General features: G+C 41.0%; 3 protein-coding genes, 1 long non-coding RNA gene and 1 pseudogene across 12 annotated transcripts in view; 2 read left to right on the forward strand and 3 right to left on the reverse strand.

Annotated features, from left to right (window-relative positions):
* Positions 1-5,783: 5,783 nt before the first annotated feature.
* Positions 5,784-73,848, reverse strand: LOC311255283. The gene is made up of 3 exons (XR_014622351.1): positions 73,504-73,848; positions 73,085-73,263; positions 5,784-6,108 (listed from the first exon to the last, which is right to left on the reverse strand). It is a non-coding gene; the product is annotated as an uncharacterized lncRNA (long non-coding RNA).
* On the forward strand, positions 62,188-99,893 carry rspo4 (R-spondin 4). Its single transcript, XM_084349624.1, has 5 exons — positions 62,188-63,930; positions 74,987-75,175; positions 75,479-75,616; positions 79,284-79,490; positions 97,787-99,893. Exons 1-5 carry the CDS (start codon positions 63,846-63,848, stop codon positions 97,918-97,920), a joined length of 753 nt encoding a protein of 250 aa, XP_084205750.1. The 5' UTR covers positions 62,188-63,845; the 3' UTR covers positions 97,921-99,893.
* Positions 99,894-101,706: 1,813 nt separating this feature from the next.
* chd6 (chromodomain helicase DNA binding protein 6) lies at positions 101,707-207,221 on the reverse strand. Of its 8 annotated transcripts, none has more exons than XM_084346069.1 (45): positions 206,803-207,221; positions 186,643-186,692; positions 161,677-162,307; positions 158,889-158,994; positions 153,638-153,791; positions 152,235-152,384; positions 151,484-151,549; positions 151,288-151,349; positions 148,456-148,573; positions 146,364-146,450; positions 146,024-146,161; positions 143,524-143,645; positions 142,206-142,449; positions 138,753-138,929; positions 138,193-138,336; positions 137,782-137,880; positions 137,473-137,629; positions 136,972-137,182; positions 136,638-136,833; positions 135,143-135,307; positions 134,830-135,009; positions 134,132-134,242; positions 133,144-133,346; positions 131,960-132,040; positions 131,639-131,757; positions 130,961-131,120; positions 130,237-130,326; positions 129,898-130,001; positions 129,483-129,612; positions 125,400-125,478; positions 123,325-123,382; positions 121,855-122,227; positions 121,337-121,545; positions 119,813-119,910; positions 117,968-118,807; positions 117,598-117,852; positions 116,575-116,890; positions 114,176-115,630; positions 113,577-113,728; positions 112,974-113,237; positions 111,180-111,812; positions 110,752-110,991; positions 110,439-110,606; positions 110,145-110,249; positions 101,707-109,943 (listed from the first exon to the last, which is right to left on the reverse strand). In XM_084346069.1, the coding sequence occupies exons 2-45, from the start codon at positions 186,670-186,672 to the stop codon at positions 108,711-108,713; spliced, it is 10,713 nt and encodes a 3,570-aa protein (XP_084202195.1). In that variant the 5' UTR covers positions 186,673-186,692; positions 206,803-207,221; the 3' UTR covers positions 101,707-108,710. The 8 variants fall into 8 exon arrangements, with proteins under 8 accessions (XP_084202195.1, XP_084202194.1, XP_084202197.1 ...); XM_084346068.1 differs by lacking the exon at positions 206,803-207,221 and adding an exon at positions 206,301-206,409; XM_084346071.1 differs by lacking the exon at positions 206,803-207,221 and adding an exon at positions 205,857-206,009 and having other exon boundaries at positions 134,830-135,003.
* LOC311254807 (small nuclear ribonucleoprotein Sm D1-like) lies at positions 168,347-168,697 on the reverse strand (annotated as a pseudogene). The gene has a single exon. The product of its transcript is annotated as a small nuclear ribonucleoprotein Sm D1-like (transcript).
* Positions 207,222-225,717: 18,496 nt separating the features above from the next.
* The window catches only part of ripor3 (RIPOR family member 3), a 52,322-nt gene continuing 48,589 nt past the window's right edge, over positions 225,718-229,450 (forward strand). Inside the window, exon 1 of the mRNA XM_084348580.1 lies at positions 225,718-226,043. The gene's annotated coding sequence lies outside the window, so the exon portion shown is untranslated. The remainder of the gene's footprint in view (positions 226,044-229,450) is intronic.

Raw genomic sequence — 229,450 nt, forward strand, 5'->3', positions numbered from 1 at the left:
AATCAACACTGCACTTTGTATAGATCAGGTTACATCAGGTCAATATTAAGAGAGTCTGTTTTCTTCAGAGGTTTTTTTACTCTTACTATGATTCTACCTATGTCTGTGACCTTTAGCAGGCTTACCCAAGTAAGAACTGTAATGACAGGGGAGAAAAATATATAAATAAAATAATGAAAGGGACGTCTTTCCATCCCTGGTACGATCAGCCACAAACTGCTGGGTAGGATGAGCATCCTCTGGATGTCAGCAGCTGTGGCGGACGGCTGGAAAATACGAGTTAAAGCGTAAATTCATGTTTTACATCGAGCCCCATTTCTTACTGATTCCTTTCTTATTCGCTGATTATGTGTTTGATAAGTAGAGTCCTCTCTCAGCTTAGTCATTCATATTCAATCTGTACACTGAAACTTAGCAACAGTTTGAAGTCTCAGTGCCTCAGAAAGACATTTTTTCTTTCGTATTTCCAGCAGATTAGATGCTTTGAAGTACATCGAAGCCGATACATGTTATAAAACTTCAAGGCAATAATCTTGACCTTTCTTTTTTTTTTAAGTCAAACTATTTAATGAACTTAAATAATCGTGACATGCCTGGTGGGGAGCAGAGAAATCAAACTTTGCTTTGAAAATGTATAGAAAGGCTCTACAAAAAAATGGCCTCAGCCTTATTCGAAGCCAGATGCTCTAAAAAAACTATAATACTTCTATAAGGAAGCCACACAGATGTACAATATGTTGTGTGTATGAATCACATTAAACCAAGTGAGCCAAATATTGTTTTCTCAGGGAATTACTCTTTAAATTGAGATTCCATCTGGTGTGATACATTACAAACATTTTCACACTGGAAACAATGGAAAAGCGATATCATGATATCAAGATTTTGTTTCAGGAGGACAGGGACATTTTGGTGAATACTGAAACTACTGAAGAGATGATGCAGTTATGTATCTAGTCATCGAGCAAGGCATGTACTGTACTATCTACTCAATATTTCACAAGTACAACCTAACAAGGAAACTTCTCAAACTTAGCCAGACAGGTACCAAGAACTGTGTTTCTATCTCTGCCCAACTTATTTCAACACACTGGATCACAATGAAACACCGAACAGACGAATGTTCGGAACGCAAAGTAACTCCACACAAAACAATATAAAAACACCAACCACAAATATGCAAAAATGTATTTAGTTAACGAGACAACTTCATTTCTGAAGCCTGACTCCGCTTGCTTTCAGTCAAACTGATGTAGAGATGAAATCTCAGTCCCGAGAATTGCAAATACAAGTTTGCAAACAACCACAGCCAACCAGTGATTTTTGTTTGTTTTTTATCCATCCTTTGCCTCTTATCCTTTCTCTTTCCTTGTCATTCTCTTTTCTCCTAAAACATTTCCTCTTTCCATTTCCATTTTTTTTTTACTTTTAACACATTCCCTTCCCGTCTCCCTTCCTCTGTTCTGTCCTTCCCTTCCCCCTTTCACTAATCTATTCCCCTCCCTCTGCTCCTCTTCTCCTCCTGCCTCTTCCTTTCCTTGACTTATCTCCTGTGTCCTCTAACTGCTTCCTTCACTCTCTCCTCTCCCGTCCTCTTCGTTTCCTCTCATCCCACTCCATCCCTTTTTTCTCCTCAGAGATTTTCTCCCACGGGAGGCGGCAGCAGCTAATCCCAAAAAGCTGTTTTGAAAAGGCGGCAGAGAGGCGGCGGCGGCGGCCCTCCCCTTCAAAACAGACGAACACAAACTGAACACATTTCTTACATTCCTGTTTGATTGCAGACTTTTATCATCTATTTATCATCATCGTCATCCTCACCTCGGGGTCATCGCAGAGCTCTGCATGCGTGTATTGTTTGCTGGGGAGGCACTTCGGGGATCGCCGCTATGAGAAGCTGGACGTATAGCACTGAGTGGGCAGAAGAAGCTCACTCAAGCCTGGAGCTATAATGAGGCCTTGTAATAAACAGATAACACTGCTTGATTCTTCACTGCTCCTCCGTCTCCACCAGTTAATTCTCCCTCTTTTTTTTTTAATTTCTCTCGCACTATCCAACTTGGAAACTGCTCATTTTCTTCTAAAAAAAGAAAAGCAAACGTCTCCCACGGCGGCAGAGAACAAAGCAGAAACAGGCCCCCGGCTTGCCTCGCGTTTCATGTTTTAATAAACTCATAAAAAGAAATATTTTGAATCCAACAACAGGGAGACATATTGCCTAACAGTGTATGAGAATCTGCTCGGCATGAAATTGTTAAATGTGCTCTAAATAAGGCAGCAATGAAACGTAAAAATGACTGGCTGGTATCGGCGGCGATGTGTTGGGAAGACGGAGGGAATGGCTCAGACGGATTCTGGAGGAGATGATAAGGGGAATTGGTTGGGAGACGAAGAGAGGGGGGGACGAGGAAGGAGGCAGAAGGGGGAGAAAGTGTAGAGGGAGAAAGATGGGAAGACAGCAAGGGTTGGAAAAGTGAAGGAGATTGGAGAGTGGAAGATATGGGGAGAGCAAGAGAAGAAAAGGGAGAGCATTAAGGCAGGTGTCGAGGCAAGGATGAGGAAAAACTGAGAGAATAGTGGAGAAAAAAAGTGCTACAGAGAAGAGGAGGGAAAAGGAAATGGCAAAATGACAACAAAAAAAACAGGCGAGGAGAACACAGAAGCTGGGGGAGATGTGATCAGGTAAGAGAGGAACAATGGGGGAGAGTGGGAGAATGGTACAAACAGGATTAGACGGGAGAAAATAAGCAGAGACCAGATCCGGGGAGGAGAGGAGACGAGACGGGAGGAGGGAAAAGTGAGGAGAAGGTGAGGAGGAGAGGAGATATAGGAGGATTGGAGGAGAGTATATAAGCGAACACAATGGATTTGGATGGCAGAGTTAGAGACCTCCAAATCCCCTGAAGAAAACAACACAGTGAGGCAGAGAAAGACAGAGCCCTGCATGAGGGGAGATAGAGGTAAAGCACAGTGGCTTCTCACTCGCAGCCAGAACCAGCCTACATTCTCTGCACTCTCCCTGGCCCCCGAAACCGACAGTGTTACCCGGCGTTGCTTCCAAAAAGCGCACACCATGCAGCCGCTGCGTAATCCAAATTTCAAAGGCATGTAATTAGAGGAGTTAAATTGGGAGCGGGAACCGTTGTGTGACATGCGAGGCGGGCGCTTATTTGGAAAATGCCAAATCGCCTCATGTTGTAAAGTCGCAAAACCAGATTTTGCAGAGCACAACATTTTCTATTACTGCTCTGACTGTGAAATCCAGGAAGACAGACATGTTAACTATATTTCTACATATTATTCGATGTTTTCTATCAGCGTTCGTTTGTAGAATTACGTTATGAAATTAATCTCTGGATTCCAACTGTGTGAACAGCCTCTATGAGGAGAAATTACCACTTAACTCTGCTGGTTTTCTGACTTTAAAGTGTGCCTTTGTGAGGTACCAAACTCATAAGAGAAGGTGGTGGAGTGCACCGCTGACAGATGACGTGCGTCGCAATTGTTATTTTGGGCATTGAGAGTTCCTGAAGTGTACTTCGGGTCCGATTCATTTCATTCGAACTCATTCACCAGAATGAACGTTGGAAATTCATGTTTCTGCAAACCCCAGATAAGTTGAAACTTTACATTTTTTATGCTTCAATTTTATGTTAACCCTGTGCTTATGGTCCAGTTAGGTCTAGGCACAAAAAACACTTGGTTACAGCTAGGGAAAGATCACGTTTTAGTTTTAAACACCTGGTACTTAACTACCTTGGACTTTTCGTCAAAAACATCCAATGGCGACCATTGGTTTGGCGGCCTTCTCACCTCTCTGTACACCATCGTACCCTCCACCTCCTGGTATGAAAGTCAGCACATAAACATGTAATGTGAGTGTGATATGAAACATATTGTAGAAATGGTAACATGGTGGCACAATCTAAGCATCATTTCATAACGTAAACTACTAATAACTTCATCTGCTGATTGTGAAATGTATCAGGAAGCGATCTTATGTATTCATGCATATCATTCGCTCAGCTGTGACAGTCAGAATTTTTCTTAATAGGTCAAAAGCTGTGGAACTTTTAAGTTCACTAATTACTTGTATTACCATAAAAACACCTACTTTTTCATCATGTCTCTACCTATAAGTCCTGAACACAACTAAACACATCAGAGGCATTAAAGTGCTGCACCATGCAGGATGACGATCGCCCAAACTGTCCAGTCAACAAGTTATCAGTCTGAATATCTTTTTTCTCCTTTTGTTCCGTTTGTAAGTCCGCACTGAACTGAACTACAGGTGTTAACACACGCTGAGAATATCCCTAAAAACAAAACTTTGAATAAACCAGTCACACAAAAGTGGCACATTTGATCCTGTGCTTCACTTTAAGTCTTCTTTAGCAGTGGAAACCGAGCTGCTTTCATGTTAAATCTCAAGAAATCCTTTGATTATTTAATGAGAAACCGCAGGGAGAGCCGCTACAACTGAGTTAAGAAGAAATACATATAAAGAGAGAAATTCGGTTTAAAATCTAGACAATAAGATCGGTCACAGGAATAAATTATGCACGAGTGTTCATGAAGGAAGTAATGAACAGATTCGAGTGGAGGTGACGTTATTTTTGCTGTGTGAGAAGCTTACAGTCACAGTGTTCTGGGTCACTTTCACATCACTTTACATTTCCAGTGAATACATAATGCATGAGCGTGTCTTAGCTCGTGGTTGTGGGAGCCATCTCACTGTTTCTCTAACAGTCAGGAATAATCTGTTTATTGATTTACAGTTTAAACACATTTAGAGGCCATCAGGCTGTTAGAGCAACATTCTTCAATGTGCTTTGTAGCGACAGGAGCACAGGGTACTAAAGTGGAGTAAATGCGTATTCTCATGTAGTTAAAGTAGAAGCTGGTACAGAGATTAATACATGTTCATAACTTGGATTCAACCCACAGGTTTCACTCTATTTATACGTGCACCCTCTGATGATGAAATCAATGTCATGCTTTAAAATTCATGAAGAAATATTTAAAGATAAAGTGACCTCCAGCAGGCACTGGGTCGCTTTGCAGCCGAGTGTGAAGAGGCAAGGGTGAGAGTCAGCAGTGAGGCCATGGCTCCCTACTGGAAAACAGTGGACCGCCCCGGCTGTTTGGCGTATGAGCTCCTGCCCCAACCGGAGGAGTTTAAGTATCTCTGGGTCTTGTCCACGAGTGAACAGAAAATGGAGCGTGAGATGGACAGGTGTTTGGTGCCATGTCGGCAGTACTGCAGGTGTTGTGCTGGACTGTCATGGAGCAGAGGGAGCTCAGCCGGAAGGCAGAGCTTTGTCACGTCTCTCAGCTCAGGCCATGTTTTCATTTGTTTCTAGTTGAGTTTTCTGTTTCCTGTTTTATTGTGGTGTCTTACTCTCCTCTCATTTAGATCTCCTTCCTGTCCTTGTGTGTTTCCCGCCGCTGTGATCGTCTGCCCCGCGCTGATGTATTGAGGCACAGGTGCTCGTTATCCTCTCCCTCTTGCGTATATAGTCTGTGTGCTGGACTGTCTCTGTCACTGTCGCCAGTTTGTCTCTCTGTATTATCAGCATGATCCCTCTTGTGGTTTTTGATCTCTTGTGTTTTTGACCCTGTTTTGGACTACTGCCTTTGCCTAGCCCTTGTGAATAGTTAATAGTGAATAGTAGACTTTGACTTTAAGAAAAGCCCTGAACTGTCCTCAGTTGTGCTTTTGGGTTCAAACGTGCGTTCTCAGTTCCTCTCAAGCTTTCGATTTCCTGGTAGCTTATTTCCAAGCAGCTAAAATGAGTTTCATGAGTAGGATGAGACAAGGTGAGGTGCTCGGACATCCGAAGGGAGCTTGGAGAAGAGCCACTGCTCTTTTGTGCTGAAAGGAGCCAACCGAGGTGGTTTGGGCATCTGATTGGTGTCACCGCCTTCCTTTGGAGGTTTTCTGGGCACAACCAACTGGGAGGAGACCTCGGGGGAAGCCCCAGAACTTGCCAGAGGGATTTTTTGTATCACATCTGGCCTGGGAACGCTTTGGGATCGCCCAGTAGGAGCTGGAAAGCATTGCTAGGTAGAGGAGCATCCTGAATACACTGCTACCACCGCCATCCGACCCTGGAAAAGTGCAAGAAAATGGACGGTTAGATGGACAGTCAGCAAACAAACCTGTCAGCATCGGGGGCGTGTCTCTGGTGGGCTGTGTTGAGAAGTTTGAAGCTGCTCAAGCTCGCAGAATTAGCATTTTTAATGTAATATCTCATTTAAGAGATGTGACTGACGAGGAGCTCCAGCACATGTCTGCAACTAACATGACTCCTCCATAACTCTGACATTGTATTTGGAGCACACAGCCTCGGGGCCTGGAACACACAGCTTTCAATCTGGCTCCACGAACACACAACGACACACACACACACACACACACACACACACTTACCTGCTCACACACTGAGACGTATACATACACACAAATGACAAACAAGTGAATAATGCAAGGCACACATACAGTACAAGCGTGTATTTTCTTGACACGCACAAACACACAAAAATTATGTATGCATACTTTTACACATAACCAAGAGACACACACACGCAAACCCTTATATATAAAGACCACATGTTTTTCAAGAGAAATATCTATTCATTCTCAAGGAGTGCACAGATATAGAGGTAGAAACGCGTGACGAAAAACACACATGCGCACACACTCACTAACACACACTTGGCTTACGGCAAATCTCATGCATATGAAGGAGTGTTGGCATGAGCAGCCCTGCGGGGGAATGTTAGCTCCTTATGCCCATGTCTCATTCTGATCCCCCAAGGAGCACAGAGGACTGCCCAACACACACACACACACACACACACACACACACAGTGAGAGAGAGAGACAGAGAGAGAGAGAGGGCAGAGAGGAGAACACACAATCCTCAAGCTGCCCGGATGCCAAATGTGTTGATGGATTTATCTAGGAGTGAGGTACACACACGTTCATGTTTACACACACACACACACAAATACACACACACACACGAGTGAGAGGCCATCGCTGTCGAGTCATGGGACTAAAGCCCTGGCACCATTACCCAGAAGTCTGGGTCTGCCAGTACCCATCATCCCTTGCTTAAATCTTGAGCCCAGAAGGTGGGAAAAAAAGATGGTGGGATGGAGGAGAGAGGAAAACAGAATGATAAAGCTAGAGGTGGACAGAGAGGGAAAAAGTGAGAAGTTGTGCCTGAGGTTTAAAAAAGTAACAGCAAAAGAAAAAGAAGGAAGAAAAGTACAGTGTGGCATGGAGTATTTACATAATTTTAGATTGCACATAAATATTGCTCTTTCTTTGTCGACAGGGAGCACCATGGTATTCTCACTGTGCTGTTGTTTTGCACAGTAACAGAATGTCAATGTCATCTATATGTCCAAATCCATGCTGCAGCTGAAGATGTTAAAGTTTTCTTGCAAGCCAACACAGCAAATTAATCTTTTTTGGCACCTTTCATCAAGGAAGTCATTCAAAGTGCTTCAGATAAGACATAAAAGGAATTAAATTAATTCTACAATTAGTAGAATATGGCCAGAGTTCGAGGGTAGCTCCAAACCATAGCGGCAGCATATCACCAGAGTGACCGATTACCACTGCTGTTTGCTAGCTATTATTGGCTGTAGCTAGCTACTATTAGGTAAATAGCTCATGGCTCATTAAGCCGTGGAGCCAGGGACCCTAGACTTCGCCTCAACTGTGACCTTGGATCCCAGGGGGTGTGACCACGGGCGATGGGGCCCAGCTTAACTGGATTTGGCCGCTTGACGTGAGAGTGAACACAACTGGACAACCAACTGAAGACTGAACAACGCCTTGAAGACCAACAGAGGTCAGTTTGAATACAGGGTGTACAGTACAGAGGCGATTTACAGCAGCTCTGAGCAGGACTATGACTTCTGGAATGACAAGACACAGCAGACGGGGACCAGAAGAAAAACAAAGACTGTTTTGGTGAGTTTATTTAGTTTATGTCGAATCTGAATCAAGTGTGTTTTACGATAGCATGCTAACTTCAGTAGACATCTCCGCAACACAGAAAATAGACGTTGACACATAGACACTGTTGTTTTTTTCACACATTTTTCAATATTTTAAACTAAAATTCTGGCCTTATCTTAAAACTAGCTACTGACTAAACTGCCGTATTCGCCATGTTGGGAATGAGAATGTGTTGGTTTTTGCATTAAATCCTCCTCTTCCATGCTCAACGTGTCAGAGCAACAACATGATTGGCTGATATGCCAGCCAGCACAGCAAACATCCAGTGTTCTCCCAGGTATCATGGTTCTTCTCAAAGTCTGCCCTGTGTTGCTGTGAGAATATCTCAGGCCCTCGCTGCTGCTTGGCACCGTTCTTAATCTCGGTGAGCAGACGTGCCAGCCAGAAGCATCTAATTCAAGGCCATTGCCACTGGTTCATCTGCTGCCTTGCAGCAAAACAGCCTGCTGGTCCGCTCGCTGCCTTTTTTCTGCCTCACCATGAGCGTTTGTTCATGTTTTCATTTACCCGTTTTCTTATAGACTGCAGTTCAGACAATCTAGTGTCCTAGATCTTATCAGAGGTTTTTTTTCATGTTGTTTACCAGCCTGTCACATCAAACTGTCTTGCCTGGCTATAGAAGTTCGCTTTCAGTGTTATGTGTTGAACAGATGTCAGAAAAGACCTCCACAGAAATCTTAAAGTTGATGCTTCATAGATCAGAGCCTAACTTCAAATTGTGACTTTGGTTTCCTCAACTCTGTCCTTGCTGCTTTGGTAAGACGCAGTTTGAGGACCGTTAGTACTGTAGCAGTGTGGCAGTCGTGTGTTTAAGGGGTCAACTAATAGTTCCAGTCAAATTAAACCCTGCAACGTGTGAAATAGGAGACAAAGAGGGCAACTAATGATTGAGCCTGGAGGGGATCATGTGATTGGTCCAACACATCCTCAAACCAGCATTTCCAGCAATTTCCCAGGCTAAAATCAAGCCTTACCTGGTCTGTTGAAGGCCGCATTTTGTCCTATTTAGCCTGTCATTGCTCAAAAACTGACATCCATAGAAAACTTTGGTCTCATCTTGAACCATCTGCAGATTAATTTCGTACCTGATCTGTCATGATCCATTATACTGAGGCACAATAAAAGATGAATAAACCCTTGCTTTTATTATCTTCACTAACATCTACACTGTTAGCCTGGAGGAGATCTGCACTCTTCTATTTAGAAATAAATCAGCAACAAAATCACTGCAGAACGATAAATGGGACAGGGTTTGCCTATATTCATTTATTTGTCAGTCACAATATCAACACAATATCAACGGCTTCCACATATTGATTTAAAATTTTTGCAGCTGCTCCCATTCCCTCTCCCTCACTTAGGTCTGCACATGACAACACATAGACTTCACTCTGGCAGCCGCTGCTGTTTTGTAAAATCTTGTTGAGTGTACCTGGTATGGTATCGAGCTGGTTTGGATCGTATTAACAGGCTGCATCTTTAACAATAAACCGTCTGCACACGCGGCTCGAAAACAGAATCACAGGTGTTTTTTGGCCGATCGTAATGCTGCTGACGAAGAAAGTCCACAGAGCAGATGCATAAAGGGAGGGAGAAGCAGAAAGACAAGGGTTGGTGCAATGCTGATGTGCAATAAAAAGACCAGAAGTGAAAGAGAACTGCAGAGAAGAGCAAGATGAGCAGAGAGTAAACACAAAAATAAGAAAGATTAAGTAGAATTAAAGTAAATTACCCACCAGAGATAAGGTGATGTAGCCCTTTCCTCTAAAGCTTTGAATATCAATGTTAATTATGAACGCAGCCCAAAAAAATAGTATTCGGGACAGCCTTTGAATCTCTATCTTTTGGTTCTGAACAACCCAACATAGCATATAAACACTCAACAGATCTTTGCATGTGTTGAAGATGTGCATCAATATAAAGCAATAAAATAATCATTCCCTCCACACACTCCACAGGGGCTCCATTAACACACACAGGCTAACTTTCCCGACTGTTCCCTGTGATAATACTGCTGCCATCAACTGTTTGCCAAACACCATTTAAATCAACATGTCCAAGGATCACGAGGCAGTTAACTTAATGGTGTTGAGTATACACCTGCAAGCACTAGCAAAAACTGTAGGACGGTGCCGAGTGTGTCTACACAAACACACGCACAAACACGGGCACGCACACACACACACACAGCCTGTGTGCACTGATCCGTGCACAGACTCCGGCAGTTAGCTTTCATTAAAAACAGATTTAATTACTCGGTATCTTAATTGAAATGACACAGAGCGACCCAGAGAAAGAAATACGGGCTGGAGAAGAGGAGCGAGAGTGACAAGACAAAAGCAGCAGAGAGCAACAGGGGAGAGGAGGCAGAGGAAAAGACAGCGACTGTTTTAATTTGAAAGTAATATCTGTCTCATTAAATGCCCTCCTGATATTTCTGCTTGGGTTCGTCTGAAGACTCTCTGAAACCTGACTGGGATCATTACTGTGACAGCAGGCAGACACCGTGCACCGATTATGAGCATGTTATCCCTGAATCATGAGCACTTACAGTTTCTTAGGTCACCGTTTGAAACAGTCTCAGACAGGTGGAGACGCCTGGACAGCCGAGAGAAACTCCACACGTCACTGAAAGTTTCCTCTTTTCATTAATAAAACTCTGATCAGTACTTTGTTATCCTCACAGAAACATGAGCATCATTTTGATGTGAACGTTGCAGCAGTGAGAGAAGTCATTCTCACTCTTCTGCATCAAATAAAACTAGTTTACAACATTTCAACACTTCCTGAACAGTCATGTCTTTGTAGTGTCATCATAGCATAACAGACATGAAATATCTGAAATATCTCCACAACTCCTCAATGGACGAGCCTGTGACTTTTCATCCAGTCCCAACATTCGAAAATACAAATTTCTTTACTTTTGTATCCGACCAAATCATTGCAAAAGTAGGGTTTATCTGATACTGACCTGGTGGTGTAATAACTAATGTTGTTCCAAGAACATCGTTTCAACTCATGATGAGCGTCAAAGTCTGTTTCAGAACAAGCTGATGTGGTAAAATGGGCTACAGGGCTCTCAGATAAGAGACCAGGGTTTGTTTTTTGAACATGTTATCATAATGTTCACTTTTCTCAGTAAATTTCAGAGCCTAACTTACAGTCACTTGAGACAACTGCTCATCTCTTACACATGATTATTTTAGGTTTATCAATTATTCGATTAAAATGTGAAGAGTTCGCACAGGATGGCAGCAGAAAGGACTCCTGGTAAATTTGTGTTGATACAACCACGGGGAATGTGACAGCTGGGGCTCAGTCTGAATAAACCTGAACACAAAGTCAAATATAACACTCATTTCAGCTTTTTTTGTTTTGTTTTTTAGTTTTCTGTCACAATTTATTTAATTATAATATAATTTATTTTATTTGTACTGGGACCATGTACAATACTAAACATAAATGTTGCCATTTGATGCATCGCACCAGCGTTAGCTTAGCGCTCATTTACACCTGTAGTCCCATGGCAGGTCATAATTAAAACTTCACATACAAAAAAAAAAACTATAACAAACATAGCACAGAAACACAGAGCAGTACATCACAAACACAAAAAACACACACATAGAATACATTATTCAAGTTAAACGCAGTGATATAAGATCAGCGGTTTCAAAACTGAGTGTCTTTCACCAGATTTGCTTTTAAAGCTGCTGACAGAATTACAGTTCTTCATGTGGTCCGGCAGAGTGTTCACAGAGAAAGCTGTGCCCGATGGCAGTGCGACGAAAGGGTACAGAACTATCTCTTGTCGAAGATATTTTTGTGGATTTTATGGACCTCTGAGCGAGGGTTAGGTTTAGGCGACAAAAATGCTTGGTAAAATTAAGAAAAACATGGTGTGGGTTAAAACATAACCTTTCACAATGTTAACCAGGTCTGTTTTCCCGAGTTGCAAAGCTTTGACATTACAAAAACGCTCTTGTTCATGATGGTCCTGGAGCAACATTCACTATGATGTCTCAGGACCAGATCGCGGGCAAAACTAGTTACATTCACACCAGGTCCAGCTGCACATTTTGTTTAGTGCTAATTAAAAAATGTTACCACAAAATGTTATGTCAAAAATAAACTTCTGTGAAAAAAACTTGCCTCCTTTTCACTGGCTGACAAACCAATCACTGCACAACTCCGCATGGAAAAATGTTAACATCCCCGTCTGTGTTTCAAAGGGAATCTGACCCAGTGACAGGCATTAAGAATAACTATAAATAAATACCCAGTCTTCTCACCGATGGTCTCGTTTGCTAATATAGGTCATAGAGGAGCCACTGTTTGCAGAAAGGAAGGTTCTGATCATTGAGAATTATTTAAAAATGTAGAAAGTTCATCAACAAGTCACTGAGAAGTTTGACTGACACCCATTCTGCTCTTGGCTGTGATTGTATTTTCAGAAGTCTGTCATTTACAGTTATGTCAACTCTAGAGAACTTTATATTTATGATATTCAGCACCGAGGATTTAGACGCTCTGTCTGACTCTGAAAAGCGAAAATAAAAAAAAAACAAAAAAACAAATGGCCTCCTGGTTAGTGACCCCTACTGTCATCAAGGAAAGAGCAGAGAAATGAAGAGCAGATTAGCATTTAAATGAGCGAGGGTGTCCAATCGCACACTCCTATCTCATTATCTTCTCCAGCAGGTGTGTGGAGCGTTTTCAGAGGGAGCCCGTCTCTTCAAAAAGGAAGCAGAAAGCTGAACAAAACAAGCGCTCCTCTTGCCAAGGAGGGCCACACAGCCAGAGAGAATGCAGCTACCAAGCACCACCTGGCTTCAGCTCAACATTCCTGAAGTGCTTATAGTGGAATTAAAACGACGAACAAAGAGTTGAAATTAACGGCAAACAACCAACTGCACGTGTATATGTTTTCATATGTGGGAGAGTGCACAGCAGATAATGAGATATTTGGTCTTATTCTAGCAAGGTAAACAAAATAATGTAGGAATGTCACAGTAGTGTGTGTATGCGTATTTTTCAAAGTGTTTGTGGCTCTCAGAGGAGAGTTCGGAGCTCTCAGTAACGTGCATTTTTTCGGAGCCAAAATTCTCATCTCAGATCTAAATTGGATGTTTGAAGATGTACTGTTGTGTTGCCATGGGACAGTCAGGATTTGCTTGAAATAGTAAACAGTGCTGGACATTAAAAGTTGTGCTTTTTGTGGCTCAAAACTATCTTTACTGAGACTTTACAGAGTTGCATCACAGTCGTGTGTACGTGATCCGTTTCTGGCCAGAAACTTAAAAAGTTTTTGTTGCGTTTCCCCCAAAAAATATCTTTTTTAGAGTTTTACTCTGTAATGTTGCCAAAAAATGTTTGCGAACTGCAGAGTCTTCTTGTCACAACATCATTCAAGTTATAAGGTGATTTTAGCTCTACTGATTATAACACATGAACACATTCACACCTCCTGGTAAATATGTGATGTTGAAACTAAAAGGAACGTGATGATTGGGCTTCAGTCTGAATGGACTTGAACACACATTTTTTTTTTTTCACTGGGATTCACACATGACTTTTTTTTTCTTCCCCTGAAATGATTTTCTCCCCAAGATGTTTCACACATGAAAAAAATAATAATTAAGAAACCTAAAACATTATCCTGGCAAAACTTCTCCCCCACCAGTTCTCCAGTCACAAACGCAGGAGAGAAAACAATTTAAATCAGACTAAGAAAGTGGATCGCCAGAAAAAAAAAAAACATTTCTTCACTTGCCCCTCAGGGCTTCTGTACGATTGAGAACATAATAATGAATATTATATTCAATTTCTGCTAAAAGACCCCTCTAAACTCTACACACTGCACCTTCAACACATCATTAGTAGATATGTTGACTAAAATAATGTGGCTTGTTTGTAGAAAATTAGTCTTTAACGAAAGAAGGATTCAGTTTTGATCTTGGTCGACATGTGAGCCCTGTGCACTGAGTAAATGTAATTGTCTGATTCCAATAAGGCATGTCATGTGTGTGTGTGAGAGGGAGGACTGAGCTCTTGTAAGGTTTCTTCATTATGTCAGACTTTTGAGAAGGTGAAAAGTCTCGACCTTTGCCCTCTCTTCTGCCTTTCCACCAGACTGAGCGTGAGCACGGAACAAATATCCCTGCACAGAAAACTCTCCGTCTGCCCTGCATCAGTCTCCAGGGTTACAGAAAAAACACTGGTGGAGGAAAAGTTATTCATTATTTATCGGTCTACCGATAATCTGCTGAGCTAGGTCACACACACACACACACACACACACACGCACACACACACACACACACACACACACACACACACACACAATCCATGTCTCTATCTTTACCTCTGAGAGTCTTGGTTACAGTGACCTCTGACCTCTCTGTCTCTGAGAAAGTTATCAGATCTCCCAATCACTACACACACACACACACACACACACACACACACACACACACACACATACACACACACACACACATAAACACACACAGAGGCAGGGACAGTATGACCAAGTGTAGCCTTTGACATCTCCTGTCTCCATCACCAACTCTATCAGCTGACCCCATTCATTATGTAGTGACCCGCACAAATTATACATTTCCACACGGAGACGTGTAATTATACACACATCCTCAGTTCTTCTAAGTTGATCCTCGTCTCTACATTTTAATTCTCTTGTTTTCTCTCTGTTTTCATCTTTACATTCTTAATTACATCAAATTATGACACATTTGTGGTAGATTTGACATTTGTAATTGAGAACATAATTGAAAATATGCTCTACGCAGTGCGATACAGCCTCCACAAAAACTAAACAAGACATCACTTAGATTGATGTTTATCTGATTCCATCTTTGTGTGTGAGGACGCCTCAGGGTCAGGCCTTTGCCATGGTAACAGATCTTTGTCATCCAGCCAACTGCCTGAAGGACCCCTTCATCTGCGCCAGGAACCATCATTCCAGTCAGGCATCCCAACAGGCACCATGGGGGCTCTTCAGTCATGTAGCCTGGAGTAATGGGCCTCCTCCAATGTTGACGCACGCATGCACATACACACACACGCCCACAAACACTAATTTTGCCAAGGGGCTCCTCCGACTTTTCGGTTGTGCAGGAGTGTCCTGATCAGATCCTCAAACTGCTTCAGTTGACTCCCTTTAACTACTCGGATCTCCTTCCACCCATCCCTAAAAAGATGAACCAACTGATCCACAAAGGCTGCCATATCCACTGCCCTTCACACAGCTGGAAAATAAGAACAGCTACACCAGGATGCTGTTTGTTGACTTTAGCTCAACGTTTTACACAATGTCAACCATGAAGCTGATTGAAAAAACTAAACAATCTGGGCTTAAGTACAACGCTCTGCAACTGGAAATCGGACTTCCTCACAAGCAGACCCCAGAGAGTTGGGATTTGAAAGTCACACCTCCTCTAGATCGGAGCCCCCCAGGGCTGTGTGCTCAGCCCCCTCCTAGCACACCCATGACTGCACTCCCAGACATCAGGAGAACTCTATTGTGAAGTATGCGAATGACGCCACATCATCGGCTGTATTATAAATACAGTGAGAGTTCATATGAGGAGGAAATGCTCGACATCAGCAAAACCAAGGAGCTGATTGTTGATTTTTAGTAATAAGGAGGCAAAGACTGCTGCCCTCTGGAAAAAGATACAGAAGCATCAGACTACAGAGCCGTACCACCAGACTACAGAGCAGCTTCATTCCTCAGGCTGTGAGACTCCTGAACTCATCCTCAACACTCCAATGTCTAAAATAGATGTAGCAGGACTCAAAGACTCCATTATTATTTTGTCCTTTAAACCCTTGTTTAATCAATCCACATGTAGCCGTACATTTCCTCAATGAAATCTCTTACTCATCACTCTGTCACACTAAAAATGATCTCTGGCTGCGTTCTCTCCGCATACTTCCCTCTCAGCTGTCCCCTCCTTCTGCCTTCCCTTCCCTTCCCTTCCCTCCCCCATCCGAGTCAGTCACAACTCTCCACTTCCCCTTCATGCCGTTTTTCCTCCGCAGCCAATCTCTCCATTCACTGTTCTAATTAGTGCGTTCAGTCCCAGAGACTCTGCCCCATACCTCCACGCTGCTCGATGGGAGTTCTCCATGTTAAATAATGGATGAGTGCTAGTGAAGGACCTGAATGTGTGCGTGTGTGTGTGTGTGTGTGCGTAAACAAGATCAACACAGAGAGAAAGACTGTGTTTTCTCTCTGTGTGTGTGTGTGTGTGTGTGTGTGTGTGTGTGTGGACCTCAGGGACAGGCCTTTGCCACTGTAATAGATCATTGTCATCGAGCTCACCGCCTGAAGGACCCCTTCATCCGAGCCAGGAACCCATCATTCTAGCCAGGCATCTCAACGGGCACCATGGGGGCCCTTTAGTCATTTAGCCCGGAGTAATGGGCCACACGCATGCACCAAAACACACAAGGGCGTGCAAAAAAAGCACACAAATCCATGAAACACACATCTGTAACGTACTCACACACACATGATACCTGATCATTTTTTCCAGTTTTATATCCCTGCAGTGTTTTGTTTTTTTTTAACCAGAAAGCTGATGTGTTTTTTGTTAGACAAAACGTCTGAGCTCGAGAGGCAGGAGAGGAAAATGGAGCGCAGGCAAACAGGAGGTGAAAGCTTCATTAGGATGATCATTAAATATGGATAAACTCATTCCACAGATCAAAATAGAGACAGAGGAGCTGCGGCCGTAAACTGTGCTGGAGACGGCGGGGGAGAGGAGGAGGAAGAGGAGGGCAGGGGGAGAGTATTTTCACAGCAAATCACTTGAGAACTCACACGGAGGAATTTACGCTCACAGAAAATTCTTCCTGCATCCTGCTCCGTCTACATTTAAAGTCCCAGAAAAGATTTGTGCGAGTCAATATTTGAGGGGATGCTGCAGCAGCTGCAACCTGGTCTATAATGTTTGCTTTCGTTTTCTCTTTTCTTGATGATGTTTTCGAGTTTAACTCTGAATGCAGCTTCTTGCATTTCCTGTCGCAACCCCAGAGATGCTCGTGCGTCATCGTAATGAGACGGTTTAATACACGTGCACTCACAAACACACACAGAGGCTGTCTGAAAGCTGTTTGTCATGAGGAGGTGACTTTGGTCAGACTGTGTCCTGTCTGGATCTGGAAGGACACACTGTTATACCCAATGACACACATGCACACACACACACACACACACACACACACCTCTCTGTCTCTTAGTGTGTCTGGGCCAGCAGGACTGTGTCACCCCTGAATGACAATGACAAAAATGTGTCCTTCTGTCCAGCTCTATGTCTGCTATCCTTTCACTTTCTCACTTTTAAATTTAAAATGCAGGATTTAGTCCTATTATTACATGACCAGAATTATATACGATTATTTGGTATTTTTAAACTTAGTTCAGGCAGGGGCAAGAGTAGACCGATATCTGAAAGAGTCGACCCTTCGCAGCCACTTGAAAAAGGTCACGAACGCTGCTCTCGCTGGCCAGCTGGAAGCCCAAATATTGAAATCGCCATTACTGAGATCTGGCCCACACCAGACACGTTCATCTGGCCCACATACCACTTGTAATGATGGCACTTGGGCGGTCTGCTTCTGTTTGCCAGGTCTGAGCCACAAGCAGGACATGGCAAGGGCAGATGTCAGCCAAGAATTGAGCTAATAAACCAGAACTGGCCCAAATCTTGGCCACATCGACCTCTTCTGGTGGGCTGGATCTGTCTCTGACTCGAACCAGTTGCTTCTTTGCTTTAACTTTGGTGCGTCTTTGCTAACATTAGCTACTGAACGAGGCTGCTGCTGCCACAGTGGCACTGTTTTAGTGCTTTGTGCTACTCAGTGACTGAATGACAGAACAGAACAGGAAAAATCAGAAGTATCAGTGTACAGAATATCTCATACAACACAAGATACTCACAAGAAAACATCTATTTTTTCAGATTATCATAATGAACATAAACAATGAGCATGGACATTGTTAGTACTCGCTGCTGTTAGCAGTGGGACATTTTGATTGTACATCCTGCTCCTCTGTCTCAACAAACATCGGGACACATTTCCTCTGGGCGTGAACTCGTAAAACAGAGGGGTGGGCTAAGTGGTTGGGCCATAATCGCAAAGTTGTGTGACCAAAGACAAACCCAAGGTCGCTTCCTGAATGCAGAGGTGAATTCTGGGATAAATCTGAGAATCAGGGTGAAGGAAAAAAAAGAGTCCTGCCCTGCTCCTTTGGGCTCTGTGATGTAAACAAAGCTGACTTCACCTGCAGCTCTGTGTCCTCTGTCGGTCTCCCTTTAGGTATTCCCTCTCCTCCATCCATCCCTTTATCCCAGAGCGCTTTACAGTTTTCTCCTTCCCTACAACCTCCTTTTCTCCTTTCACCTCTGACTCTCCTACTTTCCTCTTGTACCTTCCTGACTTGATCCCTCCTTCCTCTTCTTCCCCTCTTCCCCATTAATCATCCCTCCTTCCTTTCATGTTTGGCTTCCCTCCCTCCTTTATTTTCATCTTTTTATTACTGTCCTTCACGTTTGCCCCTCCATCCTTTTTCTGAGTGATTCTCCTTCCCTCTCTTTTTTAAGTTTCCCTTTAATTTCTCTCTCCATCCATCCATCCTTTTTTCATCTTCATCATTGTCCTGTCGTGATGCCTGTCAACCACCATGTGTCCTTCTTTAAGTGCTTTATAAATAAACTTGACTCCTCGTGTCTTTCTCCTCTCCTCTTCCCTTCATCCCTCTATCATCCCTCCTCCTCCTCCTCTCTGACCTCTTGTCAGTCAGCTCTGTCCTCAGCCAGCTGGCTCGTCAGCACTAATGAAAATCCTTTACACTTTATTAACCAGGACTAATGAAGCACCCCACCACTCACAGTGTGTGTCTATCTGTGTGTGTGTGTGTGTGTGTGTGTGTGTGTGTGTGTGTGTGTATGTAATAGTGTCTATATCTCAGCTGAATGTGGAATTATTGTATTCTGTGTTGTAATTGTGTGTGTATGTTGAACAATAGTGTTATGTTTGTTTTTCAGAGTGAACGTGTTGTGATGTTTCTGTGTGTTTTTGTGTATTTGTCTATTATTGTCTGACACTGACTGCTCTGTCTGGGTGCCACCCTCTTGGGATCCGACTACATTCATACACACACAGTTATAAAACACAAATACAATTATAAAATAATCACACCTTTCACATCTCAAGGCTTTAATAAGATATATGGTGCTGCAATAAAACTAGAAAACAAATACAAACATTCCATCTGCTTGGGACCTTTTGTACAAGAATATGGTTGAGTTTGTTGGTAACAACTTGAGAAGAATTTTTAATAGAATTTTTGAATTGGATGCGGTTATTGTTTTAACTTCTAATTATTAAAAGTGCTGTAGTGAAAGAACAGGATAGTTATTACAGATGGGAACTATGTATTTCAACTCAAAGGAAAATTCAACTTTCCCATTTTAAACGACCTTCTTGGACTTGTGAGTATAGATTTCTGAGTTTATGAGGTGCACTTTAACGCACCATGACTTCCCCGTTGATGTACCTTTGTCATACAAAACGCAGTAGATTTCAAAGTTTAAGATGAGCATCTAAATGCATCATAAAGTCCCTACGAGTGTGTCAAACTCCAACAGCAAAGGAGAGATGGACTGATACATTTACTGAGATAAATTACACCAAAACGCAACAATTCATAATGCATCACAACCTTCATAACCAGCGGTGTGCAGGTCTGAGACCCATCGTCCTGTGGAAATCAGTAGTTCTTGTTTAATCCTGCTGACAAACCAACAAACAAACGGACACGGGCGAGGATAACGTTATCAGACCTGTTCTCAGTACAGTTCAATAGAAAATGGTGAACCGTCCCATTTGAAAGTCTGTTTTTCTTCTTTTTCAACGAATGGAACAACTGTCTCATACACTGCAAGACTTCATTACCTTATTTTCTACAACATGTGATTAATATGGTAAATTCTCTGTCTCAGTTGTAGTCGGAGGCTCTTCTAACCCACTGCAGCAGCCTGAGGTTGGAGGGGGCCGAGAGATGAGGAGAGCAGGTTACAAAGAATAAAATAATTAGAAGGAGGTCGATTTAGACAAAAAGTGGATGACAAGATCATTAAAGCGAATAGGAGGTGGATTTATTTGCAGGTAGAAAATGAGAAGATATTCTTCGTAATGCTCCGGTAATGGGCTTGTCAAACAAGTTTCCACTGAGCCCTATAGTGTCGAGTGAAGTCTGTGTGTAACTATTCTGTGCCTTGTTTTTGAATTGGCAATTTTCTGAACCCTTCAGACCCGTGCTTCATTCTAAACAACAGCACGGAAAACTCAAACGACAAGCAATTACAGAGAACAAGCAATTACTTGTGCTGAGTTCTCCTGTACACAAACAGCTTTATGAGCTGTACACAGCATCAGTAATGAACACACATGATATTATACATGTACACTGCTGACAGACACACACACACACACACACACACACACACACCGGTTCAGAGGGGGTTTGTAGAACAATGAGGATCTGGCAGCTTCTTAAAGGTTATCAACATGATACCACTGAGGCCGTGTGTGTGTGTGTGTGTGTGTGTGTGTGTGTGTGTGTGTGTGTGTGTGTGTGTGGTTCAGATTGATGAGCAGTGTCAGGTCTCTGTCAGAGGTCTGCCTGTCAGTCTCTCTCTGGCATGTTCATACAAACACACACAAGCACACACTCACGGTCTGACAGAATCTTGGCCGCTATTAAACCGTCACCCGGCGCTGAGCCAGGTGGACGGAAACATGAAAACCTCTCCAGCCACCAGACAAGAGGGTTTGACAAGGACAGGGAGGAGTGGAAGGAAAAGCAGGATGGACAGAATGATTAAGTGTGATTGCACAGTGCCGTTGGTTTTCTTTGGTCCAGAATTGGGATGGAAACGTCTGAGTGTTTTTTGGTTCAAACGACTCAATTGCGAGAATGACTCCAGGTGGTTTTGGTGAAGCAGAGGTCGACAGGATGACCTCTGATTTGGGGCTTGGATCTCCAATCTCTGGTGTGACAAGATGAACAAATGAAGGTAATAAAGCAGGAGAGAGGGCCTCTATCACCGTTTGCAGGGTTTAAAAAGTCTTCACACTTAGCCCTAGGCCTCCACTTTGCGTGTTCACGCTGAGGGGTAAGGTGTCTTAATTCTTGGACAGACTGTGCAGCTACATCATGGCCCTCTAAACAGAGGTTTTTCACATGCACACTTCAAAACCAAATGTAACAGATAATCACTGTTTTACGAGCATGAGCATCATACAAGTAAAATGTGGCAATGTCTGTACACAGTCTCACCGGCATCACAGGCAGCCACTCTATCCGACGGGATTAACAACAGTGTGACGCTCTTCTTCTTCCAGCCTTACTGGGCGCAGTGCAGTGGCGAGTTACAGCTCATGACTCTTTCTACTTCTACTGGTTAGATATCAACTCCGGTTTGTGAAACATCTTCACTCGGCCGGGTGCTTTTCACTAGAATACAGTCACAAGGCTGAATTCACATGAGTCTGTTTGCATAAATCACCAACTTCACACCATCATTTCATTTTCATTACAATGGATAAAACCAGATCAAAGATCTTAAACTCCCCCTCCTCAAACTAGGAGGATGCACACATGCCATGCACAGATACTGTAAGCCAGTTTCTGTAAAAAGTCAATTCTTCTGAACATGATTGAGGTTTCTGGCTCTTCCACTAAGTGACTGCAGGTGGGTGACACGGGGCGCCTCTGTCAGCAGGTGCAAGAAAACTACCATCGAGCTCACAGTCCACGTACATGGTGGCACGGTGGCTGCAGTTACATGGGCGGAGATGGTGCTCATTATAACTCTGTGAAGCCTGTTGACACAGAGGAGGCACACACACACACACACATTTACTTCATGTTGGGCTTTTATCTATGATCAACACACACTCACACTGTCTGTGTCCAGAGATGATGACATAAAGCTCAAATTAGCACAAGACAGTGCGCTGTTGTAGAAATGAGTGCATGTGGTTTTTATGCATGTGTCCCCGCGCACCAATGGAGTTGTGTGTGTGTGTGTGTGTGTGTGTGTGTGTGTGTGTGTGTGTGTGTGTGTGTGTGTGTGTGTGTGTGTGTGTGTGTGTGTGTGTCTGTGTGTGTGCGTGTGTTTGTGAGGACTTCAGACACAAGCAGAGCTCCAAATGGCTGAGCAGACGGGCAACTGAACAAACTGTTCAAGGCCACTCGTGTAGACTGCAGGAGCCATTTTTGACATGAGTGGACAGTGTGAGGCTGTCTGGAATGTGTGTGTGTGTGTGTGTGTGTGTGTGTGTGTGTGTGTGTGTGTGTGGGTGCGTGTGTGTGTGCACGCACGTGTGTGTGTGTTTGTCTGCTTGTACATCATCTGTGCATGTAGGCCTGGAGGGCAGCGGACATTATGGAAGGTTAACAGCGTCCATTACTGCTGCATTATGCCTGTTGTCGCAAGGGAAGGAACACATACTGGTGTTATTGGGCTATTTATTTGATTAAGATGCACAGTCTCCCACACAAACACATCCACACACACATAAAGAGGCATGAAAAACATTATCTCTGATTGTTTTCTGCTGCTCATGAACAGCTTAAGAGAATCTGTAACTTCTGGGTTCTAATCCAGAGGTAAAAATGTTTATAATTTATATTCCTGGATCCACCAAATCGCCAGAATAAATGTTAGCTACGTACTGTATGTTTTTTCAAAACCACAGATAAGTGAAAAAGGAATATTTCTTTAAGTTGCAACTTGTTTAGGTTAAATTTTCTATTTCTCTCTTGTCACAAAACGGTGCTTATGCTCTGGTTAGGTTAAGGAACAAAATTCACTTGGTTAGGGTGAGGAAAACATCATGGTTTGGTTTTAAATACCTGATTTGGATACTACGATCATGGTATTAATGTCAATGTTGGACGTATCTGTGGTTTGCAGAAATGTTCACAGCTAACATGATATCTTGGAGACTGGGCTGCCTGGTTTTAATATGTTTCATACAAGCCCTGGACTGTCACATGTAAAACTCCAACAGCAAGAAAGAAAAGGTCAGTTGGCGAGAAATGAGATTAGACAGAGAGCAAACAGTGTAGATATTCTTCAGACAGCCAGAGATCACAGCTGAAAAATAAATAGACAGATGACTTTAAAGAAGGGCTTTGGTGGATATGATGGATATGATGGGTAAGGGGGGAAAAAAAGTTCCCAGAAGAAGAAGCATGAGAAGAAAGATAAAAAGGAGGAGAAGAAGAAGGAGGAAGAGGAGGAGGAGGAGGAGAAGGAGGAGGAGACGGAAAAGAAGGAGACAGAGGAGAAAAAGGAGGAGAAGGAACAGAAGGAGATGGAGAAGGAGAAGAAGCAGAAGAAGAAGAAGGAGACGGTGAAGGAGAAGGAGGAAAGATAATTTTCATGTCCTATTACTGTTACTGAATAAATCCTTTTTTAACAAGAAACTCGTCTTGTTATAACAACATATAACTTCATCATATTTCATGAAACTTTATGTAATCAGACTAAACCAATACTTGTTAAACCAGGAAAATAAACTTCTTATTCATACAGACTTAGAAAAGTACATACGTTATCATGACTCTTTATAACATGAAAAGGATCTAATAATATGAAAAGATATGAAAAAAGATCTGATAATATGAAAAGATCTCTGACTGAAATGATGTATTTACACCCTCGACTCGAGGGAGCTCATGCACCTCTGAAGTGGGTGCTCATGTACGCTTTTCGCTTAGCAGCTACAGTGAAGACTTCATTTTAGAAAACGCTGTAAATAACATCTTTTCAGATCAATTCTGGATCTCGAGGCTTCCAGAAGTCGCATATAGCACCATTCTATGATTTTTTACATTTTCAAACAAGTCCCCAGCTACTCCAGAAATATTTTGTGGACAATGAAACATCATCTGACTTCTCATTCGCGTGAGAAGGTAATAACTGAATTTTCATTTTGAGGTAACCTATTGCTTTAAATGTGATTCTAGGTTGCATTAAAACAACTTAAATATGAAATGTGGAGATACAATCAGTCTTTTCCTCCCACAGTACCCCAAAAGGCGCACACACACACACACAACACACACACACACACACACACACACACACACACACACACACACACACACACACACACACACACACACACACACAACCTGTTTCTGCGATCTCTCCGGGCCTTATCTCCCTCCCTCTTTCAGCCTTTTATAGGCTGATTTAAATTAACATCTGCTGCTACTCCATAAAAAATGGAGCCTGGAGGATTCATTTCAATTAGAATAGGGGAAAAAAAGGATGGCTTAATTCATTTAGAGGGAGATGAACTCTGAAAAGTAGGTTGCCCTGGCCACCTGTGAGGAAGTGGAGACAGAAAAACAACTCTATTTAATAACACAAGTGATTTGTTCAAGCGCTCAGCCTCAAGTCTTTTTTCTTTTCTTTTTTCAACAATGGCGGGAGATAATTTTACTCATTTCTGGTGCAGTTAAGTTTGGTTATCTTGAGAATTAAACCTCTCAAAAATGATTCAGTACATAAAATACTTAGAAGAATCCAATAAGTAGAACCAATTATAAGACAAAAAAGAAGGGATTTATCAGTCTGCTGGAATACATTTTGTTTCTGATGATAAAACAGATGAAGATTCAGTGCAGACTGACAATGATGTTACTGGTCTCCTGCCGGTCTGGTTACCAAACCTGCACCCTTTTGAACCTGTAGCCTCCATTTTGAGAATCAAAACCTGTTGGTTAAAAGCAGCTACACGGTTCTTTGTTGTACTTTCGATTGCTGCTGTACCAAAGATGTTTCTTTTTGAGACTGTGTGGTCGTTTGTGGGGATTAATAAAACCCCCGGATCCTACATTATATATGAACGCTCGGATGCATTAGAGAGATCGGGGCTATCATGGTCGTATTAACATACTGTACATCCTGTCCTCTAATCTCTACATAGGTGGGCGTCTACAAGCTCCATAAAGCCCTCAGGAAGGGTTCAGCTCATCTTTAAAGACTTGATGTGATATGCGTTGCCTCTTCAATAACTGTACGCACGTCAGCGTAATCTGGACCCCTCGTGCGTTTTTCCTTCTCTGGCTCGGCCATTTCTAAGCCCCGTAAGCCCACATCACACACTCACACAGCATACACACTCGCAATTAGCCACCCACTCCGTGCATTCCTCATTTATGTGGAAGTCATCACAGCTGTGTGTATTTACACATTTGGTGAAACATTAATCCTTTTGGTACTCCTACGCTGCGCTCTTTGGGGCGATTATTAAAGTGTCACATATCATTTGGCTCCAGCGTTCAGGAGTGACGAGGCTTTGAAGGATTACAAACGGGAGCTGAAGTACGACACAAGCAAACAAGACGTCAACGTGGGCACCAGTTCAGATAGATGAATACACACAACAACATGCTGCACATACAAGTTGTATGGAATAAAGAAAGTGACACATTTTTATTGTATAAGTTACGACCTGCTGCACATTGGAAATGTAACTGAAGCAATACAAGTTTAAACTGATGACTTTCAGCTTTTTACTTTATTGTACTTCACAGAAGGTTCTACACTGTAGCTATTCTTCAGGAGAAAATAACTTCCTCATTTTTGCTTCAACTGTAGATCAAGAAACCAGGAGCATTTGATGTTTGACAATAGTTAGCATAACGCTATCTAGCCTGAGTCCTATATTGGAATAAAAAACCTTTGGGGTCAAATGTATTGTATATTTCTTCTTTCTTTACCTTTTGTATATATGGAGCTTTTTGGTATGTTTCTGTCTATTTATCCAGAATCTGTATCCTCAAAAAGATTTGTGTTGATGTAAATATGTAAAATGATAATCGTAACAATTGCTACTCCTTTATTAGCCCTTTTCACACAGAGATTTGCCGCAACGAAGGCTCTCCTCATCACCGACTTTGTTTGTTCTCACCGAACCAAGCGTTGCGGAACCAAAAGAGGTGTGACGTTACACATCATAACGTTGAGATCTGTGGGGGTTTTCGCGCGTTTCCGCCTGTAAATCTAAAGATGTCTCAGCCGACTTTTCCATGTATATATATTTTTTTTTCCTCATATAAGTTGCCAAAGACACTACCTGCTACCTGTGTTCCGCAACAGAGGTGAGACGACCTCTGTGTCTAAGGGTAAGACAGCAGTGCAGGACAGCGGTGTGATGGATCTGATGGCGTTCACAGTCTGACAACTAAACAGATCCTTCACTGGACATCACTCAAAATATAAGATAAATGTCCCACACTTCAACCCAAAAAGCAACTTTACAAGCCCAAACAATAGTCATTTGGTAGCAGGTAGTGTCCTCGGCATCTTGTATGAGCAAAAAAATGTTGAATTTATATGTGGAAAAGTCGGCTGAGACATTTTTAAAATCAAAGGTGGACATGCGCAAAAAAACCCCACAGATCTCCACGAACGAAACTGTACCCCCATTCCACCTCCGTAGCTTTCACACAGACACCTTGAAAAGGCATTGTGAAAGCGGCCATTGACATCCATCTGCACCTGATACACGGTATTGGGAGCTTTAAGATGGCGACACAAGCGGTTTGAGGAAGAGCTTAGGGTTTGAAAAATAGGGAAAAAATAAACGTCCTTCAAACAGGAGCTTTTCTGTGTGTGGATCTTCCTTTTCAACAGTATTCCAGCAAATTGTCCCACTAAGTTTTGGAATGTGTGCTATTTCTGCTACATTCTTCTAAATGTGACGTTACCTTGTATTAAAGGACTACAGGTCCTAACATACCTTTAACCTCAGTGTCATTGTTTAGTTGCAAATCACAAGAAAGGAGGTGGAACATTTCCACATATTTTAAATCATACACATAAAATCGCATAGATACCAAGAGGCAGACCAGCTGCCTGTACGGCCTTGAAGCCTCGCAAAGAAATAAAAGCATTCCTGTGAAGTCTGTCACCTTTTTTTCTCTTTGTCCTTTACACATATACACACAATTAGAGAGTGTATAGGAGTAGACTCTCTGAAATCTGTTTCACACACACACACGTCGTAACACATATGACACACACAAAGACAGCAGCTGCCTGGAATCCTTACATGGCCTTGAATTATCTGAGCAGGTTTCAGGGTGTTTGTGTGAAAGCTGCTACGATCTGTCCTTCTCACCCAATGCCTCTGGCAGGAACACCTGCCGCACTATGTTCAGGTCCATCTGGAGGGCTCACACACACACACACACACAATACTTACAGAGACACACACTTCCCTTCAGACACAGCCACAACAGTGATGTGAGTGTGAGTCACTCCTTTACCTTGAAGATTTTTTTTCTTTTTCTTTTGCTGTTTCAAAGTGTCTGAGCACATAGGAGTTCAAAAATTAGGCTTTAGGATCAAACCGGGCTGAATCATTTATTTTTTAAAGCGATAACAAGGTAACATTTTTTCAAATCGCAACAGCTGTGATTTTGATTACGACTTACATCATCTAGACTGTTTAGCTGTTGGAGGTGAACATGCCAGATTGTGACAAATGTCACTGTTTAGTCTGTCAGTTGGCCAAGCAACAAAAAAAGATCCTCTCAGCTGACCCCAGAGGAACATCGCGCTGGTCACAATTGTCTTATGTCTCATCAGAAATAAATCATCTTCTTATTAGAAGATTATTAAATTCTGACTGATTTCTCCTGACGACCCCCTTCAGAGAATTATGGAGCAAGAGACTGAATTAATCTAAGACAAATGTCCTGTCCAGGTTGAGAGTAACGGTAGGAACACAAGAGAAGCAGGAGTTCTTACGCTGTGCTCATCGGCTTCTCACAGATTTCAAATTCCCTATCTACTTAACGACCTTATGGAGCGATAAATAGACAAATAGGATAATAAGATTTAAGATTTAAGATTTAGTTGCTATGACAACAGCAGTGCACGATCCAGCGGCCAGTAGCTCCTCCAAATTATACTACATTTTTGATTTTTTATCCTTCATTTTTTTTTCAGCTTCATTGCTGAAACATCACTGCTTAAGGCAGAAATACTGTCATCATCATTGGATAAGAAAGCAGGTGTTTTGGATTAAGAGCAGCGGACTACGAGAACATCACGGCCCGCGGCGTCTTTTGACCATCCAACCCCCGACCGGCTGGACCGGCTGGAACGCCCCAGGGAGGAAGAGACCGGGATAAGAGCCATGCTAATCCAGCTGGGTTTAAGGCTGCTCCTGGCTAATGTCTGGTAACAGGAAAAGGAAATGGACAAAATGGGACTCAGGCTGGCAAATTAACGTGAAATCAGAGACCTGTCTCCACCACAACATCTCAGATCAAGCTATTGCACTCGACGGGTGGACCGTGTTCTGAGCCAACAGGGCGCAGGACTACAGCAGGACGAGGAGAGGTGGACTCTGTGTGTATAACATTGATGCTTGGTGCTCACACACAGTCAAAGTTAATGGACAGTGTTTACCAGATGTCAAACTTTTGATATGAAGATGCCGACCACATTATCATCACCGTCATGTTGCTGCTGCTTACATTCACCCTGACATAGAGTCAAAAGATGCACTAGGTGTTTATGTGTATTTGTATATTAATAACTGTATATATGTTCTGTAATTTGTGTAGCATGAAGGAGTTTATGAACTTTCATTTCGTTATGCAATCCTGTGTTGTGTAATGACAAATACATTACTTTGTAAGTTGATTCAAATCTCAATATTGTCTGACTTTGTTATCAAGTTCATCTTATATTTGTCTGATAAAAGACTTGCGGGCAGTAACATACAATAATATACACATGATCAACACATCCTCATACCAGAATGACGCTAAAGACGACAGTGAACAAATGATCACTGTTCCCTAAAGAACTTAACCGTTGCAGCATAACAACAACAAGCGAACTGGACGATTGTTGTACTGTTTTGTAGGTTTAGGTGCCAAAACTACTTGGTTAGGTTCACTAAAAAATTGTAATCTGGCTTCAAATAAGTTATTTACTTATGTAACAGAACCACTTACCCACAGGAGGAGGGCTCAGAGATTACTTTTAACTTTTGTGATTAATTTTGATTCAATTTAAAACATTTTTTTTTTTTTTTAATTTTAGATTATCTTCACTCCTGTTTATCAACCTGACTGCAGCAGAGATTTGTGGAGGTGACCTCCATTGCTGGGCCTTTATGTGAGCTGGAGGGGAAATGTACTTTACCTTCATGAACGTATCGTTACAGAGAGGACAGCGGAAAAACTAAGGGGGAGAACGAGAGTCTTGCCCAAAGTGATAAACCCAGACACAAACACAACTTCTATTATGTCGAAAACATTATTTAACTCAGCTTCTGTGTGGACTAATTGCTCAGACAAATATGAAACAAGTTACCTACTGCTGTGTGCGTCTGCGTTCATTAGATTTTAGACCGGGTGCAGCGGCACTCTGCAGTTCAGAGAGGAAACGTAACAAATACAAGCAACAACAGGAGGCCTGTTGGTAATTGCATGTTTATGTTTTATACAAAAGCACAGCATGATGCAAATGTGTGGGAATGTGTGTGTCTGAGCAAATGGAACCGGCTGTGTTCGAGAGAAAATGACTCTTTTAGTGTGTGTGTGTGTGTGTGTGTGTGTGTGTGTGTGTGTGTGTGTTTGTGTGTATGTGTGTAAAGTCATATAATAGCCCGACATGAAGCCAGCGTGGGTCCCTTCCCATGTGTCAAAAGGTTTCATACAGCAATAATGGACGCTGTTTGCCTTGTATTATCACTGCTACCCTTAAGGCCTGAACAGACAAACACACACACACACACACACACACACACACTGAGACTTGGTGAATATAGTAATATGTTGCCACCCTGCAGGTCGACTGGTTGCCTACATGGTGGTTTCCTCTTAGAACAAAGAGTCACAGAGAGGCCTGTGAGGAGGCCGTTAGGGAGGGGAAGGGATAAGGTGAAGAAACGAGACTGTAGGAGGATTTGAACAAAATGCAATGGAAACAGAGGAACACAAAGAAGGCAGGAAACACCGGTATTCAAAATTATTCAATTAATGGCCAAAAAGATAAAGACCTAATAAAAACTGAGTAAGATCATGTTCTCCTGTCTGATTTCTGTATATTCTGTATATCGAAATACTGTTTCAATTCTCTCATCAATTCCATTGGTGTGTACTTCGCTGTTCATTCAGTGTTAAGATATCGTCAGTTAATCTCAATACTTCCTCCATGTGTTTCACATTAAAAAGCCTTGCGGGAATAGAGTGGCGTAGGGATGACTTATTTTTGTAGGCTGACCCTGAAGGTGGCATCGCCCTGGTTCCCTCGACAAAAAGCCGATGAGATTTTTGAATTGGATTTTGGATAAATAATCTCTGTTGCAAACACAAGCTTATGATAATATTTTGTTCAGCAGTCGTAGAAAAAAAAAACTTGAAAATCTAAGCCTGTGGTAACCACAGATCTTATTTCAGGCAATTATCAAAAAAACCCATCCAAAAATCCTGAAGTGAGAAAATACGGATTTCCGGGTTTTAGGACTCAGTCCTGCAGAACTCTACGGGAAAGGACATGTTCTCTGAGCTGCTGTTGGTTTTTACTTTAAAATATTAGAGTAGGACATTGTTGGTTTCCCTGACAGCAGCTGCATTGAAAAAATGGGAGATTATAACCAGTTGTGAGAAGGACATGACTGCACTGACTTCACTGTAACAACAGGCAGTTGCTGACTGTGCTGACAGCAAAAAGCATCAAGAGCAAATTAAACAACTGTTCATCAGACAACAGGGAGGCTTTTTACTAAAATATGATACACAAGGACAAGGGCCTGACTGATATAAGCCCTTCTCAAATGAAGGCCTGGTTCTCTTTTCAATTGTGGTAAATAAAAGTGACTATATGAGATTTTACAGTTAGAGGAAAGAATAGAAGAAGACAGGAGAGGAATAAGAGATACATTCTTATCTTATTCCACAGACAGACGTTTTAGTCTGTATCAACTCCATCTCATCACTATTCATACAGATATCATTAGAATTAGCATCAAGCAGAGTCTAATATAAGAGTTAAGACAGCTTAACTCATCTCAGCGTGTGATGACACTCAGCTCCTGACAGGATGAGTGTGTGCTGTGGTCAGATTGTCAGATACACACCTGCCAGTCACAGCAGAAACACCTGAATGAGACGGTCGTTATAAATTGAAACCCGCAACACCGATTCGTAGAGATACGTCCTGAAGTAGCATTTTTCTGAATACGGTGCTGGAGCGTTGCTCTTTGGTTATCAGGAAGTGGACTTCAGAAGACTTTGCAGAAAAAGATGCCATTTACTGAGACAGCCTTCGTTTATCAGGAGAGCATTTGGCATGTGTGAGCTGTTATTGAAATAGATATTAAAAGGTTGTTTTTTTCATTATGAGATATAAACAACTGGGGAATAAAATCTCCATTATAATGACTCCTATAATGACAGGACAGGAAATGCACTGCAGTGCTTTGCAAAAGGCCAGCTTTTAATTGACAACAATTTTACTGGTGAGAGGATTCAAATGGAAAATGATGGTCAGAGATTCATATTGGTCCCAGGTCACTGAAAAATCCAGACTTTCAGACTTTTTTCTCAAGTACAATTAGTACGAGTGACTTTCACTTTTAGCAGAGTAATATTATAACACGCCATCTTTATTTTTACTCAAGTATTACTTTGGGGTTTGTAACTACAGGTTCGCCTACAACGCTGCTGCGAAACAACCCTGGAGGAGTATGTTTAAGCAGTAGCTTGAGGTGTGTTGCTGAAGTGGATGGTAGAGCATCAAACATTTGAAAATGAAATGCAAGTAGTCATACAAACTAACTGCATTTAAGAAATAAAGGCATAGTTTGCTTTGCTAGCTAGTTGGCTACTAACAACTAAAGTTTGCAGCAATCCCTCATCTGTTTGTTTAGCCTTCAGGCTCACTGGTCATGTTCGTGATAGCTGGTCACTGCAGTCGGGGCAGAGAGGACGCAGAAGTGAACTTGGATTGAGTTAAGGATTCCTATTGGAGTCTTGCAGACAGATTGCATTCATTATTTATTTTTTCTGACCCTCAAGTGCCCCCCCCAGCTCTAACTGTGCTCTAACTTGGCTTGCGTGACATGTCTGCACAGAAGGTCAGTGCAGAGGCAGAACTGGTTCAAGTTTGTGTTCAGTTTTCTTTATGTTCGGACTTTGGCAGCACTCTGATTCACCTCTCCATACCCGAGAGGTTTTTTATTCTATGAAGAGATCGAGAAGAAACTAATATAATTTGTTGGATAAGGATGGACATGCTTGGACACGAATCATCTGATTATTGATTATGTTTTTAAGATATATAATAAGATATATTTAAGATGCAATACATATATACATATATATAATTTGCAAGATTTCAGTGCTAACCCTGATCCAGGAACACGACCCACTTGGCTAAAGATTCAACCACTTGGTTACATCACAACATGCACTGCAGAATTATGATAGTTTTGTGTTGTTTTTATTAAACGACAATAAATGCACCTTACCAAGGAGAGTGCAAGTCAGGAAACTCTACACTTTAGCAAATGCATGTGCACAGAAAATACACATCCTGATATTGACACACACACACACACACACACACACACACACACACACACACACACACAAAGATAACGGTTCCACCTGCTGTATCGGAGACAAGATACGTTGGAGGAGGAGGCGTGTTCACTGGTGTGTGTTTCTGTTTGTCTTTCCCCAACCCTCCACCTCTACATCCATCCATCTATCCGTGCTTCCATCCATCCCCCTTCCCTTTAATGATCTGTGAAGAAGAGGAGTGTCAGGAGGAGGGGAAGAGGGAGGCGGAAAGAAAGCCCCACAGGACAATAAGGAAGGGATCTGGAGTCTGGGGTTGAATAAAGCAACAGCGTTGTATAAACATATTTAAACTGACTAACATTTTACAAAAAGTTATGAATGTTCATGTCAGGTGATCAGGCAAAAGAGAAAATGGACATTCGTTTGAGAATCCATTATCTTATAATTCTTTTTCATTTATTTATTGATTCTTGTAGTGTAAAAGTTAAATTTTACCATTTCATTTCTTGTGAAATTTGAAAATTGTTTCCTAAATTCTAAGACAATACATACTATGGCAAAAAAACAAAAAACAAAAACAGCATATCAAACTAAAAGCTGGACAGTTCAGGGCCGACAGCCTTTTACCTGTGGTAGTTTGGGCTCAGAAATGATGGTTGAAAATAGAAACAGAAAGAACAATGAGACACAGACTCACACTGGGATCGTTAACAGACAGGCATAGGTCATTACCTGCAGTGCTCGAGAGCGATATGGACAGACAGGCTCAGTGAAAAGGTTGATGGATGACATTAACGCGGCGCCGCTCTCACATCAAGCGTTTGTGAATGCAAATGTTGTGATCTCTGTCCTGGCAATATATCAATAAGATGTCTGCAGCGGGTTTCCACCGGAAACATTTAACACTTCAAAATTTTGTTCAGCCACTCCAGAAAGAAATGAACGCCTCATTTCCACTTCATCATACGGCTCAACTCAAATCACTTTTGGTACCAGGTACTTTTTCCCGATTTCGTTTGACATTGCAGATCGTTCCCCCTCAGCGTAGGCGGGATTCTTCCATGTGACACAGAAATAATTAAAGATATGTCAGTGTGTGGCTGTTTGACACAGCAGGGAGACAAACTTTGTTTCGGAAAAAGCTGAAGGCAGCGAGATAAAGATTGCTGAAAAAACAGGAAAGTGTGGGAAATCCCTGTCTCAAATTGCCAGACCCATCACCACAGGGCTGTGCCAGCGCTGTGGAGGTCTCACTGCACCAATTATCATTCTGCTTTCTGGGAAAATGTTCTGACTTGTGGTCAATGGTGTCATTTGTGCTGCGAACACATGGGGGACAAATAAACAATATCTCACACAAACAAATGCAACCTAACAACTAGGGACACTTTGCCCTCCAGCAGCACCTACAGCTGAAACTGGCTGCTGCCGATTCTGGTGAGAAATTTGACAACAGCACCTACAACATGTCTAGGAAACCCAAATTCATACAAAAGTATCCCTCTCTGTAATGCGACTGTAGTACAGACTTGCAGTCAGAAGTAAAGTATGTTCTCATTTCATGTTGATTCCACATGACTCGTTCATCCCACACAAACCAACTGAAGAACCAGTTTTGTTTCCTGCTTCCTAGGAGGGAAAAAAACACCTTGGGTAACCCAGGATTTCTTTTTGGTTAGCACAAAACATGGAGGTCTATACAAGTCATTAGCCATGCCTCTAACAATCAGACAGCTTGGCAGAGTGTCCCCTGTGTATAATTTGCAGTTCTGTCCGTCTCTATTTCCTGCCAGCGAAGGCCGAGTATCACGGCTATTGCACAGCTGACAAATAACAGGGCAGAGGAGTCAGCTCAGACAGCAGGAACCATGAAGAGCGTCAGTGAAAGTGATCACTGCTGATCAAGAAGGAAGTTATCATGCAATTTTTTACGTGCAAATGTTGTTTGTGTTGTTTGTCCATTTACCTTTTTTTCTGGATACTAGCATGAAACTCGAGGCAGAGAAGAGAGAAGAAAGTTTCTGCATGCTCACTATATCAACTTCATTCAGTGATATATCAGCACTGTGTTTACAACATATTCTGCCGCGCACAAGGCCAAAGAAAATCTATCAATACTGCTTTAACATTTACAGCTTTTATTTTGTGACTGACTTAATCAAAATGCGAGACGTGTAGGCAGTTTGGCACTTGCGTGACGACATGAGTGGCTGAACATTTCTTCTCCGCATACTTTCAAAGAAGTTACCACAAAAACACCTGCGCCGAGCTAACTAAACTTTTTGATACAGTTTGATTACATCATTTAACAAGTTAGGGACACTTTGCTATTCATGAAAACACACATAAATGTCTCTTACAAGCAGACAGAAGACACCTGAATCCTGTGGAAATTGATAATGGGACGAAAAAATGGACAGAACTGAAGGGAAATGTTCTGGATGAATGCTCCGCTGATTCCTTTAGTTTGTCACTTCTCGCTCACTTCTTTTAAAGTCTTTTCTACAACCTCCTTCCTGCGTGTCCTCTATGTTCCCTCCACCTTTCTCCTGCCTTTAGCTTTGATTTCCACTCAATCTCCCCATTTCCATTTCCCTTTCTTCTCTCCGCTCTGCCTTGTTTTTTCCTCCACATCCTGACTTATCCACGCGGTTGGCTCCATTTCCTCTCCTCCATCTTCTTCCTATTTCAGCACCTTCCTCCCTCCTCTCTCTTTCTTCTTAACCACAATCCCAGTCCTCTGAAATGAATGAGTAACCCGGTTCCAATTCTCATCCTCGAGCCTCTCTCTGGGATGTCATTTAACCGGCAGGGGAGGGAGCGCACACACAAACGCTTACACCTGCTGAGTATGCAGACAGCAACTTTTTGATTTTGCACAGTTATTACATAGAATATCACACAGAGAGAGAGCGGTGCCACACATACACAAAACAAAGAAGATTCCTTTAGCACATTTTCTCTGAGCTATCCGACAGTGAAGTAAGAGGGAGAGAGAGAAAGTACTGCAACAGATCATTCTCCCTGCAGAGGAGGGGGATGGAACAAAAGGAAAGGAACTTTTCCATCACATCATTTCATCAAAGGCTTACTAAAATTACATTAAAGATAGATTACACAAAGAGGGACTGCGGCGTTTACGTACAAGCCAGAAAACAAATGGAATCAACTAGAGACTGTCTCGCTCACTCACACCAGCCGTCGACATGTTCATGTTCTGATCCATGACTCCTCAATATATTTCATTGTGAGACCGTGCCCATCTTCAAACTCTGTCTTCATTTCTCAACCAGACACCTGTGAATTTTGTGACTAGATTTTGCACGGTGGTGACGAAATCTGTCCACGGACGGACAGACAGACAAGGTGGAAACAAAACCAGCTGTACAGTATTAAACCCTGTTCACACAGGAAAAGCACAGGTGTGACCAAAAACATTAACGATGGCTCCATTCTATTAGTGTTCTCTAAGTGTCCTAATACGTCAAGTCACTGAGTGAACATGCATATAACCAGCACAACCTGCATTTGGACCAAATGGTTCAAGTGATGCCAGTGAAACGTATCATTTCGCAGGGGTTGTGGCGCTTAAAAAAATGTAACCGCCATCTTACTGAAGCTTCTTCCACAATGTTAGTGTATGGGAAAAAGTGTTTTTTGGCCTCAGTGCATCACGTGACGATGTAATTACACAGTTTGGCCACTACTAAAGTTGGCTTCAAAGCCTGGCACTCTTCCTGGGGGCTTGGACTAATGGCCCCTTTGCTACCTCCTACCTCCAGCACCCTTGCACAGACAACATCCATTTTCACACTCATGCTGATCTTAACTACACACCTGTAAAGTTTTGTGACTGAATCCTGCACAGGTGTGACTGTCTATCGAGCTGACAGAAATCTGTCCACAAACAGACACATAAACATCTGGCAAAACAGTCAAAATCGCCTTGTTTCAGTCCTCTCACTTTCTTTTACATTGTGAGATAGGGTGTTTTTCAAATTTTTTGTTCATTTCTCAGAGAATGAGAATAACGCATGGATCTTGAAGTAAAAACATCAGGCGTACTTGATTGAATTAAAGTGGACTGTCGTACCTTGGCAGAGGTATGCACTCTACTTAGTCTCATTCTAGCTGTTTGATAAAAAAAACACCTGGACCTTACCATCACACTGTATTGGCTTGACCAGTATCTGCCTTTTTTCTCTGTGATTTCTGTTTTTATTTTTGCAAAAGCTTTAGTCACGTAAATTCCTTTCAATTTTCAGTTGTATTTCCACATTTTGAGATTTTTCTTTGAAATTCATCAGCAGCAGCCTGAGACCACTCTCACCAGGACCATGGTTTGCAAAATATATTATTCAGATATAAACTCTGCTGGAAATCCAACAAACACTATTTGTCTTCTGTAGGTTTCTTGAAAAGAGCTACTGTATGAAGAGAATAAAAGAGCTAGAGGACAAGGGGAGCAAGACAAGAGGAGAAAAATTGAGAACAATTCCTTTACGGCATTTTTCTTTTGCCAGCCTACAGTGAAGACAAATGGAGAAGGACAGAGAGACGAATCATTCTCCCAATGTGAACCTGCAGCGAAGCGTATTGGAGAGACCTAGCAGCAGTGAGAGTGACACGATGAGCGAATATTCCTCACAGTGTTTCTGCCGTACGAACCCACAGAGAGAGGAATTGGAAAGCAGGAGGAGGCAGCCGTGGTCGGACAATCTCATTCCTCCTCCTTTCATCAGCTTGGCAGTGCCGTTTTGGCAGTTAGGAAGACTGTCCTGCAGCTGGAAGGTCACAGGTTAAATCCCTTCAAATGGCCAGCGTCTGTGTGGGTGCATTAGTGTGCCAAACACTGACAGACGAGCTTGTTGTTGTATCTGGGTGACAGTAAAAGTGTTATTTTAGGGCAAACTAGAGATAAAAGGCAAAGAGAAATGGTGAAGGCTGTTGCTTGTGGTTCACCTTTGATTTAAGGTGAAATAACGATTACAATCAATGTTAGCAGCTATCGTCGGTATGCTTTCAGGCTGCTGAGCTGAGGCAATCCAAAGTGAAAAGAGATGAAAGCAGGAGGAGGATTTGTGTCTCTGGCTCTATACGTTACCTTATAAAGTTTACCTTAACTGAAATAATGGTAAATAAATGCGACAGCTGACAGAAATGCTGCTCAAGTCGTCCACTGCGGTCTGTGTCACCAGGGGAAAGAGGGGTCAGTAAGTCGACCAGCAAGTCAGTTAGCTGGCCTGCTAGCTATTTACCCTCGCTGGCACTTGTGGAGCAACTCAACTCCAAAAATGTCGGCGCATATATATTTAATACACCATCGAGTTTTGTAAAACTGCCCATATTTAAATTCTATACAGTTGATTTGTTCTCAGAAGTGAAGTTAGATATAAAATAAATATGAAAATTGCAAATAAAACTCTGCTGTGGTGCCTGAACTGTCTGCCATCTGACAGTCTGAAGAGACGCAATGCATTCTGGGGAGCCTGAGAATTTGTCACTTTCTTCTGTAACTAATTGTTTTAAATGGGCATCATGATATCGTCTCATATCAACGCAGACCTCTGAAATAAACTTCACTGAAATTATAGATTTTTTTGTGATATCGGCAAATAAAGTATGTGTGTCCAAAGAAGACAATATATCGTATCATGATGAAACTGGTGATTACACCCCTAATTAGCACTAAACACAACTAGAAAGTAGGCCTACAGTTGGACAAATTAACATCTTTTTTTGATGAAGGCGCTTGATGAACAGTCAGAGGATCACCATACAATTCATCATGAAGAGAAACATGAGTTTATAAACCAAATATCATCACAATCCATCCAGTGGTTCCTTTTTCAGCCTGGACCAAAGGGCTGGACCTGCAGTTGACATTTTGAGGGCTCGAGATGCTCCACCAGTGCTGTTTCTCTATCACATCTGCCGACCCAGCTCTATTTGGTTTGACTCACTGCGACAGGGATTTGCATTTCCACCACAACTGGGCTACCTGCTCAAAGGTGTGTCTTAAACTAATGATGTGCTCTGCTAATTCAGTGGCAAACACATTTTATTTTAAGTCAATTAACCCCTAGTATTTGGTGTTAATTGGCTTGTAGTTTAATTAACTACACTGAAAGTGTTTTCTTGAAATTAGTTTTCTAAGAATTCTTGTAGCTGGTCACCCTGACTTATTCTAAGTCTCAACTCATTTGCAAAATGTTTTGTTTTTAATTGTTTTTTTGGATGACAAGGTCCAGGCATGAACTATTATTGGCTTCCGCTAAGAAAGAAAACTGTAGTCAAAGTAAGTCAGAGAGCAGTGAGTACTACAGGTCAGTGTTAAGCCAATATAGTTAGTGATAATGATCTTTGTACATTTTAAATCAGAAAAAAATAAATGTTAATTTCCACTTCCTCTTGATGCTCGTCTTTTGTGTGTGCTACACTAAACAATGCCACATCGCTGATTGTAGCAAAGAAAGACACTTTCTCCTCAGGATGAAAGTGGGATGTATGCTTTATCAAATATTCAGAACCCAGGCGGCAGTGTTGTTTAAGTGCAGCGCTTTTAGGCAAAATTTACATACAACAAAGAGGGAGAAAATTGAGAGGGATTACAGAGAGAGGGGAAGAAGAAGAAGAGAGAGGAGAGCATGAGTGTAAAATGCATCAGTGGAGAGAAAGAAGAAAGCAATATAAGTAATAAATGGAGGGCAAAAAAAAGAGGAAGTATGCAGGAACAGGCGTGAGGGAGTGAAGTAGAGCAAGAGCAGGGCATGAACTATCAAAATTAAAAGGTGGACACAAAGCAACAATAAGAAACATATAAAGAGAGAGGGGGGAAGTGAGAAAGAAGTGAAAGAGAGGAAAAAGAGGGATGAATAGATGGAGAGTAGAAGAGAGAGCGAGAGGCAGCAGAGCAGCTTGTCGCTGAGCTCCACATTGACTTGACAGTTCTATTATGAAGAAAGATGAGTGGTAGAAAAGTGGAATTTGAGCAGATCACTCTTTTCTCTCCCCCTCCGTCGTTGTCTCTCGCACTTTTCTCCCTTTCCTCCTCGTTCTCTTACTCCATTTCCCTCAGTCCTTCCCTCCACTTAGCTCTCTTTTCCTCTCCGTCTCCATAGCTCCCATGTGCCTGCCCACCTAAATGAAAAAGGAGCGCTCTAATCTTTCGCCCCCTTCTGGATGATTACCATTTTATCTTTCAATTACCAATAATCCCTCTTCTCTCTCTCTGTATCTCACCCTTTAGATTCTCTCTGCGCTTTCCTTACATACTCTCTCCATCTTCATCGCATTCGGCCAGTACAGTTGTGATCCTCGCAATTAAACAATAATATTATTTTGCTATATTTTAATTATCTGATATCCACCTTCCTTTAGAGGGAACAGGGCTGAGGTGACAAATATTTTAAGAGGCTTCAAAACATCTAGTTGGAGCCTAAATTAGATTTTTAACACCTTTATCGAAAGCTCGATTTGAAGTTTAAGATTGGCTTAAGCTTCTTTTACACAGAAATGAAAGATCAGGATACCAGTGGGTGCATTATATCCCGACTGATATGTTTGATGATTGATGGAATATTCTGAGAATTACCTCAAGAACTGAACTCACACAAACCACAAAACCAGACAGTAAGCCAGACACAGTTATTACAGTTATTAGAGTTTGTCCTTTGCTTTAAACTGTGAAAAAGTACTGAATCAGGGCGCAGAGAGAGAGAGCAGGTAAAATGATAGAGTCACAGGGATAATTGCTTGGGACGTATAATATGTATCTATATTAGGACATTCAAATGGTCGGTGACTTAACGGTATCCTGAAATGCTAGCCAGTATAAAGAGCAAGAGAGAAAACTGTATGAAGAGAATAAAAAGAGAAGAATATGACGCTGCATTGCTCTCTTTGACTTAACAAGCACAACATCTACAGACTCCAGTAGGTGCCTGTATGCTCCTTGAAAGTTGGTTTGCAATCCGCCATAGAAACACAGGCAAGAAGAAGAAGTGCAGCCTGTTGTGCTCATGACGTTTTTAACAGTGTCAGAGGAAGACGGCTCAACACACGTTCCACAAGGGATCAGAGTGGAAGGAAAAAGTCTAGGAGAGTTTTTACCCAGCTAGGGTCGGGCCGATGAACGATGCCATCATCCATCGCCGATGGCTAACAGCCATCGACTAGCAATCCCTGACCATCGTAACATCGTGATTCAAAAGGCTTCCCACAAGAGAGCACAATTAAGTTGCGTGTCCCCTCAGAGTGGCCGTAGGACAGAGTTGTTGTTGTCTGTGATATGTGGGGAGAGGAAATGAAAAGAAGCATGTTGCTGCTCAGTGCACTAACATTACGTCTCCATGTCCCGTTGGTGAGCTAATACGTAACTGCTGCCTTTACGACAACACTGTGGGGGGACGCTGCCTCAATTTCATAAACACCGATGTCACCGTCCATCACGATGGCTCACTGTAGACATTGTCATATGCCAATTCGGAAGACATCACCGGACCCTATACCCAGCAAATCTTAGTACAGCTGTGTGTTATTAATCATCCACCTTTCTTACACTCAGGTGGACACAAACTGCAGCAAAGGGACATCTTTTTAAAATACAAAAATCTGAATTTATCGGTTACTTTTTCAGCCATGAGAATAAGGTGATTATTGGTATCGGCTGAGAAAAGTCCTTCAATATCCATATCACGCGTCCTGACATAATTGTAAAAGAAATCTCATTTTAACTCTGTAAATCAACTCAAAGCAACATTGTGTAACTGTTACCTTAAAATGTGTAACTTCTGTGGGAGGGCAGGATCACAGCGTTACATACACGTTTACTTCAACATACCAGTTCTCAACACATGACATTGTTATGACGTTATGAGTTTTGCTTGCATTTAGCATCTAGATTACATCTGACATATTGTTACGGATCTGGGATTTGTATTTACTTATTGCACTCAGAAACTGTGGGGGGCGTCAAATCACACAAATTTCCAAGTACAGGTCTGGTTCTGTTGTTACGTTACCCAAAAATCTGCCTCCTCCTCGATGTGTCTCTACTTCTTGACCGCAAAAACTGTTATTTACATAAACCACTTGCAAACCATCCAGTTTTATAACCTGACTCTTTATTCACAGTGAAAGCACTTTTGGTTTTTGGGGCACCTGTTCTTCCCAGAAGCCCTGATTGCTTAGCAGTCTGCCGTGACAACATTATAAACCTGCAAATTATGTTGGTTTTTTTCACCACTTTGGCAATGCTTTTGAAAATAAAAAACCCAAGAAATATGACTTCAGACAGCAGCATCAACACCAGTGGTGCCTGCAACCATTCTCCGAGCATCATTTTGGGATGTTTATTCCTGCAGCTTTTTAAATTAGACTTCCGATAACTGGGAAGCCTTGAATGGGTGTAATCAAATAAAAGTTGCACAGGTGCGGCACCGCTCACCAAACCAGTGGACAGCGCGCTCATTTTTTCTTTCGACTTCTCCCATCAATTCATGCTGAGCTACTGTATGTGGTCCGCTGCACTTCAGAGTTAGATGAACTGTGACATTTACAGCGTTTGGCAGATGTTCTTATTCAGAGCAACCTGCAATTTCTGCTCAGTGTTTGTGATAAAGACGGATCAAGTGGAAAACAGACATTTCATCAAATCATTGATTTTGCTGGGCACGAGTGAAGAGGAGCAACATGGTTAGGGAACACAATGATAACCTCACTGATAACCTCTTCTTATAAGCTGTACGAGTGAAGATAGCACACCTTGATTTTCCAAGGTTCGCATCAAAAGTCTTACTTACTTAGCTTCAGAGAAGCTCAACAATGATGATGATTGTTTCTATTTCTAGGGCTAGCGGCAGTGTAATAGTAACGTGTTGGTTTGTGAACTACAAGTTTATTGGCTTTTACCCGAAGCACTGGGGGGGGGGGGGGAGATGGAGGACATAATGGAAAGGAAAGGCTGTGGGTGTATTTCAGGCTGTATGCGACGGTCCAACACGGTGCACTGGCAGGAAGACTTCAGCATCTGTTGCTACCGAGCATTACGTAAACGGATTGCATAACTTCTATTAATGATAGAGTCTCATTATCTACTATTAAACTATTCAAACAAATACATGCTATTGTGTTACAGCTCACCCTCCGGTGTTACCTCTTAAACTTGGCTTAAATGAAGGTTGATCGGTCAGCTTCAGTGTTGCAAACTAAAAAGTGACTAGAGTGGTGACCTATTCCTCCCATCAGGGAAAACTCCAGAAATATATTCAAGTAAATAATAAAGCATTCATTCCTATACATGGTGCTCAGAGTAAGCAGAAAGAGAACATGGTCTCTCCTTCTCTGTCTGAGTCAGGAGGACACCCATCGCTTCGAGCTCGAGTCGTCGTGACTTTCTTGCTCTTAAACTTTCTGTGCAGAGGAATATATGTTGTCCCTGTCGTGAGTTTGTGATTATTTGCCTAAAGCTTTCTCTATCTACCCTTTTATATGGCTTAAAGTGATCCCTGCACGATGACGTCATCAACATGTAAATGAGCGTGTCATAAGATATGACGTCATTGATCCCTCACTGGGGAAATTCAGCAGCTACAGCAGCGGTTGAATGATGGATTAAGAAATTAAAACAGGATAAAAACAAGACAAAATAGAGAAATGCACAATACAATTAATAGAAATACAGAATGAGAATAATTTAGCATCTTTTAGAGCTAATGCTAGCTACTTTCATTGGAAAACAGTTGTCAAAACTGTCCCCGAGAAGTAGATGAATGACCCAACACAGTGGGCACACATTGCTTCTCCTGATGAACACATCTGATTGTATCTCCAGGTAGCAGAGCCTTAGGATAACGCTGCACTTCACAGATGGATTCAGGCAAACGGTAGACGACAGATGGACAACACGTTCTGAACACGCAGGAAAATAATTCAGTCCGACAGAGCCATTCGATGGATGTGGAAAAACCCGAGGACTTTCTCTCACTATACATGTGCCACTTAACAATATGCTGGAATTATGACAGATTACTGTATGTGTAGACACATAAATGTATTTATTTATTTATTTTAAGATATGAGTGCTGACTATCCTTTACTGCCTATTTTATTATTGTTATCTAATTTTTACATTTAAAATTTGATTTCTGCTTTTATCTATATTCTGCACTACACAGCGCAGGCTGTAAAGACTTGAATCTTGACAAAGTGACAACAGGGTGGTTTCATGTTTTCAAGGAGCACAAACCTGATGCAAGGAGGGTGTTTCTGACTTGTTCAGGAGCGCGGGAACAAGTCACCTGCTGGTTCTACTTGTTAAAAAGTGCATACTGTTGCAAATATAAAGTAAACTAAACTAAAGACACATGTCAGCAGTGAGCAGCAGCAGCTGAAGACAAACCAAGTTCCTGGAGAAATATGCAGACAACAGTGCCATCTGCTGGACACATTTATCTTCAATAAACTAAATAACCAACAGGATCACAGAACACAACTGGCTCTTTACCCAACACTGGTGCAAACAGTGAGCAAGTTTAACGAACCGCAGATCTTTGAATAATGCAAATAACTTAACAACTTAGTAAAGTTGCATTGTGGGTAATGTAGGCGCCAGGTTTTGAAAAGGAAGAATACTGTGTGGAATAAAAACGGTGATATCTCTGGTTCTGCTGTATCACTTTTGATCATTTGCTTCTGAACTGTCCAAGATGAGTCCAACAGTGTTTAAACAGTGCAAGACTAGACCAGTGGCCTGCTTTTTAAAACCTGGCGCCTACATTACCCACAATGCAACTTAGCAACTGAGTGATATGACTTGAGGAAGTTTATCAGAGTACATGCAGCTTCCTCTTAAGCAACAAATTATTTTACATGTTTTTTTCACATAACCTGTGCAGTAGTACTCTCCAAGACTTACGTATTAGACTACACAGTGAACTAACCGCAAACTCATCCATCAGACTCATCATCATCCATCAGACTATCACCTCTTGAGGTACAAAGTGATGTTCTGAGACAGCACGGGTCAGGGCTAGCTGGTTAGCATGCTAATTTCACTTGACATCTCTGCAACACAGTAAATAGATGTCTTTGAAATAAAGTCAGCACTGTTTCAGTTCATTTTTTTTATGTTTTAAACATACTGACCATTTCTTACAATTTGCCCCTGTGAGCTTAACAATCAGAGCTATGAATGAATTCTCTCAACGCAGGTCTTCACAATTAAAACCAGAAAGTTAAATTTTATGAAAAAAGGAAATGTTTTGACTTATGTCTTATTATGACTTATTGACTTGTGTGAAGAATGAAAAAGCTGGATCTTGGTCCTATGTCTTCATCAGGGCATAATGATGCTAAGCCCATTTATTAAAGGGTTTTGGTAATGACTTATTGCTCACAGGTCTAATTTCGCTGTTTCTTGGTCTTATGAAATGTCCTTTGATCCAGAGAGCACCTGTTTTCATGAAGCAGCTCTCTTGAGCCATCTGGCTTTTACTCTTTTAAAGCTGCACCTCTCGTTAATGAGCAGCAGAGGGCGGCATCCTTCAGTGAATACTTCAGCACTCGCTTGACGTGAGTTTTTCCATCAATTGGAAAAAGTGCACCTGCTTTTGAAGATGACTGTACAATGAATCATAGTACAATCATTATGGGTTGGCATTATCAGTCATATATTAGGACATATGTGTCTGGTTAGAGAACCATCAATATTTGAAGTGGTTGTGAAATCCTGGCAGATTTCAGTTGGCAGCATTTTACCCGAACAGAAGTTTAGCATTTTGGAGCGTGACCCGTTGAATAATCTTGATGAGCAATGTGGTGAATCAACATGGACAAGAGCAAAAACAAATCAATATCACTGTCATTTTATTTAACAGACAGAAGTAACTACTATTAAACACACACTATTAAGTGTGTCATCGTTTGGAAACTTTTTTGTTTCCAAAAGATGACACATTTAATGGATGTGTTTTTGACCCAAAAAATCAATGATTAGTGATTCATTCGAGGCGGCTTCCTGTTATGACATACATGTCATGCCGGCTCTATGGTTCATCTGTGACTCCACCAGTGTCCTCAACTCATCAGAACAACTCAAGGGACCCTACAGACCCTATCCAGCGTTTCATATCCTTTGCTCTGTCTATGGACATAGTGGGTGACGCTACCAGATATACTGTGTACATTTCTTTTTTTGATTTGCATTGCATTCATGTTTGAGTGCAGCTCTAGGGGTCTTTTAGCGACTTGAATATAAATGATATGGCAGAGTTGATAAGACAAAGATGATTAAATTAGTCACTTTGTTTTTACTGGACATAGAAACTAACTCACACACACACAGGTCTTCACTGAAGGCCTCTGACCTGCCCTGACATCTGGATCCTCTTTATACACACACAGTCACTGAGCGTGGGTGGGTTGAATGCATGCCTGCTGCATGTGTGTTATCATGGATATGATGTAAACGTGTGTGTGTGTGTGCGTGTGTGTGTTTGTGTGTGCGTGTGATAACGCCACTTGTTGCCCAGAAGTTGGTTCTACAGCTGTCTCTCTTCTGTTTTTACGTTGATCCTGGTTTTAATCTGCAGTTTTTATGGGAGGCCTTTTAAACCTGCACCATTGCATGTGTGTGTGTGTGTGTGTGTGTGTGTGTGTGTGTGTGTGTGTGTGTGTGTGTGTGTTTTATTATTGAATCTGAATAAAGAATGTGATATCAAAGTCAAACCTGAAAATATTTCATATCAATAAAATCCGTGTTGCTTCTGTCTGTTCTCTCTGATCATTCTGTGTTCTCAGTATTAAAGCTGACATGCGGAAGCATCACTGGTGTTCAGAGGCCGGTTTTAATCACACACTCGTTTAACCCGATAATCTAAACAATTTATCCAGTGACTCATTATTCTCCAAACTGTTTGTTGTAAACATGTTATTTCAGAGCCTCTTGGACAACAACAAACTACTTAATCTGAGCTCGTAACTTCAATAACCTGATTAAAACACATCAGTGAAGTCGGCCAAATGCTTAAGTGATTAGTAAAGTAGATGGGATTTTTGTTTAAAAAGGCTAATTTTTTTTTTCTATTCAGGTTTTGGCACTCTGCTATGATTTGCAGATGTTCTTATGTCTTGTTAGATGGCATAAATTGTCTCTGCCAAATGTTACGTCTCGTATAGAACCATTAATATGTTTGTTTACAATAACTTCTGGGTAGAAAACCCCTTGCATCGTGCACTAGTTTACATACAATTTAATGGTCTTTTCCTCATGGTGTTATCAGAAGTTCCATTCCAGTTTTCTAACCTGAAGTGACTGCTGTTGTTAGTGTGACGTCATGGTCACAAGAACCCAAGCCCAGTCATCCGGACATAATGTTAGCACACAGATACGTCCAAGGTTGACATGTGTACCAAACGTGGCATATTATGTTGACATTGTACGCTTATTAGTCGACTTTCACAACGGGAAATGGAGGGAAGTGGAGGGGATGGTGGTGGCGTTATTACAGGCCACAAGGCCTCCAAACCGCGGACTGCAATTTGGCTCTGTGGGAAGATTTCCAGCAGTTTTTGTGGCAACCAAAGCCGGTTATTTGTTACGGGAAGGCGGACCTTCTCCAGCTGTTTTTGTTGCGACAAAACAGGTATTTTAAGCCAAACCATGATGTTTACCTAACCCTAACCAGAGCATAAGCAAATAGAAAATTCAACCAAAACAAACATAAAGTAGCAAACATAAAGAAACATTTAGTTTTATTTTTTATGTGGTTTTGCAGAAATGTACTTAGCTAACATTTATTCTGGCAATTGGCTTGAGAAAACTTGAATAAATCCCAAACTCAATAAGCTCAAACATTCAGCAAAAACTGGTAGGTCTGTCTTTTGGGGTTTCTGAAAAGAAATCAAATTAATGTGACGGTATCCTTTTATGTTTTACTTGATACAGAGATATAAATATTACTGACTATAAATGTGAAGGGCTCTCTTAAAGTAGAAACCATAAACTTGTTTTCATCATCAGCATCTCTAAAATATGACGTGTCATTTCAACTAACAATTACCACAAGAAAATACAAAATGCAAACCAAGAATGTAAAAACAAATGGTCAGGCGATGTTGATGATGAAGATTCAAGATAAGTTCTTTTGACAAGGCACGTTGTGGGTTGGGAGAGTGCGGGACCAGTAATCGGTTGGCTAATCAGCGGTCATGTTGTAATAAACCACAGATTGTTTTCGTACACAGTGTACCACTTTGTTATTAGAAAAAAAGTCATCAAGATAAGTTTCTGGCTGTACTAGCAGAAAAATCCAGCTCTGACTAAATACAGTAATGCGCCCAATGCAAGATTCACATCATGAGTCCAAAGTGAAAATGACAAGAACGAATACCAGAACATCCAAGAAAAACATCTCAAAATACAGCAATTACCCTTAAACTTAAACTCAGAGCCAATAATGAGAAGGGAGGGAGGAACGTCGTCATTTGGGGAAAATGGCCAAAGTGAAAGACAGAACTGACGGAGGAAAACGGTGAGATGTGCCATAACGCAACAGACATTAATAGAGAAAAGAAGAAAAGAGGCATAAAGAGATAAGACCGCGGCCAGATGGCAGAGAGAGACGGAGAGAAGGCAGTGACCCGTGCTGAAGAATGCCTGGTTCTAATCTGTGTGTAGTTAAGGTAGTTGAGTCAAGTAGATTTACACTGCAACTATTCAAAGCAGCAACATATGGTGCACCTGCGATCATGTGGTGTGTGTGTGTGTGTGTGTGTGTGTGCACGCACTCAACAGGTTTGCAACAGGCCCGGCTCCAGCATTAACATTCAATGATAGAATAAGGAATAAAGCAACTTTTGTGTTCAGACTTTGAGGCGTGCTACATGATGTCTGTAACTCCCAAGAGCTCTTCCTCTGCAGCACCTTAAGTCCAAACACATAACTGCTGTAACTCTTATCTCCCAGCAGGACGTCAAGACCGTTTTTGGGGGTGTTATGGAATTTATACCACACATGGGCACCAGCTGACCAGTTCTCTCTAAAGCAGTACGGGTTTGGAAGTCTTTCACCATAAATGCATCCCAACTTTTTGTACTCTCCGGCATCATGCAACCTAATCTACAGAATAAATGTTGGCATTGTGCGTTTCTGCAAACCAGGTACATGTTGGAACGTTACGTTTCAATTTTTTTATTTCACGCTGTGACTATGCTTACGGTCTGGTCAGGTTTAGGGACTTCTCAGTTAGGGTTAAAAAAAGATCATGTTATGACTTAAAACACCACACAACTACAAAAATATCCCAAAGGTCTCTAAAATGACCTGGTTTTCTTGGTTAAAACAGGAAGCGGACAGTGGTCTTAAACACTGGCAGCCATCTTGCCTCTCTGTCACACCACCACCACCACCACCACCATCCCCTTAGACAGTCTGACTCTAACCCTGAGTGGATAATCCCTAACTCCACTGAGAAAATCAAAGACAGCTATTTATACGTTCAGTTATATACTTAATCACACAAAAAATATTTTAAAATGACTGACAAAAAAACAACCTTCACTGGATCCCAAGTTCATAAAAAAATAACCGATATATTCGATATACATCATTGAGGGTGGCGTCACTTTTGCAGCCAGACACAATAAAAAGCCCCTTCATTTTTATTCTATTATGTGCAACGATGCAAACTAATCAGTCTAATCATTTCACTTTATAAAATCTTATACATTTCATGCTGGGGTGCTTGTTGCTGCATTAATACATGCTGGTTGAATGTCTACAGTGGCTGCGAGTATTGAGTCAGTACCCCCTTAAGCAAAGGAAAAATCTGCACGCAACAGTGCTCCCGCTGCTAAAATGATTACATCAAGCTTGTTTGTTTCTTCCGACCTCAGAGCAGCGTGCAACATGTTCCTCTCTTTGCTCTTGACATGAAACCTGTGTGGAGAATGTTGCGTGATGCCCCTTTATTTCCCACTGAGATGATTGAGTCAAGCTTGTTTTGTCGACACAAGAGGAGTCTGGGCTGGGAGACTCCATGGGAGCTCCGCTTTTCATCCAGCATGAACTGAGTCACCGCACCAAGAGCTGGCTCATCGTCATACATCTTTAACCAGAAAATAACATGGTTTTATTGGTCCATTTGGTTAATGAATAGATGGCTGGTACACTTGTTTGTAGTTTGGCAGGCAGGTACTAAACATGGCCTTTAGTGGATGCTGTTATCCAAAGCACCCTTCAGTGCCGTGACAGCATGACTTTTATAGAAAATTCCATATTTTTACAACTTTGTTTATTTTTGGTCAAGTTTTGGTTACCATTACTGTAATGATGTCCTGTTACTTTTACTGCTTTACCAAGTTAATGACTAAGATCTGGGTATTTGGCAGCATTGTTACAAGACAGCATCCAACAGTGCTCCACAGGAACATAAGCAGTCACACAGTCAAACAGATTTAACAAATAACGGTACTACCACAGTAGGGTTTGACCGATATGGCTTTTCCAGGGCCGATGGCAATTATTAGAAATCAAGGAGACTAAAAATTAATATTTGGGACCGATATTCATTTGCAGTAAAAAGTCAATATTGTGTCAAAATGTAAAAAAAAAACAGTGATAAAATCAACCTAAGTACAATTTCACTGTTCTCAAGTACAATTTTATAGTACTTTACTTGAGTATTTCCTTTTTTCTGTTACTTTACACTTCCTCCCCACTAAATCATTTGATAGTTTTAGTTACTAGTTACTTTGTAGATTAATTTTATTTTATTGTTTATAGGCTAGTTATTGTGATGTGTAACCAATCAGATAGTGATGTGGGTTGGACATTGTGCGAGAGGATGTTGCACAGCCATCTGATTGTTTTTGTACCTGCACTGTTGACCTCTGTGTATGCTAACGTCGCTCACAGATCTCAGCGATGAAGTTTGAGAGTTTAATGTTATCAGAGCTGATAGAACTGATGGCCAGAACAACAGAAAATAAACCTAGGTTTAAATAAAGGTGTACATACATACAACATATTTAAGCCCAGAGATGGGGCTAGTATAAATCTGTGTGCTCTGTGTGTGTGTGTGTGTGCGCCTCTGAGAGTAAGACATAAAAAAGCATACTTTATATCAGCCTATATAATCTGCCTCAGGGGGTCCCCATTCCCTTTCATAGCCTGCCATTACTCTTCAGAGCACATTAGGAAGAATTGAGCACCTGTCAATTTCTGCTCTTTTGCATTCGTCTTTTATCTTCGGACATCAAGGCGGGAAATAAACACAGCCGACGGTTCTCCAGGGTGTATCTGTTTCAAAGGTTCCAGTGATGGATGAGTTTTTCTAGGACGCGGTGTCTCTTTCAGTCCGAGGTGAGAGCGAGTATGAGTGCATATGTGTGTGTCCACGTACTTATATTTGGATCTTGTCTTTATATACCAATTTGGTCTTTCTCTTTTTGTTTCTTTAATCTTTTGAGGTTAGTTTTTGAGCGAACAGATACAATTCAAACAAATCCTGATCGAGCTAACTTTCAGTACTTTTCAAAGCTTGTTGCTACGGTAACGTTTGGGTCAATGGGTTTTATTATGTCTTACATTAAATACCAGTGTATTTGTCTCGTCCTCAGTTGGATTTTGTTTGAGTTTAAAGGTGTAGTTCGTAAGAAAAGGATAGAATTCAACGGTCGCTCCACAAACTGTAGCTGCTGTTAGCAAGTAGCTCAATTACCCATGGAGCCCCGTTAGTTAATATTCCACATCGCAACCTTGATTGACAAGGGAGTCAGTGCAGGGGAGTCGGACTGAACAAAGTCTCAGAGACCAACAGATGCCAGATTAAAGTCAGGGAGCACAGTATGGAGGTGATCTACAGCAGTTCTGACCGGGACTATGACTCCGGGGACCAGAGGACACAGCAGGCGGGGACAGGAGAGGCATAAAGCGTCAGAAAAGAGATGGAGAGTTATCATCTTTACATCTTACTCATTGAATTTAGAATTTATTTCGACTAAACCCGACATGACTGTGCAAAGACAAATTAAGACTGAAACCACGAGGGCCGCCAAGTGGTTTTACAAAACAGCACGGGCCGGGGTTTGCTGGTTAGCATGCTAGCTTCGATAGACAACTCTTCTATGACATAACATCAACACTGTTGTTTCTCTCTCTCTGTGGATAATGTTGGCTCACTTTTTAAATATTCTGAACTAAATTTAAAGCCATATCCTACAAATTTTCCCCTCTGATGATTTAATGCCAGAAAAATCAAAGATTTAAAAATGCTAGATTAGCTACATTAATTTATTAGACATGGACGTAACAATAACATTAGTGCTGCAACATATAACCAAGCTCAACCACCAGCAGATGCCCTGTACTTGTGTATCGCCAGACACTAATTTACAACACCTGTCCACAGGAGGCTTTTTTTAAAGGTTTAGTTAAAAAAAGGAAGAAAACTTTTAAAAGTATTGTTTTGTTCAGAGCAGTTAAAGTGTCCCAGCCTGCGACCGATTGACCTGAGTTTACCTCTTAATGCCCACAGGTAGGAAACAATGCAGAGCAGCGGAGAGATTCTTCCATGTGGAGGCTTTAATCACTGCTGCGTGCCTCTCGTATCTTGACAGAAAATGACCTTCGTGTTTAACATTCTCTTGAAGCTCCTGATAGGAGGAACTGGAGGGGCGGGGCATACTCTGGACCAGATATCACACACTTCCAGGTGCTTATCTGACACAGGAGGTAAAAACTGTTAACTTTAATAATTACAATTTATCCACGCCTCATGATAAGTTCAGCATTTCAAATGTCCAATAAAACAATAAGAATAGTATGGACAGTATGTGTATGTAAAAACACTGTGCATGTGTTATTTGTGCATGTACGCCTCTCTGTGCGGGTTTTTTGTGTTTGAACAGAGATGTTGGGAAAGCAGTCAGGAGTCGAGGTGTCAGAGATACGATGTGCAGATAAACTTTTGTTGCTGTGGGGTGCCGCTAAACAGCCTATAACTCACACACACACACACACACCCTGAGCATCTGTTGCACATTTACCCTGCGGTCATGGCCTTGTGGAGCCCCCTACTTCTCTTCTCTTTCTTTTACAGGATGACTTTTCTGATCACTCTCGACCCCCCCACCCCCGTTTTCCACGGAGCAGCCTTCATCCTCTTCTCATTTTATCTTTCTCTTCATCAGCTGTCATCTGTTTCCTCTCTCTCTATTGTTCCCATGTCTCCTCTCCTTCATGCCTCAAATCATCCTCAGGAAGAGCAGATTAGTGGAGCCTTATTTTCTGTATTTCTAAGCGTCTTTTTACAAATCAATCAGAGTCTGACTCTTTTTCATGGTTTGTGCCGTTAAGGGAAATCTTAATGCTACATATTTTAGACAATAGTGTGCCTTCAACTTTGTGGCCAAGGCCCTTTCCTGTTTCAACACCACAATGTCCCTTTGCACAAAAAATAAACAGATGTTTTGATTGATCCCAGAGAAGTGTTTCGAGTATTTTGTCCACCACATTTATGCCAATAAGGGCGGAGTAAATATTAGAAACACTTCATCAGCGCCACACGTCTCAACATTTCAAAAAGACAAAAAAAGTGTGATCAACACCTCTCTAAAATAGTTTCAACAAAAAAAGAATGCGTACCTAATAAACTGGCAACTGACTAGGCCTACAGGTATGGCTATAAAAAATCCGAAGATGATTGGAAACAGATAAATCTGAACCCACAAAAAGTCCAACACTGCGAGATGAGTCAGTAATGATTATCATGTGTATCTCCGTCTGGTATTTGTGGTATTGGTCCAGAGTCGGCCAAGGCTTATTCAAAATACATTGACTTAAATGAACATCATACAAAACTATTTCATTGCGTACACTACTGAGATTTGTCTATCTCAGCCTGCCAGTGTTGCTAAGCTGCTGTCCTTTACAAAAACATTTTTGCCTGGTGGGCAGTGGGTGCACCAGTGGAGGTGACCCTGAGTTGTGACGCCCGGCAATACATTTGCTAATTCTCTCTTTCTTGGCAAAGAGCAGTTGACAAAACACTCGCAGATGACTGTTGCAGCAGGTCATATCAGCTGGAGTCGATTTCAATTTTAATTTAGTGACTAACTTGATGACAGGCCAACAATTAAATGTGTCTGTTGTCACATGTGTGTGCCCTCTGTGAGCTGGTGTCTGCATTTGGCCACAGATCACTTTCCAATGAGACTGTATATGACTTAACGATATATGAATATATTAAAGCTTATAGCCTCAATTGTTTTGAATCTGGACCTTTAAGTGGGCTCACCTGTGGAACAGACTCAGCAGATACTTAATGTTGAAGGATTTCAATCGAGATCGGGCCATCCCTCATCTGTGGCCAGAATGGGAACCAGAACTGGCAACAGAACTAGGCTAAGCAGCCTCTACAGTTGTTATACCAGAAGTGAAGAGACGGAAGTGGAAGAGGCGAAGGAGAGACAGTGACCCTGCGAGAGGCAAGAGTAAATCTCTGACTCGCTCTCAGTCGCTCGCCACAGCTTCGCTAAATAAAAGACTGCAGACAGATGCCGAGCTCGACTTGTTGCTGTCGAATAGTAAGTAATATTACCTTGCTTGCTAAATCATATGCTTGAGTTGTTGCACTTTTTTGATGTTGCTGTGTTAGCAAAGTTGTTAACCCACTAGCTTCTGATCATAAGTCAAGTCAATCTATTTCGACAGAGATTTAGCCGGTAGCACGTTACAACCAGGTGTCATTATCTCTAATTATGTTAGCTTTAGCCTAACGTTAGCATTTTCCGATAATTGGTATCGCTGATTTTTCTGTCAGATTGCCGATAAAATAAACTAATTTAAAATGTGCTACCTCAACAGCCTTAAGTACCTTAAAATTTTACTTGCAAATGAATATCAGTCAGGGGGGTTGGGGGGTCATGTCGCACAAAATACAAATCTCTACAGAATGTTGGCTTAAAGCGTAAACAAAATTAAGATGGCCATCCTAACAATGCATTGCATTAGAATAGATATATTTACTTTCCACATACTTTCAATAAACAACACAAACTCCATCAAAGAACATCCAAAACATCTCAATGACACATTCCCAACCTCCATAGCAGCTCTTTATCTGATCGAGGATGCCACGAAGCCACAAAAACATGGACTCAATTGACTTCACATATATGCTCACACACACACACACACACACACACACACACACACACACAAACACATGCACGCAAGCAAACTCCACATGACCTTGCCTTTGAATTCTCCTTCCATTGCTGGTTTCATTCATCTACCCACTACAGTCACAGAGAAGGGGTTTGGAGGTTGCTTTTTTCCCCTGACCGTTCATTCACACATAAGAAGCTTTTTTTTTTTTTTTTTTTTTGCTGTAGCGCTGTCAAAGCATGAAGACCCACCAGTGTTTGTGTGAAGGCAAGTTTGTAAGATAAGATAAAGATATGATAAAGATAAGATAAGATAAGACTTTATCGTTCCCTCACTTGGGAAATTCGCTTGTTACAGTAGCTCAAGAGTCAGGAACAGCAGGAAAAAGTGATTGAATGATGATTAAAAAAAAAGAGCACACGAGACAAGACAATAATAAGAAGATAGACCAAAAGAAGATAGTAATAATAAATATTAAAGACTTTTTCCGCTCTTTTCACCTATCACATATAAAGATGATGTGATAATTTTGATATACATATGTTATATACTTCAAAAAAGTATAAATATATATAAATATAAATGCTCGGGGGCTTTGATTGAACAGTCTCCACAGACTGATATATATATAACATGATTGAAGTATAGTGATAAATAAATATATAATAATATGCATGCATGTTGAGTAATTGAAAGTACTGTCAATATTAATGTTTAATGTGTACTTTGGGTTAAAATAAAAACTTTGTTACTCACATCACATAACGTTAGCGGTGTAAGTACGTCACATGATAAAGTTTCAACATTAACTTATTTATTTAACATAACTTTAAATCAGTCTTGGTCACAAACATGACGCAAACTCCAATCTCCACATACTACTGCACAAGAGGGGTGCTTCAAAAAATGACCTTCTTTAAGGGTACCTTTTTCTATTTGACGTATTTGGATTGAAAACAGGCTGGATTTGACTCAGAATCACATAATTTATCATATATTAATGTGCAAATAAATGTGCAAAGGATTAGCTTTGTTCCGTTTTCAAAGTACAACCTGACATGTGGAGCAGGAATGCACATATACAAGCAAAAATGTGATTGTCATTAAATGAAATGATGGAGGAGCTACAGAGCCATGCAGCCAATACTGGTGGTTGACTGCTGGCGAAATACGACCACAGTGAGGGGAAATGCTTCACCCTACAGCCCTCATCACCCAATCAGCCACCAACTGTGTGTATCTGGGAAGTTAAGTGTGTGCTAACAATGTGTTTAGTGGCTGTCTGTCAACAGCTGGCTAAAGTGTGTGTCTGTGGGCTAAATGAAGGTTTGTCAGTCAGCGAAGAAACAGCAGTTTGGCATTTTAATAACCTGCTTCAGTTACAATGAGTGAGGAGTCTGTGCGCTCTGGTGAACCAGCAGTTATCACAGGATGATAAATCCATGTTAGACTAACAAGAGACTGAGTTGTGTGCTCCTGTGAGGAGCTTCAAAGTTTCCACTCTATTTTAGTCGTGATGGCCTTTCTTTTAAAAGGACAGATTTGCAGCATTCTTTAGCTTCGAGATTCAGGAACTGCGTGCAATGAAGCATTACTGTTACTCACATCAAAATAGCATTTTTCTCTTTCTGAGAGCATGCAGACCCTTTTATGGTCGTTCACGTAATTGTTTTTTGGACTATCCCCGAACTCTACATACTTTAGAGAGTTGTTTATACGGTTTTTGAGTTCACTCTTCAATAAAACATATTTTTCCCATTATCAAATGGCATCCCTGTTTTTAAAGATGCTGGTGAGATACACAGCAGTGGCCACTGCTGTAATGTGCAACCTGATAAAATCCAGAGAGCTTGTCTGGCTCTCTAAGCTGGTTTTATCTTTTCAGATTTTATTCACTTCAAGAGAGATCTGCGAACATGGATCTGTCAATATATCCCTCCCTGGTCTTGTGTTGCTGTAACAATTCAATTTAGCCTTGAGGATGAATAAAGTTTTGTTTTATGGTGGGGGGGGGGGGTTTATTAGTGCCTGTCGAATTTAATAACACTCAGTCGTTTCATAACTACGGATCTTAGCATAAAATTGAACTGAACTAAACATGCAATTGGCTACAATATGTAAAACGTGTCAAATTACATTTTAAAACAGAAGGTCTACAACACCAGGTTGACAACCAACTGGTCAGACGACAACTTCTACAACCTAGTCTCATCAATCGCTGTACAAATAAGCACGAGTCCCCTACCATTAACTTCTGTGGAGAGCACAGCCATAATCAGGTGAACTTCGTTGTCATGGTAACAAAAATAAGGACATAAATGTTGCGTGTCCATTTTAACGAATACTGTTATAGAATGTGAACTTGGACCATGCAAGCCTATATGATGTGGACCCATAGTGTTTTCCAGCTAATAGGGGCTGTGACAGCTCATCTGCAGGCTTATTTCACCTGCTATCCTTTTTTGATTTTATTAACTCTTTCTGAGTTTTCTGTAAGTTTGAGGAGGCTGTAAAAACCCAGCAGGTTCCTTTTTGACGGAAAAAGTTGAGTCACTGCTGTTCTGCATCCGAGACACGGTGCAGATCATCTTCAAAGTCACATCATCAGAGCATCATCATGCTCTATGTGCCAGAAGGAAGGTAAGATTTCCCCCCAAACTTGTTGGCAAGATGAAGATGACTTATTTTACTTTCAAGCTCAGAACTGAAAGGAATGAGCTGTCCTTCAACATTCTGCATTACTGAACCACCACCATCTGTTTAAAGCATATGATCACACACTGGGTACATTCCCAGTCGTTTGTGTTCGTACATATAGAAGAACACCCGCTCAATCTTCCTTTCAGCACGTTCAGAACAGCCAAAATCTCAAAGCCGGACTGAGCTTCTCATCAGAAGTGCCAACAGACGGAGGCAGTGTCCTCCAGATGCCATTAAGAGCTCTCCGTCCTTAATGTCTCTCTCCAAATTTCACCACAGGCCACAGTTTACTCTGTCCAACCCTGTAGAAAGGCTCCGGCTGCAAAACATCTAAATAAAAAATACAACCAGGCTCAATGTGGAAGCCTGAGAGTCACTGCAGGGATTCCATTATTGCTAAATATGTGGGGGAGGGAAACTAATTAAAACCTTGTATCTCAGTAGAGTCATTTCTCTTGCTCCTCAAAAAACACAAGAGCTATTTTTTCAAACTGACAACTGGCTTGACATTGAGCGACACAGAGGATAGAAATAGCTGACATGAAAACATACTGTAGAGGTAATCAATATTAAGTTGAAAAGTCTTCACATAAACACCATGCAGAACAATCTCTCCTGTAACTACAGATTTCAATTTGTAAAGCTGAAAAGCATACGTAAGTTAACCAAGGTTATACGTTAAGACAAGACAACTTTTCAACTCCCTATTGCCCTCACTCGCACAGAACGCGTTGGCAACACGGCTATCGCTAGCAGCCTGGCTACTGTCAAATGCAAAAAAACAACTGCAAGAACCTCAATTTGATTTAGAAACCCTGATCTCGGTGCTATGAAAAAAGTAAAGTAATTGAAAATAAGTAAAACAGCTGGTTGTATTAATAAGAAGGCAAGTTTTGTTACTTAGTGATCATATCATAACATATCAACTGGGGAATAGGATCTGACACAACACCAGAGCGCTCTCCATTGATTGAACGCCTCCTGTTCACCCTTGTTTTACCTTGATTTCTATCACTCTTCCTCTTCACATTTTCAGACTTGTGCTTTTCTTTTGCAATGTAGAGTTTCCACAATTATTGTAGTTGTTCCAGCGATATCTGGGGATAGCAGCCGGGGAAAACAACGCCTCTTCCTGTCTTGGTTACACAATGGCAGACATGCTTCCTTTGTGCCATAATTCAACCATTATAATTCCAGGAAAAATCGAGCCGGCTGGCAGACTGAATACTGTAGCGAAAGCGAGGTTTATAGGGAACCAAAATATACGTAGATGGGTTACATAAGTTAACTTATGTTACTCACTTGCTTATTTGAACCCAAACCTTGATCTTTTCCTGAACCAAACGACCATGTTTGTCCTGTACAGTATGTTTGTCCTGTACACAAGCCTAATCAGGTTTTCTCCAACAGTTAAGTATGCTGTCTCTGAGAACGGTCATTGCTGAGGCCACAACAAAAACAAACATTTGGTTCAACTTTCTGACCAGAAGGAAACAAAGAGGAAGGAGGAGGATTAGTGTAAAAGCAAAAGGATTTTATTTACATAAATAAATTGCCATCAGTTAACCAAAACTATGAGAGTCTGGAGGCCTGGATAAACAGAATAAAAAGGACAGGGAACGTCTGGGCCAGCAGCTTAATGGGCCGTTGGATCCAGAACGACCCCCCTAAACTATCAAAACAAGACAGTATATAAACTCAATGAACAAACAAAGCCGCAAAAACACAAAATAAGGAGCAAAACAAACAACACACTAAAATGGCCAGAAGGCTGCCTCGTCTGGGAGAGAGCAAGGAGCAAGGCCACCCTCTACTCACCCATTAATTTTTCCAGTCATAGAATAAAGACGTACAAGACAAATATTAATAAATCTGGATTCTTACATCTAATTTTCTTAGTTTTCTGAAAATAAAAAGGATTTTAAAGTTATTCCTGAATCACTTTTTTATACCATTGATGCACGATTTCCAATGCAGTGGATGTCTACATACCTCCCTTGATATAACTTATGGGAAAAAAAACTTATTTGCACATTTTGTGCTTGTTTTACAGTAAAACCAAATCAAAAATATTACTTTTGTGATTTAATAATTCATGTAAGAAAGGGATATTTTACTCTTCTGGCTGCTGGCTAGCTACTTTACTTTTAGGCTTATAGCTGCTGCTCTTACCCTGATCAACTTACAAAGAGCTGCAGGATTTAGTGTCTTGCTCAAAGGCACTTCAGAGATGGCTCCATTAACGGTTGCATAGATCAAACCTGTGACCTTTCTTTTATGGGTTCTCTCTAGCCGTTAGGCCACCCTGACTGCTGGAAAAAAAAAAACACTCCTGTTTCAGAGACATGAGGTTGTCGTTCAGCAGCAGTGTGCATGTAATACCTTCGGCATGTGGGCATGTCCTAAAGCTTGTAGTTCATCAGCGGATACTCTCAGTTCAATACGGCAACAAATATCCTTAAATGATTTCTTGGAAAATATTAAAAACATCCACTGATTTGTCAAAGTCAAGTGAAGGGTTCTTCGGCTGCTGTCACCCACAAGGTTCCTCAAGAGCTCTTTAACTTTTCAGAGTGTACTGTACAAAAACACATTTTTCTCGTACGCAAAGCTGCATCTTTGATCTGGTAATGAAGGCTCTAGTGAGTCAGTCAGTAAATGAGTTTTAGCTCAGAAGGAAATTAGTCTAAATAGAGACATGACAGCGAACATTAAAGTTGCTATGAATAAAGGGGTTGTAGAAACAGGACAAACACGAGAGGATAACATGCAACAAAAGGTTGTGAGTCAAAGTCAAAGCCACAACACTGCGACCACATGGTGTGCACGTCTGGCCTATGGAGCTAATACACTCAAATATACAGTACATATGTATTTATATAGAAAGCAGCATTTTATTTACGTTTCCTGCAACTTGTCCACATCTGAGGGAAGCAAATGATCCTTTGTCATTGTTTTTACTGTGTTGTTAGTTGAAAGAACAGACTATTAGAAAGCACATGAGGGTATTTATAGATTTCACTGTAGTAGATGTTTCACCCTCGACTTCACGCTCACTCGACTCTCAGGAGAATTTGCTTGTTACAGAAAATAAGCAGTTCATTTTCATAATGAGAATGTTTGCTTTCAAGTGAGATCATTTAACAAACGATTAATCCCAGAAAATTAGGTTCACATACTACTGACTTGCAACAGAACAAATACATTTTGAAAGACAAATAATGCCGGCCAGTTTTAATGAGGAAATGAGGTTCATATTAGCTAAATTTTCTATAACAACTTCATTTCATTTGCAATATCCGCTCTTGGAATACACTCTGCTCGTAACAACTTAATAATGATAAAACCCCTTTTTATGGTCATGTTTAGACACTCCACTCTTTGTTCACGGAAAGTAACTTCAATGACCAAAACAATAATCCTTCCCGGGGTTTAACCTACGTGGTTTTGTTGCCAAAACCTAAGAACATATAAGATTCAAGATGCAAACCCCAGACTCTGGTTTGTTCATCCCCCATCCACCCTGGCTCATGAGCAATACTTCAAACACTAGAAAAAATGTTGCCACTGAACTCAATCCAGGCAGGAATTATGTTTCTTTAAATGTATTTGTAAATAAATTAGTAGTATATAAACATTGGTTGAATTTACCATAGCTTAGTGTATTTTTTATTGGCCACATTAGCATTCCTAAACGTATTTATATAAACTCAATCTCATTAACCCCAACCCCAAAGGGTAGTGGTTGAAATCTCCCCCTACGAAACAGGGCAACCCTTCAAGATTCTCATACGTCATCTGTAGTCATCGACGGTGTTTATGTAAACAGATGTAACTGAACATTTCCAAGATGATATCCTCAGCTGTGGTGATTTTTCCTGCGTTACTGTGCCAATCCTGATATCATCACAATGCCATTTGACATTTAGCTAATGGAGATAGAAAAGCATAGATGCTAGCAATTCGTTCACAACTTCAAGCTATCAATCAAGTCACAAAATAATAAAGTGCTTCATTACCTGGTATTAGCAACCTGTGCTATTACCCTGACAGCATGCACTGATATTAAGAGGAGTGGTAAGTGCAGCAACTTCACTGCTGGACTCAAGTTACATTTTGGGTGTCAAATGCCATCAAAAGGGAGAACGCAACATTACAATACATACAAAATGCAGGACTGTCATGCACAAATCAGCAAAAACAAAGTAATGCTAGCTGGCTTATTCGGTACCAAAATATCAGCAAACTAGAAGCAATTGTTTTATCTATTTATTGCCTTTCATAAAGAGAAGGACCATCGCCATGTATTCCCAACATTTTGCCATACCCCAACAGGTGTGACAGAGGAAGTGTACAATGGGTTTGAAGTATGAATCATATATTTTACAGTATATTGTGACAATATATTTTATAATATTCTAAATGTTCCCAATTTTTTATTTAAGAAATCATTCATGATAGAAATAATTATATATGATAAGTATTATTTAAAAAAACCAAGTGGGAATGAATATCTTTTTTCATTCTGGAGTCCTGCTTATTAATTATTAAATATATTACAATTTTGTATAAGTATCGTAGTATAGTATAGTATAGTATATGATCAAACTCTATCACTTCATGAAATATACTGTACAGCAAGCCTATTCAATTACTTTTTTAGACAGGTCTCACCTGTAAAGCTCGGCATTTAAATGTGTTTAAAGATGCACTTTATATTTTTATTGCCTGCTTTGTTTATTAGTTTTCACACTGAAAAGGAAACCGTGCACCTTTTTAATTGTATTAGTAGGCTGTCAGTAGTTATGTCAGTTCTGATAAAGTCCCTCTGCTTAAACAGCCTGAGTTCAAACTTTCTGATGAAATAAGAATATTTTTGTGCTTAGCAACAAACATAACCAATTAATGGTCCAATTAGCCACCACATCAAAGGGCCGTAATGAGGTTGCTAAAGGGACGTATTCAGCCAACTAGCCGGCAGTTGAATAGCTCTACTGTACAGTATAGTTGTATCCCCCAATGATTGTTATGCAGGATAGGCTCAAAATACGGGCATTAATCCATTTATTCCTTTATGTTCTTGTAGAAATATAAGTTCTACTTTTGCTCTTTTAGATGAACCTTGCAAAATCTTCACAATACCTACGGAGGAGATGAACTATAGATAATGAGAACCACATTTTGGGGGATTATCAGACAGAATTATTTCATATTTAAGCATCCTGTAAATATATTTTGACTGAGTCAATCTGGACAGATTCAGAAAGCTTGAAGAAAAATGTGTGTAAATTCGACAAAAGGTAGAGATGATTAACAGTAATCTGCGGAACAGGATATGATCAACTAAAGAGGTTTTATATTTCTACTGTACTACACAATCCATATCTATAACCACACAATTGAGTCCATCTTTACAAAACTGCTTCATCTCAGACTTGTAAATCGCAGACATCCTGCGTACCTGACTACTTACCTAAGCACAACAAATCAATTACAACAACATGGTACACTGTAATCAGATTTAAAACTCTCAGCTATGCTGTTCTCCAGCTGTTTTTCTTCCTCACAGGGTGGTCAAATTAAGTTTACCGACTGCCCACATTTAATAGGATTGCCACAGAAAACAATGCTGCCCAGTACAAGCAAAATAAATAAATAAATAAAAGACGGATAATAAAAAAAGAAGAGGCTGAACAACAATAGATAGAGCCAGGAGGAGGGGGCTAAAGATCAAGCTGGAAATATGGAACCACTTAGGCCCCGAGAGTGCACCCTATAAAGGGTTAAAGATGGCTACGGGATAAGTGGAGCTCGTTTATCGCAAATTTGACAGTGGTAGTTAAATGGTGAGTTTTCCCTCCAACTGCCAGTCTGAAGAAGCAGGCGAGGCACTCTTCTCTCCTCACATCACGTCTTTCCGGGTCTCCTGTGCTTGCCTTTGGTTGTTTATGGCCGCCTGTCTCCTCATCTTAGCCCTAAATCTTCTGCGTGAAATAGGACAAAGGCAAAGAGGATTTTCTCTTCTGTCTCTCCTCTCTTCTCTCACCTTCACACTCATCGCTTTCATCGCCGCTTTGGGCCTACGAGATTATCCTCTCCACTTCATCTCCATCCATCCCATCATCTTTTAAACCCCCATCATCTTTGTCCCTTTTTCCCTTCCTGCCTCTTTCTGTCCCTCGCTGTGGAACTAAATCTTCAACCTGCCACCCCTGGAGTCCCCGCAGATGACCGCAGCCTGGCGCTGAAGTGGGCGCTTGCCAGCAGCCCAGATGCATTTGCGACTCTTTACCATTGTGATGTCCTTGCTATGTGAGGTGATCAGGATGGGGTCTGGTGTCGTGCAGAAGCAAAACGGTGAGTGCGCCGAGAAAACAACCGAAATGTGGATTTTTGGGGGTCGTACCTTTAAAATGAGACTTTCTACAGCCACTTGCTGTAAAGTCTCTTCAATTTCTCACATGATAAGCAACTGGCTGTATTTTGTACATTATGCTCAAAGTTCCCATGCGGACATTTTCATTTTAAACTGGATATTTTCAAATTACATAGTAAAGTATTTACAAATAACTTCAAATACATCAAATTACACGACAAATACCTAAACTTTTAATATCAAGGAGACGGAACAACAATTTAAAAACGCAGTTTTTATATTTTTTTATCAAATAATACTAATAGAATTGCAAAATGTATAAAATCTATCATTATCATTTACCACATGGTTCCAATAGACAGTGAGATAGCATGGTAAATAGAGCTGAAACTGACGTCGTTGCTATTTTCATCATTCGTCATTTTTGATAATAAAAAAGACAAAAACAGGTTTTTCATTCCGGGATGTCTCTAAGTTATAAACCATTTTGTTAATACATTTCCAATGAAATAAAACAATATAATTCATCCAATCTAATCCACGATCAATGACAGAAAATGAAGAGGAAGAGATTCGGTGCTTTGCTCAATGGCCGTTTAACAAGAAAATCATTTACAGAACAAGTAATATTTGCCAAAGCTTTTCCATCCATTGCTCCAAAAGCAGAAACTGTTTCAAATCACTCTCCAGGATTCGCTGACTCTGGATCACCATTAAAATCTTTTATTTTGTTCTGCATGTCTAAGTGGCTGAATTGTCATGTCGATCCTTGTTAAGATCTGCACCAGCAGACACTCCACAGTGGTCGGAGAGTCTCCTCAAATCCAGATTTGTAGCTAATGAGTCCCAATAAAAACCCCTGAAAACAGTCCTGACCACAGACACGCAGGTATGTGGTGACCCTTGCCAGCGTCTGGCATTTCCTCAGGAATCTGGGACTAATGGAGGCGGATTCGGTCTCAATTACGCCGTCATTTTGGCTTCCGACATTTCCACACAGCCCCCGTCAGCCGACCAGAGGTGAGGCGTTAGATAATGATTAGAGGGGCTGCGTGGAGCCATTAGGTACCGCTGAGTCTCATTCAGGATAACAGCTTGTGACAGCAAGATTATACTGTTTCAAATAGAGCAGCAGGTTTAACAAAGTCAGACTGATTACCAAAGTATATATGTAATACCAATGTGATATTTCTAATCAAATAATGAACAAAAATAGTTATTTAACCCTCAAGACCTGGAACATATTACAGGGCGAATTACTTTTCTGTGTGCTTTATGTCTTTCCTCCCCTGTTCTAGCAGTCAGCATCAAGTGCCATACATCCTTTGACTCAGGGGAACCTTCAGTTTCAGTCTGGCTCATTTATAGCGCCAATTTTACATTTGCTTTGTCTGAGAATGGGTGAATTAACCAGAATCAAAGCCAGTCAAAATTAGGTGTTTCTTTTTCTTTTTCTTTTTTTACTGTGAACTCATACATAGGGAAGCCCTGAACAGTCATGGGAAAATTATATTATTTCCCCCGTTGTCCCGTGATAACAAATACAACTTTGTTTGTGATCTCAAGACCACAAGTTATTTATGTCATTATCACGGAATAACAAATTTCCCGAGATCTTGAGATCATTTTCTCGAGGAACTCAAGAAAATAAACTCTACAAATAACTTGCGATCTTGAGACAACAAATAAAATTTAACTTATTATCACGGGACAACGGACAAATATATGTTTGATTCATGATCGTTTAGGGCTTCCGTACATACAAAACCTCAGGAAGTTTAGTTTGTTTTATTTAAAAAAGATGTACTTGGGTGTTTTAGACTTCTATATACATTTTTTTCTACATCTGACCTTTCCGAAGCAAGTTATAGCCATTTTTAATAATATTATGATGAATGAAACCTATATTTCATGTCTCGGAGGACACTGAAGCAAAAAGCAACTTTTTCCAGAGAAATATATGGGTTTCCTCAATGAATCAATGCTGCAAAACTTGATGGCATAACCACGTATACTACTGAGCCCCTAAATGCCCAAACAGGACTTGTCTGATACCACTGAAAGAAACTTTGCTTTACATGAGTTTTTAAAGAATATGGATAGGATGGGTAGCTCAAACATTTTAGAATAATAGCTGTTTTTATCCACTGTTGTCCTATAAAATGACTGTTGGTTCAAAAGTACATAACTTTATGGAAATCCTAGAATAAAGCCTTCAGTTTGTAAGGTGTGAAAAACAATGTATTGTACAAAATGTTGGCAATGTAGGATGTTAAAATATAAAATAAATATACACCTGTTTATAAAAGCGTGCAAAGCTGGAATTATCATTTTTGCCTAAAATTATGCAAATTTACACATCTTGACTGAAGATATTTGATGCTAATAGATGAGAACAGCTTGAAGTTAGATACCAATTTCAGGTTTAAGGGTCAAACGCTCGTTTTGGGCTCGACAGGTTGACCTGCTGTCAGAATTCATCACGTCACACCACAGAGGTTTTGATGTTGCCCTCCTCCCCTCTTCAACCACCTTTTTTTCCAACACAGAAGGTTTAAAATTTCCTAGCGAGAAAATTGAACTGTAGAAGTCAGGAGGTTGAGACCATTAATACGTCCATCAGTGGTATTTATGTTTCTGTAAGGTTACTGTAGGTGATTGTGAGCACATGTGGCGGTTTTGCAGGAGATTTCAGATGGAGTGAGAAAACAATTATCAAAATTTGGGGTAAAATGCTTCCCTGGTCTGTTGCTTTGCACATATTTCTCTATCGTAGTGGTATAATCCGATTCTGTAAAATAGTTTTAACAAGTTTTAAATCAGCTAACTTCTGCCATCAAGAAAAAACCTCAAAAATGACATTTTTCTGAATGTCATGTTTGAATTCTGAATCTATAACGACACCCTTGGTCAAATCTTTTTCTCGAGGAACGATCCATTTCAGTTTTACAACATTCATAACTCTATGGGATGTGATTGTGAAAAGAGTTTGCTCACCTCATGTACCTCTGAGCACTGGGTTGGGCATTCATTTTGAGTTTAATCAGGCACAGGTGTTGTAGCTGGTGGAAGCAGAGTTTTCTTCTCATGTCTGGGTGTGAAACATTTTAGACAGCAATGTTTGGTGAGCTTAGAAATAATTTAATGTTCTTGTGTAAACACACGTTAAAAGTGAATCACTCTGTGTTCTGCAGTCCAACCGAAGGACATGTTGTCTAACTGGGGAATGTTTGTTGCAGAAATGTTAATATACCATTTACAATGATACAGTTAGTGTCACCTGTGTAAACACTTCAAAAACGCAAATTAATGAAAAAAGGTGCCGTTCAGAGAGATCAAAATAGCTTTAGAGTCATCTCATGTGTTGAGCTTATGGGTGAATTTATTTAAGATCAATAGGCGGATGAATCTGCTAAATTATTTTGGCGTGAAGCCTCCTTCAGAGCATATGTGAGAGCAGCATCATGTCATTAAAAATCAACAAAAAGCAATAGCACCTGCACACCTGTGACAAGATCCAGACTAACTACTGTTGGGGGGATGACATGCAGCAGCTACGTATAAATGTTAAAAAAATATTATCTTTGCTAACATATGTACTGTTTAATAGCAGCCTATTGGAGAAAACCATCAGTTAAAATCTGTTGAGTGAATATAAAAGATGTAGCACGAGCCCCTTTAACTTCACTCGAGACAAACTTCAGAAGTCACGTGGTGAAAAATGTTTTCAGTAACATCTCTAACCCAATCGTCTGGACATCCACACGTGTCATTAGGGACAACACATCTTGTGTTATTTTAACACGTCACCCCACCTGGCACGTTTTTCTTGTTAATGTACACATTATGGTGCATTGTGGGTATTTTGGCTGCATCTACAGAAGCGCCAGCTGCTGTATGTTACAGGGGAAATTGCACCCTAAAACGGAATTCTTGCTATTTCTACCAGTGACGATAATCCTACATGAACTCACTTTTACCTTTGTGATGTATTCATTTGCAACATGGGACCAACTTCACAGGCTGACTATTATAATACATACATAATATAATATTATTCTGACCTACTGCACACAATATGATGATTGAGTATTGTTAGAAAACGCTAATTGCGTTTGGATTTTTGACCTCTTTGTCAAGAAAGTCTTAAATAAGGGGAAATATTCAGAACAAGCAACAAGAAATATTTAGAACAAGCAACATGAGAGTGTGCTTATTCAGAACAAGCACACTCTCACTTACAATTCATATATTTAAATTTTACACAATCATAAAATAAATATTTAAATAAACATCTTCGATCATAGTTAATGACGATTAGATTTGTGACGATTAGCATTTTAAAGGTCCGTACACTACTTTCCTTCAGCTCAAGATATCAAGATGAGCTTTTCTGTCAGTTATTTTGGGGGGAAAAAACTAACCTACATATCATATATTTGTTTCAGTTGTTTTAATGTCACTACTTGTCAGCTTGTCCATCAAACCATTAGAATACATGTTTCATAAGACTTCAATGGCTGCTAAACCATCTTTTTTTAACTTTCTAAAATGTGTCTTTACCACATGATGTAAATTCAGTGTTAGGGTGGAATGCCCCTTTAAACACTAGCATGTTACCCTGGAACCCCAGTGGAGCTTGTTACACCTGGTGCTTGTTAAAAGCCCAGTGCAATCCCATGCAAGGGTCAAAGGTCAGCGTTTTACGCTACCTAAACCTGCCGCGCCTCTAAAAGTCCCTTAAGCCTGCAGATCGATAGCACATGTGTAGAGGACTGTTTTTCAGACAATGGGTCGAGACCTCAGACTGAGGTCCCACCGCTCAGGGAAATGGGTCCCTGGGTTATTCTGAGGAATTCTGCTCTGTTCCTCTCTACACTGGACTCTTCTTTACTTAGTTGTCAACCTCTTATCTCTATTCACCACTATTAATAACTCTGCTGAGGTTACTTAAACATGTTCCCAACATGTGCAAGGTCAGAGGTCACTGTTAAGTGCTACTTGTGTGCTAAACCCACACAAAACAATGACAGACTGACAAGATAATCACTTAACATTTGCACTTGGAGGTCCAGAAAGAGTCTTTAAGTGTGTCAAAACAGGTCACAGAAGTGTAGAACTGCAAAGATGAATCAAGTAATGGATTAGTTGTCAACTATTAATATAATCGCAAACTATTTTGATAATCGATTAATCAGTTTGAGAAATTTCTTTAAGAGATAAAAGGTACAATTCTCTGATTGCAGCTTGTTAAATGTGAATATTTTATTTGTCCTCTTTGACAGTAAACTGAATATGTTTGGGTCGTGGACAGAACAAGATATTTGAGGACGTCATCTTGGGCATTTGAAAACACCTCTCAACATTTTCGCAATTTTCTAACATTTAAAAAGCCAAACAGCAAATTAACTAACTGAGAAAATATTCAACGTATTATTGGACAATGAAAATAATTGTTAGTTGCAGCCCTTAAATTTCCCTGACTTCTTCATACATTGTATGTTTTGTCTCCATCTTTTGTCATTTTGTTTTGCATCATCTATCTCACCTGTCATTCTAATAGTGTAGTTGAATATACAGTGATGACCTTTTCTATGTGTATATGCTGTTGATAACATTTCTGAAGTTTGGTGTGTCTCAAATGCTCATCGACTGCGTCATAGTTCACATTTCTGAACTGAATATATCACAACTGGCCGACAATACCTGTCTAAGTTCAAAGGCTCCTCTGAATGTAGCGAGAGGTGCAGCTGTTGCCTTCAGTTTCCCATAATTCACAGCACACTAGTCAGTGTTTAAGCCGTTTTAAGGTGACTCTCGGTTTAAAACACAGCTGCCTGGTAGCTGAAACAGATTTCTGACAAAAAGCTGAACTGCAGCTAAACTCAGCAGTGACTTGTAAATTACTGGCAAACTGTCACATGTAGCCTACTTATTGCATAACTGGTTGTTTTTGTCAGTCAGTAACCAGTTCTCCCATGATTAAAAACAATTTTGTTATATTGATATGAAATATTTAGTTTGAGTAGGATTTATTATTTCACATCATGAGTAATTCTGAACATTTGCGGTAACATTCTTTGATTGACAGGACGACTTCACAGTACAGTACGAAAATGGTTTTCTTACTGGGTTGGCTGCTGGCACCCTGCAGCTGAGTCAGCTCAAAGGAGTGCAAGGCTAACCGAGCTAACTGGCTATCAGAGGCTAGCAACAGTAGCTACAGTACAGCAGTTAGCGATTAGTTTAATTTACCAAAACTCCCTTAATCACCATGGTACTTATTCCCTGTCGTCAAACTGTCCTGAAAGCATTTAATGACATTTTAACAAGTCCAAATTGCAGCAATTTACCGAAGTTCAAGAACATTTTTCCCGACATTGTTACAAAAGAGTTTGACTGTGTAATAACACTTGATGACATTTAATGACAATTTACATTTTATTGACCAGTCCAAATCATGGCACAATTATATTGGCGAGTCATTTAAAGCCAAGCACACATGACAGTTTAATGTAATGTTAATGCATGAAAGTAATTTGTTTCTTTAAGTTTAATAATTAGGCCTGCTGTGACGTGTTTATGATAGCTTATGTTGTCTTTTTCAATGTTTTCATAGTACATTTTCAATAAGATGTATATAAATACTAATTGCACCCCCATTCATTGTTAATACATATAGGTTATTAAGCTCATGCCAGAGGTACATATATTTGATTTTATACTGTAGTATCATTCAGGGAAAATTCTACAGTATTCAACCCTTGATGGATAAATTGGCTGTGGTAGATTTATATCTTTAGGTCACCTGTTACTGGACAGTCTTTGCAACACCTGACTCATTGACCTTCAGAAGGAAACCCAGTTTTCTTAAATGAAGGAAAATTCCCGCCCTTTGGTCACTTATTGGGCTGTAATATTTATCAAACACAGTTGTGTTGTGTTACTACCGCCCAGCTTGTCTTATGATAACCAAAAAGGCAATCGAAAAGAGCGGCAGTAAAACAATAAATTAATCTATTGAGGCGTCTGTTGAGGGACAAAAAAGTATTTCTGCTTCTTCTGTGATGGATTTCTTTTTGTATGATTGATCGTCTGCAATATGGCAGGTCTAAAAAGAAGCCCTTGCTATTGAAAGTTCATGTCGGTTCTACAGAAGTCACATACAGTTTTCTTTTCATTTGATGAATTACATTCACACCCAGGAGCTGACACAAAAAAACCCTCTCAGCCAAAGAGCTTCTTAACTGAAGTCACTGAGGTTAAGTGTTTGGTTGAAGGGCTCTTCAGCACCTTTTTTCTACATTTTCATTCATATTTACAAACTGTTTGAATTTGTGAGAGGCAAAAGAAAGATTTGTTCTGCTAAGAACATTTTTTGGTTTTGATTGTCGATCAAGTATGCTTTACTTTTCACCATGACTTGCTATCACTTTTTTTAATATGGTAATTTTAGACAGGTAAACGTTACTGTTGCTCATATTCATATTTTTATTCTGAATATTTATCCTTATATGTTCAGTTTTCCTAATTCTCATAAGTCACTTGCAGGCTGCATATCATTTCAATACATGTATTATTTGTTTATGTGACAAATTAAGCTTTAAATCCTTGAATCTTCTTTATTTGTTACTGCAGTCTACAGTACTTAATGAACCAAATAGTTTTCCCTCCTTTTGAATAATTGTCAGCCTCAGTTCCCCTGACTGAGAAGTACCTGGCAGATTATGTCCATCTGTGGATGTTGAGATGGATCATAATGAAAAGGAATCATTGGTCAGTGAGTCTCTAAATAAACAACGCTTTAAAGAGGTGTATAAATATTAAAACTTGACTTCCAAGGTGAAAAAAGGCTCATTTTCTCTTCACATGAGGCTGTGTGGTTATATGAACTGTGATCTTTAATGACCTCTATCAGTCACCTGATTAAACGCATTGCATTTTTTAAGTCTAAACCTTTTTAGTTGCTCATGCACAAAGGCCTACAGACACACTCACTCAGACGGCGGCAGTTGGCCGCAGGTATCTTGTGAGGATCAGACTCTGCGATTGCTCAGACACACGCTCACCGCCTGCCCTTCATCTCATCAGTAGATTCAGTCGATCTTTCCAACCCTCTTTACTTCATTCCAATCCGTCTTTCCATCCCACCTCGCCCATCTTTCCATATCCCTGCTTATCCTCGTCGGATTGGAAGCATTCCTACTTTGTCTGTCGAGTCTTGTGCACATCAGGGAGCAGACATCGCCGCTCGCTGTTATAATATAATAAGACTTAACTTTGGCTTACACTAAGCTGAACTGTCAAGCTACCACGACATGTGAAATCTATCATCAGTGAGCACAAATGTTGTCAGGGCTGAACTCACTTTGTGGGCCAGAGGAAAAATGTGAACATTGTTTTTTTTATTTGCCGTAGCATGTTTCAGGGGTTTATATAACACAAATTCATACTACTCTATATATATACTTTATGCTTTGTATTCTGTTGGCATCTACATTTAATAAGGACACAGTCAATTTAGCAGCATTGTGAGAAAGCCACACTAATAGAAAACACTGGCATTCATGTAATCAGATCCTTAATTTCTCAACAATTTGGAAAACAAAACTGCCAACTAAAATTCATCAGTTTGACATCTAAAAATGTTGTTTATTATGACATTATTATTTTTTTATTTTTTATAATGAGAGACGTTTTATTTTGGCTGACAGTCCACAATTAAATACATGTGCTCAGATACAGAACAGAAGAAGAGTGCTGGAAATGAACAGCAGATTTAACAACAGGAAAGGTGACAATGAAATTAAAATCTGTGTGCACAGCTTTTATTTTGCTTGAATAGAAAATTAACTTTCAAAATGTGAATAATAAATAAATTGATCTTCGTCATTTATGACGAAGTGTAATGTATACAAACTGAGGTTTGCATTTTTGCATTGATATGTCAATAATGGAAATCAACAACTACATTCTCAGAAAGATTGAGATTATCTGACCACTGAAGCGGTCCCTTCTTAGAGATGACAGCAGTGGCACCAAGATAATTTGAGTTTGAGACCCCTGAGCTAAAACAATTTGCCGTTTCACTTGCTACTGCACCTAAAAAAAGCATGTGTACTGGTTAGTTTTTACCCTCCAATCTCTTAGTTTTCAACTGCAACATGGTTGAAGGATGAGGAGCTGGGCGATGGTTGACACAGGGATGGATGAGCGAGGCTACAGGCTGACTGGCGGCAACAGTCCAGTCAAGGTGACGGCTGAGCGGGAGACGTCTACTCTTCCAGCCGGTCCACAGTGTGCTCCGGAGTCCACTGCATACACGACAGTTATCTCAGTGGTTTTACTCCTCTCCCTATAATTTACTTCTCATACAGAGTTCATGTGCGCTTTAAGATAGCTGTTAACATGAGCACACACAGACAGTGACATTAGCTGCGACTACATCGACAGAAGGGCTAATTCTGCTAGCGTGCTAATGCGCTAATCGCTCAGTTTCAACACACTACATCTTGACAGAGCAATATAAAATACACACACATAAAAGTATTTACCTCATGGATGAATCCTTATGTCCGTTACTCGTCGGTAAACTCTGCACCCACTGAAGCATTAGACATAAAAACTCTCCAACAGTTTTACACTTGCTCGGCTGCGTATTGTCCCGTTAGCCCGGCCGCCATTACACCCCGCCCCTCTCCCTTCCGACAGGGCTGACAAGTTGACCAATTAAGTTAACATAATCAAAAGATGGACAACTTAACACCCTCCCGGGCCTAGTCCATACTAACACGGGTATTTCTGTAAACAGCGACTTGAAAAAAACAGTTTCAGAAATCCTCCATGGTCCATACATCACACCTGAATAGGCATATTTCAAGCTTATTTACTACACTGCGCACGCGCCTGCCGTTGTAAACAGGAAGCAGACAGAGAGCCGAAGACACGCCCCTTCCGGTGTCCATCACATGACCTTTTTTCAGAATAACTTTGTATGGTAGTGAATGGAGAAGACAAATCATATTTTGATCCCGTCTGAATTGTGAAAAGAATTAAACATATGATGTTTGTCAATTCAAGAGATATTTGTTCAACTTGAGGAATTCCCAGTTTGTGATAAAACTATCCGGAAACCGGAAGGGGCGTGACTTCGGCGCTTGTTGGTTGCTCAGCAACATTACTTTGAGCAGCCATTTTTTTCTCTCTCTCTTCTCCATCATTGTTTTATGAATGTAAATGTGTGTCTTTATAAACATAACTTTAAACAATATAATATAAACCAAAACACATAGAAATTACTTAGTTTTAGGAAATCTGAGTGTACATGTTGACAAGACCCTGTGACAATGTTGTGAGCTAAGCAAGCTACTCTTCAATGCACAGTAAACCCACAATTTGAATTTCAATCAACTTTATTAACAAAATGACAAAGACCTTTTTTAATACACTTAAAAGGCGATTTTAATGCAATAAGTATTCTCTACTTATGAACACATTTATCTTATTTATTTCTTAACATGTATTTGCCTGTAGGCTACTGATATATTTAAGACTGGGCTATACAAGTTGTTGAATATGTGCATTCAGAATCAGAATCAGAATCCGAAATACTTTATTATCCTTAGGGGAAATTGTTTGTGTTACAGCTGCTCCCATTCAAAGTTCAGAATATGCAATAATAATAATAATAATAATAATAATATCAACAAAAACAAAACAAAAATACAAGAAATGTACATACATACATAGCAATAATTCGATTTGGTTTTACTTTCTTTCATAGCTGCACAGCTTATTAGGGAATGTCTTCCTGCCCGCAGGATCTACAGATCTGTATATCAAGGAGATCAGTGGTGCATTCCAGAAGAGTCCAGAAATTCTCTCTGTATTTTGAGGATTAATGGCGTCCCCTTTCCTTCTTCATGCTCTCCTCCCCGCCAGTTCCTCAAAGAGCCTTACCCTTCTCTGCTTTAATTTTTTTTTCTCCTTTAACCGGACTGTCTCCTGTGCTGATCCACCCTCTGTGGTCTCCTGCAGCTCAGAGAAACACATCAGAGGACTGTCGGAGCTGTCTGGAGTGTTCCCGTGACAACGGCTGTGTGCGTTGTCCCGAGCGACTCTTCCTGTTCCTGCAGAGGGAGGGGATGTCTCACCATGGAACTTGTCTCCACGCCTGCCCTGCAGGACACTACGGACAGAGAGGGAAGGACATCAACCGCTGCATGAGTATGTCTCAAACCAATCACCAGAAAAAATGTTGGCAATATACTTTTCCGCAAACTAAAGATATCAGAATGGTGTCTCACTCCTATGTCCCATCCCAACATGTCTAAACAGGAAATACAACACTTTAAAAGTCATTTTCATGTGGCCCTTTCTGCAGCATTTCCCACAATCTGAAATGTTTGAACTGCTCCATTTCTTCTTTCTGTCACCTGCATCTCACTTTCATGACTAAAGTAAAAAGAGACAGTTCCTTCCTGAATTAATCCCTTACTGACCCGATGATGATGGTCTTCCTCCCCTCAGAGTGTCGCTCCCTGGACTGCGAGCACTGTTTCAGCCGGGACTTCTGCACCAAGTGTAAGGCCGGTTTCCAGCTGCACAAAGGCAAGTGTCTGAGCCGCTGCCCAGAGGGAACCTTCGCCCACCAGACAGACTGTCTCGGTGAGTAAAGACATTACAGACATTATAATATTTGAAGAACTTACTTCTATTATTTATTCAAATATAAGAAACATTTTACAGAGATGAACTGTTCTTCTGCTCATCACCTGTACCGCAAAGAACTTACTTCTAATGCACAATTGATTTTGGTCTTTTGATTTCTGGACTGTTAGAAAAAGAAAAGAAGAAAAACAGATTATCCTTTAAAATCCGTCCAAGTGTTACTCAGGCACCTGGAGACGGCAGTTTTGATAAACCTGAAAATGCATCAAAAAACTGTGGAACTGCAGCATCTGAACACCTGATGCAGGAGTCTGATTACTGTCTGCCATTTGTGCAGATGCATCCTAAACATATGCAGTCGTTTGTATAAAAAACTGATGATGAAAAGTGATGTAATGGTGCGCAAATGCTGAACAAAAAGTGAAAGTCTGACACTGACGTATTCCATTACTGCCGATCAGATGTAGAAGCCACAGCAGAGCAGATGGAAACCAAAGTATGTTCATGTTCGCTTGATGAGGTAACTCGGTCTATACAGACGTGGAGGAGAAATATGCCTGTTAGAAACCTGGGTAATGTTAGAATTATGCATTCAAGCAGATGAATCACCAGATCTCTCTGTGTTTCAACTTCAAATCACATGAGCCCCGGGGTAAAACTCAGAGGCAGAATGCTAATGCGAGCCTGCAACATGTTGCCACCCCCAACTCGTCAAATACGGCAGCTTTGGTCAGTGGCCCAAACTTCAAACTCTGGTGCTATAGGTACCTCTCTGGCATCAATAGCACATTCAAGTTAGCAAATATAAATATGCAACATCTGGTAACGTTTTCAAAGTAGAGCTGGCTGAATGACATTTCACATATTGGGACTGTTAACATTGTAAAATGGTTGCAGTTTGGTTAGGTTTAGGCAACAAAGTGACTGGGTTGAGTTTAGGGAAAGGTATGATTTGGGGTTAAATAAGTATGTGCATTAGAGAAGTTACATATTTGTAGGTTATAATAAAATCTTTTTTTTTCCCTTTTCCCTTTTTTCAATTGCCAATTTCTAATATTCTCCAGCAATATAGAACAACTACCAGACGTGTGTTTTAAATAGCCACACAGTCTACATTTGAACAGCAGTGCAGCACAAAACATACACTTTGATCTGCTATGATCCGTCCTACCTGCCCGCTCATAAATGCAGAACATTTGGTCTATGCTGTCCATCTTTTCATACCCCGACGGTTGACGTTTTGTCTGTGGTCCCGGCTGCTGTAGGCTTACGGTATCGTCACTTCTTTCTAAAAAATAAAACTGGCCCAGGGATGTCTGCTTTACCTGCGACATTACCGACTTGTGTTAACTACCATCGTAGAGTGGGGCTGTTGCTGGAGTGAGCGGCTTCTGAACTTCTGTCCTTATATTTTTTTTTAGGCAGAAATCACTGGCAGCATGCAGGGGAGCACTGAGAGAAAAAAAATGCTGCACAGGACTGAACACTCGGTGAATCTCTCCATGTTTTAACAGCAGAGACAAAACCAAAACATTGCATTATATAAGTGTGTTTCAGTTGTCCTGGCAAAATCGTAGTGGTCACATGACATTAGGTTATGTAATATGCCGTTAATTAAAGCACTTTTTTGAAATATTTTCCATTGGACATTTTGGTCGTTGATATTTTCATCTGCTGGACAACTATATGCGTGACACAGGCAAAAAAACACGTTTGCCAGTTAACGTAAACCCCGGTCGGGAGGGAGAAAAGGCTGGAATGTTGCTTAAAACGCTGTCACACCTGTAAAACTTTTACTGACTGTTTCAAGTAACTGTATGTTTGGAAATGTGTGAACTTGACCCCAGCCAGCTATAAACTACAGGTCAGCTGTGCGATGGATGCATCGGCGAAGCTAATCTGAGAAGTTTAATCAAACGCAGACGTGTTCCTGCTGGATCCTCTTCTTTTATCTGTGGCCATTTTCCTGCAGATCTTCATGTGTGAATGTTACTGAGTACTTGTGGTTTGTGTGTTTTTTATCTCATGTTGAGCAGATTCTGGTCAGAAATTTGCGATTTTTGATAAATTGCACCTGTTTGTAAGTTGAGCACAATTAGTTTGAACGAAACAAATCTTGAAATAACTTTAAACACTTTCAGACGAATCTAATCTTTGTTCTCGAGGGAGATTATAAAAGTCAACACACTTTTGATCACATTAAATACTGATGACAGCTTAAATGCACATCCAAGCTACAAATTCTGCCTTTGATTTAGACATCCTGAACTCTTCTGAGACATGAATCCTATCTTCCTCTGGTTCTGATGAACTCTCATCTACTCTTCGTCTCTTCTTTTTGTCTATTTCTCAGCCAGATCTAATGGAGCCAAACTCTCAATACGACACATGATTCACATTAAAAGTCTATAGAGAAGTCCTAAAATTTATCTTCATATCTCGTTGTGTATCATCCCACCTTTCTGACTAAGTGAGATATATCGTTCAGCTCACTCATCATTCGTTGCTGTTCGGGGCTCCAGATTCCTCCTCTGTCGTCCACCTGCACCATCTGCAGCTACTGTCGTTTCTTGGCAGCGGTACCACATCTGGTTCTCATGGCGATGTTGAGGTTTCATGTCTGACTGTTGGTACACACCTCAAGCTACTCCAGAAAAGAGTCAATGGAAATTTATTCATTATAATCTGACGATGATGATTACCAAGAAATGTTGCTCCGTCTTGGCCGATGTTGCTCGATTTTCCGATGTGGGCCGCGGAGAGAAAAAATGCAACTGTCACTGCGAGAGGAATCTACCGTGTGTTAATGCTTCAGCTGGCATTCATCTATCTGAAATGATAGCAATGTGGCTTCCCGGGGGTCTGAAGAAAACATTAGTCTTTATATGTGGTTACCACTGCACGGGCTGTGGATGTAATTCATTGATTTAACTTAATTATCTCAGTCTGTGCATTCATCTAACCTGCGTGTGGACAGCTCGCCAAAATAAAATGTCAGCCTTGAATGTTTCTGCAAACCAGGCATACACAAAATTAACATTTATACAATACCTATCATATTACATTCACATTATACTGTATGTATACCAGCTGACTCTTATGTTGGGGAGGAAAGGGATGGTGGTGGAGTTACTAGGGTTGGGTACTTTTCACATTTGAAACGATACCTGGAATTCAGGTGGAAAAGTGCTTTATTAAATTAACTTTTCTTACTAACTGACTATAACTTGGTTGGAAATGTCCCAAAGTCTTGTCGCCACTAAAACTGCTGGAGATTGGTTTTGGTGGTTTTGGTGTGTCTTTAAAGGGGCTCTGTTAAACTTCTGTGTTGTGCTGGAAGCCGGTCGTTGGTCAAAACTACATTTCGAAACTAACTTTAGCGACTGTTGCTGTCTGTTAGTGGAGCAGAGAGAGTCAATGAGACGAGGTACTGGAGAACATCCAAAGAAATCCACAGTCCAGCAGCATTAAACAACTTAATTCATCCACAAGCTTGTATAGGCTGAGAAGAGAGACAGGAACATCTTATTTTTCATGTCATATTACAATTCGCTCACGTATGGCCAATAAAAACGTTATTAATACATGTAAACTGCTACAAGTTGTTACATAGAGCCTCTTTAATCATCTCATCTCTTCTCTTTCTAATCATCGTCTCTCTTAGAGGACTGTCTCCTGGCTCCACTTGGAGAGTGGAGCGAGTGGAGCGTCTGTCTCCATGATGGCGCCAACTGTGGCTTCAGGTGGGGCAAGCAGACCAGGACCCGGGGGGGCGGGCAGTCCGGCAGAACGCCTGAGGAGAAAGCAGCATCACTTTGCCCGTCCAACAGTGAGACACAGAGGTGCAGGATGAAGAAAAAGTGTCCTACAGGTGAGAGGGGGAGGGTGGAGGGAGATGGAGGAAGTGCAAAACAGAAGCTGCGATAAGGAGCTTAAAGATTTAATCCTAATTAGATATCATTTTAAAATCGACCACAAACAAACTGCAGCAGAGCCTGTTTCTAATAAGCGCAGCTCCCCTTTAGATAATTTCTCCTTTATTACGTCGGACTGCCAACATCTGCCAACCCTGTTGTTGGTCTGTTGTTATGTGCTGTGTTGACACACTTGTGCAATTTATAATGCCAAGTGGGAAGGTTGGACCCAGTAAAAAAAAAAAAAAACTCCAACATGTGCTACTTCTAATTAGCACTTGAAGGCTGACGCTCACAGTTTTCTCCTCTCAGGAGCAGCGGCGCAGGAAAGCTTCCTCAGTACCTGTTGTTTTTGTTAATTGGATGAAAAGGTTCATGGTTCCTTATTGGTTGACATAATAATAATGAACCAGCAGAGTCTGAATACACTCTTATCTTTAATGACTGCAGCTGGACACAACTTGTGGTGCAGCACACCAAATACAAGCAAACAACATGATATATTCGTTGCCAAGCGTTACATCAGCGTTATTTTAAGAACATTCTCTTTGATAAATTAACTTCAGACTTTACAGTTGTTTCCAATAGAAACTTCAATATCAAGATAGTTTTCAGAGGCAGCCTCTCTCCCAGAAAACTGTCCTCTATTACTGCTGTAACATCTCAACAGCACATGTCAGATTTAGCTGAGTTAAGCAACTAAATTTGATCTGACGCCTAAATCAGCAGCACGGCATCATTTCCTAAACTGTTGAAAGACCGATCAGTTTTGTAATGTGACAACAGTGTGTTTGGTTTGGTTTAGGCAACATCATGTTTGAAGTTAAATGATTACATAATCAAAAGGAGCAATTTATAAGATGTGGCCAGAATTTTAGATTTAAACATTAAAAAAATGAACTATTATTATCAACAGAGTTTGAAGAAACTACATTGTGGTGTAGTGTGTTGCAGAGATATCTACTGAAATTAGATATGTTCACTCTCGGGCGGTTGAGCTGGGCCCCATCACACCTGGTGACTCCCGCTGTGATCCAGTGTTTAGCTTAATACTGTCGCTAATGGTGGCCAGCTACATCCGAGGACAGCTCACAGAGAGCAGCATCATAATCATAATTTTGTACGACTCCGTCACTTGAACACGTACAATACATTTTGAGGTACTTTCTGAAACAATAGATTGTGATTTTTCTTGGGTGGACAGAGGACAGAATCATCCCTTGAGTCATGTTCTGGTGCTGTTTACAGACTCAACGCTGTCGACTCCTTAACCTCAGTGCTGCCGCTGGCAGGGAATATTCAGGAAATGTAGAGTTGACCTGTTTTTGTTGTAAATGCTGTGTTTGAATCACTGAAACACTGTGTATGAGCTTTTGTTTATGGGAAATGAAATATAACACAAACACGGTACGACCCAGAGTTTTGGATGACGGCATTCAGTGGAACAAGTCAAAGGCTGAAGGGAGGAAACCGCTCTCAAAATGTTTATCTGTCGTAATTAAAATGAAAAATAGGAGGAAAATCCTGCATGGGATGATTTCTAGGAAAGAAATGTTTGTGACGGTATATGATGGAAAAAGTGAGAATTTTGAAAAGCTGCATCACGCACAAGAAAGTCAAACTATTTTCTCGGTTTTTTTTTAATTCAAACCAAGTATTGATCTTACTTAAAGTCCTGAGCACTGAAAGTTACAGTTGGAAGCAGAAGCGAAGAGAGAAGGTATGAAGATGAGAAGAGCGATAACACACTCCTGCCCGTCGACCCCATTCGGCTCCCCGTGGCTAAAAAAGGTCTTGTATTTCTTTACGTAGGCTGCTCTGCTGCGAGATAACATCTTAAACCATCACACCTCATCAGCTCCATCAGAGCTATATACTGTAGCTTTTATGTTACTTCCATCCAAGGATATCCTGCCTCTCAGATACGTTCAGTGTGTAATGCTCATCATGTGTTCTCCGTCCAAAAGAACCTAAAAATGGACTCCGACTGCTGAAAAATTACTTAGAAAGCTCTGTGTTGTTTAAACACTGTCAAAACTGGTTAAATGTGTGTTTAAGACACCAAAAATACAGATAATTTAGTCCCTCATTCTTTGGCTGTCATCAGCGGTGGAACTATTGTGTTGTCGACAGCGTCTGGCTCTTGTTGTTAAACTCGGCATTGAATTAATGATGAACTTCATACGAATATTTCAAAAAACATAAAAAAACCAAACTTGGCAGCGGTCTCTGTTTTCCCTCCAAAAGCCAAGAAAGTTGTTGTTGTGACCTTTTTGATTGGTTCATATTTTCGTCTTCTTACACAAACAACAAGAAGCCGTGAAACATTTAAACAGCGCGGAGGAATGTTCGGAGCGGTGTCGTTAACCAGATCCAAATTGGTGAGAAAGCCCACAGTGTTTTTTTCTTAAAAGCTCTGCGGATATTGTCTCGTTTCACTGTGTGTGTGTGTGTGTGTGTGTGTGTGTGTGTGTGTGTGTGTGTGTGTGTGCGCATGCCTGTGTGTTTTTTCACTTCTTCCACAATGGAAGACAAGTCATTTGAAGTAATTATCATTACCGATGTCAGATCATATGTCCGGTGGCATTAGCAGAGGAAGAAATCCGATCCAGCAGAGTCTGGCGCGGCGATCGGGCCCGTGGACCTAATCGGGCACATCTGGGATAAAAGGGTGCTGTGGCATCTCCCTGACATTCCTCTGTTGTTCCAGATTAGACGGCTCTAGTCCTTTAATTCCCACTCTCTTGTTGTCTTATTGTTTTCAGATGAGGATGAAGGACGCGGTCACGTCTCTCCATCCGCTCTTCTTTCTCAGCTTTTCTCTCTGTCTCTTGCCCAAACTGACTTAACAGACGAGTTCGGTTCCTTGTTTTCTTGGCAATTTAGCAACATCTGACACAGACGGTGAAGATGTTCTGCTGCCAGGCAACGCCTTGGCTGCACAAACAGATTTCCAGTTGTTTCCACATTGTCTTATCAACAGTAATTTTTAAGAAGTAATGGCCCAGCTGACATAATTCTAGCCACAGGTTCAAGTCCCAGTCAGTTCAGAGGTGAAGATCTGGCGGTTGCAGGTGCTGTCCTCACTCACTGCAGAGATTTCTTTCAGGTTTCGGTTACTTAAAGGGGCGCAATGTGATTTTGGAGAAGAAATTCAAACCCAGAATTTTAATATTTACAATATTAATGAGTTAATAATACAAACTTAGACATATTTATTTTCTCCATAAGTGAATAAACAAGCTGTTCTTAGAGGAAATTAAGGTCCCAGAACACTGTTTGAAGCTAGATGGGTGGCAGGGTCCGCCACATATAAACAAATTAAAACAGTATGAAATTGTGTTGTCCTTTAAGGTCGGTTTGTTTATTCAGTTTATTCAGTCATGGAAACAAAGAGAGTTTGTTTGTTTAGTTTGTTTAGTCATAAAAAAAAATCATCATCACAGTGAAGAGCTTCTTTCTCTTCTGATTTAAGTGCTCCTCTAAATTGGTAATCAAGTTCCTGGACCACCAGAATAAATCTGGTTTGAGTACCATTTGGAGTCATGCAGAGGTCTCGTTAACTGAATATTCTTGGTCACTGACAGCATTTTTTTTAACAATGACGGATAATTTTGAAGGCTACTTAACGCAACGTTAGTAATTTACGCTAAACACCAGGGATCCATTAATATTGCGATAAAAAAATATACGATACCATCGTACCGTAGCTCACGGCTCTAACAAGGGGAATCTGTACACGCTCCTGGAGCAGAAGTAGCACATTTCTTGAAGCAGGTGCTTGCAGGATCAACTTCAAAACTCTGGAGCCGGGGCTGGTTCATATAGGGACAGCACTGTTTGAGCTCACTGTCCCTCAAACTGAAGTGGCTGCAGTGGCTATTCCAGTCTCCAGTGTGGGGGCGGGTTCATAACTACATTAAAATGCCCGTAAGAAGTCAACAAGACGCAAAATCCAATGACAATCAATCATGACAAACGAACGTCTCTGAGTGGGATCACTACTCCCCCTCCTCTTGCTTCTTTAATGTAAGTTTATTGTTGAATAGCAGACATCCACTGAGTCCACTGAGCTCCTTGATGTTTGCCAAATCTGGCCAGAACACATTTGTCTCTGCTTTCTTTCTTTTTCAAGAAAGGAAGAAAAACAATGTTAAAAAATTAAAGCTGTCAGCTGGAGGACTTGATTTTACAGCATTTCAACGGGTTGAATCACCAAAGGCCGGGCGTCAGCTAGATGTTATTTTGTCTGAGGACATCTGACATTACTTGATGTTGGTCAGGATGACAGTTACAGTCATTTCACACCGGAAGCTTGCCGATGACACATCAAATATGTCTGATAACAATCAGGATGATGCAGGCTAGACTCACACAGGGCATGACGCCTCCACCCCTGCTGAGGTGTGGATTCAAACACAACTCCTACTGTCAGACTTCAGAAGTCAAAGAAAGGTATTCTTGTGCCTGACTCTCTGTAGTTACTGTAGTTTTTCAGCTCATAAACAGTATAATCAAAACAGATGATAAGAGTCTCTTTGTCCACCACAAATAACTTGGCTGTAAATTCAGCCAGCATAACTGGGAGAAAAATAACAAATCACAAACTGTGTAATTATACATAAATCAGCTTTCTGTCTATTGGAAAAATGTCCTTTGCAGCTGCAGACACATGTTTGGTGTTAGTGTGAAAGCTTATTAGTTGTATTTATGGTGGTGATAATCTCCTGATTTATTCCTCTCTCTTGTTTAAAGAAAGAGCGCAGCGGTGCAGCTCTTCTGTAGGACATAATGCATTTCCCTCATCTATAAAACTTAAAGGAGCTGCATAGCCAGAGTTTTATGATGCAGAGAAACACAAATGTAAACTGGAGGGAAACAGTGGTTCGAAGTCCAGCAGCTTGCATCTGTCTTGCATCTATATTACAACAAGCTAAAACAACCGTGGCTGAGCTCCCTGTCAAACGTCCATCCTTCATTATTATTCCACCAGAGCTGCAGCGTATTGTTTTTAATTCAGCAAAGTAGAAGTGAATGGATGTAAGTCACAATACAAACCTGAAGTCCCTCGTGGCTCGTTGCCTGGTCATTACTTTCTTCTTCTGAAAGCTGAAAAAAGAAAGCTTAATTCGTACAAGCGATTCCTCTCGGGAACAGAGCGCTGCAGCTGTACTTCGGTGTTTTAATGCACTGAATGTAATAAAAAATCAAGCACAGGCTCGGTACAGTCCCACAGCACACGCAGCTCTGCACGCTACAGCTAGTTAGCCAAAAAACAAGCACAGAACACAATGTGAGGCTGAAAATAAAACACAGAACAGGCTGTCCGCTGGGAACGCTCAGGCTTTCAGAGAGTGTACTCAGTTCATACTGACATGTATACTACAATACTAACAGGACGGGACCCAACAGGTGACTTCAAAATGTTTAAAAACGACTACTGCCAGTTCAAGTCAGCTGTGGATCAACAGCAAACCTAGTGTGTATGAGTGCATTGTCGAGGATGGGATTGGTTGTGGTAATGGTGCAGCTACCGTGTTTCAACAGTATCCTCTACAACAGCGTCAGGGTCTTTTTTACCCTCTGTATAAAGTAATTAGTTACACTACTTGTTGCATTACATTGGCGTTAACCCTCAATATTGCATGCGTTGAATGCATTTTCACGCACGTTGCCTATTAAGAATGAATAAACCTTTCATATGCCAACATATCAGCCCTGTTCTAATAAGCAGGACATACAGTCTTTCTACACAGATACAGTAAGTTCAAACTGAGCGTTTCTTTATGTTTCAACTTTAAGTTTGTTTAGGTTGAATTTTCTGATTCTCTCGTCACAACACTGTGTTTACGCTCTGGTTAGGTTTGAGCACAAAAACCACTTGGTTAGGTCAGGAAAACATCATGGTTTGGCTTATAATACCTGTTTTGGTCACCACAATCGTGGATGGAGATGGAGTCTGACTTCCGGTGAAAAATAACCCAATTTGACACGACAGAAACGTCTCCAGGTGTCCTTCAAGATATCCACTGCAATGATCCTAACTGCCGTCTTGTTGGCTGCAATAACGCCACCACACTCCCCTCCACATCCTGGCTAATAAGCCTATAATGTGAAAGTGCCACTACACATGTCAACCTCGGACATTTCTGTGGTTTGCGGAAACGTTAGCTGATAACATCGTGTCATGAGAACTGGGCTGTTAAATGTTACATGAAGTTCATTTAACTGGCCAAACACTCAAACTCACTTGAGTTGCTCGCTCAACAAACCATGGCTTTATAGTAGACTAAATGAGCTTATTTAACAGGTTTTCACTACAGCAGCGGTTAATGAGACTCATGAGGAGGCTCACAAATCATCTGTTCCTCCTCAAAGTCAGCACAAGACAGCCCTCGCTGCAGAGCCTCTCGCCGGTGTTACAGTCTGGACTCAGGTCCCTCACTAGGAGTCCCAAAAGCAATCCGAGGAGATGATCGATAGGAAAGCGCTAAAATACATTTTTCCTGCACAGGATCGTTTCTTCAGATCTTCCTGTAATCTTTGCCTTTTTGTGACTTTATGGATATCTGTGTGTCTTCAGGCCTCTTCGGTTGAACTGGCAACTGGTGCTGCAGGGATCATGAGCCCGACTTTGCTTTGTTTTAAGGGGTCACAAGCCAAAGACGTTAGGAAACACTGCTGTAATACACCCAAAGTGACTCATCTGCTGCTGCTGCAGCCGCAGAAACTGCAGTCCTTCACCTGCCTATTGATTCTGGAGTGCACTGGACTACAAGGCGTCCTTCTGAGGATTAACAGCTTCCATTACAGCTGGTAGCTACAAAAGGGTGACCTTCTGGCTACGACAGCGTGTTTGGCTGTGTGACAAGACATTAAACATCACGCAGGGAGACAAAACTACACTCTCAAAAAATACCGTAGAGTGGAATTAAGTCCTGAACAGCTTTAAAGGTGTTCAGAAAAACATCGTATCCACTAGAGGACAGTGACTATTTTACATAAGTGAGAGGTTCCACTTGTTGTTATGGCCTTCTACAGTGAGTCGTCGCTGTCATCGTGCATACATTTTGTATAATTTGTTTACATGAGTGCTGCCACAGCTGGAAATACAAGAGAAGCATTTTTTTCTCTCTGTGATGTTAACAAGCGACACTCCCTGGAGCGGCTCCATTACAGACGAACACAGACCATGTGTGACTTTATCGGGGGTATTTGTTGGAGAGACACAGTGATAATATCCAGATCATTTTTTTTTTTATGAGGATATGAGCTCATTTTCTGGTCTGGCACTCACAGCAACACAGCAAAAATCTGCTCATTTAGGTGTAAAAGAACAAACCGAAGCACGGCCCGAGGCGTCCTGGTGGTGCCATATGTGACTTCAACCGCTGTGACCGCTGTGTTGAGTTCAAATCTGACTGAGGACTCATTTAATGTCACTACCCCAACTTTCCTATCTTTCTATACTGTCAAATAAAGCCAACATGTGATACTAATAAGCTTTAAAACGCATAATTCTCCTCGTACTTATCGTGCAGTCAAATGTAGGATTAATGCAGAGAGGGGAATGTCTCTGTTCTTTAGTGGATCCTCATTAGCTTCCACAAAGTGGTTTGAATACCTTTCCACATGACAGTTTGCATCAATACCAGAAGACTCGAGCCTCCACTGTTAGCCAGGAGAGTCATTTATGGATCTCCCGCACGCTAGTTCAGAACACTGGCGGCTCTGTTCGTACAATGTGAAGTTTCTCTTAGATATTTTTTTGGCTACACTTGACCAGATGACCGGGCGGATCTCCAGGTGATCTAACCACATGAATCATGACAGAAGATGGAACATAGCAAAGTCCTTACGCAGCTGGTCGGACTGAGACAGCAACATATTTAATCGAACAGCTCAACCGATCCATCTATAGCAGGAGCATTCCTACCACCAAATACATTTAGTCCATGATGATGTTTGTATGTAAAATCACAACCTTAGGCCAAATACAAAAAATATGATGTATCGTATTGTACTAATGTGTCTCTAAGTGCACCAGTTCTTCTTCTTTAACCACAGTCCATCACTGACAACAGATGCGCGTCATATTAAACGGGTACTTCTGGCAGCGAGGGAACCGTCCTGATCCAAATTTTCCCCTCCCTGAATTCAAACCTGTGCAGCTAAATATTCAACAGTCGGTCCACAGAAACGTCTGATCACTGAAGTGAGTGAATGTAACTCACAGTGTGCTCTCAGGCGGAGACACTTTAAAGTACGACGCTGATGTTTCAAAGCTTCTTACCTCTTACTTTTCGGGATAACTGCTTTACATTCCTGGCACAGTGTTTCACTTCTGGGAAGATTACCCTGCATAAAACTGGGCTGTCTCTGCAGTAGAAAGACACTTTTTTTTAAATTGGCGCTACATGATTAGAGAAAACAGAGATAAAGGCCTGTGGTTGCTCAAAGTAGAAAAGCTGCGACAACCAGAATGCACAGCGCCGCACCGGACCAATAAACACTCCCGCTGATGCCTCCTTCGTGCAGGTGCTTTCGATGAATACATGCTTTTATCCAAGTTCTCCAAATGCACTTTCAAACTGCAGGCTTTGGGGAGCGATGAGGCATGTCCATTTACAATTCAATATGTCTGTCATATTCGTAGAGAAAATCATTCTTTATTATGTGAGAGCGGATTACATCGCAGAGAACGATCTTTTATCCACCAGCAGTCAGAGAAATCCCGCCTGACAGAGAGGGAGTTACTGTAGATTACATCGCCTCAGACACTTTAATATGCAGGCTGTACGCAGCAGAACTCAGTGGCCTTCTCGTCCATGCAGCTACACATGGATCTGAGCAGAGCTTACACTGTAACACAACACAGGCAGCCAGCTAAAGTACATTTTCCCCAAGTATCATGTGCATTAAGTTAACGCACAGCGATCCCGGTGCAGACGTAGCCTCGGGGCGACTCAAACCCCGGACAACAGGTATTCATTAGAGAACAAGGAGCTCGCTGCTCACATCTTTCTTTTTTTCTCAATTTCACTCCTTGAACGCCCGTAATGTATTTTCGAGGCCAAAGTGAAAGATTGTAATGAGATTTTCCTTCTCGACTCCTCTCGGTGTTGTGTGCAGAGATGTCTGTTTCTAGGCGGATTCCAGCGCTTTCATGAGGTTTCGTGTTGGTGTGACTGATTCGATTTGGCTGGCTTCGGTCCATTTCAGTGAACTTCTATAAAGTTTTTATCGGATCATCTAGAATGTCGAGATCCAGTGCGCTCCACGGGTCGTGCTCGTATTCACTTTTTTGAAGCAGTAAGTTCTTGAGTGTTCAAAGATGCCCCGTTGTTCTGCTTCGATGCTCATTCTACAACTGGCAGGCCTCAGAGGATTATTCTGCACGACACCATCTTTAGCTGTCATCTGTGTGCACGAGGCACCGCGAAGTCCACACGTATCGGGGATTTCCTAAAACGTAGCTTTTCTATGCATTGCAGTGTTTCGTATATATACGAAACAATATCACTGATTCCCTCTCCGATCTGATGCCAAGTAAAACTCAGGCTGGTATCACTGGTACCAGTACTGTACTTCATCAGCTTCATAAAACTGAATGATGGAAACTCACTTTGCTTGGACATCGATGCACAAACTGACGCCTGGTAATTTGTGTTATTCTGCATCCAATCCAGTGCCAGTGATGAACATACCTGAGTAATACCTGTCAGTGCCAAAGGACTCTGACTGAAGTCTCGCCTTCTCCTCGTCTTCAGCCCGTTGCTGTAAAACATCATCTCAGATGTTTCACAAGGGTTTGTGGTGATGTCACAGGGCCTCACACACAAACATTTGAGATCTGAAAGTATTGACAGTTCTGTATTAATCCACCCAAATAAAGCTAAGACAAAATGCAAATGTAAACTAGAATGGTAGAAAGCCCACCTCCGTCGCAGGCCCAACAGCCCCAATCAAGTGGAGGCTTAAGGTCAGTAAGGCCAGCACCTTGTATGGCAGCTCCATCAGTGTGTGCGTGTGCTGAGTCATGTAATAACATTATATTCCTCTCGTGTTCGTCCTCTACAGAGTCCTTCAGTCTAAATGAATGATAATGACGCAGCTGTGCTTCATCAGGATGTTTTCCAATATTGACAGATTTACGATATCGCAACATCTAAATTATCAAAACGTTATGCTCTTCATATCTATTAAACACAAATCTGAATAAGCAATTTTGTCAGTAATAATTTCTGCCACATGCTCCAGCTTTAGGCTTCCCCCCATAAGAGAACCACAGCAGCTTTCTTTCCGCCGCCGCCTCTATAGATCGGACCACCCAGGCCTGAGCTCCTCTCCTCCGCTGTGACCTCTGTGAGCTGATGAGATGTGAAGGAAGGGGAGATATGATCAAACACAGCGCGATATGAAATACCTTCATCTGGGGGATCAGCGGCAGGTTAGGTCCAGAGGATTGTCTGATGAGATATCAGACTTTCAGCTTAAACAGAAGGAACTGTTAGTGTCATGCAACCCAGGTATTTCCTGTCTGGAGTCAAACCTGGAAAAGTAGTTAGCGTCATCGTTCAGCTGCTCTGCTGTGTTGTGTATTCGCTTGTGTTTGTGTGTGAACCCACAGTCGATTTCAATGTTCCCAGGGTGTGTGTGTGTGTGTGTGTGTGTGTGTGTGTCGGCTCCGTGATGCTTATAACTTCATGCGGATTTACCGTCCGTAATGCTAATGTACTGTGCTGTTTTCCCACCGCAACATGTGCTTCTGAGTGTACAGCGTTGTGTAAGGAGTCAGTCAAGAGTCAAGAGGATAATATAAATCTAAATTCGATTACCTGCTTTCACTGGAGCTTTTGAGGGTGTCCATGGCCTTTCCTCTGGAAGTCTCTCGAATGTCAACCCTTTGGAGAACATGCAAGCATTCATATTCCAGCGTCCTGGTGCCAGACTTGATGAGAAAGTCAATAAGTTATTGATCAAAGTTACTTTTGTGCTGATTCATGCCTGCAGTTTTCAACCTGAAGTCTTGAATATGCTTCAATTCCTTTTTTTGTTGTTGGTGCTCGGCGACCCCTGAATCATCTTTCTGTAGCATGACTGCGTCTCCTGGTTGACCGTCCTGTTTGTTTGACCCGACCTCGTCTGAATGAGGGTTTTGTTGCTCTTTATACTACGTCCACTCACTTCCTCCTTTGCTGCCGTAAGAATCGTAAATATCTTTTCTATTCACAGTCGACCTATGTGGTCGTTTTCCTGATGCGGACGGCTTCTGTTTGGGTTCGCTTCTTCTTCAGTTTGAAGCTGTACATGAACCTGTCTGCATGCATCGGCATGTTTGTGTCACCTCTTCTCTTCTTTCTTATCTTGAGTATTTCTTGTTTTCTTCCTTCTGTGCAGCAGTATACATTTCAGAGACACCAGGTCTGATTGGCTCTATGTTTGTTACCTCCACTGATATGTACTGTAAAAGCGCACGTTGAACATGTTCACTGACGACGCTCGTTTTAGCCAGCTGGGCACTTGCTCTGGCTCTGATTGAGGGTGAGAGGCTGTTTCCAAGTAGTGGACACACTGGACACAGAAACGAGGATCCGTGTGGTTACATGAGAAATGAATGAGCACAAAGTACATTAAATTGTTGCACCACTTTGCCTCCAGTCCTGCTGTTTTCTGTTTAAATCATGGCAGGTGTAGTTGGGGAAATCATAGAGCTCTGGGTAAACAGCAGCAGCCAAAAAACTGTAAACTTTGTTGCTGGAGAGTGCGGGAAAATCACCACCTCACGTCAGGAGTTTTTTCAAAGCAAGGTGTTTAAAACACGAGATGCCCAGGTTACATAAACAGCGCACGAGACACTTACACTGACAGAAACAAATGGAAATAACGCCTCTCGATGCAAAAACCGCACTCTGATCACATAACTTCTCTCACATAAAATGTTCTGTTTCACGGAGGAAATTCCGTTCATTGTAAAGCTAAACAAAAACAACTAAAGCTGCCCATAATTTGGGATTTATTTTTTCAGTGTGAAGCTGAGAGTGTTTTCCGTTAGTGCATTCAGGTCTGCAGGACACATGGAGACACATGTATGAGTTTGGCGTCTGTTTTCAGTGTTTAACAGTAAGCTGACCATCAGGACGATCCTTGAATCCATTGAAGAGTTTCTGATGTGGTCGCACATTTACTGTTCTGGTTTTCGAGGATAACTGGAATTCAATAGGACCGCCACAAGGACGGCATTTATCTGTGTGTGTGTGTGTGTGTGTGTACATGCATGATGAGTGAGTATACATTTGTGAGCCTGTGGTTAGGCTGTTATGTGATGAGCACGGCAGTTTTCCGGCGCACCGCTTGATTCAGTTAAGATGGCTGAGGGATGGTTCACTGTCGTGACACACCAGCTACAACCATCTGGTTCACTGTCTCCACTTCTGTGTGTGATTGTGAGGGTCCATACTGTAGCAGGCGGAGGAGTTAGGAGGTGGAGCACCGCTGCATGGGAAGATCTTGTATCTTTTGGCAAACTTATGGGGAAGAGGTTTGTTTGGACTCTCACGTTCCACTGAATCAGGTTTGTATGATCATCAGAGGTGGGACGTGACCAGTGGTACAGTTACAGTAATGTGTTTCTTTTAGCGGTAACAGAGTCATATATCGCTGCAGTTATGCCACGTACAATCTGCGTTACCGACCGAAATGAAGCGTTTATTGTTGTTTTTTTAAGAACACATACGTTATAGAATGTACAGGTCTATTGTGTTTCATACGACGAAGCCTACGATTAAAAATGTTTATATCCGAGGCAAGGCAAGTTTATTTGTACAGCACAATTCAGACACAACACAACAAGTGCTTTACAGGGGCATAAAAATGACATTAAAGAAATTAAAAATGACATTAAAATACATTAAAAACAAGTAGGAAGACATCAAGAAACAAAACATTAAAACAAGTTATAAGAGAAATAAGAGACAAGACTAGAAAATAACACAGTGCAGTTCAAAGCGGTGGCAAACAGAAAGACTTCAGCCTCGATTTAAAAGAGGTGAGAGTCGAGCAGTTTTATCTCATCACACATCAGACTGTGAGCGTCCGTCTGCCTGCTCATCACTGAGTCCAAGACCATTCCTTTATTTCAAAAGATCTCGGCTATTTAATTATTCTATATCGGTTATTTGGGCATTTTGCTGAAAGAAACTAAAAAGTAGTGTAATAAGTAATATATTACTCTACACAGATAGTAATATTGTGATGTAATATCTCACTTTAAAATAGAGGTAATTAGTAGATATGTTATATATTGTATTTTGAAAGTAACTTGCCCGACACTGGAAGGATCTTCACTTGAATGTTGAGCAACTTCGACTGAAAAAATATTCGTATTATTTTTAAAGTTCAGACTTTTCCTCCACATTCCCAGAGCAAAATAATGTATTTACACAACAATTATCTTGATTAATATCAAAGCATAAACGTAAATTCGGGAAAAAGGATTTTGTAGTTTTTCTCTCTAACATGCAACTTTCCAACAAGCAGCCTTGTTTCATTACATTAAAATGAGGCTTTAATGTACTTTTTTTTTCACCATCGTGAAGAGTTTTCAGAGCCTGTTTGAGCCTCGTGTCTCAGCACATCAGGCTTTACAATCTCGCAGCAACAGCAGAAGCCTGATTCAGCCTCGGCGGTTGAAGAGTAAAACCACCTCAGGTCAGACGACCTCAGACATGAGAGAGAGGGAGACTTAAAATGGTTCAAAGATCTGAGATAAACGAAGCAGCGAGCCTCCGAAGAGCTTCAACTAATATACAGTAAGACCATAAAAAGAGGCCGGTGAGCAGGAGAGGCCAGCACAGAGGGGGCGAAGTTTCTATTTGTGGTGCCAGTATGAGACCAGGAGGTGAAGACAGGCTGTAATCTGAAGGAGCTACAGGAGTCGAGGTGTCTGATGGTCACACTGAAGGACTTTTATGTCACGACTCAATGCTGCAGACAACTAACTATCAAGAAATGCTGTGAATGCACTCACATCCCAAAGGAAACGTCTCCTCAGAGACATGTCTATGAATGCATGAATGAACAGAGACCTTATAAACGGACAGAGATGTGTGAGCGAGTCAGTTGTGACTCAGACTCAAGTCACCGTTTTTTAACGACATGCAACTTGACAGAAAGTGAACGACTGGAGACTCGACTTGGAAGTTAAAGGTCACATAAAGAACATTTTTTATTAAGACAGATCATTTTTAATGAATAATACGTCTGCAGAACTTTAAAAACATTATTATGCTTGTGTAACACAGTTACAGTTACATCAACAGTCTTGATAGATACCAGTTTGTGGAAGAAATCAATAACACCTTGACAGACCGGTGATTTGACTTGATTTGAGACATGATGACTCGTCTGTGTTCATTTTATGTTTAGTTGTTTGTTTTCTGTCAGTATTTCACTGTGTAAAAGTGCTGGATGTGGAATATTTTTTTAAATTAAGAGGAAATGAAGGAATATATAAGCTTTTATAAAAAAAAAAAATTTGCTTTTTGTTTGATTCCATTTATTTAATCGACAATCAAGGTTACAATACAAATTCAGATCACTGTAAAACTTGTTGAACAGGTTGGATAAACTAATCAATAATATCATTAATAGACAGGTACTGTACTTATACCTCGTCTTTTTCCGTCATAAAGTCTGGACACTGCAGGTAAGACTGTAGTATCTTGCGGGCGGGGATCGGGACTTGACCTGGGACTTGGGACCGGCTGAGATCCTGACCAAATGACTTGGGTCACATGTCTGTGAATGCGTAGATGTCTCTACTCTTACAGTACAGACATATTTGGTGAAAACAAACATACAGACAGAGAAAAAAAAGTGGAGAGGCATTTCAGGACAGCCTGTCTTAATTCCTAATCATCAGCACAGAGGCCAAAATCAGAGCCGTTGTGACAGCATCGCTAATGAAGGACAGATTACAGGAATGTAGGGATGGCAGAGGAGAGGAGGGGAGAAGGAGAGCATCGGAGCTGGAAGAGGGGGGAGGAAGAGATTTAAAGGAGAGGATGAGGAGAAGAGACAGGAGGGGATTCAAAAAAAAGCCAATCTGTGAAGACGAGCTCTCTGCTAATGAAGGACAGATGACAGCGTTATGGGCATTATGGCGTGGCACCGCAGCCTTCCTGTAACTGAGGGGGGAGAGAGGAGAGGGTTGGATGTAAACACAGAGCTGAACCCTCCTCTCATCACTTTGGCCTCTGACACGAGAGATAAACAACCAAATATCATTCAAAGCAACGTGTGAGAAGCGATCTGCGACCAAACCTCCAGTGTGGAGTTAAGTTTTCACTGTCGACGCCGCCGGCTACCATGTCATGAGAGCAGCTGGACTCGCATCAGAGTGTTGTCAGAGAGTTTTGTGTTGGTTTGTGGGTGGTACCCCCCCCAAAATAAAGTGGTGTGCCTTTGAGCAGGGCAGTTACTGTATAACAACACCACTGTGCCAAGGAGCCGCCCAAGGACGCGAGCTGACGAGCTGCATTTTCTTTATCTCGGTAATAGTGTGCGCACGGCGTCCGTCCAAATGTTTTGGATCGAACGAGAGGGAAAGAAAGCTCAAGAGGAGAGGGCCAGTAGAGAGAAGGCAAACTTCATTTGTTTTCCCCAAAGTTACATTAAGAAAATCAGTAAGTCTTCATTTAACACAGAAGGAAACTTCTCATCGTGAGAAACATGTGGGAAAATTCAGCTGAGTAAAGAATGAGGTCACATTTGATGGAAATACTCTGTAACATTTCGGATTTTTGTTCTAAATTACTGTTGATCTCTTCCCACTTTCAGACGTCTAACCCTGATAGACACAGTGCTCTTTAAGAAAAGTGACAGCACTGTTGATGATTAATCTGTCCGATGTTACGTTGACAAGATAAAGAGCTCTTGTGACCGTTTTCTCTCAGAGGCAGAAGCAGAACTAATCGGGGCAGACGGTTGGGTGACAAAGAGCGAATGGGACATGGGACTGTTTGTCAGTCAGGGTTGATCAAGATCTTTCCACAATCTGATCTGGGACTCGGCTGTTTGACTTCCCCTTGCAACTTAATTACAAACTAGAATTACATTACGGAGTCCTCTGTCCTGATTGGATGAAGTGGGCAGGGATACCAGGAAATGTCTTTACTCTTTTACCACATGAGCAGGAGGAGGGAGCGAGGGTGATTACTGTTGGAATAAAGAGCTATTATGATGCATATCTGAATAAGAAAATAACACTTACAGCAGCTTTAAGATGTGAAAAAGGCTGAAACGTAGACATATACACCGATCAGCCACAATATTTAAGGGGGAGGGGGCACATCAGGAGGTGCTGTCGCCATGAGGGCGTGTACTTGACCTACAGCTGTGTTTGGGATGAATGTCAGGACCCAAAGGTGTAATCGTAATGAGGTGATTAATGCATCGCTTCTCCTGTCAGTGGTTTTAATGTTGTGGCTGATCGGTGTTTATGTTCACACTCTGCCGTCGAACCAGAAAGGCGATTTCTGGACCGCAGTTAGAAGTTTGAGGTCGGCCTCTTCTCTTCTTTTTCTTTCCCGCCTGCTTTTGTTTTTTACTCTCTGATGTCCAACCAACCTCTAAATCATCCTCAGTGCCGTATATTACTGAAAATTATTCCACTTTTAAACCGGAGCCAAAAATACTGAAGCCCAACATCAAAACCACATTTTCTATCTAGGTTCAACTCTGCTTTAATAGCACGAGACAGCTATAAGAGATATACGGATAAAATCCTGATATGTCATGACGTTTTCTGAGATATCAGAACATTTACTCGCCGAGTTTAAACCCCCTGAAGTTCGGATCCAAAGTGCTCGGGCTTTTCTAACGACATAAATTTTGATGTATCTGTGTGTTCACACACATCAGGTCTCGGCTGAAGACACTTTAAAAGCTTTTTTTCTACACTTGTGGCCAAAATTTCCCCTCAAAGCAGCAATACATCACCGTGAATAGTTCACTGACACTCAGATCTGGACAGACCAACAGATCCAGAGCCATCAGTCCATCGCTCCACATAGTACTTCACAGTAATTATCCTGGACCAGAATCTGAGGCTCGGACACCTGAGCAACATTTACAGTGCGTGAAGAATGTTTTCAGTCACCGTTAGGTTTTCTGCAGCTTTACGCATTTTTCACAATCTTTTGATGAAAGCGGGACAATTGATGAGCGGACACAGTGTCTTCTTCTTTATGTGTGAGATGTAGGCGAACGTGGAAGGTGCAGACCAGCTGTCTGTGAGCCTCGGGTCCAGTTCTTTCAGACCAATTCAAGACTATTATACGAGATTTTAGGGCCTTTGGTGAATCAGTATTAGATTCTCTCTCTGCACTGAAACTCTCAATCAATGAGACGGACTTACATTCAAACTACGTTCAAAATCTTTGTCAAGACATCAGCATTTATCGTGTCCTTTGACTGGGTCAGAACTGTATAACGAGTACTTTTACTTCATATATTTTAAGTAGATTTTGCTGATAATACTTACATTATTTTACTTCAAGACAGAAGTGTCACAATATACAGATATTGAAGATAACGAATGAAATGTTAATAATGCACATATGATGATATATTGCAAATAATCAAGTGCCAAGAGCCACCTCCGCGGATCACTGCTGCAGTCAGGTTGATAAATAGGAGTGAAGATAAATAACAAATAAAACTCATCTCTGAGCGTCTCCGGGTGTTTATTCCTCCACAAGGTCTGGATCTGCATCCTTCGACAAACAACTGTTGTTTGCTTTGATTTTGATTGATTGTTTTGCTTTGAGTTTCTAATGCAGGAGTTTTCTTATTTGTATAATTATTTTCATTTAAAGGATCTGAATAAGTTCCACCACCGATGGAGACACGTTTATATTTATATTGTGTGTAAAACATCTGCAGCGATTTATTATTAATGAAAGAGAGGAAACCAAAACAGACCCATTGATGGATCAAAGTTTCTCCCTCCGTCAGGCTCATTCATGTGGAAATGAAACTAAAAGAGGGCGACAGCAGCATTTGTGTGATTAGACCGCATGTACACATGAGGTGAGCTTGTTTATAAACGATAGAGCAAAGTATGTAAGTTACGCAGCTGTAACCACGTACAGATGTGCGATGGGCAAAAACCCTAAAAAAAAATAAACTGCCGACCGAAACACAAATATTTGTACTATTCACTGTTTTCACTTTGTTTTTTATCCGCCAGAAAGAACAAAGATTAAAAAAGGAGGACTTGGAAGGAAGAGGGAGAGAAAACGACAACGGCTGCTCGCCAACGACAACGGCGGCCACTCGGCCAACGGAACGACAGACGCCGCCGGAGAGCACGGGGACCACTGAGGACGAGGCGGACGCACGCTGAGACGCACAGCTCACCACGACACGCGTTGGATTGTCAGTCAGCTGACGTCAGCTTTGAAATCAGAGACCAAATCTTTTTTTTTATTATGCTTCCAGTCAGCCTGTACGATCTGAAACAACCGCCCGACAGAATGTTGTTTACTGGAAACCCCAAATTAACAATTAAGTTTCTGTTGGACGAGATATTCTTCTGTTGTGACCAGTGAGTCAAGGTTCTCCGCGGTACGTCGCCGGTCCCTCCGTGGATGAAGCCAGCTTTTATCTGAAACAGGACTCATTTGTTGGTAGAGCTAAATAAAGTTTCAATCAGCGAATGTCTCTCTTTCGTGTGAAGTCCAGAAGTCAGAATCTTGATCAGCTTCACAAAAGTTATGATGCAGGTGAAATTTGTGCTTTAACGTTTAACAAAGAAATCTAAAACAAGGTGGTGATAGCTCAGAAATGATGAGATTAAAGGTGTCCTGTGGAGTTTTCCTGTTAACAAGGTTTCTGTTTACATTCAGTGTTTCTTTGCAGTTTGCGAGGCTTGGGATGTACCCCACGGATGAGAGCTAAACCTGAACGTCCTGCAGACCTCTGCTCACCTCTCTGACCTGCTGCTGGTTAAACTGCATCAGTGTTATCGACACAATCACCAGAATAAATGTTGGCACTCGTTTTTATGTTTAACTTTCTTTACAGTTTTCAATTTGATCTCATCACGACGCTGTGCTTACAGTCTGCTAACACCTGGTTAGGGTTTGGAAAATATCAGGTTTTGGCTTAAAATACCTGGTTTTGTCTCCACAGACAGGCTGGAGATGTCTGGACGTCTCAGTTAAAATAGTTTTGTCCATTGAAATGTGGTCTCAGACAGCGGTCTCTCGCCTGGCAGCTGTCTCGGCGCCATCCCCTCCTTCCTTTTGATAAGGAAGTCAGTTCGTAAATTTGTAATCTGAACATAACATGATTCATATTGTAAAAATGTTGATACGAATTAAACTCTCGAACTTAAATGTACAGATCCAACATTTTATTCTGGTGACTCGTCAATAAATCCTCAGACTGCCTCTCAGAGATGTTCGTGTGCTTCAGTCAAGAACGGCTCGTGAACGACTCGCAGGAAAGATCAACATGAAGAGATGTTTCCTGATGTTTCCTGCGAGTCGTTTCTAAATGAGAGAGGTCGCTGGAGAAAAATGAACTTAAATAAGAAAAACATCACCTGAACTTCATCACTCAGTCACTCAGTAAAGCTGCCACCTGATTTCCTGCTATAACCAGAACATTTTCAACCCCCCGGCCTTTGAATCATCTCATTACAATAATTAATTAAACAATGTAAATACAAAAAAACATGTTGCATATTGAGTTTCACAAGAGTTGGTTGTATCTGTCAGAAATAAAAAAGGAGGAAGTCCCACAAACACACACAGTGAAACTATAACTAAACACTTTGAATATTTAACTTTGGCGGTTTTTCGATGTAAACGTGCCGTACGAAGAAAGAGACGGCGAGACGATGTATGAATGAAATGTATTCAGTAAATCAGCAGCCTTAATAATAATAATAATAATAATAATAATAACCTGTTGTTGCACAAGTAAAGCTGAAGATGTGGCTTTAAAAAGATCACCTGTCTGTTCATTGGCTAGCTCCTGTCACCTGTTGTATTTATCGATGTTTCTATGACTGAATGGATTTTACTCCACAACATGAATGTATGTTTCAGTAAATGTATATTTTGACGCCGCGGCCTCGTCACACGGTTGAATTTTACAATCTTTGAATATTTACAGACGTGTGAGTTCTGCCTTCGTAGACATGCTTGAATTGCATCTATGTGACATTAAGATTGTGGTTTGACAGCAGAGGAGTAAAAAGATTTTCTCCCCTCACTGATTTCTGTCTTTGTTGTTTTTTCTTCTGTACCGAGTCATCTCAGATATTTATGTTTTTGATTGTTGCTCAGATTTCTCAAAACAGACTCAGAATTAAACTTAAAATGTTACAAAAGACCACGAATTGGCTGAAAACTAAATCTGGAGATGAAGCTTCAGATAAAATGATTTATATATCGCATTCTGTGTCAGCTGGCTCCACGATAAAAGCAACATTATGTAACATTTGACTTTAAAATAAATCATGTTGATGGTGCAGCGTTTTGTTTCTGCACTATGTAACTTCAGTGAGAGGGTAGGACCACAGCGTTACATACACGATGACATCAACGTACAAGTTTTTAACACATGATATTGTTGTGACGTGATGAGGCTCAAAACGTACACCGATCAGCCACAACATTGAAGCCACGGACACGTGAAGTGAATTACATTGATCATCTCGTTACAATCAAGTGTTCTGCTGGGAAATCTTGGGTCCTGACATTCATGTGGACGGCCCCTCATGTCGACAGCACTCACCGGTGGCAGTGTGACCCTCAGTAGGACAAAAAACTGCTCAGGAACACCCAGAGATACTTGGTAAAGACTTCAAGATGTTGACCTCGTCTCCAATATCACCATATTCCAGTCCGACTGAGCATTGTGGGGCGTCCCAAAACAAGTCAGATCCATTGAGGCCCCACTGTGGTTCAGACTTGACTCTGACATGGACACAGGACCTCATGGGGTCGTCCTGGCAGATCCTGGACTCGGAAATTGGTCCAGGACGTCCCACAGATGCTCAATTAGACTGGGATCTGGGGAAATCAGAGGCCGGGTCGATGCCTCGAGCTCTTTGTCACCTTCCTCGGGTCGATCCTGAGCAGTTTTTGCAGTGAGGCTGTAACCATTATCCTTCTGGGGGGGTTAGCCAATCGAGGACGCAAGGTTTCCCAGCAGAACATCATAAACAAGACGATCAGTAGTCAATGTTACGCTGTGATCCGACCCTCTCACTGAAGTCACACGGTCCAGAAACAAGGGACAGAGACATCACTCACCCCGTCACTACACACTGTAACATCAACATGATTGAGAAGATGTTGTTTTAAGGTAAAAAGATGCTGAAACGAGTCATTCAGCATTACAAGTACTTTTACTTTGATAGTTTAAGTACGTTTAGTCTGCTAACATTTATACTTCTACTTGAGTCAAACATTGAAAGCAGAACTTTAACATCTTTTAGGGTACTTCTACTTCGCTGTATCAGTACTTCTACATCAGAAAAACATCTGAGAACTATAAAACACTAACTAGAAGTTGACAGATACGGCTTTACAGAGTCGATACCGATAAAGATTATCAGAAATCAAGGTACTTTACTTCAGTATTTCCATTTTCTGCTACTTCATACTTCTTCTCCGCTACATTTATTTGATAAGCAGATTCAGATTATTCAGTGTTTACAGGCTTTTAATTGTGACGGGTCACTGATCAGTGTTGTTGGTGGGACATTGTGTGAGAGGACGTTGCATCAGAGCCATTTTTATATTAGTTTACTTTACCGGCAATCTGATAGATAAATCTCAGATACTGATAATCGAGGAAAATGCTGAATATTGGCAGCAGCGTACTGAGAGGAGCTGAACAGCGGCACCAACAATCAATACAAGACCTTAAGAGTGTGGTTAGAAAATGGCTCTTTACTGCACTGCTCCATCCTTTTCAGCATTTCAGGGTCACTGCAGTCTTTCCCAGCATGCACTTTGAAAGCAGAAACTCACTGAACAGGCAGCCAGAACACTTCAGGGCTTACCGAGGTCAACAAAACATGAAATTCAGTAGAACTTAAAGAAGTGACGGCAGCGATTTCATTAAAAAGAGAGAATGAATTACTCTTCAGAAAGTTGAAAGTCATCTTTTATTGCACAATAAAAGATCACACATACCATGTTTTGACTCATGAGATTGGTCCACATGGGAATACAGAGAGCTATAGTTACAAATAAGAAACAAAAAAGAAAGGAAAAAAGATTAAAAACCCCACCACAGAACTTACTCAGTAATGACCCGGTGTCTGACCTCAGGAGCAGCCACTTATTTTTCTCTTTTCTCCACTTTTTTTTTTAAAGAACATCCTCGTGGATTTACTTTCACTTGGTTCAGTGATTCGAGTACAGAGGCTGTCGACGCTCATCCGCTCTGTTACCATCCCTCTCTGTGCGATAGTGAGCTGGCTGGTTTCACAGACAGGAAGTCACTTTTACAGTTTATTTTTTAATCAATTGCCATGATTTGAGAGTTAAATGTTAGTTTCCCTTCAGCGCACTTCTTGAAAACAAATTGGTACAATTAGCTTAAAAGCTAACTCAAGAAAAATGGATGTCAGATTATTGTGAGTGGGAATAAGAAGAAGGCAACAGTAGCAGGGGAGTCTTACACCGTGTAATATCTGGATGCTGTTTTATTCATTCACCGCTTTGTATTTCAGTGTCTGTGAAACCAGCCGGAGGTGAATCAAGACAGAAAACCATGTACTGACACGGAGGCTTTTCTCACTTATTGAATCTTTTTCACAAGGCAAAAAAAAGGTTTTGATTTTTGAATTTTGAAATGAAACATGAGATTTAAGTTCAGAATCAGAGTGTGTTTGGATACTTTATCAGCTTCACTCTCCATTTCTTTCCACAGATTTGATCCTCAATGATCGAACTGGAGCTGGCCTCCTTTTATAGGAAGGTCAAAGGTCAGCTACAAATCAGCTGACGGGGATTCAGTGTCTTGCTTAAGGACACTTCAAGCAGGGCAGAGCCTGAACATGAACCCTCCAGATGAATGAAGGCCATGAACATGAGTAACGATCTGGAATTTCTGATTTCTGAAAAAGAAATTAAGACATTTTCTTTCAAAATAATGTCCACGTCTGCTCCAGAAACTGACAGTTTTCTGTCAACTTCTCCCAAAATGTGGTCAGAAAATACCCAAACACACATTTCATAGTTTGGATCAACCGTTAACTGCTCCAGGGAAAGAACAGTACAAATTGTTTCGGCCCACTAATGACAAAGAGGGGTCTCAGATTGGATTATTATTGCATGGCACTTATAACTCACTTTCTCCTAACTATGCTGAGAAAATAAAGAGGAGATATTCTGCAGGATTTTCTTGTAATGACATTAAAAAAAACAAAAGCAGATCAGCAGATGATGAGGGCGACAAAGAAAAGCAGAGAGAGTTTATCTTCCATGTGAACCAAAATGCTTTTTTTGCTTTTCAGGAGACGTTCGAGAGAAACAAAACGAGCCAATAATCAGTCATGAGACAACGATGTAAAGACAAGAACTATACAATAAATACATTATTTATGATAAGAGATACAACATGTTGAGGTGACCGTTCTGAAGAACATTTAAGTTAACCAAAAAGGACTTCAATGAAACAGAAAGAACACTGTTAAAGAAGGCATGGTGTGACACGAACAGACGATACAGAGCCATCGACCTCCAGCTGTCGTCACATGCTGCACCTACGAGTTTCAAGTTTTTACACGAGAACGAGCCAGTAACAGGAAATGATGTGCATACGTGGGCTGTGGAGTAAAACGTTTGTTTGTTTTTTTTCATATCTTTGAGCTGTAGGACAAATTCAGATTTACTGATGTTTTTTTTTTTTTGTTTTTAGTTGTTGTTTTTTTTAACCAGGTATCTCAACAAACACACAAGAACAATCAGATACTTGAGCTGGATACATACTGTGTGTGCGCATTATCATCCTACGTGTGCTAGATACCAAACAGAAGGCCTCGTACAGGAAGAGAGTGGTGTGGGATTAAAACAGCCGTCGTTAAAGGGAAATTCTGGCGTTTCTTTGTCCCCTCTTTTGAAGAGATTTGAGAAAGTGAACCTCCTACAGATTTCCTCATGTAAAACACTCGTCTTTGTTGCCAACCCCCAGGTAAATGCAGAAAATACAGTTCTACAGGTATCCAAACTTTGCAAATCCAGAAACTTGCAGTCATTTACTATGTTGTCATGTTAGCATGAACTTAAAACTGAAACCTAAATCTGGAGCACAAGTTCTTCTTTCACGACCGCCCCAACGGAGGAGCCTGTCCTCGTCAGAAAAACAGCCATTTTGGATGAAATAGGAAAGTTACGACAATTTTATTATTAGGTGGCGACCTCTAGTGGCTGTAGGAATCATTACAGCTGCAAATGGAGGACGTGAGAAGTAGTATAAAGAGTGAAAAGTCCACTGTGGCAGTGGGGTGTGGTTGAGGCGCCGGCTGCTGGAGGAGAGGGAGGAGTGGCTCAGCCGGTGCTCAGACAGCTGGACAGAATCAGGTAATCAATCACCAATATAAGCACGCTTGTAACCTGGTTCTGGTCTCTTGCAGTAGGCTGGGTCCTGGGAGAGGACCGAGCACCAGAGACGACAGGAGACGGCAGGCAGTCATTCCCCTCGGCCGCGTTACCCTCAGCCGCGACGGCTGTTCCTTTGTTTTATCTGTTTTTGTGTCTGCCGGCTGGTAAATAAAACTGTCACCATCTTCATCCCACGCTGTTGCCTCCTTCCTGCCCTTCCTGTGAGCACCGAGGCTCACATCCACATAGAAAGGAGGTCGGGGACGGACGGTCGGCCTAACCGAGTAGTTTTCCTACCTAAAGCTAACCTAACAGCGAGTGTACGTCAAAAGGCCCTCAAGCTAACTTAGGGTTTGGACTTTGCCAGACTCAACTGATTTACCCACAAGTTATCGCAATACAGATGTGGTGTTAAATTGTTTCCAATTGCCCGCCGAAAAAACTAAAAAAAACTTTTTTATCAATGTGTAAAACGTTGAATAACATTGGCCTGACATGATATTCTACCACATCATGATACAGAAATATGTGGATCTCACGTCTTTAGAGACGCGATGACCGTTTAAACGTCACAGTACGTACAGCTGAAGTCTGCAAGGGCTCAGACGCAAGTCAAGAAGGTAGACATTTACAGGGAAGGCTGGAGTTGGTCGAGAATTGGTTGCACTGTGCTGTGCAGTTCAATACAACAGTTGCACAGATTTACGGTAAAATACTTTGTGTTTACTTTTGGGAAGACTTTCTGATAAAAATGCCAGTTGTTTTTAAAGCTATAGGAGGCTCGCACTCTTACGACACCATGCAGGAGTTTTCCAAATTTCTACAAAAGGAGTTGGCGTGTAAACTGCATCATGAACAGAATTTCCCTTTAACGAACAGCACGGCATCATCTGTCAATGGTGACATCCAACAAAGACTCGTCACTTCAGCAACGATGATGTCGACGATGTGCGCGTGAAGTGAAGCCCACAAAAAGAGAAAGTATTAAAGTAATTTTCGAGGCACTGGTAAGAAAAAACAGTCACTTTTTGTTGACTCTCCGTTTGTGCTTTGAGGGATGACTGATTGAATTAACGTAGTGATTTTTGGACAGCGGTACCTTCGCATCACTACGGGCTTCTAAAAGATAATGCACATCACCAAGGCCGTGTCGCGTACGAGCAAAGGACAAACTGAACACAAGCACGATAACATGTCCCTATATGGAGATGTAACAGAACATCGATACAAAAAAATACTTGCTAAATAAGGCATTTACTTTGAATAATACATAATGAAACTAAGAGAAAAGAATGTCATATTTGGTGAGAGTTTGGCAAAGCAAAAGAAAAAGTATAATAAATTATATGTAGCCACAAACTGTGACAAGGCAACAACTATGTTTTTATCCCCCCCCCCCACCCCGACAAGAAATGTGACCTGTGAGGACGAGACGGAAGAGACACCACGACAAAACGTGTGCGCATGCATGCATGCACACACACACACACACACACACACACTCTCTCTCTCTCTCTCACACACACACACACACACACACACAGATAGTACAGAAACAGGTTAACATTCACAAAAAGACATTGTGCAAAAATAATGTTTTCGTGTATGAAAACAAAACAAAAGTGAAGTCCAAACGTCATGAACAGAAACATTTCGACATAAACCCCCAAAATACGGACCCTGTTCTGAAAAGACTGAATAAAACCAGCGACTTGCATCCATTTCATGTACAGTACAGTCTGTTTGATACAGAGAACACTGGGACTAACCTCGATGCAAAACTCCCCCTCGCATTTGTCAAGTATTTTTTTTTTTCCCAACGGAGAAACAAAAAGGTGAAAGAAATAAACGGTGCACTTGAAAAAAAAACAACAAAAAAAACAGCAATATACAGCGATAGATTTACATATTTAGAAACTCTTAGTATGAACTGCAATTAAAACTAATCTGAGGAAAACGAAAGGAGACGAAGAGCAACGACGAGGCCGCTTTGTATCCCTCCTCCTCCTGTTTGATCTGTTAAAAACAGATATTCCCTTTCACTGGACAGATGGTTGACGACGCACACAGAAAATCTCTCTGGACACAGACTTAAAAAAAAAAAAGAAAAGGTAAGGAGAGGAGAGTATGGGTAAAAAAAAAAAGATGCTACAGGTCAGGATTGTAACCTCGTCATGATGAGCCACTGTTTCACTGATTTCCTGCGAGTCAATTTCATTTGGGACTCAGATAAACGCATAAAAACCCACCTCTTCTCCTCTTTTCTCCCTCCACCCTCATGTTGTCAGGACACGATACAATCAAATCTGCCTCATACCGCCCCCTGGTGACCAGACTGAGCTCTTAACTTTTGAGATTCCTGTCTTAATTTCTTCTGAAGGGGAATCTCTCAAAGTGACTTTGTGTCTGAGTTTGTAAAAAAAAAAATCTTTAAAAGGTCTAAAAAATACTAAAAGAAATTAATCTCATGATTGTTCTCTGCTTTTATCAATGAAAGCAAAAGAGATGGAGTTGTTGTTCTGAATATCACTCAACATTTCTTGTTGTTGGGTTCTGAATTATTACTCGACAATCAAATCAATAATTTGCATAAAATGCTGACTAAGTATTTTAATCACATGTACATTTCGAATCCAATTCTTTCACATAAGTTCAATTTAAGTTTCAGTTTTTCTGTGAATTTGAGTCAATGTGTAAACCTCACAGGTACTGCTAGTGGGCATTAGTCCCGTGAAATAAGTAGGGGTCGACCGATATGGCTTTTTCAGGGCCGATATTGATTATTAGAAATCAAGGAGCGATGTGCATTCATACCTCTCCTCCACATTCATTTGATAACATAAGTTACTAGTTACTTTGCAGATTCAGATTATTCAGTGTTTAGGACGTTGCATCAGAGCCAAAGCAGCACATTTTTAAATTAGTTTATTTTATCTGCAATCTCACAGAAAAATCTTAGATACTGATAATAGGAAAAATGCTGAATATCACCCTGATAATCTGCCAGGCTGATGATCGGCCTACCCCTAGAAAATAGTATGGTTTTGTGTGTGTAGGTGCGAGTCTGTGACGCTGTCCACAGTACTGAAATGGATCGGAGGCGAACGATCAGACGGACACACGGAAAAAAACATGTCACTTAGTTTGTTTTTTTAGCATTGCAGCCGTCCACAAACAGAAGAGACGAGTCGACAGGGAGGTGAAGGGACAGTCCAGGAGAGAGTAGTTTGATTCATACACATTAACTCAACATGATAGAAAAACTTTGCATTAAATCTGACACTTAACATTGAACTAATGTCATAAAATTGAAAATTAACATGTAATTAAAATACTGCTTTAGGCGTTTTTTCTTCTTTTTTGAGTGTAGTGTGAAGAGAAAATGACTTTGTAACTCTGAACTTCTTCTAAAAGAAGTTATAGCAGCAATGGTGTAGCATTAATAATAATAATAATAATAATAATAATAATGATAATAACAATAATAATAATAATAATAATAATAAGCACTGACAAGTTAAAGTTGACGTAAATGTGAAAAAGTAAAATGAATGACTGAACATTCAGGCCTGGGATCTGTTAACGTCACCGGTGTTGTGATGTTTTGGAGCTTCTAGTCAGTTTACAGTCACTGTTTCTCAGATTTGGCAGCTTTTTTTAAAAGTGCTACATGTACTTTTATTCTTTGAGTCACATTAAATTGATTGAGAGATTTTGAAAAGGGGTTTGAAATGTATCTGAGCTGTTGTGCGTTTACTTACGAATATTATTTCCCTCAGTATCGACGTGGAGTTTTAGTGTCACATGTATCTGGGAATGCTGGTTCAGACTGTCAAGTTAATCTGCAGGTTTATTCAACATTGCACAGACATAATCAAAACAAACATCACTCAGTGAAGTGGAGTGTGCCAGAAGTTTAAAAAACAAGACAGTACTCGGGTGAACGGGCTCGGGTTTGACCTTGAACTTAAGATACACAAGTGCTCCTCTGCTTCTCTAAATTCCCAAACTGTGGTGAGAAATTCTAGCGGCTTTAGGGGGAAACACGTCTGACACGACTCTGCGTCATCATCCTGCAAACACACCAAACCAAATTCTGAAACTTTGCGACAGATCGTCTCATAACCGGATCGATTTTTACAGCCGAAGCCGCTCCTGGTTCGCACATCTCGCCTGCAGTGTGTGTGTGTGTGTGTGTGTGTGTGTGTGTGTGTGTGTTGACAAACGTCACGCCCGACTCGGTCTTGATGCAGAATGCAGGGGAAGAATACACAGAAGATTTCTTACACTAGTTTTTTTTTTTTTTGTATACAAGGAGGGAGTGGAGAGGGTGGGGTGGGGGGTGGGTGGGGTCTTGGTATATAAACATAACCGAGGTGAATATAATCATCATCGTTATTATTAGTCATCATCATAATAAAAGTCTTTACATGGACATTGACTGACAGACACGGCACAAACTTTACACTGTTGCTCAGTCGAGAAAGAGGAGGCAGGAGGAGAGAGCAGGAGGTGGTCGTCTCTCTGCAGTTTTCTCCTCCTCTACGCCTCCTCTCCTTCCACCTGTCTCTGCTCCTCAGTGTCCTGCTTCTCCTCCTCCGCTGCCTCCCCTCCTGTGTCCTCCTTCTCCTCTGTGGCCGCTCCCTCCAGGTGGTTATGGGAGTCTGGTTCCTGGGGCTCTGCAGGCCCGTCCTCTCCGTCTCCCTGCCCAGTCTGGGGCTCTTCAGTCGGAGACAGGCCCGGGTCCGGAGCCGAGGTAGAGGGGATGGAGGGAGATGAGGAGGAGGCTGGCTGGGAGGTGACAACACGTTTAACTGTACTTTCTTTCTCCTCTACCTTCCCCGTCACCGCCTTCTCCCTCTCCTCCTCTCTCTCACCCTCCTCCCGCCCTCTCTTCCTCCTCCTCTTGGGGCTGCCCGGGGAGCCGTCCACGGCACCGGGAGGCATGGCGGGCAGCGCCATGATGCCGCCGTGCGGTAAGAACATGTGTGGGTACAGCAGACCGTGGGACATGCCCGGGATCAGGAAGGGGTTGAAGGTAAGATGGCTGCCGCTGCCGCCTCCGAGATGCGCAGCGCCAAGATGTGCCCTGCTGGTGGAGGTGATGATGGCTGCCGTCTCAGCCCCTGCTGGTCTTTTGTTGGCCTCCACTGCTCCTTTCTCCTCCCGGCTCCTTTCCTTTTCTCCTCCACCAGAGCCAGAGGAAGCGGCACTCTCTCTCTCAGCAGGCGTCGTCGACGAGGGGCTGCCTGCCTCCGATGTAGATGGTGCGGTTGTCGTGGTGACTTTTGCAGCCGACAATGAAGAAGAAGAGGAGGAGCTGGGGTGAGGTGGTGGCGGCGCATGCGCCATCATTGCACCAACGCTGAACAAGGCGTGTTGAGGGATCCCAGCCCCATGGGGGTGTGGGATGCCATGCAGCATCATGGGTAACATATTCAACCCGTTCTTGGCATCGTCTGCCGACGCTCCGGCTCCACCCGCCTGCACAGCTGCAGAGAAACCATGAGGGAATCCTGCCGCCATAATCCCAGAGATGGGAATTCCAGGAATACCACCGCGGAGGTTCTGCATGGCCACCATGGAGTCCATGCTGCCGATCAATCCGCCGTTCATGAAGAGTGGGGGGCCGAGGGTGGATGAGGTGGAGTCAGAGACCGTCAAGAGGGGCTTCGGCATCTCACTACGAGGCCGCCGCCCACGGCGCCGAGAACCTGGGTCTCTGTTGACCGGTTCGGTCAGGATCCGCGAGAACTTCCCTTCAGGAAGGAAACCCTGCGGGAGGAGGAGAGGAAGAGGTGAGATTACAGTCACTGTGTGTGGAGTTTAGCACAGATTCTAGATTTGGATTTTCAAGTTGAATACAAAATATGATTTACGTAAAACATCCTCATTTAATCCTTAAGTGCACAATCCTGCATGTACGTTCAGCAGCAGGTGATGAGAGACTGACAGACAGAGTGTTGTTCTACTCACAGAGTGTTTCACCACATCCGCCCAGTCTGGAGCTACATAATACTCGGAGTTTGCATCCAACCACCTGGAAAGCTCCTTTATTGCCGGAGCCATGGCGCCACCAAGCTGCAAGACAGGAAAACCAAAAACAACGTCACAACAATGATATCAACTCATCATCATCATCTTTATGGCAGCCTGTATTACGAGTAAGGACGCACCAATTTATCGGCTCAACAATGGTATCTGCTCATATTCACCTTGTTGACCAACTGTTGTTTATGTACTCTGTGTGTGTATTAGTGTTTTCCCTACCCTGCGTCCGGTGCCTCGGTGCACAACAGGAACCCTCTCCTCCCCCGTCAAAGAGTTGATGTCCAGCTTGGTTGGGTCTTTACAGCGATGCCTCCTCTGCTTCGGACGCTCCACGAAACCGTGTAGCAGACCTGCTCCAGACTGCAGCGTAGGAGAGAATAGACAAGACTGATGAGAGAGAAGAATGAGAGAATTATTAACATGCTCAAAAAAGCAGCTGATGTAGGAAATAGTTAACAGAAAATATATCTAAAAAAAGCAGAGAGTCACACAGTTAAACACGGGAATAACAAAATAAAACGTCAAGACTTGCATGAGTGAACGTGGGGAGGTCCATGCTGTATCCCGGGTTCTGTCTCAGCCACTCGATCAGACCTTTGCTCGCCGCCTCTCTGTCGATGGCGATGATCTCTGGCTGAGGCGGCGTCTGGGTGGGGGTGGGCGTAGAAGAGGAGGACGGCGTTGGGGGGCCGGCGGGTCGCTCTGAAGGAGAGGGGGACGGCGAAGAGGTGGAGGAGGAAACGGAGGAGTGGCTGATTACCTCCACCCGGCCCTGCAGGAGGAAAGACACACACACAGGTGCAGGTGTTTTTAACAGTCTGATATTAGAAAGAATTACCTCTCGAATGCAATCTTCTTTTTTTTTACCTGATGATTTTTTTCCCCACAATGCTCTAGGTGTGATTTCTCTCTTTCACATTGAAGCACATACATGATTATTGCCCTCCTCCCTCCACCCACCTGTGTCTCTGGGAGGTGCAGTCCTCTGCTCTTGGTGAACTCAGAGTACAGAGCTTCCACGTTTCTCCTCCTCCCTCTCCTCCTCCTCAGTGAGTCATCTCCCCTCAGGCTCCCGTTAACTATTTGTCCCGTTACAGGATGGATGAGGCCGGCCTGCAGTATCCCGGCCATGTCGATCCCCACAGAGCCTGTGAGCGGTGCTGTGATGGGCGGCGGTGGAGGCAGCTTATGACTGCTGGCAGCACCGGCACCGTGGTGGCCAATTCCCGGTGCAACCACAGCTTCTCCCGCCCCACTGGTGGTGCTTATTTCTCCGGACGACTTGGTCAGATCGATGGCCGTTTCTTGCCAACCATTAATCAACATGGCCCCTGTACGGTGAGATGGCGGGGCCACCACCGGAGTAACACAACTGGAGCTGGTGGTGGTGGCAGTGTGGCATGACGTTGCTGATTTACCAGCTAAAACCTTGGCGGCGGCTGCAGCAGCAGCTGCCTCGTAGTCGTAAGACCTCCGCCCTCCGGCTCGTTTGAGCTCAGGGAGGTAGGGAGGAGCCACGAGCCTCTCCTGTAAGAGAGGCAAGGAGGTGAGGCGCCAAGCTCCGCGCCCGCATGCCCCGCCCCGCTGCATGTACTGTCAGAGTGGACAGGGTGGGTGAGGGGTAGACAAGAATGGGAGAGAGATGATGGCTTTGTTAAACATACATATGGACTGAGACACAACACAGTGGCGGCTATCAACCAGACCTGGGTTAAACCATGAGCTCTACACCTCAACAGATGCTTAAAATTTCCCTCTTCGTTTAAGTCATCAGGTGCCTGGAGAAGCTTCTTAAGTTTTCCTGGTTTGTTTAACTCTTATTATGAGATATGAAGTCAAATAAGTCGCTCACAGCCCCTCTGTTCCCTGATCGATGGAGTGTTACATTTTGGAAATGATACCTCTGGATAAAAGACACTGTACAGATAATTAGACTATAAATTGGGTGTAAATAAACAGCACCTGTAAATTACTATCCATAAATTTGATAAAAGATGTATATATGCTAGTTAAAGGAAGACTAGCTGCCCAAGTCTGATATCAACATGTATAATTTCAACAGTACACATTACAGAGACAGGGAACTTTACAAAAAGCAACAAAGCGATGGTATGAACTCGAGGTGCCCAGTTACAGTTACAAACCCACTTCGGTAAAGATCTTTTAAAGCTCAGAGGTAAGGTATGGCCAGAACTCAAAGGTAGCTCCTGTATAGGCAGAACACTGCTGCTCACTGTACTCTTTGCTGTATCTATCTTAAGCTGTAGCTAGCCATCGTTAGCAGGTTAGCTCAGTTAGCCATGAAGCCAGAGGCCCTATTAGCTGACGGATGTCTACCTGGACCGTGACCTTGGATCACAAGGAAGCTCAACTGAACTGGGACTGAACACAAAAACAGAGGTCAGTTTGAAGACAGGGGAAACAGTACGGAGGTGATTTGCAGCGGCTCTGATCAGGACCTTAGTGCTATTAGGAGACAGAACAGGCCATATCTTATAAATTGCTCCTTAAATCTAATAAATCTAACAGAGATACATATGCAAAACATATGTTTTCAAATATAAACTACAGGAGTCTACAGTCAGCTTAATATTATTAGCATCATTGAGCATTATTAGCAGTGCAAACTGGACACCACTCGCATGAACCATGGTGTGAGGTAGTGGAGATACATGGGGACAGATGACAGATGCATAGATATGTACATCGAAGGGAGTTCATTCATACATTCAGAGGGTCACCGGTAATCCTCACCTTAGGTAGTCTTGTGAGAGGGGGAGGGATGGGGAACCCCAGTCCAGGGTTCGTCTGCTGAACCCTGGCCTGGCCTGAGACGGAGCTGGAGGCCGTGGTGGGGAGGAAGCCTGTCCGGTGGTGCTGGTGTTGGGCTAAACTGTTGGCCAGGCAGGAGTTGGCAGTCAGGGAGCCGGGCGAGTCGTACTGCTCGCTGGATGAAGGCCACTTGCCCTTCAGGATGGCGTGGCAGATGCTGTCCAGGCGGTTGATGATGACCCGGTCCTACAGGGAGCGACACAACAGAAGAGGACTGAACTAATTGCTGCAGGAGGACTTTCTAAGCTGTGCTCATCAAAAGGGGACACTGCTTCCTGTAAGTGACAGTCGTCATTGTCTTCTTACAGCAGATATTCTTTTTTTCATGCATCGTGACAACATATTGGGGCTAAAATATAAGTATCTAGCTCATGATGTAGCACGTTTTGTTGCTAAAAAAGATTTTGTTGTTTGGATGAGAGGATTACCATTTGGCTGTAACCCTCTGCTGTGCTTTGTGCTGCATGTCATACAGTTCTTGAAATATCATAACAGACATTTTAGGCATAGTTGACACCACAGTACCTTCGGCCACTCAGAAAACGAGTAAAGTGCTTTCTCCTGTAACAGCTGAGCGATGGTCGGCTCCCTGCTGTCATGGAGGCTGTCGGGAATCTCACACATGGAAATTGGAGCTGCAAACCGGGGACTACTCACATAACCTTCCACCACAGTCACTACAAAGAGAGGATGACGGGTTAAAGCTCAACAACGTGTCGTGTTTTTAGAAGCAGAGCATTTTTCAAAATAAATGACAATCCCAATATAACAGTGAGAACCAAGAATACAAACAGGTGGTGGGCGAAATGACCTCAGTATATCACAGTATTTGTTTGTGTTTTGCGATGATGATATTATATTAACAACATAAGCAAACAGAAAAGGGGCAGGAGGGGTCTTGGAACCGACCAGCTGGCTTCCCCCACAGACACTTGTGAAACTACTCGACTCCGAAAACAAAGCACATTTTTTGAATCTGAGAATGTGTGATGAGAATTAATCATCACTTTCCATCCTTTTATAAACTAAACAACAGACTGGATCATTACTCAATAGATAAATTCATAAATAATCATTATTTGCTGCTCTGCTGTGAATAAACCTTGAATAAAAGGTGTTCTTACCTGGTGTCGTTGGCCTCTCCTCCTTCACTTGTCCTTTCACCACCAGACCTCCCGACGTGTCCACCAGCCCGTCCGTCTGCTCCAGCTTCGGGGTCAGGACGGTGCTGTCGGCCTCCAGCAGCTCCTGCTTCGCCTCAGCTTTGATCTCAGGTAACGCTCTAAACTCGAGGCCCTCTGGCTTGGCCTCAGGTTTGATCTCAGAGCTGTCTGGGTACGCTGTGAACTCCAGACCTTCTGGTTTTGTCTCAGTCTTTAGCTTGGCTCCGTGTGGATAAGCGGCGAACACGAGACCGTCTGGTTTTGCTTCAGGTTTGACTTCAGCACCATCTGTGAAGGCTGCAAACTGGATGACTTCAGGTTTACTGTCCAGACTCTCAGGCTTCATGGGAAGGTTGAGATGTTCAGATTTGGTCTCCAGTGTTTCTGGTTTGACAGGATAGTCTACCCGCTCAGCTTTGGTCACCAGCTCTTCTGACTTAACAGCGTAAGAAAAGAACTTCTCGTGTTTGACTTCGGAGCTGTCAGGATACACATCGTCAACAGTCTCAGTCTTGGGCTCTTCTACCTTGATCGGCAGCTCTAATGGCTGCGGTTTCTTCTCATCACGACTGTCCGGCGAGAGAGAAAATTTAAGATCTGATGGCTTTGTGTCAATACTGTTTGCAGGAGCCATTTTGATTTCATTTTGTTCAAGCAGATTGTCTTTATTGTCCTGATCAAGGGAGAATGTCAAGGCTCTATTCATCGAGTCTCTGCTGCCAGCTGATAAACTCAGATCTTCGGCTGTACCTTCATAGTTTTCGTGATCCATGGTGACTTCAGTTTTGACTCCAGCTCCTCTGCTTTCCTTTGTGGTGGTTTCATCAGACTTTGATGCGACTATAGGAGACGAGACAGAAGCAGCAGGACAGGAGGGTTGTGCATATTCGGAGTAAATACTCTCCAGCTCTATCTCATTGAGTTTGGTGTCTGGTTGTTTCACAGCCTGTCCTGTGGTTTCATCACATGGTTGAACCACAGGAACCTCAATGAGGGAAATATGATCAATCTGCCCCTCTGAGATCTCATCCACCTGATCTGCAAGATCACCTGGACCATCCTCTCTGGAATTTTCTACAAACTCTCCACCTGCGTTCCCTATCAACGTTTCAGCATCAAGAGAGTTTTCCATCGTCTCTTCCTCCACTGTCTGATACAAAATCAACCCGTCCACTTCCTCCCCAGGCTCTTCAATAGACTCGGGACATGCAAGACTACCCTCCTGTTCCAGCTTCCCAAGATAAGGTAACTCCTCTTTGTGCTCTGCTTGGTCAAAGTTCTCCTGCAGGTCTTGAGACAGTTGGTTTGAGACCTCCATCCTCTCATCCTGTTCTCCAAGGCTCGCCTCTGGCTCTATCCCATCCATCTGTGGTACCTTCATGGGTGGATTCAAGACTCCCAAACTTTGGTCTGCACCTGTGACGACACAGCATCAAGATTAAATAGTGCCTGGCAGTTTTTGTTCAGTGAGAACTCAATCATGTGCAAAGGAGCAGAGTTAATTTAAAGATGCTGTCTAGAGGAAGTTGTTCTAATTAAAGTAAAGTTCAGATGGAAAAACGATTCAATGTTTTTCTAAACTTCCACGAGGTCACCAAAGTTCGACATTTTCGGATCCCACACTTTTCATTATGCCAACTTATGCTTTCTCGCCTTGCTCCCTCCTGCTGTGACCTGGAAATAGTTTCCCCTCAGCAATAATAGAGGATCTTCCAATCCCTTAAATGTACCTTAAAGGTGAAGATGGGCGAACAGGCTTCACAAGCACACAGCGAGGAAACACAGGTGTCTCCTCTCCTATCTTACTTGCGAGAAGGGAAGGAATCGAGGGAAGCGTGGAAATGCGTCAGCATAATAAAATACACCCAAAGTGGCTTTTAGGATGTTAAGAAGCTTGCTAAAGTTAGATTTATTCAACATTTTATGACCCTGTTCAGGGGATATCCTTCAGACACTGACAATCTGGATTGCTGACAAATTTAGAGTTGTTTAATTTGTTTGGATAGATTATAGAGCTTAGTGACTGCCCACTTTTTGAACGGCTCCAGTTCCAGAAGTGAATTTCCCATCTTTCACTACATTGATGTTGCAGTAAATCCTTCTATAAAGAGTTTTAAGCCTGGAAGTAAGCCAACCAATCATGAGATGAATCCTAGAAACTTGATTTGGAGCAACACAAAATTGAAAAAAGGAAAAAATTGTTTAAAGAGTGATGGACCTCATCATTCCATAAATCATTGCAGATTGTTTCTTTCCAACAACTTTTCAATGACACTTTAACGACACAGTCTGGGCCTAACGTCTTTCTTGTGGTCACTTTAGGGATTTAGTTTTTTCAGAACCAGCACTTTGTTACATACTTTGGTCTGCATCACACTCTTCTCTTTCCAGACTTTGATCTCTTCCTTTGCGCCGCTGCGTGGTCGCCCTCGACAAGTCTTCCACTTCATCTTCATCTTTGTCGTCAAACTCGAACCCAGTGCCTCCTTCCTGGCCGTCTCCTTCCGCCACAGGACTGGTCAGGCTCTCAGCGACATCAGAGTGGCCCAGCCTATCCTGCGGCTCGTGGGCGGTGATGTCAGACAGAGAGAGGGGAGGAGGGGGGACGTAAGGAGGAGGGGGACTCGCTGATAGGTCGGTTTGATCGGCGCTGGGTTCCTCGGTCACACCGATATCCTGAATATAAACAACAACAATATTAACATCAGATTTACTAGAGAATCACATTCTGTTATTGTTTTATTAAATATTGGTACATAATGTTACAGAGAAGTGTGATTAAAAACAAACTTAACAAGCTACTGAAGGTTTTGTTTTTAATGTAAGAAGACTTGAGTGAAGTGGAACATTATTAATTGTACTGATCATGAGTGTACATGAGCCATTTTGTAATATGTAAGAGAAATATTCTTATTAAAATAATACTGACCGGTCCAGCCCTTCACTGTGCTCTTCCTTATTAATCAAAAATGTCCCCTGTTGCATAATCCTAACAGTCATTAGAGGACACGGTGCTCAGTGTTCGGCAGGTCAAGTAGCTCTTCAAAATTTTATTCAAAATGCTTACCCACCCTGACAGAAGTCAGTCACAGCTGAAGTGGCTTCTTTATGCAAACATGACCCATTCATTGAATATCTGAACTCTATTCAACGTTTAAAAAAACCTTCCTGAAAGCTGTGAAACATTAGATACTTTAGAAGATGGCCCATTGTCTCACAGTATCATGACAGAACCTCAACTTTTTTCCATTCAGAAAAGGTTAATTTTATAGTCAATCTAGCGTATTTGTCCATTTTCTGCCTGAAAACATAATTTTAAAAATAGTTATCAGATTTGAAATGATCATTGAGTGAGCCTGACGGCGCAGGATATAAAAGCCGACCTTGAAGAGCATGTAACTCGAGGACAGTGGCTCCACAGAGTCTTCTGCAGAGGGGTGGGAGGGTGACGATGATGGCGGGAGGCCCAAACACTCCTCCAGAGTTCCACCTTCCTCCCCTCCTCTGTCTCCCCCCTGCGCCTCCTCGTCTTCCTCCTCCAGAAAGCCAGTCTCCAGAGTGGAAGGACCCAGGATCGGATCAGACTCGTTGAACATGTGGTGAGCAGGACTGGAGTGGTCTGTACCGTCCCAGGGAGCCTGCAGAGACAAAAGGTGATGGCCGATTAAAGATTTTCACACTTTTCTCACGTTTAAAGGTGTCACTTGTAAGAAATGGACAGAATTCAAAGGTAGCTTTGTGTACAGTGTGTACCTGTAACTGGTCCAACTCCACTGACGGTGCCATCAGCCCGGTCTCCTCTGAGGAGCCCTGCTCTCCAACAAGCACGTCACTCCTCAGTTTTGAATCAAGGTCTGTTCCTCCCACACCGTACGAGTTGAGCATGCTTTGTCCTCCTGTTGCCGAGTTGAATGGGAACCCGTTGAGGGCGTCTTTGGAGGCCTTCCCTCCATGTAAAGCCTCTGCAGACATGGCGTCATGGTGCAGCGAGCCCAGCTCCAGACTCTCATCCAGAGGAGGACAGTCGAGGAAATCTCCCCGTGACCCAGGAACTATTCCCAGACTAGGCGAGGCAGAACTGTGGGCGTCCAATGGTGGAGGGTGGAGGTGAGGGTGAGAGGAGGAGGAAGAGGAGGAGGAGGGAGAAGGAGCTGATGGAGGCACTGGGTGATGCTGGTGGTGATGGTGGTGGTGGTGGTGAGAGGACTGGTGGGGATATTCAGGAGGCTGGGGGGAGTGTCGACCGAGTCCGGAGTCATACAGACAGCAGTGAGGATGAGGCAGCTGCGGGTGAGATGAGGAGGAAGAGGATGAAGACGAGATGCCAGGGTGAGTCGCCAAGCCTGGATGGTGAGGGTGGTGATGACTCTGAGGATGAAGATGAGAGGGGTGTCCCCTGACGTAGTTCCTGTGAGCCTCCAGGAAGCTCAGCTGGGGGTCGTTCAGGATGTAGAAGTCGGTGCGGCTCAGGCCGTGACGCGCCGCCCCAATGAGGAGGTCACGGTCGTGTTTACCAGACTCCCACCAGACCGGGAGGTAGAGAGAAGGGCGGCACAGCTGGAGGCGGGTCGAGATTAACGGGTGACGGAGAACCTGAGGTAATACAAGGAGGTGTTAATATAAAACAGAAGACTGTATGTAAAGAATAAATGTTCCACTGAAAAAAAAAGTAAGAACAAGAACGGTGGTCATCTTTAATCTGCCAGTCATCAGTACAACACAGCACCAAGAAGACAAAGAGCAGAAGTTCCTTCTGTTTGCTTTTACCCCTTGAACCATGAAGCACTTTTTGCTTGATATCATTCCCTTTATGTATTTATTGAATCCGTCACACTGAGTTTGATGCGTTTATTATTCTATTTGTTGTCAAAATTCACAGTGTGAGAAAAGTTAAAGCTGTCTTGTGGTTCTCACTTCCTCAGAAAAGGAAAAGACAAAAGCCTACTAGGTTCAATCAATCCTGAAAACAAGACAAGAGCAAGGAGAGTTTCTCCTGCTGATAAAGGAGCTGGGCAATTATCCAGATTACTGCCAGGTGTATATCAGGAAATCAGTGGCCCAGTTTGATATGCTGCTAGCTATACTATACTGAGGAGTTTACACTCAACATAATACCTTATTACCTCTATGAAATGTAGTGAAACAAATGCAAAAACAATACTCCTTAATTTCTGACGCTGTTTCTTATTTGCTTTTAGGATGAATACGTTTTAAGCACTGGCACTTTGGCTCCCATCATGCTTTGGATGATGCAAATAGGATGCAATAAAGCAGTGAGTTCACTGTGGGCATCCCCTGAGACCCATTACCTAAGCATAAAGTTGTTGTGAGGCATGAAAAAGTCAGGGTACGATAAAATGACTCAACAAGAAACTTCTAGATAGATTTACAGATGTCTGTCACATCTGTCACCACACTTTTACTGATGACAGGAGAAGAAGGGGCTATTTTTGACACAAACACGATCAAATGCAACACATAATAAGAAAGGAGTGACGCATGAGGTTCATTTGTGTCCTGACATGAACTCAACAAACGTTTGTGGTGTTGGAGGTGATCTTTGAAGTGAACTAGTGTGAATGATGAAGCTTTGCCCACCTGCTCTCTGATCTTGCGCAGCAGCTCGATGCGGTATAAAGTGCGGGCAGCTCTCTCTTCTGTCAGAGGCTCAACAAACACAGCTGGATCCACCAAACCTGTAGGAAACAGGAGAGAGACCGTCAACACCGGTACGGAGGCAGCGAGAGGCATGAAGGAAGTGTGAGAGATGAAGGCAGCGGGTGAGAGGAAACAGATAAATAAGTTCAAGTGTGTTTGTGAGTCACTGCCATCTTTGATGTATTTACAATTCATCCCTCATGTACAGCAGCTTAAAATAGCTGTGTGAGTGTATGTTGTCTTCTCCTGTCAACCTCATCAAAGTATAACATGTTTTATCATCGAGGTAAATAAATATGCAATTTCTGTTAACACGCAAGAGCAAATAAACCCTGTTTAAATTAATCTGAGAGGCGACACTCCATGTTTTATATGTTGTAGTATGTCCTGAGACTCATTAACAGTTTTATTTTTGATTTAATGTATCATTTTCTGATTTGTTTGTCTGTTTTCACTCGGGCTTCTCTCTGCTCGACCATCAACCATTCTGGGACCTTTATCTCTCTCTCCTGGCTGTCAATGCCTCGTTCCAGACGTTTGGATCTGGATCCTCATCCTCCAGGAGTTTCAGCCTCTCTTCTTCTCTTTCCCTTGTGTACATGTCGTCTCTGTCTCTCATCTGTGTGTCTGTGCGTTCTTTCCTCCTCTCTGTTTGAATGTGTTTGAGTTTTGCTTCCTGTGCGTTTGAGGAGTTTGTTCTCTTCCAGGTTTCCCTGGTGGACATCACGGCTGTTAGGCGACACCTGAAGTTGTTCAACATCTATCTGCTTCCATATTCTTAATATATATTCATAATACAGTGAGAATTACCCAAGAATATTTGAAGCTTCGACAGGCTTTCCTTTCCTCAAGCACATCCATAACATAACATAAGGGATAGTAGTGTACAGCTGTCAGTCCTGATTTTCCATACTTTAATTTTACCATGTTGATCTGTTCTGTCCACACAACATCTATTATACTTTCTATTTTTGGAGAGGGATCGCTCCTCTGCTGCTCTGACAGAGGTTTCTTCCATTTTTTTCCCCTGTTAACTGAGTTTTTCTTTGTCTGAATCAAGGGTCGAAGGAGAGAGAGAGTACGTATGCTGCACAGATTGTTAAGCCGCTTGAGGCAAATTTGTGATTTCTAATATTGGGCTGTATAAATAAAAGTGACAACTGAAATGCAAATAACTTGTCAATTAAGATCAAACGAATCCTCCCACCAGCAGAGGTCAGTAATGTTTCCCAGGAGGGATGTGGCTGCACTCCAATGAGACTTGTAATTAAAACAGTGTTGGACTCACTGCCATATGAGCTTGTTACTATGTTGTAAAACCAGCCAACTGTGACAATAAAACAAAGCAGGAAATCCTGAGCAGGTTTCAGTCGATCACTGATGTTTCTGTCAAATCTAAAGTGTCTTAAGGTTTGAATAACACATGTCCATCTGTGTGTGTGGGATCAATCCCAATCACAATACCTTCTTCCTTCCTTGGAGGCAGTTTGCAGGCCGTCCTACACATGTTGACAAACGAGTTGAAGTATCTCTCCAAACTCTCGTCCGTCTTCCTCTCCAGTCGGGCCAGCGCTCTGAACTGGGACCAGTCGAAGGCTTTCCTCTCCGTGTCGTACACCACCCCGTAGGACGACACCGTGCGGTAGAAATCTGCTTGTTCTCGACGAGTCCACCTTAAAGAAGATGGGGGAGGCAGTTATAATGTTTCAAGTATCATGTTCATGAAGTATGCGGACGATTGACTTCAGATTTATTTTATGTGACACAAACAGATGCATATAAAAGTGGGAATACATGCTTATAATTTAGACAAGATGCTGCAGAGGCTAATGTTGACGGTGTCTTGACAATGTTAAGTGATGCTTTTCCAGGATAATAGGCCACAGATGCAGATCCAAAAGTATCGGCAATAAAAATAACATTTGAATGAACACATTGATCTCATAGTATGTAGATACACCACTTTATTGCTTCATCGTTACCTCCTCTGCCACTCAAGAAACAGCGGGTCAGGCTCAGTGGCGACCACAGAACACCGCCTCAGCTCTTCACCCAGCTGCCACGCCAGCGGCCCTCCAGCGTGATGACTGTGAGCGGCTGCACCTCCTCCAATCCCCATGCTGACGAGGCCGTCGTGAAGCATGAAGTCGTGCCTGAGCATCGGCTCGCGGCGCAGCGTGAAGCGCTGGTAGGCGGTGATCAGGCGCCGTAGACGGGCCGTCAGGGCAGGGCCAGTGGGCCAGAGAGGCCGGGCCTGGACGACATGGAGAGCTGCAACCCCGGTCCCTGTTCCTGTTGTCGTCGTGGTGACCAGTGGTCCATCAGTGGCACACAAGTCACCAGACATCTGGGAGTCTGTGAGGAAAAGAGGCCCAATGTTTCTATTACTGAACATTAAAACAACCTGTAAAATCTAGTGATGCTGCTGCTACAACCCTGTATAAAACATAAATAAATGATACCAAAATAATTATTTTACTGATAGTTAAATATAGACCTGTTTTCCTACAAACTGTTTTCTTGTTTTGTTTAAAAAAATAAGCCAAACTTCTCAAATCTATCAGTATTTATTTTGTCTTCAAAAGCAGCTACATAAAGACATTTTTCTATGAGATTTTGCAAATGTACGATATAAATCTGTGTACTGTCGGCCGCATCTAATTTAATCCATCGTGAATTTGAAAAGATTCTTAAATTCTCAATAAAAGGCAATGAATCCAGGAGCTGGAAATCACCAAAACACAATCTATCAAAACAGTACGTTTTAAAATTGAATTTGCTCATCTTCGAAAATGTAACCTCATACTCCACCTTTCCTTAAATATTCTCTAACTTCACTTAATATAAAATATTAAAATATTACTGTCTCTCAGTGACACCAGAACAATGTCAGGGTATTTGCATGCTGGTGTTGAAGTCTTTCCATTTCTTTCTCCAGGGGCCTATTCAACAATTAGATGTCCATTAAACGTACCCTCTGAGACAGAGAGCACCATTAAAACTATCAAAACTCATTTCACACACTGGATCACCCCTGGACTCAGTGTGCAGTGGTGTAATGAAGACTTCAGCTGAAAGGTAAAATGGGTTCAGATGCAGCCAGAAGCATCGAGGGAAGGAACCTCTTGGACTGAATAGAGGGTGAGATGGACCATGTCGTCTGAAGGGATTTCTCACTCATTACAGAAAAATTAAGATTACTAGTGATATGATATCCTAAACTGCCTTTAAGACCTGTAAATGTCACAACATTAAACAGCTGTCTGTCTAGTTGGCATGTATTTATGTGCGTCTGTGGATCTTCAGTGTAAAGATGCTTCCCTGTGTTCGTTCTTCTTTTCAAGGCCGCTTATGACGAACATTTCCCTGCAGACGCATGCTGTGTACCGACTTGGCTTTCTTGATATTAACAAACATGTGTACGTGTAACTGTACAGTGTGTCTCGTCTCACCTAGACCTGTGCTGTCAGGCTTGTCTGAGGTGTCTGTGCTGGAGCAGGTTTCCTCTCCCTGCGCGTTAAAGATACACAAATATTAGCAGAAAGAAAACATCCAATTTCCACAAAGGCAATATAAAAAATACCACAAGGATGAGGATTATCAAGTCATAACTCTTACACATACAGTAACTACAAGAAACAAGTCATTCTGTCAAACGGGTGTGTTGTCCAGAGCACGGGAGCTACGGCCAAAACAAGATAAGATGTACTTTTATCAATCCTCGTGGGAGAAATTCAATTGGACACAGCAGCAAAAGGGACAAACAGTGCAAACAATAACAAAAAGTAGCAGCATGAGGAGAAAGAAGAGAAAAATAAAATAAAGTAAAATAAAAATATACAGTACTAAAACAAATAGATACGTAGAATATAATAAAAATGTTATATACATTAGATGGATCATGTAAATGGGTACAACATTTCCCTGAGATATAAATAGTGTATAAACTCGTATATTAGACAATTTTTTTTCATGGATTTGTACATAAAATCAATGTCAAAGGATCAATAACAATATTTTCCTGGATCCACACTCCACATTTTTGTCATTGTTATCTGTATTAAGGTTGTCCTGATAACAGAGTATATAAAAACCCGTAATCTGTACCTCACATGGCATAAAGGAAAAGCATCTCTGCAAAACAAGATAATTCTTTTTCTTTGTTTTGTTTTACAACCTGCACACAGTGCTGCTACAGGAAAAGTCACTGAACATAATACCAACACGTCTATGATAATGTGTTAATATTTGTGAAGCCTTATGTTGAAAATCTGATTGTAGATCTACTTTTTAAATACTGTAGTTTTGGTAGTTTTGACACTATTGAAATCAAATGTTGTATCACTTTAAACATGTGCTATAGAAAAAATACTGAACTATTCATACTTTTGACAACCTCAATCTGTTTATCCTGTGTTTTTGTTAGTTTCTTCTATACATGTAACATCATCTGTCCTCCCTGAAAGAGGGATGGCTCTTCTTGAGGTTACTTTTTTCCCTGTTAAAAGGATTATTTAGGGATTTTCCTTACACGAACAAAGGTCGTCATACACTGTGGAGATTGGAAAGCCCCCTGAGGCATTGTGATTTAAAATGATGGGCTCTGATACAGTAGAACAAACAAAACCTTTTGAAAGGTGTCAAATGTGTTCTTGACTAACATTTACTTGGAATAGATGAACTGGATCAGAGAATTGTGTAATACAATAATAAAATATGATCTGATCATTTCATCGAGAAATTATTCCATAGAAGGACTGAAAACAATTACATTTAATTACGGCCCATCCCGACCATTTCCTACACAAGAAAAGTCAGACCAATGTTACAATTAATGGTCTCAACATGAGAGGAAACTCAACATGAACTTGTTTCCACCTTGTTGGGTTGCTTTTCTCCATGATCTCATCTCTTCAAGTACAAAACATTTGTAATTTGTCACGTTTAGGATTATTTCTGCAGAATTTCTATTGACTAGATGATTTCATTTTTAAAAATAGCAATTACTCCTTTCATGAGCATTTATTAAATCTAGCAAGAGCAGAACACATCAGTTACCTGAAACTTATTTTGTCACTATGACATTAGGAGCTCTTGCTGTGATAAATGCAGATTGAGAGCAAAATGCTGCAGAAAAAAAACAAAACTTAGTTGCACTGAAGTTTAAAGCAAAGAAAGATAAAAACCTAATAAAATAAGCAATAAAAAGATACCAGAGATTATTTTTTACACATCATCTGTTCAGTTATTAAAAGTGCTCCGTATTAAAATGCATCATTAACTGAACACAATTGTTTTTTACAGCACCTGGAGGCCAAACTCTTCTGTTTCTCATCAACTCTGAAGGATCCAAAATTTTAAATATCCCAGAGGTAGTTTTAACCATCACCACACAAAATTAGACATTTTCTAAAGAGGTTCATGATGATGTGTCCGTATAGGAATAAACTGAATCTCCAGTTGTTTGCGGAGTGAGTGAGAAAGAGAAGAGAGATCTTTTCAGACATTAATGTCAGAGGAACCTCACCTTGCTGCTCTCGTCTCGATCTTCGCCTCCATCAGCTTTAATTTCAGTGTCGTCCTTCGCCTCCTCAGTTTTGCAAACACTGACAAAAGAAGACAGACAAGAACAAAACAGCTTTAATGACACATATAATCCCTACTGTGCTCCCAGTGTACGACTGAGGGTGACACATATAAGCATTGAATTCAATGGGAGCTGTAAATAAGGACTCCATGTTTCATTGATGTTTGACTGAAGAAACAAGAAATGACACAAAAGAAAGAAAATGCGGTTAACAATGCCGGGACACAACAAAGGGCCTGTCAGCTTATGACCTGTCAAACTGTAATCGGATGTAAAGAAAACAGATAAAACATGAGACATCATGCCGTTGTCTTTATGTGTTTAAAGAAGCATCAACTAAAGACGTCCCGAGGCACATAGAAGAAAGAAAATGCGAGGAGGGAATGTTTTTAAATCAATAACGAAGCAGCTGAACATGACAGCATATCTCCGGGCATTTGGTTGATGGTAATGTATGAATGAAAGAGACGAAAAACATGAAAAGGCTTCATGTCTTATTCACAGAAACAGAACAGAAAAGAGTTAAAACAATAAACAACAAGAAAATAATGCTACATCCTGTTTCATCAAGTCTTGCAAATACAGTCCATGTTAAAGCCAAATATGAAAATATTAAAACCTTTATAACATAAAATCATATAATGTGTTGTCTCAATGTTACAGTTTGGAAACGGAGTCATTTTAAATGGTCTTTTTTCGGTCATCTATCGCAACACAGAGGCTTCCTGCTCCTCCGAAGGCTTTTTAAAACCCTTAAAATAACCAGGCTGGTTCTTTAAACATCTATGTACGTTCACAGCAGAGTGTGTTTTTCACACTTTAAGACTCAACAAAACAAAGCTTAACTCACTGGAGAGAAATTTCTGGCCCCGGATCAAAATTCTTCATATGTTAAATTTCGATTTTTGATATCAATGATCACTTCATTTTTACCTCCGCCAAGGAGCTTGTTTTCACTTGCGTCTGTAAGTTTGTTTGTTGGTTGGTTTGTCAGTAGGATTACACAAAAACTGCTGAAGGGATTTCCCCTCAACTTGGATGGAGGATGAGTCTCGGCCAAGAATAGACCCCATTGACTTTTGGTGCGGGACAGACCCGGGAATTTTGGATGTCGACGTGGATTACCATGTCAAGTGCAGAAGCTTCCAAGCTTTCGGTCCAGCCCTACTGCACACTTCTCTGGAGCTGACAGTTCTTTTACAAATACCATCCAAACTCCAAAACTTTTAAGTTTCAAAAACACCATGTTTGTTTTCCACAGAAAGCAAACACTTCTAACGCTGCAGTTTGTGAAAAGTGTAATATTTTTGCGAAAATTGTATGCAGGTTTTGAGGAGCCACATTTACTGTACCACCTGTGTGTGCACATATTCATCCTTGTAATGTTTCCCTTCTGTTCTGTGTACTTATTTATTTTTTCCCCAACCTGTGCAGGAATCCTGCCGAGTTAACATTCTGAGACTAGAAGATCTTCCTGTCACACAGTCGCAGTGCTCAGCTGGGAACAGCTTCAGGTTGAACAGGTAACAAAGCGAATGGCAGCTTCAATTACCTTCAGGAAGAGGATCAAAGCTTCCTGAGCGTCTCATCTTCATAGCTCTGCTGTCAGCCAGAGCAGCAAGCACCCAGAAAATACATTTCCACACCGTGTTTTCACTTTCCTCTTTTTCTCTGTCAATTATTCCAGTCTGGCTTGAACAGGTTCCTCTCATAAGTGCAGTGAAACTACCAGAAAAATGACTTGTGAGGACAGTTTTCGCAGTTCTTGTGAGGAAAAACCAGAAACCTTTTAAAGTTCAGCTATAGGTTATGGTAAGAATTAAATACTTTATGGACATTCAGCTGCAGCTGTGTATGTGTGTCAGCCTGACATCTATACAAACTGGTGGCTGCTGACATTATTAGCACCTCTATGCCACCCTTTGGATGTATATTTCTATTTTCAATGTGTTTATAATCTTGTTTTTCACGCTCAGGATGTAGAGCAGGTGTGTGGGAAGGGAGGTGGCAGTGGCGACGAAAACAAACATGGCAGCAGAGAGGACAGGATGTGTTTTTCACACCAGTGATGGCACCTGCTGTGAACGCTACTACTGAGAATAAAAAGAAGCAACGACTGGTGGAAGGAGGAAGTGACTCCTGCTGAAGAGCTGCAGGGAAGCGAGGAAGCCGATTTGTGGACATGTGTGTCACCTGTCTCTACGATATGAGTACGAGAGCCCCACTTACAGGGCTGGATAAACAAATGCGCAAAATACAGGCGTCTAACTGAGGGCCTGAAAGCTCCATGACTACAACTGTATTCTGATTTTAAATATGCACCAGCAAAAAACACTATCATCAGACGTGATCTGGGTCTTGACATGGGCTAATTGTAAAAAGTCCCTGTGTCAAAATCTAGTTTAAGATAAATATAGACGGTGCACACAGACATTTACATATTAATATGGGAAGTTATCCGGATAATAAATGACCTGCTCTTTCCTTTGCATTCACACCTGGTATTTTTAATATATTCTCATTATCCTAATTGAGATTGGATCCAGAGCAAAACCTGTGCGAGACCTGCAAGTATTTCAAGGAAAGCTTCAAATCAGCAGTTCTGGGCTTTGTTGAGTAAAAGGAAACTTTATACACTTGGTGAAACACATGTTCTGTGACAAATTATTAATTATTTTCCTCCTCTTGTATAGAGCGAAGATAAATGATATGCCAGCTGCACAACGTTGCACATAGTCATTTCTCACTGTATTTGATTCATTTTTCACCTGCATCGCCTACATTTTTAAGGCAGGTCGTGTAACATCATTCACGTATTAAAATGGGATCCTATAAGAATACCATTAAATTATTCTTAATATCAATTAACACAATAGTCTTTCTTAGATCATCATCATCCTCATTGAGATCAGATATTTGCCCTGCAATTTGAGATTGTGGCCAAACAACCCCAGACTCCCTTGAAAAATCAAGCAGTTTTCTAAGTGGTTGAGTTAGAGGAAACTTTATTAACTTACTGAAACGCTGTAAACTATAAATTCTTAATTATTTGTCCCTTCTTGTAAATTCTGCAAATATAATACAAGTTGTTTCTTTGTATAAAAGATATTGTGTTTGTCCCGATGTGTTGCAGTACAGATATGCAAGTTACTCTATGACTAGATGAATTATATGGCCTTTTAACAGCAGATCAGCTGCACAGACTGTGTCATTTGTTTTCCACCAGTTTTGTTTTCATTTTTTTACGGTTCTGTTGAATAACACCACTTTTGGCACTTTGATGGCTCTTTCAGTTTCCTGTTGCTTTCTCGCTCTCTAAATTTTGCTTTATCTGAAAACAAGTCTGAATGTTATGCCGTGTGCTGCGTTTACACCTTACTAAGATCTGAACACAATGTGAGCCAGACTACATCCAGATGTGGTCAGTCAGCCAATCACATTCCAATCAAGGCACAACGTGTCCTAATACAGGTCGCATTTTAATACCAGGTGTAAACAGGATAGGAGTGATGGGAACAGAAGGTTAAGGGGGCATGGAAATGTATTTTTTACTGTGCATGTTGAATGCGTTTTTGTATTTTACTGACGTTCTTTATCAACATGTCTAATTTAAAATGTTACTTTATATTTATTTTTGCTGTTATCTTTGTCAGTAGCCTTTATTTTTCCAGCGTAAAATACAAGATAATCACCATGTTTTTATCTCGAATAACCAGCAAATCGCTAACAATTGTTTATTATAGCAATTTGTTTGAAAAAGGAATATTATATATATATTATATACAAAGCTGTCAGATCAGGTAATCAGCCTTTAGACAACTTCTGTGATGTTTATAATTACAGAAAATATAAATAAAAGTAACAGAAACATTACAGATAAATGGAGAAAATATCAAAGAAAATGAAATTGAAAAAAAGAAAACACGTGTGTCTATGCAGGTTTGTTTTTAAATCTCATGTCCACCTTTAGGTTTTTCTACAGTATAAACCCGTGTGCATTTGTGTGCAAGCAGATGTGATCACCTGTCAGTCATGTCAGGGACGCCCTCGACTCCTCCCTGTTCAGCGGTTAGCGCTGTGACATCTGGCATTCCCACTCTCTCCAGGAAACACAGGTCAGGATCTGCACGCATGGCGTTGTACCGCTCGTAGCCTGAGCAACGACACACATTGATAAACACGCAACCAATTAAAGCACGAAAATACACACACACACATAATGAGGACAGAAAATTCAACACATACAATAACAGATGCCATGTTTGTGCAACTTAATTAGCCTTAAATCCCAGCATGAAAATTAATTGTTAAAAATATAAATCAACTGTGTTCATGTGACCATCCATCTGTAGACAAACTGAAAAGAAAGATTTAAAAAAACTACAAATTTGTTGCGTGTTTACAAATTGTCAAACTGTGAGCAGACACCCGTCCTCACCGTGTTTGTGGACTCCTATGAGGAGAGACTTGTCAGCGTCTGCGTCCCACCATGTAGCTGGGATCTCGATGTAGTCGATGTCGGGTAACGCCACCTCAAGTTTACTGTCAACACAAACAGACACACATGCAAACAATCGATCAGAGCTGTCAGTGTCGAGTCAGGACGCTCCGGCTCACTGACAACGCGAACATCAGTCAAACTGCATTTTGACAGCGCGTCTCTACCACATCATCAGTTTACTGTAAACAAGCAGGAAGACAAAAATATTCAACAAAACAACAGTCAAACTGTCCAGTAAAGTTTTGTTTGAACATGAACATGGAGCCTTCTTCATACCTGGCAGGTATCCCCTCCAGAGCTTGAGTGGCAGCCTCACCCAAAACCTCCACCTTCAGGTAGTACAACATCCGCACCCTCAGCAGCACCCTGTGAAGAAGAAGAGGGAGACAGAGGTTAAGTTAGATAACTTGGAATAGATTACTTTCTCACTCTGAACAGATTGTATTTCAGTTTGTTCAGACTGGCTGAATAACTCCCAACAGTGTACGACTGTTTTATTGGTTTATTTATGCTTTTTTAATCCTCTTTCTCTTTTCTCGCAGATGTTTGTAATCTCAGCAGCATCATAAATCTGTTCTTCTGTCATCACGCTTCCTTATAATTAAATAAATTCAAAGTCACTGCTCCCACCTGGCCACACAAGCTGATCAAGGAGTGACGAGTTCATTAAAACAAATGAACAGCTCCAAACATTTTACATTTAACAAGCACAAAGTTCTGTTTTTATCCTCATGCTGTGTTTCATAACACTTTAATAACACGGCTTTCAGCTTAATCAATAACATAAATGATCTTTATGGCTGATTATCGTATTTCTAGCAGCTGTTCTTCTACAGCTCATAAATTACACAACCAAACAAGTTAAGACTGAACACGTAAAAAAGGCACAAAGCAAAGGTCCAACTGTTACATCATCAAGCTTGTTCATCCAGTTTATCTCAACTACACACAGTAATAGACTACTGTTTAATCATACTGTTACAGTTATCTGTAAACTGACTTGTTGCAGTGTTGTTTGAGGTGCTTCTTGTAGCTCTCGTCCTGCAGCACCACCTCAGGGTTACAGTGGACCAGCCAGTCAGCGTTCTTCAACTCAGGAACGTTCAGCTGATTCTTCAGCTTCTTCCCTTTCCGACCCCGAGGAACCGGAGCAGAGAGACCTGAGACACAAAAAGAGGGAGAAGGAGAGGGAAACATAACTATCACATCAGGGCAAATCATCTTGATGTGGGAGCTTCAAAAGTAAAATTAGTTTTGAAAGTGAAGTGTAAACTTTTCTGACAATAACATTACAATGAAAGTCAATGGATGAAGTTGAAAGACTCCACCAATTCCACTAAGAGGAATAAATAAAATAATAAACAAGTAAAAATAAAGGAATAAATGAATGTCAAAATACAAAGACTAACAACAGAATATAAAAGAAAAATTATAAGCTTTTTTATTAATTTCACTATAATTTATGTGTTTCTGTTATTTCTAACAAAAAAATGTTAATTGTATATTTATCTATTTTTGTACGAGAAACACTCCTTTTCTGAATAATTCAAACATTTAAAAATGTATTCCTTTTGATATAATGTCCTTTATTTCTTCTTTGTTTTTATACCTTTACTTTTCCTTACTCTTTTCAGGTCCTAGGCAACATTATAGTGCATGTTAATGGTGAAATGCTGACCCGAGTGATTGAGCAGCGCCTCTTCCTGTCCTTCCTTGGTGGGTGTGATCAGATCCCAGATGAAGCTCTTGATCTTGTCATCACCTTTGTAGTGTTTCAGGCAGTAAACCAGCAGAGCCCTGCACAACAAAAAGTAAAATACATTTTTAATTTTTACATGTTTTTTTTTAAATCTAGTCTCATAAAATCATGGCTACAGCTCTGATCCTGGTGCCCGGCTGCAGTATGACTTCAATCGTTAGTTACTTTCCCTGTAAATCCTCCCGGACGTGTTAGAGTTTCAGTAGGATCACACTTTTTAGACACACTTGTTTTCCTTACCTACAGATCACCTCCATGTCTCTCTCTGCCAGGTGCCATTTAAACCGACCGTGGTTTAAGATGTCCTTCCACCGACCCCACCTGGAGACACAGTGAAGAACGGAGATGGAAGTAAGAATTGTAGATCGGAAACAAGGAGATAGACAGAGAGACAGGAAATACAGCAGGTCATTAAGAAGGATGGAGAGTAATAAATATATATCAGCTAAAACATAAAACGATAAGAGTGTGATCACAAATAGAATTTATTCTCTTCACTTCAAACATCAGTGCAGGTTGTTCTCCTGTGTTTTCGCGATTTATGTTCCCTCTTGAACTCGCAACAAAACAACCTTGTAAACAAAAGATATGAGCTTTTTATTGGACAGAGTATTAGTAATGTCATCCCACAAGGTTTAAGATTTTGGCTGCTGGCTGTGAAGGATGTTTTGGGATGGGTATCCAGGACTGGTAATAAATTAGTACCTGACTGGTCAGTAACGAAATATTGCTAAGCTCCTGAAGAAAAAGAGAAATTGTGCTGCAATCGGTTTTTATGTCATATTAATGACAGGCTGATGAGCCAAACTAAAAATGTGACCGTCTCAACCTTGTCAAGTCAAGGTAGCACCTGTTCATGGAGGGTAATATTCTGCCTTGTAACATCAGTCGGGTGGTTTTATGAGATTTCTGCTGGAAATCCTTCAGGGGATAAAGTATAAAAATGTTAAATTATAAGACTTTTAATGGAATGAAATAAAACTACTTGGTTAGGTTTTAGAAAAGATCATGGACTGGATTGTTAACTTTGGTTCACTTATGGTTTTACACGGGACAGGAGCAACGATGATCATCATTTCCGTTTGATGAGACACCCAATGCGAGCTGACGAGAACACACATCAGGCTCACAGCACTCTGTGTGGCGCAGGATGTAACGTGCTGCCTCCGGACCAAGTTTTTAAGGTGGCCCGTCAATAAGTAATGCTACAGTAAGAAGTGTCAGTATGGATAAAACGATAACAGTCAGATACAGTTTCAGATGTCAGGGAGTGGGCATGTCTGTGCACACCTGCAGCATAAAACGTTCCAGAAACACTTATCACGGTACTTGAAAAAGAAAATAAACTGAACTGAAGTTGTTTTAAGATCTGATGTATGAGTGCAAACAAACATAAAAGATTTCTGAAACATCTCAGGTCGTACCCGAAGATAAGCAGATTCTTTTCAACCCGGAAGCACTCAGCACGGAGGTACCGCCGGGTGCGTTCGCCCAGGCGACGCGTCCGACATGGCCGCTCCTCCGAGTCGCTGTCCAGCTCCGAGAACTCCATCAGCTCGTCGTCCTCGAAGGAGTTGTAGTGACGGGTCTGTTTCCTCACCCGAGGCGTGTCGATCACCAGAGACTCCTGCATCAGAGAGAGGAATTTAGTCTGAATGAGAGAAACAAGTTTTAAAAGATTGATGTGTAAAAACAAGATGAAGCAGGTGAGGAGTGTTTTTTTGGCACGTTACTACTGTTCATTAACGAAGTCAGTTATTAAGGATTCAAAGTACGAGTCATGGTCAACACACACACACACGGTATGAAGACAGTAGCAGAGCTGTGTGTGCAATCTGCTTCATTCATTAAGGCAGTCCATCTGTTCAGAGAGGGAGAGGGAGAGGGAGAGAAGAGGGAGAGAGAGAGGGAGGAGAGGGAGAGGGAGAAGAGAGGAGAGGAGAGGAGAGGAGAGGAGAGGAGAGGAGAGGAGAGGAGAGGAGAGGAGAGAAGCATGATCCCTGCTTTATCCTCATTTCCCACCTTGTTTCCTTTCCGTCCTTGTTTACTCTTTTCCCAGTTTGGGAGCTCAGCTTAACTTCCCCTCCCTTCGTCTTCGTGTTCACTTACTTGGATCAGGTCCATTTTTCTGTCCAAGCCTTATGTTGTTCCCCGTCTCACTCTCTCCATCTAATCCTCCAGTACTTCTCCTTTACTTTTTTTTACCTTACATTTGCATGATGGAAGTACATCTCCTGTTTAATTTTCATTTCACTTTCTCTTGTTCATCCTTCAGTTCTTTGCTTTCTTCTCTGTCACTTCTTTTCTGTCGTCATCCTCTCATTTTCTGTTCTTTCTTTTTGAAACTCCTTTATTTCTTTTCCTTCCTCTCTTGCCTTCATTCTGAAATCTCTTCTCTCCATCTCTCTGTACCTTCTCAGACTTGGAGTCGATCTCCACCTCAGCGATCTTGGCCCACTTCTGCCAGAAGTTGGGGTCATCCAGAGAAATGTCCGTTCTGTTACCGGATGAGATGAAACTGGCCTAAGGAAAGAAAAACAGAAAGACGGAGTCAGAAAAAATAACAGATTCATTCAACCGAAGGTTTAGACTGAAGCTGCCAACTGCTGACGGTTTCCACAAACATTCAGTATCTTCACTTTTGATCTTCACGCCAAAATACTCCAAGTATTCAGTGTTTCCTCCAAAAGCCTCTGAAACAGCATTTAGACTAAGAAATTAAATCAAACATTGTTTGAAGTCAAGACAACAACTGTCAGTCCAGTTTAAGGCCTTCACTAAGACAATCAGCTCACATTGAACATGATATGAGATATATTTTTACAAAGCTACATCTACCTAGAGCTGCAACTAGTCTCTAATCTCTTTTGTCATTTTTCAAGCAAAAATGTCAAACATCATCTGGTTCCAGGTCATTAAATGTGAGGATTTGCTGGTTTTCTTTGTCATTTATGACGGTAAATGCAGAGTCTTTGCTTCTTTTGTCACCCAATAATCCAAAACCCAATCAAACAAGTTTTTGACATTATTAATATTAATACAAAATGGTTAAAGTGTTGGTGTTTGTGAAAAGAGAAGTTTTAATTAATGCTTAATTAAAGGATTTCTACCTTGGCGAACGTCGACCCTTTCCCTTCAGTCTGGATGGTGATGGTCTGAGTTCTTCTCTGAAGTATCTGATCGATGTCTTCCTCACAGAACTTGGAGCCCTCGTCTTCTTCGTCCATCAGCGCGCCGTACGCTCCTTTTTTCAACAAATCCTCCACCTCGAGCTTAGAGAGCTGCTGCACCTGCAGCAACACAGACACACTGTAGTCAGGATGTACTGGATGCATGTTTAATTCCACATCTAGCTGCTGACACATCCCTGAAGAAAACATCCAGATTTATGCAACAATATTAAAATCAAAGGTTATCTCTCACCCCGTTGAGGCTTCCTTTGCGGTTGATGTCCTGGAGGACGGCTTTGTCCAATCCCAGCTTCAGACTGGCCTTGTCAAACATTTCCCTCTCGTACGAGTTCCTGGTGATCAGTCTGTAGACTTTCACTGCTTTGCTCTGGCCAATCCGGTGGCAGCGTGCCTGGGCCTGACAAGGACAAAAAGACATACATCATTGCAGTACTAAACATTATTATCGTATTTGCCAACGGACTGAAGAACGGCCTGTTTTGATATGCTCCATTGTTACATCAGTGAGTCTACTGTGAGCCAAACTCACTATGGTTACTACATTTTGATATAACATAATAAAAAGCCAAATCACATTGTCGTGGATTTTAGGGCTGGAACAATACAAGCAGATAAAAACTTAAATAGAGTCCGTTAATTGGTGTGATAAATTAAACATATTTTATTGATGATAATGAAGCGTAAAATCCCTTTTTGATCTTGCCCATAAGGATAACTAATACACTTTAATTTCCCTTGAAAATTGTTAAAGAAGTATGACAGGATTTACTTTCATGGTCTGACAGCAAGTTTTCACAATAGATGGATAATCAACTTATCAGGGACGGATGAGAAATATTAGGCTGAGCTATTGGCACGATACATCCACTACAAGAACAATACACTACAATGTATTATACATTAAACAGTTTAGCAAGAAGGACAAACAATCATTGTCCCTAACTAGAAAATGTAATCAAGTCTTTTGGCAATAAATGGAAACATCCACAGCATCAAAACTGTAAGAAATAATCGAACCCACAGACTCACAGGTAACACTGCCTGCTCACTTCATTATTCCAGGCAGAAACATCCTTTGAAGCTCACATTTGATTACTATTTCAGTCCCAAACGAGATCATAAACGTCACTACAAATTAACGGCTCAAAGAAGCAGCAACAGTCAGAAGAGAGCCTAATCTAAAGGGAGACACTACAGGTGGAAACCTAAATTTTTCATGTGCTGGTCAATTTTGAGATTTGGGGCTATTTTGCTTCCATATAACATCCTCTTTGAGATTAGTGGAAAGAAAATGTCCAAAATATACATTCAGATAGTATCTTCTGATTTATGGAGTGATACAAATAAACTTTTGACTACAATATGTCAACAAAATCAAACAAAACAACAAAGTTCAAATATTGGACCTTGTTGTTCTGTTAAGTAGTGCACACTTCTTTAGATAATGCACCATTTACATATTTAAAACATAACATTTCAGAAAACTTGTTGTCTTAACATAAGTCACCAACTGGAAAAGTTTAACAGTTATATCTTTTAATTAAAACCTGTATCCTTTTCACCTGTATTGTCTCCCCTTAAATAGAAGATCTCTGTTTCACCATGATATGACAACTCAGTTTAAGTTGTTTAATAACTGATGTTCTGCTCTCTTCAGCAGAACCACAGTATATTGATTGAGTTGACATCATCCTCTTCTATATAAACTCTCTCAGCTCTCTGCCCACCTGCAGGTCGTTCTGTGGGTTCCAGTCGGAGTCGAAGATGATGCAGGTATCTGCAGCCGTCAGGTTGATTCCCAGCCCTCCAGCTCTGGTGCACAGCAGGAAGACAAAGCGGTCCGAGTCCGGCTTACAGAACCTGTCGATGGCCGCCTGCCGCAGGTTCCCTCGCACACGACCGTCAATGCGTTCGTATGTGTAGCTGGAGGAAACACGCACAAAAAGATTAATTTCTACAACAGACTGATGTCTCAGAAATGCACCCTTCTCTTTCTTTTTATTCATTCCCTTCTTTAATCTCCTTCCTCCCTCCTTCTCTTCCCACCCTGCTCCTGCTCACCGTCTCTGTATGAGGTAGTCCTCCAGGATGTCCAGACAGCGGACCATCTGGGAGAAGACCAGGACTTTGTGTCCCCCGGCCAGCAGTTTGGGCAGCAGCTTGTCAATCAGCACCAGCTTACCGGCCGCCTGGATCATCGCCTGCAGCTGGAAGTCCAGCGCATCTGGACTGTGGCACTTCCTGAAGCTTTCCAGAATCTTCTCCTCGGCTCCTGAAAGAAAGGAAGAGAAAGGCGAGGCTTCACTTTGAGATTTATAGAAACTTTTCTGATTTTTAGTTTCTCAGCAAAAGAAAATGTGTATCTTGCACTCAACTTGAACACTATTTTCTCTCTTTCTTGCCTTGTTTTGACAGTCTGTTGTTTTACACTTTTCTGTTGTGTTGTGTAATTATAGATGAGATAAACTGCTAATTATACCAGATGTGTCAGCGAAGAGGTACACTTGCAAACAGAGAGGAACATCATCACTGTGCTCCATGTGTTTGTGTGTGTGCTCTGACCTGTGATAAGGTAGGGGTGATTGCAGCACTTGCGGAGCTCCATCATGGTGTTAATGAGGTTTGGCATGTTGTGCTGGTTTGCTCCTTTGGACAGGAAGGAGAAGTTCTTCTCTAAGATGGCTCGGTAGTATTTCTTCTGAATGTTCGTCAGCTCCACCTGCAGGAACACCACGAGTCAACTTTGCTTTAATACACAGATGGGTAATATGGTACACTGTGCTGTGTGTATTCTCCACCTAGTGTCTGGTAAATTAGCATGAACATCATTTGACACATGTGACTGTTTATATCAAACACACACAGCCGTACCTCTATGATAGTCTCTTCTTTAGGTGCCAGGTTCTTTTCTACATCGTCCTTCAGTCTCCTCAACATCATGGGCTTTAAAATGGCCTGAAGCTTCTTCACCTGATGGACAGAACACAGGAGGGAGGTGTAAATGTTACAGACATCTATTATCACATAAAAAGTCAAGGATTTTCCTCCCTTTTTTATCCACATGAGAGTGTTTTTCTGGATCAAATGTTTTTTGTTTTGAGGAAAGAAAAAAAGAGAAAACAAAACACAGCTGATCCCAAACAAACAGACAGAGAGACACAGAGCTACTGAAGGAGGAGGGCGAGGGTGAGAGAACAGTGATGTTAGGATGCATTGAAAACAAACACCACTACTTTCTGTGGTTGGTTTTCGCAGCAAAAGCCAACCCATGTCTCAACAAACCTGTTCATCTGTTTTGAGGTCTCCAAATTCTTCCAGGAAGGTGCTTTCTGAAGGAAACTGCAGCGGCTCCAAGAAGTTCAACAGGCTGAACAACTCCTCCACCGAGTTCTGCAAAGGAGTTCCTGTCAGCAGAACCTTGTGTTCCTGTAAGAAACGTGAAGAGTACCATACTTAAAAAAACATGAATAATAACAGAACAGGCTGCCTTTAATGACATTTATTAAAACTGAACTGTAAAATGCTTTATTAAAACAAGAAACAAGACGACATTAACAGAGACGAATGAATTAGAATAGACACAAGTATTGAAAGTGGGCAGGTTTAAGAGGATAAGGAAGATTAAGCACACAGCGTTGCCTTTCCCATTAATAAAAACATATTTTCATCTCACAGTGACAATCAACAACAATCAACAGTGACATAATATAACAGCCACTGCTGAAAATCACATTATATTGGACAAAAATAAGCCAATTCTTGCAGGTACTATGTCGTCATCATCATCATCATCATCATCATCATCATCATCATCATCATCACACACAGACTGATGGACTGACCAGGTTCATGAGTTTGAGTCCCTCCAGCAGTTTGCAGTTCCTGTTCTTCAGTCGGTGGGCTTCGTCGATCACCACACAGCGCCAGTGGAGCTTCTTCAGCTCCGGACAGTCGGCCATGATCATCTCGAAGGTGGTGATCACCCCGTGAAACTTGAGCACACCTGGGATAGTGTTACCCTGTGGGACAGACAGAGGGTGAGACAGGTACATTTAAAGACGTAAGTACATTTTGGAACATCCAATGACTGCCTTCCTCAGTCCCTAAATATCATCTGATGCTTTCTCTGAAGTTTTAGCGACAGGCGACCAAATGAAACCTGCCGGTGCCTTGAAGAAAATTACAGACTTTTTGGAAATATTTTGGATAATGTAAGCTGCTAACTTAACAAAATACATAACAAAGGTCTAGTTGTTTTTATACATTCTAATGCAGAAATGATACATGGTACTGTACATCTTTAAAAGATCGTAACCGGGGGTTCAGGGATGGAATAATGTCTCACTCCCGTATTCTCCACCTCCCTTCACTTTTAACCTTCCAATAAAAACACTAAATGCCTCCAAAGACGTTGAAACTGCTGAACGGATGAATTTATCAGCCGTGACCAAAATGAATATTCACTCCCTTTGGATATCTGCAGAAAGCTAAATTCGAAGCCATTAGCTGCATACAGTATCATAATGGCAACTCTCTGTATTCATCCGAGACTCCTCATGCAGTAATAAGAACCCTGTTCTGTTGTGAATACTTATACCAGACAAAGTTACAGAGAAGGATCGGGACATTCTGAATAACTTCACAACTGAAATTTTCCACCAAGAAAATGTCAAAGATTCTGATCGCTTCACGACCCAAGATGGAGCCACCCTGCAGGGAGAGTGAGGCCGAGGGAAAAGAGGTCAATGAGAAAAAGAGAGAGAGAGAGAAATGATAAATGTCCTCCAATTGTCTGTCACACACACACTACAAAAGTCTCCCAGACGGAGGATGGACACATAAATAAAGGCACTCTTAAATCTGAAGAACCACCTTGAAGTCAGGAGAAGAGAGCACAAAAATGCAGCTTAAGATCACAAAGTAAACACAACTCGCTTAACAGGAAACCCAGATGGAAGTCAGTGAACTAAACAACTTGCGAACACACTAGGGGGCCGGGCGATATAGCCTTAAAATAATGTTACGATATTTTTCAGGCAATATAGCGATGTACGATATGTACCTCGATATTTTAAAACTCCTCTAAAGCACTTCAAAAACGATCGGACTGGGTGACAAAATCAATTATCACAATATTTTAACCGAACAGGACCTACTTCGATATCAATATTGCAAAAATATTGTAGAAATGACTATTGGTACTTTCACAAAATATTAACAAGATGACATTTTTGATGAATAATAATAATCACAAAATAACCTTTCTTGACATTTTTTAAGTTTATTTTGTTTATTTATTGAACAAAAAAGCTAGGAGCTTGTGAAACATCCTATCGGGCTATTGCCTTGTGAGGTACACAGTGGTATTACCAGACAGTGTTAGCTTTTAAAGGTTTTAAACTAAAATCCTGGCCATTTCTTACACATTGCAGCTTCTTTTCTCAGGCTGTCACACTCCTCAATTCATCCTCCACACTCCATTGGATAAAACAGTTTTCTGTCATGCAGCATAATGACAATAAATGAACCGAAATGATGTTTTTAAACAATTACCAAATGATCACTATAATATCAACAGGAGGAACTTAACCTTATCCCTGGATTATAAGTTTAAACAACACTTTTGTAAAACCGTTCAACAGGAACTGTTCAAGAGTCTCAAAAATGTGCCACTTAAAACACTTTACAACATCTGGATTATTCTGAACAAGCTGACATGCACCTCAGAAGTGTTGAAGTGTATTGCAGAGGATTTAACGCCAGTGTGAGAATAGAGGAGACGAGGAGGAAGATTCTGTGAGTCTGGATCCAAAATCGCATTCATTTGGTTTCACAGATATCCAGAAATCTTGTCACCAGAAGACTTAAGAAGACTTATGAGGCTCTGCACCACCTAATTTATTGAACATTACATGAATATTTGAACATCACAAGTGTTTTGACTGATGTCAGGGCAAAAGGCAAATCAAGGAACACCTTCTTTTGTCATTGAACTTGTCTAACAACCAATGCTTTCTAATTTCTAATCTAACTCAGCCACAACCCTAAAGATAGCCTCTTAAAAACAAAGAAGCACATCATAGTAACACTAACATGGGTTGAACATGTGTTTTTGAGGGTAATTTAACATTTTTAACCTTTTCATAACCTCAAAATTAAAAGTCAGGTTTTATGAGTTGGTACCTGAGAATTGAAGAGCTGCAGATTATTAAAACAGCTCTTGTGCAGGAAGGTTGAACTCCCCATTCTTTTCACACATGCAGCTGTGCTGTCTTTGCCTCCCTGTTATCTCCACAGCCATTATTTCCACACTACAACATCCACCCTGCACTCTGCAGAGACTGCTGAGACGCAGACCTTCACGCTCTCTCTCCAAGGGTTTGTGTTCATCAGTAATCAGAGGACAACAGAGTAAACCAACATGCAACGCAGCCACAAAACTCTTTATTTGTGAACTCGATTCTCAGTTAGGAAAATATATTCTTCCACAGCAATCTCTGTTCTTTGCCTACCTGAACAACTCAACACTGGATAAAAGAGTTTGCACTTGTTCCCCCGGAGGTTTCCCGACTCTTCACTAATTACTCCTTACAGCAGAAACCGACACATGAATGTGGGTTCACCAAAAGGTAAAAATCTAATCAGCATTAGATTATTTTCCTCATTGATTTAGCTTTCAAATATATTTCCTATTAGCAATGAATTGTTTTGCTAGAAAATGTTTGAATTTAGTACAAAAATGTTTTTGTCCTCACAACAGCCCATGAGCCAGAGATATCTGATTTACAGCTCAACTAATAACTGTATTGACTAATCAGTAATTCCTTTTCAAGAATTAAAGAAACTGCCCGCGGGAAGATGTGACAGAGCTGCTGCAACAACATTTACAAAAAGTCTTTCATACCAACTGCAATAACTTCTGCGAAAATCGTTAACTTCATTCACACTGGAACCATGTTCATTATTGTTGCCAGTACTATGCATGTCGTGTTATTTATTGCTGTGTACAGCCGAAGGCAAATGTCCACATTTGTGGACAATAAAGACTATTATCAACACTTCATCGTGAAATAAGGCTGGAACAAATTAAACTCCACAGACGGATGATTCACAACAGAGTAACCAGATATGTGGGGAAAATTTCCTTTAAAAGAAGACAGTCGGCAGCTAAATGACGGCACTTTCAAGGATTTCCTTAATTTTTCTATCCTCGTGAAGGTCTGTGGTTTCGCACCTGAACAAAAATAAAAGAAACCCACCACACCTGATCAATGAGAGTCTGACAAAAACCTTACCTGTGGGTCTCTGTAAAACATCTCGTACTGCAGGATCATCTGCCGGCTGATCTGCGAGCCGTGATACACGATGACGTTCATGTGCGTCCACGTGCGGAACTCCCTCTCCCAGTTGGTGATGGTGGACAGGGGGGCGATGATGAGGAAGGGGCCGCGGATCCCCATGCTGAAGATCTCGAACAGGAAGGTGATCGACTGGATGGTCTTTCCCAAACCCATCTCATCTGCCAGGATGCAGTTTTTTCTACGAAGAAGAACATAGACTGTGTGAGAGGGCAACAGAGGGCAGAAGGAGCCTGATGTTCTGACATCATCCTTGAGTAAAACACATCTATGTTAATTAGTGCTATAACGAGGCTCATTAATGCAGTATTATTTGTGTACACATACTTGTTAATATCACTACTATGTTATGAGACGACATGAAGTAAAGGCTTCAAGAAAGACAGTGATTCCTTATTAAAATGATAATCTATGCACAAATTTATCGAAAGTACATAAACAATATATTCAATGTGCTTATCCTGAATTTCTATATAGAATAAAATAAGATTCATCCGATGATAAATCTACTCTTTCTTTGGAAAGAGTAAAATTGCTTAATTTTTAAAGGTTATTCTGTTCTTTTTTCAGTATGTTAATGATGGTGTGTTTGCTCCTCACCTAACACAACATGAGCCTGTTGTGCTAGGACGGGGTTATTCTGGCAACAAAGAGATCATTTTTTAAACTTTTTAACACATTTAATATAAACTGATGGAGGACAAAATCCTCTGTCCTCACTCTGGGCACAAAAAAATCATTCCAAAGTTTATTTGAAGCCAATGTGGGGCTTCATCAGCCAGAATTAACCAAAACAAGTAAGTGGTCTTTTCTATTGTGGCAATGAGACAGAATTTCTTACTAACTTTGGAAGATACCCTCTTGATTTGACTACCTCTAACTGATAAAGCCTTATTTTTTTCAGCGGCTGAACTTTAAAATGCATCTTCACTCAGAACGAGGACATCTGGATATCGTCCTGCATCACTTCGATAAAACTGCTTTTGGAAGGAAAGAAATTTAATTTATCAGCTTCAACAGGTGTTACTCTGAGGCTGTTGTTATTCAGCTTACCGTACATAAAACATAACAGTCAGTCAAGTTAATTGTTCTTAATAAAAGTTTTATGTCAAATAAAGAGCTAGAAACAGTAGCTGCAGTAACTCCCAGGTAAGTTTATAGTTACGTTATAGTTCTTGTAATGTTTATGGCTGTTTTTAATATTAAAGTATATCTGTGGTAAGTGGGACTGATTTTGTTTGTGTACAGTACTCACCTGTTGTACCAGTTGAACAGTAACCAGTTCATCCCCTCCAACTGGTATTCTCTGAGCTGGTTTCCGTTCCGGTAATCTCTCGAGCGGTCCAACTTCTGCCATTTCTCTGGAGGAGGACGCTCCTGCAAACACACAGACACAATTTGATTATTTAAAGACTACGATTACCAACAACCCCTTAGCAGATGATATGTGAAAAGGTTTCGTTTTCTGAATTTAATTATGACTTAATTAATTGACTATATAGATTTTATCCAACAAAAGAACTGGGGGAATATCACATTATATTAAAACTATGTTTCCCCTGATAAACCAGAAAGTAAATAAGTTGTCCTATCTCTTTAAGGTAGAAGAGGACTCTGTCACCGACTCTGTCTCTGATTTTGGAGGTTGAATAGCCAAAAATTTAAATAAGTAGTTATTGCTGCCAGGGTGTCATGAGTAATGAGACTAGTTTTTAAATAAATAACAGCTAAAGAGCAAGAATAATTTGCTCAGGTCTCATCTCCTGGGAGTGAACAGAGACTTGAAAATTGCTGATATTTTAAGCAGCAATTTCTAATTCAACATCCAGCGAAGTAAATGTCCTGCTGTACTGGTCAGGATACTGATGACACGTACAAAATACATCTGAATGTCCTCTCCTTTGATGTGTGGGCTTCATGTGCTGATGCCCTAACTGAAGTGGGACACACAGATGTGGAGACGGCTGAGGCTCACAGAAAAGAAGATGTTTTAGATGGATTTAATTGCTTCTGAGGGTTTTCAGAACCTCAATGTCACCTACAAAAACAAACACAAGCAGAGCTGAGGTTCTTCTCATGCTGAACTCCAGCATGAGAAGAAAGAAAACCTCACAACACTGATTGTGTTTTATTTGCAGTCATTAGCACCGAAACAAGAAAACAAGGCCGAGATGGAGAGAAGAAAGATGTCTGTTCTGCAGGGAGGATGGAGATGAAATAAAAAGCCTCAATGTTGTTGTGCAGATTCCCTTTCTCTTACATCTGCCCACCAACCTAAACTCAAAATGCAAATTGTTTTTTCTCACTATTTATCAAAAAGAGTCTGGTTCCAGATGTCTGAATCACCGCCCACATCTCCGTATTGTATCATACAGGTCTGGTGGTCTCAAACCAATCACAATCATCTTGGGTGGCGTAAAAAGCCCAGGATGCAGTGACGGTGCTCCTGCAAAATGATGAGGAACTTGGTTTGCACATGAGGGGGCGCGCCCTGGCATTTAAATGGCTAAATCCCATCAAAAGAAAAGGGAACAGCTGCTGGCTTGTTTACGCTTGCACCGTTAGCAAACAGGTTAGGGTAACTTGTTATTTTCAGTGGTAGATTGGTAGCTCAGAGTTTGTTGTCGTTCCCCGTAGTGACGGGGATTTTAAAAACAGTTACACAAAGTCTACATCCAGTAAGTCAGACTTTCCCCTTTCACACATGTGCTGTAGCGCGGGATTTATCCAGAGATTACCTGGAGGAGCTGTATATGTGAACACAAAAGTCTGCAACATTTCCCACAGATTTCCTCCTGCCAGCTCCCTAGTCCTAAATCCGGGTGAGCCACATGTGTGAATTCACACAGAGGGAAAGTGGGCGTATCAATGGCATGTATGACGTGAGTGTGAAGAAGAAGTGAAGACGTATCATTTTACACAACAACACTGAAGAAAGAGAAAATGTCTGAACTAGAGGGATGAAGGGATTCGCAAAACACTGAGGTATCCGTCATATCCTGCCTCCTGAATGCCCCGGCATCCCCCCTCGCTCAAACCATACTGAGTGTTTCCAACATGTGTGAACACTTCTGACACGGACAATCTCCTGTTGTGTATTTGCACGTGTGAACAAGCAAATACAAAATCTGATCTGATTTTCTGATTATTTTCCAGAGTTCATATGTGAAAGGGGCTCATGTCTGGTGTGCCCTTTTCCCGAGTTGTGTAGGAACTATAAAGAATGAAGACGTCATCCTCCTGCACCAGAGACACAAATTGCATTTTGGGCACCACCTCAATCAATGTGGAGTACATCAAAATTAACAAATGATGCCTCACAGATTTTATGGTCCCCGGTGGACTTCTTTACTTTTGTCTTTAAACCTTTTGGGTGCTGTTTACATATTATCTGCACTAGCTTTTTCTACTTGTTGTACACAGATATAGTAATAATAATGTTTCCAAAATGTGACTTAAAATATACAATATAATATGTCAAATATATGAATTAAGTCTTCCACAATCCTGAGGAAAACACTAAACTTTATTTGTGCAGTACTTTAAAAGACAAGAGTCACAATGTGCCACAAAACTTCTACATGTGAGATCTGAAAGTTGCGAGTCTCTCCTTGAAATTGAACCCGCTTCATATTCTCCTTCGGATTTTTCACAGCATTGAGCTACATTTTTCTCTGCCATGTGAACATATTGCATCAAACTGCCCCGTCTTTCTCTATTCTCTTCCGCTCACACTCTATTATGTCTCTGCTCACCATGTGTCGGAGGTCTGGCGGCAGTTTCTGGATCTCCTCAAACTCTTTGATCTTCTCTGGGTCCAAGTCCTCCTGCAGCTCCCACGTCGCCTCCTCGTACGAGAGACTGCACCACTTCACCAGGTAATGGGTCACCTCCTACAACAACATCCAGAAAAAACAAGGTGTTTGCACGTGTGTGTGTGTGTGTGTGTGTGTGTGTGTGTGTGTGTGTGTGTGTGTGTGTGTGTGTGTGTGCGCGTGTGTGTATATCTGTGCCACAGGACTAAGAGTAACCTTCAGTAATAACTGCTTTCAGAGCAGACAATCAGTGCTGTCAGAGTGTGTCTCTGTTACCCACCTCTCCGGTCTCAGTATCTGTGGTAACAGCCACCTCCAGCACTCTGTCCACCTCTACATAGTCTGGGTTAAATAAGTCCTCATCGGGCTGCAAATAGGGACAAAAATTGATGGAGAGAGACAAAAAAACAACAAGAGATTATTGATTATTCATTAATAATCAAGTCAGGGATCACTTTGATAAAGCAACAGTCTTTGTTAAGAAAGGAAAATAAACAAAGAGCTGTAATATGTAATAAAGAGCAGTATAATAACATTGGAAAGGAAACAAACCCTTAATGCCAGTGGTTATTAAAGGTGTCTGCTGTATTTTTTAACCTCGACCCTATTGCCCATGTTTTTGTGTCCAAGTGACTAACGGGGACAACAATTTTTTAAATCGATCCAATATATAGCGGGATCTCCGCAGGCAGCAATGTTATCCCCACGGGCAATTGCACACCAGCAAAGTACGTCCACTAAAAATGCAGTAAATTAATGATTTATATAAACCAAACCTAAACCTAAACTAAACCGAGTTGGTGATTGTTAGAGCAGTGGAAAAACAAACCAAAATGGTTTTGGTGAAACTTATTTTGTTTCGAGTGAGTTTTAACGAAGTGTGTTTTATGGCGGTAAAATTGCTGATTTTGTACATGGAGTCTGGTGGCATTGGCAAGAGCAATATAGCGGCTGTGTCTGGTTAATTAAAGAGGATATTAACCTTTAACAAAAAGGTCCATCTCTGTCAGGATCCTTTCTAAAATGTTGCCTAACAATCTGAGCCTGTCAGTGGCAAAAACAAGCACATTAAATGGATGCAATACAAAAAATACCCTTCAATGTCTCCCTTTGTCATTGTTTATGTTGTGTTCAATTAATACTATATAGTGTAGTTCTCCATACTCAAGTGCTGTTTGCTTCTATCCTTTACCTTTGGCGCCTAAAGTACTGTACCCCAACTCAGTCCATCCTGAGAGAAAGGACGCCCCATCTGTTTTTTCATTTCCTCCATGCCAAACCAACTATGAAGCCTCCTAATACCACATTCACAACAAAATTAGCATGTATTTAAAACATCCGTAAATTACTAAAAATAGGCATTTGACTTTTTTACATTGCCAGTAGATGAGTTTCCATTCATCAGGTGAGCAAGAAAGCAGCAGATCATACACCTCATCAGACTACATTAAGAAGACATTAAAACTTGTTTTAAGAAGTCTTAATCAACAAAATTCTGAATTAGAGACATTTTCCCGGAGCTGATAACAGAAGTTGCCAAGGAGAGAGGCATCTCGCTCCTTTGTCATCTCTGAAAAAAGTAACCCCTGTTAGTGGCTTCCATGCCCGTCTCAGCAGTCTTTCTTTCAAAGCCGACTACAACAATGTTTAAGCGCTGCCTGACAGAGACAGATGGAAAAGTATTAACAAGCCAGCGTTCTTAACTTGAACACACATCACATCATCACGCCTTAACACCTTAACAGGGGCGAAAATTAACATGTCCAGTGTCCTCCCAAGCGTTGTGTTGTAATCGCAGCCGATAAACACCCGTGACAGTTATAGAGACATCTGACTTGGGAGTAAATGCCAATTATACACATTTACATCGAAGACAAAAGCCACATGTCAGCAGGTGTTACTGGGTTTTTTGTCCAGTGTGAAAGAGGTATAAGACAACCTATATAAATAAAATGAGCTTGACATTTCTTGTTACTAGAGACACATCTTCCATAAACATAAACATACATTAAGTCTGTCTAGGTACACCACTGTGAAGTTCAACTTAGGCAGTTAAAAAACAAATTATGCTCCTCTGTCACAGTGTTGCTGTGGTTACAGTATGTCACGTTAACCTGATAACCTTTATATCACCTTTTCAAGGCTTCGCAGCAACTCTGGATGAATTAATTGTGAATTATCCATCAGTTTGGGCCATCACTACACACCTGAAGTAGTCAGGATTAACATTTTCCTAAACACTTTGTGATCAACAAAATGTCTTTGGTAAAATCTTTGCTAGATTATTGAATACAACTTTATCCAGCATGACCTTAAAGGAGAAGATTCGCCTTGTTCTAGATTAATATATAGTAGACAATGTCAGGTGTTACCTCTGTGAACAGGTGTTTCATCTGCGCTTGTTTGGTCCTGAAGCGTTTAATCTTCTGGTGGATTCTGGGGTCTTTCTCCAGCTCTTCCAGAGTGGCCCACTTGCAGTGCAGGTAAGAACTAAAATAACACATGACAAAGGAAGAGACACAGCTTTCACTCAGTCAGACGTATGAGTTGTTTGCCTGTTGGCCATTACAGAGGCCGAGTGCTGCACAATTTTAAAATGATTTTGAATTCAGTTACAAAAAAGTAACTTTCTTTTGCCTGAAGAAGCATTTAGCGGATCAAAATAAAATCATGCACGGAAATGCAAGGGACCAATGACGCAAATGCCAAACAAATGAATGTGATCAACAACTTTTACAAAATTTAACAAGAGGCCAGACAACAGACAGAAATCAGAGTGTCTACAGGTACCAGACAATAACAGTGAATGCTTTTTAAGACCTTACAAGCTCATTTTTTACCAAATTTAAGACAAACTTTGGGGGGAAAAACAACTTTTTCTGGCTCAAGCATTGCAGGTATATTAAGGTATGAAGTTTATACTGTATGTGGTCCTGTGCAGAGGCAGGTTTTTATGTAGAGACATGGTTTGTGAATTAGGTTAATATACATTTCCCTGACAGGTAAAAACACAGTATTGGGTTCAGTGGTAGGTTTATAACATCAGAAGTGTGGAAGAGCATGACTCATTTTGACAAAAACAAATTTAACAATGGAAAAAATTTAATTATATAAAATATTTTGTGGCAATTAAAGACCTCACAAATTCACTTTTTAAAGACTCTTATCACCTAATAACATAAAGACTTGCAGAGACCCTGGAAATAGAGTGAGGTTGCCTCGCTCTGTGATATATCTACTGAAAAGAATTCTCTAATCATTAGTCGGTGGGAAAGAAAGCTGAACAAATAATGTTACTATGGCAACAGTTTGACATGCATGATTTAATCCATAAACCACAATCTATAAATGGACAAATCTAAATGTCACCGCGGTGTTCACTGAACAGTACATGCACCATGTAGTTACTAAACTTCCAATGCACCTACTTATACATTTGATAATGCATTATGTGTAATGATGATTTTTACAGTGCCAATGTTACACTTGGAGCCCTTTTCTGTAACTTTATAATGCGCGAATACATTATTCTAAATAAAGTCGACAAAAAGTAAAGCGTTTGATTCAACTCAAGCAAACTCTCGATGTTTTATTCATCACCCATGAGAATAAATTATGATCATAATAAAGACAGTATCTTTGTAGGGTCTTTCTTAAAGATACAAAGTGCTGGAACAAACAGGAGGGTCTCCGGAGAGCCCCCGACTGGCTGGAAGAGCTTGCGTCTCGGTGAGAGGATGAAAAACTCTCAGCTACTGCCGAGTAGCTCTTTACCGACTCTGGAGAATAGACCGCTGCTACAGTACAACACAGCCTATCTGTGCAAAGTCATCTTCCCTGAGAGAAATCAATGTCATAAAAACTATTAACTAAGCAGCTCCAACACAGTTCCTTGAGCTCCTTAAATATTTCCCGTCAATCACGAGAGTGACTTTAAACACCTCAGAGGCTGCACATGAGCACGGCCGCACCCAGAACTTGTTGTAGATTCACGAGGAAAGATTTTATAGGATGTCATATGAGTGTCTTTAATCAGGCGGATCAGTGATTAGTCTACAGCAGCAGCTCATTGGGTCTCAGCTTTCTGGGTAGAGTTTTCATGTTGTCCGAGGGTGCGATTCAAAACCCAACTGGCACAGCACCATTTTGAGCCGAGTGGGCATAGATTCCTCTGTATTTGTACTCATTGCTACCCTTGCTAGTTAACACCAGAAATACTAGTCTGTTACACTTATTATTAATTTACTAATGCACACTTTTAAATTACATAATGGCATTAGTTGCACTGAAATTAGTTAATCATCAGTCTTCTCAAATCTGTCACTGATGCTAACAATGCTAACAATACCAGTTAAAGATTGAACTGTGCTAAAATTTGGCTGACAGGCTAATAAAAACAAACTTCACCAGGCTGAATCCAAGTTGGAAAAGGTTGATTATTAGCTGATAAAGATTCAACATCAAATTTGCTGCCTCATGCAAACCATTTAAGCAGGTTGTCCTTCTCTTGCTGCCACACTGGTAACAAGCACACGCTGGCATGGTCTAACACAGCGCAGTCCCAGTGATCGCATGGGTTTCCTTTGAGTGCTTCAGTTTCCAGAGACTTGTCAAGAGTCAAAAGCCATGCTAGCAGGTCTGTTGCTAAATTGCACAGAAATCCATCCAACAGTTGTCAAGACATTTCAATTTGAACCACAAGTTTCAACCTGCCAGCTGCACTAGAGGATAATTCAGGGATCACCGAAGTCAGCAGGGTTCAGCCACCTGGAAACTGCCCGGATCAACAACAATCTAATCAGTCGGCCACTAAACAGCTACACTGGAGCAGCTGATGCTTTACTCAAGGGCATTAGGGAAGCCCAGATCCAAAAACCAAAACCAAGTCTGATCTGTAACTTATATTTTCCTGACAATGTGTCAGATTCAGCGTCAGACACTGTCATGATCCAAATCTGGTCATTTCTAGATTCTGGAGTTATTGGAGATTTTGCATCGGACTGCATTATATTACGAGATACTCCTAATAGTCCACCTGCTACATGAACAGGATGTAATTGGCGTGGATAAAACCGCCCTGGCCTGGTCTGGTCTGAGCAGGAGGGCATTAGATGGCAACAGAACGTGCAATTACATCCAATGAATTGACAGCAAGCAGCTAAATGTCTTAACAAATAAATGCCCGCCATGACAGAGAGACTCACAAATTTCTGTACTTGACGTAAAACTCTTCTGTCTCCTCCGCTTGGTCCTCTGATGATGAAGTCTAAAAGATAAGAGGGAGACAGATTTAGTGAAGCAGCAGGAGAGTAGATTTTACAGCGAGCGAAAACAACATAATACATTTATACTCCAAAAGAAATATTTCATTCATTAAAGTTGTTTGTGCTCTCTCTTCACCTCTTTCTTCGCTATTCTGACAGACAGAATTTTCTCAATGATGTTGGCCTCGTCCTCAGGTGGTTCCTGAGGGACACAAAGACGAAACAGATTAGCAGCCCAAACAGATGAAGGTCAGTTCTCAGAGTTTGTCTCCATACAGCAGCAGTGTAAAAAGACTTCAATCAATACAAAACATTCAGAGAGGGACCTCACATCATTCAAAATGTGTTACAAAATCTTGCCAATAATTATTAAATGACAAATCTTATTCAGGGGAAAATTTCATGCAGCGCTGTTACATGATTGACTCAATACAATCCAACAGCACCCTACAAAATCACCAAAACCACTTTACAATAGTTTCAACCAAAACTGAACATAACAACCTTCATGTACAGTAGTAGGATTTATTGGAAGACATTTGCATCAGACTGCTTTGGCTAGGTAGACCTAACACTAGAGTATCTGAGTATCTGTATGTTGGCATTTAACTCTAAAGCTATTTACATAAAATAAAGATTTTCTGCTGTCAAACACTAAAACAAAGATAGTGAGAATGCGACTTGCAATTTCTTCAGACATGGTAATAAAAGTTCTGGTAGAGATTTGACAGACAGAGACACAACAAACATCCTCACCTCAACCTGGATATTATTATACATATATTGATTGTGCATTTTAAGACAAAGATGAAGCAGCATGTGACAAGAAGAGAAAGTGAAATCGAGAAAGACAAAAGGAAGGGAGAAGAAAAGAAACAGAGGCTTACCTCAGCCTGCCATGCCAGCGCAGTGGCGTTGAGTGCTGAGATACGACCGGCTCCAAGAACTGCGATCGTCTCTCCATCATCATCTACCACCTTAAAATCCAGATCCTCGTTATACTTCCTCCTCTTGACCTGACGTCCCGAACGCCGCTTCTAAAGAACAAGATGAAGACAGATTGAAGAGGGAGAGGGGTGAGCAATAATTGAGGAAGAAGAGAAGGAAGAGAAGAGAGTTAGAAAGATGATCCAGAAGTGGAGAAATGGTCGGATATAATACAGTAAGACATCGAGATCAATTCAGAAGAAAGTGTGAGAGGAAGAAGAGAGGGAAGAGGAAATAAGGAAAAAGAGAAATGCAAAGATGGACGGGAGGAAAACCAAATGGCATGATAAATTTAACAATTTGTTGCTAACTGTATCTTAAGCTACTTAATATAATCTGTTTTAAGTTTCTTTATGAGACATACACTGCCACTAAATGCTGCACTCTGACCTAAACAGCTGTTATATTACTCTCCTCCAAGCCACCAGACTCCATTGACAAAAACAGTCATTTTATGATGTAAAAAAATGAAATATATCAAAACCGTCTCGGGGTTGTCTTTCCACTGTTCCAATGATCACAAACTCTGGTTTGGTCGAAATAAATCCTTCATTAACCTGTAATTATCATCCTGCTCACACTAGTTTCCTAAAACATTGACTAAAATATGCGTTAGGGGGCTAGGGTTAGGGGGAGGTCACTCTCGTAGTCTCTTGATAAACACGGAGACGGCCAAAAGCTTCACAGGGAGGGACTCACATGCACCAACATGCTTGCATGGTTATCCGGCCTAACAAAAAGATAGTTTGTCTTTGCTCAAGACGCTATTAATCAAATATATCTTTGCATATCTAAATAAACAATCTCAATCTCACATATAGACCCTTTACAGTAACTGAACATGGAACTCAACAAAATCAGCAGCTAATTAAATGTTTAGAAACATGTCTAATGTTGTAATAAAAAACATACTGTGGATGCTGTAATGTATGCAACACTGTCAGAGGTATATTAGTTGTCAAATTAATTACAATACCTCGTTACCTTTGAGACATGAACAACTCTCCTTCTGTTTCAAGGCTTCAAGGATGTCTCTCCAGTTTACTGACTGCAATTCCCAAAACCCTTTGCTTCCAGTCACTAACAGGATGATGCTACTTGTCACAACACGTTAGAAGTGATCTCAACACTTCATGCTTTTTGCAAAGGTTTCATTTGTCCAATCATGTAAAACTAAAGTCTGTAACAAAAGCTGGAATGAGTTACCAGAATTAAAATGGCACCTTTAACTACACATGTCTAAACAGAAATAGCTATGTAGCCCTCCGCGTCTGGGGTCTATCCAATCCTTCTGTCCACTCACCGCGTTATCCAGGGGGTCTTGGCTGTCCTCTCCGACCATGTTGAGGGCTGACATTGAGGTAGTGTCGTCACTCTCGCCCCCCTCCTGGACAGCCAGCTCCTGGTTTCTCCTCTTTCCCTTCTTCTTCTTCTCCACGGGTGCTGCGCCAGGATCTCTGGAAGGAGAGGAATTCTGATGAGTAATTAGCAGCTCTAGTAGCCTGCAGCAGTGTTTTCTCACCGAGCCAGAGGCTGGAAACTCTCCTGCTCCCTAAGGATTTGTAGAGGGATGCTTGAGACGGCTACATCGGAAACAAAGATTTTATCCTCACTTTGTTCTAATCTCTCTAGGTAACATTATTTTCTGATCACGAAGACAATGAACACTGTCCAATCACTGAGACCAACCAGCTGGTGAAATACTGGCCAGAGAGATTAGAGCACACTTTGGACTGCCAGTTTGAATCCCCTGACTGGCGGAGAAAATCAGAGCATACGAGCTGAATGAAAAAGCAGGTTGTCTCCTGGCTTAAAACATGTCTATGAATTGGTGATCTAACGACTTATTTGCACACTTGTGGCAAAGCCAACTAAAAGATTATTTTCTTAAAAGACACTGAGGCGCTTAGAAAATCTGTAGCTTCGGTTAGGTGAAATATTTCTGAGTTAAACGAGTGAGCATCTTGGGAGATGTGTGGTCAAACCATTCTGCGATTTGATTGCTGGAAAGTGGGTGTGACACAGTGAGAGCATGGAGGACACAACAGGGGATTGAGATCGACATCTCCATTCAATTATAGTAAACTGATGAAGTGGTGAAGGAGGAGGAAGAAATGAAAATATTCCAGCCACTTAGACCACAACTGTGCACTTCTGAAAATGTGAACAAGGTTTTGACAGCTATCCACAGATAGCTACAGATATCCAGACACAAACCTACGACCCAAGATATCATCCACTAGCGACTTTGATCCAGGAGTGAATTAGGTGAAATGCAGTTTAATATGATGAGAAGGGTTGACCGGTCATTTGATTTATGTAACATTGGGGGCCAAGGGCAATATTGTTCTTACATATTCTAACATTTAACACAAAGAGAAAGTAGTGGAATTTTGATTTATTATTATTATATTAAAAGGGTAACTCGGTCAATTTCACATATTTAAGAGCTGCATGCCATCAGTGATGTCACTCGGTGGCTGAGTTGCATTGTGGGTAATGTAGGCACGAGGTTTTGAAAAGGAAGAAGACTGTGTGGAATAAAAGAGGTGATATGATTCATTTGTTTTTGAATTGTGTTTTTTCACGTACTGTGTTGCTTTGCTAGTGTCTGATATTTACCAAACAGTGACATCTCAGACTGTCTGCTAGTTTGGGGTAAACTCATTTTCTTCAGTCAGTGGCCCAACAGGAATGTGGAAATCTCTCGATTATAAGATCAGGATACCGACATGGAAGATTCTGCATCGATGCAGAGTCAGAGCATGATCAAGAGTTTGCAGCTTATGTTGACAGTTGATACAACGTAACGTTGCTCTCATGCTTTGAGTTATGGGCGACAACGTTAATATGGAGGGAGGCAGATATCAACAGTATTTTGAAAGTGGACATCTCGGGGCACGTGTCCACAAACAAACACAAACTGGATGAGACACACGCTGAGTGTAACTTCTGACTCAACAATCACTTAGCCATCGTCACCTGCAGCCAACATCTGCAGCCATAAAGTATATTTTTACAGCGAGACTAATTAATCAGCAAAGAATTAAGGAAGCGCTGACAACTTTACCGCCCAACTCTAAGAAAGGTGTGCGCAGGAGATACATGATACACTGCAGATGGATTTAAGTTTTGTTTCTGTAATGTTGATGTACTGAGGAGGTCACACAGATACTGGTATTAAAAAACATGCAGCTTTTATATTGTAGACTGTTGAAGTCTGATTATTGAAAAGGCATTTTCTACCCCGAAGTTATTGTAAACAAACATTGTGATTGGTTCAATCGGCTGCACAAAAACAGGGCAGTGTTTGATATTCACCATGAGAGAATGACAGTCCAAAAACATTCCAGCAAAGAGCAGAGAAGAGAGAAAACACAGCTCTCCATCCACTGAGAGGCATGAGGGAGAGAGCGCTCAGTTAAAGCACCCTAAAAAACAATCAGTCTGACAAAACACTCAACAGAGTGAGTCATAGAAACACAAGCTATCCGCAGATAGAAACGCATGAAAGAGCAGGGGGAGTTGATAGATAATTAGAACAGATATAATTAGTATAAGTTGTGTTTCAAATCAAACATCTCTGTAAGTGTGACACAAATACATCACATTTTGTGGTCAATTCATGCATCTTTCATACAGGAGAGCCACAGACTGTTGGACCGACTCTGCTGAACATGCATTCGACCCATGTCTGACCCCGTTCATGAGCCTGCTGTCAAGATGAATCTCACAGAGACACTGCGTCTGCAACTGCAGCTCCTCTCACATAACTGCTATGACAAGGCATTAAATATACAAAGAGTGACTAGTGGGCAAGGGCCAAAAAAAAAAAAAAGAAGATCCTCCTGTCCCGGTTAATGGCATTTCTTTATCTCTCTACTTAAACTCTGTCAAAGTGAGCAGTGAGAAAAGACAAAGCAACAGATTAAGAATTAAAACTCCACCACGAGGACTTTCTAATCTTCTTGTGACTGGTGTTATCCGAACAAAACATGACCCGATACCAGCGCCCGACCTGGAAATGACCCCGAGTTCACAAGTCCTCCTCCGTCTCCTCCATCTCCGTCACATCCATGGCTCTTTTCTCCATTTTTATCTGTTCCTCTTCTCCTTCTGTACTCTTTTCTTCCATCCTCACTAAACCCATCTCCGTCTCTTCTTCCTGTTTCACAGCAGTGATTCCCATCTCTTTTCTCTCCATCACCTTTATCCCTTTTTATTCTTGTTGGCACTTTTTCCTCTTTCTCTAACGCTCATCAGCAACTTTTCTCTCTCTCCGTCTCTCATCAGTCTGCTGCTGCCGCTCTTAACTTCACATGAGTGATTCATCTCCACTTTTTCACACTTTATTTCTAACATTGCTCCTTTTCTCTTCTTCCCACCATTTTCAATCATAAAACTCTCTACTTCCACCGGAGAATATTGACTTTCTTTCTTTCATATCGGTCTGCATCAGAACCCTGTCTCAACTTTGTTCTCTCTCCTGACAAAGTCACTCAGAAATATCTTTCCTATCAGCACTCATCTCTTGAGTCAACTGGTTTCCTGTTCTGTTATCTTGCCATGAAGAATCTACACACGTCTGCCGGTCTACAGCTGCAACGATGAGTCAATTCATCAATTAGTCTATTGAGAGAAAATGAGTCATACTTTGATAACTGATCAATTGTTTGAGCAATTTTTCAAGCAAAAACATCTCATTTAACCAATATTGGAAGACAGTTTGGGACTGATTTTGTCAACGCATCACATGATCTGGAAGCTACTGAAAATAAATGCTGTCTCCTCCCCCCATAAAAAAATAATTAAAAAAAAATTGAGGAGCACTGAAAACCAATAAAAAGAGCCGTTTCTCATTCAGCCAGTATAGGAAGATTTCGTATTGAAAAATGTTGATTTTCAAGAAGAAAAAAATAATATAAAATATGAAGAACATGGAAATTCAAGAGAAAGAGGTGGGTCTCACTGACCTCAGCAGAGAGTATTCTCTCTCAACGATTAGTATTTCACTTATAACAACCCCCGAGACACACAGAACCTAATGAGTAAGTTATGCAATTACACAGATTAAACTCAATTACACAGAGTATTACACACCGTAGACAGTGAAAATGTGATTATTTTTACGCGTATTTATGTGTTAAACTATGCTGTTCACAAGGTATGTCAAAGATGAACAAGTTACGCATCTGTTAGAGGCTCGAAAGAAAATAATTGTTAAACAGTTGCTCTCGAGGCAGAGAAAAAGTGCAACAATAATACAGTTAGTGACTAAAAGAAGCCTGAAGTAGGAGCAAAGATAGAGAGGCACAGAAACATGTCTGCAAAAACAACCTCATAAAGAGCACTCAGCTGTTCTGAAGAGGGTCGGCAAAAAATAATTTTTCACAATTCAGGGAGGACAGACGGGAGAAACAAAAGAAGAAAGGTTCAGAGGAAGACAGACAGAGGCGGGGGTGACTATTTGTTACAAAAAATTCCTGCCATCAAAAGACATTTTTCTGCCTTTTCTCCTTTATTTTAACTCTGTTAAACAGACAACAGGCTGTATGTCAGTTTGTCTGCCTCTCATAGGGGTCAGAAACATTGAAGGCTAAGTTCAGACATTACATTTTATTTTAAATATTATATGAAGGCAGAGGTTGATCGAGCACAGATTTTTAAAGGTCGATATATTAACAATACTTGCACTGAACATTTAAGTCAACGTCACAGATACCTAAAGAGCCAATTTCCACCGATACTGTTGGTTGACTGATTGATTGGCCAAACTGATTAATCTGTCGACCTCTATCTTAAAGAACGAGACTTGAGATTGTTAAGTTTCAGTATGCAGTTGAAAATGGCTACAGGTAGGGATGTGACAATGTTCATTATCTGAATATTTTCAATGAATTGCTTGTGTCGAAAAATCTGTGAAAAATTTTAAATTTGCCAATCAATTTAGTGTCAATCAATTTATCGATTAATCCACTAACCCCCGAAGATGTGTGTATGAGAGGCTTTAATAAGTAAAATAGATGCAGAATAAAGCCTTATTTTTAGTTTCTCTTTGTCCCCAGGCCTTTAGAGTTGCCCTCATCCATGTGTTTTTCCATCCTTCACATGAAGCATCTCAGATCCAATTTTGAAAAACTGGTGAGACAATTAATTTGTTCAAATTTTCAAACCTTTAAAATCCCAGCTTCATTCTAGCAGCTCGTTCAGATAAGGTACCACACCGTGCGTCCGTGTTGTACTCGGTCTGAATAAAACTCTTCTTCACATCTTTTCTGACTCCCCGAGAAAGCAGAAAAAAGCCAAAACATAGCTTTTAAGTGAGAAGTGAGAAGTGAGCTGTATAATTTGTTGTGGATGACAGGTTTACTGCCGCCTCGCTCTTTCTTGTTGGACTTACTTCATCAGTGTGCACTTCTTGGGCTTTTTTAGAACAGCTCCTTTCACTTCTTTCTTCTAAAATGTTTCCCCTCCTGTTTCTCATGTAACATCTCTTTATTTCTCTCTTGCTCTCTGCTGCTTGAATTGCTCAGAAAATGGACAGAAAGTCTTACCTGGGTTTGCGGCCCCTCTGTTTTGGCGCTGAGGGGACTGGGGTCTTGCTGTTGGCCCGGCCATTGTTCTTGCTGTGGACCTGCCCCGGGACCTTAGAGTGGAGGGCTGATGGAGGAGTAAAAAACACGAGGAAATGAGTGAGTCAAAGGTCTTGGTGACACTTTCAGCCTAACTTGAGACGTTCTTGACCTGAATCTGATTTTTTTCCATCATTTTTCCATTACACTGACTGATGCTGAGCAAAAGCAGAACATGTCCATAGACGAGCCCCTGTATGAATTGTTGGCACCGACAGAAAAAGTCAGAAAATGTGTTCTTCACATAGTGTTTTTCTGAGAAACACCTTCAGAGCTAAAACCTGTAGCCTGGATAATAATAACCCAAGCTCACAACCACATCTAGCTTGTAAGCAGTGTGCAAGTATTTAGGAAAGTGTGCAGCCTGTTAAGCTAAATAAATAAAAAGATGTCACTGACAGCAATGCTCTCTTTTTCAAGATCGCCCTCATCACATTCAAACCTGGAAGCTGCCCAGTAAAACAACAGTCTGGTCTGTTGGCCACTGACCAGCTCCACTGGAGTGGTTGGGGTTAAGGGTCTTTCTCAAGGGCACCTCAGTGGTGGCAAGAATGAATCTTAAAACCAGTAATAAGTCAGCATCTTTAAGCTTCCAGTTCCCTCGTCTCTAAGTCAGTGTTTTTTTGTGAATGGGTTTTCGGTTAAATAAGTTTAACGCAAGCTACAACATAAAATACATCAGTTAACACCAAATGTTTGAATTAATGAGCATTTACATGTCTCAAAAAAGCTGCTAACGCTAAAGTGCTAACGAGTGTCTAAATGAGATGACAGAAGCTGTCATAGACATTAAACATCATCACACAAACACAGAGACTCATCTGCTCACTAGTTTGTTTCTACAGGCCGACTTTAGTTACAAACTATTCTAACTACGTTCAAGTCATGCGACCGCAGTGTAGTCCGTTTATAGCCTAACACTGGCTTTTTTCTTCTAAAGATTTCATTTACGCTTCGAAAACTACAAAAGTGGTGTTTATCTGCGAACATTACCTTACTGAAAAGTATCCTAAACTTGTGTTTGCCACAGAGATCATTTTCAGCAAAAATATCCCAAAGGCGTTTTGTCGAGGGAACCAGAGCGATGCTCACTTCAGGACCAGCCTACAAAAATGCGTCATCCCTGTACCACTCTATGAGGGTACAGAGAAAATCTACCCAGATTTATCCAGCCGGTCTGGGGGATTGAAACGGCAACCCTCCAGTCACATACTCACTTCTCTAGCCTTTATGCTAGAGAAGTCTTTTGACATTTTCTTCAAGAAAATATTGCAAAATGTCAGTTACTAATCAAACCTGATTGTTCTCTCTTTTGAGTCGAAAGGAAACTTTGACCATGTTGTTGGACCTTTGCACACAGACTTTTAACTTATGTAAATATGTATATATAAATTTAAAAACCTCATACAATTCATTATCCTGCATGTTATAAAAGCATTTGGCAGAATCCAGCTTCATGACGAAGAGTTGCATCTTGAAACAAGCATTGATGCAATTTTTGATACTCACAAGTCGTCTCTTAGCTCTAAAAGATTGCTAATGCACCCACCCACACATATGTGCACACACACGCACGCATACTCAGTCTTAATTAAATCCAACAATCACATTATAATAAGATTAATTTACACTGACATGTCTGATCACGATTAAAGAACATTTAAGAACAGAACTGTCAGCATCTCTGCCTTCCAATTAGCGCCAGAATGTTCCAGCTTCAGAGCTTCTTGTGAGACAACACTTGCGACTTTTTTCTTTGGTTGTTGACTCAAAACAGATGAAGACACAAACACACACACAGACACACACACATACACCCACAGAACTGATGTACCACTGAAAGTCAACCTTAACTAAATACATCTAAGATTCAGATGTAACAGAGGTTAAAATTGGTCTAGGGGCGTTTACGACAATAAACATTGTATCAGTCACATGGAGGAGGAGAAGTAATCTGGCTTCATTCAAACAGGATTTTATCACTGACACCGCTTTCAGTCATTCAGATTTGGTATTATTACTTAAAATAATTCAACTGCTTTTTCTACAGTTCAGCGTTTTGGACGGTTGGTTGGACAGAAGAATCAACATGGAGACGTCACTTTGGGCTCTGGGAAATAATCATTAATTACAGCCCCATTGTCCAATGAATATTAAAAAAAACTATTCATTTACTATCATAAATAAATCAAATAAGCAGAAAATTCTTACATTTAAGGAGACTTTTCTCCTTAAAAAATTACTTAAATGATTCAATCAACTAATCGACTAATTGCTGCAGTTTTCCTGCTTAAAATGTCTATAAAATGTCAAGAAAAAGTGAAAATGCCAATCCCAATATCACAGACCAGCAGTCAAAGACCCAATAAAAAATACAGAAAAAAAGAAAAGCAGTTAATCCTCACATTTGACAATGTTAAACCAGTGAACCAGTAGATGTCATTTTGTGCTTGATAAATGACAATCAATTCTGAAAACTGTCATTTTTTTCTACTCATTGATTGATCACCTAATTGTTTCATCACAGCCTAAAAATAAAACAGAACTCTGTGTTTGAATGAACTTCACAACGTCCTCCCACGCCAACACATCGCACCTTCCACTCCACACACACACACAATCACCTAGAAACCATCTCTAACACAACTAACACACACACACACACACACACACACACACAGAACACACTCCAGCCTTCCTAACAGTGTACCTTGATTCGTGGGTGGTACAGGAGGTAGGACTTTGACCTTCGGTTTCCTTCCCCTTTTGCCGGGCACCTTAACAGGCACCTGAGCTGGTCCTGGGGCCACAGCCACCTTCCTTCCCGCCACATTCTTCAGCTCTGTCCCGCTCCCTCTCCTGTCCTCCCTTCCCTTGGTCCTACGCTCCTTTCCCTCCTTGGGCTCCTTGCTCTTCCTCAGCGGGACCACCACCGCCACCTCCTTTTCCTCCCCCCTTCGTTTCTTTGGTTTGCTGCTTTCCCTTTCTCTTTCCCCCGCATCCCCTCCTCCTTTCTCCCGTTCTCTCTTGTCCTTTTTCTTTCGTTTCTTCTTCACCCTGCCTCCTCCTCCTCCATCGTCCTCCTCGCTCAGGGAGGAAGGAGGTCGCGGGGCTCCTCCGGAGTGCTTAGCGGCGTGGGCCCCGGCCACCGTGCAGTGATTGGACGTCGCCGTGCTGCCCACGGGGGTGAGGAGGCGGAGCTGGTCCTTGGGGCCCACGACCAAGTGTCCCCGTGGGATTGTGGGAACTGTGGTTTGTGCGTTGCTGTTTTGGTCCGAGGCGGAGGAGGAGGCTGCTGCAGCGGAGGCCGGAGGCGTGTGCTTCAGGAGACCAGTGAACATCTGAAACAGAACAGTGCAACAGCTTAACTCAAGGTGAAGAAACAAAAACAAAATCGTCTGACCATAGGATCCAGATTTTGACTGAGCATGAGCTTTAATAAAAAATACTTAATATAAAAGAAGTTAGTATATACACCTCAGGCCTTACATGAGTGTATTTCATTTAAATGTTTTAGTTGTGAATGAGGAGGAGGACGAGGGAGGTGGGTGGTAGTGGTTTGTTTCTCCCACATGTACTATGGAAAAATGGCTGTTTTGCTTCAATAAAAGCTTGGAAACAGAGATAAAAGGATATTAAATACTGGGATCTCTGCGATTTGCCTGTAGATTCGGGACGCCTGTGAGATCGATCCCAATCTAAAACCATCACATTGCCAAACCCCTACTTTACATCACTCTTATTCCCAATTCTTAGTAGTTTTTTAATGTGAAACATCTGCAGAAAGTGTAGAGTTTCTAAAAGAAAAAATGGAAAGGTAGAAGTGAAGAGGAATTAATTAGTGGATGAAAACAGTAACAAACAAAAGAGTGGTGACTGTGACATGAACATGTAGTTGAACTAATGGACTCAATTATTATTTATTCACAGCCTTGATTAGCAAACAGCTTTTATTTGTGTTAACAGTACATAGCAGGTCCGTTTTTTGAGAATTCATACTATTTATATTATTATAATTTTCTGCAGCATTCTTCAGAATGATAATTGCCAAAAAAATATTTTAGTATACACTATATAATACATAAAATGTTTTATTTTTATCAAAATTGATAATGTCAGATGAAAGGAACTCTGGGGTCAATCAACTGATCTTGTTCCAGATTTTATATTTTTGTCTGTTGTGCTTCTTTTTTACATTTTAAATCTCTTTAATTGTGCGTCCTGTATTTTGCTACCTCTGTTACATACAATCACGGTACAAAGCGAACGTGGCATGGTTTTTCATTCCTCTGGTTGTATCAGAAGTTAGAGAGGGACAGGATTTTAATTGGGAGAGAAGAATGAAGAGAGGAGAGAGAAAGAAGAGTTACAAGTTGAGAGAAAGAAAAGAAAGGAAGAAAATGGAGGAATAGAGAGAAAGTTGTTATTGTTGAGACACGGGTCCTTCATTTTCTTTTACCTAATTGAGGATTTAATGAATCATGCACAGCAAACAGCGAAACAAGGTGAAGAAAAATAATGCGTGCTCATCATTCTGGTCACGTACCGTTTCAGGTGTGAATCACACTGTGACTGAAAACTTAACATGCAGAATATTCTTCCCTCAACTCCAGGATGTTACCACTTTGTGGATCACATCCTGAACACCTGAACCCTCGAGACAACTCTGGTATTAGTAGTATGAAATTATCTGCTATATTTTTACCAAACAAAGTGAAATATGTAAGCCTGACAGGCAGGATGGAAGACAGGTTGAATGTGTCTGTTTGTGGTGGTTCTGGCTGATTATTCAACATCTCCTCTCCTCACAGCACAGCCAGTGTGAGACAGCAGAAGGAGTGGTGCTACCATGTGACTGAGCTGAAAGAGTTTCACATGAATCCAGTGAAGGAGAGGTCCCCCAGCAGATGTATGCGGAAGACCTCAGGGGAGTTAAGAGGAGATATTACTGCTCTGCTCATTTTTCTTTATCCATGAAACATAAAATGCATCACTTGTATAGTAGAGAGATTTTCCAAGAAGAATCTCCGCCAGAGCTCCAAATAGTAAATGTTGTTATTGTAGACTTTAGACATAACGGTGGCCGACTGTGACAAAGCATTCGGACTGTCGACTGTGTCATATTGTTCTGTTTTAACTCATCAGCATTAATTACAAAATGACAGCAACAATATAACAATTGACAATAGACTAAACTACAGAAAATGTGTAGTTGCTGTAAAAGACAAGCTCAACCGAGTCAAAGTTATGACCGAGACCAGATTGTACCGAGGCCAAGACAAGACCAAGACTGTGAGGGGTTGAGACCAAGTCGAGACATAGACCAAGGCAGGGCGAGTCCCACAATGCATGACACACTTCAGTGCTTCCCACACAGAAATAACAAATCATCCTGCTGATGGTCTTGTCTGCTTATGCAGGTCATATAGAGGCATCAGCAGTAAGTGCACTGTTTCATAACCAGTTTAAGAGTTCCTTGTATTAACTTTAACTGTTCGTTCATACGTTTTCTTGTGTGATTCTTAGTGAAGCATCATTAACACGGGGTTGAATCAGGCCTTGGCAGGCAGCGTTGGATCTCACTGCGGCGTCTTAACTTGCATGTCCAAAAAGCTGTTTGTGTGGCAGAAACTTAAGTGGCTGTAACAATAAAGAAGGAGATGAAAATTGGCTTCATGCTGGATTTTTATTGATGTACCGTTGCAGATGCAATGGTTCAAAAACTTCTGATTCAAACGCCACAGAATTCATTACAAGCTGTATTTAACCTCGTGGAATTGCAGACTTGGTGTACGTGACATATAGTCACCGATGGATATTGAAGCATCTCTGCGTTTTTTGATTTAAATGGATAGTGCTATTTGCCCACATGCTACACTGACCTTGAGGTCCTCCTACTTGTCATGAATATTTATGGTTGGAAGTATTTATGCAGATACCACAGACTTAGTTTAATATCTAGCACATAATATGTAGTACTTAAGCACTGCTCCCCACCTAATGTCTTTGAGCTGAAGACCTGATGTAAAAATCAGAGGTGGATGTGGAAGAAACTGAAGAATCCTTCGCCTGTATGTACCTTACATTAGAGTTACAGCCCTGATGAGCCCTGTACTGCTGAAGCACTTTGGGCTAATCGAGGTTGGATACTGTGGTTCAACAGTTTCAGGGTGAGGACGGTGGAAACAGTTATGTCACAGACAGCTCAGTCTTCTCAGTGTCGCAGCCCACTGCGGTGTCTTTGTGGGTTGGAGAGGAAAAAGTACTGAAATAGAGTTTGGTCATCGTTTAAAATGATGAATAATTTGAGTATAATGAAGTAATTTGTACTGTTATGACTTCATTTTCACTGTTATTTTAAATTGTTCTGATCGTTATTTTTGACATTTTGTTTTTCTGCCTGCCGTTTTTCATTTGACTCCACTGCAGTGTGATGTGTGTCCGCAGCCCAGGGTATTGTTTATTGTTTACTTTATATTTATGCATTTAATTTTTTATATCACAAAGCCAGTTTTTCTCTTCAGTGGTTTTTGCAATCGCCGTAACTAAAGCTTGTGTTTTGTAATTATTCCAGCTCTCTGTTTGGACACTGTTGAATGAATTAGGCTGAATTAACTACAGACCAGAGCACTGAACAGAAAGACTAAATTAAACTCCATTATTGAATCAAATTCCAAGGTGAGAGCGTTCTGCTGCTCACACTTTCCTCTACCAGCATGAATGTGTGTGTGTGTGTGTGTATAATGAATCCTGCTTTATAATGAATGATAATGTGCTACCTGATTGATCCCTGCAGTACATCAGAGGAAGGTCAGAGCAAAGGGTCAGCGATCCAGTACAATGCAGAAATGGGTGTGAAGCTTGCTCAACAACACTTCAGTGGTCTAAAGCTGAAAAGCGATCGTCATTTTGAATCAACCTCCAACTGATTCTGAGGCAAAATCTTCTGTTCTGGCCATTTTTTCAAATCCATGACCAAGAAAGTCTGGTATGAACAGGGCAGTAAAAGCCACCTCTGCTACCATTCCTCCAATAACGTAAAAAAAATACAAAGAGCTTTTCTCCAATACAGGACATCACATCTACCATGAGAGGAAAGGAACCGCCTCTATTCTAAAAACAACAAAAAGACCCTCGTATTGATAGAGAAACATTCAAACTATGAAAGAGACTATCAATATTTTAAACTGATCAATACTGGATGACAGTTGCGTGTCAGGACGAACTGAGGGAATGTGCCTTTATCCCCCATCTGAAGGTCGTATTGAGACAGGAAGTCAATAAGCTGTGTGTGTGTGTGTTAGTCTGATTTACATCGACTGAAGCTGTTGATGGACACTTGGGAGTTCCCTCCGGTGAAAACCAGCAGTCGCATTAAATCCACCTTACTGTTACAGCCATGTTAATGTTCGTGTTGGTGATGTCAGCCTTACACCCTCAACTCGCGTTAATCACTGACTTGTATTGGTTTGGTAGTGTTTTTGTCTGTTCCTTGCAGATTATGCGATGCATCTGCATTCTGCAGTAGCTCCACCATGAACCTGTTAGCTGAAGTGGTATGGATAGGAAATGGACTGACAGACAGACGGACAGTCAGAGGAGCTCCCTCAGCAGGTGTGTCACTGAGCTTCATGATGCAACGAACTCGGTACTGACAAACACACAGGGACAAAATATCAATGCGGCAGTATATCGTATCACTTCCTCTTGTAATACAATTATCCATACACTGGCACCACATATCAATATTTTGATTAAAATATGCAGGTGCTCTAAACAGATTCTCCTGACATTTGACTCACCAGAGTCACTACTTCATAACTCTCCTCATGATGGTGCATGTGGACACCAAGATACTATGTACTTTTTTATCCATTTTTCAATCTCCATTCATGTCAGTGACTGTAAAAGTGGCACCACAATGCAGTGGATTAATTATACATTTCCTGTCTTTTTAAGGGTATTTTGCATTCCTCAGTTCGACAGATATCGTCATGAATCGTTCAAGCTCTTTGTATTTCTGCATTGTGTAGACATCCTGCTGCGTCTCCCTTGTCAGTTTTTACTAGAGCTAGTACACATCAATAAACCAGGCATGGGACACTTAACACAGTGAGTAAGGACATTAGATTTAAAGGTTTACAGTCAAATTCTAACTACAACTGCTTTTGGTGGCTTTTTCAGATCAGACTGTAATCTACATGACTATAAAATAACTATATCAGGCTTGTTAGAATATGACAATACAACGTAGTCTCATCTGTAAACTGAGGGTGCTATAAATACTTTTCTTTGACAAATAACTCAAGTGTGTTCTCCACAGGGTGAAAGTATCAAAATGTCTCTAATGAATACAGACAGCAACTGTACAACATATGACCCTACGTGTAATTATTTCAGTAAGACGCGACAATAAGCAGCCGGAAAAAAAGCAACAATACTCCTCTTCTCATACTATGTAGAAGTCAGACAAATACATACTGGAAACCCACTATTAGGAACTCCTGATTGACAATGTAAGAGTCCTTTATTCCAAAACACAAGCAGAATCAGACGACAAACATCAGTGAAGAGGAGGTCAATTCATGCATCAGCTGGAGACAATTTCTAAAACAGGAAGCATCGAGGTTTATTGTAACGGATGACAAATTGAAAGTGCTGAGTAAAGAACTGTAGATTTACATGGACGGAAAATTTTTCAAATAATGTTTATCAAAAGACTAAGATACAGTAAAATGAAATACGCTTTAAAAGTAAACCAAAATTTGGGAGGACTGTGAGCGACAAAAATGGCATTAATGCCATTCAGTGAACAGAAGGTGATCAGCAAAAACAAACTGGTGAGATTAACACAGATATTCTTAGAAAAATACTGAAAATCTTATCAATGATACTTGAGCAGCACTGGATGAAAATCTGTTTGAAAATTATGTTTAATACGTGACAAATAAATCACACTTCTGTACTAACAACATCTAATAAACACCCGGCCTGAAAAAACAAATTCACTGTGGTTGTCTCTCAAAAGCAAGAACCTGAAGAATACAAAATTCTTCAGCTTCAGTGAAAATTGCCCACGAATGTTTGAAGCTTTGACTGTTAAAATGAGTCAATAAGACAGGAGGGAAGACATCAGCCACCATCTCCCCCTTCCTTCTGCGAGCGTGTAGGAAGGGTAAAGCTTGTCAAAGCCTTATGCTCGCGCAACTGCATCGATCCACATGGAGCAGAAATAATCCATCGCGATGATGCTTTATCGCTTGCCTCCTCTTTTGTTTTTTAATCCTCTATATAAAAAAAAGGAAAAACAAAACTTGAACAGAAGCAAAAAACTCCTGTGGGTTGGTGGCCAGCAAATGTGCAGCCTGGCAATCATATTGTTAGCCAACCGCGGCTCGTCCTCTTCCTCTGCCACCCCCTTGTCCTCTGCCATGCCCTCATCCAACCACTGCTTCCCTCTTCTTGGACTTTATCTTTGGCTCTATGTCAACCAGCAAAGTATCCAATGGGAGGCTCTCAGGAAGGATCAAGTAGCAAATATTGTTGCCACGGATACTCTGATTCCAGCCGAGTGGGCTCCCCGTTTCTAAGGGTCATCTTCATCACCTTCAGGTGGGTGTTCATGCCAACACATCAACACTTGTGATGGTTCCTTGGACCTGGGTGCCATCGTTCAGTTCAGTGGTAACTGTCTCAGGGCCGAGTTTCATCAAAAACCTGAATAGGTTCATGATGGTGACGGACTGTAGAGACAAATCATCCACCATGCAACTGTATTTATGTGCACAGGTTTTCAACTTAACTCCACAGAGGAGCTCCATTTCTCTTTTGAAACATTTTTCAAAAAGTGCAAGGACAGAAGGTTACATCCAGTTGAGTATATATTCCATTTTCCCAGTATTAAATACATTGCTCAGATTGCAGTCTTAAGGAAAAGGTCAATTTCTCCATAGAGTGCATTTCAATGACAACTGAGGTCTCATCCTTGGATGCCAGGTGTTCCTGCAGCAACTTCCGTGTGGTTGCTTTTTTGCCGGCAACCAAAAGAAGCTTCCCAGGTTAAATCTAACAAAAAAGAATTCAACTTTTCAACTATTCAAGAAATACTCCTTATAACCTTGGCAATTTCTTGCCAAAATGAATGCGTTAAGTGGTCTGCCATTGGTTCACCGCACTGCCGCCAACATTCATCCAGTCCTTAAGAAAAAGCTGTATAAATTTCAAATTTGGAGTCAAAGTATTGCATAATGTTCTTCCAGCAGAATTCTTGCCAGGATCTTGAGTTGGTAGATATCATTCCAATTCAGACATCTTGAGGCCCGATTCTCTCTCGCATTTCTGTTCGACCTAGGAGCTCCATTTCTTGCTCTTTATCAGTCTTTTGCCTCTTTTTCAGTGTAGTCACCACAACATCTCTTTACTCAATGCTTGGGCAATATCCAAAATTTTATATCACTCTATTGTCTCTACATCGCGATAGATGTATTCAAATCATAATATATAGTTACGGTATTTTATTTTATGATTTAGGTTGATATACTGTTGACTTCTTTACGTCTCCCTTCACAGCAACACATACACTTTTACATTATAAAAATAATATTAAATAAGAACATTTACATTAGAACTTTTGGTGCAAAGAATGAATTGCAAACATTACACAATATTAGGTGCAGCTAGTGGTTACCTTGCCTCTAAATTCCTACATGTCCTGTATGTTAAAGCGCTGCCTGCATGCCGCGATATTGGGCCAATTAACCTGTAAGTAACCTCCACCAGTCTCATTCCCATAACGTCAGAGATCGATACGCTTCGCCTCCGCTTCCACAACAACTCCATGTGCATTTTCTTTTTATCCCAAACATGCCATAACAGCTATTCAATATTCAATATTTTTGAAAAAATAGCATATATGATGGCAAATATTGCAGTATTTGATCATATCTATTATCGGCCAAAGCCTACTTTCCTCTGCAAAGAAACAGTACGCAAAAACAAAAAAAGAAAAAAAGAAAAATTCGGGTCAGCACAATTTTCCCACTAAAACACAAAATGTGCTGCAGTGTTAACTCTAAAATACACATAAAACTGCATGATGATGCTGCATTTTGCCTTTTTCTTATAAACTCCTGAGATAAAAAACAAAAGGCAATCAGCAGAATCAGGACTGGCTGCCCGGCTCGAGATGCATAAACAGGTATCGACCACCAGCTGTCCAAGTGTTTATTATACATACAGCCCTATGTGCAGCATGCTCCTCCGTCTGGTGAACGCTCCTTTAACACTGCTGCTCGTGGGATCCGTCCATCTGTACATAATGTGAGAGACTGTACGTCGTCCGTATGTTCTAGTACCAATGTCACCGCCACAAACTGTAGCACATTTCTGCACTTGGCAAAGGAAGTGATTGTGTTTCTGAAAACGAGCCAGCGCCGCCTCATTACTGTGATTATGTGGAATTTTGAATCAGAAAGGTTGATGAAAATTCAGCCTGACGTTCTTCAGAGGGCCTATAGCAACAACACGGGTTTTTCAAGGCCATTGATTCCCCCTTCATCACATCCACGTACACGCACGTGTTTGATGCAGGTTGTCAGAGAAGCGGCTGCACGGTTCCTATGACAGCGAAGCAGCGAGAGTGATAAAGCGTCTAAAAGTGGATGTCTGATGCCATTGACTGTATTTAGAAACCAGAGAATAAGGAGCACACACACACACACCAACTCACCGGGTCAGGCCAATGTGGAGCGACTGACTGACTGATGTCACCGTCTACACGCAAATCCTCATGTGACGTGTGTGTATTTTTGTCTGCGAAAAATGTGTGTGTGTCATGTTGATGTATGGTTGGTGTATGTGAGACATGCAGCAGGTGCGTGTGTGTTTTTGTAACTGCTGTTTGATGCAGCGAGTATGACTGCCTCGTGTCGTGAGGCCAATGCAGATGCGCTAACCGACTCTGCTTCTCACACAGGTATGAGGAATCATCTCAATGAAACACACACACACACACACACACACACACACACACACACACACACACACACACACACACACACACACACACACACACACACACACACACACACACACACACACACACACAGAGCAGGCTCTACGGCCTCCTCGCCAGTTGGTTTGGGGGGGGTATCATAGCCGTTTCCATGGAAACTGGCTCTCTGTGCCAAAGCTGCGGGGAGGCGGACGTAAACACGCGGTCACCATGGTAACCCTTTCGTTGCCACTGGCTCCCGACTGTCGATCGACTCACTCTGTATCTGATGTCAGCCTGCATTTTCAAATCTTTACCTGCTTCTGTCTGTCTGTCTAAAGGTGTAGATGTAAGTCTATCTAGCCTGTCTGTGCACCTACCTGGCTATCAAATGAGAACACCTGATAACAAACCAGTGTGTCTGAGGTAGAGACAACCTCCACTATGTTTGAAGCAAATGTAGGTTATACACTGTTAATTTGGTTTTACTGGCCAGTTGGCGTCGATGCCTGACAAAAATGGGGTGCAGTTTGTCAGAAATCAGAGGATACTTGTGAGTGCCTGAGGAACTATTTAAAAAAAAAAAAGTAGGCAGCAGCACACACCTTTAAAGTCGGTTTGTGATCTGCCCTCATCTGTGATAAGCACAAAGAAGAACAAGGAAGAAAGAAGAAAGAAAAAGAGGAAAAGGACAAGGAAGCACAAAGAAAGAGGAAGAAAAAAGAAGAAGGGGAGAGAAGAAGAAAGAAGAAGAGGAAAAGGAGAAGGAAGAAGAAGTGGAGGAAGAGACGTTGCAAAGTGCAATGCATGTTCCACAAGGGTTCTGAGAGGAGGGAAAACATTTTCACACCACAAGTCTTCAATCATTCATCTTTGCACACTAAACTTTAGCCTCTCACCGCCAGGTGTGCCTGAACTGCAAGTTACATACTTGCCTTTAAAATATAACAATGTTAAAGTAATCAGTTATCTCATTATCATAGGTATCAACTGTGAGAAGAGGGAATTTATCAGTTATCAGTATCAGCTGAAAAAATTCATGATTCTATAATACTAAAAACAAATATCCCTCACAATTTCCCAGTGCCTGATTGTTGGTCATACAAAACAACCAGTCAAAAACCAAAGATTTACTATCAGAGGACTTAAAAACCAGTGAGTTATTTGCACCTTTGCTAAAAAACAACAATTAGTAATAAGTAATCCATTTACTTTTCTTTCCATTGACCAATTGATTAATCAACCAATTCTTTCAGCTGTACATAATAGTCTATTAGACAGTGAGTTTGGATGTTGCGTGTTGTGTTGTGAAGCAAACCATTTGCTGTGGGCATGAGTTGTGGTGAGGGAAAGCCATCACGCACAAGGACGTCATGCAGCAGATAAAACTCACTCTGGTCAGTATTATTTCAGATTACAAGCTGTGTGAGTTGATCATGTCCTTATTTGATGACCACAGTTAGGGGGGGGATCAGTAATTAAAATACAACTACATGTAAATGGATATTTCTTAGAACTAAGCTTTTTCAAAGTGTTTTAGCCATTTGGAAACAATGATGCAGGAAACAATAATGCAGACACCAATGTTCACCTCCTAATTTGGTTTTATTAGTGTATGCAGCGACATTGGCATGAATGTTATATTGTCTATTTTGTAAAAAGCACAGAGCGACATTAAATATTCTAATGATGAAAAAGAGAGATAAAAATGGCTGCTGGCAGTGTTTTTTTAACCAGGATGACTCTGTGAAGAGCAGTCACGTTTCCATCATTATGTTTGTCCTGTAAAATGAAATGAAAGTTTAAAAAAAAGTCAACTTAAAAATCATTTGATGTATTTTATGTTACTAAGCAACCAGCCACAGACTAAAACACTTGTCTGGAGGGAGATCATTATAGTTTTAAAACCCTGTTTTAAATATACCTGTACAGATGGACATCATACTTTAAAAAAATATCTAAACTTCCAGGTGTTTTGACTCTGTAGACACAAAAGAAACTGTTATCTGTTCTATCAGAATCTGTCATCCAACAAACTATCAACTTCTGACTTAAGGACAGGCCTCCACAAAGCCAGAATGAAATCACAGCAAATTCAACTCTTTTTTTGAGAGAGAAAAAAAGTGTAGATGTGTTAAACAAAGGCTCGGGAGCCAGAAGAACACGAGCAGGCTTCTGTCGAGTCCTAACATGAAATGAGCAGCAGAGTCTGAATCCCAGGGTGCAACACCAACATGAAAAAGCTGAGGATCCCCTCCAATAAGGTCAAGAACTGCTCTAAGAACTGATCTAAGTAAAGAGAATAAAAGCCGGTGTTGGTGATCAAAAGCAGCTTTAAAAAGGTGAATACACCTGTAGTGTTGCTGAAGTGTGTATTCACTGTGTTGTTTATCTGAACACACACAAATTCACTTTTGACGAACATTAAAATGAGGTTCCATCTCCCTTAAATTACACTTAGTGTCCACTTTATGAGGCACACCTGCACAATTTAATGCCATCCAATACACCTGTTCGTAAAGTCTTCTTTTATGATGCCTATTATTTTCAGTCATCGAGTGGGACATAGAGGTGCTGATTAAATTCTACATTTTATTTTAACTTGTTTAATGAATGAAAGTCTGTTTCAGCAGTAAAAGCATTTTAATTAAATATCTTTTTCATGAATCAGGTAGAAAAAACTGCTTTTAAAAGGATGGTACTGTCACCAGAACCTGACATCACTGTTGTCTTGTACAGTTCTTACCCTTCATAGTATTTCACACAGAGGTCACAAAACAGAAAACAAAAACAAAAAACAGTGTTTAACAGAAACAAGATAAGCTGACTGAGTTTTAACACAGATTTATTTTCTACTAATTAAGTACTTGAAGACGTCGGCCAGAACAGAGCAGATTTTCTTTTAAATGAAATCTCCAAAAAGAAGTTCAGATTAGCATCTGCGTTGGACTGCGAGCTATTCCTCTGAAAGACTTCCTTTTGATGACTACTTTAAAAAGACTTTAATCTGCTTCTGGACACGTGAGCGCTGGAGATCAGAAGCTCTGGAAACATCAGCCTGGATACTGCTGGGTCATAGAGGACCTAACCAGGGCTTAGTGAGCATACTTTTCCCTACAGGGCTGAGAGAGAGCATATTACTTATTCAGGTTACAACCGGAGCAGCGCTTTTACATCTGAAACCTGCTGGGCTTGATTAAGCACCTCGGATACAAGGTGTAGATTAATGCAGCTAACAGAAATTGACTACTCAGTGTGGGTAGTAACCGGCAATACAGAGGGTTTAGTCGAGGACTGAACTGGAAGATAAAACCCATCATATTTTAGTCCCGTTTCAACAAGTCCCCAAAAAAAGCCCAAAAAGTCTAGCTCGGGCTCATCTGACCTAGTTTTCTTCAGGGGTTAAACAGGGCCAACACCAGGAGTTATTTCTTATTTAGAGTCACCACTGTTAGTGTTTTCAATTTATATACGCAGAAAATCAAGCGAAATCATTCAAAACTGTGCGTGCAGCATCTGAAATGATGAAGGACACGGGCGTAACTAGGCCACTCGCACCAGAATGAGTAACACAACAGAATCTCTGCTCGCCAAGTAGGCCACATTTGCATGATGCCACAAACTTCACCTGACACAAAAAGCGAGCCGAAGCAAAGAGCGGATCACAGAACAAACCGCACTCTGCACCTTTCTGTGAACTCCATCAAATAAACTATTCTAATTGAACACCAGAGAACTGAGGAGCATGCCATGTACTTGATACTCCGATGATTAAACTCTGTCTCTTATCTATTGATGAGTGAGAATTATCCCTGCACATTGTATTGTAAACGTACTATCATTAAAATTGTAGCTATATTTTCTAGAGCTGCGACGACCATAATTAATCGCCACTTGCTTTAATAATCGATTAATCGCTTCAGTCATTTCTCAAGCACAACTGTCAAACATTGTCTGGTTTCAGCTTCTTAAATGTCAGGTGTTTATGCTCATCTTTGTCATTTATGACAGTGGATGAAAGGTCTTCAGGTCTTGGATTGATAGTTGATTTAAAAAAAAAAGCAATATGACGATGGCACTTGGAGCTTTGGGAAATTGATATTAATAGAATAAACATTTAATTGACAAGTCAGGAAAGTAATCAGCAGATTAACCATGATGAAAAAAAACATTAGGTGAGACTCTCACAGTTGTAACAACCTTCCCCACTGATCCATGACATTCATCTCATAACCGCTCAGCAAAGTTCACCTCCCCATGCCCAGTTTCAAATGGCTCCTACTACACAACATACTACACACTTCTTCATTATGTTAAATATGTCTTTTCTGGTCAGGTCACAGAGCAGTTTTCTTATTTTACTCCACACAGTGTATGATTATTGTATTTCACAGTCCACACTACATATACTAATGTCAATTCAGTGTCACAAATGTGTTGTGATGTTTGATTTTCTCACACAGTCCTGACAATTATTAAGTGCTTTGGAGGACATTGCGAAATATCAAGATATATATCAAGCTTTGTGATACTGCCTAAAAATGTCACAGTATTATTTTAAGGCCATATCATCCAAGCACAGACCGTCACAATAAATCCTTTTTGTTGGATGCTTTATTGTGCCATAAATAAATGCAATAAATGATATTATTGTCATTTTAAGACTATTTTATGCCACTTCTATAATGATAATATAATAGCATAATAGCATTTTTTTTTTCCAAGTATACCTTCACAAAGAGCGATGAACTTCCAATTCTTAACATTCAGAAATAAAACCACAAAACCAAAAAAAAAAAAAAAAAAAAAACCTGGGGGGGACATCCTGCTAGTGGCGCTCAACATGCACGTAAACAAAATTCTTTATTTCACAAAGAATTACAGCTAAATTTTGGGAAAATACACACAGTTGAAATACACTGGAATTATCTTTTAACATTTTGACAAACGACTTTGGAAGTCAAAAAAAAAATCTCACTTTCTTTTGCTTGCTAGTTCTGCACGAACAAAATCAAAATACTACCAAAATCTCACTATAGCCAACTGCAACAAACTGCAAATTTGGCAAAAAGATAAACTGTGTGACACAAAAATGAATCGGGTAATGAATTTTGTCCTTCAGATGTAAGAAAACATCTGTGTTTGGGACAGAGATTTTTCAGAGAAAATGAAAGTTATGACGCAGAAATTATCATTACTAATTGTGAGTCATATCACCGTTTTATTCCATGTCAAAATAATCACAGCAAGATGTTTTTTTCTATTAATCATACAGTGGAGCCCCATTTTTAACTAAAACAAGTCACATGAGGTTCAATCACAGCTCATTTTGGCTTTCTTCAGTCATAATTTAAGAATAAACAACCTAATCTGGAAGATGGATGCACTGAACCTTTAACAGACATCTGTGGCACCACGTGGGTTTAGACGTATCACATCCTCATCAGGTTTGCTCATAAGATTTTCGCTGTTTACATGTCACTCAATTTTTTTATTGCATCATCTGAGGTGAAATGACTGACAAAATGGTTTTTAACACACAAAATTAAACAAAGAAACCATTTCCACGCTCACCTCGCTCCATGTTCACTCGCTTTCCCTCCCTGAACAGAAAAACGACTCGGCAGACACAGTTACGGCTAACCTAGAAGCTAAAATTAGCCACTAAGCTAACTGAGGATCAGTAATGACCCAAGCCGCCGCCATCCATCTCCACAACAACCGAGCAACTGCAGCCCACACACACACACACACACACACACACACACACACACACACACACACACTCATACACACTGACACACACAACATAGTGGCATCACGTCATGGTTGAATGTGCTTACATGACTGACTACACAGGCACACACACACACACACACACACACACCTAAGAGTTTCTCCCTCACTCCCACACTCGCACTGCATGGCTCAATGTGCTTACATGACTGACTACACACACACGCAGGACATACAACCGCCCTTCTTAAAACACACACACACACACACACACACACACACAGACACACACACACACACACACACACACACACACACACACACACACACACACACACACACACACACACACACACACACACACACACACACACACACACACACACACACACACACGCTTCACGGCTCAATGTGCTTACATGGGTGACTACAAGCATAAAGTAGCATTACAGCCTTGCAGTCGTACGCCTCAACCAACCTGTCGAGTTTCAGTTTACATCCATGTTTGTCTGGACTCATTTCATGTATGTGGTGAAGAAGGAACTGAAAACATGCCGTCTACACTAAGAGACTATTTTTACAGAGGAGTACAGAGGACTGATAGAGAGCTTCGTCACATGGTGCAACAACAATCACCTGAAGCTCAATATCAGTAAAACCAATGAGGCTGTGGTGGACTACAGAGGAACAGCAAGCCGCCTGTCCTGGTTATCAACCACAAACATGAACTGAAGATGGTGGACTCAAACAAGTGCCTTGGGGTCCAGATTAATAAAAACTAGACGGGACTCACAACACTTGAAGCCCTCTTCAAGGAAGCACAGAGAAGACAGAGGGTCTGAGGCTCGAGGATGTGGTTTGCTGTGCAGATTGTGAAGCCCCTTGAGGCAATTTCTTTTTAATTGCAATATACACATAAAACAGCTTCACTTGATCTTGTTAAGTGTTGTTCTGCTGTATGTATTTTAGTGCGTCACTTTATTGACAGAAGACAGTCAAATTCCTTGTGTGTGTTCACATGCTTGGCCAATAATGCTGATTCTGATAGACCACGAGGGGTTGTAGTCGTGACAGTAAACGGTGCTTTCAAACATGGATGTTGCTGCAAAGACGCGACAAACGTGGATGCTTCTCACACATCTTCAACCACAAAGCACAGAAGATATATACAATTGGCACAGTTTTAAAGGTGAGTATTGCCCTTAAATTGTTACTGAGTACTCAAGTACTCTCAAAAGAAGTCTAATGTAGCAATAAGGTCAAAATGATCACCCAAGTGAAAATGCAGGTAGTTAGTGTTACAACACTTGCGCTCTAGATTCCACCACTCTTTCCTCGTACACCTTCTCCACCCTCAAGTCATCTCCTTCCATTTTTGTAATGGATTTTTATAATCTTCTCAGCCTTGGTAGCATCTCAAGGGCACATGCTAACACTGCTAGCAAGTAAGGTCATGAGAGATTTCCTGTTTACTGTCTCTGCTGTTTTCAGTCTGTGCTTAGTGCCATCAAAAATGACATCAAAACGTCCATCCCTATTCACAGTGTCCCCTTCTGCTCCTGAGTCAAGGGAAGTGTTTTTGCAGAACATTATGTGACCTTTGACTTTTTGGATATAAAATGTCATCATTTTGTCCTATTTGACATTTGTGTGTAATCTGGTCATAATTAGCGTATGAATTCTTGAGTTATGGCCAAGAATGTGTTTTGTGAGCTCACAGTGACCTTGACCTTTAACCTTTAACCATCAACACCTAATTAGCTGGTCCTTGCATCCAACTGAACGATTGTGCCAAATCTGAAGAAATTCCCCTCCAGGCGTTCTTAAAAATGGAACAGACGGAAAGATAATCCAAAAACATCACGCCTCAAGCCATGAGGAAAAAAAACAAAACAAAAAGAAAAAAAATACAAACACATGCTGTCCGTCTCTCCTCCATGCAAACACACACTAACACACTGTCTCTCTCTCCACAAAAAACATCACACATCACGCACACACGCTCACACACACACACACACTTCAGTGGCGTGCTGCAGTGTAGCACGCTCTGCCAGCCCAGCAAAGCCGGCCGATCACAGCTGAGGGAGGCTGCCTGCAATCACACTGCCTATGAATCAATAATACTGCCTCACAAACAAGCAACACACACAAACGTAACACGCGCGCACACACACACACGCACACACACACACTGTCTGTCTCTCTGTCACGAATATAGACCGTGAGCACTGCAGTCTCATCAATGCTGCTGCTTCCTTTCACAACAGCAAGCAGGATAACAGAACGTGGCTAACACTTATGCTAGGCTAACACCTGATTCACGACCGTTTGTCAGCTGTGTGAAAGGGACAACATGTGTGATCAACCCTGGCACGTGACCCTGCTCCCAGCCGCGGCCTCACCTCACACTACACTACTCGGCTTCTCTAAAAATGGATTCACGTACGACACACTTCAGAGCAGAAGAAAAATGGAGGGGAAATTCATTGAGTTACATAAAAAAGGCCACATCTGCCATGTTGAAAATTAAGGAGCATCTTTACACCTACATTCTTTTAGGCTTGTAGGTAAATTTAACTTTTTTTTTTTTTTTAAATTGATGATATAAAACAACATAGACTGAGACAAACAGTCTATGTGATGGGGATCAGTCACATTAAGCCAATATCATGTCAGTTTAATAAGCTTTGAGCTCTGATAATGACTCAGTGTATCAGATAAGTACATCAGTAAATGTGACAATCTTGTTTAGCAGAGACAAATACAGAATACAAATAGAGACAGAGAGTTTGTTCTGACGCATATAAAAGCCAATTCTACCAGTTGTGTTGCATAGCCATACACTGCGTCTGTTAATTATTGTTTTAGATGAATCAATTAAACGTTAATTTCTGAGCCTGACATGACATTTTCATGGTTTGTTTTGTCTATGTGTTTGTTTATAAAAAATGCTATGTGGACTCTGGCCCTTACTTAAACAGAATTTGAGGCGCTGACCATGTAATGTTGAGTGCTGAATTTCTATAAATCTCGTCGCCATGTTCCAATATGATGTTTAATGTGATTCAATAGGACCTTTTACTGCTGTTATCTTATCATCTCATGAAGCAACGGCATTGTTTTAGAAAGCTGATATATAAAAGGCTCCATACTAATGAATTCTGACAAATCTCATCAACCACATCAAGGAAGGATACTTACAAGGTGAGGTGGATGCAAAAAGGAACTGAAGAGAGTTTTGTTTACGTGTAATCGTAAGTGCATCTTTGTGCTTTTTAATACAGAAACCTGCTTTCATCTTTGGATGTAATTTTAAAAGCAACATGAGCCTGTGATCAAAGATGGATTAGCAAAACATTTGGTCATGCAACTTGGATACAAAAAAAAAGCCAATTCATCTTTCACTGAGCTTAATACAGATCTGACTAAACTAGGAAGTGCACTTTTACGTATCCTTCAACCCATAAAGGTTTTGTTTCTGAGAAACCAGAAACCTATCCAACACTAAACTAAAAAACAACAGTTGTATGGAAAGACCCGACCAAAAGGCTTAAAAGGAATTCCAGCTCAGAGGAGAGCCACATTCTTGTTGTTTCCCAATAAAAAAAAATGTCAGGAGAGGAAGACGAGGAGGAGGAGGAGGAAGAAAAAAGGGAGCGCTGCAGACGGACGCTTTAGCTGTTTGGGTGAGTACGGAGAGATGATCAAAGAGGCTGAATCTAGGCCTCAGAGAGAGAAGAATTCAGTCTTTTCTCTGTTTTACCTTGAAGTGCAGACAACCCAGTTTCACACCGCTGATTCATGAATTGTGGTGGGAGAAAAGTATTGGAGGGAAAAAAAACCATCATGTTTCAAAGCACGGTTCTCTTTATATGCCATCATCACACAGCACTTTAGTGTGAATGTTACAAATGTAGAGCATTAGGGCTTTTATGTTCGCTAAGTGCTGATTACATGGTTTAATTAATTGGTCAATCAAGATCAAATGAACTGTGAATCATTTTCATAATCAATTCAATCTTTATGTCATTTATCAAGGAAAATGCCTCTTTACAGGCATTGTTTTTTCTGTTTAATATCATTGTAAACTGAATAATTGGGGGTTTATGAACAAACCATTATGAACAGAACAACACAAGACACCAGAAAAGTCACTTTGGTTGCTGAGGATTGTTTCACTATTTTCTGACATTTTGTAGGCTGAATGATTCATTGATTAGATTAAACCTCTGAATCAAGCATTTTCCGGGTGTGTTTTGGCTCCTGTCACAACTTTGCTCACTGTTCGCTCGTTTTTCACTGCAATGTAGAAGTCGAGCACCTCTATGGAAACAGTACAATCATGGGCAGAAGTATGAACAACTCAAAAATGTCTTGTGCAGCAGAACAGTTATAATGCAAGAAATCAAATAAAAACTGTCACAAAGTATAAAATGCAGGTTGAATTTCTTTGATAATTGGTTTACAAAAATTTTAAAAAGAAATGAATCTATATACAAAATATTTCCAAGTGCCCACAACTGATACCAATACTGGAAAAGATGGGGCCTCCACATGCTATACATAGTGAAGTAATTACATTTTTACAATGTTTACTTACTCCTCTTCTCTTTGCTCTGTGTAAACAGCCTGCAGCTCAGTTTCACTTAATTTTTGTCACATGAATTGTAGCAGAGTCATTCAAGGTTGAGCTGAAAAGCTCAGAATTTAATGTTTAGCTTTTTGGGGTTTTTTTGGCCTTTATATGACTTTTACTGATAGAACAGCTCAAGATACGACAGGAAACAGGATGAGAGAGAGGGCGAGTGACACGCGGCCGGGACTCGAACCCAGGGCCGCTACAGCGAAGACAAAGCCTCTGTACATGGGACGCCTTTCTACCAACTGAGCCAAACAGCGCCCCAGAATTTAATGTTTTTTGACAGGATAATGTTAGTGCAAATGATTGTTTTTTGGCAAAAATTTCAATGAGAATAAGGTGACTTGGATGAAATAGCACCATTGCCACAAATGATTTATTCAAGGACAGTCAGCTACAAACAGACATTATTGTCTGATTTCAAATTTCTATGATAAATGCTGCCATTTGGGGGATTTTTTTGTCAAGAAAATAGGCCTTCCAAACCCACCACTAGGTTGTGGGGTCCAGTCCTAGAGATACTACATCATAACATAATTACATTAACGATATTTTCATCATCAATTCATCTATCTTCGTGACTAATCTATTAATCGCTGAGTCTATAAAATGTTGAAATATTGTGGAATATGTTCAAATTTACAATTTCTCAGAGCCCAAAGTGACATCATCAAATTGCTTCCTTTGTCCAACCAACAGTCCAAAACCCAAATTCTCCTCATTCAATATCATAAAATGACAAGAAGAGCAACAAATCCTTGAATTTAAGAAGCTAGAACCAGCAAATGTTTGACATTTTTGCTTGGAAAAAAATGACTGAATGACTGAAACTGACCGAATTAAACTATCATTTGGTTATCAAAATAGTTGGATATAAGGGCAACAACGATTATTCGATTAATCAATCAAATCCAATCACCAACTCCACAGACAATATCCAGCATTATGTCCATGACACATTTTTTCTCCTGAAAACTGCAGCACAAAACAGCCGACACAATATTCTGGACATTTCTGTCAGCCGTGTCAACAACAGCTGGAAACGTGTCACAAAAACAGAAGTCAAGCAAACAAAAGTGACAAACACAGTCACCTCCAATAAGACACCAACAGAGGGCTTGTATCTGTTCAGAGTGGTTACCATCTATTTCAGTAGAGACAACAGTTTATCACAGCAGACTGAAAAATATAAATGAGGCACTGCTGCTGCCAGAGAACACCTGTAGGATCACCAACTCTCTTTTAAAGAAAACAGTCCTATTATCTCCTTGTGAACAATCTACCAGCACAGTAATGTTTTGTTTATATAAGGAGACTATGTTAACAACATCACCACATTTCCTTTGTTGTGATTCTTACAACATGCTAGTACAGCCTTCTCTAAACATTTCCAGACAGACATCAGTTTGTCTACACAGCACTCTGCCATGGTGACGTTATCGCTCTGTTGGTTCAAGATGTGTCGGGCAGATACCCAGATAACTTGATGGCCACTTGAAATGTAGATGAGATACCAGAAACAATCCAATCACCTCCCCTTCTGTACACAAGCTGATACAAACCAAACAGCACCGTCCGAAAATAGAGAAAGAATCTATTCAAGAATGCAGCCACTCTGCTTTGTTACAACTTCATCTGAAACATGATGTTTTAATGTAGCACTGAAGGCACATAATGGTTTAAACTGTGATTGCAACTAAACTGTCCCCTGCTGGAAAAATGCAGCTCATGTTATTGAGGAGATGATCAATATAACCAGTATCACAGTGAAGTATCAGCTCATAACAACTCACTTTACTGTATACAATATTGATTAAGGGGCGCATCCTTTTCAAGCCTCTATCAATCATTCTACAAGCCAAATAGACATTCTAATTAAAAATGCAGCAACTAACAACAATACAACACTTAATGCAACAGGGGGTCAAACTAGAAAAAGAAAGTCTACAGCCACGCTAATGAGTTATGGATCTTGGACATGCAAGTTGTTATCTAGTGTAAACAAGTTATGGATGTTATGAGCAAAAATGAATTAACTTGTGTGCACAAGATAAAACATTTCAACTTAAGGAACTTTAAGGACTCCATAAACATCAGCGTGCTAACATGCAGACACTATGAAAGTAAGCCTTACCATGTTTAAAATCTTAGCTTAGCATGTTAGAATAATAACATAATAACAACACATTTTTTATTTGTATTAGGGCCCTGACACACCAGGCTGACAGCAGGCCAATGACGGGCCGTGGGTGATCATCTGTGGCCCTGGCTGTTGCAGCGTGTCCTACACTGTCAGCACACAACAAGGAAACTGGACAAGGAAATGCAAAAATAGCCGTTCTAATGTGTAATGAACTGAACTGAACCAGACTTTGCGGCTTTAGATACAAAGCAGAGCTGAGGCTGACAGAAATGTCATCCATGTAGTGGTCATGAACCAAAGTGTTGGACAAATTCAAATTCTGACCTGATGATGGCACTAGATGAGAAGTCAGATGATCAACAAAAATGTTACAGTTCAACCTCTCGGTGCCATGTGACAATTCATCCAATAGTTCACGACATTTCCCAAAAAAAAACTACTTGTGGCATTTAAAGAGAAGGCAGTACAGACCATGAACAATCACCAAAATTTCCTTTAAAGCTGTTCAATACTTTTTGAGATATTTTAGTCCGAACCAAGGTGGACGACCGACCAACATAGCCTTCCATGGAGCCTTGCCGGCACCAACATGGCTAATAAAAATGTACGAACAACAACAACAGATCCATTTCAGCAGATTCCATTCGTTTCCTGTATCTGAAGAAAAACGTCAATCTGACGTTAAAGTTCTTAACAGTCATCCCTCCAAAACGAAGCAGATGTGACCTTTATTTCAGGCTAAGAAAGCATTTATACAGTCAGCAAAATCACAACCACTAAAAGACTTTGAAAACTATGAGTTCACAAACTGTTTGATTTGACTGTCTTCAAGTTTTAGGTTGTCAAATAGTTTGAATGTTGTTTGCTTTCTGTGTATTCTTCCTCACTCTACTGTGTTTAAAGCACCATGACAACAAATACATTTGTAAAAAGGAGGACAGCTTCAGAATAAAATCACAGACAGCTACAGATGGAACCGCTGGTGCTTGTAGAGATTCAAGGTTGTCCTCATTGAAATTTAGAGTAGACTCTTTCTGCTCTCCTTCACCCTGCTGACCTGAGAGCTGCACCGGCAAACAGAAGCTATCAGGTAACCCAACTCATCACACTTAACAGGAGTACAAAAATGAACTTTTAACCTTTCCAAAATTGCTAAATTTTAATGGGTCATACTCCTGTAAAATCTCACCAACTGTCACAAGTGAAAAGCCAGTCGAGTCATGCACCAGACCGGTGAGTAAAAAGTCATGTGCTCCACTTGTACAAATGTGCCGTTTGTTAGGAGAGATGGTGCATTACAAAAACATGTCCTTCGGGAGGTTCTTTGTGGGTTTTATTCTTGTCGGCTAAAGAAACGTTGGTGAACTGCTTACTTTAATGTCTTTCCAAATATCACAGACGATTTCACTGGAATGGAGTTGATAAGAAACGTGTCTATGTTTATTTCTTATTAGCTGTTCATCAACAAAAATATAATAATCAAGTAATATAATGGTAAGGACTGAATGATCATGTTTCCTGTTAATGTCAGTGCAAACCCCCGTCACTGCAGTATGAAGGCCTCGTGCTCAGCTGAGAGACTGCTGTGTCACCTCGCACTTACAAAAAAACTCTGACTCATCACTCTGCTCAGCCTGACTCATAAATATTACAAACAGCAAGACAACATCTAATGCAACAAGGAAAACCAAAATACCTTGAACAGATAAATTCAACTGTACAATGAGCTAAAATGTTGGAGGAACACCTGGAAACATAACAGAGGCTCATCAGGTGAATTAATGCTCCCTCTGTTGGCTGTGAGGGAGGAACAAATCTCTATTCAATCATCTGCTCACCGTCTCTGTCAGTTTATTTTCAGACTTTCTATCACAGAACTTGTTAAGATTGTCATCTTCTTCATCATCTCTTAGGGCTGGGCAATATACCAATATTATATTTACATACAAGACTTTTTCTCGTCTTAGATTTTGGACATTGTTTTATCGTAAGCAATTACTTTTCCTGTTTTTCAAGGCTTCATAACAGTAAAGTGATGTTGTTTTCTGAACTTACCAGACTGTTTTACTTGTTCTAATACTTTACTCCCTGAGACATTATATCTTCATTACTGATAATCAATGATCAAAAATCTTATCGTGTTAATATTTTGTGGACTTTAAACAATCCATATGTATACAAATGTCCATATGCTATGAGAATTTTGTTCCATTGTGTGAATTTCCATGAAAGGGATGGGGCAAGAAAGCAGTGCACTTGGTTGGGAATAGAAAGTGATTTCAGACACATCCAGATTTTTGTTAGGAGTGGAAACAAAATGTTTCCTGAGCTGCAGGAAGCTATATTTGGAAACAAATTACCAGATCATGCAATTTAACTTAAGCATTACTCAATGGATCTAGAGGCAAACCTCAATCTTCTACGACACCTCACTTTTCCGAACACAGGTTGGATTGCTGTTATATAGGTGTGTGGATAATTTTAAGTGAGTGTTCCTCACAGATGTAGCACTTCAGTACTATAGAGTATCACAATTTTAAGGTGGAGTAAAGGTGGCTTCAGACCAAAAGAGCAAGGGTAAATAGTTTGTGCGAGGTGGTGCCCAGAAGGAAAAGCAGCACATAATCCAACAAAGACAGACTACATCAGAATGTAAACAGTGACAATATTATTGCTTTAAGCCATAGCTCACATCCTAGCTGATTGTTTCTTGAGTGCCCGAGTCCTGTAAGAATACAGGTTGCGGGTAAAATTACAGAACTTTGTGAATCAGAAAATAACTTTTTCTCCACTCTTCTTCTCTTCTTAACAGTAAAATATCAGCTGCCAAATCTGCCGCCTCCTGTCAATGCCCAGGAGAGCGGAGCCACTCATAGCATTTGTCCTATATTACAGGAGCCTTCATTCATGCATGTGAACAATAACATAAAACACACTGAGCCCAGAATCAGGGGTTAAGCTGTGTTATAATAGTAAAGGGCTCATCATGAATATGTCCAAAAAAAATGTAGGCACTCGACACACGAGAGATTGAAGCCTGAAATGATTTATTTAGTATCGGAGCCACAGTGTGTATGAAGGTTTTTATAAATGACCTACTTTTCTTATGTGCACATGCGTATGTGTGTGTGTCTCTGTGTGTCTGTGTGTGTATAAAACAAACCTGCTGCTTGTCCTTCTTGTGTATTTTCATCTTCTATCCCTTCACTGCATCTGTCAACAGAAAAGGACATAATTCAGATTACTTCAAGAAATGCACACAAAATAAACAGCAGCGAGGACTTAAACAGAGCAGCTGCAATAAAGTTTTGTAAAGCAGGTGAAGGTGAAATACTGGACCTACTTCATACTGCACAACGCCAACAGGTACGAAATTATTATGAGTACATTTTCCTGAAAGTCAAATGCAGTTTAAGACTTTCACATTTATTCTCAGCAGTTAATCTCTGTACCCAGGTATCAGGAGACCATTTGCACAGGCAAATTTTCTCATAAATAACCTTTTTCCTCATCCAGTTACACAAATTTACTCTGGAAGCATCCAAGAGCAACTACAGTCATCTGCTGTTGGTCACTCAGAGGCTTAGTATGGAAGATAAAAGGTAAAGATGGCAGCTGCAATATACAATTCTGCTGTGTTTGTGTTGTTTTAGTGTCGATACAGAATTTCTTAAGCGTGTTCAGACTGACAGCAAGCTGATCCTTTCTCACATACCAATCACCAAGCAGTGTGACTTCACTTCAAAAACATACAGAGACAAATGAGAAGAAACAAGGAGGTCTGGAAGGAAACAACGGATAAAAAAGGTTCCAGACTCCAGCAACACTCAAAAGTAGTAAGAACAACTTAACTGTCACGATCAGCACAAGCCAAGACACTGGTCTGACCATAAAGTTTTGTAACCTACAGGTGTTGCTGGAGTTTTTACGCCTTCAGACTTTTTCCTTTCTCCATTTACTTTTCCATGGAATTAGGTGAAGTTGTGCCAGAAATTCTTACTCTTCTTCTACGGAAAACAACAGATATACAGAGCGTTTTGGGTTCTGAAGTGAATCTCATATTCATACACAGCTGCACAAAGCTGGCAGCTGAGTCAAACCCATGCAATATACAACGATAATAAGAGTTGCTTTGTTTTTAATTTGAGAGCACCTGAAGGAGACAATTAGAAATGCAATAAAGTACATTTTCAAATATATTTGCCTCGGTGCTGACAAAGCCCAATTGTTCTATTAAAACACATTAATATGAAGCTGTGTTTAAATGAAATAAACTGCCATCAAGTGCCCTCTCTTTTTGCACTTAATTCTGCACTTATCTGTGTTTAGAAGATTGAAGAGACAGAGTAGCAAAGATGTATCTCAAAGATGTTGCAAGTGTATTTGTGCTCAGTGACCACTGATGCTTTATCAATACGAACCAGCATCCAAAGTTAACGGAGTTAAAGTTTTTTGGGTCTATCTAACAATGGCTGGTAACTGAAAACAAGTTTATCAGCCAAAATATTTTACCCAGACATAAAACTGCATATGACGTCAAAACAAAACGTGATAATCAACCTATGTGTTATCAGTTTGTAGTGAGGTAAGCCTATGAGGCAGCTGACCTTATTTATTTCATTAGGCAGCGTAGATTGCTATGCACATCTTGCAAGTTGCGGGTCCTAGTTAAGACCCCAATGTGGACGTCATCAGTTTCTGATTCCCATCCTGAAGCGGAAAACTGAGAAAGGAGGGTGGTCCATCAGAATCTTTTCATCAACAGGTCATGATGGCAATCTGACAACCAGAACTCCAAACAACAAGAATACACAGTGCACAACATCAGCACAGATCTCAGAATGCTGTAAAACTTTCAACAAAAATATAAATAAAACTAGAATGGCGCTCAGTAGAGCACATACCTCTGCCAAGGCAAAACAGTCCCCTTTAAGACAGCCAAGCCTGAGTCATTATAAAAAAATAAAACATGAAAATATTCTAGATCTAGACTTTGGATTTTCATTAAATTGAATTTATTCATAGATATCAGCCACCTAAATACATTAGATTTTTTTTCCATCAAGATTTATTCAATTTTAAAGAAAGTGAAAAAAAAACTGGATCTGTGCCTTCATCAGGATCCGCACTAAAAGTTAACAGGGTCTATTCTGGGCCAAGACCCATCCTCCATCCAAGTTTCGTGAAAATCCATTGCTGACAAACCAACCAGGCAACAAACAAACAAACATGGGCGAAAACTTAACCTCCTTAGCGATGTAATAATTGAAGCCATGTTAATGAACTGGCAACAGAGCACAGGTTCAGCTTGGTACTCAACATTGAAATGCCACATTTTCAATTATTTGCATTAAACACACTCCCAAAATATAAAACAGTATGTGATGATTAATCACTGGATAGCGTTGTTAGCCACAGCAGGGATCACAGTACAGAATGAAATGAGAAATGAGAGTTTTTAAGAATTGTACTATCATTACTGGCTGTACTGTATGCTTCTGAATTACTACACTGCAGAGTATCATGTTTTGACTGTACTCTCTGTGTTTTTAGATGTTTTATAATATATCTTTCCCCATTGAATGAAATACTAATGCAGGGCAGAAGTGCGATACATGTGTGACGAAGGGATTCTACAATGGCTACTACTTTAGTTTTGGGTTTTAGTGCTGCTGGTGCATGGTTTCAGGCTGCAATGACACAGCACAGGAATGCTGAAACCGAACATTGTCCCACAGCTCCACGCTGCATCTGAAGCTCTTTTTGAAGAACCCAGGTACAGTAGCAGTACTGCCAGCAGGGATGGTTTCATGCAGGGATAGTGAGGGCGACGGGACCGCTGCCAATAGAATTCATTCAACTTCACGACTCTCTAAAACATCACGGACACTCATTCAAACACTCCACATGAGTACAAGAAGTAAAACCCCAACTACATCCATCTCATTTCATAAAAATAAATGGATGCTTTTTTTTTAGGCTCTTCTGTCTTTATGCAAGTTAATTAGTTTCCATCACCAGATGACAAAAGAAAATGCTGGGCTTAGGATATGAGTCAACCAGCAGCCTCCACCCACTAAGTAATTATTTTCAGTTCTGAGGAGGAACTGCTCTCAGTTTAGCTTTTTCAAGTTTAACACAAGGTGTAAAGCATCATGTAGCTGGATTTGTACAACACTTGGCTTCTGTCTTACCACCTGACCTGAACTCAATTCAAGAAAATTATTGAGAGACTGACCTCCTATCTGTCTGTCAATTTGTATGTGTGTGCATTTTACACATATCAACATTCAGTTTATAAGCTTCACCACACCAGAACATATCCTGAGTGAGCCACTCTTTAGTCCGTGTCAATCAGTTTGAACTGCCCGTTGCAATTTCATGAAAATCAAAGACACTTTGTCATCATCAGTGAAAACAGCAACCCACCATACTGCTAAGTACTGAAGATTAATGCACTGAGAAACGAAGACATCCCAAATCAGTTTTCTGCAGAGTAAAATATACGGATAATGACAAGTATTCATCATGCAACATAAATAAATTGCTGTGCCTGTAAAGCTTCTCTCATTTTAAAAGCTAACAATTTGCATTAAAGATGAACAAGTGGCATCATTTCCTCTTTATTTCCTACAACTGACTGCTTTCTCAGAATTATGTGTAAATGTTCTGATCATTTCATTTTTGAACCTATTTTTAACATGTTTCTAACCAGCTCCTGTGGCTAAACCAGGACAAATTAACCGCAGTGATTATTATCATAATCTGCACCTTGCTAAGGATAGTGAAAGAAGTAGTGCTGCAACTAATGATTATTTTCCTTTTCATTTAATTTGGCTAATCTGTTGATTATTTTCTGGATTCATTGATTAGTTGGTTGATCTATAAAATGTCAGGAAATGGTGAAAAATCAGTGTTTCCAAAAGCTCAAGATGACGTCCTGAAATGTCTTGTTTTGTCCATAACCCAAAGATATTCAGTTTACTGTCACAGAGGAGGAAGGAATCCAGAAAATAGTCACATTGAAGAAGCTGGGATCAGAGAATTTTGTCTTTTCTCGAAAAAAATCATTCAAATCAATTAATGGCTTATTAGTAACGGTTAATTTAACAGTTGACAACTACTTAATTAATCAGTGCACCTCTAGAAGAAGTCACCATTCAAGAAGAGAAACACTGCTGGATAACAATAAACATTTGAGTTACATGTGTCAGGTTTTCATTTTTAGACCAGTGATTCACACAGCTACACTCACACCTGTCTCCACTGGCCTGCACCACCTGCACACCTCTACACACAGTGGCTGAAAGATAAAATCACACACATCCATACACACATTAGAAGTTAGCCAACATACAACTGAGTTTGTTTAAACTTAGGTTGAGATTTGTGGAAACAAACATTTACACTGAGCTGTGTGCAACACACGTGTACATTGAAGAGAGTGAATGTATTCCTGTGTTACCTTCCTCGGGGAAAAATCAGATCAAACTTCTACTCTTCTATTTACACTAACACACACACGTAATAAACTCTTCTTCAGGCGCAAAACTACATAACAACCTCACTGTCTCTGTAATACCGACACGACTGAGACTTGTAAGGTAGTTAAATGTCTCTGAATACATGGTGGGGGCTTTGAGAAACAGGTCAGACAGTGGACAGCAACTGGTTCCACAAGGCATACCAACCATTATCACTTCTTATGAGCGCACACCTCTCTGCCTTAGAGGTGAATACCACTAATGTCACGTTAGTCCAGAACATGTTGAGTGTTTCACCACACAGTTCAGACTGAACATGCTTTTCTGCAAAGCTTCATCAACACTAACCATACGTCAGTGTCACATGTAGGCCAAAATACAACTCTCAATACAATACAGACAGTTCAATACCACTGCAAACTACAACCTCTATCATAAGCATGTACTGAACAGACAGTACAGAACATTATTATCTCTGTAAAAAAGGTAAAATTAATGGCTGAGCTGTTGTTGTATTGCAATAGATTTTACAAGTGTACCAAATAAATAGGCCATTAGTGTAGATTAAGTTTTTTTCCAAAATAGCATTACACAATAATAATAATTTATTTGCACATAATTCTGTGTTAAGAGAAGAAAACATTTTCTACACAGCTGAAAGAATCTCAATTCAGTTTTTCCCCCCTCTGCGATGAGAAACAGATCTGATGTTTCCTAATCAGTAAGCGGCAAAAATCTGCATTGAGTCACATGTTTTCCCAGTTTCTATCTGGACCACAAAGATGTGATCCCGAGGCATGTGACCTACATGCAACTTACATTTGGACACCATAATATTGGAATTTGTCTGCATTGATTCCCTCTGACCGCAAGAATGACATGTACAGGTACAAACATATCTGAGGCAACTTTAATCAATGTTAGTTTGCGGATCTATTCAGTTTTATAATAACTCACTGTTTTGGTCATTCGTTAGATTCTTTGCCGTGTCAAAATATATCTGGTAAAGGCTGGTTTCACTGCCAAAGTTGCATCAAAAAATCCTCTTTGACACATACAGGAACATTGGAAAACCTCAGGGTGCTGACACTGTAGTCTAACAGTACAGAGACAGAACAGGTGCAACACAGCACCAGAGTCAGAGATAACTACATTCATTTTACAACTCACTCTCTACTCTACAATATACTGAACTTTTTTTTTTAAAAAGTGGTACATTAGAGTCGGCTGGAACAAATCCATTCCACACATTTCTTTCTGGGGAAGACAAGAGGGAGTGTTGACGATTACAACAACATCTTCCAGATATCTAAAGACGTTATGCAACGGTGTTTGGTTGCAAAATCTAAAAACAAAGTCAAAAAGAAGAACAGAAGCATTTCTGTAGTTTTACATGAATTGTGTGCGCTTTACCATCAAAGGAGTCAGACAGATGTTTTTTTCTCAGCTGATTTAACTGGCTCTAAAGTATACACCGGCAAAGATATCTCCTCTATCAGAACACAAGGCTGGCTGCCTGATTATTTTTTTCTCCAAGTTTGAAAAACCTTGTGCATACACGAAGTGCTGTACAAACAAGAAGCAGACAACAGTCAGAAAGCAGCTGTGTGTAAAGTTTATATAGTTGATAATGCAAGCTCAACAGTTTAGGGAAGGTGCTTAGGACAACTTAATTAGATTTTAATCCAAGTAAGAAGTTTGTTTACAGCAGAATTGCCCAAATGTTTTCTCTTGGGAGGGCCAAATCTGAAACTTAACTTAACACCTATTGTATTGTTAAGATGAAAATTATATAAGGATCACAGTTCCCTTGATTAACCGACTTATTGCACAAAGTGTCACTCTGCCCTCCATACTCTGATTTTAATAAATAATTAGTAATTCATGGCCCGTAAGCCCCACATTGGGCAGTCCTGGTTTAAAGATTGTATTACTGCTTTTTAGGCAGCAGATCAGTTTTACAGAAATTCCAGCTACCTCTGGAGTTTCGACTTTTTAGACACAATCAATGCAGGTAACATCCAAGGTTCCAAGTTTCCAAAAGTATTAGCATTCAAAGCACTTTTAACTTCAAACGTGCACAGGGTTGGCTAAAAAAGCTGTTCGTACACCAAGCCACACCATAATGTCTAGCCCAAATATCTATTATTTGATTTATTGACGCTCATTCTCTCTGACAGTCCAGCCGGGCAAACTGCACTCCCAAGAACGGAAATTTGTTTTTTTTTAGTTAATGTCTGCTTACAGCAAAGAGGACATGTAGCCTCGTTCAAATCCCTTGGCCTCCTCGTTTTCTCCTGCTTTAATCCCAAAATATTGCCAAATTGGTGCACTGGCACCATACCGTTACATCAAGCAAATTCACATACGTTGCCTTCACTACCAGCTCTGCATTAATTCTCTTTTCAAAATAAAAGCCAGAAGATGCCACAACTGCTGTATCAAATATCGGCCCAAGCCTACCTCTTGCTAACTTCAACACAGATTTGTTGCTCACAGTGTGGCGTTATTAGTGATAGAGATATGGTGCCTTCCCTGTTGATAGCGTGTTGACTGTATGATCCTTTTGGATTTTAACAGCTCAAATTTGTAATAGGTGTCACGCTGAGTATCCAGTCAGTACCAAATCCCATCACCTGTCTCACTGTACCATTAAGGATAACTGCAGCACCTGCACACGACTTTGGACAAGAATCAAGAACGGCCATCTTTAAACATGTGACACGTAATCCTTAAAGCAAACACTCACATTAAAGTGATTATCTGCAAGTGAAGAAGACAGTCTGTCTGTGATAAATGTGCCAATTAATTTCCTCATACACACCTGTCCATACACACCAGAGCTGGAAACACACAAATACTTGAAAATGGGGCATGATTGGTGATGAAAAAAGAGCACTACCAACATTAATGTAACCTTAAAGCCATCAAATAACCACCCATACAAACAGACTCCCAGGTGATCTCTGGGAAACATAGTGCAGAAACACCACAGCAATAAATGCACACAATGGTGACTAAAACAAGCATGTAAGTCTGATGCTTTGGGGTATGTGGGACACTCCATACCCCCGAGCCCACCAACACCAACACTGGAGTGTGTACGCTGAGAGGCGGGGCCAGTGTGATGCGTTAAGTCTGTCATGTGGGAGGATGCGTCATGTGGAGGGCACGGAGTGAAAGTGAACACAGAGCGAGAGTGAACCAGTATGAAAACAGGACAACACAGCATCATACTGCCGTCACTTCATCTCCTGTTGCCATGGAGACACTAAATGACGTGCAATTTGTCAATCAAGGAATGTGTTTGTGCTGATGAACAGCACTTTTAAAACCACAAATCTATTTATTATCAAAAAGCATTAACAAGAACTATTGTTTTTCCTCCTACCACTGCTCCATTTACTGTACATATCAATGCTGTCAGTCTGCAGTACAGTCTTTCCTTATGACACTGATCACTGCTTCTGTCTTTTGACTTCCCTATCAAGCATTTTATTTTAGGAAAGCTAATAAACTTAATACTTCCAAGATCACATCATGTTATATTTAGCAAATGAAATGCCTCAGCACAAGAACAGACCGTATCTGTGTTTAATTAAGTCTGTTTGGATTCTTTTGTCTCCTGCACACGTGGCTAAAGTCATTTTTGGGTGTGAAAGATTTCACTGTTTCTGTAAACGGGAAAACATGTGATTTGGTGAAATGGGGCACAAAAAATAATCTATATTTCCAGAGAGTTTGAACCAGGATTGTATGGAATGGGGTCAAAAAGGCCATCGGTATTTTTCTCTGGGTCGCTGCTCCGTCGAAAGGAAATGATAAACACCTATTGAGTACTACAAACTAATACATACCAGACCCAAATCAAACCACAAGAACTAGAGGAGACGAAGGTTGACTGTTGCATCACCTCATATCGCCTGTGTCTTGGCCAAAAAACTTCACTTGAACACAACACAAAGACATTAGCCTGGTGTGCCAGGTCTCTAAGTCCTGGGTCTTCAACACAGGGTTCTTAACCCCTAAAGGATCCTCAGAGTCGCTGCAGGATGGCCACCAAATTACTGCAAGTTTTCATTTTGTCATAAATTTGTCTGAAATAAACTTTAACATGAATCCAACATATTATTAGCAAATATAAAAGAAAAAAAAGTTTAACTTACACAACATTGATGCTACCCATGAACATCAGTCTAGCTACCATTAAATCAACTACCCTTAGCAGTCATAGTTAGCGAACTCATGCCAGACTCATTCCCAGGGCTTAAGGCTTTCTGGCAGGAAAGCTTTGCAGCCTTCCTGCATGTCACCACCTCTTACTCTCATCTTTACTGTCACTCCAAGTTTAAGGGCGGCAATCTAGTGTCGTTTAAATGCCTTAAAATGACCTTTAAAAATGACAAAGGGATTCAACACCCACCCATCGCACCCGAACATACAGACCAACTCCGCTGCACACATCACATGAACCCTGATGGCATCACATCAAATCTCACCAGATGAAATACAGCATATTTAAAGTCAGTCAGTCAGTGCCCATCTGGGTCCTACAACAGGTGATACAGCAGAACAAACTTCCTCTCAAACACTACAAATGAGACATAGTGAGAGCCTTAATGCCCTGACAGCAAATGTACCAAAACACTGCTGTGGTCTTAAAATAATTGTTATGCCAGAAAAGGGAAACGGCGAGGTAAAGGAGGTGTGGACTTCCTGCTCTCTTCGAACCCCCCCCAAAAATGAAAGCGGTTAAATCTAAGTGAGGAAGACAGCGTGTGGAGGCTTTTTCAAGCTTTCTGCCAAGTTGTTTTATCCCAACACACCTGTCACCCATGAATATTGATGCAAGAGCAGTTTTCAGGAATAAAACAACCGTCTGCTGCTCGCTCTCTCACTTTGCAGCCTTATGTAGAAGAACACAAACACACACAAACAAACAAACACACAAACACACTAGTCCATGTGTACAAGGACCACGTCTGAAATCTAAACTCATTAGTGGCTACAAAACAGAGACACTCACCAGTCACACACGTATATGCATAAATGTTTCAACGTTTTACTAAATCTTATTATTACTATTATATCATTTCAGATGAATGATCAAAATGTATTATTCACAAAAAGTAATTAAAAACTAACAAAGTTATTGAAGTTCTTGACTTACACACATTATGATGAGATTTTTCTGAAACAAGACATAACTGTGGAACAAAGCCATTTGCTTTCAGCATCATTTTGATTATACAGGTGATTTTTCATACATTTTTAACAGTGATATTTAGGGATATATGAATATTAGAGCTCAGCAGGCCAATATCATTGGTCGCTATTGGCTTATCACAGATATATTGGAATCGGTTTATCTGATTTACTTCAATGATCAGTCAGACTCTGAAATATCCTTATTGATATGAACATAATGGTTCCAACAATGTTTTAGGGCTATAACTAATGAGCATTTTCATTGTCCACAAATCTGTCAGTTATTTTCTCCATTAATTGTCTATGAACCATCAGAAAATGGTGAAAAAATTCAATCAGTATTTTCCAAAGCTCAAAATGGCATCCTCAAATGTCTTGTTTTGTCCACAACCCAAAGATATTCAGTTTACTGTAATAGAAGAGGAAAGAAACCGGCAAATATTCACATTTAACAAGTTGAATATTTAATATACATTTAACATTCTCTGGTTCAAACTTCTCAAAAGTGAGGATTTTCTGTTTTTCTCGGTTTTACGTCAGACAGAACGAGAAATTTGAAGACACCTTGGGGTCTTAAAAAGATGTGACAGCCATTTTCCACTATTTTCTGACAATTTTATACGCCAGCCCCTAGAATAATCATTGGATTAATCAATAATTAAAACATTTTTGAGCAGCAGATCTATTTTAGATAAAACATTTGTCATTTATGGGGATTTTTACACGCTATAAATCCAATTTGCAGTTTTAAGTATTGCAGATTAAATCACTTCCAGAATAAACAGCCTCCAGGATTTATTTTTATCACCTGTAAAAGTGGGTGCTACAGCAGACTTTACTAAGCAGCCGCAGACAGAAATCCTTCTCGGCTGTCTCAGCGGACAGACCCGTTCACTTTTCAATGACCTTATTCCCGTCGCTCAATCACTTGCCCTTGCTTGCACAAAAGAGCAGAGGAGCCTCACGGTTACTGCGGCTGAGAATCGTCAGGAGACGACTCACTTAATAGGGACGAGGAGGAGCAGCCGGCTGTGCTAAAATCACAACAAAATACAGCCGTGTTCCTTACAAACGTGTGTGTGTTTGCATGCACAGAGCGGGGAGTGCATCTTTAAAATGGAACACAGCTCCTCCTCGCTCCGTCCCTGCTTCAGCTGTACGACGCTCCCACGAGGGAACAAACAAAGGAGCGGACAGTGTTGTCAGAGGCAGCCCGTGTTACAACACAGTCAGACTTCTCATATTAATTAGCTAAATCACTGATCACCTCCACATCTCCACCTCTGCAGCATCATCTGCCCGCTGACACATTTCTCCTTCTTTCATCCAGCTGACCTAGTCCGCTGCTACTGTGACATTGACATATTTAGACTATTGTGTGCTATATTTAAAAGGTCACAAGTGAATCCCCCAGCTTTTTCCATCCATTGAACCAAATCACCACACTGAAGCCAATGTCTAAGTTACTACGTTTACGGAGAAAGACTTGCAGCTCACAGAAAAGACCTAAACACAGGTACTGATTCTTTACATTATCACTGTGGATATAGACCTGCCATTGGCCAAATACAGTATTTCAGTTGGCTATCAGCGTGTTAGCTTTTTAAAACCCCCCACAGGAAACAACATCAACCACCAAGCTACCAACCTACACTCAAGTTACCCTTAACCCAGTGGTTCTCAAAGGAAGGGGGAGCTTGGCGAGGCTAAATGGATGAGACATGGTTCTGCACCGCTAGCAAAGCATGAACACGTTTGTGACAGGACACCCCAGTAAACGTAAAGCAGACGATGAATCAACACCAAACGTGACAACAACCAAAACAAAGCCAAGGAAATACGGAAAGGAATATCTCGCCCTCGGCTTCACCAGCACAGTATAGTGTATTTCTTGCCAAGAAAATGTTCTTTGTTTTTTTTTTTTGTTTTGTTATCTAAAGAAAAAGTCTGGGAACCACTGCTCTAAGCCTAACCTGGTCGCTAACGGTACAAACATTGGCAACTTAGAAGTTGTTACATTCTCTTCTCGATTTAGAAATTTTAATAACAGAGCTCGGCTCCACATATGCAAAACAAATTTGCCCCAACACTATTTTGGCAGGGCACCATTGCTGCACCAACCCAAGACGTTTGTGATTGGTTTAAAGAAATAAAAACCAGGCAAAGCATTTCTGCCTGTACACCAAAATAAGAATTGATGCAGCCAGACCGTTCTCTATCACTGACAGTGTTGTGGAGATAGGCCTAGCTATGTGAGACCAATTGGCAGATGGAAACTGAATCTGCAGAATCTTTTACAGTTTTCAGCGGAGATCCAGAATGAAAATCAGCGTAATGTTTCTTTTCTTGAAAAGTGATAGACAATATTCATTTAAGGTAACAAAGATTGCTTTTAAGCCTAAAATGATCTCAAGCAGGTTGAAATAAATATTAAAATAAATAAAGTAAATCCAATTTTTGCCAAATGGTCACACTGCACCACAAACTCTGATCTTAACGCTAACTGACAATGACATACGACTGCTCCACACATGCACACAGGGGTGGAGACGTGTTAATGCTAATTTGTTTTTACTTTTAAAACACAAACATCAATCTTTAAATAGCGTATTTTGTCTGACCAACACATCAAAACACATACTATTACAGGCTAATGATTTCAAAACAGCAGTGAATGTGGCTTCTTTTCCTTGAAAAAATGACAAATTAACAATAAATGATCATCAAAACTGCTGTCAATCACCCTATCAATTATTCAATGAATTATTACAGCTCTCCTTCCCTTCACAGATTTTTTCAAACAGTTTATAATAATATGAACTTACAGTATAGGCAAACACTGGTGCCCTCACAATGCGCCCAACAATTGGCACTTTGTCATCTGTACACTGATAAGATTATCAGATTATCACTGATAAGATTATCTTGAAATAAACATAATACACCTCACAAGTTAACTGATTCTTCTTATTCAGTCATCATGATGAGGCTTAATCAAAGAAGACACAACAAGACTAAACTCAGTAAAGATCATATATCCACTAGTATTCAAAGGCTCTATAAATGAGCTATACAGGACATTTCTTGGAAACCTTTACCGAGAACAGATGTTAAGTTCTGTACCTGAAGTCAAGCCTGTCACAATAATTACCTTATTTTTTTATTGCACGTCTTATCGACTTATCTATGTATGTACATGACCTCAATCATTTTTGCTGACCTCGGTGTTGCCCGTTGTGTTGACATGCATGTTTGTCAACAACGTGGTGCCACAATAACTAGAAGGGTTTTCCCTACCATTAGAAGACTTGTTGTGTGGTTTTGTTTTATTTATGTTTTATCTCTTTTACACTGTCATAGACAAATGTCTAAATATTATGAAATGAAGGGTTATTGCCCTTTTGAGACGGTGTAATTTCATTATTATTGTTGTTACTATATTATCACTATATCAGCGGCATGAAATGGTGTTAAAATGACTGAATAACATTGTTTATTGCCATATTTTTCCTGGTACAATATGTCATCCAACATCCATTAGACTCACATTTTTATATAAATGTACAGGTGCCTTCTCGGCCTAAAAGACAAAGAAAATAGGAAGAACTTTAATCCCAACTAATTGAGATGCCGACTGACACTGAATGAGACTCTACACTAAGATTCACCCCGTCTGCCTAAAAACTAATTTCATCTATCTCCACCCACAGATGTGACAAACTGAGGATGAAAAAAATAACACACAAACCATCTTCATAACAGCAGTGTGCGTGTGTCTAATCCCACTGCTACCTTTTGCCTGAAAGCATCGCAAAACCTCACGTCTACCAGGGTGAAACATGCTGTGTGAACTTTGTGTCGCTTTACAGAATTTCTGGGTATTTAAGTTGAACTTTTCACACAGCCACCTGTCAGCACAAACACCTGCAGTTGAACCTGTGACCCTGTAATCAAAGGATGGTGTCTACGAGGGAATGCATGATGCTCGACTTTTTCTCTTATTGTGTGCCTTACAAGTTTGCAAATCCACACATGAACCTGTTCTTATGTTTGTAGAGCACTTTGTAAAATATATTTAAATAATATAACCAATTAAAAGGTTAATATTATTATTGTCCATTTTCTGGAGCTTTGTTTGTCTGAGATCACTGCATTCATCTCTTGAGTGATAAACCTGTTCAATTTTCTGGAAACAAAAAGGTGTTTGATGGCATCATATGACACTAGTTGGTTTGGATTAGATACATAAAGCACAATTACGTGTACTGTAGGGTGGAAAGTAAAACAGAAAGTTATATAAATAAGTCAGCCACTGTGTCGCCTTGTGATGGATTAACAAAGTACCTGCATTTGCTCCAGACCATCTTTTCTTTTTCTTCACAATAGAAGATGTAGGGTTATTTCCACCAGCAACAAATCTTTTTGATTAATTCACGGATTCTCATGATAAATGTCATGTCTGCCAGTCTTAAGTTGTGTCCCAAATATATATTGCACACTAATATAAGCCAGTCTTTTACAGACTTTTGCTGTAACACTGGAAAGAAGAAAAAATTAAGTGTATTCAAAACAGTCATGCTAAGAGAAATGATGATTGTCTTGATTTATGTGTGTGTTGCTGATGTACACTCTTGTCCCACAGTGCAATAAACAAATGAGATAATCACAGCTGCAAAAGATTAAGAGTACCTGTGGATGGAAACAGCTACTCCTCAGAAAGCCAAATAATAACATAATAATAACTTCATAATTTGTTTTGTTGCTTAATTGGCAGTGCCTTTCTTAAAAAGGGACAGCTCACCCCCAAAGCACATATTTTTCCTCCTTCCTATAGTGCTTTTTATCCATCTGGATTGTTTTGGTGTAATTTCTTTGAATTTTGGAGATGCCTGCCTTCTCTCCCGTACAGTGACCTAGATAGCACTCAGCTTCTGGTGTTTAAAGCGGCAAAAAAAAATTATTTGAAAGAAATCATGACCCGGTTGCTCAAGTTAATCCACAGACCTTGTTGTGAGCAGTTTCATGTGGGAACTATTTTCTCACTACACCTGCCAACCATATCACAACGCAGAAGCAAGCATGTATCTACTCATGGACATTAGGTTAGCGAGCTAAGCAGCCGAGGAGGCAGACATCTCCAAAACCCTGTGACTCACACCCGTGCATGGAAAAATATGTATTTTTGTTTCACAGTTGAATTGTCCCTTTAAGCGGCAGTTTGTCTGACATCCGACTGACATCAGTTAGTATGTAGTATGGAACTGGGGCACACCCAGAGTCTGTTTTTCTTTTATAAATCAGAAAAAATGAAGTCTGCTCAAAGTAGAATTGCGATTAGTCATTCACTGTGCAGACAGAGCGTGCCTACAAAACCTGTAACAACAATTCAGCTAATTATTATTAAGTTGTATTACATTATTCATAAGACATGAAAAAGTTAAATTTAGCTGGGAAAAGGCAAATGTGCTGGTTATTGTTTGTTAAAAAGCAGTAATATACGGTCTGTATGGTGGATGTGCTTTATCATCAGTGCCCTATATATCAATATCCTATAACTTCTGTCATCACTTTGATGCCGAAACAGGCAGTTTTTAAAACCCTGCAGAACAACCATGTGTAAAGTTTTAACCAGTGATTTATAAACTAAAATATCCCTGTAATGCTTTGTACCTGAAAACTCAAATAATCAATACAAAACAGCCCATCCATGAATTCTACTTATACAAAGAAATCAATGCTCAGTTTTCATTATTACTATCAAAGAGCTATTCATTAAACTCTATGTATAATACTGGAGGTTGCACTTTGCAGTGATGTTGAACTGGACTGCATTGTAATGGGATGAGGGCGAAAACAATATTGGAAACACATGTCGGGATAATAAAGTCCAGTGCAACACCACCACTCACTACGACCCCAATAATAAACAGATGGTTGATTTGAAGCATGAAAATGTCACCAAATCCAAGAACTGAACATTAAAATCTTCCTAAATGTAGAATTTGTGGCACACATGTTGTATTCATTATACTACTATAGACGTACTTAACAAAGAGGCTATGGAGTGTAGATGTCCCTTCTCATGAGTATCTGTCCTGATTAATCATTAAATTATTTGCAACTATTACTTCAATTCAAATGTAGATAACAGATGATATTTGTTTAGTTAGAATATGCTCGAGCATCTTCGCCCTTGCATTTCCATACAACAGGTGGATCCTGAAAGATGTCAGCTGTCACACTGTCAACACAATTGAAAAAGGTCGTCTGCATCCTAAAAATTATCATAAGAGGGTTTCAGTTGGCTGTGGACTTGATCTTTTGTAAACCGAGCATTAGTATTGCTACTGAAAACATACTTATTATTATCCAATAAGTCATAAGCAGAATGAAGGTGTGCTGTGACAGAAAGGTCACATGTTCAATACCAACACTAGCAACGTTGGTTCTATGTCAGTGTTTTATCTACAAACAGCAGCTGAAAACATCTGCCATCATGTATTTATCCTGCATCAGTGTGAAGAACATAATGTAATAAAGCAGAACCAACAAAGTACACTGCTGTCTCTGCTTCGGCTTTAACTTTCTCAACTAAGTAGGGGGCAAAAGTTTTCCTCGCCGAAGCAACTTAATGATGGAGTCAAAGTGCAGCCACAGTTCTGCAAACAGGCACAAAAATGAGTGAACAAGTAGGCAGACAGACACATTCATTAGAGTCTTCAAATAGCCTCAGCTGCATGTCTTATGCTGCTGTGGGAGGACAGACACACCAACACACTGGGTCACCATGCCGCCTGGTGATGAAACACTACAACCGTGTCATCCTGAAACTACACAGGAAGTATTGAGAATCGAACAAGCAACCTTTCAGTACATCAAGAAACAAAGGCATCACTTCCAGATTGGACAGAGGAGAGAAAATTGGATGCTTCCCCAACTTCAAATGCAGATTAGTGATTTGAGATGATCGTATTCATTGTCAATTAATCTGTTGATTATTTTCTCCATTAATCAGAAAGTTGCTTTGTCTATAAAATGTCAGACAATGGTGAATAATGTTGATTCAGAGTGTTTCCCAAAGCTCAAAATGACGCCCTTGAATGTCTTGTTTTGTTTACGATCCATAAATATTCAGTTTACTGTCATCGAGGAGGAAAGAAACCAGAAAAAATTCACATTTAAGAAGCTGGAATCAGAGAATTTAAACTTATTTTCTTAGGAAACTACTCAGAACAAACTTGGTGATTATCAAAACAGTTGGTGATTAATTTTAAGTTTGTAACTATCAGGGCTGTGACAATCATCATTTTCACTGTCAGTTAATCTGTTGTTTATTTTCTCCATTAATTGATCAATTATTTGGTCTATAAAATGTTGAACAATGTTGTCAGTGTTTCCCAAAGCTCACGGCAACTTCCCCAAATGTCTTGTTTTGTTTACAATCCAAAAATATTCAATTTACTGTCATAGAGGAGAAAAGAAACTGGAAAATATTCACATTTAAGAAGCTGGAAACAGAGATTATAACTTTTTTTCCTTAAAGAAATCCTTCAAAACAACTTAGCGATTATCAAAATAGCTGTCGATCATTTCAAATAGCACAGCACTAAATAGATGTTTAAATTAGTTGTTCGCTGATGTAATTTTTCATGGAAAAATGCCAAACGTTACATGCCAAGTATACTTCCTTTATTTTAAAAAAATAGTCCCACTGATTAATCAATTATAACAGTAACTGGTAGTTAATTTAAAGTTGACAACTAATCAATTAGTTGCAGCTTAATGCCGAAAAAAGAGGATTTGAGGGAAAATCTGTGTAGGACAACATCATCCTGACAGGAGTGGACATCCTGCAGCCAGACTGACAACAAAGTCTTGACTCTAAACATTCAATATAATGTGGAAACTTTAGAGCTTTGACTTATTTTTAGTTTATTGTGATTATGTGATTACTGTCATAGAGGAGTTAATAAGATATTTATTACATTTAAGAAGTTGGAATAAGATAATTTTAACTTCTTTAACTACTATAGATTACTGAAATAGTTGGGGATTCATTTAATAGCTGACAACTAATCGATTTCTCAATTAATCGTTGTAGCTATGCTACCTATCCAGCCCTACACTGATGTGTCTCCTTTAAGATATGGGCTTAAATGATCAGTTGATTAATCAATTAGTTGTTCAGTCCTTTGATTTGTATGTTGTTTTTCAAAGGAAAACGCCAAACGTTATATACGAAATGTACTTTTTTCTTTTAAAAAAATGATCTGAACTGATTAATCGATTATCAAAAAAGTTGGTGATTAATTTAAAGTTGTCAACTAATCGATTAGTTGCAGTTTCATAACAAATACAGAGGATCTGAGGAGATCTGTGGAGGACAAAATCATCATCGGCTCAAGATGTCGTCCTCAAATGTCTTGTTTTGTTTACCATCCAAAAATAGTCACTTTACTGTCATAGAGGAGGAAAGAAAGAAGACAATATTCACATTTAAGAAGCTGGAATCTGAGAAATATTTTAAGAAACAAAAGTTAAAATTCTCTAAGAACTTAGTGATGATCAAAATAGTTGGTGATCAATTCAATAGCTGACAACTAATTGAGCACTTGCAGCTTAATGCCAAATTCTGAGGATCTGAGGAAACATCTGTGGAGGACAACACTGACTCAATAGTTGACAACTAATCGATTACTGGACTAATCGTTGCAGCTCTGCTACCTATCGAGCCCTACAATAATGTGTCTACTTTAAGATTAGAGCTGAAATGATCAGTTGATTAATCAATTAGTTGTTTGATTGTTTGACTTCCATGTACTTTTCCAAGGAGAAAATTACATATGGTATGCCAAATATGCTTTTCTTCATAAATAATCTGAATGAATAATCTCTTCATGTCAAATCCATTGGATTTAAGGAAAAAATCTGGAGGATATCATGATCCTGACAGGTGTGGAGAAAAACATCCTGCAGCCGGCAAAGTCTGAGTATCAATATAATGTGGAAACCTATACAACTTTGACCTATTAATAATGTTTACAATGTGTGCAGTTATCCAGAAAAAAAAACAGACCACAATGACTGGGGGTTAGCTCTTGGCACACCCTTTGTCTGTTGCCCCAGGGTGTTTTCCACCTGGCCAGGTGAAAGTGTGTGCACAGACGGACACACTAACCCTGTACCTGGGTGACTCATTATGTGGCCGCACACATACCTGGCTGCTGTGTAGCTACAAATGTTTCGGGGGGCTAACGGGCTAACAGCCTAGCTTACACCTCTTTGAGGTTTTTGGCTGTAACGAACGCTAGCAGACGCAGAGGGGCTAACACCACTGCTAGCTTGAATGTTGAAAGCCCCCGGATTGCCACAAGTTGGGAGAGCTAGCTTGGAGGAGAGAAAAAAAAAAAAAAAGAAAGAAGTTCCCGGCGAGCAAAACGGCGACTTGCTACGAAAAACACACACACACAACACACACCTACAGAGACAAGGAGACACTGTGTCCTATTTCATGTTAGCGCCCTGCTGCTACCGAGCTAGCTCTCTCCGCTAGCTCTGTAATGTCACTGCATCGCTGTTGTAAATACATTATAACAGCCCTCTCCTTACACGTGTGGACAGCCTCTAAAAACTCCTTCTCGGGGACATCTCTCCACAGAAAAACCCTCCCCGGCTCACTGCTCACCTGCTCCGGACACCGGACACACGCTCTCACCGGCGAGACATCCTCCCGGTTAGCCCGAAAAACACTGGCGCTTTTTATTTCCAAGGACACAAAATCGCCATGACAGTTTAGAAAAATGCATAAAAAATTAGCAGGCGAGGGAGGGAGGGGAGAGAGGAGAGAGAGAGAGAGAGAGAGAGAGATGGGGAGGTGAGGAGAGGAGGAGGGAGGGGTGAGGGACGACGAGGAGGAGGGAGGGGGGAGGGATGAACAGAGGAGGAGGAGGAGGAAGAGGAGGAACTCCGTGATATATCTATTTAATCCACATAAAGCTAGCAGCTCCGCGGAGTTTATTCAGTCTGGATGCCGGAGTCCTGCACCGGTTAGCCACCAACCGTCCAGTCTAGACACAACAACACACACACACCACACCACAACGACTCAAAGTTAAAGGGCGCTTCTTACCTAAAATGGCCACTGCAGCAGCCAAAACACAAACAGCTTTTTTTTTTTTTTTTTCTTTTTTTTTTAATTTGGTGGAAGTTTAGCAGCCACTAGCACTAGTCGCAGCGGCGGCGGCAGCGGCAGCAGCGGCGGCGGTGGTGTGGCTGCTGCGAGCCAGCCTAACATTACATTAGCGCGCGGGTCCAGTGAACGCAGCGCGGCGTTTCACCTCCTTCCATTGGCTGCGGCTCTTAGCGCAGCTGGCCTCGTGCACGTTTCCATTGGCCCCGCAGCTGTCAAGCAAAGCGAGACGAGCCGAGTCCCTCTCTCTCTCTCTCTCTCTCTCTCTCTCCCAGGGTTTGTCTGAGAGCTATCGCGGCAGCCCCAAGGCAACACCATTGTGTATTGTGTGCATTTTCTCTCTCTCTCTTTCTCTCTCTCTCTCTTCCTGGAGCCTCACGCACACTCGCTTGTTTGTTTATTCTAGGTGTTGTTGTTGTTGTTTTCTTTCTCGTGTCCTTACCGCACACTCGCAGGGAAATCCTTCTTCTCGTACCAGGAGGGGGGAAGCTTCCCACCGCACCGCTCCGCACCGCACCGCCCGGCCCCGGCTGGCTCCTGCTGTCATTGAACTGAAGGGAAAGAAGAAAAAAAAAAAACAAGAGGGGAGCGTTCAGCTTTCAACCCCCCCGATGCAACACAACCAAAGGGGGTTTGCATTTCTCCTCTAACCGGCTGCATCCACCAATCATGTCGCTTTTTTCCTCCTCCATCATTACCGGGTCTGAAGGGCGGAAGGAAAAGAAATAAGACATTCCACGTCTTTTGCGGATCGAGGTTGCGTTTCCCGGATGTTCAGTTTGTTTGCTTGTGAGTTTAAAATTAGTCACCTGTAGTGGCGAGTCTCCTGCATGACCCCTGCTGCTGTGAGGAAGAGTTGAAGCTGTTAAAGTCATGTTTTAATTATGCAAAATAGGCACACAAAAAAAGTCTAAATATGGTTAAAGTAGGGAACTGCGTCCACTTTTTAGTTGCAGTGACACAGTAAACTCTGCAGAGGTTAATGTGGTCAAGACAACTGGGAAGTTGTGACCAGGACATTCAGAAATTATTATATTTGTGGTATTAATGTGAAAAAAATATGAGGAACATGCAGAATGTGTCAAATTGTTGTTATTAAAATAGTAGTTTGACACATCAATCCCAACTCAAGATGTCCACCTCGCTTCACAAAGTTTATAAAGTTTCTTCTAACTTGAAAACTCGCTAAATTGACTGATTTTATAAGGGATTCTGGGGAATTTCTCTCCCTCTTCATCTCCTTGCTGCTGTAGTTGATGTGGCTGCTTTGACCGGAAATTTGTTGGTTGTAAACAATTAGATACATGTTATCCTAGCCATTTTAATTAAAACAATGTCACGCTTCCTGTTGCTGCTTCCAGCTCACCTGTGTTTCAGCTCTGCAGGTTACCAGCCATGCCACAAGTGATTGCTTTTTAATGTACTTTTTAATGTTTTGACGATAGCCCGACTGATACACGTTTTTTGCCATTATTCCAATACTGATATTAGGAAGGAAAGTTCCAGTATCAATATATCGGCTAATATTCACCCTTTTTGAATCAATGTTTTCACTTTGCATCAATGCTATTGGATCGTTGATCATTGAATCGATATATCAAACCAGATTGATGTATCGTTACACCCCTATTTTTTTCTATATATTTCCGGACACTGACAACATTAACATCATATAATGTGCAATATTACTCTGAGTATTGTGCAAATTATTACTTTTTCACTTACAGCATTTGCTATACTACTGTTATAATATAGTAGGTGCAATAGTACTTTTTCACTGTTCGGTCAGGTGCAGTATTTCTGTATCAGACTTGTATCAATTACATTTGTATACTGTGATTTTGTTGTTCTGTTCTGTACACATCTAATGCATTTCTGTGGCTCTTTCTGAATAAAATTGATTTTATTTGATTCTGGTGTCATGTGTCAATATTACATATCATTACTTCTCAATATCATTGTAAATACTACCTTTTTTTAGTTTTATTAGCTGTAGTTTGCTTATTTTTCCTAAATGTATCTTATTTCATTTTATTTTTATTATATTCCCTCAGACATGAGAGTCAGCATCTTTTTGGTTATTATTCTAATATTTATGTATTTTGAGTATTTACTGGCACAAGACTTTCCTTCAGGATAAATACATTTATATGTATGTCTATGTAACAGGAGGCAGGATATTTTATAGTAAACTTCAGTGTGGATTTAATGATTATTAATTATCCCAAGCATCTCTTTCTGCATTATAATGTCTTAATGGAAAGTTTTCATGTTGGAACATATTGAACTACGTATATTAACATTACAATTAGGAGGTGGTTGGTAAGTAGGACCCAAAAATGGACACAAAAGACAGGGAAAAGGTAGGCAGGATAAGGGACTAAGAGTGAGCTTTATTACACAAAAAACTGAGAATCCAAAACCAAGAATTGCAAACACCAATAAACAAAGAAGCAACACAAAAGCTAAAACAAAGTACAACCAGAAGCAAAGTTCAAACCAGGAAAAACACGAGGCAACGAAGCCAGAAAACACGAAACCAAGAACATGCAGGTAGACACTCGAAGACACCGGAGGGAACCTGCTCAGGTGAAGAACAAAGGAGAATCACACAGGTGGGTAACAAAGGACCAACTGAGGGAGCACACAGACTAAACACACACAGAAGGTCTGATTACAGACGCAGGTGGATGCAGAGAAAGGGCGGGAAATCAAACAATGGGAGGAAATGAAAAGCAAAACATGAAACGTGAGGGTAAAACTTCAGCCAACCTATATATAGGTCGGGAAAACTGCCTTTTCATATGATGCACGTTGGTCATGGAAGAAGTTGCACAGAGATCTCAAATGTGAGTTGGCTGAGAAGCTTTTGCTGACTCCAGGGGTTTCACGTCCAACTGCTGCGGTGGTGTACAGGTGTGCTTTAAGGTTTGTCAGCAGTACACTGTGGCGTCAGTATTGGGTGTGGCTGCAGGTAACACAGAGCCATAAAACACATGGGAAACTTTTCTGTAAAGAGGCCAGTAAAACACAAAACCACAGCAGACGTCTTTGTTCTTTCTTCGTATGTGCAGTAATATTACATCACAGTCAGATAAACTCGCCCTCTGGCCTGTAATTCTGAGGCTGCATGACCAATTAATTTTGTGTTTTACTACAAGTTGAAACTCATCAACAGCGAGTCCTGAGCTGCACTGACGCCAGCATTCAGAGTGAAATACAGCCGTCTCATTAACATCCGGTCTAAACAATCTCACCTCCGTCGGTTAAAGCCTGACTGAGATGATAATCCTGAGCGTGCTGCGAGCGCTTCACTTCACACAGTTTCTGACTGCTGAGATTTGAATTTTTCAAGCAGTCGTCTCCTGCTGCAAACTGAAGTTGCTAACATGCAAAGCAGAGTGTCCTGACCCGTTCTACAGAGCTCAAATGAAAGTCGTGCTGTAGTGATCACTCAGAGGTAAACAGTGTAGATGTGAGCAAACTATCAGTGTATTTTTGACCTCCATGACCTCTTTGTGTTACAGTGAGATGAGCACTGTTGCAGGTCAATCCCTCCCCGTGTGGAAGAAGAAATGTTGGATTCACTCCACCTGAGAGAAAATGAGCTGAAGCCTTCTCGGCATCATTAATGTCGACTAAATTAGACATACACATCATCCGCAAGGCAACGCTCATTAAAGGCTCATTGATTCACACTGTGTGCTGCCGCCCATGCAGCAAACACGCTTACATTTATCGCGGAGGAAGAACAGGAATGAATACTGGGAGAACCGGTCGGTGAAGTTGAAATGTTACTGAAACACATCCCCCGAGCAGTTTAACATCACAGCGTGGTCGGGCCTGCAAAGAATTGAGTTTTTTCTTTTTCTTCCGCACATTTAACCTGTTTCCGTTTATGAAATCCTTATTTATCCTTTGTTATTTATTGTGTTGAGTTCTGTTGTTTTTTTACATTATGCTTAAATTAAATGAAACTAAAGGGACTAAATATGAGAGATGGGAGATGAGATGAGAATGTTTTCTTTTTCTATAATTTATAAACTCCTCGCCTCACGCCCTTTATGGTCTGTCCTATAGAACAAAACTACAAATTGTGTGTGTGAGTGTCTACATACAGTAAATACTATACATATGAAAAGACCCATTGAAGGAAAAGTTCACCCGAAAAAGAAAATTTGCTCATTATCTCCTCCCCCATGCGGATGGAAAGTCAGGCGTCCGTTCGTAGTCCACAAAAAATGTCTGGAGCTTCACAGCAAAACATTGTTGCAGCAGTGGCTGGAGACTTGTTTTAAAACATCCAAAAAACAGCTGAAAAAAAAAAAAAAAAATGGCTCCACACAGCTTGTCCAGCATAATCCAAGTCTTTGGTAATATATCTTTGTTAAGTATGATGAGAAATGAACTGCAGTAAATTAAGAATGGTTGTTATGAATGCAGGTTTATCAATAAACATACACATGCTCATTGACATGTAAGGCGTGTAGCTGATGAGCTGTGAGGCAGGTTGAAGCTCAGTGCGTCTCCTCACGACATGTTTGCAGGACAAACTGCAGTGACAGGATCAAACGTGTGACCTTTCAAACCTCGAGGGCAAACCTTCATAAGCTTGTTTTACTGTATTCGCTTGTGATGGTGTGTTGTGAGTCTGTATTTACAGATTTGCAGCACCTGTGTTTACACTCAGCTACACCTGCGCCTGTCTTTGAGCTTTATTAGACTAAAGGTCATGGTTTGTGTGCTAATTAGAACATGCTGAATATCCCTTTAGGCAGATATGAAAATCATCCAATAAAGCAGAAATAATTTCAGTAGTACAATTTCAATATTATATTATATTTAGAAGTGTGTAGCCCGGGCTCCCCTGGTGGCCTCAAGGTTGATCATTCCCTTTCATCTGTCTCCTGCTGGCTGTCCATTGAATGTTTTAAAGCCCTCCCAAACATTAAACATAGGAAATAGGTATAGGAATAAAAGTCTAGAGCATTATAGTGTGAGTCTATAGCCACGCTGGAGGTCCTCTTAGTTCATAACACCAGATTTAAGGCTGTGTTCTTACCTGATATTCCTTGTTTGTCCTCTGTACAGAAAATTGTTACACATCAGCCTCAGCTCACCTGTTTACACAACATTACATACATTTATATACAGTCACAAGCATTTATAGACATATACTGAAAACATAATACAAGTCAGTTTACTCATACTGCAGCTCTGTATTGCCCCTATGTCTGAGATGCTCTGTTTTAGCCCCTGTCTCTTTAAGAGAGACAGGAGTCTACTCTGATTGGTCGGCTCACGCATGCCTGACTCAGCACCGCTAACAGCAACAGAGCAGCTGCGCTAAACCAACTCTTACGTGCCAAACTAGCCACTAGGCTTAAATTACAGTATGAAATGAATGTGTGACATGGTGACGTAGTGTGATGTCACAAAGTCACGTATAGGCGGGACAGCTGACGAGGCGTTTCAGGAGCAGTGTCTCCTGTGGGAGAAAGGAGCTTCTGTTGGTGCGGCCTTTCGACCTTTTTAACTTTCAAGACCAATTACATACTTCAGAACATATAAAACACACTGAAGGAAAGGACTTATTTGGCAGTCCATGCCAAATTGTTGTTATTTTGCCTCAAAAAACAATGCATGTACATTTTGACAATCCATTGATAATATATAACGCGACATCACATGGTCACGTGATCTTGTGAATCCAGCTGCCTCGCAAGGTAAAGATGATGATGACTCCAACAAGCACGTTTAATGTCACACTGTATGCAGAAATATCACAAGTCTCCAGTGGCGGTCCTGCTGGTTTGTCAGCAGTGTAAACGTCTTTTTTTTTTCAGGGCTCAACAAAGACTTTCTGTTTCTAAAGGTTAATTTTTCATCCCCCTTGATTTAATACTTTTTCATGATTTCACATTTATATGCACTTTGTTAACTCTGTGTTTTCACAAGCACTACAGCAACACCATTACCCTAATTGTTAATATTGTGAGAACATAATGAAGCTCAGATTTTCAAAGACTTGCATCCGTCTTTTGATTTACACAGTCTGCTCGCACTAAGATCTGAGTTTATAAGCTTCTGCAGATCTGAGAGGCCTCATTAGGAAAAAATGTTTGGCCAGATTTCATTATACAGACATTTCAAAGAATAACACAATCAGACAATGTGTGTTCCCTGAGTGATTATGGGAATTAGTCAGACTATTTGATACATTGCACGATTTTATGTGTGAAAATGTCAAGAATAGGCCTTAAAAATCACACAGAACGTCCGATATTATGAGGTTTGGCACTCAACCTGAAAATAAAAGTAGTAACTGATGAGTTTTTAATGTTGAAAGTAGTAGTTTAAGTTAAGTAAACTGTTTATGTTGGATGAGGATGAGGCTCTGTAGTCTGGTGGTATGGCAGCACATATGTCCGTCTCTCTTTTTCTTTAAACCTTTTGCCATTTCTTAAAGCACTTTGTGACTGAGCTTTTGAAAGGTGCTCTACAGAGAATATCTGTCTTCTTCTTTTGAGTGTGCTTCTCACACACATACATGTGGAGCAAGGTGGTGCTGAAAGAGTCCATGTGTTCAGCAGAACTTTGCTTTATATACATGTGGGAAATCTGTGGTTTGGTAATTGAAGACAGAACTTAAAATTCCTGAAAAAAAAGGTGATTTGCAGCAGCTGTTTACTTCACTCTCAGAAAAAACTTACCGAACTAAACCGGGCCGATAATCTGTTGAGTAAACCGTGTTTCCAAAGTTTGTTGTTACTTATTTTCAAAAGAATATTTCACTTAGAGCAACAGTCTAACTTAACTCAAATTTGAACAAGATGGCGGTCAAGCTAGAGACCACTTCAAGACGTAGTTTCAACATTTGCAAGTGTTAAACCAGTAGATATCTCAGGACAAATTCCAGCCGTGTTTATGGAGACAGAACCAGGCATTTTAAGTGAAAACCAGATTTTTTTTCTCTAACCTTAACCAAGTGGTTTTTGTGCCTATCAGACTATTAGCGCAGTGTAGTCGCAACTTAAAATGGAAAATCAAGCCTACAAAGAAATGTAAAGTTTCTAGGTTTGCAGAAAGCTATGTTGGTAACATTTATTCTGGCGATTGTGTCTCGTCAGTAGTTAATGACCTTGTCTTCTGTGAAATGCACATATTTAATACTTCTTGAATGAACACATTTTGACCCTGTAGACAGCTAAAGGCTAACATCGCCTGATCGGCTAATTAGCTTTGCATGGCTGCTGACGGTTGATGTCGGTCTTGACAGCTTGCTTTTCTTCTTGCTTCCACTAGCTTGAAGTTTCATTCACCCAATCAGACTCAGAGAGGATTAAAGTCCCGCCCACATGACTGTGAAGCCTTCAGTAAACAGTATTTTGTCAGACTTTCGATCATTTCCACAGTTCAGCGCTCAGAGTCTTATCAGCGTGATTCAGCACTTCCTCTGTTCTGCATCTTGATCAAAACTTAACTTCTCCTTTTTTTGAGCTGTTAACAGTCAGGTGTCAAACAGTCTTTTGTTTCAGTTTCATAAACTTAAGTCAAATGTTTTTAATGATTTATGAAACAGATAATGAATCAATGCACTCAACCCCAGTATGTATCAGCTGCTGAATGGAGAAATGAAATGAAGCTCTGTTTTTGTAACATAACAGCCATTTTAATGCTTTTTGTCCCGATCTTATCATTTGTTTTGCAGCGTATAATGTTGATGAAAACATTGTGAAGAATCATTTTTCTTAATAACCTATGAGGGACCTGATGACTGAAGTCAATACAAGCTGGAATAATTGTGGTGCAACATGTTTATTACGTGTCCCAGTATAAATAAAGCATACCGCACCGAAATAAACATCACTGATGTTAAAAACTACGCCATGTGCAACAAATCTCCTCCGTCGGATGATGGACGTCCACTGTCAACAACTTCCACTCGCACACACACGTAAACACACAACAAAGAAACGGGACTGAACTCCGACTCGAGTCAAGGATTCAAGGATTTGATGATTTCCACTTGTGAAACGGTTTGTTGACAGATTTAATGACAGCTGGAAAAACTGAGTCAGTGTGCATCCTGCAGAAACAGTGACGGATTAAAAAAAAAAAAAAAAAAAGCTATTTACAGCCTAGTTGCTGCAGAACATAAAAATCTCAGTTTATCCAAGTTAAGAGGCTGTTCTCTTAAATATCTGCACAGAAATTAGGGATGAGATCTACTTTGCAGGGTTTTAAATCACAGCACTAAATGCTGTGAAGGTGCAGTCACATTGCAGCAAATGTTTCAGGCAGACAAGCATCCATGCATACATAATTAGAGCGCCAGCCATTGTAGATGTTTACCTGACTCTGTCTATCCTGCATTTTCTAAGTGATGTCTCCTCTGGGGGTGGAGAGATGAGAGCAGTGCTGCATCACGCATGTAAAAAAACAGGATTTTCTGTTAGAGCTGAATGTGGATGTGAATATCAACCACTGTGTTGCTGTCTTTCTACCTTCATGTTCATGTGTTCAACAAAATGCATCAGAAAAAGGTCCTCATCCTGCAGCGATCATTCACTCATACTGAAACAAACCACTGCAGCCCATCATTTATTAAAGGTTTCAGACGGAGCTGAACAGACACATTGTAATTCAAAACTCTCGTCCATTAACATATTCTTGCCTCGACTGTAGTTTCACTGTCTTCTGGCTGAGGACGCCACGAAAGCTTGAATTTTACAGACGTAGTTTGGAGCTAAATGCCAGCAGCACACTGTAAGAAAGTGTCAAAGTGACGCATTTATACTGATACAAAGAGAGTTACTGCCCTTCAGTTATCAGTATTATAATTTGGTCACTTGATTGAATTGTTTTAAAGGTCCCACATTGCAGGAAGTAGGTGCATAAAAATGCATCAGAAAAGCTCCTCATGCTGCCGCGATACTTCACTCATACTGAACACCCACTGCAGCCCATCATTTATTGAAGGTTTTAGACAGAGCTCAACACACATATTAAGATTCAAAACTAATCCACCAACATACTGCGTACTCGACTGTACTGTAAGGAAGTGTGAAAGAGATGTATTTACATTGAGTTATTGTCCTGCAGTTATTGGTATAATAATTAGTTTTCTTACTTAAATTCTTTAAAGGTCCAGTATTGTAGAGAGTGAGATTTCTTTGTCCTTTTTTATTATCAAATAATGTAGGTGCTATATAAATTATTATCATATCATTATTATTAGATTATTTATGCCATTTTTTCTTTGTTCATAAGTCTTCCACCTTTTATTTTTGATACACACACATCGCTCGTCTCCAGAGGCTGTGCCCTTAAATCAGCCGTCTGAAGACGAGCTATAACTGGGAATAAACACCCAAAGTCGAATGAAAAACTGGATTTATCTTCACTCTAGATTCTCAACCTGTCTGCAGCAATGAGCCGCCAAGCTGCTGAAACATAACGTACGTAAGGAGAAAGGTACTTTACTTCATAAATGTACAGAGAGGAGATAAAAAAGAAAAGACACTGCAGGATAACAGAAGAAACCGAGTCTCTGGTGAGTGCTGACTTTAGTCAGAAGAAAGCTACACAAAACACTGACACTCATACCATTGATCTCCGTTGTTGCTCGCTATCTTGCAGCTAATGTAAAATAAGGTTTTCTGGCTGTTTGGGGCGAATAAACTTGTGGTCAAACTCGTGAATAACGTGAGGAAAAAGTCACCTCGTTTTGTTTTGTTTTTAACATAAAGCATGTTCATACTTTCTAGCAGACACTGTAAATAAAGGCGTGAATCTAAATATGTTTTGTCAAGTAATTTCAGTTTATCATGAAGAGTGTTCTCTCCTCATGCAGCAGGATTTCCTGGACTCAGGAAAGCTATGACTAAGTCTGTCCTCAATCCCGGAAAGCCATGAGCAGAAAAGAAATAAGGACACTTTTTGCAATTGTTTGGAGACAAATGAAACCACAAATCAGTCTGATTATCTGTCAGGGTGCAGCAGGCTGATGATGTTCCTGTTGTTTCAGTGTAGGAAGCCTATTCTAGACTATATGCTTTATATTCATACAATTATACACTATCCACCCCAAAATGGCTGATATTCATTAAGAAAACATTTATTCATCAATCAATTTAAATGATTTAATCTACTGAGTTTATCATTTTGTAGATCAAGGAACCTAAACTGGAGGCTATCATCTAGAAGGAAAAGAGAAATTAAAGAGATGAAAGCGGCAGTTTGGTGAGAATGAGAGGAGCAGCTCTCTTTGTGTGGAACAAAGCTTTGAAGTGTGTTTCTAATCAGCAGAGTCGAAAGCAGAGCCTCGCCGAGCGCGACCACGTTTGGCCGAGGAAGAGTTAAATTATTCTGCATCTGTTCCGTGCACCCCTGCAATCCCCACAGATCCTGCCTGCTCTCTCCCGCTCTCACTCCCTCCTCCCGCTCCTCTCCATCCCTCCTCCTCCTCCTCCTCCTCCTCCTCCTCCTCCTCTTCTACCTCCTTCCTTCCTCCCCTCGCTTGGCCTCGAGCCCAGAGAGAGAGAGAGCTGGAAGGAGGAACAGATTTTTTTTTTGTGGTCTTTTCTTCCCCCTAAAAAAAAAAAAAACGTCCACATCTTGTGTTTCTGGAGGTTTTTGTTTCCAGATGTAAAGTGTGGATTTCCTTTTGTATTTCCGCCTCCCCTCGTGACCTCCACCTCAACACCAGAGGAAAAACACCACGATATGAAGCCGTGCCTGCAATCTTGGTGTGTGGTGGGAGGCTTGTGAACTCATTGGCCGGCCTTCCCACATGGCTGCCGAGTATCACATGCGTGCACACACCACACATCATTTACTAATAATCTATCCTGCAGTGGTGAACCGCCGCCCACCGCCACATTCTCTGTTCCTTCTTACCTTTGAAACCATTAACGTCTTGTGTTACTCTGCTCTGCTTCAAGAAAAACAGCCTCAGTATCAAACACAAAGTGGCTGATGGACCCAGATAGAGTTACAAATGGTTCTGAAGCAGTTCATTAAAAGATAATTAAGTGGACAGTATAGAAAAGAGAGTAATGAATGATTCAGATTCAATAAACAGATCAAATTAAGATTGAACACATTTCTATAAACACATAGATAAAGCAGAGGAAGATACTGCTTAAATAAACAAATGCATTTGCAAATAAATGTCACTATTGAGACTATGAGAATGAAAAATGGCGGCTTGTTTGCCTTTAAATTTTCCATGGCAGCGCTCTGAAGCCTTGTTGTGGAAATCACAGCTCACCCACCATGAATGAAACAAGAACTGTAGAGTGGAAAAACTTCTTTCGCTGCCTCCAGTTGAGAACGGCTTCATTTCAAATGTCAGTGCAGATACGATGCTTTTGACTAAAGAACAACTGAATAGGTTGATAACAGACTGAACCGTCGCTGTCGGTACTACTTGGTACTTCAGTTACGTTATACACTTGGCGTAACATCACCATGTTACCAAGTTAAACTAACTCTTCTTTGACTTTTGGTTTCACACAGGACTCTCACACTGACCTTCTGGTTAAAAAGTCCTGTGTTTGTTTGACCCATCATCCACCTACCTCCTTAAGCAGACCGAGGAATCTAAAAAAGAAGGAAGGGTCATAACATCACCAAATCGCCTCGGGGCTAGGCGTGTTGTGCCAGTTTTATAGAAGTCTATGGTAGATGCATGGAGAAACACACGTCGTACGACTTTCTGATGAAGAAATGCCTCCAGGAAATGAGAGAACACACTTCAGAGAGAAGGTTAAGCACTGATTTCCCCCCGTAAATGATTGACAGGGCTGATAATGTTGTGATCAAACGAGGCAGGACTGATTTCCGCTGATGAGGCTGCAATTACACCGTCAGCGCAAACAGGAGCCTTTCCTGCACAAGTCTGAGGAAAGGAACAAGGTGTCGATACAAAAATCAGTCGCTAACCTACTTTCTGTCAATACAGTTGTCACCACAGTCTGGGATTCAGTTCACAATCCATGAAGTTTTTTCATGGGTGGAGCTGTGAATACCTGTGATTTGGCCAAAAAGTACCTGATGCAGGCTTCTCACATGGTAACACACAAATATGTGGAGTCTGGAAGTAGACTTGAGGATACTGTGAGAAACAATGCAAGTGTAAGATGATTAAGTTGAGTTTTGACTTCATGTGTCGCAGCAGATTAGCGATATTTCAGGAGCGAGAGAGCCTCAGCAGGCTTCTGTAGACAATTGTTCCTCGACGTCTGTGTCCATTAACGTGAACGATCGGAGACAATGTGCAGTTTTCAAAGCCTGCAGAGAATTACTGAAAAAATGAAGGCTGCAATTTTATTTATGTCTCCCGTGTAGCTCATCCAGGTACAGAAAAGCTCAAACTCTGCAGCAGACCTGTTTATTTATATGCTGTAGGTGGAACGCGGTGCTGACATGCGAACACTGCATGGATGAGGTCTCACGTTCACATTCACATGCTAAACATGTGCACTCATGGTACAGTGCATGTATTTTTAGTTAGCTGCCGGAGCTCCAAGCATCCCTCACATGTCGGATGTTATTTTTAAGTCTCTGCCCGGATTTGAACCCCAGACTCTAGTGGGGCTTATATGCAGAGTTAGTTTTGAATTTTGATTGTGTTCACAGTATTTCTGAGGTAAATCATTTCATGGCCTGCTTAATAAGATGGGATTTATGTGTTTTGTTTACAGATTATAATAGAAACTCAATTTTGTAAGGGTGCTCTACACTGAATTGTTCAGCCCAGTTGCTTGCAAGAGTAAGATTTTGCCTTTTTTTTCTTTTCTGCAAATCACGGATATATTCAAACGTGTTTGTGTCGTACGTACCATGTTGACACCTCTACAATATTTGTCAGATCATGTTGACATGACATCTTTGTTCGCTGACTTTCATGTGGGGACGTGGAGGAGAGGGGATGGTGATGGCGTGACAGCTGGAGACGGCAGCCAGGCGAGAGACCACCGGGAGACGATGTATCAACATTTGTAAGCACGATATTTTTAAAAGGGTGTCAGGACATTTTCCAGATGTATCAGTGGCAACAAAACCGGATATTTTTGATGAGATATCAGGAACATTTTTGTGGCAACGAAACCAAGTTAGCCATACACAACCAAGCAAGAGACCACTGTTCCAGGTGGAGCTTCAACATTTGTAAGCATGAAACCACTGGATGTTTTGAATGACATGTTGGCATATTTTCCAGCCATGTTAGTGGCAAAGGAAACCAGATATTTTTTAAAAGATATCAGGAAATGTTTTAGCCGTTTCAACTTTTGTAAGCATGAAACCACTGAAAATTTTCAACAGGGTGCTGGGATATTTTCCAGCTGGGTTTTGTGGCGACGGAAGATGAAATGAGACAATTTCTAACCATTTTTGTGGAGATAGAACCAGATAAGCCAAATCAAGTGAGAGAACACCGTTCAAGACAGCTTTTCAACATCTGTAAACATGAAACCACTTGGTGTATTTAACAAGATGTTGGGACATTTTCCAGATTTGCTAGTGCCGACAAAACCAAGATCTTTCTGATAAGTAGTTTGGACAATTTCCAACCATATTTGTGGCTACAGAGCCAGGTATTTTAAGACAAACTATGCTCTCTTCCTAACCCTAACCAAGTGGTTTTTGTGCCTAAACCTAACCAGACTATAAGAAGAGTGTTGTCACATAACAAAAATTGAAAACTGATAATAAAGAAACGTGAAATTGCAGCACAAAGAAATGTAAAGATTCAACATCTTCTGTGGTTTGCAGAAAAGGACATTGCCAACATTTATTCTGGCGATGGGGTTTTATCATTAGTGTGTATGAAAAAATGTCACAGCTGATCACCAAGACGCCCATGTGGGTGAATATTTTGGACAGCACTGTTTTGATTTTACCATGAGGTTTCTGGATATGTCTTTGTGCGTGTCTATGTGTCAGGCAACATAATATAAACTAGAAGATCTATGAATGAGTGTTTCATATGCAGAGAACATACAGTTTTGCATATAGAGCACAAAACAGGGTTTCCCCCAAAGACGTGAAGGTTACGGACGAGCGTGCCAACATGTTGGGCTCGTCGCTCATGTGTGAAGCCACACAGACAGACGCAGCTTGGCTGCTGCAGTTCCCCTTTGGCAGCCATGTTGGCTCCACAGTCTGGTCCATGGCTGTTGCCATAGTAACTGATGCTGATCTGCTGAGTATTGGGCAACTCGCCCTGGCACTGCCGCGGAGGACACTGTAACACATTTGCAATAGTAGCAGCGATGTGAGATTAAAGAACGAGCGTGAAGTCCTGAACGCTGACCTGCAGAGAGCTCAGAGATCAGGAAGCTGATTTCACCTCCTAAACAGTTCAAAACATAAAATGTGTTTTTCACTCTTCATCCAGAGGGAGATGTAGCCAAGTGAAAAAGTTTCAGTGTGGTTTCAGTTCAGCTGTATTTGAATGGAGCTTGAGAGACTTTTTGTTTAAGCTTCTCCAAGCTCCAGAAAACGTATTTCAAAAAACCCAGACGTGCGTCTCTTTCCAAATAAAATACCATGAACACTCACACACGGTCCAAGAAGAAAAGCGTTTTCTCTCAGTGTTGTTCTGCTCACACGGCGGTGCGATTAAGACATTTCTGTCAGTTAACAGAAACATTATGAATCTGGCTTTTGTCCTAAAACAATCAGCTGTGGTGGGATCTGCCTCGGCCTCTTTGGCTATTGAGAAGTTTTACCTTCTTCATCTTATCTGACTGAAAACACTGGAATGATAAATTACAGTGACGACAGTAAAGAAAGTGATGAACCTCAAAGTCTTTGACTTGGAAAACTAAAAAGCCAAATTGTTCTTCACCATATTAACAGCAGAGGGCATCCTGCTACAATAGGAGAGTGCATTTCAGTTCAACTCAGTTCAGTTCAAACAGTCAAAGAGTTTAAATACACAAGAATAAAGAGCAGAAAAATGTCATAAATCACACGTCACATTCTTCCTCCTGGCTGCTGTGAAGGAGGCTGAGAGGTGCAGATAAAATAAGAGTTTTTATTATTAGTTCTCTGAGCTTTTATGTTTCAGGACCAAAATATCCTCCATGTCCTTAAAGTCTTAAGTCTTACTACAGTACTCTACATTGTCCTATTCATTTTACTGCATATAGCTTCAAGTAAAACACACGTTTGACTCATAATTATACAGTAATCATGCTATATAATCTCTTAATATATTTGTTTGACTTGAAAACTGACCTACAAAGTCTTTTTCATTGAATTCTCAGCAGGTTATTCAGTCGCTTTTCGAGCTGCAACTATTATTCAATTAGTTTTCAACTATTAACCTAATCACAGACTATTTTTATAATCAATAAACAAGTTTGAGTCATTTTTAAAGAAAAGTAAAAATTCTCAGGATCCAGCTTCTTAAATGTGAGTATTTTCTGGTTTCTTTCCTCCTCTTTGACACTAAACTGAATATATTTTTGTTGTGAACAAATAAAGACATTTGAGGACGTCGTGTCAACAATTTTCAGAGATTTTATGGACCAAATGACAAATTGATTAGTCAAGAAAATCATCATCAGATTAATCAGCAATGAAAATAATTGTTTGTGTCAGCCCAACATGATTTACTCTATGTTATGTGGCTTTCTGAGTTCAAAATATCATGTCAAGTTTGGACTTGTGGAAATTATGACCTGTCACTTCCTGAGGGTAATTTTCTGTTTATAATTAAAGCATTAGTGCGAGTGGATTTCATGGACCTGAAACTTGTTCTGATGTTGAAGTGGAGTCACTTTCCAAAATGTCCCTGAATAAACTCCAAGTGGTCCTCACAAAGACAGAAGTAGGAGTAACACACACACACACACACACACACACACACACACACACACACACTGCACAGTCAGCTGTTTACAGTGAGTGTGTGATGAGGGAGTGGAGCAGCAGAGGCCTCCAGATACACAGGATGCTCTCGTCTCTTCCTCCTTATCTCTGCCTGCCATGTGTCTGAGTGTGTGTGTGTGTGTGTGTGTGTCTGTCTGTGTGTGTGTGTGTGTGCTTACTCATGAGATGAATGTGCCAGCTGAAGTAAATATCAGTATATATTTCTGTGTTAGCAGCCAACTGATGGTGTGTGTGTGGGTGTGTGCGGTATGTGGATTTGTAGCTGTGTGTGTGTGTGTGTGTGTGTGTGTGTGTGTGTGTGTGTGTGTGAGGGGATCTCCACAGAAATATGTGTGTATTTTAGACGTGTGGGTGTGTTTGTAGATGTAAGTCAAATGTCCACATACTTTTGGTCATGTACTATATGTGTATTTATATGCAGACATAAATTCACACATGAAATTTTTTCTCTCGCAAGAAGCCCTTCAAAAAAAATGCCTGGATCCACATCCCGTGCTGAATCCTTCTTCAAATTGCATCGACGTTAAGAATTTAAGATATCTTGATAATTACCGAATAAAATGACCTCAAACACGACCTCAGCTCATTAAAAGACGACCAGATAAATCTGTCCCTCGTGAACCTTTAAAACTGGTGTCAACGTCCCCACATCACAGTTTGTCCCGACTCGATTCAACAAACACGACGGCTTTGGGATTAATTTCAAGTTCAAAGACTTCACTCAGTGTATACAGTCTTATGAGGTTTTCACACGGCATCATGGGAAATCCTCTCTGCAGAGCTGCTTTTAACAAACCCTGCATAGTTTTCATTCTTTGCTCACGAGTATTTGTATGTGGACGGCTCTGCGAGACTCTGATGTGGCCGCGACAATGACGGGAAAGCTCTCACATGACAGAAACACCAACAAAAACAGAAATCGCACAGATTTACAGCAGCGTCACAGGCGTGCAGTTTACTGTACTGTGCTGTCTCGAAGTTCAGCTGCTCTCAACAGATGTACAGTCATATCATCTTAATGTAACTGACAGCATGCATTGATCATATTCATGAAAACTGCTGACTAACAGAGTCCAAGTTATTGATATTTTGTGGTGTTTTGGCGATGTTTCCACAAACCACAGATATGTTGCATTTGTACATTTCAGACATACTCTATCAACCTTCATATAACATGTATATGAGGGGAGTTTCTCATCAGGAGGTGGTGATGTGAGCTGTGATGGCCACCAACCAGCAGACTTCTGTTCGAGACCAAATCGACAACCAACAAAGTGGATAATTTTAACCAAAAGTCAGGACTTTTTCAGTGGTGCTTGTGGTGACAGAAGCAGATATTTTCCTGACCCTAACCAAGTGGTTCTAGGGCCGAAACCTTACCCGATCTTAACCACAATCTCTGAAAAGTGCCAAAAAAAGGAATTGGCTTTAAGATGTCTGAGATGCTTGCCCTCAACCCAAAACAATCTGGAAAACATTTCTTAAAACATGTTGGGTTTTAGTTGGGTGAACATCCCAATCACCAGAATAAATGTTGACATAGTATGTTGCTTGTTAAACTTGTACTTTTCATAAATAGTTGATATGTTTAAGCTCCTTAACGATTTTCAATTTTATTTTTGGAGAATGTTTAAGTTAAGATCTGATTAGTTTAAGGAACAAAAAGCATTTCATTAGGGTTAGGAAAAGATCACGATGTGGCTTAAAATACCCAGTTTTGTCGCCAAACTCGGTCCCCACTTCTCATAAAAGTATCCACTTCTGACAGTGGTCTGCTGGTTGCCTGCCATTACGCCTTGCTGACACTCATGTGAATATACATGTAATTTAAACTACTCAACCCTAAAAATGCTGATATGGTACGTGCAAATTTAACATTTAACTTCAACCTGCAGAAATGCTTTGGGAAATCCCAGAGAGTGAAAGCTCTTAACCCAAACCCCACGTCTGCAATGTACATTTCTGCAAACTACAGATATGTTAAAACTTGACTTTTCTTGTTGTTACAACTTCAATGTTAAATGTTCATGTCCGGACAACACTGTGTTTATGGTCTGGTTAGGTTTTGGCACAAAAGACTCTTGGTTGGGGTTAGAGAAAGGTTATGTTTTGGCTTGAAATATCTGCTTTGGTTGCCACAAACATTGGAAAATGTGTTCACGTCTCATTAAATATCATTTGGTTTCATGCTCACAAATGTTGCAACGTCTGTGATGCAACCACCATCTCCTGCGTCTCCAGACATGAAAATCAGCTCGATTTACATGTAATACCGAGGTGAAAGAAGTGTCAGCACGGTACGCGTGACACGTTCAAATTCGAACAAATCCGTGGTTTTGCAGAAACGTAAACTGCCAACTTTTTATTTTGGCGTCTGGGCTGGAAAACTGTGAAGACACACGAATGGAAAAAGACTGAGCAGAGTTTATATTTAGCATCACTAATGTACAGTGTGTTGATTTTCTGTTGATTCGAGCAAACTTCTGAAACTTCGTCCTACAAATATTTACATATCGAAACCTTTTTCATTCACAGCGAACCTTAACAATATTTTTTATGATCTGTTTCCTCATTTATTCTCTTGATTCAGAGGTTTACAGCCTCCACGTCCTGCAAACATATAGATCCAAACGTATGGATGTGATGAGTCTACTTTCAGTGTGCTTTCTATGTTTATTTCCACAAATCGTGCGGCCATCAATCAGGACGTAAAGCTGCAGGGTTGGTGATGTATGTGGTCTGAAGCCGGAGCCAAGTTCTTCAGTTTAAAGCCAAACATGATACTCGCCAGGCAGAGAGAGAGAGCGAGGGGGGAAGGGGAAAGAGAAGGAAAAGAGCAGGAGGAGGAGAAAGAAGGCTTCTGAAACATTTACTCTGAAATTCAGAAGAAAAGAAAAAGTAACAACATGGAGAAAGTAAGAAAAGGGAAGAGAAGGTGAAAGATGAGTTTAAGAGGACTGGAGGACAGTTGTTGGGAAACAGAGAGTATCCCCATGAGACAGCAAGAGAGAAAAAAGAGAAAGAGAGGGGTTTGAGTTCAGAAAGGGGAAAAAGAGAGGAGAAGAAAGGAGGACTTGGGGATGAAGGAGAAGAAATAGAGAATGACAAGTGCTGCAAATGCTGAGAAAGAAAAGGAAGAACATGAGAAAAACATGAGAAAGGAAAGCAAAGAGAATTCGAGCTGAATAATCAAGACAGGAAACAAGAAAAGTAGCAGGAGTGGTGAAGAAGGAGGAGATGGCGAGAAGGAGAAACGCTACGCGACATTAATTGAAGCTGACAGATGAAAAAACAGCAGATTATCAGAGTGGGAAGAGCTGAGAGAGGAGGAGAGAAAACACAAGAGAGGGAGTGGAGAGGAGAGGAGAGGAGAGGAGAGGAGAGGCAGAGCTGGGAAATAAAGAGTGTGACAGAGAGAGAGAGAGAGAGAGAAAGAGGAGATGTGAGGAGGAGGAGGAGGAGAAGAAGAAGACAAGAGGGGAACTCAATTCACCGCCGTGTTTCTAGACTCTCTCTGACGTTGTTGTGAAACTCTCTGGAGCTGCTGCTGCTGCTGCAGGACTGAATGCTATCAGGAGCGAGCAGGCAGCTGCCAAACCCACCGACACACACACACACACACACACACACACACACACACACACACACACACACACACTAGGAGAGCAGCGGAGGAGCTCCCCAGCAGTGTTGGATATGACTCGTCCGCTGAGGCAGTTTGGTGTGGTGGACTCACAGTGACAGTTGGGAATAACCGGTTCTTCATCCAGTCAGGTGAGTTTTTAATGAGCTTCATGCAGCTGTGATGGATCATTAAGAGCTGTGTTGTTGATGGCGTCCAGGTTTTAATTAAAAAATGTGAAGTGAAGGTTTGGTTTTTGGGTTTAGAAAAGTGGCTGCTCTGTGTCCTTTGGGTTTGGTTGTTTAAAAAGTTTATTAAAGTCAGAATATTTACGGAATTCCTCCAGTTTGAGAGGTTTTCTATACAGTTAGTTTGAAGAAGCTGATAAAATCATTAATGTTTGGAAGTTTCTGTATTTAGATGCTGGATTAGAATTACTGGACGGCTTTTTCCCAGAGTCAGGAGGAAATTCTCTACTTGTAGCTTTGAATCGGAGCAGGGCGGTTTGCAAGTTGTAGAGCTTTTGTCAAGACATCTGATGATGTTGCTTGTGATGTGGTTTGTTTTGAGTTTGGTTGGCTCAAAGCGTGAAGCTGTAGGTTCTCCTCTGGAGCGACAACTCTGGAGACACCCAGCTAATGTAGTAGTATAAATAACGAGCAAGAAGAGTCCTGGACAGGCGGAAGCTGGAGGGGTCGGGGTCGTCTCGGAGACTGGAGTTCAAGTCCCATGTGTTTAAATCAAGTTACTCAAATATTTATTTTAACCTAAACCATCATGTTTTCCCAAACCGAACCAAACCGCAACCGTTTCCAACACATTCTCACTCAAAGTTTAGTCGCTCTACCGACCCCTCTAACGTCCTTTTTGCATGTGAACAGTGCTAATATATACTATAAAACATCTGGTTAGAGTCTCAAAATAAAGCTCGCTGACAAATAGTTCACTTTGTGTGACGTATTACGACTTTTGGACTGTTGATTATGTCGTCAAATGGTTGCAGTTTGGTTATGTTCAGGCACAAAACTACTTGGTTAGGTTTAGGAAAACACTACGTTCAGTGTTATTTAACTTATGTAACATAAGTGACGCAAGTATGTTAACTTATGCACAGTGTTCGGTAACGTTACTGCATTATCTACTGACAAAGTAACGCGTTAGAGTTCTTGTCTAGACGATGTGCAGTCAACTGTACATTTACCTTTAAATTTAATTAAGCTTTCTTTATGGCCCACAATCAGTAACTCCGCAGCCTAATTATAGGAATGACAGACGGAATACATCATTAACAGCTCTTTATTTTGCTAACAATCTGACAGTGAAGTGGGCAGAGGCTTACAGTATTAGGCACCGCTGTTTCAATGGAAACAGTACAACACAAGCTCTTATAGCCGAGAATATGATGTTTAAAAATGCAACTAATGAACCCGTAAACTATGAGCGCTGACATAGATACGATAAAAACACTAATACGATGGATTACGATACTTCAGGGTTTTCAAGGGAAGGAAAAGACAGCCATCCAACCACCCCGATATGATACCACTGCACTAGAGTATGTGATGCTGGACGGGTAACTACAACCGGCCACTGACCAGGCTGCTGTATGTTAGTAGTAGTGTTACTTTTTGTCGGCACGCTTTATTTTGAAAGTCTAATCCGACATTGTGTGTTTATTATTGCTAACTTGATCCTGCACGTGCAAAAGAGAAACGAGATGGTGACCTCGAGCTTCAGGCTGTGGGCCAAAGCTGCAGTAGTTGATGAGTTGGGATCGAGAACGTGTTGACATTTACACAACGTCACACATTTACCACTGCGGCCATTTCACGGGGTGCAGCCAACAATGAAGAAAATGCAGTTTGCATTGAGTTTTCAGACACACGCTGGGCAGAGTGTCAGAGTCTGTTGTGTTACTCTCACATCTGTTCTGATGATGAGATTGTCTTTCTCCTTCCAGTGTTGTTTCTCTTTGTTTTCAGATCTTAAGTTTCATTTGCAAAGAAAAAACAACAGAAACACGATTCTGCTCGTACAAACTTTGGCTGAACTCAGTTTGTGGTTCAGTTTTAGAGAATCGCTGAGTCTCTTCGCCTTTTCGTTCATTCAATCTACCCAACTACTGTCTGGTTTAGACGCTGTATTATAATGTAGAGGAGCGTGGATTCAAAACAGCTGCCTTCCTCGTCTTTTCATCGAGTTTTGCCTCCTGCCTTTTGCAGATTTTGCAGCTCGTCACTTTTGTTTTGAAAAAAACGTCATGTCCAATGCAGGAAATCAGAGAACGAGTTTACATAAACTACAATAACCTGATTAACTTAAACCCACATTTACAAGAAAGTGGTGAGTGATCAGATTTCTCCTCCACCGCTGACCATGTTTCCAGCCCCAGGCCGACATCTCCTCAGTGTTAGTGATATATCCTGAAGAGTGTTTGTTTGTTTTCCTGCTTTGGACGGACGTTCAGCTGCAGATACGGATTTTTGTTTCTGTTTCAGTTACAAACTTTGGGTTTCAGTTTACTTTTATCCCACTGCACTGCTGTCGGGGATTCCCTCTCCTCTTTCTTTGTCTGAAGTCTTTGTCCTGCCATGTCAAGAATCCATGTTTAAAACATTCCCAAACGAATAACGTTTCTTGTTTTTTCATGAATTTCTTCAACGTAATCTCTTCTCTCAGCGTATTTTCTCTTCTGAGGTTCTGCATGCTAACCTCACCTGTCTCCCCTCTTTGAGTCTCTTCCTCCTCTCCTCTCTTGTTTCTTCTCCTCATCTACTCTCGTCTCCTCTCCTCTCTTGTTTCCTCTCCTCTACTCCTTTGTTTTCTCCTTTGTTTCCTCTCCTATTTTTTGTTCTCTCTTGTTCCTTCTCCTCTGTTTCCTCTCTTGTTTCCTCTCCTCTCCTCTGTGTCTCATGACATGAGACAGAGTGTCCCTTCCTATCCTCTCCTATTTCCTCTCGTTTTCTCTCCTTTCCTTTCTTGTTTCCTCTCCTCTATTCTCCTCTCCTCCCCTCCTCCCTCCTCTCCTCTCCTCTCCTCCCCTCCTCCTCCCTCTCCTCTCCTCTCCTCCCCTCTCCTCTCCTCTCCTCTCCTCCCTCCCCTCTCCTCTCCTCTCCTCTCCTCTCCTCCCCTCCTCTCCTCTCCTCTCCTCCCCTCCTCCCCTCTCCTCTCCCCTCCCTCCCTCCTCTCTCTCCTCTCCTCTCCTCTCCTCTCCCTCCTCCCTCCTCTCCCTCTCCTCTCCTCTCCTCCCCTCCCCTCGCCTCCCCTATCCTCTCCTCTCCTCTCCTCTCCTCTCCTCTCCCCTCCCCTCCTCCCTCCTCTCCTCTCCTCTCCTCTCCTCTCCCCTCCTCCCTCCTCTCCCCTCCTCTCCTCTCCTCTCCTCCCCTCTCCCTCTCCCCCTCTCCTCTCCCCTCCTCTCCTCTCCTCTCCTCCCCTCCTCTCCTCTCCTCTCCTCTCCTCCCCTCTCCTCTCCTCTCCTCTCCTCCCCTCCCCTCTCCCCTCCTCCCCTCTCCTCTCCTCTCCTCTCCTCCCCTCCTCTCCTCTCCTCTCCTCTCCTCTC

Source organism: Pagrus pagrus, assembly GCF_965226575.1.
Source record: "Pagrus pagrus genome assembly, chromosome: 3".
Classification (NCBI taxonomy): domain Eukaryota; kingdom Metazoa; phylum Chordata; class Actinopteri; order Spariformes; family Sparidae; genus Pagrus; species Pagrus pagrus.

What these genes read in the sequence shown, in the direction of transcription:
- rspo4 (XM_084349624.1), top strand. Translation starts at nt 63,846, where the DNA reads ATGCATTTGCGACTCTTTACCATTGTGATGTCCTTGCTATGTGAGGTG. An exon ending in GGACATCAACCGCTGCATGA is followed by an intron (nt 75,176 to 75,478) that starts GTATGTCTCAAA and finishes TCCTCCCCTCAG; the next exon opens with AGTGTCGCTCCCTGGACTGC. An exon ending in GAAGAAAAAGTGTCCTACAG is followed by an intron (nt 79,491 to 97,786) that starts GTGAGAGGGGGA and finishes TTTATCCGCCAG; the next exon opens with AAAGAACAAAGATTAAAAAA.
- chd6 (XM_084346069.1), bottom strand. Translation starts at nt 186,672, where the DNA reads ATGAAAATACACAAGAAGGACAAGCAGCAG. An exon ending in TGAAACACCTGTTCACAGAG is followed by an intron (nt 146,451 to 148,455) that starts GTAACACCTGAC and finishes CCCTATTTGCAG; the next exon opens with CCCGATGAGGACTTATTTAA. An exon ending in GACTCAAACTCATGAACCTG is followed by an intron (nt 138,337 to 138,752) that starts GTCAGTCCATCA and finishes CGTTTCTTACAG; the next exon opens with GAACACAAGGTTCTGCTGAC.